This window comes from Suncus etruscus, chromosome 15 (genome assembly GCF_024139225.1).
Source record: "Suncus etruscus isolate mSunEtr1 chromosome 15, mSunEtr1.pri.cur, whole genome shotgun sequence".
In the NCBI taxonomy this organism is placed as follows: Eukaryota; Metazoa; Chordata; class Mammalia; order Eulipotyphla; family Soricidae; genus Suncus; species Suncus etruscus.
In genome coordinates, this window is record NC_064862.1 from 64,897,758 (window position 1) to 65,152,757 (window position 255,000).

General features: G+C 37.3%; 3 protein-coding genes and 1 non-coding gene across 4 annotated transcripts; 2 read left to right on the forward strand and 2 right to left on the reverse strand.

Annotated features, from left to right (window-relative positions):
- The first annotated feature begins 14,189 nt into the window (after window positions 1-14,189).
- LOC126029907 (phospholipid-transporting ATPase ABCA3-like) lies at window positions 14,190-127,879 on the forward strand. Its single transcript, XM_049788148.1, has 31 exons — window positions 14,190-14,249; window positions 15,200-15,461; window positions 16,871-16,998; window positions 20,934-21,081; window positions 30,927-31,192; window positions 34,540-34,656; window positions 36,604-36,721; window positions 40,709-40,882; window positions 41,800-41,978; window positions 42,936-43,070; window positions 48,979-49,108; window positions 56,003-56,157; window positions 56,370-56,525; window positions 68,715-68,925; window positions 71,579-71,729; window positions 73,995-74,093; window positions 74,812-74,980; window positions 76,798-77,102; window positions 80,336-80,344; window positions 84,187-84,417; window positions 84,797-84,998; window positions 88,380-88,596; window positions 91,010-91,180; window positions 102,289-102,467; window positions 111,130-111,255; window positions 111,491-111,685; window positions 117,532-117,719; window positions 118,611-118,781; window positions 119,375-119,565; window positions 127,527-127,600; window positions 127,742-127,879. Exons 1-31 carry the CDS (start codon window positions 14,190-14,192, stop codon window positions 127,877-127,879), a joined length of 5,055 nt encoding a protein of 1,684 aa, XP_049644105.1.
- Window positions 127,880-136,746: 8,867 nt separating this feature from the next.
- Window positions 136,747-136,937, reverse strand: LOC126031480 (U2 spliceosomal RNA). Its single transcript, XR_007503340.1, has one exon. It is a non-coding gene; the product is annotated as a U2 spliceosomal RNA (small nuclear RNA).
- Window positions 136,938-140,140: 3,203 nt separating this feature from the next.
- Window positions 140,141-192,120, forward strand: LOC126029908 (phospholipid-transporting ATPase ABCA3-like). The gene is made up of 7 exons (XM_049788149.1): window positions 140,141-140,187; window positions 141,892-142,040; window positions 144,254-144,372; window positions 187,736-187,891; window positions 188,526-188,703; window positions 189,628-189,778; window positions 191,916-192,120. The coding sequence occupies exons 1-7, from the start codon at window positions 140,141-140,143 to the stop codon at window positions 192,118-192,120; spliced, it is 1,005 nt and encodes a 334-aa protein (XP_049644106.1).
- A 25,127-nt stretch (window positions 192,121-217,247) lies between these two features.
- Window positions 217,248-218,409, reverse strand: LOC126031280 (calmodulin-1-like). Its single transcript, XM_049789579.1, has one exon. The coding sequence runs from the start codon at window positions 218,308-218,310 to the stop codon at window positions 217,861-217,863; it is 450 nt and encodes a 149-aa protein (XP_049645536.1). The 5' UTR covers window positions 218,311-218,409; the 3' UTR covers window positions 217,248-217,860.
- Window positions 218,410-255,000: the final 36,591 nt, after the last annotated feature.

Genomic DNA, 255,000 nt, shown 5'->3' on the forward strand with positions numbered 1-255,000 from the left:
AACTCAGTTACACAACACTCTACCTCATTGAACAATAACAAGGACAGTGATTCTTTTTGTGCCTTACCTCCAATCTCTGAAGATTTTAAATAACAAGATTTTAAAATGTTCTAGTTTTTCATTTGAGTTTGCAGCCTGTCAAGCTTAAGTAAAGTCTGACAGGAGTTTCTATTATGTATCTGACTGTGAAGTTGGAAGTTTCTCCAAGTAATGGAAAACAACATGATAAGTCATGTTTTAAGACTGGAGATCAGAAAATTAACATGAAATGGCAGACAGATGAATTGCCTCAGTATTAATCATTGTTCATAGACTAGTTCATTTTTCCCTTACGCATTTATGTGACAAATGTTTTTAAAGTAGTTACTGTGCCAGTTGTCTTCTTATTGCAGTGCCTTAGACATCATTCACAAAAAGGATATTTCCAATTGCTAACATCATTTGCTATGAGTTATCTCAGCAATTGACTCTTCTTGAAGAGATACACAATGCTCAGAATCCTTTCCTTGGGGGTTCTGATCAAGAACATTAGTGGGAATGTTGGTTCAAGGCTCATTCTGCATTATATGAATATTATTGCTAATCCTCTTTCCACTTATTATTTTGAGCGAATAGCTATTCAAATATGACTGAATAGAAAAGGAATCAAAATGGAACCTTTATATAAATGCTGGTTTTTGAAATGAAGGAATAAATACTATAAGTAAGGGAAAAATTGGAATATTCACTTCTAACAACAGTTTACCACAGGAGTAAGAAACATCTTGAACAAAAGATTCTCTGCAATTTCTGGTAATGTAAGTAGCTATGGATTATTTTTTTGTTTGTTTGTTTGGGGGCCATACCTGGAAGTGCTCAGGACTTACTCATGGCTCTGCTCCTAAGGATCACCCCTTGTGAGCTGAGGGAACCATATGGGGTTCTGGGGATCAAATGTGGGTCAGCCACATGCAAGGAAATGCCCCAGTAGCTATGGATTCTTGTAATAAAAATCACAAATAAGATTATCCTATGTTTGCAGCATGATTGGAGATTATATTTCTGTAAGTACACATGGTAAAGTAAAAGTTGAATTTAGCAAAACTAAGACAAACATATTTGAATTCAATAATTAAAATAACTTTCTCACTCAGAAAAGAAAGCAGTGAACTATATGCTTTCTGAGCAATATGGAAATGCAAATTTTGCAATTAAATATCATTGCCATCTTGGAGATCAGAGAAGAAGTTCTAGAATCTCTCCAGGGTTAGGGAGATGCTGAGGCTTCTACTTAAGGACAAATTCTTCAAAATGAAAAACAGTGGATTGTCAGTAGCATTCTTTAACTCTAAGAGGAGCAAACAGCAAACACAATTTCTCTGGAACAAAGCATCCTTAATATAATCGTAGAGGGCAACAACCATAGCAGGTAGCTAACACAACGTCAGCAGAAGGTCTACACTGAGAGATCATATACATAAGTATTTGGGCCATACTTGGCAGTGCTCAGGGGTTACTATTGGCTCTAAGCTCAGGAATTACTCCTGGAAATCCTCAAGGGACCATATGAGATGCTGGGGATCAAATCTGTGTCACTATGCTATTGTTCTGGCCTCAAAAAAAATCAAGAATTTTTTTGTTTGTTTTTGGGCCACATCTGGTGGGGATTAGGGGTTATTCCTGGCACTGCATTTAGAAATTACTCCTAACTTGCTTGGGGATCATAGGGGATGCCGGGGATCAAACCCAGGTTGGCCACATGCATGGCAAACTCTCTACCTGCTATAGTTTGGCTCTGGCCCTGAGAGATCATATATAATTTTTTTTTTTTTTTTGGTTTTTTGGGCCACACCCGGCGGCGCTCAGGGGTTACTCCTGGCTATCTGCTCAGAAATAGCTCCTGGCAGGCACGGGGGACCATATAGGACGCCGGGATTCGAACCAACCACCTTTAGTCCTGGATCGGCTGCTTGCAAGGCAAACACCGCTGTGCTATCTCTCCGGGCCCAGAGATCATATTTTTAACACATCACAGAAAACTCTGGGGGAAGAGACTCTTTAGCTACAAACTTAAAGCAATTATTGTATCTGACTCTATCTCCTAATTGGAAATTCTAAAACTATGAGAAATTTAAAAAAATTCTTTTACTTAAAGATGAACAACTGAGAAGACAATGATTGAATTTTATAGAAAATTTGTAAGTGAAAGAGGAGAAATTAAAAACTTAACAGTATTATATATTTATATATATTATATATATTATTTGGTTTTTGGGCCACACCTGGTGATGCTCAGGGGTTACTCCTGGATATGCACTCAGAAATCACTCCTGGCTTGGGGGACCATATGGGATGCCAGGAGATCTAGTATGTGCAAGGCAAAGGCCCTACCGCTTGTGCCACTGCTCCGGCCACAACAATAATATAGTTATATAAGTATGTGTTTGTGTGTGTGTGTGTGTATGTGTGTGTTTGTGTGTGTGTGTGTGTGTGTGTGTGTAAGAGAGAGACCACTGAGCAGATGGGAGCTCTTATTCATAAATGGGATAGATTTTTAAGAACTGAGAAACTAGATGAACAGACATCTAGGTAATATGCCAAAAAATGAAGAAGAGTGGATAAATAACAATAAACACAGAGACCTGGAGTGACAAACTGAGTTTACACAGACACAGAGGTTATGAATCAGAATGAGTGAAGGTTTATATATGCAGTGGAGTTTTTTTTTTAATACAAGATTAGGACTTTTCTAAAGCAAGGTGCTATATTTAATTGCATAGGGGAACTCTTTAGGTTTGTTCTTATTTATATATCTTTGAGGACCACTTCCATCCAGTGATGCTTAGGGGTTACACCTGGTTCTGCACTCAAGAATTACTTCAGGTGGTGCTCAGAGGGCCATTTGAGATGTCTGGAATCAAACTTGGATGACTAAACTAAAGGCAAATGCCTTCCTCTCTGTACTACTTCCAGCCCCGACAGGAAGCTTTTTGATTAACTTACAAAAAACTAATCTTTTATTTATAATTGCACTGTAAGATTCTTCTTGTTCCCTATGTCCTTGTGAGAGAATTAATATATTTAATTAGTAAATAGATAATTAGTAAGGTTTCATTGTGGATGGATCATCTCATGAAGGATATGAAAAGACAAACACCAGATACCTTCAGTTGCTTTAAGTACAATGTTACATTTCAGAACCACTTAACTAGAGTATGGGGGTTGGAAAGCATAAAAATGGAGAAAAATCTAAATCGAACTAGAGATGAACATTTGAGAAAAAGTATAAAAAAAAAAAGAAAGACAAAAGCAATAAACTAAAAGCTATCAGAAATTTTTGTGAAATAAAAGAAGATAAGCTTATTTGATAAAAGATAATTCAGAAAAATTAATCCAGCCATAAACACCACTGGAAATTTTCACATATGCATATGTAAATTGCAATGCAATAAATGTAGATATTTGATTACGCAGGCATAAAGATGAGCTACATACAGGGGAAATAAATCTTATTGGTCATAAACTATAATAAAATTTTATGCTGGAGAATGATGTAACATGCTTCTGATAGTTAATGAAATAAAAAATTCAAGTAAGGTTTTTACCTCCTAAAAAAAGAGAGAGATACATGTTCAAGAGAGAACACAGGCTTCTCCTAAGGGAAAAAGCTGAAAATATACATCTCAGGTTGCATTGTGGGCCAGTCTTTAAGCTCCTTTTACAAATCGTTTCATACATTGTAGGACTTCTTTCAAACTGCCTTGGCTGGGCATTCTGCATACAGACAAATTAACATGGTGTTGGTCCTAAGCAAAAGGTTCTTGATGGTCCTTTTATAGTTTTACATCATGGCCTTTAAATTATCTTGGTTTCTCCTTTTCTAAAGTTTCATCTTTCACTGGATGGTGTTTCAGTTTTTACATATAATATTGTATCTGTGTGTATTTTTTTAATATATTTATTTTAATCATAGTGGCTTATATATCATTGACGATAATATTTGTGTGTATTTTAATGTTCATTTGAATTATTTAATTTTTTGGGGGGGTTTGATTTTTAGGCCATACTTGGCCTAAAAAATAGAATAAAAATATTCTATTTATTTTAGAATTTTATCTTAGTCACTGTAATTATTTACTTTTGTTATTATTTTGAGGAGCTGTTGGGCACCAAGAAATGCTTAAAGGTTTATTCCATGCTCTGTGCTCTCTCCTGATGGTGCTGAAAAATTATATGTGGTCCCAGGAATAGAATTAGGATTGGGCTGGAATGATAGTTCAGTGAAGATTGTGTTTGCCTTGCACATGGCTCATAGAGGTTTGATTCACGGCATTCAGGTGGTCCGTCAACCACCACCAGACATGATCACTGAGTGCAGAGTCAAGAGTAAGGCCTGGCCCAAAACCTCCACCCAAAAAAAATTAAAAAAAAAAAAAAAAAAAAAGAAAGAAAAATTGGGTTCAGCTGTAGCAAGGCAAATAATTTAACACCTTTTCCAGTTTTAACACATGGTACTATCTTTCTGTTTGCTCTAAGTCATATTTTAATTTTCCCATTTATAATTACATAGGTACAAATAATTAGTGTTTTTCTTTCCAAGTTGCATTTTTAAAAAATAGTTTTAAATAGAAATGGTAATTTCAGGTATTTTTCTCCATCTCAATATCAAGAGCAAGCTTTATCTTTTGTTGTTGTTGTTGTTGTTTTTGTTTTTTTGTTTTTGTTTTTGGGTCACACCCAGCAGTGCTCAAGGATTACCGGGATTACTGCCCAGGGATTTCTGGCTCTACGTTCAGAAATCTCTCCTGGCAGGCTAGGGGGATCATATGGGATGCGGGATTCGAACCACCGTCCTTCTGCATGCAAGGTAAACACCTTACCTCCATGCTATCTCTCCGGCCCCAAGCTTTATCTTCTTAATTATTTTTCTGTCAATGCATTTTATTGACCTTAATTGGCAAAAATATTTTCATTGTGTATAGCATCTGAGATTTATTGTTTTTTCTTTATTAAATTAATAGCTTGTTTCACTATTATCTAGTTTCTATTACTTTTTTTGAAGTTAACTATTAACTTTTGTTACAAGTCATATTTCTTTGCTCTATTACTATTTCCTTACCTGTATTTTCCATAGGCTTTAATAGGAAGTATTTGGGTATGGGTCATTATAATTTTGGGAATGTCATCCCTCAGGGTGATTCTCAGTCAATAGGTCCCTGAGTTCAATGTAGAGGGTCTGATGTCCTAGATTACGCAGGTCACCTGGACAGTATTCACTGGAATTGTGTTGGCACTAATGTGCACTTTAACTCCTGTACTATCTCCCCAGATTCTACATTTTTAATCCTGACTAGAATTAGTTGATATTGTTGATTTACTTATTATAGTAATATAATAAATTAATATTAATAATAATAAATAATAATGATAAATTTAATATTATTAAATTGGTTCTAAATATCTTTCACTGATTGTTTAAATAATGGTCCCATTACTTTTTTTGTTGTTGTTTTTTTTTTTTGTTTTTGGGTTACACCCAGCGGTGCTCAGGGGTTACTCCTGGCTGTCTGCTCAGAAATCGCTCCTGGCAGGCATGGGGGACCATATGGGACACCGGGATTCGAACCAACCACCTTTGGTCCTGGATTGGCTGCTTGCAAGGCAAACTCCGCTGTGCTATCTCTCCGGGCCCCCCATTACTTTCTTTTTGCAATGCAATTAAGATATTAAAATGTCATTCTACCATATTTTTTCTGTCATTTCTTTCATGGTAGACAATTTTTGTTATGTGCTCTGTATTCTGGGAACTTACTTTTTAATCAACTGCCATCAAAGTAAATTAATCCTTCATTGTGACAGTATTATTAGTGTTAGACCCATACACATTGATGTTTTTTATTTTTAGTTTGTAGATGTCATATGTGTTTAATTTTCAAAATTCCTATGAGACTTTACTCATATATCCACTAGTTTTTGGGTCACACCCAGCAATGTTCAGGGGTTAATCTTGGCTCTGCACATAGTTGACCTGGGTTCAATATCTGGCATCCATATGGTCACCCAAGCACAGCCAAGAGTGATTCCTGGTTGCAGAGCCAGGATTAACCCGTTTGTTATTTCCAGCAAACAAGAAATACTCTGGGACACTGTCTACACAGTGTCTACACTCAAGGAACTATAACTGGGCCAGGCAAGCAGGAAGCACTTGTCTGGCAGGCTGAGGGCCAATGTACATCACTATGTATAACACTCTGGTGAATGAATCCAAGGAATTTTCTCCGTACCTGGGACAGGCAACAGCAAGTGAGAGCAAAAAGAATCAAGAACAAACCAATACAAGCAAACAAACAACACCAAATCTTAAAGAAAATACATGGAACAGGAGGAGAAACCCTTCCTGCTCACCTAATAAACCTGAGCTCCTCTTGACAATGAGGTGATACACTACTGTATGTTCCAGGAAGGGAAAACGTGTTTGCACTCTTTTTTATTTCAAGTGGTTCATTTTTTTATTAATATTTTTATTATAAACACCTTGATTAAAATATGATTGTAGTTGGGTTTCAGTCATGTAAAGAACACCCCCTTCACCAGTGCAACATTCCCATCCCCAATGTCCCAAATCTCCCTCCTCCCTCTTGAATAGAGCCATTAGGGTTAGGCAATATTGGGATGGGTATTGGATCGGATATGGCCAAGGGGAGCAAATATCTGACTGAAGGTTATGTCAGAGGTTTGTAGGGGGCATCGCATGGCTGGTTAGTCAGGGCTGCACTACCAGATGAACAGTTGGGTTCCCATATGGTAAGCCATCAGGAGTAGAGGAGGCACAAAGGTGGAGGATTTTTCAGGGGGAGGAGTGAAGTGGTTCCTGCTGGAGAAAAAGCCAAGAGCCTTGAGCATGGGGTTCTAGGATGAAGACTCTGAGGCGATCCTTGTCAGCGGACTACAAGACCCTTCACCCTTCTGGAGGCTTCTAAAATCTGACAGATCCTAATGAGACTACTGATCCTTTTTCCCTGGAACTCCCTGTACCAGTGACTCACCAGCTGAGAGCAACAGTGAGGTGAGGGGAAGAGGGCTATAGAGAAGTGGAAAGTTGTGGGGTCCAGAGGTAAAGAACCTGGGAAGCAAGAGAGGGTCAGTGTCTTCAGGGTCTGGGTGCCTGAACAGTCATTGTTCGAGGATAAGGCGTGGGGAAAGGGGCGCAGGCTCTGAGGGATCAAGTGTTTTAGGAGAAAGGGAGAATACCCAGCAGGGGTGTGAGGGAGACCACTGAAAGCCAGATCTCAGGCCCCAGAATGTCCCAAGAGAGCGCGAGCTCGGGTGTACAACAAGCCGACTGGTACTACTGCGAACTGGCCTTTTGGTTCCGTGTGAGCCCCACAGGACTGCCCTCCCCAGGCGCGTGAAGGAGCAGTTGGGGAGGCGGTTGCATGGAGTCTCTTCAGCTATGGCGGCAGTCAGGACCTTGTGGTGAGTGGCAGATCTTCCCTTCCTTTTCTCAGGAGATGCAGTTGAATAACTTTTTTGTTTTGTTTTGGGTTTTGGGACCACACCCGACGACACTCAGGTGTTACTTCTGGCTCTGTGCTCAGAAATTATTCCTGGCAGACTCGTGGGATTATATGGGACACGGGGATCGAACCCAGATTTGCTACTGCAAGGCAAACGCCCTCTCCGTAGTGCTATTGCTCCAGCACCTACATTTTGGAAAGTTTTGTTTTGTTTTTGCTTGGGGGAGGACACACGTGGTGATGATGGTCAGGGGTTTCTCCTGGTCTGCTGAGGAATCACTCCTGGTGGGGTCAAGGGCACCATATAGGATGCTGGGTCAGTCAGTTGTGTGCAAGGCAAGCTCCTTAACAGCTATACCACTTGACGTTTTGAACATTTTGGACTTTCTTTGGAAGGAGATGGTCACCTGTTGTAGTCAGAAGCTAGAACCAATGAAACTAGAATCAATGAAACAAAAACATATCATTAGGAATTTAATTTTGTCTGGATTCTAGTTGCTAGTTCTAGCAACTCTAGGATAATTACTGTTATTCAGGTTGTGGTGGGTGGCATAAACAACAGAAAGATGTATCACAGAGTTCTGGAGCAAGGAAAATTTAAAATCTCAGGATGCAGGCAGATTCCTGTCTGTCTAAAACATGACTTCTAGCTCTTAGAAGGCCATCCTTTTGCTTCATATGTTCAAAAGACATTTTGTTTTCTGAGGGGATTGTTTTCTGAGGGTACTACTATCATTCATACTCATAGACCTGATCATCTACAAGGCCCTGACCTTCACTGAATTAGGATTTAATACTTGATGGGAAAGTGTCATAAACATTCAGAAACTAGCAGAGAGATAACAAGCAGTAGGGCATTTGCCTTGCACACACTAACCTAGGAAGGACTGCGGTTCAATCCCCTGGCGTCCCATATGGTCCCCCAAGTCAGGAGCAATTTCTGAACGCATAGCCAGGAGTAACCCCTGAACATCACTGAGTGTGGCCCAAAAAGAAAAAAAAATAAGCAGGCAGCAGGGACTTTTTGCAGCATTATTTGCATAAGTAAGGCCACGAAGACTCAAACTGAGCTCAATTCTGATGAAGCAAAAGGCGGGAAGAATTTTCATGGCTGAGATGAGATATCAGAGGGTGTTAGAGAATTTTTGTGTACAGGTTGACCTGTACTTACAAGGTAGGCTGAGGTTGAGTTGTTTAAGTTACCTACCTAGTAGGTAGGTAAATAAATGTAAATCAAACTTTTCCCTATGTTTTTTGACTGGTGCCTATTGCACCTAGCTTCTATTGAGATAAATTTGTTATCTACCCTAAGGATTACATTTTAAAGGAAGTTTTCAATGTCCTTAAGAAAAGACATTTTTGGTTCAATAGCCAAGAGAGCATTTCATACATGTAGAAAAGATATAATTGCTAATTACAATTATATAATCCCAAAAGACACACACAAATTCAAGAAAATATCTATACATATTGTACTTTGTATGATACCCAGACTATTGTGGAATAAAATATTTATTTGTCTATAACTTGAATGGAATTATGTTAATAAAATAAGTTGGGAGGACAAGGATAAATACAGAATTATCTCACTCATATGAAGCATATAGAGAAATACAGCAAGAAGAGCAGACAATATAGAATGAAGTAAGACCCTTGGCCTTTGCAAAGTGGAGATTTCCAAGTAGAGGGAGGAAGTGGGAAGAGTGAAAGGATGGAAAGGACTAGAAGGACAATGATGGAGGGTATGGGGCACTTGGTGGTGGTAAAGTGCAATTTTAGCCCAAGCATCTCTGCATATAAAACCTTTTAAACTTGATCTAATCTCATTTGTTTTGTTTTTTTGTTTTGTATTTTTTATTTTTGTTTTATATGTTTATTTATTTTTGGTTTGTGGGTCATACCCAGTGGCACTCAATGGTTACTCCTTGGCTCTGTGCTCAGAAATTGCTCCTGTTATGCTGAGTGAAATAAGTCAGGGGGAGAGAGATAGACACAGAATAGTCTCACTCATCTATGGGTTTTAAGAAAAATTAAAGACATTACTATAATAAGGCCCAGAGACAATAGAGTTAAGGGCTGGAATGGCCGGAAGAACGGCTCAAAATTTGCAGCTCACCACAAAGAATGGTGAACGCTGTTAGGGAAATAACTACACCAACAGCTAGCATGACAATATTAAAGAATGAGAGAAGTAGAATGCCTGTTGCCAAATTCAGGCAGGGGCGGGGGAGGAGGGAGGTATTGGTGGTGGGAATGTTGCACTGATGAAGGGGGGTATTCTGTTTATGACTGAAACTCAACTACAAACATGCTTGTAATCATGGTGCTTAAATATTTATATATTAAAAAACAAAAAAACAGTGCTCCTGGCAGGCTCAGGGGACCATATGGGATGCCGGGATTCAAATTACCCTCCATCCTGGGTCAGTTGCATGCAAGGCAAACACCCTACCAATTTGCTATCACTCCAGCAGTGTTTTTGTTATTTTTTTCAAATGAAGTTGTGCTGATGTTCCTAGGCATCTTAATATTTTAATTTTTTTGTTTTGATTTTTTTTTTTTGGTTTTTGGGTCACACCCGGCAGTGCTCAGGGGTTACTCCTGGCTCCATGCTCAGAAATTGCTCCTGGCAGGCACGGGGGACCATATGGGACGCCGGGATTCGAACCGATGACCTTCTGCATGAAAGGCAAACGCCTTACCTCCATGCTATCTCTCCGGCCCCTTGTTTTGATTTTTGAGTCACATCAAGCAGTGCTCAGGGGTTACTCCTGGCTCACTGCTCAGAAATCGCCCCTGGCAGGCACGGGGGACCATATGGGATGCCGGGATTCAAACCACCGTCCTTCTGCATGGAAGGCAAATGCCTTACCTCCATGCTATCTCGCCGGCCCCAATTTTTTTAATTTTTAAGGTTTATAATTTTACGTTATGGAGGAAATGTACAAGAGTGTAAAGTTTAATGTAATAAGATATATGCAATGTTACCATGTCATGCCCATCACCAAATAGTCAAGATCCCTCCCCACATTCCATAGGACTTTACCCTACTATGCCCCATATCCATAAATGAACTCAGTTTTGTTGTAAGCCTTAAGTTTTAAAGTTTTAGGTAGTTCTAGTTTTATTTTTTTTCTTGAGTACTCTTAGTGCTATTTTTTGTAGACACTTCATGAATGAATTTACATTCCCACCAACAGTGAATGACTCCTGTTTTTCTATATACCCTACAGCACTTGCCCCCCACCCCATCTTATTCATGTTGACTATTCTGACTGGTATGAGGTAATGTCACTTTGTCATTTTGAATTGAATTTTCCTGATAATTAAATGATACTAATCATTTTTTTGTTCTGTTTTGGGGCTATACCAGTTTTCAGGGGTTACTCCTGGCTAAGCACTCAGAATCACTCCTGGCAGTGCTCAGGGTTAAATGGGATGCTGGGGATCAAACCTGGGTTGGCTGTTTTTAATACAAGCACCTTACCTGCTGTACTATCTCTCTGGGCCCTGAGACTGAGCACTTTGGTAGGGCTTATTTGCCACCCCTATGTCTGTCTTGGAGAAATGTGTTTAGCTCTCGTCCCATTTTTGATCGATATCTTTTTAATTATTAAACTTTTGAGTGCTTGGGTATTGGTTATTTGTAAGATATATGGTGTGTGAATATTTTCTCCTCTTGAAATTATGTTTTTTTCTAAATTTATTGACTTTTATAGTGCAGAAAATTTTTAGATTGATGTAAGTCCATTTATTAATTTTTGCTTTTGTTTTTTGCCAATGTGGGAAGAATAACTGAAGAAACCACTAACATCAATATTATGAAATGTTTTTATTTTGTTTTCTTTGATGTATTTTATAGATTTGAATCCAGTATATCTGACTTTAATATGTTTTAACTTAACTTTTATAAATGGTTTGAAAATATCTAATTCAGTCTTTGCTGCTAACTAGTTTTCCTTCATTTATTTTATGGTTTTGGTTTATATATCATACAATAGCACTCAATTATATAGAGGCTTATCTTTGGCTTCAAAATTCTGTATCATTGGTGAAAGGATTTTTTTATGCCAATACGACACTGTTTTTGATTAATAAAGTATTATAGTATGCTGCAAAATTGGATAAAATTATGCCATTCTTTTTTCTCAAGGTTTCTGTGGATATTTTAATTTTTGTGATTTTATACAAACTTCAGAATATCAGTAATATTTTTATACCCTTGACAAATGTGGTTAAATTTATTTATTTATTTATTTATTTATTTATTTATTTATTTATTTATTTATTTTGGTTTTGGGGCTACTCCCAGTGATGCTCAGGAGTTATTCCTGGCTATGTGCTCAGAAATCGCTCCTGGCTTTGAGGGACCATATGGGATGCTGGGGGTTTGAACCCAGGTCCATCCTCAGTCAGCTGTATGAAAGGCAAATGCCCTACCGCTGTTCTATCATGCCAACCCCTAGAATTTTATTTTTGAGATTAGAATTTTCATTAGTTCTTCCAATTTATTACCATAAAAATTTCTGATTTACTCACTGAATCTTGTACTAATTATTTTAATAATTATTAATGCTCAAACCTTTCACTTGTTTTTATTCTAGAAGTTTTATGGTTTCAATTCTATTTTCAAGTCTTAGCCCACTTCAGTTTTACTTTTGTAGTAAAATGAAACAGGAAGATACAATTTTACTTTACTGAATTTTAATTTTATAATTTTTGGAGTGAAAAAAATGAATACCTAGTAACCACTTTTGAATATCTAATATCTAAATCTTTCTCTGTTTGTTTTGTTTTATGGAACACACATGTGGTGCTTAGAGATTATTCCTGGCTCTGTCCTCAGGGCTTCGATGACTATATGGGATGCTGGAGATTGAACTGGGTAGGGCTTGCAAGGCATGCGTCTGCCTCACTGTATTATTGCTCTCGCCTCATATAAGTCTTCTATAACAACACCAGACTATATATAAAATAGTTGAAAATATAGTTTTAAGTGAATAAATGTGAGAAATTCAGATTTGCTCTTCTTTCACGGGTTTGTTTTGTAGTACCATACAAATGAAGATTGTTATATTTTTATAAATGTGCTTTGGATGACTCGCTATAGATTGCGTTGTATTTATAGTTCTCATTAGAATAGATGTTTTGTTCTAATTTTTTAAGTTTAAGACACTTCTATCTAAAATTTTAAAGGCCCATGATTTATAAAGTTATTGATAGACAAATCTTAGGCATAATATACTAACCAGTCCCACCACCAGTGTCATTTTTCCTCTACCAGTGTTCCCATGATCCTTTCAGCTCAACAATCCACCCACCCACTCCACACGCTGCCTTGACAAGCTTATTTCATAGCTCGTTTGTTTTAAGTTTGATCTCACACTTTCAGTGTTGTAGACTCTGTGCTTTGATTATCTAGCTATACTAGCGTCGCACTCCACATCTTCAAAATTCATAGATGTATATTTTCAAAATAATTCTTTAATACGTGAATGTGGGCAATAGCTCTATTTATTTGTTTGTTTGTTTTTTATTTTTGGGGGTCATACCTGTCAGCGCTCAGGGATTACTCCTAGCTTTACACTCAGAAATCACTCCTGACAGGCTTGGAGGACCATATGGGATGCAGGGATTCGAACCACTGTCCTTCTGCATACAAGGCAAGCACCTTACCTCCATGCTATCTCTCCAGCCCCCTATTTGTTATTTTCTTGATTTACACCAACAGTTTTTGATACAGAAACTTCTTAGACTTCTTGGTTAAATGTATTTGTAACTATTTTATTGTTTTTTTTATTCTATTGAATATAGGATTTTCAAAATCATCTTACTGATTTTAATAACTTAAATCAGTCAGTCATAAACACACATCAAATGAACCTTAAAACATTTTCTTTTCTTTAGACATTGTTATTTAAAGAGGTATCAGGTCTATCACTTTACCTCCTTTCAGCACCCAGTTCTTATTGAGAGTGATCATTTCCAAGTATTTGTTACAGTGGTCCCTTCTCTTCTCCAACTGCACTCCCAACTTTGTAGCAGAGTTTGCCCCTTGAAACTCAGTTTTTAATTTTGTGCTTTGTGTATTTTAGAATCTGCATAGAGTCTGAATACATTAATATAGTGAAAATTGAATAAAATGAGGCCGGAGTGGAAGCACAGCGGTAGAGTGTTTGCCTCGAATATGCCTGACCCAGGATGGACACTGTTTTGATCTCTGGCATCCCATATGGTCCCCCAAGCCAGGAGCAATTGCGGGGGGGGGGGTGGTCATGTCTAGCGGCGCTCAGGGGTTACTCCTGGTTCTGCGCTCAGAAATGGCTCCTGGCAGGCATGGGGTGACCATATAAGATGCCGGGATTCGAACCACCTTCCTTCTGGGTTGGCTGCGTACAAGAAAAAGGCCTTACCGCTGTGCTATTGCTTCAGCCCCACCCAGAGCAATTTTTGAGCGCAAAGCCAGAAATAACCCCTGAGCATCGCTGGGTGTGGCCCAAAAACCAAAAAGGAAAAAAAAAGAAAATTGGCTAAAATATTTTGAGGTGCTTATTTAGGTTGTCTCTAAACTTGATTAGAAAATTAATAAATAAAGTAACTTATTTGTTTGCATGTGCATTTTGGTTATGCATATTAATTTCACACATAAAAATATTTACTCCTTCCATAGATTTGAATTGACATTTTTCAAGAATGGAGGTTTCTGTTGTACACAAATTTATGATACTTCTCTGGAAGAATTTTACTTTAAAAGTAAGTTGACCTAATTTTTTAATTTTTGCAACCACTAGGAGACTGTAATGGAAAAATTCTGGCAAACCATTTACTGCATTTTAATTTTATATTGTTTTATTTCCTTCAACTCCAGCATTGTGGTAGCTTTTTCCGAATATAACGGACTCTTATAGAGTGGAGTTATACAAGAATAACAGAAAGAAGAAAAAGTCAGACCAGGAAACTTTTATACTTTTTGGGTGATCTATTATTGCCACACATATAACAGTGCGCTAATCTGTTATTACCACACCATATAACAGTTTAAGTTGATGACAGTATTAGGCCCCAATAGCTATCATCATAATTATATAAATCATCATTGACTAGAGATGATACAGTCATCACTAACAAATGTAAACACAAACTTTTACACTTACAGCACTCTCATACTTGTAATGCTTGATGATCATTTTTCTTAAATCTGATTTTTTTTGGTATTCTGTTCACCATGGCCACTGGCTAATACATGGTGGATTACCATGGATCATACATAATCCATGCTAGTTTTGCTAATCATCTAGTGACACTTTTCTCAGCCTGTGTCTCTTAGCTGTGGTTTCACTTGCCACATTGTCATCCACACTGAAAATTCAGTGATTTTTTGAAAGATAGAACACATTCTATCTATCATAACTTTTGTTATATTAAATTATTGTATTATGTTTTTATTATTTTTATTGTTTCTTACTATGCCTAATTTATAGATGAAAGTTTTTCATAGGTTTGCATATATAGGGGAAAACCATATATATATGCTTCAGTATTATTTGTAGCTTGAGGCATCCACTGGGGGCTTTGAATTATATCCCACTTGCATAAAGAGAGAACCCACAACATGTTCTTTTATGAAGTATGTCTTTATTTAAAATAATTAACCATTTGAAAACTTAATGGCTATTAATTGACAACATTTTTTAATCTTCCAGAAGCGGCAATTTATTGCTATAGCTACAGAAATCTTCATTACATTTATACTTGGGAGCACAGTTTGGCTAGTACGGACAGCAAGTGATATAAGAACTTACGGACCTTTCATTTATGGTTCTTTCAGCCATGACACTTTGCCTTATAACTTTCCACGAAGCTCTTCCTTAGGAAATTGGCAATTGGCGTTTGTGCCTTCTACTAGTCAAGTGGTGTCGAACATTATTGAAAATGTGAAAAGTGACTTACAATATGATTTTGATGGTGAGAAATTAAACCTTTGCTACATTACATTGTTTTGAAGAAGAAACTTTTATAACCTTTTACAAGTGCATTAATGTTTAAGTGGACACAGTAGGGCATCCTCATAGCCAGGCAGTTATTTCCTAGATATATTAAAGACTTTATAAAAGTTGTTAGTTAAATTTACATAAAATGTTTTTCCCAAAGTCCAAATAGTAATATTTAAAATTTAGAAGGTGAGTTTTTATTATTATAAGTTTCAATAACTTGTTAGCTACTCAGCTTTCCTGACTCATTGTGGTTCTTTTTAAATTGTTTTAATTTTAACCATTTTTTAATAATATAATTTAGGTTGTAGGGCAAACTTGCAGCCTGCGGGCCGCAAACGGCCCTCCATACGACATTTTGTGGCCCTGCCCTAGAGGAATCTTTTTTTTGTTTTGTTTTGTTTTAGTTGTTTGGGTTACACCCCCCCCAATGTTCAAGACTTACTACTGACTTTGCACTCAAGGATCACCCTGACTTTGCCTCCTGCGGCCCGCAGGTAAATTGAGTTTGAGACCCCTGGTATAGGGTGTGATAGTAGACTGCTGTTGTTCGTGTAGAAAGGGAATCTGCTTCCTTGTTTCTGAGAATGCCACATCAGGTCCAACCTGGACATGACTACCTGGAAAATATCAGTGGTCATCATTTTCTTTTGGAGCTTGGTGGAAGAACTTGGCCATTTCTCTATCAGGAAGATGACATTTGTGATGGTGGCTGCTGGTTTTTCTAGTGACAGGGTGGGTGTGGGGGACCTTGACTCAATCCTATTCTGAAAAAAGTCCTATTTTATTTTTATTTTAGGTAAAAAAATTACCTAAAATATTACAACATTTAAGTCCTTAGTTTCTGAAAATTTTTTAGTGATTAGAGATTCCTAAGGAGTAGTTCTTTGATTAAATTACATAGGTTGATGTTGTTCTGTTTCATTTAAAAATAAAAACATTTAAATCATTTTAGCCATCTTTCTTTGTTTACTTGAAACATTTTTTTCCATTTTGCTTTGTTTTTGGGGTCACACCTGGGTCACTCCTGGCTCCATGCTCAGAAATCGCTCCTGGTAGGCTCAGGGGACCATATGGGATGCCGGGATTCGAACCACCGAACTTCTGCATGCAAGAAGGACAAACGCCCTTCCTCCATGCTATCTCTCTGGCCCCTACTTGAAAATTTAGTTAAGTAATTTTAAGTTGTGAAAGTTTTTTATAATTCAAAGTACTTATGCACAATAAATATTCATGAGATTTAATGCTAATTTTGGCCCACAGTTTTATAATTTATAGTATTTTGATAGCTCTTATGTGAGTGGTTTTCCATCTCATAGATAGGAAAGATTATTGTAAGTTGCATTTTTGTGGCCAACTTACACATAGGACTTTTCTCTCCAGTTAAAGGTTTTGCTTCAGAAAAATCTTTTGAAAGATATATTCATGATGAAGAAAACTATGAAAAAGTGCTTGCTGCTATAATTTTTGACCATGAGTTCAAAAATACCAGTGATCCCCTACCACAGGAGGTAAGAAGGTTTTATACCGTTATTTCAAAACTCTTCTTTCACTTTACTGAGATTTAATGAAACCTTAGAAGCATCATTAATTCATTTTAGAAGTGGTGCAATGATAACTTAACCAAGATTATACTTCTTATACATTGTAGAACAGGGACTTCAATTCAAATCAAAAGAATGTAATTGTCCATTAATTTATTTAGTATTTTATGCCTATGTAAGAAAGAAGCAAATTCAACACATAAAAGATTTTTTATTATAATCAGAAAATCCCGGGAAATTTTGATAACTAGGCTATTATCATTATAACTGAATCTTAGAATGCCCCTTGCTTGCTCTCCCCATACTGAAGCTTATAAATATATTTTAGGCCCAAATAAATGATGTGATAAAATATGTATATTGTCACCATTTTCCTACATAACACAAGATCATTAATTTCATAATTACTAAGTTCCTAAGTCTAAATGTAGGGAAAATATGCTAATATTTAATAAAGCTTAATCTGAATTTGGGCCATATACAAACACACATTAAGATTCTATGACAACTCCAAGAAAGAAAAGAAAAAGGACATATATTTAACTTGAAGGCTTTGGTGGTGAGGTTACTACCAAAGTTTCGTGTAGATATCTGCCTGGAGTCAATTTTGAAATTAATTTATTTCTGGTGATTGTAAATGGAATGAGAAGGTAAGAAAATGATTGGTTCTAAGTAAGGTTGATGTATAGTTTTATTTGTTCCATTAGTCTTTTAATAAATGTCAACTTTTTTCAAGTTACTAACAGTGGAAATCTCAGGCTGATGTCAGCCCAACAGTGTACACTAGAGCCTGGTGGAAAACATTTAGCATACTTTCAAACTTTACTGCTTCTGCCTTAAATATAGGCAGAAGGGAGACCAGTATAGTCTCCCTTATGCATGGCACTTTTACAAGTAACAATCATTGTAGTAAGTAGTAAGACTATTATTGTGAAGGTCACAGGTGTTGCTGAGAGACACTATGTGTTCTTCACAGATGTGAGTTCCTAACATTTAGGGTTCTTTGTCATTCTCTCACAAATATTCTATTAGTAAATATGCTTTAACAATGTCATGCATATTTTCTCTAGGAGAACTTGCAATACTTGAATTAGAAGGGCTATGTAATGTTAATCTTGAAGTAATATAGTTTTCAATTAGTGTTAATCTTTATGCTTTGGGCATACAAGTTTCTACATATTATGACCACAAGTGCTTAAAATTCTTCATCACAGGCCCCAATTCCTTCCAGTTCTCTTCCTACTTCTCTCTCCATTTCCACTTCCCTGCAAATTCCCTGTAAATTTAATTCAATTTTTATACATAAAAGGATTGGTTTGCATTGTCCATTGCCTGTACTCTTGATTTATTTTTTATAAACCACATATAAATCATTTTATATTTGTCCTCCTCCCTGTCATACATTTTGCTGAACTTAACACCTTCTAGTTTTATTCAAGAGATTATGTATTTATCTTTGATCCTTGAACAAGTACCTGACAAAGTTACATTGCTAATTGAATATATGAATACTTACCTAAAAAGATCGATCTGTCCTTCCTGTTTTTACAAATTGTTTTGCAATTCTTCCACCAGTTTTTATTCTATAAAGCTACTTGATCCCAGTATAATATACCTTGAAGCTTGATCAGATCACCAGATTTCATATTATCTTTTCCCTTAATAATCAGATCGTTATATTAAATATTAAATTGTTATATGTATTATAGGTATTATAGTTCCATCTCTAACCTACATAGGATTATTTTCAATGGACTTTATTGAGCATAATTGATATTTGATATTTAAGCTTTGGCTATACAAAAATCCTAATGACTTTATAGTTGTTTATATAGTAATATAATCAAACAGTAAGTCTTATTAGCATAATTTTACATAGTAATTTTATGAAGAGATGTCAAAGAAATTCTTTAACTTTTAAATATGTAATTCATGATTATTACCTGTTTACTATGGTATAACATTACATGCCCATCATTTATTTATTTTATATGTATCTGGAAGTTGTAATTTTTGACCCCCAGATTCATTGCTCCTTCCCATCTCCCACTTTTGATAACCACTTACTTGCTCTTTCTGTATTAAAATTTAGAAAAATAAGTTTTGGGCTTACAATACCATTAATAATACTTTCTCATAAACATAGTTCCAATATCATATCCATCCCCAGTGTAATCAACTCTTTTCCCCAAGGATCCTACCTGCTCCTTCTCATCTTTTTTAACCCTATTGTGTGGGTCAACTCTCCTGCATTATGTTGCCTTTGGATATTTGTTTCTACTTTGTTGTATATTAGTCCTACATATGAGAAAGATCATTCTTTAACTGTTCCTTTCATTCTGACTGACTTAGCATAATATTCTCCAGTCCTACCCATCTTGTGAAAATTTCATGGTTTTGTTCTTTCTTTTTTTTTTTTTTTTTTTTTTGGTTTTTGGGCCACACTCGGTGACGCTCAGGGGTTACTCCTGGCTATGAGCTCAGAAGTCACTCCTGGCTTGGGGGACCATGTGGGACGCCGGGGGATCGAACCGCGGTCCGTCCAAGGCTAGCGCAGGCAAGGCAGGCACCTTACCTCTAGCGCCACCGCCCGGCCCCGGTTTTGTTCTTTCTTAGTGTTTCATAGAATTCTACTGTGAAAATATTTCTCAGTATCTGCTCTTTGTATCGTGTGATATTTTTCTCCTGCTAATTTTTGTCACTTAGAATAAAAACCTAAAGTTTTAGCCATGTCAGAAATTTGTTCTCTTATCTAAATAAAAGTTGATTATATGTAATGTAATATATAATATTTTCAATATTCATGTATTTATTGATTTTTGCATAGAGTTTTGCATACCTTGGGGGTTAGACTGAAGCTCAAGCATAGGGTTCTATCATCCTGTCTTATTTCTGTGTAAATTTTAACTGTTACCCTTGGAATTAGAGGAAAAGCCCTTCATTGCCGTAGAGTTGATGTCTTGGGGTTATTCCCATATTCTCTAAACAGTCATTTAAGGCCATATTTTCTTGCTGATTTTCTCTTCAGATATCTTAATTTTCTTCTAAACCTTTTTAAAGAAATGTACATTCATGCTTAAAATTTATTATATTTGAGGCAGTTACATTAATATTAAAATTTATGGCATCAATATATAATATATATATTATATATTGCATCTCACTACTACCAAAGTGTCCATGATTCTTCTCTACTGTCCCTATGACATCTTTTGTTCCATCTTCTTTTCTACCTTCCACTATTATCACTACCTGGTAATTGGGTTTGTATTTTTTTTTTTTTTTTGGTTTTTGGGCCATTCCCGGCATTGCTCAGGGGTTACTCCTGGATGTCTGCTCAGAAATAGCTCCTGGCAGGCACGGGAGACCATATGGGACATCAGGATTCGAACCAACCACCGTTGGTCCTGGATCGGCTGCTTGTAAGGCAAACGCCACTGTGCTATCTCTCTGGGCCCAGGGTTTGTATTTCAATGTCAAAGTTTTGTCATTGTTTGTTACCATCTATTTTCTTATTTTTATGACCACTTATAAAGACACTTAGGAGTTTTTGGACTTTTAAATCACTTTTGAGAGAAAAAGAAATTCTACCTCACAGTTCTATATGGGTGATATAGGGGGAGGAAAATTAAATAATTTCTTTTGCTATTTTTCATGTTAGTGTGTCTACCCACTGCCTTTGTTAGGAAAATACATTGAAAGCAACATGCCAGTTACCTGTATGTTTTCTTAATAAAAAGCCACAATAGTCTTAGGATATTGACTCTCATGTCCTAATGTCTTCATCTACATGTGTATAGACAATTCGACCTCAGTATCACATACAATTCAAGCTCCTTTTGATTTTTATTCTTAATTATTTCTGAATATATATATATATTTTTTTCTTCTGACTCCTGTAGGTGAAATGTTATCTGCGCTTTAGTAGTTTTCAGAGAAATGTGAATATGGGTTTCATTCGCATTGGAGGCTGGAAAACAGATAGTCTTTATCCAGAATATTCACAGCCAGGACCCAGACATGCTTTGTCTTCCGATGGAGGGTCTCCAGGTGAGCATATCCTTAACTATATATTTTATACTGTAATTGTAATATAAAAATTATAACATATTTATATTTAAGTCTCTTCAATCTTGTGATAGTTTATTTTAACATTCTATACTGTTTTTGTTTTTTATGTTGCTATTATTTATTTTTAATTTTTAATTGAATTGAATTGAAATCATTGTGATTTACAAAGTTCTTCATAGCTGTGTTTTAGGCATACAGTGAATCAGGGCCAATCCCACCACCAGTGTTGACCTCCCTCCACTAATGTTCCTCAAGTGCATCCCATAACTTCCCCACCCCATCTCCTAGCTTGTCAGTATACCAGTATAACAGGTCCATTTTAAGTTTAGATTGTTGAAGTTTGGGTCTCTTGATTTTATTGTTGCTGCCATTGGCTTAGATATTTGGTTTGTCCTTTTATAATACTAACACATGCAGCTGAAACCACTTGAGCCCTAGCTCCCATCATTTCATATTTGTTTTTCTTCTCCTCTACTCAATTTCTTTCCTTCTCCTTGCAATACTCTGGAGCCAAGGGTGTGCAAGACAACTCCCATTTAAATCATTGCATTTCTTCATTCAGTTATTCTAAATATCATATATAAGTGTTATAATTCTATTTTGATCCTTCTTATGGCTTACTTCATTTAGCATAATACCTTCAAACTCTATTATTGTTGGATGATTGCATCATTCCTTACAGCTCTGTAGTATTCCATTGTATATATGTACCATATCTTTCATGATCCACTCATCTGTTGTTGGATGTCTAGGTTGATTTCAAGTCTTAGTTACTGTATGAAGTGCTGCAGTGAATAGTGGTGTACATACATCCTTTTGAATAAATGTGTTTGTTTGTTTGTTTGTTTTGTTTTTGGGCCACACCTGGTGACACTGAGGGATTACTCCTGGCTATGTGCTCAGAAATCTCCCCGGCTTTGGTGGGGACCAGATGGGTCGTGGGGGGATTGAACTGCATTTGAATCCGTCCTAGGTTAGCTGCGTGCAAGGCAAATGCCCTACCACTTGCATCACTGTTCCAACTCCTGGATGAATGTTTTTCTGTCCATAAGATAGATACCCCAAATTGGAATTGCTGGTCATATGGCAGCTCAATTTTAACTTTACTCCAAACTTTTCATAGGGGTTGAAGCAGGCAGCATTCCCATCAGTAGAGGATAAAAGTTCCTTTCTCACCACAGCCCTACCAAGTGATTGTTCCCAGTATTTTTGAGATGTGCCATCTTTACTTGTATAAGATAATATTTCATTGTTGCCTTTATTTGAATTTCCTTAATGATAAGTGATGATGAACATATTTTCACATGCCTGTTGGCCATCTGTAGGTCTTCCTCAGAGAATCGATGCAGAGAAAGCTTTTGACAAGATTCAACACTCATTCATGATTAAAACACTCAGCAAAATAGGTGTGGAAGGAACCTTCCTCAAAATAGTAACAACTATCTATAAAACTCCACAGCCAACATTATTCTTAAAGGCAATAATCTAAAAGCATTGCTACTAAGGTCAGGCACTAGACAAGAATGTCCATTGTCTCTACTTTTATTCAACATAATATTAGAAGTCCTAGCAATAGAAATAAAACAAGAGAAGGAAATCAAAGGAATCCAAATTGAAAAGAGGAAGTCAAACTATTTCTATTTGCAGATGACATGATGATATATATGTATATATATGTATATATATATATATATACATATATATATATATAAGAACCTAAACAGTCCACATAAAATATCCTAGAAGCAACAAACCAATACAGCAAAGTTAGCAGGCTACAAAGTTAGTTCACAAAAGACAGTTGCTTTCCTTTATATAAATAACTACTCAAAGGAGAAAGTGATTTTTTTTTAACTTAAAAATTTCAGTGTCCAAGGGCCAAAGCTATAGCACAGCAAGTAGGATGTTTGCCTTGCATGTGACTGATTCGGGTTTAATCCCCAGCACCCTATATGGTCCTCTGTGCCTGCCAGGAGTGATTTCTGAATACAGAGCCAGGAGTAACTCCTGAATGTTTCTGGGTGTGCTCTCCCCTCAAAAATGATTTTCAATGTCCAAAAGTCCTAAGCTGGAGCTGGAGAGAAAGTACAGGCATTAGGTCAAAGCCACATGCCTGGAGTTTCAACTCCAGTCGAAACTGCAGCTCCACATGATTCCCAATCACCATACTGGAGGAGCCTGAGTCCTGCTGGCATGGATTGGTTGTCTCCAGACTCACAGGGTCAGAGGAACAATTTATCCTTAATCCTTAGATTGAAACACTGAGTTGATCCAGTGACCAGGAGTCACCAAAGTCACTGCTTAGAAGGATTCCCCACCAAACTTATCTTCATGGAAATTATGAAATTTGATCTTCTTATGATTTTTATTGTATATGCTTGGATTTTATGTAGATAGGTCCATTTTTATCTTAATGTCATAAAACAATTTCAGATAAAACATAGGCTGATGATAAATCAATACTATTCTGTTGGATTGATGAAAAGGTTTTTTTACTATTATTACACTAATTTACTTTTATTATACTAATTATAATTAAAAGTTATTTTTAACAACTATAAAGTTTATTCTCCCTAAGGAAACATGAGAAAGAAACTTTTAACAGGAGAAAGAAGCTTCAATTAACTTTGATTCTTTAAAATCATAAATAACATATATGTCAATGAATGACAAGTATAAATATACTTAGCACGAGCACTATGCAATCATTTTAAATAGATCGTTAAGTCTTCTGAAAATGCAAAATTCAGAACAGTATCATGAAATTATATATTTGTAAATAGCATACTTATTAGCATAATACCATATAACATATCCAAATATGAAGACATTTATGTTTGTGTGATGGGATTGTGTTGAATATGTTGATTGTGTTGAATATGACCATTATTTTCTTTAAGAAAATGATTTGAACATTATTTTTCCAGCCAAAAAATATTTTTTTTGTTTTTTGTTTTTTTTTGGGTCACACCCGGCAGCGCTCAGGGGCTACTCCTGGCTCTAGCTCAGAAATCTCCCCTGCCAGGCTGGGGGACCATATGGGATGCTGGATTCGAAGCACCAACCTTCTGCACGCAAGGCAAATGCCTTACCTCCAGGCTATCTCCCCGGCCCCCAGCCAAAAAATTTAAAAGGGAATTTTAAGTATTTTTCAACTTGTGACTGAATTATTAAATTCACCCACAGTATTGCTTTGTAAAACTGGGACTGGTTGAAAGTTAGAAAGCCTGGTAATTAAGAGTTGGCATGGCTGTATGAGAGATCCAAATGTATTGTTCGATTGAGGATGCATAAGCATAAGGTTGAGTGGCATTCTGGAAATCAGTATGGCAAAGTTTTAATCTGTTCAGGATTCTGTAACAAAATACTCTCACAATAGGAGGTCTTTAGAAAATAGAAATGTATTTATCCCAGTTCTGGAGGCTGGGAAGTTCAAGATCAAACTGCCAGATTCTGGTGAGGTCCTTTTCCTGCCTCTGTAAGAAGAGTTTGAAGGGCCGGGAAGGTGGCACTAGAGGTAAGGTGTCTGCCTTGCAAGCGCTAGCGTAGGACGGACCACGGTTCGATCCCCCGGTGTCTCATATGGTCCCCCAAGCCAGGGGCGATTTCTGAGCGCATAGCCAGGAGTAACCCCTGAGCGTCAAACGGGTGTGGCCCCCCCAAAAAAGAAGAGTTTGAAATATCTCTGGAAACTTTTTTATAAAGCACAAATTCCTTCTATGAGGATTCTTCACTCATGGCTTTAGAAGTTTCCAAAACCACACCTTCTAATATTAATTGCGACCCCCGGAACCCCGGCCAGCAGGGTGGTCGAGGGTCGCGAAGTTATTCGTGAGTCACGTAGAGGATTCGACCTGAAAAATAAAATAGGGCTGGGAAAACGATGGACTCAAGGCGAGATTCCGATAAAGAGTCAAAGTTTATTAAAAGGGGGCTAGTTTTTATAGCCTGAGCACATTTTCAGACAAAAGAGGGGAAGGGGTGGTTCAGTACTTTTCCACTGTAACATTCCCATACATCAAATATGTCAGGGGGGGTTTTAGCGAGTTATACATTTACTATAAGTGGTCCTGGGGTGCTCTGTTCTGTTAACAGTGCTACAGATCTAATCTTAACTTGTAGCCTTTACATAGCATGTTTGTTCTTGCTTAACCATTGACCTCTGGTAATGGTTCTCTTTATGGTCAGCTCTTTCTTCTTAGGTTCATGGGGGAAGCACTACCAGCAGCCTGTCACGTACACAGGCCTTTGACTTCTCAGGCATCAGACTCCATATTGCTCTCTAAGTCTTATAGCTTCCAACAATTAATATTAGAATTTCATGTTTATAGTTTTAACATTAAAAAGGGGACATGTTATGATCACAGCAGAAGCCAAATTCAGATGTGCATAATAATAACCCTATAAACCTCCTTTATGAATTCATAGTAATGCTCCTGACAGAGCAAGTAGCCAGAAATAAAAGGTAAACTGGGCAATTGAAGAGAAATACTGGACTAGACATTTAAAAGCAGAGATTAAAAATGAATAAATTGCATTAAACAATTTTATTCCATAAATGAAAATATATGCACATGAAATCATTTCAAACTTTCAAATAACATAAACATAAATATTCACATCAAGCATATTAAGACATGTCACCAGTGGAATAAAGAGAAAGTGGAATAAAAGCACAAATAATAATGTGAGTTAAAGGTCATGAATTAATCTAGATAGGCCATGAAATTTAGTTGTATGTTTAATTCAACCTTCTTTAGTTTAAGCTAAGAATATATGTGTCGTGCTCGTTTCAGCAGCACATATACTAAAAATGTATATGTCTGCAAAGAAATAGGCATTTTGCGTTCCCATATTGGAAGGTTAATTTTCCATAACTATTTCCAATAACCCCATCAAGGATTATTTTGTATATTGTATCTAATTAAAATTACATTGAAATGATGCCTCACACCACTGAGAATGTTCCAGAGGTGTTTGTATTGGAGGGATATAAAAACTACCAATTTGAAAATATAAACAATGAATCTATATTCATAACAATATTAATCACATTATAATACACGAGAATTATGTAAATACCAATTAATGACTTTAAGGAAGTTGTAGTACATATACTCAATGAAATGTTACTAATATACCATAAAAAGTGAAATCTTGGGGCCGGCGTGGTGGCACTAGAGGTAAGGTGCCTGCCTTGTCAGCGCTAGCCTAGGAGGGACTGTGGTTCCATCCCCCGGCGTCCCATATGGTCCCCCAAGCCAGGAGCGACTTCTGAGCACATAGCCAGGGCGTCACCAGGTGTGGCCCAAAAACAAAAACAAAAACAAAAAACAAAAAAAAAATCTTGCCTTTTTTTTTTTTTAGCACAGATGAAACTTAAGGTAATTAAGCTAAGTGAAATAAAGAGGTGAAAGAAAATCACTATGGTTTAACTCACATGTTGAATATAAAGGAAATGGGGCCGGGCGGTGGCACTAAAGGTAAGGTGCCTGCCTTCCCTGTGCTAGCCTCGGACGGACCGCGGTTCGATCCCCCGGTGTCCCATACGATCCCCCGGTGTCCCATATGGTCCCCCAAGCCAGGAGCAACTTCTGAGCGCATAGCCAGGAGTAACCCCTGAGCGTTACCGGGTGTGGCCCAAAAACCAAAAAAAAAAATATAAAGGAAATAAAGTAGCAAAATATATTTAAAAGTTCAAACTCTGAGAAAATATGGTGGTTGTGAGAGGTGTTAGTGAAGAAAAAGGGTACAAGAGTTTAATATGATAATGTCACCAGACTTAAAGAGATAGGGATATGAAGTGAGATATTATGTACCCCAAACTTATTGTAAATCAATAAATTCTACTGAAAACAAAACTATAATGCATTTTATATATAAATACAATTTTTGGCATAAAATTCAAAATTCTAAAATATGCAAATAACAAGAACTATTTTATTTGGCGGTGGGGAACTACACCCGGCAGCTCTTAAAACTCTGCAGTCAGAAATCACTCCTGGCAGGATCACATGGAATGCCTGCTGTACTATCACTTTGGCTCATGCTATCCTTCCAGACCAACAAACAGCAATTGTTTTTTTTTTTTTTCTGGGCCACACCCGGCAGCACTCAGGGGATACTTCTGGCTCTGGTCTCAGAAATCACTCCTGGCATGGGGTACCATATAGCCGGGGATCAAACCTGTATCCATCCTGGGTCAGCAAACGTCTTACCACTGTACTACCACTCTGGCCCCAGCAAGACATTTTAACCAAGAAGACCGCATACATTGATGGACTGATAAATTAGGTCATAGGGAGGCTGGAGTAATGCTGTAGCAGTAGGGAGTTTGCCTTGCAAACGGCTGAGCTAGGACAGACCACGGTTTGTTCCTCCGGTGTCCCATATGGTCCCCCCAAGCCAGGAGCGATTTCTGAGTGCATAGCCAAGAGTCACCCGTGAGTGTCACAGGGTGTGGCCCCAAAACAAACTAAAAATTAGGTCATAGAATTAGTAAAAAAAACTTTACATAGTTTTATGAGTATTCTGAGAAATTTTCTTCTTTAAAGAATGATTTTAAAGATTTATAAATATCATGAGTTATTGAGAAAGAAATAAAAAAATGGAAGTGATAGAACAAAAATTACAGTATCTAAAATGTATTAGATAAAAAGGATAAAAAATAAAATTCATTGGGTAAGATTAGCAATTTTATATACCACATGTCAAAATCAATAATTTGAGATTGGTGATATAACATTGTATGTCTAAAACTCAACTGTAAATAACTTTGTAAATCATGGTGCCTTAATAAAATTTTAATAAAGAGATAATTCCATGAGTTTTAGGCAAATGTTTTCAACTGATTTATGGGGATCACTTCATGGTTGTTCTGAATTACTACAATAGATCCAAATGTTTCCTCTAAAAATAGTGAAAATAATATCGATTTATCATTATGTAAATAAAATAATAAATATAAGCAATGATTAATATAAATTGAAACATTCATAGGGGCTGGGGCAATTGCACAGTGGAAGGGTGCTTGCCTTGCACACAGCTGACCCAGAATGAACCTGGGTTCAAACCCTGGCATCCCATATGGTCCCCAAAGCCAGGAGTGATTTCTGAGCACATAGCCAGAAGTAACCCCTGAGCATCACCAGGTGTGACCCAAAAACAAAACAAACAAAAAACCCCTAAAGTATATGTAATCTATTATAAAATGCATTAATTTTTATATAATAAATATATCTAAGGATATATTGACATGTGTAATGTAAGTTTACTATACATTTATATATAAATATATGAAAACATCATTATTAATAATTTCATATGAGCATTATAATTTTACAATATGGATAATTATTATCAATATAATATTATGAACATAATGTACAAAATTCAGAAAAACAGAGAATATTAAGGATATTAATTTAAAATTTATTGTGTTCATAAACATTTTTCCCAGAAATATTTGTTCTGAAAGAAAACCTGTCCCAATTGTTTTCCTTATAAATTCTGTCAAGTGCTTAAGTTCTCACACTAATTTAAAAAGAAGATAAAAAGGAAAAACCTTCCAAAATGTCCTTTGAGAAAATTATAACAGAAGCACAAAAGTTCTTTCAAGAAGGCTAGATCAAAATCATCATAAATATTAGCATAATTAGAATATGAGCAAAAATGAATCAAGGACTATTTAAAAATAAACTAATGCCCTTAATGTCAACTCAAGGAATTTAGTCTCAGTTAAAATGATAAAAGATCTGTAATGCTTAACATATTTGCAAATAAAATAAATTCAAGATAATATAGGCATTTTTAGTAGATACAGATCAAGCATTGTAAATGGTTGATCAAAAAATGCTCAAATAACTTGTTTTAGTTTAAAAATATAGAGTTAAAAAAACTGCCACTCTTGGCAGGTTTCTGGGGGCCATATAGGGTGCTGGGAATTGAATATATTTTACCTTGTGACCTCTTGCTTTCTTTTCTATCCAATGTGAATTTCTTTTATATTTTCTCCTTGCTAACTGCTAAAGCAAAGACTTTAAAACATATATTAAATAATGAAAAAAGTGGACGTCCTTACCTGCTTTGTTTCACAAAAAAAAAGTTTTTCACTGTTGATTATGATGTTTGCTGTGGGATTGAAGAAGATTCATTTTCTCTCTACTTGTTGCATTTTTCCTCTTGAATCGATGTTGAATTCTGTCAAAAGTGTTCTCTATATCATTTGATATAATCATATGGCTTTAGTTTTCCTTTTGCTGATGTGGTGTGTTGCATTAAATGGTTTGCATATATTGGACTACCCTTACATGCCTGACATGAACCCCATTTAATTGAGTAGTGTATGTTGATAGTGGCTGTTTCCATTCTTTATGATATATGCTATTCTCATTATTGTGAAGTGATACCACATTATTATTTTTATTAGGATTGTTATGATCCATTTCTATATTACATTTCTAGATTACATATCTTGGAAGAGAAGATCGATGATTTTGGAGAGAAGTCCAAATATAATTTTCATAATTTAGAAATCGTATTGTTATAGTGTTAACTTGTTAGTTTCAACAAACTTACGATAGAAATAAGAAGTATAATGACAGTACAGTAGGCAAGGATTTGCCTTGCTCACTGCAGACCTGGTTTCTATCTCTAGCATCCCATATGATTCCTCAAGTACTTCCAGGCATGATTCCTAGTGCAGATGCAGATAAAGCCCTGAGCACTGCCAGGTATGGCCCCAAAACAAAAACAAAAGATATAATATATGCTGATTACAAGGCATTACATAATATATAAGTCTTTTCATTAGTACTCTTCTAAAAAGCCCTTTTTCCAGACATTTTACCTTAATTGTTTCTCCTGAATTTTATTTTATTTATTTTAGTTTAGTTTTGGTTTTTGGGTCACACCCTGCAGCACTCAGGGGTTACTCCTGGCTCTGCGCTTAGAAATTGCTCTTGGCAGGCTCAGGGGACTATATGGGATTCCAGGGATTGAACGCAGGTCAGCGGCTTGCAAGGCAAACACCTGGCTGCTGTGCTATCACTCCTGCCCCTCTCATGAATTTTAATAACACAAAAATATAGATATGTTTTATGTGCTTTGGCCTACTTGAAGTAATCAAAATATTCTGGTTGAGAGGAGTCCATAGTACAGTGGATAGGACTCTTGTCTTGCACAAGGCCAGCCTATATTTGATCTCTGGAACCCCATATGGTCCTTTGAGCCTTGCCAGGAAAAAATGCTGTGTGGAGGAATGCAAGGAGGGAGGGAAGGCATTAAGGAAGGGAGGGAAAAAAATTCCTGCTGAGAAGCAGGGTATTTCCAATTTACTAAACTAGCTTTACACTATACTGTTACAATGAACTTTCCCCAAATTATCTTCACTTAATTTCTTTCTATACTAATGGTCAAGAAAGAAATCATTTGTGATTTGTGTAGTGACTAGATTCAACAGCTATAATGAGTCGCACTAATTTCTGGACAACAATTTGTATCACTTAGTACAGCTTGATTCTCCCACCCCTACCCAAAATGTCTGAGGCAATGAGTACTTCACTCATTCACTGTTCAATGAATATTTAGACAGTCATTTGGCTAAGTGATTAAAAATGAAGAGAAAACAGCCCTATAATTTCGTGTACACTTCTGGGATGATGGGGATTATAATCTCCTTTCAAGTTATTCATTTTACATTTGAGTGGAAAACCATTATCGTTTCAACAGTTACTTTTTGTTTCTCTTTACAACATTTATAGTCATCTTTTTATCTCAGCTATTTCTTATTATATTATACTTAGCATTTCCTGTTGCCCATTTAGGATACTTCTCTGAAGGGTTCCTGGCTGTACAACACGCTCTGGCTAACTCCATCACTAGATACCATGCCTCTCAACATCCGGATGCTCTGTTTACAAAGACGAAGATCAATGTGATTTCTCAGAGATTTCCATACAAAAGATATAACCATGATTATTTCTTTGCATATGCTACGATATTTATCCCTTTGATAGTATTATTTATCTTCTCTATAAATTACCTTATCCTTGTTAAATCCATTGTGTGGGAAAAGCAAAATCGATTGAAGGTAACTTCACTTTTCATTTTCTTTATTTAAAGGTTTAAGACATTTGATTATTAGGTATTTAAGACCAGAGTAACTATTAATCTTTTCTTTTTTATAAGTTTTGATGTATTTTTTTCATATTTATTTTCTTAATAACACATCATTAGTTTGGGCTATTATATAGCTTATGATATATCAAATATATTTTTAAATATAATTTTTATTTTGATCATAGTGGCTTACATATTGTTGACAATAATATTTTAGGTACATATTTACATAAAATTAGGGGGGATTCCCATCACCAAATTGTCCTCCCTACACCTCCATTTTTTGTCCTACCTCCCATTTCCTCTTCCTTCACCCCCAGGGCGGCTAGAATATATGGTCCCCTCTGTATCTAACCTACTACTTAGTAGTCTTGTACCTGTTTGGTCTTGATGCCTCCCTTATTTCCCCCTCTGACTGGAGGCAGGACTAGCTATTTCAAGTTGCGTGGTTTTGTTTGAAAAAGAGAAAAGTAGGGGCCGGGTGGTGGCGCTAGAGGTAAGGTGCCTGCCTTGCCTGCGCTAGCCTTGGACGGACCGCGGTTCGATCCCCCGGTGTCCCATATGGTCCCCCAAGCCAGGAGGGACTTCTGAGCGCATAGCCAGGAGTAACCCCTGAGCGTTACCGGGTGTGGCCCAAAAACAAAAAAACAAAAAACAAAAAAAAGAGAAAAGTAATAAACTGGGGTGAGTCTAATACACCGAAAATGGGCAGAATCCTTCTAGAGGCTCTCATCATCGATTTGAGAGATGAAGGAGAAAAAGAAGGTGAAACACTCCACCAGTACCAAAAGAAGTGTCAAATAATATATCATATATATATATATATATATATTTTTTTTGGTTTTGTGGGCCACACCTGTTTGATGTTCAGGGGTTACTCCTGGCTAAGCGCTCAGAAATTGCCCCTGGCTTGGGGGACCATATGGGACGCCGGGGGATTGAACCGTGTCCTTCCTTGGCTAGCACTTGCAAGGCAGACACCTTACCTCTAGCGCCACCTCACCGGCCCCTATTTTTTAATTTTTACTTAAGTCATTGATTTTCAAAGTTCTTCATAGTTGGGTTTTATGCATACAATGTTTCAGCATCAATCCCATCACCAATGTTAACCTCCCTCCACCATTGTTCCCAGAGTCTATCCAATGCCACCACCACCCTCTCCAGCCTACCATTATAACATAATTTGGTTGTTAAAGTTTGGATCTCATGATTTTATTGTTGTTGACATTGTTGTGGAGCCGATACTTAGTTTTGTCCTTTCTTAACCCCACCAATGTATCTGAGTCCCCTTGGCTCCTGTTCCCAATTTCACATTTGTCTTCTCCTCTTCCATTCAATTTCTTTCCTTCTCACTATACTCGGGGGCAAAGATTGTTCTCAACAACCCCCATTCATATTATATAGTTCTTATATATCTATATGCTATATTATCACATCCAGAAAAATTCTAGTTTCTATCAACCACCATATAATTGAACCCCTTTGCTCTTTGTTCTTTCCCTGTCTGCTTTCCATCTTGTGACTGCCACTGTTCTCTTTTTCTAAGCTTACTATCATTTAGCACTTTAAAAATTCATTCTAATTGTTTCTTGAAGACCTTTTTCAATTGCCCTCTAGCTTTTTATATTGCTATTCTGATGTGTCTGCATGCCTTTTGTATTTATCCAGCTTGGGAATTATAGGCTACTCCAAAGTATGGGAAATTACCACAATAAGAAAAGAAACCCTATTTCTATTACTATTATATCCTGGAACTTCTCCAAGCCACCGATAATCACTAATCTCCCTTCCATCTTAATGAATTTACTGATTATGGGAACTCTTTATAGATGGAAGCATATCATATGTGACATGTTATCTTTCTTTATTTTTAATTTACTTTAAACACCATAATTACAAGGTTATTCATAATACATGTGTATTTTTCCCCATAATTGTAAAGTTGTTCACGATTGAGTTTCAGTCATACAACACTGGTGAAGAGTATTGTACATTATATTTTACAGATTCTTTGAGTTAGCAAAGAATTTTTGAGGTTCATCCATGTGGTTCTGTATAAAAACTCATTTCTTTTTTTCTAAATAAGATTTAGTTGTGCACAATTTTTTTTATTATAACAGCATTTCAATTACAAAACCATATATGTTTTAGAGATACAGTTGGTGGTATGGTAACATAAAAAATCATGAAATACTAACATTTTTTAAAAGTATCTGCTCAAAAAAAAAGTATCTGCTCATGAATGCACATTAAGTTGTTTCCCTTGTTTGGTTATTATGTGTTGATATAAAATGTTCTATTCAAATAATTTGAGGGCATTTAAAATATTTTGGGGGCTGGAGAGATAGCATAGCGGTAAGGTGTTTGCTTTTCATGCAGAAGGTCATCAGTTCGAAGCCGGCTTCCCATATGGTCCCCCGTGCCTGCCAGGAGCAATTTCTGAGCATGGAGCCAGGAGTTTCCTCTGAGCACTGCTGGGTGTGACCCAAAAACCACACACACACAAAAAAAGTAAAACAAAACAAAATATTTTGAACACATACCTAGACTGACTAAATAGCTGACTAAATAGCATTTCTGTCTTAACTGATTAAATAATTGCCAGATAGTAAAGTAGCAAACCCAAATCTCTGAATGCTGAGCATAATGGTTATTAATTCCTAGGAAAGAAGTTTAGAGACACTGAGAGAGACATGAGCTTAATTTTGTTTACTTATAGGAGTCAGTAAGCAGGACAGTAATAAACAGCATTAAATCTAGTGAGTAGGATCTAGTTGATCAAGTAAGATCAATGATAGTGAATGTTGACAATGGGGGTTTAAGTTTATGTATTATATATTATATTTTATATGTTGCGGTTATATGCATCACAAGATTGATGGTAACTAGATGATGATTTTAAGCAAGTAACAACATTATAAGCCTAATTTCCTCTTCTAAAATTTTAATGTGAGGGGCCTGAGTGGTAGCACAGTGGTAGGGCATTTACCTTGCACATGGCTGTCCCAGTACAGATGTAGGCTCAATTCCAGCATCTCATATGTTTCCTTGAGCCAGGAGCTATCTCTGAGTGCAAAGCCATGAGTCACCCCTGAGTGCCACCAGGTGTGGCCTACAAAAGGAAAAAATTCACTGTAAGTTTTTTAGTTACTTAAGTTATCTTGGAAGTAGTGGAAATTAAATTAGAAAACTTATCTAAAAGTTTGAATGTTGTTACAGTTTAGCTAAATGTTTTATATTTATTATCCTATCAAATGCCTTATGAGTGAATTTAATATATTTATATTTTTAAATAACATTTGGTTAACTCTCTCACAGGAGTACCAACTTATGATAGGACTCAGTAATTGGATGCTTTGGGCTGCTTATTTCGTTACATTCCTGATTGTGTACTTAATTAACATTATTTTAATTTGCATAATTTTCTTTTTTAAGGTAAGTGTCTAACTGAAGCATGTTGTAGCCAGACTTTGAGAGAAGTCATGGTGGGTGGGCTTCTTGGATTAAGGTTGCTAGAGAATTAAAATAGGTATTTAGTGGCTTCACAGTGGGAAATAAGGGGCTTTTTACAGTGTCGGGGCATATCAGAAGTCAATGAACAGTTTACTCTTTCTCTCACAAGATTATTGTTAATTTTACTAGCAATATTAAATATTGACAGATAATTCATTTCTCCTTTTTCATTTTTGCAATGACACTAGAGTACTATTTTTTTTTTTTTTTTTTTTTTTGTGGAAAGGGGAGCAGAGATGACTCTTGTTTTAGGAGAGTATAGGAGTAAGTGAAATGGGGAGAGATAAGATGAAAGTTAAGAAGGAAGAATGAAGGTAGCCTACCTCTTTCTTCCCCCTCTACCCAGGAAAGTTACTGGGGAAGTTTAACACTGGTAAAAGTCTGCTATGTGCAACTGTATGGTACAGATCTTACATCTCTCATTAGCTTTGTACAGCAGTTATCAAACCACTCTTGGGTTCCATTAAGAGAAATTATCAGCCCAGTAAGAGAAATTATCTCTGCCACCTACTTTCAAAGGAAACCATGGAACTCAGGCTAGACTCACAGTGCTTCTCAAATAGTGGGCGCGCCCCCCAGGGGGAGCATAAGGCTTCCTAGAGGAGGGCACGTTTGACCTCAGCAAACACTGTCATAACAAACTAAGCCCCGTTTTATGTCTCTGTATGTCTCTGGAGCTGAGAGTTGCTGTGTCCTGCTTCAAACGCTGCTTTGAAAAGTTATGTGTTGCAAAACGTGCTCATTGTAGCCATTCATCCAGACATCACCTCTGATTAAAAAATCAGCTCAAATTATTTTATATATTTTCGTTTTGCAGGTTAAATTTTCTTTTTACATAAAGATACTATTTACAGTCACACGGGGGGGGGCGCAAAAATGTTTTCTTTTCCTAGGGGGGCATGACAGAAAATAATTGAGAAGCACTGGGCTAGAGCAAGGAATTGTCCTTTGCAGGAAAGTCAGTCCTAAACTTTACCCAAGATCTTTCATGTCCTTTACCTTTTTTCTCCCTGAAAGAAAATTTCAGATCAATGGTGAAATAAATAAGTATGTTTAAGAAAGGAAGGGATGGAGGGAGAGAGAGAGAGAGAGGAAGAGGGAGGGGGGAGAGAGAGAGAGAGAGAGAGAGAGAGAGAGAGAGAGAGAGAGAGAGAGAGGAGAGAGAGGAGAGAGAGAGGAGAGAGAGGAGAGAGAGAGGAGAGAGAGAAGAGAGAAAGAGAAGAGAGAGAGGAGAGAGAGAAAGAGAGGAGAAAGAGAGAAAGAGAAAGAGACAGATTCAAGAGAGAACACAGACTTCTTCAGATTGGAAAAAAAACAAGAACATATTCCACATGGAGATGTTGTAGGTCATTTCTCCAGAATAAATTAATAAGTCCTTAAATGAGTTCCACACACATAGAAAAGAGGTGAAGTCATTTCTTCAGAATGGGCAATGCTCCCTAAAGTAAGAATTAAACAACTCAAGATGTAGGCAAATGCTCCATGAGGTAAAAGAAAGGGAGAATACATATCTCAGGCAGATATAAGGGCAAATGTGTATTTTTTTCCATGTCAGTTTACAGATAAATTTTCTCAAACTGAACCCTAAAATCTGTTACCAAGGTTATGAACTTGGACCTTTTGATGTTCTTCTTTTAATAGTCTTAGCATGGCCTTTGTTCCAGTGGTAGACAATATCCTCCTTGAGGGTGGAGTTCAGTCATGCTCTGGGCCTGAAATTCTGCATCTCAGTGGTTTTTCTGAGCTGAGCTCCACAAATCTGTGTATCAAAGGCCTCAGAGTTTTGTTTCCCTTGATACATTAGCAGGGACTCCCTATTTCTATACCTGCAACAGTATGGCTAATCTGTGTCTCCAATCATTTTGCTAGGTTGATCCAAAGCCAATCTTCCTATACAGTGATGCATCTCTGGTCTTTGTCTTTTTGCTATGTTTTGCTTTTGCTACAATATTCTTCAGTTTCATGATTAGTACATTCTTCAGTAAAGGTGAGTGTTAACTTCTGAAAAAGTATTTTGGTGATTTAGTATGGATTGTATATGGATACTCCTGAAAAAAATTTTGTACCTCATAAGAGCCTCTATTTATATTCTGGTGTGTGAGGTTGAGGGGTTGAGTATACCCTATGGTGCTCAGGGTTTACTCCTAACTCTGTGGTCAGGGATTACTGGTAGGGCTTTGGGGATTCTATTTAAAATTTTTGTTTTGTTTGTTTTGTTTGTTTTGGGGACATATCCGGCAGTGCTAAGAGGTTACTTCTGGCTATATGCTCACAAATCACTCCTGGCAGGGTCAGGGGACCATATGGAATGCCAGAATCAAACTTGGGTCCGTCCTGGGTCGGTTGTGTGCAAGGCAAACACCCTACTTCTGTGCAATCTCTTCGGTCCCTAAAAAATATTTTATAATAACACTGGAATTTACAAAGTTGTTCTTAATACAGTCATTTTAGGCATTAAATGTTTAAACAGCGATCCCACCACCAGCAAACTTACCTTCACCAGTTTCCCTAATTTCCTACCCATCACCCTTGCCATCCTCCTTAAATACACAAATTTCCTTCATATTGTTTGTTGCAAGTGGAATTATCCAAACTTAGGTCAACAAGGGTCAATTTGGGGCCGGCGAGGTGGTGCTAGAGGTAAGGTGTCTGCCTTGCAAGCGCTAGCCAAGGAAAGGACCACGGTTTGATCCCCCGGCGTCCCATATGGTCCCCCCAAGCCAGGGGCAATTTCTGAGCGAGTAGCCAGGAGTAACCCCTGAGCATCAAACGGGTGTGGCCCGAAAAACCAAACCAAACCAAAACAAACAAACAAATAAAAAAAAGGGTCAATTTGAAATAATTATCCTATCTTTCCATTGTGTTACTAAAATCAGGTCTAAGGATTTACTGGGCTATGATTGGTGCTAGTTGAGCTTCTGTGTTACACTGAGCTTGATAGATTTGTATGTAACTTTCAGATTTCCTATGCTACTACTAGACTGATACTACTATAAAATGTTGAGGTGTCATGCAGCTATGCGGTCCAGGATCAGTAGATCTGAAACAAATTTGATGTCTTAGTAGTTTGATAAGATTAAATTGTTTCTCTCTGAGGTGTAGGGTGTGTGCTGGGCTGCTGTGGTTTATGCAGAAAGAGGATTCTGTCCCCATCCATTCTGAGAATGCCACAGAGGTATCAGCCTAGATCAGATTACCTGGGAAGAGTCAGAGGCCATTATTTTCTTTTGGAGCTTGGTAGAGGAACTGGGCATTTTTTTCTACCAGGAAGATGGTAGGTGTGAGCAGTTTGCTGGGTTTGGGTCATGGAGTGGATGTTTGAGAACTCAGCTCTTCCCCATTTAGAAAATAATCCCAGAATTTTTCAGCCCATAGTCTTGGTCTCTAGGGACCATATTGGATGTTGTGAAAAAAAAACCCAGGTATGCCATTTGCAAGGCAAGCACCTTATTTGTTATACCATCTCTTCTATCCCTCATCCATATTCTAACTGAGAAGATCTATTATTTGAATGAGAAAAAAAGTTATGAACATTAATATAATTCATGTAAAAATTGGATATAAATAAAAAAAATGACACCATGTCTGAGGGTTCTTAACCATTAGCTGATTGCTCAATGAATGTTTTCATGAATATTATAATGGTCTTTTATTCTCCTTGAAACCAACAAGCTGCAGATGGAAAGACTTTATTAAAAATTTTCCTTTAAAAAGAAAGGAAGGGGAAAGAAAGCAGGGAAGCTTCTAGATTATGGAGATTCCAACGAAATGCAGAACACTTTATCCTCTTAAACCTTTTTAACAAGCAGAGTAAAGAATGGGAGATAAGCATTTTCCATTGAGTTTAAAGAAGGATTTTCCATGGCGCTTAAAGCAGCTGCATTGATAAAATAGGGGTAGGATATTGAGATGATTATCTTCTGGGTAATTGGACATCTAATTAACTACACAGCAGAGGTTATTCTAGATTACAAAATACCACTATACTGATCTTTCCTTTCCTTAGGGCTATATTCCTATTTTTTTTTTTTGTCCCTATCATAACTATTGTCAGGAAGATTTAAGATTAAGGTGGCTTCAGTATCTTCTACTGGAGAGACTAAATTATTTAAATTATTTTTTATTGTAGGCCACACCCAGTGACGCTCAAGGGGTTATTCCTGGCTATGCGCTCAAAAATTGCTCCTGTCTTGGGGGGACCATATGGGAAGCTGGGGTTTGAACCCAGGTCCGTCCTGGGTCAGCTGCATGGAAGGCAAATGCCTTACTGCTGTGCAGTAGCTCAGGCCCCATTAAATTTTTCTTTAATTGATTGAGACACTTTGCACATTTCCAAAGATTAATTTACCACAAACCTGAGGGTCTATCTTAGGCTCTCAATTCTATTCCAGAACTAATTTATCATGATTATTATAGCTTTTAATATAATTTTTAATTTTTTTTTGTTTTTTTTGGGCCACACCCGTTTGACGCTCAGGGGTTACTCCTGGCTAAGCGCTCAGAAATTGCCCCTGGCTTGGGGGGGCCATATGGGACGCCGGGGGATCAAACCACGATCCTTCCTTGGCTAGCGCTTGCAAGGCAGACACCTTACCTCTAGCACCACCTCACCAGCCCCCAATTTTTAATTGGAAGAATAAAAACCTTCAATCTTTCCCCCCAAGGCTTCTTTGGCTAAGTGGGGTGATAGTGGGGAGGGGATATTATTACTTCATTTAAAGTTTTTAACAGCAATTAGTCTGTCTCTTAAAGCAGATTGAAGATTTTTAGAGGAACAATTAAATATGTACAGTAGTTTGGGAAGGGTAGCCATATTGACCATATTAATCCTGCAAATCCATGTAAAGTGATTGGATATGCTTCTATCTTCTTGTATCATCTATTCCTTTTAATAGTGACATTATTTTCTTTGTAAGTCTATCACCTCCTTGGTAAGAAGATGCCCAAGTACTGTATTTCTTGAAACATAATTATAAATAAAATTGATTTTTTTTTAAAAAATTTATTTCTTCTTTATTTACCTACAGACATCCATGGATTTTTGTGCATTGGTTTTGAAGTCAGTCACTTTACTATACAAGTTTATTGCTTCTAGGAGGTTTTGTGGTTTTTTTCTTGTTTTCTAAAGTGTGTCATCTGCAAGTAGTAATAATTTGTTATTTTTTAAATCTGGGTCCTCTTTAATTTTTGTTTTTGTTTTTGGACCACACCTGGTGACGCTCAGGAGTAACTCCTGACTCTGCATTCAGAAATTGTTCCTGGCAGGCTGTGGGACTATATGGGATGCCAGGGATTGAACCTGGGTGCAAGGCAAATGCCCTACCTGCTGTACTATTGCTTCAGCCCCCTCTTTAATTTTTTTCCTTTATTTAGTTACCACAAAATTACAGTGATTCATGATTGGCTTTCAGGCATACAATGAGTGCTTCAATTTTTTTTGTCAGTGTCCACTTTCCTTCACATCTCAAACCAAATCTGGGTCCTCTTACTATCTCTTTCTTTTAAATTGCTATGACAAAGACTTCCAATATCATATTGAATGGCAGTAATGAGATTTGGCAAACTTATTATCTCCTGCTCTTACAAGGAAGACTTTCAGCTTTTTACTTTGAGTTACGATGTTAGTTGTGGATTTGTGGTAACTAGCTTTAACTGTATTAAGATAAGTTGTTGAGAACTTATTTCAACTATGAATAGATGTGGGAGCTTGTAAAACATTTTCTCTGCCTCTATTAATATGTTCATGTGACTTTTCTTTTTCTTTGTATTGCTATAGTATATTGCAATTAGATTGTCATCTTTGTGTTCCTAGAATAAATCTTTAATTATATGTCTGAGCTTTTGCTTTGCTTAGTAATTTTAGACAAATGAAAAAAAACATTATTTTTTATTCCAGATGTGCTTAGTTTAGTATACTCTTATAATAAAAAAAAGCTATTTGAATTTCAGGTTTTAACTTTTTTTTTATTTGCAGTATATTTTGCTGTCAGTATTGGAGGTTTCTTTTATATTGCCTTCTACTTTCCAACTCCTTTAGTCACTGAAAAATTGACAGAACTGTCAGTCTTCCAGACGCTGTTATTCTGTCTTAGCTCAAATGTTGCAATGGCAGTGGGAGCCAGATTCATAGTAAAGTCAGAAAAAGAGGGTAAGTATTTAACTTGCAATTTTCCCAATGTTCTCACATTTATTTAATTTTATATTTTGGTTACCGTTGATATGCTATTCTTCAAAACATGCAAATGATCTTATACAACTATATAGTACATGGGAAGTTCCACATTTTCTACAAAATTTACTGAACTTTGTTAGGTCCTTCTTACTCTTATTTGGAATTGATGTCCACTGTATATTTGTTGGGGGAGAAATTAGCACTGCTCTACTTTTAATAACTTTTTTCTTTTTTATATAAGTGAAGTATATATTTGTATAAAATTCTTCCAGCTATATGTCAGGCAATATGAATTCCCATTTTAATGATTGCTTTTCCAATATAATATATATCAGTAAAATTTTAGCCCTAGAAAGAGCCAACATATTAACCTATGGGTCTGTTATTCCCATTTTAATGATCACTTTTCCAAGATAATATATATCAATGAGATTTTAGCCCTAGAAAGAACCAATATATTAACCTATGGGTCTGTTTATTTTTTTATTTTTGGACCACACCCTGTGACATTCAGGGGTTACTCCTGGCTATGCACTCAGAAATCGCTCCTGGCTCAAAAGAACATATGGGACGCCGGGGATCAAACAGAGGTTCTTCCTGGATTGGCCATGGGCAAGGCAAATGCCCTATCGCTGTGCTATAGCTCTGGCCCCTCTATTTTTCTAATTTGCATTTAGTATGTTTCATTTTTGTTTCACTCATGGTTTGTTTGGGTCACATACAGTAGGCAGAATCTTATATGTACACTATGATATCATAATTTCTAATAGTATAAGAGAGTAATTGAATCAAGTAAAAATATAAAACATATTGACATATTTCTCCTTTAATGACATAGATAAATAATTATATTTAGATCTATTAACAACTAAATGTCTTTTGTTGTCTGTTAGAAATAGGAATTAGATGGAGCAACCTCTTTGAACCACTCAGATCTGAGAAATTTCATTTTGGTTATGTACTAGGAATGTTGTTATTTGATGGTTTCTTGTATGGCCTTGTGACCTGGTATATAGAAGCTGTTTTTCCAGGAGAGTATGGCATGCCAAAACCTTGGTACTTTTTTGTACAGGTGAGTTTTAAAACTTCTATTGAGAGAAGCCACAGTTCTGATAAACCTGTTTTGTGAATCCAATTGAAAAAAAAATCCTAAGTTTGCAGTGTATAGTTGAATCAGTATACATAAAAAACATCTCATTTTTATCAGTATAGCAATACTAAGTCACTAATGTTTTCCGGTACAATTTAATACAACATATATACATGTATATAAACATATATATGTATTACGTGTATCCTGGCCTTCAACTGCAAGTTTTTCAAAGTTTGAGTTTTATCATATTTACAGTCAAGAATCAAGTACTTCATAAGGAATTTAAAATTTTTTTTCTTTTGTTTTTTTGGGCCACACCCAGCATTGCTCAGGGGTTACTCCTGGCTGTCTGCTCAGAAATAGCTCCTGGCAGGCATGGGGGACCATATGGGACATCAGGATTCGAACCAACCACCTTTGGTCCTGAATCGGCTGCTTGCAAGGCAAACGCCGCTGTGCTATCTCTCCAGGCCCAGAATTTAAATTTTTTATAAAGAAATTATATAAAGTAAGTTATAGATGTTAACAAGAAGAGATTTAATTATGTAACGTATCTGGATATTTATCATTGATTTAATTGATTGTATTTTTCAGATTCTTTAGAGTCAAATCCACTGAAAACTCTGGAGCATGAATATCTTTCTTTCACTTATCAATATTTTCTATTATTATTAATGATATTTCTAGAACATATCTAGAGTATGTCTATATATTTCTAGAATATTTCTTATAAAGTTATGCCATAATTTTACCATTTCATAATTTTGAAGATTTTTCCCCCTTGAACAGATACTTATTTATGATTTTATGTTTAGAAGATGCCCATCAATTATGTCAAAAATTCAATCTTGTAACATTTTATGCAGTTTTAATATAATGGGTTATAGGCTATATGCAGTTTCTTTGTTGTGATTAATCTTTAAAATCCTTTCTTAGCCTTCTTACTGGTGTGGAAAAAATCCAAAGAAGTGTACACAGAGAAAAGAATTTGAAGATATAGCCAAAACTCAATTTTTTGAAGATGAACCTACTAATTTGACAGCAGGAATACAAATAAAAAATTTGTGGAAGGTAAGGTAAGGTATAGTTTCAGATCACTTTTCCTTGATATGGCTTACATAAAAGCCTTACTTCATTACATTTTTTGTTTAGGGAATTGTAAGAAAAACATACCATATAATCAAAATTTCATGGTTAGCCTGAAGAAATATTTAAATGAAATATTTTTATAAATATAATAAAAGTCACATCTTTCTCCTTAAGAAAAAATAAAGACCAGAGCAAAAGCACAGCCGGGGGAGCTTTTTGCCTTGTACATAGCCAACCTGGGTTTGATACCGGCATCAAATCACCAGGAGTGATTTTTGGACTCAGAGCTAGGAGTAACACCTGAGCACTACAAGGTGTGGCTCAAAAGCAAAAAGAAGAAGAAGAAGAAGAAGAAGAAGAAGAAGAAGAAGAAGAAGAAGAAGAAGAAGAAGAAGAAGAAGAAGAAGAAGAAGAAGAAGAAGAAGAAGAAGAAGAAGAAGAAGAAGAAGAAGAAGAAGAAGAAGAAGAAGAAGAAGGAAGAAGAAGAAGAAGAAGAAGAAGAAGAAGAAGAAGAAGAAGAAGAAGAAGAAGAAGAAAGGAAGAAGAAGAAGAAGAAGAAGAAGGAAGAAGAAGAAGGAGGAGGAGGAAGAAGAAGAAGAAGAAGAAGAAGGAAGAAGAAGAAGAAAGAAGAAGGAGAAGAAGAAGAAGAAGAAGAAGAAGAAGAAGGAAGAAGATCAAATCAAAACTTTGAAGTTTTCTCTAATTTTTTTAAAATTAATATCTTCTAATGGGAATGCACTTTGGGAGGAGGGTGGGCTGTTATAGCACTGGTTTATGTTGGGATAGTCACTGGAATTTTTTTCTCCTTGTTTTTTTTATTGATAGTATTGTATGCATATATTTTATATATCCATAAGATCCATCTTGTATTGTGACCTTGATACTGCCCTACAAATCTCATTTCTATTATTTTACTGCCTCAGTCCCAAATCTTATTTCCCCCATTTTCCCATGTAGGTGCAGCTCATGACATGAAGCTCACCACACAGAGTGATAAGTGCAGTTAGAGAAATAACTACACTGAAAACTATCATAGCATGTGAATGAATGAGGGAAAAAGAAAGCTTGTCTCAAGTACAGGTGTGGGTGGGGTGGGGAGTAGGTAGATCCGGGAAATTGGTGGTGGGAATCCTGCACTGGTGAAGGGGGGTGTTCTTTACATGACTGTAATCATACAACTACAATTATATTTGTAATCACAGTGTTTAAATAAAGATAATTTATAAAAATAAAATAAAATTAATATCTTTATTTAAACACTTTGATTACAAACATGATTGTGGTTGGGTTTTGTTTGTTGTAAGTGAGCTATATATCCAAAGATGGGAGTTACAAGATCTATTCCTGAGTTACTACCATGATCACTGATAGTGATCAGAGTGGTACAAATTCAGAGACTCTGAATTTTTCTTTTACTCCTAATGGTATATTTATTTTACTTCTTGATTTGATTGCCTGGGCAATACCTTTATTGATTGTTCACATATCTCATCTTTTTTGGGGGGAGGGGCACATCCAGTGATGCTCAGGGATTACTCCTGGCTATGAGCTCAGAAATCGCTCCTGGCTTGGGGGACCATATGAGATGCCGGGGGATCAAACCACGATTCGTCCTGGGTCTGCTGCATGCAAGGCAAATGCCCTACTGCTGAACCATTGTAATAATACCCAGAGACAATAGAGATGAGGACTGGAAGGACCAGCCCACAGAAGCTTACCATAATGAGTGGTGATTGCAGTTAGAGAAATAACTACACTGACAACTACCATGACAATACTACATAGTGAGAGAAATAAAAAGCTTGTCTTGAATACATAGGCAAGGGATGGGGGATAGGGAGATGAAGGGCATTGGTTGTAGTAATGTTGCACTGTTAAAAGTGGGGTGTTCTTTTTTTATATATAACTAAAACCCAACTATAAAAATGCTTGTAATCATGATGCTTAAATAAAGATATTTATTTTTTAAAATGCTCAATATCACTTATTATAAGTGAAATTCAAATCAGAACAACAATGAGATATGATCTCAAACCATTGAGACTGAGGCATATCAAAAATAGTAGGCATAATCTGTGCTGGCAGGACTGTGGTGCAAAAAAGAATTCTGAAGAAAATAAAATGCAGAGTCCAGTAAATTTAGAGTTGAGTTGCCATCTAATCCAGCAATTCCACTTTTTAGAACTTAAAAACATTCATTCCAAACAAAGAACTATGCATATCATTATTCATTGTTTGCAAAAAACACAATGGCAAAGACATAAAATCAACCTAGGTGTCCAATGACAGATGAACAGTCTGTGAAGATGTGGTATATATTCACAATGGAATACTTATGAAGCTGCAAGGAACAATGAAATTATGGAATTTGCTGAAACTTGGTTGGAACTAGAAGATACCATGTGGAGTGAAGAAAGACAGAAGAGAGATAAATACAGGGTGAACTCACTGATCTGTGGTATTTAGAATAACTGGATGAGGAAATGTAATAAAGGTAAATGTAGTAAAGAGGGAATGCCTAGATCACCTTTGACCCCAGAGCTTAGGGAAGAAAAGTAAGATAAGAAAGAAGATGAATTGAAGACTTTTCTTATAGCTTAGATAAAATTTGTCATGTTGAAGTGACATCAGAAATATTTAGCATTTATATTTTGGAGTTAGACTGAGAAGACTTGTTTATCAATTTCATGAATGACTGTCTCTAGGATAAAATTTACTAGACATTCTGTGGCTTGTGAAAATGTTAGTAGAGTGAAGCCATTTATCAATATAGGAGAATTTGAAGTTTGTGGACTTTTCTGGCTTATTGAATTAAGAGTTCCCTTTGGAAAAAGTTCCCTTTGGTCTGCACTGAAGTAGATTTTAGAATAAGCTGCTAATATAAGCTACCAGGTATGAAGAGAAATTAGGAATAAACAGAGCTGTTTTGGGTAAAAAATAAACTCAGTATTTTCTGTTATATAAGATATGTATTTTTATTATTATAGGCTTTATTAAAGGAATATTTTAATTCTAAACTTAATGGCTTTAAATATCAATTACACAAGAAGCTTCTCAAGCTATTTACATGTAAAACTTATCAAATCGAGATTGTGAGCAGAATTTGGAGGGGAAAAAAGCCTCAGTTTAAATCCAGATGAGTGGCTGCACATTTCTTCCAGTCAAGGAGCTTCAACACAACACATAATAATAGTACCATACAACAAAGTTCACAGATTGGAAAACTACACAGAACTCCACCACACTTTGTGACTGAAGATGCTAGTTCTGGAGACCCAAACAATACCTGCCACCTACTTAACATCTCTGATTAGGACTTTATAAAGGAAATGTTAAGGATGTTCAAAGAACTTAAACAATGGAATGGATAGCTCATAAGAGTTAAGAGGATATGAGAGTAGAAATGAGAAAACTTGGGGCCGGAGAGATAGCATGGAGGTAAGGCGTTTGCCTTTCATGCAGGAGGTCATTGGTTCGAATCCCGGCATCTCATATGGTCCCCCGAGCCTGCCGGGAGCGATTTCTGAGAGTGGAGCCAGGATTTCTGAGCGCTGCTGGGTGTGAATGAAAAAAAAAAGGTGGGGGGGGGACTTCAAAAGAAATATCAGGGCTGAAAAACTTGCTAGGTGAAATAAAAACCCCACTGGAAAGCCTCACCAGCAGAGTAACAGCCATTGAGAATGGAATCAGCTAGATAGAACACATTCATACAAAAGAGGATGGAAAAGCAAGCAAACAGACAATAGAACTCTGAGCTAAACTCAATAGAAATAACATAATAATCATTTGGGTTCCAGAGATCAATAAAGAAAATCCCAATAAAGAATCAACAATCAAGGATATAATTGCTGAGAAATTCCCAGACCTAAAGAATGCATGCAACCATATCCTGGATGTCTGTAGAGTACCAGATGGAAGAGATCCAAAGAAAAGCAAGGCATATTCTAGTCACAGTGATGAAAACCACAGATAGGAAAATAATACTGAAAACAGCAAGATCAAAAGGGTACATCTATACAATAGAATACTATGCAGCCATTAGGAGAAATGAAGTTATGAAATTTTCTTATATATATGGATGGATATAGAGATTATTATGCTGAGTAAAATGAATCAGGGAGAAGGATAAAAATAGAATAATCTCATTCATCTGTGGGATATAAGGAAAATAAAAGACAGTGTGGTGATGAATTCAAAATACAATAGAGATCAGGATTAGGAGGACCAGTCCAAGGTAGCAAGCTTGCCATAAAGAGTGAAGAGTGTACTTAGAGTAGAGAATGGTCTACTATGAAAGTGACATGCATGGCACCACTCATTAACAGTAGTGCAAACAGTGTCAAAAAAGGAGGGAGAGAGAGAGAGTGAGCCAGAGAGAGAAGTAAAATGCCATCCCCAGAAACAGGTGGGATAGGGTGGGTAGTGGGAAGACGGTGTCAGGGAGGGTGAGAGGGAAACTGTTGTCATTGGTGACTGGTGACAGGAAATGTGTAATGGTGAAGGTTGTTATATATTGTATGACTGTAACACAATCATGAACAAGCTTATCAGTGGGAAAATAACTAGTGGGAATAACCTTGTAAGTATGGTGTTTAAATAAAAAGAATTAAAAACATGAAAAAAATTAAAACTAAAGGGGCCAGAGCAATAGTGCAGCAGTAGGGCATTTACCTTGCATGAGGCTGACCCAGGACAGACCTGGGATCAATCCCCAGCATCCCATATGGTCCCCCAAGCCAGGAGTTATTTCTGAGTGCATAGCCAGGAGTAACCCCTGAGAGTAACCCGGTGTGGCCGAAAAACCAAAAATAAATAAATTTAAAAATAAAAATAATTGGTTTGTTCATAATCTTGTGAACAGTTTATACTCCTGCATATGTAAATTAATTAAAATCTGATTACTAATAAACTAAAACATATTACAGAGTGAAAATCATTAACATTTATATATTTATAGACACAAAAATACTTAATTAACAAATCATTGTTTGCTCCATTAATTTATTATGAATTTTCTGTTTTCTTCCTTTTGTCCTCCAAATTACCACATTCTCTAGAATGGTTGCCAACTAAAAGTCCTCAAGCAGACAAAATTTTTAAAACTTATCAAAATATTCTTAATAGTTTTTTATATTTTAATAACTGTAGCAAATATATAACAGCTCTCTTTACATTTAAGTCTAATTAATGCTGACAAATCTCATTGCACTTAATAGTTTCAAGTAAAGTTCTGACTATATTATTTGGCATCTTGTTTGATAGAATGAGTGTGACTCTCCTTCATATTTTTGTGTCTTAAGCATAAACACTACTATTTGGGGGAGGGGCACATCCTGTGACACTCAGGTTACTCTTGGCTATGTGCTCAGAAATTGCTCCTGGTTTGGGGGACCATATGGGACGCAGGAGGATCGAACTGTGGTTCGTCCTACGCTAGCACGGGCAAGGCAGACAGACGCCTTACCTCTTGTGTCTTTGCTTCAGCCCCTATACACTATTATTTTTGACACAAATTTGAAATAGATCACCTAAGTTGTAGATATTCTGTTTAGGTTTTCAATAGATAGTTTTCCAAACTCATGCAAAGCTGTATTTCACTAAAGAAGAAAGTGGACTTATCAGCTTCAAGAAAGTAGTGGGAAAAATGCAGCAACATATAATATGGATCAGCAAGTGTTTATACTTTTATTGTAAAAAAGCTGAAGTTTTTATTTTTGCCTCCAAATTTCCAAAGTTTCACTATTCCTATATATTGATACTGTCTCTCTTCAGTTTGACTCTGTTTTTGTTTTTGTTGTTTTTGTTGTTCTAATGAAAGTTGGTATACATCTTTGTTCTTTCTACATGATGCTGATAACATAAAATTCGTATTTGTGGTTTTTCCCCACAGGAATATCCTATGCGTAATACTACCAAAATAGCTGTAAAAAACCTAAATTTGAATTTATATGAGGGGCAGATTACTGTTCTTCTAGGAAGCAATGGAGCAGGAAAATCCTCTACTCTATCCATTCTCTCAGGTATGTATGTGTTTAACTTTCTTCAGAAAGTGTCCTCTCCAAGCACTGTGGATAAAACTCATATGTATCCTTCTGATATAAACAGTTTAGTCACTTTGAAAATACTTTAATATGTTCAGTAATCTATTTTATTTTTATTTTTATTTTTTTTTGGTTTAGGCCACACCCAGCGTTACTCAGGGGTTACTCCTGGCTGTCTGCTCAGAAATAGCTCCTGGCAGGCATGGGGGACCATATGGGACACCGGGATTTGAACCAACCACCTTTGGTCCTGGATCGGCTGCTTGCAAGGCAAACACCACTGTGCTATCTCTCCGGGCCCCTATTTTATTTTTAAATGATAAGTGTTTTAATATAAGATAAAAAAATTATATGGGACTGGAGGGATAACACAGCAGGTAAGGCATTTGCCTTGCACACAGCTGAGTGGGGTACAAGCCTCAGCATCCCATATGGTCGCCAAGACTGCCAGGAGTAATTTCTAAGAGCAGAGTCAGGAGAAATTCTTGAGAGCTGCCCCAAAACAAAAACAAGCAAGCAAAAATGATATGCTTTGAGTAATGGAGGACATTATATGACCAAATTCTACCTAAAAAGACATAAAATTCTTAATAGCAATTTATTAGAAAATAAGGCATCAAGATATTTAAACCAATTGGGATGAAATTCATAAAATGAATAGAAAAGTGGACCCATATAATAGGAGACTTCAGCATCTCTATTATAGCAATTGATAAAAACAATATACAGAAAAGGAAACAGGGTATCAAAGACCTAAACACCATTTACCATCAGGACTTAACTGATATTTCTTAAAATAAAAGTTACCCAAATAACAGCAATGTACACATTTCTTTTCAAATATCCAAGAAAAATTGTCAAGACAAAAAATTTCCAAAGACAAACTGTCACCTGGGCCAGCTCGAGAAAGAACACCAACTGTGGAATTTAAGGGAAGAAAGGAAATAATTGCCAACTAAAATTTTAGTCAGAAGCTAAAACTAAGAAAATTCAAAAATTATTTTTTATTTTTTGCTTTTGAAAATTCTCAGAGCTTATTCTTGCCTCTATATCTATTACTTTTTGTTGTGCTCAAGAAAATTTCTTGGATGTTGGAATCAAACTCAGATCAAAACTGTTGCAGTATCACTGTGGCCCCCCACCTAAAAACTAATGTTTTGGGAGTTTTTGTTTCTTTGTCTTGGGAGGCACACCCAAACAGAATCAGGGTTTATCCTGGCTCTGTATCAGAAATCACTCCTGGTAGGCTTGTGGGACTGTGTGTGGGTGCTGTGGATCAAACCTGGGTAGGCTCCATGCAAGGCAAATGCCCTACCCACTGAGTTATCACTCTGGACCCCCAAACTAATGATTTTTTTAAAAAATATCTTTATTTAAACACCTTGATTACAAAAATGATTGTTGTTGGGTTTCAGTCATGTAAAGAACACCACCCCCCTTCACCAGTGCAAAATTCCCATCATCAATGTCCCAAATCTCCCTCCTCCCTACTTCACCCCCACCTGTGCTCTAGACAGGCTTTCGACTTCCCTCATTCATTCACATTGTTATGATAGTTCCCAATGTAGTTATTTCTCTAACTGCACTCACCACTCTATGTGGTGAGCTTCATGTAGTGTACTGGAACTTCTAGCCATCCTCTCTTTTGTCTCTGATAATTATTGCAAGAATGCCTTTTATTTTTCTTTTTTTTTTGGGGGGGTTAGGCCACACCCATTTGATGCTCAGGGGTTACTCCTGGCTAAGCACTTAGAAATCGCCCCTGGCTTGGGGAGACCATATGGGACGCTGGGAGATCTGAACCGCGGTCCTTCCTTGGCTAGCGCTTGCAAGGCAAACACCTTACCTCTAGCGCCACCTCACCAGCCCCCTTTTATTTTTCTTAAAACCTATATATGAGTGAGACTAATCTGTGTCTATATTCTCCCTCTGATTTATTTCACTCAACATAATAGATTCCATGTACATTCATGTATAGCAAAATTTAATGACTTCATCACTCCTGACAGCTGCATAATATTCCATTGTGTATATGTACCACAGTTTCTTTAGCCATTCATTTGTTGAAGGGCATCTTGGTTGTTTCCAGAATCTTGCTATAGTAAATAGTGCTGTAATGAATATAGATGTGAGGAAGGAATTGTTGTATTGTATTTTTGTGTTCTTAGGGTATATCACTAGGAGTGGTATAGCTGGATTGTATGGGAGCTCAATTTCCAGTTTTTGGAGGAATCTCCATATCGTTTTCCATAAAGGTTGGACTAGACAGCATTCCCACCAGCAGTGGATAAGAGTTCCTTTTTCTCCACAGCCCCGCCAGTACTGCTGGTTCTCATTCTTTGTGATGTGCGCCAATCTCTTTGGCATGCGATGGTACCTCATAGTTGTTTTGGTTTGTATCTCCCTGATGATTAGTGATGTGAAACATTTTTTCTTTTTTTTTATGTGAAACATTTTTTCATGTGCCTTTGGCCATTAATATTTCTTCTTTGTCAGTGTCTGTTCATTTCTTCTCCCTACTTTTGATAGGATTAGATTTTTTTCTTGTAAAGTTCTGTCAGTGATTTGCATATTTTGGATATTAGTCCCTTACATGATGAGTATTGGGTGAATAATTTCTCCCACTCAGTGGGTGGCTCTTGTATCCTGGGCACTGTTTCTTTTGAGGTGCAGAAGCTTCTGAGGTTGATACATTCCCATCTGTTTATCTTTGCTTCCACTTGTTTCCACAGTTTCTTCCTTGAAGATGCCTTTATTCTTAATTTCATGGAGTGTTTTTACCTACATGTTGCTCTATATACCTTATAGTATCAGGTCTGATATCAATCCATTTGGATTTTACCTTCATACGTAACATTATCTGGGGATCAAAGTTCACTTTTTTGCAAGTGGCTAACCAGTTGTGCCAACACAACTTGTTGAAGAGGCTTCCCTGTTCCATTTAGGATTTCTTGCTACTTTATCAAAAATTAGGTGATTGTATGTCTGGGGAGCATTCTCTGAGTACTCAGTCCTATTCCACTGATCTGAGTGTCTGTCTTTTTTCCAATACCATGCTGTTTTGATAACTATTGCTTTGTAATACAGTTTAAAGTTGGGGAAAGTAATGCCTCCCATATTCCTTTTCCCAGGGATTGCTCTAGCTATTCCAGGGTGTTTATTGTTCCAAATGAATTTCAGAAGTGTTTGATCCACTTCTTTGAAGAATGTCTTTGAAGAATTTCTTTTTTTTTTTTTTTTTGGTTTTTGGGCCACACCCGTTTGACGCTCAGAGGTTACTCCTGGCTAAGTGCTCAGAAATTGCCCCTGGCTTGGGGGGACTATATGGGACGCCGGGGAATCGAACCACAGTCCGTTCCTTGGTTAGCGCTTACAAGGCAGACACCTTATCTCTAGCGCCACCTTCCCGGCCCCAAGGGTTTCTTTAGAGGTATTACATTAAATATGTATAATGCTTTGGGGATTATTGCCATTTTAATTATGTTAATCCTGCCAATACATGAGCAGGGTATGTGTTTCTATGTTCATGTGTCCTCTCTTATTTCTTGGAGCAGGGTTTTATAGTTTTCTTTGTATAGGTCCATCACATCTTTGGTCAAGTTGACTCCAATATACCATATTTTCTGGCATATAAGACAATTTTTGAAACAAAAAAAAGTCAACAGAAAATCGGGGGTCGTCTTATACTCTTGAATATATCCCAAAAAATGTTTCAATATGCCGCTAAACCAAAATTATCTGAATATTGCCACAAAACTAATTTTCCAACTCGATCCTGCACCAATCACTGCAAGCTGCTCGGACTGCCTCTCTAACTCAGCCAATCCAAGCAGGCTTCTTATGCATGCGAATTAGACAATGTTCTGGACCCGAATCTACACTGTAAAAAGTCTGCTCAGATTGGCCAGAGTCAGAGAGGAAGTCTATTACAGTATAAACTTTGAACCTTTGATTGTTGTGATTGGCTCACTGTTGTACATACAGTTGCAGCACAGGAACGTTCTGTCTGATACAGCAAATATAGGCCTAAACCTATGTTTTAACTGCAAAATTAGGGAGTCGTCTTATACACCCAGTTGTGTTATTTGAGTTTGTGTGGCACTGATGTGAATGGGGTTGTTTTCTTAATGTCCATTTCTTCCCTATCATTTTTGGTGTATAAAAAGGCCATTGATTTCTGTGTGTTAATTTTGTAGCCTGCCACATTGCTATATGCACCTATTGTTTCTAGAAGCTTTTTGGTAGAGTCTTTAGGGTTTTCTAAATAGAGTATCATGTCATCTGCAAACAGTGAGAGCTTGACTTATTCATTTTCTATCTGGATTCCTTTGATATCTTTTTCTTGCCTAATTGCTATAGCAAGTACTTCTATGTTGAAGAGGAGTGGTGAGAGCACACAGCCTTGTCTTGTATCAGAATTTAGAGGGAAGGCTTTTAGTTTTTCTCCATTGAGGATTATATTTACCATTGGCTTGTTTTAGATGGCCTTAATTATATTGAGCAAGATTCCTTTCATTCCCATCTTGCTGAGAGTTTTTTTTTTATCAAGAATGGGTGTTGGACCTTATCAAATGCTTTCTCTACGTCTATTGATATGACTATGTAATTTTTATTTTTCTTGTTGTTGCTGTTGTGTATTATGTTGATAGATTTATGGATCTTAAACCATCCTTGCATTCCTGGGATGAAACCTACTTGATCATAGTGAATGATCTTCTTGATGAGGCATTGGATCCTATTTGCTCCTTTGAATGTAATTTCCCTTTTTGATCTTGCTGCTTTCAGTATTCTATCTCTATTTGTGGGATTCGTCATTGTAACAAGAATGAGTCTTGGGGTATTTTTTTCGGGTCTCTTCTAGCTGGTACTCTTTTGATTTGATTGCATGCAGTCTTTAGCTCTGGGGGTTTCTCTGTGATGATGTCTTTGACTGTTGATTTTTCCTGGGGATCTCCTTCCTGGGACTCTGGGACTCCAATGATTCTTATGTTTTTTATCTTTGAGTTTATCAAAGACTTCTATTTTCATCTGTTCACATTTCTAAGTACTTTTTCCATTGTCTGATCATGCCTTAAGGTTTTTTTTTCCCATCTCTTCTGTTGTATAAAATTGTTCTGCATTTCATCTTCCAGTTCACTGATTCTGTCCTCAGCTGCTGTCACCCTGCTTGAGAGGCTGTCCACTGAGCTTTTCAATTGAGCTACCGTGTGTTTTAGATCTGTTATTTCAGTTTGGAGTTTTCTGGTTTCTATCTTTGTGTTCTGTTCAGCTAGAGCTATGTTTTCTTTGATTTCCATGAGGATCTTTCATATTTCTACTTTAAACTCCTTATCTGAGAGGTTAATCAGATGGTTGGTATTTTTTGGGTCATCAGAGCTATCATTTTTATTCTCTGTGCATGGTGTTTGCCTGTGAGGTTACCCCATTGTCACACTTGTAGTGTGATTTTTTTTCTGCGTGTTGTGGTGGGATTCATTAGTTTGAAAGAGCGCATGGCCACGAAGCGGAGCAGCCGTGCTCTTCTGGGGCCTTCAGTAGACAGTTTTTTTGGGGGGGAGGGCCCTTCTTAGCCCTCTGAGGAGAGCTTCAGGAGATCAGAGAAGAGAAACACGCAAAGCCAACATGTCCCCTCAGCTTCTCCCAGTCAGCAATCATCACTAATGTTTTTTAATGATAGCAAATTTAAATTATTGGCGCCAAAGTGATTACTATCATTTGCCTTGCACGTGGCCAACCTGGGTTTAATCTTTGACACTCATATGGTCCTCATAGCTCACCAGGAGTAATTTCTGATTGCTGAGCCAGGAGTAACATTGACAAGTGTGGCCTGTCCTCCCCAAAAAAAAGAGTTTTTGAATCATTATACATCAAAATATATTTAGAAAAATATTTAGAAATATTTAGAAAAAATATTTAGAAAAACTATGTATGTATGGTTAATAAAACATTTGACTCATGGGCATTTTGATGGATTCAGTCTTAGTAAGAAAATGAAAGAAAGAAAACCACAGTCTTCCACAATTTAAAATCTCTAAATGCCTTATGATACTCTATTCCCAACTCTTCTGCACACTTGAATCCTGATAGACAGAAATTAAATTGATGCTAGAATACTGTATAGCTAAAACACAACTATCAATAATTTTGTAAATCTAGTTGTTTTTTTAATTTTTGGGTCACACCCAGCAGCACTCAGGTGTTACTCCTGGCTCTGTGCTCAGAAATCGCTCCAGGCAGGCTTGGGGGACCATATGAAATGCCAGGATTCGAACCACCATCCTTCTGCATGCAAGGCAAACACCTATCTCTCCAGCCCCTAAATCTGGGTTTTTCAATAAAGTTTAAATAATTCAATAGATGATGTAACTTCAGAATATTGGGTTTATTTGGGAATTAACACATTGGTAATATTGGGCATTATTGATAATTGGGTGATATGATTGCTCTTATAATAGACATAAAGGAGATTAAAAGCTTATATATTAAAATATTTTGGGTTATTTTTAAATACAGAAATGGAAATTTAGTTTTGGTCATTATTTAGAATAGCTAACAATTTAAATGCCCAAAGCATTATACATAATTGTCAAAATACCAGAATAGGGCCCGGAGAGATAGCACAGCAGTGTTTGCCTTGCAAGCAGCCGATCCAGGACCAAAGGTGGTTGGTTCGAATCCCGGTGTTCCATATGGTCCCCTGTGCCTGCCAGGAGCTATTTCTGAGCAGACATCCAGGAGTAACCCCTGAGCACCACCGGGTGTGGCCCCCCCCCAAAAAAATACCAGAATAAATATCATTGAAAGTTGTATACAATCACAAATATCCCAAATTCCCAAAGCAATTCTGTGATTATAACTTTCATTTTATTTTAGGTCTTTATCCTGCTACTTATGGAGAAGTCTACATTAATGGATATAATGTCTCAGAAGAGATAGTTGAGATCAGAAAAAGCTTGGGCTTGTGTCCACAGCAAAATTTATTATTTAATCACTTGACAGTATCAGAACAACTTTATTTCTATTGTGTGGTGAGTCAACACATTCCTTCTGCTCAGTGTATTGATGGTTTTGAGTCAATTACTACTAGCAATTATTTTTAGAAAGTTCAAAATAGATTTTGGTGAACTTTACTTTAAACAAACATGGACAAAGGAAAGTTGACACTAGAGCATGTTACAAAAGAAGTGATATAACACGGTTCTAAGAAAGCACCACCTTAAATTCTGTCTCTTCTTTCTAGTTAAAAGGAGTACCTGGAAATATCAGATCTACAGAAATTGACCAAATGCTTACTACTTTCCACCTTCTAGAAAAGCGTAATGTGTATTCAAGCTTGCTAACTGGAGGAATGAAACGCAAGGTCTCTATAATTATAGCACTTATAGGTGGTTCCAAGGTAAGAGAATATATATACATATATAAATATATAGATTTATATAGGTATAGGTATGAGGGAGAGGGAACAGGGAAAGAGAACAGAAAAAGGATCTCCAATAAGGTGTAAATTTAAGTTAACTGACACAATTCTGACAACTTATATGAAATGATCTAAAATTTTGTTTTACTTATTTATTTATTTATTTTTGGGTTTTGGGTTACACCCGGCAGCACTCAGGAGTTACTCCTGGCTCTGTGCTCAAAAATCGCCCCTGGCAGACTAAGATGACCTCGAACCACCGTCTGTCCTGTGTTGGTTGCATGTATGGCAAATGCCTTACTGTTGTGCTATAGCTCCAGCCCCAGAAATGATCTAACACTTTAAAAGGAGCCCCACCCTTGGTTCGAATCCTGGCATCCCATATGGTCCTCCAAGCCTGCCTGGAGCGATTTCTGAGCACAGATCCAGGAGTTAACCCCTGAGCACTGCTGGCTGTGACCCAAAAAACAAGGAAGGAAAAGAAGGAAGGAAGGAAGGAAGGAAGGAAGGAAGGAAGGAAGGAAGGAAGGAAGGAAGGAAGGAAGGAAGGAAGGAAGGAAGGAAGGAAGGAAGGAAGGAAAGAAGGAAGGGAGGGAGGGAGGGAGGGAGGGGAGGGAGGGAGGGGAGGGAGGGGAGGGAGGGGAGGGAGGAGAGGGAGGAGAGCAAGGGGAGGAAGGGGAGAGAGGAGGGGAGGAGGGAGCAGAGGAGGGTGGGAAGGAAGGAAGAGAGAAAGAAAGAAAAAAGAGAAAAAAGAAAAGAGAAAGAAAGAAAGGATAGAAAGAAAGAAAGAAAGAAAGAAAGAAAGAAAGAAAGAAAGAAAGAAAGAAAGAAAGAAAGAAAGAAAGAAAGAAAGAAAGAAAGAAAGAAAGAAAGGAAGAAAGGAAGGAAGGAAGGAAGAAGAAAGAAAGGAAGGAAGGAAGAAGAAAGAAAGAAGAAAAAGAAAAGAAAGAGAGAAGAAAGAAAGAAAGAAAGAAAGAAAGAAAGAAAGAAAGAAAGAAAGAAAGAAAGAAAGAAAGAAAGAAAGAAAGAAAGAAAGAAGAAAGAAAGAAAGAAAGAGAGCTGGGCCCAGAACACTCCGAATGCCAGGATTTCTTGGTGTGTTTGCCTGGTATGTTGGGGGCTCTGGGCAGGACAGCTAGCCATAGGACCCCTGGGCTGGCCACTTAGTCCAGGGGAACAAGATTCCCCCACATCAGGCGGGTCTTCAGGGCCACGCCTGGTTAATCGGGCCCTGGGGGGAGGGGGTGAGAAATTCCTCCCTGGGCAGCCAACAACTGCAGAGGCTCGGCTGGGACCAGAGCACTCCACATGCCAGGACTTCGTGGGCTTTTGACTGGTATGATGGGGGCTCTGGGCAGGACAGCTAGCCATAGGACCCTGGGCTGACCACTTTGTCCAGGAGAGCATGATTCCCCCCACACCGGGCGGGTCTTCAGGGCCACGCCTGGTTAATCCGGCCCTGGGAGGAGGGGGTGAGAGATTTCTTCCTAGGCATCCAAAAACTACAGAGGCTCAGCTGGGCCCAGAACACTCCGAATGCCAGGATTTCTTGGTGTGTTTGCCTGGTATGTTGGGGGCTCTGGGCAGGACAGCTAGCCATAGGACCCCTGGGCTGGCCACTTAGTCCAGGGGAACAAGATTCCCCCACATCAGGCGGGTCTTCAGGGCCACGCCTGGTTAATCGGGCCCTGGGGGGAGGGGGTGAGAAATTCCTCCCTGGGCAGCCAACAACTGCAGAGGCTCGGCTGGGACCAGAGCACTCCACATGCCAGGACTTCGTGGGCTTTTGACTGGTTTGATGGGGGCTCTGGGCAGGACAGCTAGCCATAGGACCCTGGGCTGACCACTTTGTCCAGGAGAGCATGATTCCCCCCACACCGGGCGGGTCTTCAGGGCCACGCCTGGTTAATCCGGCCCTGGGAGGAGGGGGTGAGAGATTTCTTCCTAGGCATCCAAAAACTACAGAGGCTCAGCTGGGCCCAGAACACTCCGAATGCCAGGATTTCTTGGTGTGTTTGCCTGGTATGTTGGGGGCTCTGGGCAGGACAGCTAGCCATAGGACCCCTGGGCTGGCCACTTAGTCCAGGGGAACAAGATTCCCCCACATCAGGCGGGTCTTCAGGGCCACGCCTGGTTAATCGGGCCCTGGGGGGAGGGGGTGAGAAATTCCTCCCTGGGCAGCCAACAACTGCAGAGGCTCGGCTGGGACCAGAGCACTCCACATGCCAGGACTTCGTGGGCTTTTGACTGGTATGATGGGGGCTCTGGGCAGGACAGCTAGCCATAGGACCCTGGGCTGACCACTTTGTCCAGGAGAGCATGATTCCCCCCACACCGGGCGGGTCTTCAGGGCCACGCCTGGTTAATCCGGCCCTGGGAGGAGGGGGTGAGAGATTTCTTCCTAGGCATCCAAAAACTACAGAGGCTCAGCTGGGCCCAGAACACTCCGAATGCCAGGATTTCTTGGTGTGTTTGCCTGGTATGTTGGGGGCTCTGGGCAGGACAGCTAGCCATAGGACCCCTGGGCTGGCCACTTAGTCCAGGGGAACAAGATTCCCCCACATCAGGCGGGTCTTCAGGGCCACGCCTGGTTAATCGGGCCCTGGGGGGAGGGGGTGAGACATTCCTCCCTGGGCAGCCAACAACTGCAGAGGCTCGGCTGGGACCAGAGCACTCCACATGCCAGGACTTCGTGGGCTTTTGACTGGTATGATGGGGGCTCTGGGCAGGACAGCTAGCCATAGGACCCTGGGCTGACCACTTTGTCCAGGAGAGCATGATTCCCCCCACACCGGGCGGGTCTTCAGGGCCACGCCTGGTTAATCCGGCCCTGGGAGGAGGGGGTGAGAGATTTCTTCCTAGGCATCCAAAAACTACAGAGGCTCAGCTGGGCCCAGAACACTCCGAATGCCAGGATTTCTTGGTGTGTTTGCCTGGTATGTTGGGGGCTCTGGGCAGGACAGCTAGCCATAGGACCCCTGGGCTGGCCACTTAGTCCAGGGGAACAAGATTCCCCCACATCAGGCGGGTCTTCAGGGCCACGCCTGGTTAATCGGGCCCTGGGGGGAGGGGGTGAGAAATTCCTCCCTGGGCAGCCAACAACTGCAGAGGCTCGGCTGGGACCAGAGCACTCCACATGCCAGGACTTCGTGGGCTTTTGACTGGTATGATGGGGGCTCTGGGCAGGACAGCTAGCCATAGGACCCTGGGCTGACCACTTTGTCCAGGAGAGCATGATTCCCCCCACACCGGGCGGGTCTTCAGGGCCACGCCTGGTTAATCCGGCCCTGGGAGGAGGGGGTGAGAGATTTCTTCCTAGGCATCCAAAAACTACAGAGGCTCAGCTGGGCCCAGAACACTCCGAATGCCAGGATTTCTTGGTGTGTTTGCCTGGTATGTTGGGGGCTCTGGGCAGGACAGCTAGCCATAGGACCCCTGGGCTGGCCACTTAGTCCAGGGGAACAAGATTCCCCCACATCAGGCGGGTCTTCAGGGCCACGCCTGGTTAATCGGGCCCTGGGGGGAGGGGGTGAGAAATTCCTCCCTGGGCAGCCAACAACTGCAGAGGCTCGGCTGGGACCAGAGCACTCCACATGCCAGGACTTCGTGGGCTTTTGACTGGTATGATGGGGGCTCTGGGCAGGACAGCTAGCCATAGGACCCTGGGCTGACCACTTTGTCCAGGAGAGCATGATTCCCCCCACACCGGGCGGGTCTTCAGGGCCACGCCTGGTTAATCCGGCCCTGGGAGGAGGGGGTGAGAGATTTCTTCCTAGGCATCCAAAAACTACAGAGGCTCAGCTGGGCCCAGAACACTCCGAATGCCAGGATTTCTTGGTGTGTTTGCCTGGTATGTTGGGGGCTCTGGGCAGGACAGCTAGCCATAGGACCCCTGGGCTGGCCACTTAGTCCAGGGGAACAAGATTCCCCCACATCAGGCGGGTCTTCAGGGCCACGCCTGGTTAATCGGGCCCTGGGGGGAGGGGGTGAGAAATTCCTCCCTGGGCAGCCAACAACTGCAGAGGCTCGGCTGGGACCAGAGCACTCCACATGCCAGGACTTCGTGGGCTTTTGACTGGTATGATGGGGGCTCTGGGCAGGACAGCTAGCCATAGGACCCTGGGCTGACCACTTTGTCCAGGAGAGCATGATTCCCCCCACACCGGGCGGGTCTTCAGGGCCACGCCTGGTTAATCCGGCCCTGGGAGGAGGGGGTGAGAGATTTCTTCCTAGGCATCCAAAAACTACAGAGGCTCAGCTGGGCCCAGAACACTCCGAATGCCAGGATTTCTTGGTGTGTTTGCCTGGTATGTTGGGGGCTCTGGGCAGGACAGCTAGCCATAGGACCCCTGGGCTGGCCACTTAGTCCAGGGGAACAAGATTCCCCCACATCAGGCGGGTCGTCAGGGCCACGCCTGGTTCATCGGGCCCTGGGGGGAGGGGGTGAGAAATTCCTCCCTGGGCAGCCAACAACTGCAGAGGCTCGGCTGGGACCAGAGCACTCCACATGCCAGGACTTCGTGGGCTTTTGACTGGTATGATGGGGGCTCTGGGCAGGACAGCTAGCCATAGGACCCTGGGCTGACCACTTTGTCCAGGAGAGCATGATTCCCCCCACACCGGGCGGGTCTTCAGGGCCACGCCTGGTTAATCCGGCCCTGGGAGGAGGGGGTGAGAGATTTCTTCCTAGGCATCCAAAAACTACAGAGGCTCAGCTGGGCCCAGAACACTCCGAATGCCAGGATTTCTTGGTGTGTTTGCCTGGTATGTTGGGGGCTCTGGGCAGGACAGCTAGCCATAGGACCCCTGGGCTGGCCACTTAGTCCAGGGGAACAAGTTTCCCCCACATCAGGCGGGTCTTCAGGGCCACGCCTGGTTAATCGGGCCCTGGGGGGAGGGGGTGAGAAATTCCTCCCTGGGCAGCCAACAACTGCAGAGGCTCGGCTGGGACCAGAGCACTCCACATGCCAGGACTTCGTGGGCTTTTGACTGGTATGATGGGGGCTCTGGGCAGGACAGCTAGCCATAGGACCCTGGGCTGACCACTTTGTCCAGGAGAGCATGATTCCCCCCACACCGGGCGGGTCTTCAGGGCCACGCCTGGTTAATCCGGCCCTGGGAGGAGGGGGTGAGAGATTTCTTCCTAGGCATCCAAAAACTACAGAGGCTCAGCTGGGCCCAGAACACTCCGAATGCCAGGATTTCTTGGTGTGTTTGCCTGGTATGTTGGGGGCTCTGGGCAGGACAGCTAGCCATAGGACCCCTGGGCTGGCCACTTAGTCCAGGGGAACAAGATTCCCCCACATCAGGCGGGTCTTCAGGGCCACGCCTGGTTAATCGGGCCCTGGGGGGAGGGGGTGAGAAATTCCTCCCTGGGCAGCCAACAACTGCAGAGGCTCGGCTGGGACCAGAGCACTCCACATGCCAGGACTTCGTGGGCTTTTGACTGGTATGATGGGGGCTCTGGGCAGGACAGCTAGCCATAGGACCCTGGGCTGACCACTTTGTCCAGGAGAGCATGATTCCCCCCACACCGGGCGGGTCTTCAGGGCCACGCCTGGTTAATCCGGCCCTGGGAGGAGGGGGTGAGAGATTTCTTCCTAGGCATCCAAAAACTACAGAGGCTCAGCTGGGCCCAGAACACTCCGAATGCCAGGATTTCTTGGTGTGTTTGCCTGGTATGTTGGGGGCTCTGGGCAGGACAGCTAGCCATAGGACCCCTGGGCTGGCCACTTAGTCCAGGGGAACAAGATTCCCCCACATCAGGCGGGTCTTCAGGGCCACGCCTGGTTAATCGGGCCCTGGGGGGAGGGGGTGAGAAATTCCTCCCTGGGCAGCCAACAACTGCAGAGGCTCGGCTGGGACCAGAGCACTCCACATGCCAGGACTTCGTGGGCTTTTGACTGGTATGATGGGGGCTCTGGGCAGGACAGCTAGCCATAGGACCCTGGGCTGACCACTTTGTCCAGGAGAGCATGATTCCCCCCACACCGGGCGGGTCTTCAGGGCCACGCCTGGTTAATCCGGCCCTGGGAGGAGGGGGTGAGAGATTTCTTCCTAGGCATCCAAAAACTACAGAGGCTCAGCTGGGCCCAGAACACTCCGAATGCCAGGATTTCTTGGTGTGTTTGCCTGGTATGTTGGGGGCTCTGGGCAGGACAGCTAGCCATAGGACCCCTGGGCTGGCCACTTAGTCCAGGGGAACAAGATTCCCCCACATCAGGCGGGTCTTCAGGGCCACGCCTGGTTAATCGGGCCCTGGGGGGAGGGGGTGAGAAATTCCTCCCTGGGCAGCCAACAACTGCAGAGGCTCGGCTGGGACCAGAGCACTCCACATGCCAGGACTTCGTGGGCTTTTGACTGGTATGATGGGGGCTCTGGGCAGGACAGCTAGCCATAGGACCCTGGGCTGACCACTTTGTCCAGGAGAGCATGATTCCCCCCACACCGGGCGGGTCTTCAGGGCCACGCCTGGTTAATCCGGCCCTGGGAGGAGGGGGTGAGAGATTTCTTCCTAGGCATCCAAAAACTACAGAGGCTCAGCTGGGCCCAGAACACTCCGAATGCCAGGATTTCTTGGTGTGTTTGCCTGGTATGTTGGGGGCTCTGGGCAGGACAGCTAGCCATAGGACCCCTGGGCTGGCCACTTAGTCCAGGGGAACAAGATTCCCCCACATCAGGCGGGTCTTCAGGGCCACGCCTGGTTAATCGGGCCCTGGGGGGAGGGGGTGAGAAATTCCTCCCTGGGCAGCCAACAACTGCAGAGGCTCGGCTGGGACCAGAGCACTCCACATGCCAGGACTTCGTGGGCTTTTGACTGGTATGATGGGGGCTCTGGGCAGGACAGCTAGCCATAGGACCCTGGGCTGACCACTTTGTCCAGGAGAGCATGATTCCCCCCACACCGGGCGGGTCTTCAGGGCCACGCCTGGTTAATCCGGCCCTGGGAGGAGGGGGTGAGAGATTTCTTCCTAGGCATCCAAAAACTACAGAGGCTCAGCTGGGCCCAGAACACTCCGAATGCCAGGATTTCTTGGTGTGTTTGCCTGGTATGTTGGGGGCTCTGGGCAGGACAGCTAGCCATAGGACCCCTGGGCTGGCCACTTAGTCCAGGGGAACAAGATTCCCCCACATCAGGCGGGTCTTCAGGGCCACGCCTGGTTAATCGGGCCCTGGGGGGAGGGGGTGAGAAATTCCTCCCTGGGCAGCCAACAACTGCAGAGGCTCGGCTGGGACCAGAGCACTCCACATGCCAGGACTTCGTGGGCTTTTGACTGGTATGATGGGGGCTCTGGGCAGGACAGCTAGCCATAGGACCCTGGGCTGACCACTTTGTCCAGGAGAGCATGATTCCCCCCACACCGGGCGGGTCTTCAGGGCCACGCCTGGTTAATCCGGCCCTGGGAGGAGGGGGTGAGAGATTTCTTCCTAGGCATCCAAAAACTACAGAGGCTCAGCTGGGCCCAGAACACTCCGAATGCCAGGATTTCTTGGTGTGTTTGCCTGGTATGTTGGGGGCTCTGGGCAGGACAGCTAGCCATAGGACCCCTGGGCTGGCCACTTAGTCCAGGGGAACAAGATTCCCCCACATCAGGCGGGTCTTCAGGGCCACGCCTGGTTAATCGGGCCCTGGGGGGAGGGGGTGAGAAATTCCTCCCTGGGCAGCCAACAACTGCAGAGGCTCGGCTGGGACCAGAGCACTCCACATGCCAGGACTTCGTGGGCTTTTGACTGGTATGATGGGGGCTCTGGGCAGGACAGCTAGCCATAGGACCCTGGGCTGACCACTTTGTCCAGGAGAGCATGATTCCCCCCACACCGGGCGGGTCTTCAGGGCCACGCCTGGTTAATCCGGCCCTGGGAGGAGGGGGTGAGAGATTTCTTCCTAGGCATCCAAAAACTACAGAGGCTCAGCTGGGCCCAGAACACTCCGAATGCCAGGATTTCTTGGTGTGTTTGCCTGGTATGTTGGGGGCTCTGGGCAGGACAGCTAGCCATAGGACCCCTGGGCTGGCCACTTAGTCCAGGGGAACAAGATTCCCCCACATCAGGCGGGTCTTCAGGGCCACGCCTGGTTAATCGGGCCCTGGGGGGAGGGGGTGAGAAATTCCTCCCTGGGCAGCCAACAACTGCAGAGGCTCGGCTGGGACCAGAGCACTCCACATGCCAGGACTTCGTGGGCTTTTGACTGGTATGATGGGGGCTCTGGGCAGGACAGCTAGCCATAGGACCCTGGGCTGACCACTTTGTCCAGGAGAGCATGATTCCCCCCACACCGGGCGGGTCTTCAGGGCCACGCCTGGTTAATCCGGCCCTGGGAGGAGGGGGTGAGAGATTTCTTCCTAGGCATCCAAAAACTACAGAGGCTCAGCTGGGCCCAGAACACTCCGAATGCCAGGATTTCTTGGTGTGTTTGCCTGGTATGTTGGGGGCTCTGGGCAGGACAGCTAGCCATAGGACCCCTGGGCTGGCCACTTAGTCCAGGGGAACAAGATTCCCCCACATCAGGCGGGTCTTCAGGGCCACGCCTGGTTAATCGGGCCCTGGGGGGAGGGGGTGAGAAATTCCTCCCTGGGCAGCCAACAACTGCAGAGGCTCGGCTGGGACCAGAGCACTCCACATGCCAGGACTTCGTGGGCTTTTGACTGGTATGATGGGGGCTCTGGGCAGGACAGCTAGCCATAGGACCCTGGGCTGACCACTTTGTCCAGGAGAGCATGATTCCCCCCCACACCGGGCGGGTCTTCAGGGCCACGCCTGGTTAATCCGGCCCTGGGAGGAGGGGGTGAGAGATTTCTTCCTAGGCATCCAAAAACTACAGAGGCTCAGCTGGGCCCAGAACACTCCGAATGCCAGGATTTCTTGGTGTGTTTGCCTGGTATGTTGGGGGCTCTGGGCAGGACAGCTAGCCATAGGACCCCTGGGCTGGCCACTTAGTCCAGGGGAACAAGATTCCCCCACATCAGGCGGGTCTTCAGGGCCACGCCTGGTTAATCGGGCCCTGGGGGGAGGGGGTGAGAAATTCCTCCCTGGGCAGCCAACAACTGCAGAGGCTCGGCTGGGACCAGAGCACTCCACATGCCAGGACTTCGTGGGCTTTTGACTGGTATGATGGGGGCTCTGGGCAGGACAGCTAGCCATAGGACCCTGGGCTGACCACTTTGTCCAGGAGAGCATGATTCCCCCCCACACCGGGCGGGTCTTCAGGGCCACGCCTGGTTAATCCGGCCCTGGGAGGAGGGGGTGAGAGATTTCTTCCTAGGCATCCAAAAAACTACAGAGGCTCAGCTGGGCCCAGAACACTCCGAATGCCAGGATTTCTTGGTGTGTTTGCCTGGTATGTTGGGGGCTCTGGGCAGGACAGCTAGCCATAGGACCCCTGGGCTGGCCACTTAGTCCAGGGGAACAAGATTCCCCCACATCAGGCGGGTCTTCAGGGCCACGCCTGGTTAATCGGGCCCTGGGGGGAGGGGGTGAGAAATTCCTCCCTGGGCAGCCAACAACTGCAGAGGCTCGGCTGGGACCAGAGCACTCCACATGCCAGGACTTCGTGGGCTTTTGACTGGTATGATGGGGGCTCTGGGCAGGACAGCTAGCCATAGGACCCTGGGCTGACCACTTTGTCCAGGAGAGCATGATTCCCCCCCACACCGGGCGGGTCTTCAGGGCCACGCCTGGTTAATCCGGCCCTGGGAGGAGGGGGTGAGAGATTTCTTCCTAGGCATCCAAAAACTACAGAACCGCGCGGGGGCTTACGCCCCCGCGCGTACTTTATGTATTTCATATATTCAGAATATTCCTTATTCTTATGTTATGTTTTCCGTATACAGATTGTTTATTTTTTATTCTCCGCTTTCCCACACCCCTACAAAGCTCTTTTTTACTCCTTAACTCTCTAACCCCTTCTCAAACATCACTAACCTAGTTTACTCTTTTTAACTTCAGTAGTGTAGAATCGTAATCACAGTCCAAAGCTGTGCATTGTGTGTGACAACCCCAAACTGTTTCAAGATACATAAAATGGACACGTATTTCTTTAGAATATTTTGTGTTTTTTCTCTGACAGCTATAATTCTTACTAAATGTTGTCTTATACAGTGATGATTCTAACCACTTTTTATCTTCTCTTTTTGAGCTGTTTAACAAGGAATTTTGGTGGAAGAGTCCCCCAGTTTAATGCTTATGATTGAATCATGTTAATGGAATCATTGTAATTGTTTTTATGGCCCCCATATGCGCCAATAACACCATGTGGCATTGCTTCTTATTTGCATAGGCACATTAAAATGGGAAAATAGTATAAATACAAATAAGATCCTATCTAATAGAGATTGGAACACACAAACCTTGTAGTGCAAAGGGACCTTACACCCTGAACATTGACATAACGACCTGGCACAGACCTCAGAAGAAAGGGCATATTCCATTCTCCCCTGAACCAGGAAAGCCATCCACGAAACATCCAGGCTGGTCTATAACATCACCTGGAAGCAATCCTCTACCACGGAAGACCTACACTGCTCAGACTTCGACCTGCTCAAAAGAGACTTCCCTTAACACTGAGAAGACTTAACAACAACAACGACCTGCTTACAGGACAGGGCTCCCTGTGTTGCCCTTTGATTGTGAGGTGAAAGGAGAGGATGCTCCACGTCCTGACTTCAATGTAAGATATGCAGATTCCAGGATCTTTAATACAGAAACATGATACCAACAACAGAGACTGTGTGAAAAATAAAAGTGTGCTGGCACTACAGACAATGTATTGGATTGGACGATCTAGCTTGCTTGGAGCCTAGACTTGGTCTTGTGCCAGGAAACTTCAGGGGTCTGGTCTCTTTGTACTTAGGCCAAGGTTATTTCTTTCCATGTCCCTCATATTTTGGTGGGCCTATGCAAACAACAATTGCCACTCTAACACCATTCTTACTGTGCTCCTTTGACTCTAATCCTTAAAAAAACTCACTTAAAATTTGAGGTTAACTTAAGCTAATATGCATGTATATGGAAATGTAAGAAAATACTATGCCTGTAATGTTTAAGGAGTTACGTAAGTTTTATGGCTTTAGATTGCCTTGTGTACTGTTAAGAAATATTATAATGTGTTACAATCTGGGGACTTGAGGGACAAAGTAATTGTACATGGATTCTGTCTTATTTATCTTAATGTTCTTTGGCTGAAATTTCAAAGTTAATATATCAGCAAGGGGACTTCTGAGAATTATGTTATGGGTGATTGTCCTTCCACTGTAACTTTACCTTGTCCTCTTACTTTGCACCCTTGTTCTCATAAATAAAAATAAAAATTAAAAAAAAAAAAAAAAAAAAAAAAAAAAAAAAAAAAAAGAAAGAAAGAAAGAAAGAAAGAAAAGAAAGAAAGAAAGAAAGAAAGAGAAAGAAAGAGAAAGAAAAAGAAAGAAAGAAAGAAAGAAAGAAAGAAAGAAAGAAAGAAGAAAGAAAGAAAGAAAGAAAGAAAAAGAAAGAAAGAAGAAAGAAAGAGAGAGAGAAAGAGAAAAATAAGAAAAGGAGCCCTATCCTGAGGTCCAAAGCAATAGTAACAGTTAGTGGTACTTGCCTTGCGTGGACCAACCCACACTCAATCCCTGGCACTCATGTATTCCCTTGAGAACCGCCAGGATTGATCTCTGAGTGCAGAGCCAGAAGTTAAGTACTAAGCACCACCATGTGTGGCTCCCAAACCAAAGTAATAATAGTAATAGTAATAAATAAAAGAAACCCAAGCCTACACCAAGACAAAAATCGATATTAACAGATTAGTTGATATAAAGCTATCATGTGTTTGGAATTGCTTCATCTTTTGTTATTCTTCTTTTTTTTTTTTTTTTTTTTTTTTGCTTTTTGCTTTTTGGGCCACATCCTGTGACACTCAGGGGTTACTCCTGGCTATGCGCTCAAAAATCGCTCCTGGCTCTGTGGTCTATATGGGACGACAGGGATCAAACCAAGGTCAGTCCTGGATCAGCTGAATGCAAGGCAAATGTCCTACCGCTGTGCTATCACTCTGGCCCCTTGCTATTCTTTTTTTTTTTTTAGTCTAAATATGCTATTATTGCAAATGACTAAGAAAGGCAAAACCAGAGTATACTTTATTAGTAGCAGTAATTAACATTTAACAATGATCGTAGTACTGTTTCTTCTGGTCCTTAGGTGGTAATACTTGATGAACCAACATCTGGCATGGACCCAGCCTCAAGACGGTCCACCTGGGATCTCCTCAATCACTATAAACAAAATCGCACCATTTTACTGACGACCCATTACATGGACGAAGCTGATGCCCTTGGTGACCGCATTGCCATCATGGTTCATGGATCTTTGAAGTGTTGTGGATCCTCCATTTTCCTGAAAAATATATATGGTCTCTCTGTTCCTTCTGATTATTCTTCAAAAAAAATGATGTGTCATATTTTAGTAATTTTTATGAATATTGATATTTTATAGCTAATAACAATTTTCTCTATAAGTATTATCTTATTATTTCATTGTATTTTATTTTGTTTTGGGGTTACATATGGCAGTACTCAGAGGTTATTCCTGACTCTACACTCAGGAATCACTCCTGGCCTATATGGGACACTGGGGATAGAACCCAGGTTAGTCAAATGCAAGGCAAGGACCCTATCACTATATACTATCTTACGGAGTATTAACCTCTTTGTTTCATTGCTGTTATTTTTTAATTCCAAGTTCATACTGTTTTAATTACTATAATTATGTAATATATCTTAAAACCTAGATGTGCAGTGCATTCATATTTGTTGTGCTTTCCTAAAGACATTTTTTATTCGAGTTTCTTTTCCTTTTAGATTCCATATTACATAAGGATTTATATTATAGTTTAGGTAACAGGTAATAGAGTTACAATAATGTTCAAGTTTCTAATATTGATGAACAAAGATTTTGCCCAACTCTGCCACTGCAGTGCCTATAGCCACTGCCTATAACTATATCCACTCCAGTCCAATAGTCTGTATCTCCTACCTCTTCCCCCATTATTTGACTGTTATAGTTTCTTTCCTTAGTACTATACTTGTGTTCAAAATCTTCCACTTATTTTTCAATGTTACTTCCTAGCAGCTTGTTTACCCCTCTTGATAAGTTATTTTTAAGAATTTGTTCATTTATCTTAAGTTTTCCAGTTTCTTGGTGTGCATTTGTTCATGGTAGTTTCCTATGATCCTTTGTCAGTCTCCTATAATTTTTTTGGGAACTGTACCTGACAGTGCTCAAGGATTACTCCTTGATCTGTGCTCTAGGTATCACTCTTGGCAGTGCTCAGAGAACTGTATGTAGTGCAAGGGATTGTAGAGAGGTCACTACATAAGAGTTGAAAATGTGAAAAGATGAGCAAAAGTAACATCTATTTTAAACTAAAAAATATAGGAGACCTAGATAGATTAAAATGATAAATAAAGTACTGAAGAGATAGTACAAGCGTTAATGTGCTTGATTTGCAAAATCTAAATGAAAAGTATTCACCCCAAATCCTATTGAATTAACTCCACAGCTTTCCCAGTATTTAATTTGAATAAATGTCTTTTCATTTTTGCTTAACAGCTAATAGGTACAGAAAATCTCCATTGGTGCAAAGAAGTTAGTATGTTCTGTTATAGTATTGAATGTTCTTTAAGTATTTATTAAATTAGTTTGGCCTGCAGTTCCATTATTTTTCTGTTGCCTTTCTCAGTGGAATCATATCCATGAATACTCTTTGAGGTATGTCTTAGAGCATTCTGCCTATATTACCTCAAAGTTATTGATGTATTCTATTTTGATAGCAAGGCCTTTGATTCACTTTGAATTGACTTTTGTGTAAAATGTGTGATATAGATCTCATTTGAAGTTTTTTACAAATGATTTTTCTATTTTTCCCAACACCATTTGTTGAAGAGACTATCTCACTTTGTAGATCCAGTTTCCTTTACTGAAAATAAGTTAACCATAGATCTGAGGGTTTTGTTTTCAGTTGGTCAATTCTAACCCATTGTCAGAGAGTTTATCCTTATTCTCGTACCATGCTTTCTCCATTACTATAGCCTTATAGTTTCAGCTTAGGAAATGAGATACCTCCCAATTTCTTTATTCCTCAGTAAGGTTTTTGCTATTTTGGGTATTTTGTCATTCTATAAAAACTTTGTTTTTTATTGTTCTAAGTCCTTGAAGAATGCCATATGAAATTGGATGGGTATTTTATTCAATTCATACAATAATTTGTTTAAAATAGACATTTTAGTAGTATTGATACTTCTGATCCATAAACATGGTAAACTTTCTATTTTCTTTTTGTCTTTGGGTTTTTAATTTTGGTTTTAGGCCGAACAAGAAGTATTCAAGGATTATGTTCAGGACTTACTCCTGTTCTGTTTTTAGTCATCACTCTTGGCAGTGCTTAGAAGATTGTATGATGTCAGGGATCAAACCTGTGTGAGCCTTATGAAAGACAACTGGTATATCCACTGTACTATAACTCTGGTCTCTTATTTTCCATTTCATACAGTATCATTTGTCTCTTTCTTTAGTGGCATGATATTTAATTTATTTATTTCCTTATGATTTATTTATTTATTTTGATTTCTTTATCCTGACTTTCTGTTGCAAGGGCTTCTAATACTACTTTCTATATACCTACTGGCCATTCTTTGTCTTCTTGGAAGAAGTGCTTCATTTTTATGAAGTTGTTATTTTGTTATTGTGATTTGTGGGTGCTTATACATTTATAATTTATATCAATCTTTTATCTGATGTACCATGCTCAAATATTTTATTCTATTCAGTATTCTATTCAGTAGGGTGTCTAATTAGCTATTAGTTTTTCATTCTTTCTTTACTTTAAAGAGATAGTGTAGGAACTCAATGACTATCATAAAAAGGCAGTAGAATTTTTAGACTTGTAATAAAATAATCTGTGAGATTTTTCTTTTTTAATTAACTTAAACCATGGAAATTCATTGTTATCTTATAAGAGTACAAAGAATACAAAATTATTTTTTCTTCCAACTGTATTTACTCAGGTGAAGGCTACCACCTAGTCATGGTGAAAGAATCACACTGTAATGTTGAAGATATTTGTGATTTGATTTATGATGAAATACCAACAGCCACCTTGGAGAATAATACTAGAAATGAATTGTCTTTTATTCTACCCAAAGAATACATCCATAGGTATGGATCCAGGGATCCATGGATACTCTTTAGATAATCAAGTCATTATTTTCCTGTTTTATTAAGTCTTTGCAGTAGATTTTACTTGAAAAGTCAAAACTTCAATCATAGTTTACACTTACATTGCGTAAGTGGGCATAGAGATACTACCTAGCATATAGAACATCTAGTTTTAATTTTTAATGCCATATTGTACATACTTTACATGACTAAAACCCAAACACAATCATGTATGTAATCAAGGTGTTTAAATAAAATATATAAAAATATTGTTCATAATATAAAAATATCTATGAACAATAACCAGTAGAACAAAAGAAATATGAGGTAATGAAGCTTTTTCTTTTTTTTTTTTATTTGGTTTTGGAGTCATACTTAGCAACTCTTGGGGCTTACTTCTGACTCTGTACTCAGGAATCACTCTTCACAATGACTGGAAAGATCATATGTGGTATTAGTGATTGATCCCAGGACAGCTACATTCAAAGCAGATTCCTTTTCTGCTGTACTCTCTCTTTGTCCCTAAAATGATGCTTTTAACAATTTTGAAAACTTGAAACAAGTGTGACATGAACCTTGAAGGAATAAGCAGATTGACAAAACTGATCACAATTTTGATCAATAGGTATTACATTGAATGGCAATTCTACCCTGAGTTAACTTTCCTATTAAGAAAATAAGATAAAAATGATTTCAAGAATGGATTTAAATTCATTTCTATCTCCAAAAATCTCTTGCATGTAAAAACATGACTTGGAATCTCTTGCATCTTAAAGCCTTGAAAATTAGAGATGACAAAACTAATTTTAATTTTTAGTATTTTATTATTATAGAGGTAGCATGATTATAGTTTATGTTGTTTGTAGTATACAAAGTTAATGCATATCCACCACAATTGAAGTGCCAAATACCTTCCTCCATTATCCTTTTATTACTTACCATCTGATCCCACAATTTCACTCTTAAGTAGCTAAATAAACAAAGAACACAGGAACGCTTTTTTTTTCTTTTTCCCATTTTTGGTTTTTCTCAGAAATTGCTCCTGGCAGGCTCAGGGACCATATGGGATGCTGGGATTTGAACCTGGGTCAGTCCCAGGTTGGCCACATGCAAGGCAAATGCCCTACCACTATGCTATCATTCCAGCCCCAGGAACACTACTTTTTTTTTTAAATGTGTACCTTTTTTTTTTATAGTTCAAACTTGAAAACAACTCAATTGCCAAGTGACAGATGAGTAGAAAGAAAATTTGGTACACACATACAATAGAATATGGTTCCTCCACAAGAAAATATAAAATCTTCACTTTTGTGGCAATATAGATAAAAGTAGAAGGTGTCACACCAGGAAATAAGGACAGATAATCTCATTTGTGTGATAACTAATATTACCAAGGAAAGTACAATCTCAGGAGTGGAGACCAGTGTATAGAAAGGGTAGAATGTCTTAAAGGACTAACATGTCTTAAAAGGATAACAATTCTGGCACTTTGGTGGTTGGTATATTGTGGTACAGTTGTACTACTAAAATGTTTACCCTCTTAATATCACAATAATTTTTAAATAAAATAACCAATAGAGGATATAATTGAAAAAAATTATCAAGAATATAAAAATTTGGTGATTTTTGTGTTCCCAAATTTCTAGCGCAAGAATAGGCTTAATTGTTCCTTAATAAGAATATAAGGAGGGTGGTTTTAAGGTATAGCAGTCTTAAAAGTGGTTTTTCTTTCTAGAAAAATTGATCATTTGAAGATAATTTGAAAAATACATTATGTAGTCTTGATGTTTGTACATTGCATCTGACTCAATTGAAATAGATTTTCTTGATTGCTGAATTGCATGATTCTTTCTACAGCTTCAGCTCCTACTGCACCTACGTCACTTCTACTTTTGAGTCTTTTCCTTTCTATTTATATTTTTTTATTTAATGAATAATATGAACTATAGCTTCTGTGTCTATCTGATAACTTCTGTCAACAAACTAGGGTTGTAAGAGAGTATTTTAAGAGTTTATTAGAAAATCAAAATTATGTTTAAATACTATGTCCATGATAAGCAATAATTACTTTACATTTGTCCAGCACTGTTTTAATTTTCAAATAAATAAAATTAAGAGCATTGATGTAAAGAATAATTTACATTTTTCTTATTCATGGGGATAATGTCAGTTTTGACTAACTAAATGAAAATTTGGTCTGGTGATTGAACTGTCTCTTTTCTTCTTGCCCCTTTCTTTCCCTCTGATTCATTCCTTTTTTCCTAGATATGAAGATCTTTTTACTGCTCTGGAAAATAGAAAGGAGGAACTTGGCATAGCTGGCTTTGGTGCCTATATTACTACCATGGAAGAAGTCTTTCTTAGGTAAGCAACAGACATAGTGAAAAGACACAAACTTGGAAGAAAAAGAACACAAATTTATCTTCTTTTATTTATTTATTTTTTGTTTTGGGACCACACCTGGAGGTTCTAAGGGTTCTAAGAATCCTAGTTCTCTGCACACAGAAATGATTCCTGGCTGGCTTAGGGAACCAAATAAGGTTCCAGGAACTGAACTTGGTTGCTTGCAAAAATTGTGCCTTATCCAATACTGTGCCCCAGCCCCAGAATTTGATCTTCTTTGAAAACCCACTAAACTTTCAGATTCACATATTAGAGATTTGGAAAGTGTAAACTCAGGAGTTAATTGAACATAATTATTTTATGTAATAAAAATTTATATGATAATAATTATAATAGCTTATGTTATTATTTTATATAATATATAATAACCATCATTTTATTAAAAATAGACATTTTAAACTTATTCTAAAATATGAACTAAACATTAATCTTTAACGTGGATGACTATAACTTAACAAAACACTCATCATGATGTCTCTGTTTCTCTTTCCTTTCTAAAGTGTGACAAATTTGTGTTTAAGAAGAACCACTGTTCTAATTGTTACATCATCTCTGTAGAATTCCTCTACCAATCAATAAGCAAATAAAGAAAAATTTTCAATTGTTGTAATTCAGAATATCTGAAGGAGATATTTGTGGGTAGAGTTGAAATGAAATGTCTGCTTTCTTTTTTATGTAGTGCCAATAGAAGAGAAAAATTAGAAATTGTTGCCAAAGTTACGCCATCTCAAGCTCCCTATATGATGAGTCAAGTTTCAATCAAACATGAGAGTAGGATTATGTCCAGAATTGAGATGCCAAATATTTCTAGCATGAATGAAAGTCCTGCTACTAAGTTTAACACTGGAGTAAGTGCCTCTATGAAGAAATTTAGTATTATTTTCTTGGGGGTACAATAGGTTTATATTTTTTTTTTGGTTTTTTTGGGCCACACCCGTTTGATGCTCAGGGGTTACTCCTGGCTAAGTGCTCAGAAATTGCCCCTGGCTTGGGGGGACCATATGGGACGCCGGCGGATTGAACCACGGTCATGATCTTTCCTTGGCTAGCGCTTGCAAGGCAGACACCTTACCTCTAGCGCCACCTCGCCAGCCCCACAATAGGTATATTTTAAAAATATTTGAAAAAATGTAGTATGGAGTTTTTAGCCCATTGAAGATTATAAATGAAATATTTGGCATAACATCAAGAATATTATATATTTATTTCTGAAATGATCGATTTTAGATATCTCAAATATTATTTTCATTCTTTTTGTTTCTCAGGGGTTTCATTGTTTCCATTTTCTTTCTAAAATTTTTTGACATTTTATTTTGGTTTTTGGTTTTTTGGGCTACACCAGGCAGGGATCAAGGGTTATTTCTGGCTCTATGCTCAGAAATCACTCCTGGCAGGCTCTGGGGACCATATGGAATGCTGGAAATTGAACCCTGGTCAGCCATGTGCAAGGCAAACACCCTTCTCACTGTGCTATGTATGTTCTGGCCCCCTTAAAATTCTTTTTGTTGACATTTATAACCAGACATTTACTATTTATTTTTAGCTGGAGTAAGGTGGAATGAGTAGGGTATTATATTTTTAATATCCAAGAACAAAACAGTAAAACTGTAAGACAAAACTGTTATAATAAAAACATATTACAGAGATCATTCTTTAAACTGTAAAACAAAACTGTTATAATAAAAACATGTTGCAGAGATCATTCCTCAAACAGTTGGATCATCAGTATAGAAAGGCGCTGAATTGCTAAGTTCTCTTACATTTTTCTCCTAAGTATCTATTCCTTTGAAAAAGCACTGTGATTTTTAACCAATCGGGAGTCAGTGAAAATCTTCTGTAGATTTTAAGTTTGGTCACAGGAAAAACCAAACAAATATTTTATTTAATACCTTAGAGTTGAGACCAGCAAATTTAATAGATCCTATATTTTCTTTTTTATGGTACTAATTATAATGACCTTCTTGATCTATTATTTTCCTTTGAGATGTCTTTCTACACCTAACCCCTTGAGACTGTTCTGCAGCGACATGGCTTCCCCAAGGTTGGAGGATGTTTTGGGGAGGTAGGGTGGTGGCTAGATGGCATCTCAAGATTTCAACATTATTGTTTCAGAATTTTGGAGATGTTTTAACCTCCTTCAAGATTTTTAATTTTAGGTACTGCATTCAGCAACTTTATTGAAATCACTCAAACATTGGTTAGTAGTAGGGAAATAATCATAATTATAGGAACTAGTAAATCTGGGTTTTAACGAAATATTTTCTTTTATTTTGGGGCCACACACAGAGGTCCTCAGGGCTTACTCCTGGTTCTGCACTCAGGGATCACTCCCAGTGGGCTTGAGAGACCATATGAAGTGCCCCAGGTTGAACCCAGGTCAAGTCAAGCATCCTACCCACTATACTATATACTCTATACCCACGCTGGCCCTTCCAATGAAACCTCTTCATTATAAAATCTGATTATGACTTGTTGATAACTCCTGCTTTAAATAAAAGTCAGTGAACAGTATGCATCATTTTATGTTATTGTGCTAAGATTTTGTGCCATGTATATATGAATTTTATATATCACCTACTATAAAACTCCAAAGTTGTCACGTAATGAACTTAAAAAAAGAATAATGTATTCATATGTATGAATATTGCAATTTTTTTCCCTCTAGTGTTCTCTCTACTGTCAGCAGTTTGTGGCTATGTTCTTCAAGAAGGTGCTGTTCAATTGGCGCAACTGGAAACTGCTTGTGATACAGATGGTGGCAGTTCTGGGTTGCCCTATCTTTCTTTTAGAGGCCGAAAGATTATCAAGTCAGAGTGTGGATGTAGATGCTAGAGAATTGAATCTGAAAGAGTATGGCCAAACTATTGTGCCTTTAAGTTTGTCTGGGAGCTTTGACTTTAATATATTTATCAAGGCATTTGAAACAGTTCTTCAGCTCAACAACCAAAAGCTTGTATTAGTGAAAGGCAAGTAAAGTTCAATAAAGGGGAGAAAAGCACTCCTCTTAGATGAATACCTGCATATATATCTTGCAAAGTCTTTAACAGTATTATGTGACAGCCTTTTCGTGCCACCCCCTAACCCCAGTTAAGGCAGAATCAAGAAAATGCTACTATTCTCAGAAACATGATAATATATGGTGGCAGTTTGTCTATAGGTTATTTTCTTTCATTTTATAAAATAAACTTAATTTAATCACCTTGAGTTACAGTTACAAAGTTGTTCATAATTAAGTTTTAATCATGCACCATCCTACATCTACCCCTCTCTGGGTCACATTTCCACCCACCAATGTCCTCATTTTAGATAATAACTCCTTATCAGATGGGTGTTGGGTGGGATGTCTTCATATCCTGTTCTTATTTCCTTTGAGGTTCAAACCTTCTTAATTTAATGAGTTTCATTTGTTTATCTTTGCTTCCACTTGTTTTGTCAATGATGTTTCATCCTTAAAGATATATTTAGTTTCAATGTCATAGAGTATCCTGCCTATAATGTATTATAGTTTCAGGTCTGATATCAAGGTCTTTAATTTATTTTTATTTGAACTTTGTACATGTGTCAGGAAGAGGTCTGAGTTTAGTTTCTTGCATGTAGCTGACCAAGTTTTCCAGCACCACTTGTTGAAGAGGCTTTCCTTGCTCCACTTCACTTTTTTGTTTTTGCTCTTTTATCAAAAATTTTTGTCATATCCTGGGAATATTTCTTAGGATATTCAATTATGCTCCAATGATCTGAGAGTCTATCTTTATTCTGTTAACATGCTGTGTTAATTACTACCACTTTGTAGTATAGTTTGAAGTTTGGGAAGGTGATGACCCCTCCCCTTTCTTCTTTTTCCCAAGGGTTTCTTTAACTATTCATGGAGGTTTATTGCTCCATTTGAATTTTAGAAGCATTTGATCTATTTCTTTGGAAAATGTCATGGGTATCTGTATAGTAACTCCACTGAATCAGGAAAAGACTTTGGGACATATTGGCATTTTAATGATGTTAATCCTTCCAATTTAAAAACAGGGTATGTGTTTCCATGTCCTTGTGTCTTCTCTTCCTTCTTGAAGTAGTGTTTTATAGGATTTTTTTGTATAGGTCTCTCACCTCTTCAGTTAAGTTTACCCCAAGTTACTTGACTTTCTGAGGCACAAATGTGAGTGGGACTGATTTTTTGTTTTGTTTTGTTTTTTTGGGTCAAACCCGGCTATGCTCAGGGGTTACTCCTGGCTCTATGCTCAGAAAATGCCCCTGGCAGGCACGGGGGGGGGGCATATGGGATGCTGGGATTCTGTCCTTCTGTCCTTCTGCATGCAAGGCAAATATCCTACCTCCATGCTATCTCTCAAGCCCCCAATATGGGACTGTTTTTTAAATATCTTTATTTAAACACCTTGATTACAAATATGATTATGGTTGGGTTTCACTCATATAAGGAACACCCCCCTTGAGGAGGGCGGGCAGACATCTGGCTTCCGGTTTCCTCCTTGATTCTGAAGATCAGCTCTTGCCAGGTATGGGGTTTGGGAAGGCCCGATACCGGAGCCCTTCTCCCTGGCCTGGGAGTGCTGGGAGGCTTGGCAGGCCCCCAGCCGTCCTTGACTTTTTCCCCTGACTCCAGGCCTTCCCTGGGTGCTAGCTCAGATGGCCAGAAGTGGGTTAAGGTGGACTCTTAGTGGTCCTCAGGCTTCCCCCTCCCTCCGTACTCCAGGGGGGAGGTGCATGGGGAGGAGAGCAGGCAGACATCTGGCTTCCAGTTTCCTCCTTGATTCTGAAGACCAGCGCTTGCAAGGTACGGGATTTGGGGAGGCCCCATACCGGAGCCCTTCTCCCTGGCCTGGGGAGTGCTAGGAGGCTTGGCAGGCCCCCAGCAGTCCCCCTTTTTCCCCTGACTCCAGGCCTTCCCTGGGTGCCAGCTCAGATGGCCAGAAGTGGGTTTAGGTGGGCTCTTAGTGGTCCTCAGGTTCCCCCCTCCCTCCGTACTCCAGTGGGGAGGTGCATGGGGAGGTGGGTTGGCAGACATCAGGCTTCTGGTTTCCTCTTTGATTCTGGAGACCAGCTCTTGCCAGGTATGGGGTTTGGGGAGGCCCCATACCGGAGCCCTTCTCCCTGGCCTGGGGAGTGCTGGAAGGCTTGGTAGGCCCCCAGCAGTCCCCTTTTTCCCCTGATCCAGGCCTTCCCTGGGTGCCAACTCAGATGGCCAGAAGTGGGTTCAGGTGGACTCTTAGTGGTCCTCAGGCTTCCCCCCTCCCTCCGTACTCCAGGGGGAAAGTGCATGAGGAGGAGGGCGGGCTGACATCTGGCTTCCAGTTTCCTCTTTGATTCTGGAGACCAGCTCTTGCCAGGTATGGGGTTTGGGGAGGCGCCATACCGGAGCCCTTCTCCCTGGCCTGGGGAGTACTGGGAGGCTTGGCAGGCCCCCAGCAGTTCCTCTTTTTCTCCCCTGGACTTCATGTCTTCCCTGGGTGCTGGTCTAGGTGGACTCTATAGGGGTCAAAAGACTTTCCCCCTACCTCTCCCTACACTAATAGAAATGCGCTTTGGGAGGAGGGTGGGCCATTCTAGCACTGGTTTATGTTGGGATAGTCACTGGAATTTTTTTCTCCTTGTTTTCCTATTAATAGTATCATATGCATATATTTTATTATCCATAACATCCATCTTGTATTGTGACCTTGATACTGCCCTACAAATCTCATTTCTAATATTTAGCTGCCTCAGACCCAACCCTTATTTTCCCCATCTTCCCATGTAGGTACAGCTCATGACATGAAGCTCACCACATAGAGTGATAAGTGCAGTTAGAGAAATAACTATACTGAAAACTATCATAACAATGTGAATGAATGAGAAAAAAGGAAAGCCTATCTCGAGTACAGGTGTGGGTGGGGTGGGGAGTAGGTAGATCCGGGAAATTGGTGGTCGGAATCCTGCACTGGTGAAGGGGGGGTGTTCTTTACATGACTGTAATCATACAACTACAATTATATTTGTAATCACAGTGTTTAAATATAGATAATTTTAAAAAATAAAAAAGGAACACCCCCTTCACCAGTGCAACATTCCCATCACCAATGTCTCAAATCTCCCTCCTCCCCACCCACCCTGCCTGAATTCTAGACAGGCTTTCTACTTCCCTCATTCATTTTCATTGTTAGGATAGTTCTCAATGTAGTTAGAGTCTAACTACACTCATCACTCTTTGTGGTGAGCTTTATGAAGTGAGCTGGAACTTCCAGCCCTCCTCTCTTTTGTCTCTGAAAATGATTGAAAGAATGTCTTTCATTTTTCTTAAAACCCATAAATGAGTGAGACTTTTCTGCATCTATCTCTCTCCCTCTGATTTATTTCACTCAGCATAATAGATTCCATGTACATCCATGTATGGAAAAATTTTATGACTTCATCTCTCTTGATGGCTGCATAATATTCCATTGTGTATATGTACCATAGTTTCTTTAGCCATTCATCTGTTGAAGGGCATCTTGGTTGTTTCCAGAGTCTTGCTATGGTAAATAGTGCTGCAATGAATATAGGTGTAAGAAAGGGATTTTTGTATTGTATTTTTGTGTTCCTAGGTTTATTAATGTCTCTTTCATTTATTTATTTAAATTAATTAATTTATTTATTTGAATATAGAAAAATTATGGACTTGTAGCTTGCCAATTTAGTGTAGAGATCTATTGTTTCTAGATGCTTTTGTGTGGAGTCTAATCCTTGAGATATCATCCACAAAAAATGAGAGCCTGAATACTTACCTATATATTTGGATGTTCTTGATATCCTTTTATTGCCTAATTGCTATGTCAAGTACTTCCAATACTATATTGAATAAAAGTGATGAGAGTGGACAACCTTGACAGATATTAGGCAAAGAATTTTAGCTTTTAGCCTTGAATATAATATTTGCCTTGGGCGTTTGACTAGTTTGAGAAAATTTTCTTCAATTTCTAATTTTTTATCATAAATTGATGCTTTATCTTGTTAGATGCTTTCTCTGTATCTATTGTTATGATCAAATATTTTTATTTTATTAATATGGTGTACTATTTTGATTAACTTTTATATGTTAAACCATACTTGTATTTCCCAGGATTAATCTACTTGGTCATGGTATATGATCTTTTTGATGAATTGTATTTTGTTGAGTATTTTTCTAGTATTTTGTTGAGGATCTTTGCATCTGTATTCATTCATCAAGGATATTAGCCTGTCATTCTCTCTCCCTTTCTCTCTTTCTGGTGTCTCTATCTGTTTTTGATATCAGAGTGTTATTAACTTCATAGAAACTATTTGGGAATTTCTCTCTTCAATTTCCTGGATGAGTTGAAAAAAAAAATGGCAGTAGGTCCTCTTTGAATGTCTCAAAGAATTTACTAGGAATCCAGCTAGGCCTATGCTTTTCTTTTGGGGTAGAATTTTAATTACTATTTCAGTTTTCTGGATATTGATAGAGGCCTGTTAAGATATTTCAAGTCATCTTTGCTCAACTTTGGGAGGTTATAGGAGTCTAATAGTTTATCCATTTCTTCTAAGTAACTCTCGTTTTGTGGTATAAAGATTTTTACAGTAATCTCTAATTATCCTTTGAATTCCTATAATATCTGTAACAATACCCCCTTTTTAATTTCTGATTTGGTTTCCTAGGGTTTTCTCTCTTTATCTTTGTGAGTCTTGCTAGTGGTTTATGAATATTGGTTTTCTTTTCAAAGAACCAATTCTTGGTTTCATTGATATTTAGTATTATTTTTAAGGTTTCCAGTGCATTAATTTCTGCCTTAAGTTTTATTATGTTCTTGCTCCTGGATATTTTCAGCTCATTTTGTTGTTCATTTTCCAATTTTTAAGCTGTGCATTAATTTATTTATGTATGTTCTTTCTTCCTTTGTGATTAATGCTTACAAAGCTATAGGTTTTTCTCAATACAGTTTTTTCTGTGTCCCACAAATTCTGTTAGCTCATATCCTCATTCTCATTTGTTTCAAGAATCTTTTTATTTCTTCTCTGATCCACTGGTTTTTCAGGAGTGAGTGGTTCAATATCCAGATATAAAGTTAGTTCTATTTTTCTGTTTGTAATTCAGTTCTATTTAAGTGAATCATAGGCTGAGAAAATAGTTGATAGAATTTCTATCCTCTCAATTTTATGTCATTTTACTCTTTTCTTTCCTGAACCATTTTGTATTGGAGATTTAGTATGATTCCTGTGCTCTTTCCTTTATATTTAAGGATTTTTACTGCTTTAAGAAGTCTGTGTCTTTGAATTTTTCCATTTTGATTACTATATCTCTTGGTATTGTTCTGTTTGAGTCTATTTTATTTGATACTCTTTTGGCCTCTTGAATATGCACAGCTGCCTCTTTCTAGAAATTGGGGGAGTTCTCTGCTATTATATCACTACTTGTTCTATTTCTTTTCCTTTTTCCTCTCTTTCTGACATTCCTATAATTTGGAGATTATTCCTCTTGTCTTTTTTATTAAGTAACAGCATTTTCTTCCATCCTTTTGTCTCTCTTTCCTTTTTCAACTTTGTTATCAATGGTGGCTTATAAATTGTCTTCAAGTTTGTTCTCACACTGTGAGATTCTGCTAGTATGGCTTGCTAGCATGTTCTTTAGCTTCTTCAATTCTATTTGTATTGAAATCTCATCATCTGAAAGAGTTCTTATTTGGGTTGATTGAACTTCTCATCTTGCTTAATGTCACTGGCTAGGGCTTCTTTAATTTCTCTTGTCAGTGCATTGAGTGTTGATTTTAGATCCTCATAAACCAGCCTTAAATATTTTATGGGCTTGCAAGATTTGCTTAGGTTTCTCTCCCTCTCTGTAACTGCAGTTGTCTTTTACATTTTGTGGGTGTTAAAAGTGAAGTTTCATTTTCCTATTACTAGTGATCTATTAAATTGTTACTACAAAATGTTGACTAATAATACATCTGCATTTCAGATGATTTATCTAATTAAGCAGGGTTATTTGAATATGCTAAGAAAATTGTTGACTAGTTACTCTGTTGGGTTAACTGGCTTCTTTTTAAATTAATTTTTATTGTGGCCAAAGAGAATTACAAATATTTCACAGTAATATTCAAGGTTCATAGTGACAATAAATCAAGGCCATTTTCACCACTAGTGGTGTCCTCCCTCCACTCCTGTTCCTAGTATGCATCCCATATCTCCCTTCTTTACCCCCCAGTGTAACTGGGTTTTGAGGCTCTTTACTCTCTGAGAGATAGAAGTGCTACAGCCCACCTGCCCAGAAATAAGGGATATACAGAACTCAACTCTGTTGAATTAGCTGAGATTTAGGGCCATATACTCTTTGAGAAATAGGAGTGCCACATCCCTCCCATCCCCTATATAAGATTATGTATGCATTAATATTTTCATGTGGATATTCTATTATCCATGTGGTTTTGAGTTTGGAGGATAAACAGATTATGAAGTGGTTCAATCCCTGGCTGAAATAATTATTCCCTGGATAGAAGAATGTGTGCAGGACAGAATGATGGGACTTCCCAGGCTTCTAATCATTTACTTTTGGTTTGCTAGGGGGTAATATCTGGTGATGCTCAGACATTGCCCCTAGGTCTGTACTCAGGAATCAATGCTATTGGCACAGGAGACCATATGGAATGCTAGGGATCAAACCCAGGTTAGCCACTGAACTATCTCTCTGATCCCCTTTAACAATTTAATTTCTAAACATAGTCATAAAGTATCTGATTGTGCACTTTATATAGAAGCATAATAATTATTGATAAAATTCCACCTGCCTTCAAAAACAAAATCATTTCCTCTGAGTCAGAATTGAGATGAGTGTCATTTTAATAGAATATTTCAATAATATCTCTCTAAATAGTACAAATAGCAATACAACCCTATTATAATAATACTTTATTGTATTAAAGAGATATAAACAAATTGTTTTTAATAGAATCTTATTCCATTGCATATAAAAGCATAAAAAATTCAAATAGAATTTATTCCTATTTCTCATCATATATTGTAGATTATCTGTATTATAGGAAAACTGACCACTATTTCTCATCCTAGATAACCTCCAAAGGTACTTGGTAGAGAATAAAGATTGTATTTACACATGCATTACTGCAGTTGACATAAATGGAAATGATACGGCAATACAAGTGACTTCTCTATTCAACAATGATGCAATTCATTCACCTGCTGTTTCCCTGGGATTGATAGAAAATGTCTTTTTGCTGATGACTTCTAATGCTTCCTTGAGACTTTTCAATAAACCTCAGCCATACATTGATAAAAAGGCAAACAAAGGAATGTAAGTCAGATTGTTGTTGTTGTTGTTGTGCTGTTTTTGCATCAAAATTTTTTACTCTTTCAACAATGAATTTACTATTTCTTTTTTTTTTTGGTGGGGGCCACACCCAGTAACGCTCAGGGGTTACTCCTGGCTATGCGCTCAGAAGTTGCTCCTGGTTTGGGGGACCATATGGGACACCGGGGGATTGAACCGCGGTCCGTCCAAGGCTAGCGCAGGCAAGGCAGGCACCTTACCTCTAGCGCCACCGCCCGGCCCCGAATTTACTATTTCTATCCTCTTATATGATTACATTAAACTTATTTTGGAAGCTATCAATAGGATTTTGTCTTTTATAAATTGATTTTCTGATATATCTACTTTTATTCCTTCTTTGTAGGACAAGTGGACTCCATGCGACATTATATATACACTTTGGTCTGGCTCTTTTGATGAGTGGTTTTTGTCTGCTGTCAGTAACTGAGAGACTTTCTAATGCAAAGCACATACAGTTTATGACTGGGCTTTCTGTCCTTGTGTATTGGCTTTCTTCTCTGCTGTGGGATATAATAATTTTCATCTTTATCTGCTGCTGGCTAATGGTGAGTGCTAGATAAAGTTCTTGAGAACTTATTTTCCTTTTATACCACACAAAGGGTTTCTTTTCTCTCCTGTTATTAGATTAACTGGCAATTAACTCCTTATTCATTATCTTTGAAGACACTGAAAACATCTCATGGTAGAAAATCTCAACTAAATCTCTAATAGTCTAAAATCTCTACTAGTCTTCCAGTTAAAGAGAATAACATTTTTTCCCAAAAAGCACAAAGATCTTTCACTTAGAAGAAAATTTTTAGTTTATGGTCTCATCAATGTAGGTTGATCTGCCAAAACCTCATTATATTATACAATATTGTTTTCTGGCTACAGAATATGGGCAGTTTCTCTTTAAGGTCTCTTGTAATTTATTTTTGCTGCTTCCAATATGATCTTAGGATTTAGTGTATGGTTTGTCCCTAGACCTAAATAGTGCCTCAAAGTCCTCCTGTTACTAAATTAACCAATCAAATGAACTTTATTCAAGATTATTATTTTTAAAATTATAAATTAGTAGTAGGAATAAAATTAGTATCAGCTTAGGGCTAGTGTTATGGATAGATTTGTGCAATTTTCAAGTGTAGAGTTTTTCTTATTCTTAATTCTTAAAAATTAAAGCACTGTAATATACAAGATTATTAATAGTTGTTTTAGACATACAACATTAGCACTGATCCCACCACCAATATCAACTTCTCTCTACCAATACTTATAGGGTTCCTCCCACCCCAACCCCAGCATGCCATCCTGTCAGGTATCTTTTTAAGTTTGGTTGTTAAAGTGTGGGTCTTATGATTTTGGTGTTGTTCTGAAATTTAGCCTTAATACTGATGTACCTGAATCCCCTGCACCCTCTTATTTCTCATCTATCTTTCTTTCCCTCCCCTCCACTATATTTCTTTTCTCCCCTTTCCCTCCACTATATATTTTCTTTTCCTCTCTTGAGGAAATTGAGGTATCTAGACTTTAAAATGATGCATCCCCTCATCCAGTTATTCAAAATAATACATATAAATAAGATCATCCTGTGTTTATTCTTCTTCCTCTGGTTTATTCATTTAATATGTCATCTTCCAATTCCATCCATGTTGCAACAATTTGCAAGATTTTGTCACTTCTTACAGCTGTGAAGTATGATATTATAAATACTACAACTTCACAATCCACTCATCTCTTCTTGGACATCTAGATTGATTCTAAATCTTAGCTATTTTAGTAAGTGCTGCCATGAATAATGGTGTTTATACGTCCTTTTGAATGAATGTTATTCTACCCTGGAAAAAGATACCCCAAGGTGAGATTTCTGGGTATGTGGCAGCTAAATTCTGAATTTACTGAGAACTTTTCATACTATTTTCCATAAAGGTTTGACTAGACAATATTTCCATCAGAGTGGATGAAAGCTTCTTTTTCAGCACACCTCCACCAAAACAGATTCTTCCTAGTAATTTTGAAATGTACCATTCTCACTATTGTGAGATATCTCATTGTTTTCTTGATTTGGATTTCCCTAATGGTAAATGATGATGAGCATTTTTTCATGTGTCTGTTGCCCATCCATTAGTCTTCCCTGGAGAAATGTCTGTTTATTTTCTCTACTTTTTAATGGTTTTTTAAAAAATCTTTTTGGTTAATATTTGATATACTTTATATATCTTGGTCATCAATTTTTTTTATATGTTGAGTGAAAACATTTTTTTCTACTCAGCTTTCTTTTAGTTTTAACCAATCTTTTTCTTGACATACAGAAACTTTTTAGTTTGATGTCCCATTTATCTATTTTTGATTCTTATAGCCTTTGTCAATGGGATCATATCACTGGTGACTCCCTTTTTGGTCTAGGTCTTGAAGCATTCTTCCTATATTTTCCTTAAAAATACTTTATAGATATAAAGTACTATTATTTACTTATAGTACTTTATAGATTCATGTCTTATATTGAGGTCTTGGATACATCATTTAAGATGAGTTTTGAATAAGGTGTGGAAAATGAAGCCAGTTTTAATTTATTATATGTGACTATCCAATTCTCCCAACACCATTTGTTGAAGAGGCTGTCTTTCTTACATTTTATTTTAATAGCTCCTTTGTCAAAAAATAGCTGGTCATATATACTAGGGCTTGGCCATGAATATTCTATTCTAATTCATTGGTCAGAGAGTCTGTTGTTATTATACTGTTTTTATCTCTATGTCTTTTAGCATTAAGTCAAGAAATGAGGCATTTCCCATATTTTTCAGTATGATTTTGGCTGTCCAGGATAATTTATAATTCCACACAAAGTCTATAATTGACTGTTCTAAGTCCTTAAAGATTTTTGTCTATATTTGGATGGAGATTGCATTAAATCTTTAGAGTAGTTTTGGTATGATGGTCATTTAGAAAATGTTTTTTCTTCCAATCTACTAGATGGAATACTTTTCTATCTCCTACCATTTTCTCAAGGTCTTCTTGAATTTCTTTCTTACGTGTTTTGAAATTTTCTTGATATTGACTACTACCTACTTTGTTAAGTTGATTCCTAGGTACTTGATATTTTTAGATGCTATTTTAAAATGGGGTAGACTCTTTGCCCTCTTTCCATGTCATTCATTATTTGTATATAGGAATGCAACCAATTCTTGTATATTGACTTCGTTACTACCCATATTGCTCTATTGGTTTATTGTCTCTAGAAGCTTTCTATAGCCTTCTTAGAATCTTCAATTTATAGCATCATGTCATCTGCAAGTAGAGATGATTTGACTTTCTTTTTTCCAATTTGGATCCTGTTGGTTTCCTCTTCTCTGACTGATATTGTTAGAATTTCTAATACAATGTAAGAAAAAAAAAAAGAAGGGAAGGTGGGAAAGAAAGGGGAGGAAAGGGAAGGGAAAAGGGAAAAAGGAAGTAATGGGAAGGAAAGAGAAAGAAAGGGAAGGGAAGGGGAGGAAAGGAAAGGGAAGGGGAGGAGAGGAGAGGAGAGGAGAGGAGAGGAGAGGAGAGGAGAGGAGAGGAGAGGAGAGGAGAGGAGAGGAGAGGAGAGGAGAGGAGAGGAAGAAAGATGAGAAAAGGAGAAGGGAGGGGAGGGAAGGGAAGGGAAGGGAAGGGAAGGGAAGGGAAGGGAAGGGAAGGGAAGGAAAAAGAAGAGAGGGGAGAAAGGGAGTGGAGAAGGGGAAGGAAAAGGGCTGGGGGGAAAGTTGGAGGGCAAAGGGGAGGGCAAAGAAAAGGAAATTTCTTATTTATGCTCATGGACAGAATGTTTTAAAGAGATAAATTGAAGCACTTAATGAAAACTTCTGTGATCAATATAGAACTTGGTGTTTACTTCTTTAAATAATCTGACTTGAATTATTTTTGCACTTTCATTTCACTTTGCCATTATCTGTGTGTTCTATCTGTTTCAGGTAGTGTTGAGATACTTCCACTTGGTTGTATATACCAGTAATTACCGCTTTCTAGACACAATGTTAATCTTTATTATATATGGTTGGTCTTCCATTCCCTTAATGTACTTGATGGGCTTCCTCTATAATCGGACTGGCAATGCCTATGCCATGCTTGCTGTATTTAATTACATTTCAGGCATTTTCACTACCCTCGTAGACCATGTATTTCAGAGTGGTAAGTATAATGGCTGAATCATGACATTAATCCACAGTATTACTTTATAAAAGTGGGACTGGTAGAAACTTAGATAGCCAGCTAAATAAGAGTTGACACGGCTATATGAGAAAACCAAATGTATTGTTCAAGTGAGGCTACATAAGCTTGAGTGGCATTCTGGAAACATCATGGCAAAGTTTTAGTCTGTTCAGGATTCTCTAGCAAAAGACTCTCATAAAGCACAGATTCCTTTTATGAGGATTATTCTTTCATGACTTAAGAAGTTTCAAAAAGTCACACCTACATGTACTAATGTTATAATTTTATGTTTATAATTTTAACGTGGATAAAGGGGAGGTGTTACTATCACAACAGAAGCCAAATTCAGATGTGCATAATAGTAACCCTATAAATCTCTCAAAATCAATAGGAATGCTCTTAACAAAGCTGTTTCAAGTAGCCAGAAATAGGCAATTATCTGAGCAATTGAAGAGAAATACTGGACTAGACATGTGCAAAACTGAGATTAAAAATAAATGAGTAAAATTTACTGTAAATGCCTCTTTTCCCTGAAGACAAAATAAGCTAATAAGTAAAAATGGAATAAGAATATTAACAAAAAATTACTTTCTTGTTTGGGGGAAAATACTGCATTTACGATGTCAATATTACTTTGAATGATACTTATTCGAAGTATACTTTGAATATATATGAATATATAAATATATTTTAATATATAAATATATTTTAATATATATGAATATATATTTTGAATATATATTTCAAAGTATACTTTGAAAATAAAAAAATACAAAGTATCACTTTGAAGTAATACTTAAGGCATTGTGTACATTTGTAATTCTCATATTGAAATGATTAGACTGAAATTGACCTATATATCTTTCGTTATGGTTCTTTATCTTTGTAAACATTCTGACATCCATCACATAGACTACTTAGTATATTCCTAGCAAATACTAGAAATTTTAGGAGGACTTGTCCCTGAGAATAATTTATGAGAAGGAAAGAAAGAGAAATACAGAAATTGAAAGACAGAGTTAGAAATAACAGAGATAAACACTGAGACAACAACAAGAACACAGCATTCTTAGAAGGATTCCTCTCAGAAAGTTAAAATAAAGTATCTCCCCACTATATTAGACCATTATTATTCTTAAATATGGGCCCTTGATGTGGTATTTGTGTTGCTGTGAAGAGAGGGAAGAATAAAGAGAAAGTAAGTTCTTGAGAGAAGTCAATAGTTTTGTTCTGAGAAAGAAAGAAACAAATTATTTTGTTTTCTATTTTAATGGAAAGGCACAAAATCTTCTTTTTTTTGTTTTTTTGTTTGTTTTTTGTTTGTTTTTTGGGCCACACCCATTTGATGCTCAGGGGTTACTCCTGGCTAACGCTCAGAAATTGCCCCTGGCTTGAGGGGGACATATGGGATGCCGGGGGATCAAACCACGGTCCTTCCTTGGCTAGCGCTTGCAAGGCAGACACACCTTACCGCTAGCGCCACCTCACCGGCCTCTCAAAATCTTAAGTACACTTAAATTCTCTAGGAAGAAGAATAAGTTTTCCCTGACATACTCAACTATGGGAGTTTTTATTTTTTCCTACTGGGCCACTTATATTATGTCTTTAATATTCCTCATCTAAAATATTTGGAAAATAGAGTTACTAAAGTGACTAATAATGAATAAAGTTGTTAAAAGAGGATAGTTCCTCTATCATGCTTATGTTGTTTTCTAATTAAATGAATTTTACTTAGGTTTTCTAATTAAATAAATTTTACTTAATTCTCTATTCATTTATTCCTCCTTGTGGAAAATTCCAGAAAAAATTTTTTCCTCATTAACCAGTTACCTATCATAAAAATTTTTATTTTAGATTAACAAAAATACCGCTTTAGATTTGAAAGTTGGAACATCTAAGACTCACAGTTTTCAGAAGCAGATAAAATGCTATTCATGATACTGTCAAAAAAACCCACCTTGACTAGTCGGCCAAAGTGATAGCACAGCCATAGGGCATTTGCCTTGCATGTTGCTGACCCTGGACGGACCCAGGTTTGATTCCTGGCATTCCATATGGTCCCCCGAACTTGCCAGGAGTGATTTCTGAGTGTAGAGCCAGGAGTAACTCCTGAGCACTGCCGATGTGGCCCCAAAACCAAAAACCAAAAAAATAAAACCTTGACTAAAGGGTTGAATTGGTACAGATCATAATAAAGTGGAAAACAATCTTAAGTGTATGCACGTTAAGCGTAACTTTAAATTGATATTGTTGACAGCATTTGGTAACCTTAACTTTTCATTTCCATAAACTGGTATCAATAGGAAGGTCATAATAAAAATCATAGAAGTATAATACCTGTGTAATAATGTCCATGTCTTATAATCAACCTTAATTTTACTTATTTTTTAAGATATTCAACGTGGCATATCGAATTCCACCAAAAATTTTATTCTTAAAGGACTAATAATCTTTCCAAATTTTAACCTTGGGAAATGCTTGAGAAACTATTTTGACTTCTACCACAATAGATTACTGTGCTCAGTAAAGCATCCTCCTGACCATTTAAACTGTAAAGAATTGAGTAAGTATCTACTTGAGTCTTTAACCTCTGAGTCTTTAATACTTTATCCTTAGGCTCAACTCATGAAATATGGAGAAATCTGCCCATATATCAAAAGATAGAATCAGGAGACTTATAAAAATAAGTCATTTTAAATTGAATATATGTACTTATTCTCAAAATATAAGTCATTTTACATACTAGTTGATAGCACAACTCAGATACAGACCTGAGAGGTTCAGGTTTGTGGGGGAGTGTTGAGTGGAATAAATACTTACAAGTGACATGGAAACAGTAGTGGAAGGTCTGAAGCATATGAATGGCTCTAAGAATAACAATATACACTGTAAGGTATTTAATTGAAATAAAAGACATCCCATCTAGAAATAGCAAGACACCTAATACATGAAACAGAAGAAGAGAATAGTAATTGGTACATTTAATAACCTATAAGATGAGCTCGCTTTAAAATTAAAATAGGTCAAGACTTAGGACACGATATTTAAGCTTTAGAATAAACACCTAGAATAAAGAAATGACAGTTAAAAATAATAGAACTTGATCATAAAACAAAATACATTTAAAGAAAATTCATATAAAACAGTAATAATTAATATTATTTATTTATAAAGCATCAGTGATCTCAAATTAACAGTTAAAATGTACATATATGGTAAACTAGAAAAAGCTCAAACTTTTTTTCTTCTATAGGAAACTCATCCGAAATCCAATAATAAATATAGGCTGAAAGTAAAATGAGAAAACAACACTCTAAGGAAAATAATAACCAAAAAGGGTATAGGCGACCATACTCATATCAAATTAAAAAAGATGTAAAATAAAGCTTTAAAAAAGTATCAAATTGGGGCCGGAGAGATAGCACAGCGGTAAGGCATTTGCCTTAAATGCAGAAAGATGGTGGTTTTAATTCCAGCATCTTATATGGTCCCCCGAGCCTGCCAGGAGCAATTTCTGAGCATAGAGCCAGGAGTAACCCCTGAGGGCTGCCGGGTATGACCCAAAAATAAAAAATAAAAATAAAAAAAAGTAACACATTTCCACCTATTTGCTGTCACTGTATATTTTTCTCTTCTTTTTTCTTTCTTTACTTGTTTTACTTACCTGAAAACTAATGTATTATGATCAAGTGTGTCAGTAATATGATACATACTCTTTAAATAAAATAATTTTTTTTTAAAGTAACAAAAAGAAGGGCTGGAACACTGTGGCACAAGCCATAGGGCACTTGCCTTGCACACACTAACCTAGGACGGACCACGGTTCGATACCCCAGCATTCTATATAGTCCCCCAAGCCAGGAGCGATTTCTGAGCACAGAGCCAGGAGTACCCCCTTAGCATCACTGGGTATGGCCCAAAACCCAGAAAAAACAAACAAAAAAAAGTAATAGAGATAAATAAATATTTTATATTGGCTAAAATATCGTTCAATGAAAGTGATTAAAATATTAGAATAAAAAGAAGGAGCATAAGGCCTGAAACAGTATTTAAAGTACTTGCCTTGTAGGCTACTGATCTAGGTTAGATCTTGACATAGTTTCTGGTCTTCTGAGCACTGCCAGGAGAGTAAGAGTAAGCCAAGAGCATTCCTGGTTGTGGCTCTTCACTTTTCTCCAATTTCCCCCTCCATAAAAACAGAAAAGAGTATCAAAATGCATAAAAGCAATTATGGATAGTGATTAACAACCAAAAATAAGTTGGATAAACCTCAAGAATATAGAGTCTAAATAGCATGCCACTGAACAACTACCCATCATCTATAAAATCAAAAGTGAAAAATTTAAATACATGAAAATAGAAGAAAATGGAAATGTGAATTGTCCTATGTATGGGATATAGAAAAGGCAGTAACAAAGGGGAAGTTTATAACAAAAATAAATAATACACACATATATCACAAAACAAGAATAATCTTAAATGGAAAGGAACATAAGATGAAAGAAGAAATAAGGCCAAAAACAGTAAAAGCAAGAAAATAGAAAAAAATGAAAATAAATTAAAAATCAATAAGAATAAAAGCATTAATGAGGGGCTGGAGTATCAGTACAGTGGGCAGAGTATTTGCTTTGCATGTGGCCAACCAAAGTTGATCCCTGGCATTCCATATGGTTCCTCAAGTCTGCCAGGAGCGACTTCTGAGCACAGAGCAGGAGTAACCCCTGAGCACCATTGGGTGTTACTCAATTCTCTCCCAAAAAGCACTAATGAAACCAGAAGAATTTTCAAATGGATAAAATTGACAACCCTTTAATATAAGAATTACTAAGAAAAAAATTTAACAAATAGATCCAGGAATAAAGGGGGAGGTTATAAAGTATACCCCATAGATACTGATCCTAATACTATACACATTTATATGTACTCCAAGTTCTAAAATTCACAAGAGTTGAACAAATTATTAGAATGATATAACCCTACATTGTTTCTCAAAAACAAATAAACTATAGGAGTACTTCTTTTTATGCTAATAAAATACCTGAAAAATCAACAGACTTAATTCTTTTATTTTCTTTCCTTTTATTTATTTTTTTTCATTTTTTTCTTTATTTAAACATCTTGATTACATAAATGATTGTGATTAGGTTCAGTCATGTAAAGAACCCCTCCTTCACCAGTGCAACATTCCCACCACCAATGTCCCAAATCTCCCTCCATCCCACCCCACCCCCACCTGTACTCCAGACAGGCTTTCCAGTTCCCTCATTCATTCACATGATTATGGTAGTTCTCTGTGTAGTTATTTCTATAGCGTATTCACCACTCTTTGTGGTGAGCTTCATGCAGTGAGCTGGAAGTTCTAGCCCTCCTTTCATTGTCTCTGAGGATTGTAACAAAAATGACTTTTATTTTTCTTAAAACCCATAGATGAGTGAGACTATTCTGCATCTCTCTCTCTCCCTCTGACTTATTTCACTCAGCATGATAGATTCCATGTACATCCATATACAGGAAAATTTCATGACTTCATCTCTCCTGACAGCTGCATACTATTCCATTGTGTATATGTACCATAGTTTCTTTAGTCATTCATCTGTTGAAGGGCATCTTGGTTGTTTCCAGAGCCTGGCTATTGTGAATAGTGCTGCAATAAATATAGGTGTGAGAAAGGAATTTTTGTATTGTATTCTTGTGTTCTTAGGGTATATCCCTAGAAGTGGAATAGCTGGGTCAAATGTGAGCTCAATTTTCAGATTTTGGAGGAATCTCCATATAGCTTTCCATAGAAGTTGGACTAGACAGCATTCCCACCAGCAATGGATAAGATTTCCTTTCTCTCCACATCCCCGCCAGCACTGATTGTTCTCATTCTTTGTGATGTGCACCAATCTCTGAGGTGTGAGGTGGTATCTCATTGTTGTTTTGATATGCATCTCCCTGATGATTAGTGACGAGGAGCATTTTTTCATGTGCCTTTTGGCCATTTGTATTTCTTTTTTTATCAAAGTGTCTCTTCATTTCTTCTCCCCATTTTTTAAATGGGATTAGATGTTTTTTTCTTGTAAAGTTCTGTCAGTGCCCTGTATATTTTGGATCTTAGCCCCTTATCTGAAGGGTATTGGGTGAATAATTTCTCCCACTCAGTGGGTGACTCTTGTATCCTGGGCACTATTTCTTTTGAGGTGCAGAAGCTTCTCAGTTTAATGTATTCCCATCTGTTGATCTCTGCTTCTACTTGTTTGGAAAGTACAGTTTCCTCCTTGAAGATGCCTTTAGTCTCAATGTCATGGAGTGTTTTACCGATGTGTTGTTCTATATACCTTATGGTATCAGGTCTGATATCAAGGTCTTTAATCCTTTTGGATTTTACCTTCGTACATGATGTTAACTGGGGGGTCTATTTTGCTTTTTTGCAAGTGGGTAACCAGTTCTGCCAGCACCACTTGTTGAAGAGATTTTTCCTGCTCCACTTAGGATTTTTGCTCCTTTGTCAAAAATTAGGTAGTTGTATGTCTGGGGAATGTTCTCTGAGAACTCAAGCCTATTCCACTGATCTGAGGGTCTATCTTCATTCCAATACCATGCTGTTTTGATAACTATTGATTTGCAGTACAATTTAAAGTTGAGGAAAATAATGCCTCCCATTTTCCTTTTCCCTAGGAGTGCTTTAGCTATTTGAGGGTGTTTATTGTTTCAGATGAACTTCATAAGTGTTTGATCCACTTCTTTGAAGAATGTCATGGGTATTTTTAAGGGGATCACATTAAATCTGTATAATGCTTTGTGGAGTATTGCCATTTTAATTATGTTAATCCTGCCAATCTATGAGCAGAGTATGTGTTTCCATTTCCGTGTGTCCTCTTTTATTTCTTGGAGCAGGGTTTTATAGTTTTCTTTGTAAAGGTCCTTCACGTCTTTGGTCAAGTTGACTCCAAGATATTTGAGTTTGTGTGGCACTATTGTGAATGGGATTGCCTTCCTGACTTCCATCTCTTCCCTATCATTATTGGTGTATAAAAAGGCCATTGATTTCTGTAGGTTGATTTTGTAGTCTGCCACCTTGCTATATGAATCCATTGTTTCTAGAAGCTTTTTGGTAGAGTCTTTAGGGTTTCTAAGTAGAGTATCATGTCATCTGCAAACAATGAGAGCTTGACTTCTTCCTTTCCTATCTAGATTCCCTTGATATCTTTTTCATGCCTGATCGCTATAGCAAGAACTTCCAGTACTATGTTGAAGAGGAGTGGTGAGAGCGGACAGCCTTGTCTTGTACCAGAATTTAGAGGAAAGGCTTTTAGTTTTTCTCCATTGAGGATAATATTTGCCAATGGTTTGTGGTAGATGGCTTCAACTATATTAAGAAAGGTTCCTTCCATTTCCATCTTGCTGAGAGTTTTGATCAAGAATGGGTGTTGGACCTTATCAAATGTTTTCTCTGCGTCTATTGATATGATCATGTGATTTTTATTTTTCTTATTGTTGATGCTGTGTATGATGTTGATAGATTTATGGATGTTAAACCATCCTTGCATTCCTGGGATGAAACCTACTTGGTCGTAGTGTATGATCTTCTTGATGATACATTGGATCCTATTTGCCAGGATTTTGTTGAAGATCTTTGCATCAGCATTCATTGGGGATATTGGTCTGTAATTTTCTTTTTTGGCAGCGTCTCTGTCTGGTTTTGGTATCAAGGTGATGTTGGCTTCATAAAAGCTGTTTGGTAGTGTTCCCGTTTGTTCAATTTCATGGAAGAGCTTGACTAGTACTGGTGGTAGTAACTCCTCTTGAAAGATTTGAAAAAAATCATTAGGAAATCCATCTGAGCCTGGGCTTTTCTTTTTGAGCAGATGTTTGATTACAGTTTCAATTTCCTCAATAGTGATGGGGGTGTTTAGATATGCTACATCCTCCTTACTTAAATGTGGAATGTTATGTGTCCAAGAATTTTTCCATTTCTTCTAGGTTCTCATGTTTAGTAACATAAAGTTTCTCAAAGTAGTCTGACTACCCTGTGGATCTCTGCGATATCTGTCGTGATCTCCCCCTTTTCATTTCTAATATGGGTTATCAGGTTTCTCACTTTCTTTGTGAGTTTTGCCAATGGTCTATCAATCTTGTTTATTTTTTCAAAGAACCAACTTCTGCTTTCCTTGATCTTTCGGATTGTTTTTTGGTTTTCTACTTCATTGAGTTCTGCTTTCAGCTTTGTTATTTCCTTCTATCTCCCTATTTTTGGTTCCTTTTGTTGGTCATTTTCTAATTTTTTGAGCTGCATCATTAAGTTTTTTAGGTATGCCCCTTCTTCCTTCCTGATGTGTGCTTGTAGAGCTATAAATTTTCCTCTCAGGACTGCTTTTGCTGTGTCTCATAGATTCTGGCAGTTTGTGTCTTCATTATTATTTGTTTCCAGGAAATTTTTGATTTCCTTTTTGATTTTCTCTCGGACCCACTGGTTGTTCAGTAGCAGGGTGTTTAATTTCCAATTGTTAAATTTTTTCTTCTGTGTGGCTTTGTAGTTCACAACTAATTTCAGAGCCTTGTGGTCAGCAAAGGTAGCCTGCAAGATTTCTATCCTTTTGATTTTATGGAGGTATGTTTTGTGTGTCAGCATGTAGTCTATTCTGGAGAATGACCCATGTACATTGGAAAAGAATGTGCATCCAGGTGTTTTGGGATGGAGTGTCCTGTATATATCTACTAGTCCTCTTTCTTCCATAACTCTTTTCAGGGATAGTATGTTTTTATTGGGTTTCAATCTGGTTGACCTATCAAGTGTTGATAGGGCCGTGTTGAAGTCTCCCACAATTATTGTGTTATCATTGATTTCTTCTTTCAGATTTGTCAGCAATTGTATTAGATAATTTGCTGGTCTCTCATTGGGTGCATATATGTTTAATAGTCTGATTTCTTTCTGTTACACATATCCCTTGATTAGTGCATAGTGTCCATCTTTGTCCCTTACCACTTTTCTGAGTATAAAGTTGTGTCATCAGATATTAATATGGCCACCCCAGCCTTTTTGAGGGTGCTGTTTGCTTGGATGATTTTCCTCCAGCCTTTGATTTTGAGTCTATGTTTGTTCTGACTATTCAGATGTGCTTTTTGTAGGCAGCAGAAAGTTGGATTCATCTTTTTGACCCATTTTGCCACTCTGTGTCTTTTAATTGGTGAGTTTAGTCCATTGACATTGATGGAGATGATTGTCATAGGATTTAATGTCATCTTTGTAGATAAGTTTGCTGTGTTTGTTGGTCTCTCTTGTCTTAGAGTAGACCTGTCAGTTTTTCCTTTAAGGCTGGTTTATCATCTGTGAAGTTTCTGAGCTGTTGTTTATCCATGAACCTATTTATTATTTCTTCAAACCTGAATGTGAGTCAGGCTGGGTGCAGTATTCTCAGTGAGGCATTCATTTCATTCAGTCTTGTCACAATATCCCACCACTGTCTTCTGGCCTTGAGAGTTCTACGAACATCTTCCATATTTTTATTATAAACTTCTTATCTGAGAGGTTAATTAGGTGGTTCAAATTTATTAGGTCATCGGAGCTTTTGTCTTCATTCTCTGTGGATGGTGTTTGCCTGCGAGGTTTCCCATTGTCATGCTTGTAGTGTGGTTTTTTCTACATGTTGTGGTGGGGTTCATTGGTTAGAAAGAGTGCACGGCCGCGAAGCGAAGCCGCTCTTCTGCTTCTCTAGTTGACAGTTTTTTTGGGGTGCACTCCCTAGGCCTCTGAGGAAATCTTCACGGATTCAGAAACACAGGCAGACAGGCACAGGCAGGAGAAGTTTCCCTTGAAGTCCTCAGAGTGAACAAAGGCACATTAGGGTGGAGCCTCCACAGACCAGAGACCTCAGCTTATTGGGCAGTGACACCCGCAGCCAGAATGTATTTACTGGGCAGCTTCAAAATGCAGTCTTTTGGGGTTGCGCTCCCTAGGCCTCTGAGGAAATCTTCAGGGATTCAGAAACACAGGCAGACAGGCACAGGCAAGGAGAAGTTTCCCTTGAAGTCCTCAGAGTGAACAAAAGCACAGCCAACAGACTTAATTCTTACATCAAAAAGGCAAAATAGAAATATGGATGGCCTAAGAAACAAAATTCATTCATATTTTGATTATATAAAACACATCTAAAAATCACACGATAGGGGTCAAAGAGATAGCACAACAGTAGGGCATTTGCCTTGCATGCAGCTAACCCAGGACAGAAGGTGGTTCAATTATCAGCATCCCATCTGGTCCCCAGAGCCTGCCAGGATTAAGTCCTGAACTCAGAGCCAGGAGTAACCCCTGAGTGCTGCCAGGTGTGACCCCACCTCCAAATCACAGTGTAGACAGAGGCTCAAAGTAATAGGATGGAAAGCAATTAAACAAGTCATTGAAAGGCAAAAGAAATGAAAGGCTGTAAAAAGAAAGCAGGGACAGCTATATTTATATCATACCAAATTTTATTCAACCTAAAGAAAATAATTAGAAATACTCCATATTGGACAAGTGAATAATGAACCCAAAACTACTAACTCTAATCAAAATCAAAATTTGGGTCATCAAAGTTAATGTGGCTTTTACTCACAAACCTAGAGAAATACATGGAAAGAAACATGGAAGTAAATATGCAACTGTCACACTGGATAGATCTAGTAGACAGAATATCAGTAAAGACATCACAATCCTAAATGAGGAACTAGAAGAGCTGGAACTAATGGATTTATACAGGGCCTTCCATCCTCAAAAAGATAATACATATTTTTCTCTAGTAAAAAGGAACCATCTCCATGATAGACCACATTTTAGGATATAGATCTAACATCCATAAATTAAAAAACATAGGACCAAGTATCCTATCAGACGACAACACCACAAAGATAGAAATTAACCATAGGGGAAGGGGGACAAAAAAAATTAACCATGAAAAGATGTGTAGAAACTGTAACACTTGGAGACTGAATAACTAGCTGATAAATAACAGTTGGATCAAAGAGGAAATAAAGGAAGAAATAAAAAGATTCCTTGAGACGAATGATAATAAAAGAGCAAGTTACCAAAATCTATGGTACACAACAAAAGCAGCACTAGGGATAAATTCATAACAATACAGACCTACATACGAATAAAAGATAAAGATAAAATTAATAACCTGAACAAATACCTTAAATGTCTAGAGAACCAACAACAAATGAACACAAACACTAATAGAAGTAAAGAAAGAATAAAAACTAGAGCAGAAATCAATGACAGAAACCAAGAAAGCAAAACAAAGAATCAATAAAATCAGGATATAATTTTCAAAAGAATAAACAAGACAGACACTTTTGGCTTACTAATGAGGAAAATAAAAAGAAAGAGCTCAACCATTAAGATCAGACAAAGGTTGGGGTGGGGACAGAACTTATCAAAATTGAAAATATCTTGAGACCTTCCTATGAACAATGCTTTTTTGTAAAACTAGATAACCTAGAAAACATGGACAAATTCCTAAATACATGAAATATCTTTAAACTGAATAAGGAGGAAGTAGAAAGTCCAAACAGACTAATGGTAAGCAAGAAAATTGAAACAGTAATTAAGAAATAAAAACTCTGGCCAGATGGGTTTATAAGTAAACTTTATCAAATCTTCAGAGAAGACTTACTGTTGATTCTTTTTTTTAATGGGCCACATCTTATGGTAATCAGATTTAACCTGAGTAGACTCAAGTGCAAGTTAAGCACCCTACTCATTGTACTATCACTCCAGCCCTGTATTGATTCTTAAGTTCTTCCAAATTAAAAACAAAAATAAACCTTTGTAACATCTTCTATGATACTAACATTACACTGATATACTGAGAGCCAAAATTGACAAAGATACTCAAAAATATGAAAGAGAAATAAAGAAAAAAAGTTTAGATCTTTTTTTTGTTTGTTTGTTTGCTTTTTTGGGCCACACTCGGTAACGCTCAGGAGTTATACTCCTGGCTATGTGCTCAGAAAATGCTTCTGGCTTGGGGAACCATATGGGACAACGAGGGATCAAACCGATGTCTGTCCTAGGTTAGCGCTTGCAAGGTAAATGCCCTACCACTTACTCCACTGCTCCGGCCCCTAGAATAATCTTCTTAATGAAGAAGGTGTTCTTTTTTTTTTTTAATAACTAAAACCCAACTACAAACATGCTTGTAATTACGGTGCTTAAATAAAGATATTTATCTTACAAAAGAAAAAAAAGATAGTATGGTAATAAAACTCAGGGATAATAGAAATGAGTTTTGAAAGGACCAGCTCACAAGAGAAAGATTACCACAAAGTTTGGTGAGCTCAGTTAGAGAAATAACTATACCAACAACTATCATTATAATGGTAGCGAGTAAATTTGTCTTTATTTCCCTTTTTCATATTTTTGTAGTATCTTTATCAATTTTGGCTATCAGTTTACTGTTAGCATCATAGAAGATGTTAGAAAGGTTTCCTGCTTTTTTGATAGTTGGAAGAACTTAAGAATCAATACAAGGCCGGAGTGATAATATGAGTAGGGTGCTTTTGCCTTGCACTTGAGTCTACCCGGGTTAAATCTGATTTACTCTAAAATGTGGCCCATTAAAAAATAGAATTACCATAAAATGTGGTCCATTAAAAAGATTAAAATAGAATGCCTGTCTCAAAGACATGTGGGGGATGGGGAAGGAGGGAGATATAGGGCATTGGTAATGGGAAGGTTGCACTGGTGAAGGGGGGTGTACTTCTTTATGGCTGAAACCCAACTACAAACATGTTTTAATAATGGTGCTTAAATAAATATTTTATTAAAAATAAAAAATACAGTAGCAAGCACATTTGTGAAAATTTTTATATATCCAGTGAAGTCATTAATATAATGACAGGTTTAGTAATCTTGTTGTTAGTGTCCATTTTGTTAAATTGGTCTGTTCCTACAGGGATAACTGCGTTAAATAAATGAAGTTGTCAGAAATTCAAAGCTCTAGCACTAAAATTCTGACTTTTAGAGGTGTGTACTCAGCTGCAAGGCCTCCTGGAAGAAAAAAGATATGGAGGAAGAAAAAAAAAAGATATGGAGGGAGGGTCCTGCACTAGTTCCAAAAGGCCCTGGTGATATCAGCCCAAAGACCAATACCTGAAGTTTGGCCAGATTGTATCCCTGAAGGAAATTGTAGAGGAGTGATGTGGCAGGGGCACTGGGAAAATGGTAGTTTTGGGTGATAAAGACAGCAGGCATGGCTTTGACAGGGCAGGGGCTTGGCCGGCCCTCTTCTCTGAATTTGCCAGCTTTCTGTTGCATGGATGGTGTATCCATGATCTTTCATGGCTTGGTTTACATCTAGTTTGAGAAAAGAGTAGCTTTTGAATTGTTTTGCAAGAACTTTCAATTTAATATTTATAATTATCAATTAATATTTTATGCTTTTGAAAATAATTTTGAGTATATGTATTATATACATTATTTTATAGCAAGAGCTAGAAATATGTACATGCTTACATGATTGCAATCTATTATATTTATGAACATTAGTCTTAAAAGTGGTTCAAATAATTTTCATGTAACAGGACAATTATTTCTACTTTAAATATTAATTTATGATTTCAACTTAACTTAATGTTTTATTTATTTTTTTATTGTACTTTTAGTCTCGTGTCAATGTTCTGTTGTAAGAATTTCTGATTTTCCACCCTCAGGTGAGGATTATTTTATTTATTCTCTTAAAGAGAAGATGATTGGAAGGTATCTCATGAGAATGATTCTTACAGGCTTTATTTGCCTTATATTGATCATCTTTTTGGAAACTACTTTGTGGAGGATAAAAACATTTTTCAATCAAAATATTGCCTTTAGTTTATATAAGATATTCAGGCAGGTAAGTACTTAACATTAGACCATAAAAATAATGTGAAGGTTGGAGTAATAATACTGAGGATAAGAAACTTGCCTTGCACATGATCAAGCAGGATTGGATTCCTGCAACCACGTATGTATTCCCAAGGCAAGCCAAGAGTGATCTCTGAGCACATAGCAAAGAATAATTTTTGAACACCACCAGCTGTACTACCCCCCAAAAACAACCGAAAAATAAATTAAAATAATACTTGAAAATTGCACATGAAACATGAAGTAATATATAGTATATATATGGTATATATTGTGTATGCTCTATATAAAATCATATAGTATACTATAGTGTACTATACCATCATAGAATAATATATTGTATGCTATATTATACATCTCACTACATGAAAGAAAATTATACTGACAGGAATGCATTTTCTTTAAATTTCTTGAAATGCATTGTTTAAAATTTACATATAATAAACTACATTCATTCTGTTGATCATATGAAATAACTAAATTTTATCTTAGCTTTTCTCAATTACTATTTTCTGCATCTCAACGTTTATAATTTCCTATTAATGTTTGCATTCTTTTAGTATTCTTTTGGGATTTTTCATGCTCATATGTTTTAAAACTTCCATTTTGTTCTAAAATAACACTTAATATTAGAAATTTTCTTGTAGCCTGTGCTTAAGTTGTTCATTGAAAAAAAGTTTTTTTGTGAATTTTCAATATTACTTACATTCAAAGCATTTTTATAATTTCCTTTATTCCCTTCCTTGGAATAATTTGCAAATATTTCTTATGTTTCTAACCATATTATTACTATTGTTTTTTGTGTTTGTTTTTATTTATCTATTTATTTATTTTGGTTTTTGGACCACACCTGGTGATGCTTAAGGGTTACTCCTGGCTATGCGCTCAGAAATTGCTCCTGGCTTGGGGGACCATATAAAACTCTGGTGGATCGAACCACCATCTGTCCTAGGTTAGAGTGTATATTATTGCTATTGTTTCTTAATTTATTTTCTTTTCCATCAAAGAATAATCTTTATGCTATTTTCATTAAATTATTGTTTTTTTGTTCTCCAACTTAGCATATAGTCAATCTTGAGAATGTCCTTTGTATGTTTGACACAAATGTGAGCTTTGCATTTACTGTTGCATGTTCTTGCTCTGTGACATGAAAAGAATTAGAAAGTACTGTAGACTTACAAAAGGCAGGATTATATTAAGTTGATAGTAACACAAATGATTGAGTAGAAGAGAACAGTCTCAAACGTTGTGGCGACAATAGCTTCTCAAAATGGTGCTTCTGCAGATTTTTCCTTTGTTTTGTTTTGTAACCTGACCCTGTTTGTGTTCAGGTGGTGACATGGAGCCAGAGCTCCAGTTTGGCTCCTTGACCTTTTAAGACAAGCTGAGACTAGCAGAAAACATTTGAGTTTGAAAAATCTTTTTTCAGTTGGGTGCTCTACGGAGTGGGAAGGGAAGAAATAACCAAGTTTGGGAAAAGGTTTTTATTTGACTTCTTGATAGAATAACACAACCTAGAAGCCATAGTGGTTGAAGCCGTATTCATGCTGAGAAAGGGTCCTTGCTACTGATTCTTGAAATATTGCAAAGGGCATAAAATATATTAATGTTTATAATAAAATAACATAAAGAAATTCCCTTAAGACACATTTATTTCAGAATCTTCTGAAAGTGTCTCCTCTGTAAATACTCCCTTATAAGATAGGGTAATGGAATTTAATCTGGAATGGTTCTATAATTTTAGTAACGTGAGGTGTGGATTTGAGTGCTTTGAGGAACCCAACCCCCTGGGGAAGAATACTGAATAAAACCCTAAATACCACATATAAGTATGTCATCTTCTTAAGACTTTTCAAAGCTTCTTTCCCAGAGCTCAGTAGTTATCTAGTTTTAATAACTCACCTGGACTAATCCCAGATCTACAACTGTTTCCTAATAGCCAGGGTAACCTGTTTTATTACTTACAACACATACATATCATTGTCTCTCAACAGACTCAGCAGTTATAGTAATCAAGTCAGTCAAAACCTATCTATAAGAGGTCTCTGTGTCCATTGGGGAAACAAGAAATTATTGGGTGTGAGAAAAACCACATTTCCACAGGCCAGAAAGCCATACTCTCCTAGACAGTATCTCATGAACTAAGAATAGATATTTGCTTCCTTAATGTGAAACACTACGAGTAAAAGAAAACTTATCCACTAAATAATTCTTCTAAGAACTTGGTAGTGTTAACACTAACTTAGAAAAAAAGTAACAAACAAGCAAAACAAAAAACTATGAACAGGTTAATGAATTCACAGAAGGTGGTTGGGAGACTGAGAACTGCTTTTTCTATCTGTGCCTGAGGGAATTTCAAAAAATATTACAATCCATTCAACTGCCTTATTCTGAGTTTGCAGTGACAATTTGCAAACAAACCTCCTGGTTCTGAGGTTTAATACCTTCTGCCATACCTCAAAACTAAAACTCATTGGACACAAAACTCAGTGGCACGTCTCCATGTGACACATTTCTGTGTCTCCATGTGCTTGACTATGATTTTGTGTCCCTTGTGTCCACTGCTCCTGATGGCCATCTGTGTCTCTCTTAATCACCTATGTCCAGTGAAGCATGAATCTTTTATGTCTATTACATTGCAGTCTAATTACTCTGAGATTCAATGACAATTCAGTTTTATCCCAAGCTATGCAACTCTCTTTCTGTCCTGTCCTGCTTGTTACTTGTGTAGGTTGAATGTCAAAACAGAAAACCTCCTTTATTTTTTTAAACATTTTTTATTTAAGCACCATGATTACATATATGATTGTAGTTGGGTTTCAAATGAACCCAACTTCAGTACAGCCTTCCCACCACCAATGCCCTCTATCAACCCCCTTCCTCACCACCTTCCTGTATTCGAGACAGGCATTCTAATTCTTTCACTCATTAACATTGTCATGATAGTGTAGTCATCTCTCTAAATAAATTCACCACTCTATGTAGTGAGCATCAATCAAGAGCCAGTCCTTCCAGCCCTCATCTCTGTTGTTTCTAGGCTTTAATACAATAATGTCTTTGGTTTTTTCTTTTTTTGTTTGTTTGTTTTTCTTAAAACCCATTGATGAGTGAAACTATTTTGTGTGTGTCTCTCTCTCTCTGACTTATTTCACTCAGCATAATAGATTTCATGTACATCCATGTATAAGAAAATTTCATGACTTCATCTCACCTGACGGCTGCATAATATTCCACTGTGTATATGCACCAGTTTCTTTAGCCATTTATCTGTTTAAGGGCATCTTGGTTGTTTCCAGATTCTGACTATTGTAAATAGTGCTGCAATAAATATAGGTGTGAGAAAGGCATTTTTGTATTGTGTTTTTGTGTTCCTAGGGTATGTTCCTAGGAGTAATATAGCTGGATCATAGGGGAGCTCAGTTTACAGTCTTTTGGGGAATCTCCATATTGTTTTCCATAAAGGCTGGACAAGATGGCATTCCCACCAGCAGTAAATGAGAGTTCCTTTCTCCCAACATCCCTGACAGCACTGATTGTTCTTGTTCTTTGTGATGTGTGCCAATCTCTGTGGCTTGAGATGGTACCTCATTGCTGTTTTGATTTGCATCTCCCTGATGATTAGTGATGGGGAACATTTTTTATGTGTCTTTTGACCATTTGTATTTATTCTTTGAAGAAGTAGCTGTTCATTTCTTCCCATTTTTGATGAAGTTAGTTATTTTTTTCTTGTTAAGTTCTGTCAATACCTCGTATATTTTCTATATTAGCTCCTTACCTGATGGGTATTGGATGAATAATTTTTCCCATTGTGTGGGTGGCTTTTGTATCCTATGCACTATTTCCTTTGAGGTGCAGAAGCTTCTCAGTTTAATATAGTCCCATCAGTTTATATCTGCTTTCTCTTGTTTGGAGTGTGCTGTTTCTTCATTGAAAATGCCTTTTGTCTCAATGTCATGGAGTGTTTTACCTACTTGTTGTTCTATATACCTTATGGTTTGGGCCTGATATCAAAGTCTTTAATCCATTTGAATCTAACCCTTTGTTCATGGTGTTAGACGGAGTTCTGAATTTGCTTTTTTGCAAGTGGCTGACCATTTGTGCCAACACCACTTGTTGAAAATGCTTTCCTTGCTCCATTTTGTATTTCTTGCCCCTTTATCAAAAATTAATTGATTGTATTTCTGGAGCACAGTTTCTGAATACTCAAGCTTATCCCACTGATCTGAGGGTCTTTCTTTATTCCAATACCATGCTGTTTTAATAAATATTGCTTTGCCATATAATTTAAAGTTGAGGAAATTAATGCCTCCCATGTTCCTTTTCCCAAGAGTTGCTTTTGCTATTCGTGGGTATTTATTGTTCCAAATGAATTTCAGAATGTCATTGGTATCCTTAGAAAAATCGCATTAAATCTGTACAATGATTTTGGGAGTATTTTAATGATGTTAATCCTACCAATCCATGAACAGCATATGTATCTCCATTTACGTGTGTCCTTCACCTCTTTTTTTTTTTTTTTGAGTCATACTCGGCAGTGCTCAGGGGTTAATCCTGGCTCTATGCTCAGAAATCGCTCCTGGCAGGCTTATGGGACCATATGAGATGCCAGGATTCAAACCACCAACCTTTTGCATGAAAGGCAAACACCTTACCTCCATGCTATCTCTCCAGCTCTATGGTCCTTCACCTCTTTAGTCAAGTTTGACTCCAAGATATTTGACTCTAATGTGACTCTAATGTGAATGGGATTGTTTTCTAATGTCCATTTTTTCTCATTATTGGTGCACAAAAAGCCATTAAATTTTTTGTGTTAATTTTGTAGCCTGCAACTTTGCTATTTAAATCTATTGTTTCTAGGAGCTTTTTTTAGAGTCTTTAGAGTTTTCTAAATATAGTATCATGTCATTTGAAAACAGTAAGAGTTTGACTTCTTCCTTTCCTATCTAGATGCCCTTGATATCTTTTCCTTGCCTAATTGTTGTGGCAAGAACTTTCAGAATTATGTTGAATAGGAGTGGTGAAAGAGAGCAGACTTGTCTTGTACCAGATTTTAGAAAATGTTATTTGCCATTGACTTGTGGTAGATGGCCTTGACTATATTGAGAAAAGTTTCTTCCATCCCCATTTTGATGACAGTTTTATTTTTAAATCAATAATGGGTTTTTGATCTTATCAAATGCTTTCTCTGCATCTATTAATATAATCATATAGTTTTTATTTTTCTTTTTGTTGATATGGTATATTATGTTGATTGATTTACGATGTTAAATTATCTTGCATTCCTGGAATAAAACTTCCTTGGTCATGGTGTATAATTTTCTTGATGAGGCATTTGATCCTATATTCTAGAAAGTTTATCAGGGATATTGGTCTGTAGGTTTCTTTTCTTTTTTTCTTTCTTTTTTGCAGCATCTCTGTCTAGTTTTGGTATAAAGGTAATGATAGATTCATAAAAACTATTTGGGAGTGTTCTTGATTTTTCAATTTTATTTAAGAGCCTGAAAAGTATTGGTAATAACTCCTCTTGAAAGATTTGAAAGAATTCGTTAGTGAATTCATCTGGGCCTAGGCTTCTATTTTGGGGGAGACTTTTGATTACCATTTTAATTTTCTCAGTAGTGATGTGTATATTTAGGTATGCTATATCATCCTGGTTTAATCTTGGAAGATTATAAGAATTAATTTCTTCCAGGTTCTCATGTTTTGTGGCATAGATTTTCTCAAAGTAGTCTCTGATTACCCTTTAAATCTCTGCAGAATCTGTAGTGATCTCCCCCTTTTCTAATCTGGGTTATTAAGTTTCTCTGTCTTCCATTATTTTTGAGGTTTGCTAATGGTTTATCAATCTTGTTTGTTTTTTTCAAAGAAATAACTTTTGCTTTCATTGATCTTTTGGATTGTTTTTATTAATTTCAACTTCATTGACTTCTGCTCTGAACTTTGTGAATTTTTTTCTGCCTATCTATTTTGTTCCTTTGGTTGTTCATTCTAATTTTAAAAGCTATGTCATTAAGATTTTTATCTAGCTGATTCTTCCTTTCTAAATTGTGCTTGCAAAGCAATAAATTTTCCTCTTAGCACTGCTTTTGCTGTGCCCCATAAATTCTGGTAATTTGTGTATTCATTGTTATTTGTTTCCAGGAATGTTTTTATTTCCTCTAATTTTATCCCTGATCCACTGGTTATTCAGTAGTTGTTGTTTAATTTTCAGGTGTCAACAACTGTATTAAATATTTTGCTAATCCTCATTGAGTGTGTTTATGTTTAGTAGTATGATTTCTTTTTGTTGTGCATATCCCTTGATTAGTACAAAATGTCCAATTTGTCTCTTATAGGTTTTATGATTCTAAAGATTATTTCAACAGACCAATATGGCCACTTCATCTTTTTAAGGGAGTTGTTTGCTTGGATGATTTTCCTCCAACCTTTGATTTTGAGTCTGTCTTTTCTGACTATTCAGATATGTTTCTTGTAGGCAGAAAAATGTTGGATTCAGCTTTTTGATTCATTTTGCTACTCTGTGTCTCTTAACTGGTGCATTTAGTCCATTGACATTGAGAGAGATAATTGTCATGGGATTTAGTGTCATCTTTGTGTGAAAGTTTGGTGTGTCTGTTGGTCTTTCTTGTCTGAAAGTAGACCTTTCAGTTTTTCTTTTAAGGCTGGTTTATCATCTGTGAAGTTTCTGAGCTGTTGTTTATCCATGAAGCTATGTATCCTTCCTTCAAACCTGAACGTGACTCGGGCTGGGTGCAGTATTCTCGGTGAGGCATTCATTTCATACAGTCTTGTCACAATATCCCACCACTGTCTTCTGGCCTTGAGAGTTTCTTGTGACATGTCTGCTGTAAGTCTTAGGGATGCTCCTTTGAATGTAATTTCCCTTTTTGATCTTGCTTCTTTCAGTATTCTATCCCTATCTGTGGGATTTATCATTGTGACTAGGGTGTGTTTTGGGGTGTTTTTCTTTGGGTCTATTCTAGCTGGTACTCTTCAAGCAGGCAGCATTTGGTTGCATGCAGCATTTAACTCTGGAAATTTCTCTGCAATGATGTCCTTAACTTTGATTTTTCCTAGGGTTTTTCTTCCTGTGTCTTTGGGACTTCAATGATTTTTATGTTGTCCCTATTGTGTTTATTGAAGACTTCTATTTTCATCTATTCACATTCTTTGAGTATTTTTTTCCATTTTTCTGATCATTTGCTTTAAGGTTCTTTCCAATCTCTTTTGTTGTATGGAGTTTTTATGCATCTCATCTCTCTACTCACTGATTCTGTTCTCAGCTGCTGTTACTCTGTTGGAGAGGCTTTCTACTGAGGTTTTCATTTCATCTGAGTTTTTCAGACCCATTATTTCAGTTTGGAGTTTTCTGATTTCTATCTTTATGACCTCTTGATTTTTATTTGTGTTCCATTCAACTTGATAAATGCTTTCTTTGAGTCCTATGACCATCCTCCATATTTTTTCTCTATACTCCTTATCTGAGAGGCTAACTGTAATTGTCTCTTCTCAGGTCATCAGAGCTGCCATCTTCATTCTCTGTGCATGGAGTTGGCCTGCATTGTTTTACCATTGTCTTGCTTGTACTGTGTTTTTGTTTTTGTTTTGTATGCATTATGGTGGAGTTCATTGGCTAGAAGATCAGCAAGGTCATGAATCAAAATGGCTGTGCTCCTTTGACACCACCTTTTGTGGGCAGGGTAATCCTACCTTGATGGAATGAAGTTTGCTGGGATCTTCTTTTGCAGCCTCAAGCAGGAAATCAGGAAGCCAAGTAGAAGGAATTCAGAGAACCTATGTAAGTCCACGGCAGGAGCCTGGCACCACTGTTGTGGGCGGGGATTAAGTTTGCTGGGGTTTTTCTCTGTAGCCCTGCTGTTATTAAGTTTGCTGAGCCTGAAGCAGAAAATCAGGAAACCAAGTATGGAGGAATGCAGATGACCTTTAAAATCCCACAGCAGGAGTCTAGAACTTCTTTTATTTTCTTCTTGTATCTCATGATCTAGTAACCTACAATAAACTAGATTAGACTTTGAGGATATTAGACCTGTCCTGTGGGAGGTTTTTTTGGTTTGTTTTTTGTTTGTTTGTTTGTTTGGTTGGTTTGTTTTTATTTTCTTCCGCTTTTGGTTCATATCTGGCAACACTCAGGGGTTACTCCTGGCTCTGCACTCAGAAATTGCGCCTGGCAGGCTCAGGGGACCATATGGGTTGCTGGGAATCAAACCACTGCTGGTCCTGGGTCAGCCACGTGCAATGTAAATGCCCTATGCTGTGCTCTCTCTCCAGCCCCTAGACCTATGAGTTTTCATTTTGTCATGACTGGTTTGAATAGTTAGTTGCTTTTCAATATTTAGACCCTATCGTTTAGCTTGCTAATTTACACTCTATAAACAGTACAGAACAGTTTTTCTTTCTCCCCAAGTCCCCATACTCTATAGTCTGATAAAGTATTCATTATTGGATAACTAGTCAAGAGCTACAGAAGTTGTATAAGTTGTTGATGGTTAATATTTATACATTTTTAGTGACTTAGACATTCTATTTTGTCATTAAGATTATCATTCAGTTTAGCTTTTAGGAAGAGACTTGTTTTAAACCATATGCTTAAAAACTTTCCACCTATATGATTCTTGTCTTGAAAAAATTAGAAAAATATGTCTCAAGAATTATATACAGAAACAGAAGATGAAGATGTACAAAATGAAAGAATAAAAATTATGACAATGACCCCAGAATCACTGAATTCAACAGTACTTATAAAAGAACTCATAAAGGTATCAGCATTTGTAGCTAACAAATGTTAGTTTCATTCCTTCATAACTATTTGTCATTTCTGCATCAATTGTCACTAGGTGTTCATGACTGTGTGTAAATGTGTGTGTATGTTTTCCCAGAGTAATAGAAAAACTCTTACAAAATACCTTAAAGTTGTCTATGACACAAGGGGGGGTGTTTTATGTCTTTTATCTATACATATTCTTCACTATAATGTTTTTCTATATATTTTAGATATATTTTAAATATCCACTTGTTATTGCTGCGAAAAATATCTCCCTTGAAATTCAAAAGGGAGAGTGCTTTGGAGTGGTAGGATACACAGGAGCTGGTAAAACTACTTTATTTAAAATTCTGACAGAAGAGGAGACTGTTACATCTGGCGATGTGTTTATTGATGGTTCTAACATTACTAAAAATACCAAAAGGGTAAGAAGCTATTATAGTCTATTACGAGAAAGAGGTATGAAGACATATAGTGTATATATAGGCTAGAGATACATGCCAATTCTGAAATGCATTAATATTAATACTACAAACTACATTTGTCTATTCTAGACAACATTTTTCATTGATTTTTTTACATTTGACCAATATTGTAATGGAATATCAGGTGGTTAATCTTACTGCTCTATAGATGTGTGATTTTCACCTTTCCCTTACAGAGCCATTTCATTGCTATCCAGGACCACACAAAAAATACACTCACTCCTACACTTTTCCTTATTCCCCATTAACCACCATGTGAAACAAAAAGTTTTGAGGAGACACATTGACTCAACAAGAGCAGAAGATAAGATGATAGCATCTTTTTTCCTTTGAGATTGTTATAGTCCAGGGCAAATTTTCTCAACACTGTATCAGTAAAGGTGCTGTTAAAAACAAAAAAAGGAAAAAGAAAAAACTCAGTAAAATACTATTGACACTTCAGTTACAACTAGACCTTGATCAATCTTAGAATCCTAGAACAGTCCAGATGGACTTTTAGAGTGATGCCAATCAAAGTAATCAGGACTGATGAGGTATCTCAGCAGTACAGCACTTGCCAGTCATATTTGAGGCCCTGGATTTTTATTCCAGCAGCACATAAAGAAGTAGAAAGGTGCTGGTCAAAAATACATAATCAAAGTAAGTGAATTGATATCCCTTTCATAAAAATGACTTGTAAAATATCTTATACAAAAATGTCTTTTATATTTATAGCCCTGTATTAACCAATAATTTTCTGAACATACCATCTGGCAGACAGTAATAATCAACAGAAGAAACCAAATAGAGAAAGAAATTCAAGGAAATGAAATGTCTAAGGTGTCACATACAAACAAGTAAATGCCTGGCAAGAGAAAGTGTCCATTTAGTTTAGCACCTATAATGTCAGCTTAAGGAAGATGGCATGTTATAATTCTTTCCTCTTCAGTTCATGAGACACTATAATCATGTAATTAGAAACATGGGTTTGAACCACTTTGTTTGAACTAGTTTAATACCAGAAGTAAAGCTAAAATTTGAATTATTATGTTGCATAAAATTATCTATGAAGGAAAGGGATAACTTAGAAATGACTTGAAGTTGTAGAGATGTCTTATTAAATAACTTGACTCCATCTAAACTAGAAACAAAGAAGCCAAAGAAGGAAAAATTGATTTATAATTAAAGGAGGTGAGTGTCTAATTATGTATTTCCTGGGAAGAAAGGAGTGGATAAATTTCCCAATAAACATTTTTATTTGTGTCACTAATTAAACCCATTTGGATATATACCAATTAAATGTTAATTAAATATTGGATAATAAATATTGGATAAATGCCAAATAAATCCCTTCAGATAAGTATTAATTATTCTGGTAACATTGATAGTTTCCTGATGGTGAAAATTCATGGAAATCTTAAATTTAGTAACAAAGAGAAAAGTCTGGACCCTATAAGTAAGTGTCCACTTATAAGTTGACTCTATAAGTGTCAACTTTTAGAGACCAGAGCAGAGGTAGAGCATTTATTTGCCTTGCATGAAGCTGACCCAGGATGGACCTGGGCTCAATCCCCTATGTCCCATATGGTCCCCCAAGCCAAGAGTAATTTCTGACCAAATATCCAGGAGTAACCCCTGAGTGTCACTATCAAGGGATGTGGGCCCCCTCCCCCCAAAAAGAAAGTGTCAACTTTTAATGTGATTAGATATACAGGCAAAATAAACGAAGATGAAACAAAAGACTGATTCAATAAAGCCTAAGAAGTTTTCTCCCCAAAATCCTATGGAGTCTCTTCAGTTTCATGTATCTTGAATATTTAATATGACTGATTGTTACCTTTTGCAGCTTAAATTTTTTTCTTTACATTGTCTTTTTATTTTGTTTTTGTGCCACGTCTGGTGGTGCTCAGGGCTTACTGGTCTGCACTCAGAGGTATCTGAGCACTTAGCAGGCTCAGGGTATCACAGATGATACAGGGATTAAGTCCAGCTCAGCTACATGCAAAGCAAATTCCCTATTTACTATTCTATCACTCTGACCCATCATTGTCCTTTCTTAAATCATTGTCCTTTTTTTTTAAGGAAACTGCATAACAAAATCAGCTATTATAAGAATTTTTGAAAATAGAATTTTATGACACTCAAAACATTCATATAACTGTTATCATCCATATTGAAAATAATGCACCATTGAAAAATAATTCCCCATTTATTCTTCAAGCTATTCACCATCATTATACATTTGGCTATTATAGATTCTAATAATAACCATTATATTATAAGAATAGAAATATTGTTACCAGGTCTACCCCTCTTCCTCTTCCCCTCCTCTCCTCTCCTCCTCTTCCCTCCTCTTTTCACCCCTCCCTTCTCCTCTTCCCTAGTCTCTCCCTGCCTCTTCTGTCCTCTCCTCTCCCCCCTTTTCTTCCTCACACCTCCCCCACTTCTCTCCCTTCTCTTTCCCCTAAAAAAAAGAGAAAAAAAAAGAAATACTGTTACCAGATCTCCAAATAATTTATTGAACATAAGTACAGTATATTCACATTGTGGAAGTACTTTGCACCTGGCTAATCCAGGTTGGATCTCTGGCACCCCATATGGTCCCACAAGCTTGTCAGGTGTGATCCCTAGTACAGTTACAAGTAAGACTTGAGCACCACTGCACCACCAAGTATGGCTCAAAGCCAAATCAAAAAATTTTTACAAACAAATCCCTAAGTTATTCATGATTGAATTTCAGGCATACAATGTTCCAACACCAGTCCATTCAACCAGAGTGCACTTCCCTCCACCAATGTCCCCAGTTTCCTTCCCACTCCACAGCCTGTCCCTGAATCAGGTAATTATTTCATCTCCCTTTCCTCCAGCCCCAACTTTTAGGCACTATGGTTTACTATGGTTTAGTATGGTGGTGTTTACAGCACTGTAAATTCTTTTATTCCCTGGTTTTGGTTCAAAGCAACCACTTTCCTCTATTATTGTCTTAGCGGTCCCTTCACAGTCCTGCCCTATTTCCTCTCCAATAGCAGTCATCCATCTCAAGCTCAGTTCTGTTCTTCATTACTATGGCCTTTGGCTTTTGTTATTTTTCTACTAGATTTTTATTTTTTAGCCCGAATATACGTGAAATCATTCTGTCTGTCCCTCTTTCTCCAAGGCATTTCATTCTTCAATGTATAGTCAAATTGGATGATTTCATTTTTCTTTATGGCTGGGCAATATTCTATTGTATGTGTAGTACTATAGCTTCTTTATCCAGTCATCTGTTTGATTCAATGTGGCATATTGTGTTGAATATTTTTAAATCATATTCACTACAAATATTTTATAGTCATTCTTTAATATTGGATTTTATTAATATAATCTCACAGAACGATTGTGACAATGCTCTGTTTTGTTGGTATTTAAAAGAGCTTTAAATTGTGATAAAAATTTACTTCTGACTCCTTTGTTCCTAAAATATGTTGTGCAGAACATTTTATTATTGTTTAATATCTGTAATTGTAATTGATAAGCTCAAGCTACATCTTTCTTATTTAGCTTCAAAAGGTTACACTATTCTAAAAAAAATCTATCCTAGGATATCTACTTTGTTGTTAAATCAATAACCATGATGTATTGTATTTTTGCAGTATTCACCTCTCACTTATGCTTATTTTAATTTAATGTTTTGGATCTTTGTTTTTCAAATTAAAAACAATAAGATTTTATGGAACCAGAGCTATAGCACAGGTGGTCAAGTCAATTCTAGTTTGACCCTAGCATTGCTGATGATCTCTATTAGGTCCTCTAACCCCCATAAGGAGTGATCTTTGAGCACAGAGCCAGGAATAAGTTCTGAGCAAAGCCAGCTGTGGCCCAATTCCCCTACAAATAAAACTGTATTGACTTACAATTGTTTTACCAAACTTGAAATTTCAGGCAAAAAGCCCTACAACTCTATGTGTATAATTTTACCACACCTATGACCAGAAGCTCTTGGTGCTAATCCCATATCAGATTAACGCTACTTCTTTTTTTTTTTTTTTTTTTTACCACAGTTTCCCTCTCTCTGGTAATCACAGTATTTTTTTTTTTTCAAAAAAAAAGAGAGATTTCGTTGCTATTTGGCTATTAATATTTTGCAAATGAAGAAAGCCATCTCCCACTTTGTGGCATCTTTTTAACTTAATCACCTCAAATTCCATTCACATTGTCAACAAGATAAGACATTCTTTTTTGTTTGTTTGTGTGGGGGCCACACCTGGTTACACTCAGGGGTTACTCCTGGATATGAGCTCAGAAATCACTCCTGTGGTCGGAGAGATAGCATGAAGGTAGGGCATTTGCCTTGCATGCAGAAGGTTCGAATCCCAGCATCCCATATGGTCCCCCGAGCTTGCCAGGAGTGATTTCTGAGTGTAGAGCCAGGAGTAACCCCTGAGTGCTGCTGAGTGTGACCCAGAAACCAAAAAAACAAAAACAAAAAAAAAAACAACGAAATTGCTCCTGACTTGGGGGACCATATGGGACACCGGGGATTGAATCCAGGTTCGTCCTGGGTCTGCCACTTTCAAAGCAAACAACCTACTGCTGCGCTATAGCTCAGGCCCCAAGACTTCACTTTTAAATAACTGAGGAGTATTCCATTGAGCATATATTATATAGATAGATATATAGATATAGATATATTTGCTTATTTACATTTTATTGCACATTAAGTAACATAATTGCAATAGTGTTAATGCATATGATTTTGATGAATCATTACACCACTCAGGAAATATCACCACTGCCATAACTCACTTCTAAACCTTTTTTCCTTTCACACTCCAAATACTTCATGTTAATTCCAGTTTTGTAATGAAAGGTCGAAATTTGTTAATTTATTTTCTTGTCTCCTTGTCCATTGGGTTATATATATATATATATATATATATATATATATATATATATATATACACATATACATACACATGCCTCATTTATCTTTAAAATTATATAAACTTTAAATCTATATCTAAAATTAGTTTCAGCTGATTTTTCCAAATGCCCAGGAACATATAGTTATATAGTAATATCTAGAGGAATAAGTGTTCATTTCAATTACTTGTTTGCAAGAATTTAAATTGTGGCGGAAGCTATCGTACAATATAGAAGGCATTTGCTTTGCATGAGTTCAACTGAGATTTGATCCTCAGAATTCTATATGGTCTCTCAATCTTACTAGGAGTGATCCCAGAGCACAGAGCCAGGGGTAAGCCCTGAGTACCATCAAGTGTGGCCCAAAACATAAAATAAATTAAATTAATTATTCTAAAGTTAATTTTAGTTTTATATTTTATCTGTCAGTATATATCTTTCTATAATACATAAAAACTATTGATTACTTATGAAGTAACTGTTATTTAGAACAGGTATTTATAACAGTATCCCATTTGAAAGGATCACTTTGCTTCTCATTCAATTTCACTTTAAAACAAGATAAATACATGACTGAATGTTTTTTAGTGCAACATCTTCCATGATGGCCATATTCATTGAAGTGTCTCATTAATGAGGGTAATTTCTAGTTTGTGACTACTGGCCCAACACCAAGGATTTTACTATTTTTTACTTATGATTTTATCATACGCCAAAACTCAATTAGGGACATGTTAATCCAATTTAGTACAAGAGATCCAATGATTATAAATTTGTAGGCTTCAGAAACCAAACATTTTGGTAGAATTCTTAGAAGAAATGTCTCAAGCATTAGGAGTCTTCTCTCTGTGAGTCCTAGCAGGATAGATGGCATAGACATTTATTAAGGCAATTCTTGCATTTAGGTGAAGTCAAAAGTTGGCTATTGCCCTCAATTTGATGCCTTGTTGGATTATATGACTGCTCGGGAAATATTGATCATGTATGCCAGATTGTGGGGAATACCTGAGCATAGTATTAGTGAGCATGTAACAAGAAGTTTGTGTTCTCTACAACTAGAAACCCACGCTGACAAGATTATAAAAACATACAGGTGAGTCATTGTATATCTCCTGCCATTACTAAACAACAGTATAATGGGTTGCTGAGATTTTAATGTAGCCATAGATCAATGTAGTTATATGATTTACCTTTGCAGGTAAATCTTAATTATTTTTTAAATATCATCTCAACATCCATAAGAAGCAGTTAATACTTCTTCGTGTATTTGTTTTACTCCTGGCCCTGCACTGAGGAATTACTCCGATGGGGCTCAGGGGACCATACCAAATCTGGGTCAGCTGCATGCAAAGACAAGCACCCTACCTCTGCAATATCTCTCCAACCCTGCCATATGGAGCTTATTGTCTCTATGGTTCTTTGTCTCTCTTTTTTTTGTTTGTTTTTTTTGTTTTTGTTTTTGTTTTTTGGGCCACACCCGGCGGTGCTCAGAGGTTACTCCTGGCTGTCTGCTCAGAAATAGCTCCTGGCAGGCACTGGGGACCATATGGGACACCGGGATTCGAACCAACCACCTTTGGTCCTGGATCAGCTGCTTGCAAGGCAAACACCACTGTGCTAGCCGCTGTGCTATCTCTCCGGGCCCGGTTCTTTGTCTCTTAAGAAAGAAATGAATTCAGGCCTTTCCAAATGTACTAGGGTTTATGTACCGGAAAAAATAATGACACCTTAAGAACAAAATAAATGCCAGTAAAAACAATGTGACAATCACATAAAAGTCACTTTTTATATTCCAAATAAATGAATGAATATGCACTTTGGGGTTTAACTAATTTTTTGAATGCTCATATAATTACCATTGAGACTGACTAGTAAAACATTTGCTAGAGTATCAGCATTTGAAAATTTGGGCTAAGTTTTTTCCTGTCAATAACTGATTTGTATATCCTCTTCTTTCTTCTACTGTTCCTTCAAAACCATGAAGTGGAGGGAACAAACGTAGACTGAGTACAGCTATTGCTATGATGGGAAACCCTTCAGTCATTTTGATGGATGAGCCATCAACTTGTATGGATCCCCTTGCCCGACACCTGCTCTGGAATGTCGTGACACAAGCACGTGAGAGCGGCAAGGTCATTGTGATATCTTCCCACAGGTGTGTTTGTTTGGGAGGCTTGCTTCAGGATTAACACTATTAGAGTGGCTATAAAATGGAATTATGGGGCCGGAGAGATAGCATTGAGGTAAGGCATTTGCCTTTCATGCAGAAGGACAAGATGGTGGTTTGAATCCTGGCATCCCATATGGTTCCCTGTGCCTGCCAGGGGCGATTTCTGAGCATAGAGCCAGAATTAACTCCTGAGCGCTGCAGGGTGTGACCCATAAACCAAAAAATAAAAATAAAAAATAAAAAAATAAAAATAAAATAAAATAAAATGGAATTATGTGGGGCTAGGAATATGGGATACTAATTACCTTCAATAATTGAGTTTCTTATGAAACTAAATTAATAGAGTGGGTCCAGAATCCCCAATGAGTTAAATGATCAAATGCTTGGTGAGAAAATAGGAAGTTAGAGATGTTTTCTCTGAAGGAGGGTAGGGGAGATTTTGCTATTCTGCTAATTATCACGTGTAAAATCTTCCTTTCCCAAATGTAAGCATAGAGCTCTATTTGAACCACAGAACAGAAGGTCCTCCAAAGAAGAGGTTTTTAGATTTATTCACTCTGGTGCTTTTGTTTTATTAGTATGGAGGAATGTGATGCCATCTGTACCAAACTGGCCATCTTGGTACAAGGGAAGATTGTGTGCTTGGGCAGCCCTCAGCATCTCAAGAACAAGTTTGGCAACATTTACATAGTGAAGGTGAAGGTCAAGAGTGAGGCACGTGAGCAGAAAATGAATGAGTTTAAAATTTTCATTGAGACAGAATTTCCAGGTAAATTTGGTTGAGCTAATCATGTTAGAAAATTTTAATTCCTCATGTTCTTTTTTTTTTTCCCTGCCCCGTCCCCTCATGTTCTTATATCATGATAACATGAGTGATATATCTTTAATAACTATTTTAGTATTATTTATTGATATTTAATGCTGAATTCCTTGTGGGATATTTGCTTCTGCGATCCACCATGCTTCTACAGAAATATTTTTACTAATTTCTTGCATTATTTAATAAGACAGTTTGGGCTTGTGCTATTCACATGAAATATAGATCTAAACTAGTGCCTCAGCACTATTCTAAATTTTTCCACATGGTATGTACATATAAACTTTATTCAGCTATTTTCTTTCAAATAAGCATAGAACACTAATGTTTTTTTTTAATCTAGATATGGTCTTATAAATGCAAAGAAGAATCATTTTTCCTATAAAACTAGGTTTGTTTCAACATGCATCTCACCTTAGAATGTATAATGCCAGTGATGCCCTTTCTCTTACCTCTGTCTACAAAATAGAAAAAAAGGCAAGGCAAACCTGTTAAGAATACTTTTATTGTTTCAATCTTAGTTTCTACTTTCTAGTATTAGTGATATGTTGCAGAATTTCCCACTGTTTGTCAGGCTGAGAAAGTGGAAGTTTCTGTCTAGGCAATGGAAAATAACTTAATTAATGCAGAGTAAGAATTAAAATAGAGGGGGCAGGAGCGGTGGTGCAAGCTATAAGGCATTTGCCTTGCACGAGTCCCCCAAGCCAAAAGCAATTTCTGAGCATATATCCAGAAATAACCCCTGAGTGTCACTAGCTGTGGCCCAAAAACCAAAAACTAAAAATCAAAAAGAATTAAGATAGCTAAAGATTTGGTGGTAAAGCACAGATAGAGAAGAGATGCATAGGAAGACAGTTACCTTTTGGGGGGCATAGCAATGATATGTATCTTGAAGCATGCACATGAATAAATTCAACATTCATTTTTGCTCAGCAAATAATTTAGTACATCCAGATGTTGTCAGGTTCTTCTACTGTTATCCAGGAGATCTTGATGGTGCTGTGGATCTAATCAGGGTTATTTATATACAAAGGGCCTTAACCTCTGTACTATCTCTCCAACTCTCAGTAAAGATTTGACATTTACTTTATCTAAGTTCTATCTTATCAAATGTCTCTAAATGATCATAAAAATTATTTATGATCAGAAAAACCTTAGCAATTTTCTCTACTCAAAGGAGAGCACTAAACACTGAAACAAGCCCTACCTTTGAAGATGTATACACAGGTACTTAAAGGAAATCTAGGTGCAAGATACAGGTTTCATCTACATTATTAACTGAAAGGTGGTTGTTGAACATTCTTTCCTCACATTGCTCTTGAGAAAATCGTTTATAAAAAAAAAAGCTACATAATGAAAAAGGAATGACAGGAACTTATACATAATTATTTTAAAAAGAACAAATCGGTATCACTAAAAAGCAATCTACATGTTTGTGAAATCTATACAATATGTCTTCTAAAGGTAAAATTTCTGTGCCTTTGTTAGAAACTTTATTTAAACACCATGGTTTACAAAGCAGGAACTATGCCACCATGCCTGATAATTGTTCAAAACAGCTCAGATGTAGTAATTTAGTATATGGGGGAAACTCATCTATAACAGCATTAAGTTCATTGAAATACAGAAAAGATGTTACAGAATCACATTACTACCCAAGTCTGCCGAACTTAAACTCTGTAATTGTTGTCAATACTGACAAAAACAAATCAAATAGTAACTATGAAGATCACTAAACAGCTGTTATTTGGTGCACAGCAATTATCCCTACTTGCTACAACTATCCCTAATGGGGTAGACTTTGATTCCACACTATTTGTAGGATATCAGTAACTAAAAATTCTTGAAAAGATTCCGACAAAATAGATCTCCAGGCCATAGCTGTTACAGGAAGTCTGAAATGACAAACCCTCAGTTGCCATACAGGATTACATAAATTTAATGCCAGAGACCCTGATCACTGCCCAAGTTTATATTTGAAATAATATTCACATAGAACTAGGAACAATACAATAAAAAGGAAGAATTCAGTTGTTTTTATAGGTGAGATAAAATCCCAGGAAGATCTTCAAACCTATCAGCAGTCTCTAATATAGAAACGCTGCACCTCAGACCAACAATACTATTGATGTTGAAATGAAATGAAAAAACTTACTAAAAGAGGCCATAATTAAGCTTATTAAAAGTTTTAAATAATAAATGAAGAGACTTTTCAAAGCCAAAATGAAGCAGCTGAAAGAGTACAATAGTTAATCTGAAACCAGATAGCAGGTTTCAGCAGTAAAAAAAAGTAAAAAAAAAAAAACAAAAAACCCTGAGCCTTAAGAAAATTTTCTGAGGGCCCGAGAGATAGCATGGAGGTAAGGTGTGCCTTGCATGCAGAAGGTCGGTGGTTCAAATTCCAGCATCCCATATGGTCCCCTGAGCATGCCAGGAGTGATTTCTGAGTATAGAGCCAGGAGTAACTTCTGAGTGCTGCCAAGTGTGACCCAAAAACCAAAAAGAAAAAAAATGTTATGGACATAATAAATGAAGAAGAGGATAAAGAAAAAATAATTATAATAGATGGATAACACCCTACAAATGTAAGGTTCTTACTGTAGTACGTTTTATCTTCTACTTCTTACTGTAGTAAGAATAGCATCCAAATTTTAGGAATTCCAGATGGAGAGTAAATAGAGACAGGAGAAGGTTGCTGGTGGAAGTAGTGGTAAATAGTTATCCCTATTTGACAGGAAGGCCTGTATTCTGATGGAGAAAGCCTCAACTATTTCAAATAAAATAAACCCCAAGGGAAGAACACCAAGAAGCAGAGCAATCAAAAAGGCATGATTCAGAAAGGGATAAACTAAGAATAGCATTGATTCATATTGACTCAGATTAGCATTAAGTATTAAATTTTTCAAAGGAAACTTATGATGCCAGAAGATAATTTTTATATGTGCACAGTATCTTGAATAAAATGAACTTCCAAAAATGCCTCTACACTAATAGATTTTCACTTAGATTTGATGATGAAAATGTTTGTGGACAGACAGTAGCTTAAGGACTTTATTGTCTCTAAATCAGTTCAACAAGAAATACTAACTTCTTTTTCATAAAAGGTAAGGAAATTTTACTAGGAAACAGAAAGTTACATAAAGGTCACAAAATGGGGGAAAGATGGAAAGAGACAGAAAGAACTTCAAGAATGAACTTGACTTACTTGCTTCAAATTCAAATGGGTGAATAATTTTTTATTAATATCTTTATTTAAACACCTTGCTTACAAATATGATTGTAGTTGGGTTACAGTCATGTAAAGAACACCCCTTCACCAGTGCAATATTCCCATCACCAATGTCCCAACTCTCCCTCCTCCCCACCCCACCCCGCCTGTACTCTAGACAGGCTTTATACTTCTCTCATTCATTCAATTTGTTAGGATAATTCTCAATGTAGTTATTTCTCTAGCTGCACTCATCACTCTTTGTGGAGCTTCATGTTGTGAGCTGGACCTTCCAGCCCTCCTCTCTTTTGTCTTTGAGAATTATTGCAAAAGTGTCTTTTATTTTTCTTAAACCCATAGATGAGTAAGACTATTCTGTGCCTCTCTCCCTCTGTCTTATTTCACTCAGCATAATAGATTCCATGTACATCCATGTATAGGAAAACTTCATGACTTCATCTCTCCTGATGGCTGCATAATATTCCATTGTGTTTATGTACCACAGTTTCTTTAGCCATCCATCCATTGAAGGGCATCTTGGTTGTTTCCAGAGTCTGGCTATTGTAAATAATACTGCGATGAACATAGGTGTGAAGAAGAGATTTCTGTATTGTATTTTTGTGTTCCTAGGGTATATCCCTAGGAGTGGTATAGCTGGGTCATATGGGAGCTCAATTTCCAGGTTTTGGAGGAATCTTTATATCGTTTTCCATAATGGTTGGACTAGACGCCATTCCCACCAACAGTGAATGAGAGTTCCATTCTCTCCACATCAACACTGCTTGTTATTATTCTTTGTGATATCCACCAATCCCCTTGATGTGAAATGGTACCTCATAGTTGTTTTGCATCTCTCTGATGATTAGTGATGTGGAGCATTTTTTCATGTGCCTTTTGGTCATTTGTATTTCTTCTTTGACAAAGTGTCTGTTCATTTCTTCTCCCCATTTTTGATGGGATTAGATGTATTTTTTCCTCTTATCTGATGGGTATTAGATGAATAGTTTCTCCCACTCAGTGGGTAATTCGTATCCTGGGCACTATTTCCTTTGAAGTACAGAAGCTTCTCAGCTTAATATACTCCCGTCTGTCTATCTGTGCTTCCACTTGTTTAGAGAGTGCTGTTTCCTCCTTAAAAATGTCTTTAGTTTCAATGTCCTGGAGTGTTTTACCTACATGTTGTTCTATATACCTTATGGTTTCAGGTCTGATATCAAGGTCTTTAATCCATTTGGATTTTACCTTTGTGTATGGTGGTAGCTGGGGGGGGGGGTCTAAGTTTGCTTTCTTGCAAGTAGCTAACCAGTTGTGCCAACACCACTTGTTGAAGAGACTTTCCTTGCTCCATTTAGGATTTCTTGCTCCTTTATAAAAAAAATTAGGTGATTGTATGTCTGGTGAGCATTCTCTGACTATTCAAGCCTATTCCACTTATCTGAGGTTCTGTCTTTATTTCAATACCATGCTGTTTTGATAACTATTGCTTTGTAATACAGTTTAAAGTTGGGGAAAGTAATGCCTCTCATATTCCTTTTCCTAAGAATTGCTTTAGCTATTCTAGGATGTTTATTGTTCCAAATAAATTTCAGAAGTGTTTGATCCACTTCTTTGAAGAATGTCATGGGTATCTTTAGAGGGATCTCATTAAATCTGTACAATGTTTTGGGGGGTATTGTCATTTTAATTATGTTAATTCTGCCAATACATGAACAGGTTATGTGTTTCAAAATGGGTGAATAATTTAAGAGCTTTGGTGTAAACAACACAATAACCCAAAAGTAAGAATGCTTAGAAGCATCAAACAAAAACAGGCAATGTGATTGCAATTGAAGGATATCATGTTATGAAAATAAGTCAGATGGAGAACAAAGAAAGTTGAAACTGAAGAAATTGTAACTATATGCCTAAATTAATATTACAAGTATTAGGTAAAATAAACATAGACTATATAAATAGTTTTATTCATAGTTCAAAAGCATGAATGGCTAAAGAAACTGTGGCATATATACATAATGAAATATTATGCAGCCATCAGGAGAGATAAAGTCATAAAATTTTCCTATACGTGTATGTACATGGAATCTAATGTTTGTTTGTTTTTTTCTTGGCTCCTTGGGTCACACCTGGCAGCACTCAGGAATTACTCCTGGCTCTACACTCTGAAATCACTCATAGAAGGCACAGGTGACCATATGGGATGACAGGATTCGAATCACCACCCTCCTGCATGCAAGACAAATGCCCTACCTCCATGTTATCTCTCTGGCCCCAAGGAATCTATTATGTTGAGTGATATCAGTCAGAGGGAGAGAAATAGACACAGAATAGTCTCCCTCATCTATGGGTTTTAAGAAAAATTAAAGACATTACTGTAATAAGACCCAGAGACAATAGAGTTAAGGCCCGGAAGGGCTGGAAGGACTGGATCACAATTTGAAGCTCACCACAAAGAGTAGCGAAGTCTGTTAGGGAAATAACTACCCTAACAACTAGTCACAGTGGTCCTCAAACTATGGCCCACGGGCCACATATTGTATTTGTATCTGTTTTGTTTCTTCATTGCAAAATAAGATATATGCAGTGTGCATAAGAATTCATTCATAAGTTTTGTTTTTACGATAGTCAGACCCTCCAATGGTCTGAGGGACAGTGAACTGTCCCCCTGTTTAAAAAGTTTGAGAACCCCTGATAGCATAACAATGTTAAAGAATGAGAGAACTAGAATGCCCGTCACAAATACAGGCAGGGGTGGGGAAGGAGGAGGGCATTGGTGGTGGGAATGTTGCACTGGTGAAGGGGGGTATTCTTTTTATAACTGAAACCCAACTACAAACATGCTTGTAATCATGGTGCTTAAATAAAGATTTATATTTAAAAAAATAACAAAAGCATGTAAACTCAACATTTTTAGTGGTACATACTAGATAAAAAGAATTTGTAAGGGAATGTTTGCTTTTTTTCTAAATTAAAGTTGGGAAGTAAATATAGGAATATCTAAATTATTACTTTGCATATATAGAGATGGATTTTCATCATCATTTTGCATAAGTAATTCATTAAGTTCTGTATTTGAAATACTTGACATACCATAAAGATCTTATTATGGTGATAATAATGGCATTAAATGAATTATAAAAATTCATACATCATAAAACAATTATAAACATATTACCTTAAAAACTTATCCCAGAGGTACAGAGCAATAATATATTTGCCTTGCACATGGCTGATATGGATTGCATCACTAGCATCCTATATTGTCGTCCAAGTCTCAATAGAAGTAATCTCTGAACATAGAGATAGTTGTAAACCTGCATCACCAGGGTGACCCAAAATATTTTTAATTCATTCAAATTAATTCAACTTGCAATAATATGAACATATAATCAGGTGTAATCATATTTATTTGTTCAAATTTTTATTTATTGAGTTGTGGACCAAAACACAATTTTTTGCTCAGGCCTCCAAGGCACCAAGTCATTCTCTATTCATAGCTCCTGGAGCATGCAGTCATAATGAACGACACCTCCAAATTTCATAATACCAACATCCAAATATGACCACAAAAATCCTGATGGGAAAGTTGTATAGGAAACCACCAAGCTTGATGAGCAAAAGCAATAACAGAAGGTTCAACTACACATAGCTCAGTAAATTCACTGACTTTAGTAATTATTGTGAGACAGAATGACTACAAATTGACTTTACTGTTCTAATGGTTGATCATTCCATTTGCCTTTGTGTTGTAATAAGCTCTATAAAATAATAAGTGTATTTGTGCTAAGAAGGCAGTCTTGAGGGGTAGGTGGAAAACTGGGTATATTGTTGAAGGGTAGAGGGATTGTTTGAGAAACATTAAAAGCCTGTCACAGCTGTATTATCAACAACTTTGTTATAAATATGGTGCTTAGATAAAATTTCAAACAAAAATTTAAAAAATTAATACATATAGATGGCATGATGTGCATACTTTATCAATATTATACACAAGTAAATTACTGTTTGTGATGCTGATTTATTATTTTTAAATAATTATGCATATGTTCCTCTTGTCATTCCTTTTTATTCTGTAATATTTGGAAATACTTTTTCAAAAGTAATCTGAGGGAAAAATATGCAACAACTACCTTGAAGTCAATAATGTGTAAGAGTCCTGTATATTATGCTTGGATTTCCTTTACATGTCTTGTGCACACACCTTCAAAATTAGAACTTGTTTCAGTGTTTAGTGATCTCCTTTGAATAGAAAAAATTGCTGAGATTTTCTGATCATGAGTTTTTTTTTTATTGTCATTTAGACATTTGGTCAAGTACAACTTGAATAAAATAAATGTCAAAATATTTACTCAGAGTTGGAGAGATAGTGCAGAGGTTAAATCACTTACTTTGCATATGACTAACCCCTGATTTGATTCACAGCACCATGAAGATCTTCTGAATTTCAGTAGGAGTAACCCCTGACAACTGCTGGATGTGACAGCCCCCCAAATGTGTTTGCTGAATAAAACTAAATATTAAATTTATTTATAAACATATCTTTTTGTTTGCATGGAAGTCATGAAAGACCCATCCTTTCTGGAAACCACAAATTTAGTCTTATATTCTAAAAGTTTAATTTTGCTTTGTTTAGTTTATTTGCTTGTTTCTTTTTTATATTCTATACAATCTGTTACATTAATTACCTATCCTATCTTTCCTTTCTCAGGTAGTGAATTAAAGCAGGAAACTCAAGGGATTGTTAACTACTACATTCCCAGCAAGGACATTAGTTGGGGAAAGGTGACTATAGAAATTAGTTTTTAATTTGTCATCTCCCTCGTTTTATTCTCCAATAGTAATTTGGCAAGTGGAGAGTTGCATTTGGGTAGGAGGTGAGGGAAGATTGTAATACTAATTGTATTTTTGCTTTTATTTTTAAAGATCTTTGGCATTTTGGAGGAAGCTAAAGATCAATACCATTTAGAAGACTATTCTATCAGCCAGATGACACTGGAACAAATATTTCTGATCTTTGCTGTGCCAGAGACACCTGAGGAAAAGAGAAAACTCTCTGTGTAAGCAAGAAGCTTAGCTCAAATGAGAACAAGTAGGCTTTTATTTTTTCTACACAGGTGCTGTTTCCTCTACAATGCCTGAACACACAGAAGTTCATTATAATGTGTGTACCTTATTGTATATATATTTATTTAATAAAATAATTTAATCAAAGAATATCATATAACCTTTCTTTGTAATTATTTTCTTGGGGGGAGACTGAATCTAATATGAAGAGATATATTCATATGTATATATATATATATTCACATATATATTATTTACATCTAAGTTTCTGTTTCTACTCCTAGAAAGAATAAAAGGGTAACAAAAGGTAGCAAATGAACAACATTAACCACAGTGGGGGAAGAGAATTATTCCTGATTATTCTAAGTGAAGAAAACAATCTAGAAATAATAGTGCTGTCAGGTGGAAAGTTTATAGAGGAAGAAAACTGTCTTAAAGTATGTCATGAATAAAAAGAACATTAATTCTGCAGCAGATCATTTTCCTAGGGAGACACATACAAACCCTTAATTTTATTTTATTTTTTGTTTTAAAAGTCGTCTTATACGCCGAAAAATACAGTACTCCTGGCTCTGCGCTCAGAAATCGCTCCTGGCAGGCTCAGGGGACCATATAGGATGCTGGGATTCGAACCGCTGTCCTTCCGCATGCAAGGCAAATGCCTTACCTCCATGCTATCTCTCCTGCCCCCAAACCCTTAATTTTATACAATTAAACAAACTGCATATCTCAAGTGATCCAATGAAAACATATTGGAGAAAAAAACTTAATTGGGGCTAGAGAGATAGTATGGGGGTTAGAGTTGAGTTCAATTCCCAGAACCAAGACTGCTAATTATTCAAAAGTAGTTCTGGAGGCCCACAAACAGTCAGGGAAGGCCTTGGAGTTTCCTGAGCAACACAAAGATGATCCTGGTGGTTCTAGCATTGCAAAACCCAAGAGCACCAATATATTCAAGTCCTTCTCCTGTGCCACTGACCTGGTTGGCAAGTTATGTCTGGATTGGTCTAAGAACTACTAGAGATAACAGAACTAAAATCAGCATCCAAGTTTCTGTCATAGTAGGTTAGCTAAAAAAAACTTTTTTAACAAAACTTTTATATTTCAGTTTTTGGTCACATCATGTGGTGCTCACTATTTAATCATGGTTCTGTGCTCAACAGGAGTTAGGAACAATATGTGGTGCCAGGGATTAAAATGGGGTCATCCCTGTGCAAGTGAAGCACCTTAACCTCTGCAGTATTTATCTATCTCCAAAGTCCACATTTGGGGGGAGAAGGTTTGAGTCACACCCGGCAGTGCTCAGGGGTTCCTCCTGGCTCAGAAATCTTTCCCAGCAGGCTTGGGAGACCATATGGGATGCTGGGATTCCAACCACCAACCTTCTGCATGCAAGGCGAATGCCTTATCTCCATGCTATCTCTCCGGCACCAAGAGTCCACATTTTAAAGAGAATCTTTGTATCAAAAACAATTTTGAATACAAGAATGAAAAAAAGATTTTCAAAACTATCGCTTTCCTTCAAGTCTTGTTATTCCCTCTATGAAGAGGGACACAGAAACATAATATTGTTGGGTTACACCTTATTTTACATAAAACAAAGTTTATCCCTGGTTTCTTTGCATATGTTTGTTTACAACTTGGTTTCACCCAAAACAAAGATTGTCTTACTTGTAAATCTGGGTGGGTTTACTGCCCCACCCAGGGGTGATCTCTGTACTCAATAAAAACGGTAGTTCTGGCAGGCAGCAATCTCCATACGAGGTAGAAGACTGCCAGACTACAGGTGTTTCACCCTCAGCCTGGTCTGGATTATTTGTTGTGTGACCCTGATTCAGACTTGTTCACCTAGGCTTGGATATACAGTGCTTGGGGTGAATTTACAGTTATATTATTCCTTGGAGGTTATATGCTGTCTCCTGCAAGTGACATGAGAAATGGAATCATTTCTTCAGACTTCTGGCCAGATGAGTAAATGACTAGGATTATCCTTTTGAAGTAGAAGGTAAAAAGAGTCCAAGAGCATTTGGGCTGAATAATGATTCTTTATAGGTTTTAATAATCTCTTTGGGCATTACAATAAAATGAGGTACAGAAATATTTTTCTATGTTTTGAACTTTCAAACAACCATGGTTTTCTTTCCCATGCCTCCTATATATATTCATACTTCAGTTGATGGCAAAATGTTTCCCAGACAGATATCTTGAAAAAGAGAGGGAGTTCACTTTATTAACTATCCCTTCCATCTTATCTCCTAGTTGCATTTTTAAATGATCCTGTACAATCCCCTCCCCAGGGGGAGAATTACTGTTTTTCTCTATCCTACAACTTCCTTTTCATTGCACAGGAAGATAAAAATTATGTAATTTCCTCACCTCCTAAGAACTAACTATAATGAGTGTTATGTACATGGAGAAAAGAATATGAAGACTACCCTCTGAGTGAGAATAATCCTCGAGGAGGGAAACAGACGTTGTAAAGAGGGACACTGTCCAAGTCTAGGATTAAAACCATCTGGGAGGAGGATTAGTGGCCCACTGAATGTTGGGAAGTTTATTGGCCAGGACTAGTCCACAGCTGCTGAGCAAGCAGGAAACATTCTCAGGGCAGACTGGGGTCTCAAACTCAATTTACCTAGGGGCTGCAGGAGGCAAAGTCGGGGTGATCCTTGAGTGCAAAGTCAGTAGTAAGCCTTGAACATTGGGGTTGTGACCCAAACAACTAAAACAAAACAAAACAAAAAAAGCTTCCTCTAGGGCAGGGCCACAAAATGTTGTACTGGAGGGCTGTTTGCGAACCGCAGGCCGGGAGTTTTTGAGACCCCTGCGTGATTAGGAGGTCTATAGGGAACCCTGACTGGGCCTGGAAAGCAGGAAGCACTTTCTCTGGCAGACTGTAAAACAGGCTAAGAAAAAGTACCCATGTAAATAAATTCTGACACTCATGTGGATCAGATAATGAGGAATAGGAACCTCTTCAGGAACACAAAATAAATCTGTCAAGAACAGAAAGAGAAACCTCTTATCCTGAGGTGTATGTTCAGGTTTATTTCCAAATAAAACTTGAGTTTTCTAGGGGCCATAGATATAGTAAGTACAGCGGGTAAGGTGCTTGCCTTGCACTTCTCTGACCTGGGCTGGATCCCTGGCATCCTGTAAGGTCTCCTGAACCCACTAAGAATGATTCCTGAGTGCAGACAGGCGTAACCCCTGAGAAAGACAGGTGTGCCCCCACCTCCCATCTTCAACAAACAAAATAACTTGAACTCTTCTTGACACTGAGGTGATATACCACTGTTTGCTTCAGAAAGGGAGTTTGTATTCTTAATAGCCTGAGAATCAAACCACTAGGCAACACTGGCATGGGAATGGGATTGGAAATGACCGAGTGGAGGAAATATCTGATTAAGGGGTGTGTCAAAGGATTGGAGGGGGCATCGCAAGGCTGGTCAGTCAGGGCAGAGCTAACAGATGAGCTGTTGAGGTTTCCATATACTGAGGCATTAGGGTAGAGGAGGCATAAACAAAAGTGGAGAATTTCAGGGGAGAAGAAGGGGTGATTCTTGTTGGAGAAAAAGACATCTGGGACTAGATAGAGCCTTGAGCATGATGGGCTCAGGATGAAGACTTTGGGAAGAGCTATGAGAGTGGCTGGAAAGATAGCCAAACATCTGGATTCTGCAGTGAATTGACTGCTGAGAATAACCATGATGTGAAGTGGAGGGGTTCAGAGGAGAAGAACATAGGAGCAAGTGAATGGGTACTAAAACGGACGTCAGATACTGGGGGGGTCTTGACCGTTGCACGAGGTCACGTGAGTGGGCGGAGCCTCAGGCTCTGAGAGGAGAAGGATCAAGGGGCAGAGGGCCCAGCGCTTTAGAAGAAAAGGAAAAGGTCGTCTTACAGGCACACCACTTTGAGAAAAAGGCGGGTGCTGAGGTTTTAAGTGTGGGGAGCAGAACAACTGGCTCACTTGGGCTCTGGATCCAGAAGCGGCCAAGAAACCATGCATTGGGACTTCCAATAAGTGAGAGCTGTGTTCCTCGTGAGCCAGCGCATAATCTTGCCCTCGCGCGCCCAAAAGAGCAGTTGGGGAGATCGTTGTGTTGGAGGAGTTGTCCTGATGGCTTAGCCCCTCTAGCTGCGGCCTGGGAGTGGCCTGGGAGGTAAGTGGGAGGTTTCTCCTCCCTTTTCCTCTTTCCAGGAGGTACACTTTGGACAGCCCTAAAAGAGGGTGCTTCCGAACTCCCAGTAAAGCCACCACAAACATAGCCCCACAACAACAACAACAACAACAACAACAACAACACACATAAAAACATGCACGCATGCTCATACACTCCTGAGACTTCCTATTGTCGCAAGTAATATAGTAGCTGGTCAGAAGATGCAATGACATTACTTTTAGGCATTTTATTTTGATTGGGAAATCTAAAATTTCTTTGTTACGTATTTTTCTTAACCAACTGGCCGTATCTTAACATAACACCAGAGGCTGGATGATTTAAAAACAACAAAAATGGGTATCTCAGATCTAGAGACTGAGAAACTTTAGCTATATAAAGGTTTGTGCAGGTTTCTGTGCATGGCTCATAGAAAACCTTCTCCTTGCCTCCTATGTTGGAAGATGCAAAGTTTCTGGAACTTGTTCTATGAAGGTACTAATTCCAAATTAGTGCCAAATAAGGCCAAACCGTCTATAGAGGGCTTTACCTCCTAATGCTAATTTTTTGGATTAGGTTATTTTTTTTTGGAGGGGTCACACCTGGCAGTGCTCAGGGGTTGGTTACTCCTGGCTCTATGCTCACAAATCGCTCCTGGCAGGCTCGGGGTACCATATGGGGTGCTGGGATTCGAACCACCATCCCTCTGCATGCAAGGCAAACGCCTTACCTCCATGCTATGTCTCTGGCCCCTTGATAAGGATTTGATAATGTTTGGTGGGAAGGTGGCATAAACAGAGCAGTTAATCATCTAACAGAAGCTTGATTTCAGCAAACCTGACTTTCCATTTCCAAATCAAGAAGGATACTACTTGACTCATCTCAGAGGGTGACTGTGTGAAGGGTTCAAGAAGAGTTCAAATTAAAGCATTAATTGCAAAAAAAAAAAAAAATCAAAAAGCAGAAGTGCTAGATTAAGAATGACATTAGTTCAATCTGTCTTAGGTTTCCTCTCTCAAAGCCAAAAAAATTGAAACCTCACTGGACAAAGGTAAGAAAACAAGGAAAATTCAATGCAACATTATTTACATAAGGACGAGGCATTAGAACCAGTCTGAGCTTGGCTCTGATTAAACAAAGGATGAGAAGGAGTTTCGTGACAGAGATTTGATGGTAAAATGAGTGTTTAGAATGTTGGCAAAGGGATTGACTAGTACATTCAGTTATTTGTGTTATCTACCAAGTACTGAAAAGGATTTTTAAAAATGTGGTAATGCTATCTGTGTTTGCCTACGAAGTTCCTACAGAGATAGGTTTGTTATCTACCCTAGTTATTGCACTTTTTATTGTATCCCTACTAAAATTGGTTGTTTCCAGTTTCTTGATGTTATAAAATGACATAATTTTGATTTGTAGTTGCATTTGATTTGCTTGATAATAATGAATGATAAGTACATTTTATAAGTATATTCATTGCCCAGATGTCCTCTTTGTGGGGAAGTATATATTAATTGCCTCCTCCCATTTTTTGATGGGGTAATTGATTTTTTGGTTGAGATTTTAAGTGTTTTACAAAACTTGATTATTGGCTATTTATCTGATGTATGGCATTGCAAGTATTTGTTCCCCTTCAATAAAAGTAACTTCCAAGCTTCTTTTGTCATGTCAATTTTTTTTTTACTTGCTGTAATAGCATTTATTTAGTTTTTCTTTGTCAGGAGTCAAGTTGACTCAATTGTAATCTTTTTTTTTTTTTTTTTTTTTTTTTTTTTTTTTAGGTTTTTGGGCCACACCCAGTAATGCTCAGGGGTTACTTCTGGCTATGCGCTCAGACGTCACTCCTGGCTTGGGGAACCATATGGTCAATCTTAATTTTTTATTTTAAAACTTTTTATATTTTTAATTATTGAGAAATATGGTACCTACTTATGTAAGTGCTTAAATATTAGATTTATATGGCCTAATCATGCTGTTGGCCTCACAAAAGTGTCAGAATCCCACTACACCATCCTGTGGGATTCTACCTTTCCACTCAACTCCCTATAGGTAAACTCAGTTTTGTTGGAAAATGTAAAGGTTTATTTTCATTGGACATTGTTTGTATGATCCTTTGCTTTGTTACTTCTTTTTTTGATTTTTGGGTCCACCCGGCAGGGCTCAGGGGTTACCGTATTTTCCGGCATATAAGACAACCAGGCGTATAAGACGACCCCCTAATTTTACAGTTAAAACATAGGTTTAGGCCTATATTCACTGTATAAGACAGAACGTTCCTGTGCTGCAACTGTTTGTACCACAGTGAGCCAGTCACAACAAGCAAAGGTTCAGAGGTTATTCTGTAATAGACTTCCTCTCCTTTCTGACTCTGGCCAATCTGAGCAGGCTTTTTACAGTGTAGATTCGGGTCCAGAACATTGTCTAATTTGCATGCATAAAAAGCCTGCTTGCTGAGTTAGAGAGGCGGTTCTAGCAGCCTTGCAGTGATTGGTGCAGGATCGAGTTGGAAAATTCGTTTTGAGGCAATATTCAGACAATTTTCGTTTAGCGGCATATTGAAACATTTTTCGGGACATACTTGGCGTATAAGACGACTCCCGATTTTTGGTTGACTTTTTTTTTGTTTCAAAAGTCGTCTTATACACCGAAAAATATGGTACTCCTGGCTCTGCGCTCAGAAATCGCTCCTGGCAGGCTCAGGGGACCATATGGAATGCTGAGATTCAAACCACCGTCCTTCTGCATGCAAGGCAAACGCCTTACCTCCATGCTATCTCTCTGGCCCCTGCTTTGTTTCTTTTAATAATGCCTTTGAGCTCATTCAGTATTTGTCTTTTTCACCTCTCCCACCCCCTATAATTTTATCCATATTGTAGAAAAGAGCAAGAATTCAACTACTCTTATCACTGAGCAGTATGTCATTGATAAATATATGACATATTATCTATGAATTATATACTATTGAACAATACTTATTTTAGAATCTTTTGTTTATAGTGCTGCTTTGAACAGTTATGATTAGGATGTTTGTATTAATATCAAGAAAAAGAATGGCTAAGCCTTATGATAGCTCTGGTTTTAAATTTTTGGAAAATGCTCTATGCTGTTTGCCTAGAAGACTTCATGAATCAATTTATATTCCGAACCAAAGTGAATAAGTAATCTTTTTACTCTGTCCCTGAGAGCACCTGTCTTTTCAGGTGTCGTTCATAGAGGTCATTCTGATAGTCAATGAAGCTGAACATTTTTCATGTATTTGTTGGTCACCTCTGTATGTCTCCTTTTGATAAGTCTTGCTCCAGTTTGATGGACTTTTTTTATTTTTTTTAATTATTGAGTTTTACAAGTGTTTTTACAAATTTTGGATAACCCCATGCATATCTAAGTAATATAAATATTTTCTCCTGTTAAAAATGGTCTATTTTTATTTAGTGAATGAGGATTTCTTTCACAGTGTAGAAAAGTTTTGGTTTGATATTAGAGGAATAACTGTAGGTAGCCCTGAAGTCAATATTATGTAATGGTTTTCTTATATTTATTTGTAGTCTATGGACTTGGGCCTACCATGTAAATCTCTAATTTATTTTGAGGTGTGTGTGTGTGTGTGTGTGTGTGTGTGTGTGTGTGTGTGTGTGTGTGTGTGTGTGCATTTGAGATAGTGGTCTAATTCATTCTGGCATATAGTGACTAGTTTTTTCAACACCAATTATTACAAAGATTTTCCCTTCCCTTATTTTATAGTCTTAGCTCACTCTTCATAAGATAACTTCTATACATATGGAGCTTTAGCTTTGGGTTCTGAATTCTATATCATTGGTTTGAGTATCTGCTTTTTATTCCAATACTACATTATTTTAATGACAATAGCTTTATAATATAGTTTTAACTTTGGTAAAGTGAAGAGTTCCATCAGTTCTCCTCAAGATTTCTGTGGCGATTGCCGGATTAGTCAGTTTATACAAACTTTAATAATGTTTTTTTTTCTATGTATTTGAAAAACATAGTTGGCATTTTGATGGGAATTTAAATGCATAATAATCTGGGTAACATGATCATTTTGAGCTGAATTAACTCTTCAAATTGTAATTGTTTTCAATATTTAAAAATCTTCACTTTAGGGGGCCTGAACAATAGCACAGTGGTAGGGCGTCTGCCTTTCACCTGGCTGATCCAGATCAAACCTCAGATTAATCCCTGGCATCCCATATGGTTCCCCAAGCCAGGAGCGATTTCTGAGAGCATAGCCAGGAGTAACCCCTGAGCGCCACCTACTGTGGTCCCAAACCGAAGGGAAAAATAAAAGGGCCGGAGAGGTGGCGCTAGAGGTAAGGCGTCTGCCTTGCAAGTGATAGCCTAGGACAGACCACAATTTGTTACCACGGCATCCCATATGGTCCCCCAAGCCAGGTGCAATTTCTGAGCACATAGCCAGGAGTACCCCTGAGCACCAACCCCCCCAAAAAAAAGAAAAGAAAAAAATCTTCAGTTTATTTAATACTTAAACATCCTGAAACATTTCCAATTATATTTTATTCGAAGAAGTTTATGGATTCAAGCCCGTGTTTAATTCTTAATTAATTTGAATTTATCTTTGCATGTGTCATAAGACAAGAAGGTCTCGTTTTACTATTTTCTATTTTAATTTTACTTTTTTACTCTATGGAAACAGAATCTATAATTCTCTCAGTTAATTTTTTTTTCTTTTTTTGGTGCACCGTTCCTGTAGGTACTGCAATACCAGGTCGATGCGTGAAATGGACGGAGCAAGCTCCTATTCCAGTTCCTAGTGCCAAAAATCCATTTAATATATTGTTGTCGGATAGACGACGTATCAGATATTAAACTGATAAGAACAGATACTACACTTGATCTTAGCCAAAAGGCCGAGAAGCGATTTCAGTTAATTTTTTAAGAGTCCATCTTTGTTCACATTTAATATACATTTTCTTTTGTCAACTATTAGTTAACTTTGTATACATGTGCTGATTTCTAGGCTCTCAGTTTTATTTTATTGGCCTTGGATCATTTTATATCAGCACCATATACTATATCATACTTGAAAATACATTTTGAATTAGTGTTAAATTCTAGCTTTGCTCTTCTTTTTCAGGATAATCTTATGGTACCATACAAACTGTTCATTTTATTTTGTTTTTTATTTATTTATTTCATTTTATTTTGTACTGTTCTTTTTATTTTGAGAAATATGCTTTTGGAGGCTTGCTCTAGATTGCTTAGACTGCTGATTTCTTGCAGTCACCACTGCCTTGTATAAATTTCTCAGCAGGACTTGAGCAGAAGAAGGGGGGATAGTTGGATCATCCGATCAGACACAATTTGGGTCTGGCCAGAGGCACAATGAAACCACACATGCTCACTAAAAAGATGTAATAGGCCAGCAACAAATAGTGGTTAGATCTGATTCCTGAAGCAAGTGAAGCTTGGGTGAAGAGCAAGGTATGGATCAAAGGTGGCTGGACCATCTGAAAGCTGTGTCAAACAGGGATTGTCAAACAGGGATTCGGTAAATTGCCTTGGGGGGAGAGTTCCAGTTGACCATATCATGGTAGAAAGTACCTGGAGGAAAATGATGAAGTGAATGCAGAACTTTGGTCCTTTTTTGTTTGTTTTTTGTTTTGTTTTGGGACCACACCCGGCAGAACTCAGGGGTTACTCCTGGCTTTGCATTCAGAATTCACTCCTGGCAGGCTTAGGGAACCATACGGGATGCCAGGAATCAAACCTTGATTTGCCACATGCAAGGCAAACACCCTACCCACCAGGCTATTTTGGGCCCCTCTGCTCTTTATTTTTGAAGGTGTTACAAACCTTCACTACATTAACCAGTGTTATCGTTATTAAACTTAAATGGCCAATGAGACTGAGGTTTACAGGACTTTATATCACTGAAGAAGACTTATTTGTCAGGTTTCGGTCATTGTAGCCTGGGGCCTCAATAAAGTATATTAATGTTTTTCTCCTAACTAAAAAAAAAGCTTTCAAGTAAAAATTTGGACTACAAGTGTGGCTGCCAATGATTCCCTGGAGTGGGGAATCCAGCCATGATTCTTTATAGTCTCCCAGTTCTCTGTCAGGATTCATTGTGATTTAGGCTCTGGTAGTAACATATTTCTTAAAAGATAAGGCAGGAAAGTAGAATCTAGGAAAAGGGAGATGGAGGCTGACAATATTTGTTTTTTTTTATATATTTTCCTGGTATTTGTATCTGGCAACTACAATTGTAATGCACATTTTTACCTCTTCTATATGTAACACAGATTTGAGAAAGAGCAAATATATTTCCATTAACGTTTTTGCCTTCATTCTGGACCCAGATGACTATAGTTTCAAGGTTTCTTTTGACCTTCCAGTTCAGAGGCTAGGAACAAAAAGTAGTGTTAGTGCCAGGAGTGTCCCCTGAGCACTGCTAATTGTAGTCCAAAAATAAAACCAAACAAAAATAAAGATCAAAGGCAAAACAAAGTAAGTTTTCATACAGCATGCAGCACAGACTATAAAAAGCTGGGCAAATGAATATTATGGTATTCTGTGCCTACAATTTTATGAAACTATTTCTAGTATTGTTTCTTTTTTATGCTGGGGCTTGTCTTCATAAAAAACTGAGTCCCTAGATATGGTCTTCATTTATATTGCAGTTTGTTCTCCCTCCTCATGGACCCCCAATATATTGACTTCTCACTGTCTATGTTATCTCTTCTGGAATGCAGCCTCAATGTATCTCCCTAAACCACCCAGTTCTTTCATGAGTCTCCTTATTGAAATCTTATTATCTCAAGTATAGACAGCTCAGGCCTGCATCTCATCTGAACTAGAGGATCCTCTCAGTACTCTCTTCTTCTGGTTAATTATTTCTTACTTTGGGGAATGAATGGAGTAGGTTTCCTCCTAGACAAAAGATCATAGTATTTCTCACAAGCCGTGAATAGCAATGTGATATTAGTGTTAATGGATATTGCTTATTTAGTGTTGTTTATTAATATTATGTTAAGAATTATTGGAGTTCTACTGGAAAATTTTATCTAGAAGCTTACACTGTTAAACTCACTGTTCTTTATGTTTTGCTTGGTGTTTTTTCATCTTAGACATGCACAGTTTCTGAATGCATTAAATTATAGGAATGAATGATGAAAGTATTTCAGGTGCTTATTGTTTTTTTTTGTTTTTAAGTTTTATCAGAAAATTAATTCCAACTAAATTGTTTATTTGTATAAAATGTATGTTGCCTGGCCTAGCAAGTGGAAGCAAAGGTAAACAAATGTGACTACATTAAACTGAGAAACTTCTGCACTTCAAAGGAAATAGTAAATAGGATACAAAGGCCACCCAGGGAATGAGAGAAACATTTTACCCAATATACATCAGATAAGGGATTGATATCTAAATACAAGGCACTGACTTTACAAGAAAAAAAATTTAACCCCATGAACAAATGAGGAGAAGAAATGAATAGACATTTCCTCAAAGAAGAAATACAGATGGCCAAAAGACACATGAAAAAATGTTCTACATCACTATTACGGAGATGCAAATCAAAACAACAATGAGCTATCTCACACCATAGAGACTGTGAGATGTGAGGCACACATCACAAAAACCAAGAATAACTAGTGCTGGTGTGGACTTGGGGATAGAGAGGGACTCTTATTCACTGCTGGTGGGAATGCAGAACACAAAAACAATGCAAAAATGCCCTCTGCACTCCTCTGTTCACCTCAGCACTATTTACAGTAGCCAGAATCTGGAAACAACCTGTGTGCCCAACAACATGAGTGCTAAAGAAACTGTGATATATCTACACAATGAAATTCTATGTAATCATTAGGAATAATGAAAAAATGAAATTTACTTATACATGGATGGATATGGAGACTATTACGCTGAGTGAAATGAGCCAGAGGGAAAGGGATAGACATGTTGTGATCTCACTCATTTGTGAGATATAAGAAAATTCAAAAGAGAGTATGGTAATAAGATCCATAGACAATAGAGATAAGGGTCAGGAGATTCAGCTCAGGATAGGAAGCTTGCAAGAAAGAATGATGAGTGCAGGTAGAATGGAGAAGGGTGTACTATGACAATGACAGTTGGAATTGATCACGCTGGACTAGAACTCAGTAATGAAAGGTGAGAAAGTGACATACAAGGCACTCCTCCTTCAACCATAGCACAAACTACAGTGACAAAAAGGAGAGAGAGAGAGAGAGAGAGAGAGAGAGAGAGAGAGAGAGAGAGAGAGAGAGAGAGAGAGAGAGAGAGAAAAGAAGAAAGAAATTGCCTGTCCTAGAAACAAGCATAGTTATAGGGGTGGGAAGAAAACAGGAGACATCAGTGGCAGGAAGGATGGTGTACATTTTATAAATGAAAACCCACAATGAACAATTTTGTATCACAGTGCTTAAATAAGAAAAAATAAAATATACATTGTGTTATATAATCTTAATTGTATTTATAAAAATCTTTATTCTTTCTATACAGCTGAACTTTTATTTCAGAAGAATGGAGTTTTGGGGTATCAACAGACTTACAATACTTCTCTGGAAGAATTTTACTCTAAAGGCAAGTAAATTTATTTCTAACATTTTTTACAGCAACCGAGAGAACACAATGGGAGAATTCTTGCAACCCATCAACTGTATTTCAATTTTATACTGTTTCATTTTCCTCAACCTTAAAGAAGTCTTTTCCAAATGTAAGGAGTTATTAGAGAATGGTATAATGGAACAATGATACATTGAAAGGAGGAAGATGTCAGTCCAGCAAACTGCTGTTATTATGTAGAAAGTGTCTTTTGGGTCATTTGTTATGATGGCCTGTTTCGGTTTATGATCTATCGCATTTTAATGACTGGCTCCTAATTCTCTTTGGATAGTCATATCATAACCATAATAATGTTACAACTTTTGTCTTTTTGTTTTTTGTTTTTGTTTTTGTTTTTGTTTTGTTTTTGGGTCGCACTCGGGTTACTCCTGGCTCTTCGCTCGGAAATCTCTCCTGGCAGGCTCGGGGAACCATATGGGATGCCCGGATTCAAATCACCATCCTTCTGCATGCAAGGCATATGCTCTGCCTCCATGCTATCTCTCCGGCCCCCAACATTTTTTATTGGAACAATCTCATACTTCTTAAGTTTGGATCATTTCCCTTGTGCCTATTTTAATAGTGTGTTGTTTGGCTCATTGTAGCTACACAGAATCACACAGAATCCACAGCCAGTGCTGCTGGTAAGAGGTGATTAGACAATAAAATTACCTAATGAGGCATTTCATTAACTGTATATCTAACATTTAGAGATGTACTGTTGCCCCCATCACTTGGCTGTTATTCACTTTTCACAGTTTAAGTTGCTGCAGTCAGCCACAGTCTGAAAATATTTTGTATAATATTTTGATGTATGGAACACACCATATAGTACCTTTGATTATAGCAATTTGATTCAAATATATTTTGTTGTATTTATTGTCCAGACTAGTGCTTAACTTACAGATTAAATTTTTTCACAAGTGTGTATATGTAAAAGTAAACTTTGTAGTATTCATAGTTTTAGGCTTCCTCTGGGGGCCTTGAATTGTATCCCAGAGGATCATGGCAGAAGTATCATTATGTATTTTCTTTATGAAATAGGTCCCTTCATCTAAAAGAAGTAACCATTTGAAAAACTAGTAAATTACTGGACTATATTAAGATACTTGATATTTCCTTTATTAAATTTCAGAGGCGGCACTTCATTACTTTAGTCACAGAAATCTTCATCACCTTTCTATTTGCAAGTACACTTTTGCTACTGCGCAAGTCATTGACGATTCAGCGTTATGGACCATTCTTTTACAGTCATCTGAACATCCACTCATTGCCTTCGGAAATGACCAATTCTAACATTTTCCAGGATACTTGGGAACTGGCTTTTGTTCCTTCCAGAAACACCCTTGTGAAGGAAATTATCGACTTACTGAAAACCAATTTAAATTATAACTTTAAAGGTTAGAAATCAAAGTTTTTTGATTAATTTAAAATAATGTTGACATTACTTTTAAAAATGTACTTATAATCTTGTTGGGTTTCAGTCTGATGGGTGGTGTTTTTTACATGACTGAAACCCAAACACAATCATATATGTAATCAAGGTGTTTAAATAAAAAAAAATTGCATAAGCTAAAAAAATGTACTTAACCTTTTAAATGGGCATTCATCTCTAGGAGTAATATCACAGAAGATTCTTATAGCCAGACAATGACTTCTTAAGTATAAATAATATAAGAGGCTTTACTAGGCTTGATTGTTAATTAATTTGAGGACCACATTTGGCAGCTCTGCACTTAGGAATTACTTCTGGCAAGCTTGGGAGATCATATAGGAGTCAAGGATCAAAGATGAGTCAGCCATGTGCAAAGCTATTACCTACCTATTGCTACTGCTCCAGGCCCATAAACTTGACAGTGAAATTTATATAAACTATTTTATTCTGAGGTCCCAAAAGTAATATTTAAAAAATAGATGATAAATTTATATCATTGTAGGTTTTTATTCAGTTAGGTGGTATTCAGTCTTCTAGTGACTAGTCATGTTTCTCAATCCAAATAAGTATGATTGTGTATATGCTGTAACCATAGAAAGGTAAGATAACACATACATGAGTCTTCATTCTGAATGAATATTTTGTGCTAGAACATTTTTTAAGTGAAAACAAGTTTTTATGAGAAGGTATTGAGGTAGGGGAGGGAGAGGACAAAAAGGGATGGAGAAAGGAGAGAGAATATACAACCCAGCATGAAAGTAAGAAAGTGCACATCTCTAAAAGGAAGATGCTATGATGTGTATATGTGGGGACCATGTTCACAAGCCTGGGGAGCACATGTGACCACTGCTATGTCACTGCTAGGTCATTTTAAAGACTTTATGTAAAAGTTTTCACAAAATTATTTTGATTAATTTTCAGGTAACTTTTCCTTACATCCTTTATTCCATTTCACATCTCTTTTCCCCAAAGATAAACACTATAAGAAATTATGTGTTCAGGCCAGAGAGATAGCATGGAGGTAGGGTGTTTGCCTAGCATGCAGAAGGATGGAAGTTCGAATTCGGCATCCCATATGGTCCCCCAAGCCAGCCAGGAGTGATTTCTGAGTGCATATCAAGGAGTAACCCCTGAGGTTTCTGGGTGTGACCCACCCCTCCAATTATATGTTTCTCAATCCGGGCCCCTTTTCTTTACACACATATATACATTCAGTCCTCCTTTATCAAACTTTTATTCTCTCAAGGGATTGAGCTTTAAGAGATTTAGAGACCTTGAAGGGAATGAGTGTCATCTCTAAACATTAAATTACCCCATGACCTTTCTAGTATCAGTGGAGGCAACCCTGGAGGCCCATTGAACATTCTGGGTTGAACCTGTTTAGTTATCTGGCAAATGGTTGAACAACACCAAATGCTCTGGCCCTAGCATTGAATCACTGGCCTAACTTCCTGAATGTCATTGGGAATGGGCCCTGGGAATCTTTGAACACCACTTGAGATGACCCAAACAAATAAAAATACTTGGAAGTTCATTTGCATCTATGTACTATTAAACGTTTTATATATCATTTACATAAAAATGATTATTTTGAAAAATTTTAGGATACATATATTTAAAGCGGGAAAAATTTCTCTAGAAGGGCACGAATAATGGCATATTTTAAATTTTCAACAAGGTTAAATTTAATATCTGCTAGGTTAATTCTGCATCGCCTAAAATACTAAAGTATAATACATGAAATACTGAAAACATTCATTTCCCAATTTCAGCTTTAAAATTTTTTATTTTTATTCAGCTTTAAAAATTCCTGTGTATTAGAACTTTTAAGTTACAGATTAACTACATGTATTGATTTTGATTTTGTTGCCTTAATTTGGCAAGTTTAAAAAGTTTAAGCATATCCCTTTGCATACTTGAAAATTCGGGTATTTCACTTTTATTTTAAACTGAAAACCTTTTGAACACAAAGTATTTACTCACCCCAAATATTATTTTTTCTAATTATATCAATAGTGTTTTAAAATTTATAATATATTTATAGTCTGTCATCCATGTAAAATAGTGTCCTATCTTACAGCTAATAAATCCTCTTACAATTTGCCATATATATGCTATATATATATATGTATATAACCATATATGTATGGTTAACTCTCATTGAATTATTTTCTACAGTTGAAGCCTTTGATTCAGAAAAAGATTTTGAAGCTTATGTCCAGACAAATAATAACTATGAAAAAGTTTTGGCTGCTATTATTTTTGAAGAAGACTTCAAAGACGATGTACCAGATTGGGTAAGAAAGTTTTATTCAGTTAACACAAAATCATCTTTCTATTCTCCTGTGATTTAATTTGCTTTTATAAGTGTGGCATATGTAATTTACCAAGAGCATCCTACTTACAATTAAAGCATGAACTTTAATGTAAACTAAATTTAATTGCAAATACCTTATTTCGTTAATGTTTTAAATTTGAGAGGAATGAAATAAATTCACCAGATACCAGATTTTCTATTTCTTTTGTATTTTCTTTTGCTTCTATCATTATTGCTTTGCCATGCCCAGAAGTGCTCAGTTTTGTTAACAGGCTTCAATGGTTTGTTTTTATTGCCCAATTCTCTTGTTTTATTTCTTTAAATGAATGAGATCATCTTGAACTTTTCCTTCTCCCTCTGACTTATTTTGCTGAATATTAAGCTCTCAAGTTCCATTCAACTCAGAGGCTATATCTTAATCTTTGAACCTATAATAAGTACCCAACTGTTAACCTTGATATGGCATATATGAACATTTACTTAGACTTGAGACATATGTTTACCCTTTATTATAGATTTTCTGATCTATTTCTTATGACTTTTCGATATTCTTGGAATATACTTGGAGGTTACTGTGATCACCAGTGTCACCAGTGTCACCTTTGAATTTAGTAATCAGATTATATTTTATCATCTTTTCTTCTCATCTGATCTACATATGATTTCTTTCCAGTGTATTTATTTTATATAACTGATATTTGATATTATTTTAGATTTTGGTGTAGCAAAAGTATAGACAAATTACATTTCCATATATTGCAATATGATCAAATATTAAGTCTTTAAAATATTTTATTAAGACGATGATTTATAAATTTATAATATAATTATATATAATAGTATTTATAATATAATTTATAATTTATAATAATTTTTGTTTGTTTGTTTTTGGGTCACACCCGGCAGTATTCAGGGGTTACTCCTGGCTATCTGCTCAGAAATAGCTCCTGGCAGGCACAGGGGACCATATGAGACGCTGGGATTTGAACCAACCACTTTAGGTCCTGGGTCGGCTGTTTGCAAGGCAAACACTGCTGTGCTATCTCTTCAGCTCCAATTTATAATATTAAAAAAGCAATTACAACACCAATTTCACCACTAATATTAACTTCCTTTCACCACTATTTTCAGGTTCTTTACCACACTCCATCCAGTCTAGTCTCCTGGGCAGGCACATTTTTTAACTTTTATTATTATAGTTTGGTCCTCATGATACAGTGTTGTTGGCTATGTGGTTAATATATAACTATAATAATCCTTGAGACTAGTGATGTTTCCAAATCACTGATTCTTACCCTTTTTAACTCCCATACACACCTTTGTACTATCTTTCCTTCCCAATTCTTTCCTTCCCCGTCCTTCTCATCTGTAAGAAGAAATGTAAAGTGAATTTAGGAATCATCCATACCTTGCATTTCATTGTCTGTTATTCTATCTACCACAAATAGATCATTTTTCTTTTTTTTTCTTTTATTTAAACACCTTGATTACATACATGATTGTGTTTGGGTTTCAGTCATGTAAAGAACACCACCCATCACCAGTGCAACATTCGTGAGATCATTTTTCCTTGTTTATTTTACTTAACATATATTTCAGTTCCATCAAAGTTGCTGTAAATTGAGTGGCTTCATCCTTCCTTACAGTTACACAATATTTGCTTGATTTTCATATCTCTGATAATAAATTATACTGAGTACTTTTTTATGTGCCTATTGACAATCCATTTGCCTTCTTCAGAGAGGTACTCATTTCATCTCTCCACTTATTTGAGATATTTTTTTGTTTGGTCTTTGTAAGTGCTATGACTCAATCCTTTAAAATAGTCTCAAATACAGGCAGCAGGGGTGAGAGAGGAGGGAGTTGGGAGCATTGGTTGTGGGAACATTGCACTGGTGAAGGGGTGTGTTCTTTTTTTATAACTGAAACCCAAATACAAGCATCTCTGTAATCATGATGCTTAAATAAATATATAATTTAAAAAAACTGAAAGATATTCTCCTGGAGAATTTTCCATGTGCAATTTGAAGTAGATATTGCTTTTGTATGTAACGTTCTATATAAGTATGTTACATTACATGCTCTGTTTGGTAGTTATTGATTCCCTCAAGGAAGAGGGAATCAAGTCATCTCTCAAGTAAGATGTACAACTGAGTCAGTAGTGTTAATGAACAACCGACTTGAATCAGAGATTGTGTAGGTGTGCCAGTTGAAGAGTCTACCCCTATAATTAAGGTGTGGTATCAGGCAACTAATGTATTTTCTATATATCTCACAGCATCAGTATAGAACCAGAATCATTGGAAATGAAAGTAGAGTAGAGACATCATTGTCTTTATTGGGTTTCCTGTATATGCCTAGCAATTCTTTACTTTAAACTTCACATTGACCAGGTCATGAGATTGCACATCATTTACACTCTCTCTTTCCTAATACTCTCTTATTCTTTATTTTGTTTGTTTGTTTGTTTGTTTGGGGTCACACCTGGCAGCGCTCAGTGGTTACTCCTGGCTCTGTGCTCAAAACTCACCCCTGGCAGGCAAGGGGAACCATATGGGATGCCGGGATTCAAACTACCGTCCTTCTGCATGCAAGGCAAATGCCTCACCTCCATGCTATCTCTTCAGCCCCTCTTTCCTAATACTCTTGAATAGGCCAATATCCTGGCCACCTCTATTCCTCCAGAACTGATGCTTTTGTATATCTGTCACTGCCTGTATTTGTCATTATGTTATGCATAATGTACTTAGTATCCCTTTTCTTTTTATTTTCTTTTTCTTTTTTTTTTCTTTTGGTTTTTGGTTTTTGGGTCACACCTGACAGTGCTCAGGGGTTACTCCTGGTTCTATGCTCAGAAATTGCTCCTGGCAGGCTCGGGGGACCATGTGGGATGCTGGGCTTTGAACTGATGTCCTTCTGCATGCAAGGCAAATGCCTTACCTCCATGCTATCTCTCCGGCCCCTAGGTGTCCCTTTTCTAATATGATTTGTATTGGTCTCTATGTAGAGGTGCTTTGGTAGAAATTATTTTAATGGTGTGCTGGGTTAGTGATTTTTATTTATTTCTCTAAGAGGAGAAGAAAATCTTCATGTGCCCAAAGTGGTGATGTCTTACAGTAATATCTCCATCTTCTCCAACATGTCATTTTTGATGTGTTTCCTTACTGATTTTTTTCTTTAGATATCTTTTTATTGATATTATTGGTGGGATGATTTTTTACTTTAAAAACACTTTAAGGAAAAGAGATTTTCCTCCCAGTTCTAGTAATGGGAATATAATTTGATGATACCTTTTCATGTCATTTTCTTTTTCTTAAATTAATATTTTTATTTAAACACCTTGATTACAAACATGATTATGTTCTCTCTTTTGTCTCTGAAAATTATTGTAAGAATGTCTTTCATTTTTCTTAAAACCCATACATGAGTGAGACTATTCTTTATCTTTCTCTCTCCCTCAGACTTATTTCACTCAGCATAATAGATTCCATGTACATCCATGTATAGGAAAATTTTATGACTTCATCTCTCCTGATGGCTGCATAATATTTCATTGTGTATATATACCACAGTTTCTTAAGCCATTCATCTGCTGAAGGGCATCTTGGTTGTTTCCAGAGTCTTGTTATGGTAAATAGTGCTGCAATGAATATAGGTGTGTGGAAGGGATTTTTGTATTGTATTTTTGTATTCCTAGGGTATATCCCTAGGAGTGGTATAGCTGGATCATATGGGAGCTCAATTTTCATTTTTGGAGGAATCTCCATATCGCTTTCCATAAAGCTTGGCTAGATGGCATTCCCACCAGCAGTGGATAAGAGTTTCTTTCTCTCCACATCCCCACCAGCATTGCTTGTTCTCATTCTTTGTGATGTGTGCCAATCTCTGTGGTGTAAGGTGGTACCTCATATTTGTTTTGATTTGCATCACACTGATGATTAGTGGTGTGGACATGCATTTTGGCCATTAGTATTTCTTTTTTGTCAAATAGCCTTTCCATTTCTTCTCCCCATTTTTGATGGGATTAGATTTTTTTCTTGTAAAGTTTTGTCAGTGCCTTGTATATTTTGGATATTAGCCCCTTATTTAATGGGTCAAATTGGGTGAATAGTTTCTCCCACTTAGTGGGTGGCTCTGGTATCCTGGACACTATTTCCTTTGAGGTGCAGAAGCTTCTTAGCTTAATATATTCCCACCTGTTAATCTCTTCTTTCACTTGTTTGAAGAGTGCAGTTTCCTCCTTAAAGATACCTTTAGTTTAAATGTCATGGAGTGTTTTACCTACATGTTGTTCTATACACCTTATGGTTTCAGGTCTGATATCAAGGTCTTTAATCCATTTGGATTTTACCTTCATACATGATGTTAGCTGGGGGTCTAAGTTTCCATTTTTGCAAGTGGCTAGCCAGTTGTGCCAACACCACTTGTTGAAGAGGGTTTCCTTGCTCCATTTAGGATTTCTTGCTCCTTTATTGAAAATTAGTTGATTGTATGTCTGAAGAACATTCTCTGAGTACTCAAGCACATTCCACTGACCTGAAGGTCTCTCTTTATTCCAATACCATACTGTTTTGATAACTATTGCTTTGTAATACAGTTTAAAGTTGGGGAAAGTAATGCCTCCCATATTCTTTTCCCCAAGGATTGCTTTAGCTATTTGAGGATGTTTATTGTTCCAAATGAATTTCAAAGGTGTTTGATCCACTTCTTTGAAGAACATCACAGGTATCTTTAGAGGGATCGCATTAAAACTACAATGCTTTGGAGGGGAGTATTGTCATTTTAATTATGTTAATTCTGTCAATCCATGAGCAGGGTATATGTTTCCATTTCTGTTTTTTTCTTGGAGCAGGGTTTTATAGTTGTCTTTGAATAGGTCCTTCACATCTTTGGTCAAGTTGACTCCAAGATATTTGAGTTTGTGTGGCACTAATGTGAATGGGGTTGTGTTCTTAATGTCCATTTCTTTCCTATCATTATTGATATATAAAAAGGCCATTGATTTCTGTGTATTAATTTTGTAGCCTGCCACATTGCTATATGAATTTATTGTTTCTAGAAGCTTTTTGGTAGAGTCTTTAGGGTTTTCTAAGTAGAGTATCTTGTTATCTGCAAACAGTGAGAGCTTGACTTCTTCCTTCCCTATCTGGATGCCCTTGATATCTTTTTCTTGCCTAATCGCTATAGCAAGTAGTTCCTGTACTATATTGAAGAGGAGTGGTGAGAGCGAGACAGCCTTGTCTTGTACCAGAATTTAGAGGGAAGGCTTTTAGTTTTTCTCCATTGAGGATAATATTTGCCATTGGCTTGTGGTAGATGGCCTAGACTATATTGAGAAAGGTTCCTTTCATTCCCATCTTGCCGAGAGTTTTTTTTTTTTTTATCAGGAATGAGTGTTGGACATTATTAAATGCTTTCTCTGTGTCTATTGATATGATCATATCATTTTTATTTTATTGTTGATGTTGTGTATTATGTTGATAGAATTACAAATGTCAAACCATCCTTGCATTTCTGGGATGAAGCCTACTTGATTGTGGTGAATGATCTTCTTGATGTAGCATTGGATTCTATTTGCCAGGATTTTGTTGAGAATCTTTGCATCTGTGTTCATAGGGATATTGGTTTGTAATTTTCTTTTTGGCAGCATCTCTGTCTGGTTTTGGTATCAAGATGATGTTGGCTTCATAAGAGCTGTTTGGAAGTGTTTCTGTTTTATCAATTTCATGAAAGAGTCTGGGTAGGATTGGTAGTATTTCTTCTTGAAAGGTTTGAAATAATTCATTAGTAAATCCATCTGGGCCTGGGCTTTTCTTTTTGGGCAGACATTTGATTACCATTTTAATTTCCTCAACAGTGATGGGGGTGATTTGATATGCTACATCCTCCTTACTCAACCAAGGAAGGTTGTAAGAGTCCAAGAATTTATCCATTTCTTTTAGGTTCTCATGTTTAGTGGCATCGAGCTTCTCAAAGTAGTCTCTGATTACCCTTTGAATCTCTGTAATATCTGTAGTGGTCTCCCCCTTTTCATTTCTCATACAGATTATCAAGTTTCTCTCCCTCTCTCTCTCTTTGTGAGTTTTGCCAATGGCCTATCAATCTTGTTTATTTTTTCAAAAAACTAACTTCTACTTTTGTTGATCTTTCAAATTGTTCATTGGGTTTTTACTTCATTGATTTCTCTCTCAGTTTTTTTAGTTCCTTCTGTCTTCCTATTTTTGGTTCCTTTTGTTGATAATTTTCTAATTTTATAAGCTGCGTCATTAAGCTGTTCAGGTATGCCCCTTCTTTTCTGATATGTGCTTTCAAAGCTATAAATTTTCCTCTCAGGACCTCTTTTTCTGCATCCCATAGATTCTGGTACTTTGTGTCTTCATTGTCATTTGTTTCCTGGAAAGTTTTGATTTCCTTTTTGATTTCATCCCGGACTCACTGGTTGTTCAATAGCAGGCTGTTTAATTTCCAGTTATTAAAGTATTTCTTCTGTGTCCCTTTGTAGTTCATATCTAATTTCAAAGCCTTGTGGTCAGCAAAGGTAGCCTGCAAAATTTCTATTCTCTTGATTTTATGGAGGTATATTTTATGTGCCAGCATGTGTTCTACACTGAAGAATGACCCCTGTACATTGGAGAAGAATGTATATCCAGGTTTCTGGGGATGGAGTGTCCTATATATCTACTAGTCCTCTTTCTTCCATTTCTCTTTTCAGGGCTAGTATATTTTTGTTGGGTTTCAGTCTGGTTGATCTATCAAGTGTTGACAGTCCTGTGTTGAAGTTTCCCACAATTATTGTGTTATTATTGATTTCTTCTTTCAAATTTGTCAATAATTGTTTTAGATAATTTGCTGGTCTCTCATTGGGTGCATATATGTTTAGTAGTCTGATTTCTTCCTGTCTCACATATATGTTGATTAATATGAAGTGTCCATATTTGTCCCTTACAACTTTCTGAGTCTAAAGTTGGTGTCATCAGATATTAATATGGCAACCCCAGCTTTTTTAAGGGTGTTGTTTGCTTGGATAATTTTTCTCCAACCTTTGATTTTGAGTCTGTTTGTTCTGACTATTCAGTTGTGTTTATTAAAGGCAGCAAAAGGTTGGCTTCATCTGTTTGATCCATTTTGACACTGTGTCTCTTAATTGGCACATTTAGTCCATTGACATTGAGGGAGATGATTGTCATAGGACTTAATGTCATCTTTGTGTATAAGTTTGATGTGCTTTTTGGTCTGTCTTGTCTTAAAGTAGACCTTTCAGTTTTTCCTTAAAGTTGGTTTTACATCTGTGAAGGTTTTTAGATTTTGTTTATCTGTGAAGCTATGTATCCCTCCTTCAAACCTAAATGTGAGTCAAACTGGGTGCATTATTCTAGGTGAAGCCTCCATTTCATTCATTCTTGTCACAGTATCCCACCATTGTCTTTTGGCCTTGAGAGTTTCTTGTGACATATCTGCTATAAATCCTATAGATGCTCCTTTGAATGTAATTTCCCTTTTTGATCTTGTTGCTTTCAGTATTCTATCTCTATCTGTAGGATTTGTCATTGTGACTAGGATGTGTCTTGGGGTGTTTTTCTTTGGGTCTCTTTTAGCTGGGACTCTTCAGGCATGCAGGATTTGATTGCATGCAGTCCTTAGCTCTGGAAGTTTTTCTGTGATGATGTCTTTGACTGTTGATTCTTCCTGCTGATCCTGTTCCTGGGTTCTGGAACCCCAATGATTCTTATGTTGTTTCTACTGAGTTTATCAAATACTTCTATTTTCATCTGTTAACATTCTTTGAGTACTTTTTTCCTTTGTATGATCATTTACCTTAAGGTTTTTTTTCCAGTCTCTTCTGCTGTATGGAGTTGTTTTGCATTTGATCTTCCAGTTCACTGATTCTGTCCTCGGATCCTGTTACCCTGCTGGAAAGGCTGTCCATTGATTCTTTCAGTTGAGCTACCGTGTTTTTTAGATCTGTTATTTTAGTTTAGACTTTTCTGATTTCTGTATTTGTGTTCTGTTCAGCTAGAGCTATATTTTCTTTGATTTCCATGAGGATTCTCTATATTTCTATTCTAATCTCCTTAACTGAGAGGTTAAGGTTAATCAGATGGTTTGTATTTTTTGTTTCATCAGATCTATCATCTTCATTCTCTGTGCATGGTGTTTGCCTGCGAGGTTTCCCCATTATCACACTTGTAGTGTGATTTTTTCTGCATGTTGTGGTGGGGTCATTTGTTAGAAAGAGCTCACGGCTGCAAAGCAAAGTGGAGCGGCAATGCTCTTCTGGAGCCTCTAGAAGAGAGGGATTTTGATGGGCCCTTTTTGGCCCTTTCAGGAGAGGTTCAGGACACAGGACAGTAGAAAAACACACATAGGCAACACTCACAGTCTCTCATAGTTGGTAACCACTCAGGCAGGGGCAGATTTCTCCAGCCTGATGGCACAGACAGAGGGCCTGCCTTTCTGCCAGCTCTCTCTACTGCCGGTTTTCACTCAGAGTCTCTGTGTCCCTTGGTTTTCCAGCCCCCAGCAAGTCTAGGAGAGCGATTTTCCTGGGCCTTTTTCGGCCCACTCAGGAGAGGTTCAGTAGAAAAAATTGCACAGGCGACACTCACAGTCTCTCGCAGTGGGTAAACACTCGGCATGGGCAGATTTCTCCAGCCTGACGGCAAACAGAGGAGCTGCCTTTTTACCAGATCTCTCTATCCTTTTCATGTTATTTTCATCTTAAAATGTATATCAGTTGTTTTGGTTGAAACATAAATTTATAGGGCTCAGAGTAATAGTATAGCAGGTTGGGCATTTGCTTTGCATGCAACCAGCCCAAGTTTGACTCTCTATATTTCACATGGTCCCTGAGCCCACCAGGAGTAAACAAACCCTAAGCATCATTGGGCATGGCTTTAAAGTTAAAAAGTAGTTTAAAAATTTTTATATCAATATGTAGGTTGTTCATCTGTTAGCTTATCAAATTCTGCAGTAATCTTGGGACAAGTTTGTATTTATATTCTGATGCTTAGCTTCTATATTTGTACTTATAATTAATTCTGTATAATAATTACAAATTTACAATTGTACTTAACCTCTTTTTCCATTCTTAGTTTTTTATATGAATGGTTTTTTGTTTCTTATTATTCTTTGTAGGTGACATATACTCTACGTCTTAGTAGTTTTCAGAGGAACAAAATGGCAGGTTTTATTCGCACCAGAGGCTGGGAAACAAGATCTCTTTTTAATTATTTATCTGTTCCAGGACCAAGATATCACATATTTTCACATGGAGGGACTCCTGGTGAGCACAAATCTAACCATATGTATTATAATATTGTAGCTTCAAAATAGAAACTGTCACATTTTATACTTATATTTCTTTGACCTTTGTAATTAAGTAGTTTGATTTTTACTTCCTATGTCTTTTAGTTAATTTAAAAATTCAATGTCCGGGGACAAGAGCAATAGCACAGCAGGTAGGACATTTGCCTTGTATGTGACCAACCCACTTTTGATCCCCAACATCTCATATGATCTCCAGACTTGCAAGGAGAAATTTCTGAATGCAGATCAAGGAATAATCCTGAGTGCTGATAGTAACACCCCCCCAAAAAAGAAAGAACTAAAAAAAATTTAGTGTCCAAAACAGGATGATATCACTTATCTGTGTTATATAAAATAGTTGTATTAGAAAAAGTAATATAGTAAAGTGGGGAGTGTCTAGATCACCTTTGACCTCAGAGCCTAGGAAGGAAAAGGATGAAGAAGAAAAAATCAAAAAAGGAAGGAAAACAGATGAGAAAGAGAAGGAGAAATAAGGGTCTTGGTTGCAATTATATTGGGGATGTAGAAGAGTGGTATAGTTATATATCCAAAGCACAGACTCAACAACACTGAAATATAAGATCTAATTTAAAACCACTAAATTTTAGGGGCCAGAGAGATAGCATGGAGGTAAAGCATTTGCCTTTCATGCAGAAGGTTGGTGATTCGAATCCCGGCATCCCGCATGGTCCCATGAGCCTGCCAGGAGCAATTTCTGAGCATAGAGCCAGGAGTAACCCCTGAGCGCTGCCGGGTGTGACCCAAAAACAAAAACAAAAACAGAGCTAAAACCACTGAATTTTAATGTGTCTGCCAAGGTGGCAGGCAGGGAGTGAGAGAGGTTGGTTAGGGGTTGGGGGTTACAGAGTATGGGAGTACTAGTGATGGGAGTTGACACTGGTGATGTGATTGGTGTTAAAATATTATATGCCTAAAACTCAACTTTGTAAATCAATAACTTTGTAAATCATGGTTCTTTAATTAAATAAAAAATTTAAAATATAAAAATCTAGCATACAAAAAAAACATTTGGTAAGTTCTATTCTTGTGCTGGAGAGATAGTGCATGTGTAAGAGTACATGCACCTGACCATAGTTTGAGTCTTAGCACCACATGGTTTCCAAATATCACTCTAGTGACTAACAAGCTCTGCTGACATTTTCTAGCACAAGACTTGAGCAGTAATTTATCTTCACTCCCTAGGTTTGAATTGCTGGTTAGTTGGCCAAGTATTGCCAGGAGTGATCTCAGTTCCCCCGAGCACTTCTTGGGAAAAATTCTGTACAAAAATTTCTGTGCAAGAAACTAATTTCATTATATGTGCTTATATTTTATGTAGATATATCAGGGGTTTTTTGGTTTTTGGGTCACACCCGACAGTTCTCAGGGGTTACTCCTGGCTCCACGCTCCTGGCAGGCTCAGGGGACCATATGGGATGCCGGGATTCAAACCAATGACCTTCTGCATGAAAAGCAAAAGCCTTACCTCCATGCTATCTCTCCAGCCCCAGTAGATATATCAGTTTTAACCTTAATGTCTTCATGCACATAATACCAGAGACATTTTTAACTTATATTAATTGCTTGCTATTATGTTTAGTTGAAAAGGAGATTTTTACTATCGCTATATACTTTGATTTATTATAAAAATACTTATTGTTCATCTGCATGAACTTTCTTATGTCATTACTTAAAAATGTCAGATCTCCTCTCCTTTATTTTTTTAAAAAATGGGGTTTTCACAGAGTCAGAGAGGAAAGAGGGAAAGAATGAGAGAAGCAAAACGCCTGACGGAGACAAATAGAAGGGAATGGGGGACATTAGTGGAGGGAAAGTTGTATTGGTGAAAGGTGATGTACATTTTATGACTGAATCCCAACTATGAACATTCTGTAACTACGATGCTTAAATAAAGAAATTTTATAATAAAAATTTAAAAATGGGACTTCTTTGTTGCTAAGCTGTATGACTTCTATATGTATATCCTGAATATTAGTCCATTATCTGATTATACACATATCATTCAATAGAGCCTTTTTATTTTAGCCCATTATTATTTTTCCATGTAAAAACCTTTTAATTCTAAATAGTTTATTTTATTTTTGTTTTTGTTATCTTTTCCAGTGCAGTCATATTGTTAAAAACATCTTTGAGCTCTATATTTTGGAGAGTTTTTCTTCAAAGCATTTTATGGGTTGTAGTCTAAAATAAAGAGAGGCCAAGTCATTAGTCCACTTTGAATTAACTTTTGTGTTTGCGGTGAGCATACTGCCATACTGAAGAATGATTTACCCTGTAAAGTGTAAGACTAGTTTAATGTGCATAAGTCTATAAAGATATAAGCACTATATTGGGACTGGAGAGATAGCACAGTGGTAGGGTGTTTGCCTTGCAAGGGGCAGATCCAGGACAGACCTGGTTTGATCCCTGGTATCCCATATGGCCCCCCTAGCCAGGAGTGATTTCTTAGTGCATAGCCAGAAGTAACCCCTGAGTGTCATCAGGTGTGGTCCAAAAACAAAAACAGAAACAACAACAACAACAACAAAAAGATCATACACTATATCAAAACAAGGAAAATCAAAATCAATGACAATAATAGCTGCTCTTTACAAATATTTACATTGTCTTTGACATAACTAACTTGCCTGTTTTTGTTATTCAATTCAGATATTTCTTGTTTCATAATACTCAGAAACTTTTGTTTTCCCATTTAGGGTACTATACAGAAGGGTTCCTGGCTATTCAACATGCTATGGCTATGTCCATAATACAAAAGCAGAATCACGCCAAATACATTTCTACAATTAGACATTTCCAAGTAAATGTCAGAAGATTTCCATATCGGAAGTATAGACATGATTACTTCTTTCATTTTTTTGCTGTTTTTATTCCTTTAGTAGTCTTATTTATCTTTTTTATAAATCACCTTGCCCTCATTCAATCCGTTGTGTGGGAAAAGAATAAAGGAATAAAGGTAATTCCATCTTATTTGTGGTAGAAGTGTTGAATCCATATGGTTCATTTATGTTGTCTATTAAACTATTACTATTTAGCACTGGTGAGGGGAATTTTGTTGCAGCATTAACCGAAAAAATAAGCACTTAATTTCTTTGATTTTTTTCTAAAACAATTGGGGATCCTTGGTTTTGTTTCAGGGTATTTTACTTCCTTTTTTTTTTAAAGCACTTCATAAATATACTACAAAAGGTAAAAGAAGGGGCTGGAGTGATAGTACAGCGGTAGGGTGTTTGCCTTCCACGTGGCTGACCCAGGATGAACCTTGGTTGGAGTCCCTGGCATCCCATGTAGTCCCCCTAGCCAGGAGCGATTTTTGAGCACATAGCCAGGAGCAAGGGTGTGCCAAAAAGCAAAAAAAAAAAAAAAGTGAAAGAAGACTAAATTTATCTATAATAGAAAATTTAAATATCAAATGCCCAAAACACTCTCTGGGATTAAAATAAAGAGAATCTATTTGTATTATTCCCTCCTGTCCCCTTTCCTATCATTTTTGTTGTGTGATGATCACATTTCTGATTGTGATGCTGGCACATTTTACTGTGAGGCACACGGGGGTTGCACATCTAATGATTATGTTCATGCACTGGACTATGATGCTCCCCAGTGTTGTAATACTGTAGTTGCAGTGATTGCACAAAAATAGCAAATGAACCCCACTCTTTTGCCAATGAAAACACAGAAATGATGGTTATTGTGCTTCTTGGGATTTTCTGCATTGCTCATACATGATCATAAGAAGTAGCCCTTCCTGGTATATTTATATTTATATTTTTAATTATTTTAGAGTTCACTTCTTTTTTAGTAGTGCAGTGATCACATATGACTGCACAGTTATCACAAATCACTTGCATCAAGCACTAAAGTTCAACAACAAAGATGCCAGGCCACCACTCAGTGTGTGTAGGATGGCAAAGTTCAAATTCAGACTTCAATCTTTCAAGATGTAATTTCCTTTTATTTGTTCTTTTAATGTTATTTTCAGTTGCCTTATGTTCTGGGGATATTGCTTTTCAGATATTGTTGTATCTGCTTGCTTTTGTCTTTATCTAGTTTGGGATTTATAGACTATTAACAATGTCTGGGAAATTACCTCAAAATTGGGGGGAGTCCAATTTCATTTAACATCATGCCTCGTAAGTTCAATCTGCTAGCCACTAATCTCCTTTATATCTATATGCATTTACCCATCTTTGTCACTTCTTGCAGATTGAATAATAAATTATGTGACAAATTATATCCATGTTATATCTTGATTCTTTTATTAAGCATACTGTTTTAAACATTCAGCCATGCAGTATCATGTGCAATAACTATTTGAATCTTACTTGAACATAAATTGGTATATGTGTACTGCTATTTATTCAGTCACCTAATGAGATCACTTTGATCCCATATTTAAAATATATGAATAAAACTTCTATAAATATTTTGTATTAATATTGGTTAAATAGCAATGACTACATTGACAGTCTTTTATGGAAAACATATAGTTAATTTGGTAATAAATTGCCAAACTTTATTCCATTTTTACACTGATTTTCACATGATACTAATTAGCCATACTAATGGGAGATAATAAGGATTAAATAAAAGATAATTTTTATAAGAGTTTTTAGATAATGTTTTAATTTGGATGCTTAAAATAAACTTTATATTTTATGTTTCAATCAAATTTTTATGTAGACAATGAATTCTGTAAGAGTATATGTTTCCATGACTTTTGCTTTCTCTTAACTTCCATAGGAGTACCAGCTTATGATAGGACTCAGTAATTGGATATTCTGGGCATCCTATTTCATCACGTTCCTTATTTCTCATCTAATTAGCATCGCTGTGCTGTGCTTAGTTTTATTTGCTAAGGCAAGTGTCTGAAAATATAATGCTGCAGATAAAAATTAGAAGGAAAGGAGCCTGAGCGATAGCACAGTGGTAGGGCATTTGCCTTGTATGCTACCCACCGGGGATGGACCTGGGTTTGATCCCTAGTATTTTATATGGTCCTCAGAGCCTGCCAGGAGCGATTATGAGTGCAGAGCCACGAGTATCCCCTGAGCACCGCTGGGTATGGCCCTAAAACACACACACACACACACACACACACACACACACACACACACACAGAAAAATAGAGGCTTGATATGAGCTTTTTGGATAACAGTTGCCAGAGAATTCAAGTGCACCTTTTGTTGACTCCATTGTGGAAAACAGAGGCTGCTTAAGATGTCATAAAACTAATTTTTAAACCCACATGTGTAAAAAAAACTTCTGTAGTTAATGAGATGTTTAGTCTCTATTGCCCTGAGCACTATAATCAATTTTTTAAATAATACATCAGTTTCAGACAACACATTGGTTATATTAAGATATTTAATGATACTTCATTTCTCCTTTTTCATTTTACTATGATATCACTTAAGAACCTGACTAAACAGGAAATAGTACAGGGGTTAAAGTACTAGAATTTCATGCATTCTGCTTTGATTAGATCCTTAGCACTGTCAGGAGTAGTTCCTGAGTGCTACCAGGTATGACCCATGACTTTCCTTCCCTCCCAAATAAGAATCTGACTAACCTGTCCTCCTGATTATGTTGCTAGATTGATCCTAAACCAATCCTGCAGTACAGTGACCCTTCACTTGTCTTCGTCTTTTTGCTGTGTTTTGCCTTTGCCACAATATTCTTCAGTTTTATGGTCAGCACATTCTTCAGTAAAGGTGAGTTTCAGATTCCTTGTGCTAAGATTGTCAGTGATTTAGTGAGTACCCAAAGTGAAAGCTTCTTTTGAATTTGTTTCCTCCACATCTTTAGTTTTCATCTATAATCTAATTAAAAAAACAAATATCTACAAAAGAAGAAAGGGGTGATGAAAATAAAATACATGAGGGAAAGCATAAAAATTTAAAATGAGATCATACTTTACTTTTCTCTCTAACCTTCACATAATATTTCATACCTACTCTATATGTAACTATCACCAATTGCTAGCCTCAAGTGGTTTTTATATATTGTACTGGAGGGACAAAATTCTAACAGTAGGTGCTGATGATAGCTAGGTGTATAAACTAAGTTTGAAAGAAAGAATCCTAACCTTAATTAGCAGATACATAGTGAGTTATCAATTCTATATTTGAGCTATCAGGACTGCTCTCAACTAGCTGACATTAGTTAGCAAATATCATTGACCTCTTAAGGACATAAATATTCTATACTAAAGTCAAATGATTTGACAGAACACAGAGATCAATGACAAAATTTTATTGTTTTTTTTTTTTTTTTATTTTCCCCACACTGATCCTTTCCTCCTCAGCTGCCTTTGGGACACACATTTTTCTTCTCTCTCTCTCTGTCTCTGTCTATGTCTCTGACTCTGTCTTTCTCCCCCCCCCCATTTTTCCTTTTAGACACTGTAATTTGCAATATTATTACTAAAGGGGTATCAAGCATATCCCTTTTCTCCTTTCAGCATCAACTTCTTGTCCAGAGTGATCATTTCCAACCATGATTGTCACAGTGATTTCTTATTTGCCCTAACTACTCTTCCACTAGTCGTGGTAAGCTTCTTACCATGGACTGATATCCTCCTGGCCCTTGTCTCTCTTATCCTGGATATTATTACCATACAATCTTTTTTTTTGTTATATTTCACAAATGATTACAATCATTCTATCTTTCTCCCTCTATCTCATTTTGCACAGCATAATTTCCCCATATCCATCAAAAGACCACACTTTTCTTTTTTATAAATTTTCCTTGACAAACAAACAAAACTTATTTTCTTGAATCATCATGTTTATAAAATGTTTCATACTGGGGTTTCAGTCATAGACTGTATTACCACCCTTCACTAGTGCAATCTTCCTGCCACCAACGTCCCCTTGATTTTCCTCTCCCACCTCAATCCCCTGCCTGATTCTCAGACAGGCTCTCTCTCTCTGTCTCTCTCTCCTCTCTCTCTCTCTCTCCTCTCTCTCCTCTCTCTCTCTCTCTCCTCTCTCTCTTCTCTCCTCTCTCTCCTCTCTCTCCTCTCTCTCTCCTCTCCTTTCTCTCTCTCTCTCCTCTCTCTCTCCTCTCTCTCCTCTCTCTCTCTCTCTCTCTCTCTCTCTCTCTCTCTCTCTCACACACACACACACACACACATATGGTAATTGTCATTGTAGTTAGTGCTCTAGATGCACTCACCAATTTTTGTGGCAAGTTTCATGTCATGAGTTGGTTCTCAGGGCATTCAACTCTATTTTCCTAGTCATTATTGCCATATTGTCTTTTATTTTCTATATATGCAGATAAGTGGGACTATTGTATGTCTATTCTTCTCCCTCTGCTTCATTTGACTCAGTATAATAGTCTCCATGTTCATCCAAGTATAAGCAAATTTTATGACTTCATTTTTCCTAAAAACTGCATAGTATTCTATTGTGTAAATGTAACACTGTGTCTTTAGTCACTGAGCTGTTGTAAGGCACCTGAATTGTTTCCAGATTCTGGATATTGTAAATAGTGCTATGATAAACACAGGGAAGCAGAGGGCATTTTTGTATTGTTTGTGTGTTCCTGCAGTATATCCCTAGAAGTTCTACTGCTGGATCATATGGGGGCTCAATTTCTAGATTTTTGAGGAATATCTATATTATTTCTCAGAAAGGTTGGAATGGATGTATTCCTACCAGCAGTGAATGAGAGTTCCTTTCTCCCCTTATCCACCCAGCATGATTGTTCTTGCTCTTTGTGATGTATGCCAGTCTCTGTGGCATCTGAGATGATAACCTCATTGTTCTTTTGATTTGCATCTTCCTGCTGATTATTGATGTGTGGAGTATTTTTTCATGTGCCTTTTGGCCATCTGCATTTCTTCTTTAAGAAAATATCTGATCATTTCTTATTCCCATTTTTTGATGGGATTAGATGTTTTTTTCTTTTTAAGTTCTGTTAGTACATTGTATATCTTGGATATTAGCCCCTTATCAGATGGGGTTTGGGTGAACAGAATTTCCCATTTAATGAGTGGCCTTTGTATCCAAGTCACTGGTTTCTTTGAAGTGCAGAAGCTTCTTAATTTAATGTAGTCCCATTTGTTTATTTCTGCTTCCACTTGTTTGGACAGTAGTGTTTTCTCCTAGAAGATGCCGTTAGTGTCAATGTCATGGGGTGTTTTGCCTACATTACAATTTTTGTCTATTATACCTTATAGTTTCAGGTCTGATATCAAGATACTTAATCCATTTTGATTTAATCTTTGTGCATGGTGTTAGATAAAGGTCTGAGTTCACTTTTTTTTTTTTTTTTTTTTAGTTTTTGGGTCACACCTGGCAGCACTCAAGGGTTACTCCTGACTCTATGCTCAGAAATCGCTCCTGGCAGGATCAGGGATCATAGGGATACTGGGCTTCTAATCAATGACCTTCTGCGTGAAAGGCAAAAGCCTTACCTCCATGTTATCTCTCCGGCCCCTGAGTTCACTTTTTTTGCATGTGGCTGATGAGTTGTCCCATTATCACTGTTGAAGAGCCTTTCATTGCTCCATTTTGCATTTATTGTTCCCTTATCAAAGATTAATTAATTGTGTGTCTGGGGTTCATTTTCTGAATACTTAAGTCTATTCCATTGACCTGAAGGTCTGTCTTATACCAATACCATGCTATTTTAATGACTATTGCTTTGTAATACAATTTAAAGTTGGTAAAAGTGATGCCTCCCATCTTCTTTTTCTTAAGGTTTGCATTAGCAATTCGTGGGCATCTGTTCTTTCAAATAAATTTCAGGATAAACTTTTTTGAAAAATGTCACGGGTATCCTTAGAGGAATTGCATTAAATCTATACAATTCTTTTTTTTTTTTTTTTTTTTTTTTGGTTTTTGGGCCACACCCGGTAACGCTCAGGGGTTACTCCTGGCTATGCGCTCAGAAGTTGCTCCTGGCTTGGGGGACCATATGGGACACCGGGAGATCGAACCGCGGTCCGTCCAAGGCTACCGCAAGCAAGGAGGTGCACCTTACCTTTAGCGCCACCGCCCGGCCCCAAATCTATACAATTCTTTGGGAAATATTGTCCTTTTAATGATGTTGATTCTCCCAATCCATGAACAGAATATTTGCCTCCATTTTCTTTTGTCCATTTATATTTCTGAAGCCATGTTTTGTAGTTTTTTTGTTTGTTTAGGTACTTCATATCTTTAGTTAAGTTGACACCAAGGTATTTGAGTTTCTGTGGCACTAGTGTGAATTGGATTGTTCTTTTAATGTCTATTTCTTCTCTATTGTTATTTGTATATAAGAAGGCCATTGATTTTTGTGTGTTAATTTTGTAGCCTGCCACTTTGCTATACAAATCTATTGTTTCTAGAAGCTTTTGGTAAATTTAGAATTTACTTTACTAAGTATAGTATCTTATCATCTGTGAACAGGGAGAGTTTGGTTTCTTTCTTTCCTATCTGAATGCCCTTGATATTTTGTTTGTTTGTTTGTTTGTTTTTTGGTTTTGGGGCCACACCCATTTGACGCTCAGGGATTACTCCTGGCCATGCGCTCAGAAATTGCCCCTGGCTTGGGAGGACCATATGAAATGCTGGGGGATCGAACCGCGGTTCATCCTATGCTAGCGCTCGAAAGGCAGACACCTTACCTCTAGTGCCACCTTTCCAGCCCCCATTGATTTTTTTTCTTGCCTAAGTGCTATGGCAAGTACTTCCAGTACTATGTTGAATAGGAGTGGCGAGTGGGGGAATCCAGGTCTTGTGCCAGATTTTAGAGGAAATGCTTTCCCCATTGAGTATAGTATTTGCCATGGGCTTGTAGTAAATGGCCTTGATTATAATAAGAAAGTTCCTTCCATTACCATCTTGTTGAGAATTTTTACTATGAATGTGTGTTGGACCTTATCAAATGCTTTCTCTTAATCTATTGATAGATCATATAGTTTTTATTTTTCCTTTTGCTGTATGGTCTAATACATTGATTGTGAATGTTAAACCATCCATTGTTGATGAGACATTGGATCCTGTTTGCTAAGATTTTATTGATGAGCTTTGCATCTGCGTTCATCAAGATTTTTGGTCTGTAGTTATCTTTGTGTGTGTGTGTGTGTGTGTGTGTGTGTGTGTGTGTGTGTGTGTGTGTGTGTGTGTGTATGTGGCATCTCTGTCTGCTTTGGGTATCAGGGTGATATTCATTTCATAAAAAACTATTTGGAAGTATTTTGCTTCTTCTATTTTCCAGAAAAGCCTAAAAAGGATTGGCAATAGGTTCTCTTAAAGTTTCAAAGAATTTGCAAGTGAATATGTCTGGGCCAGGGCTTTTGTTTTGGGGAAGACTTTTGATTACCATTTTGATTTCCTCAATAGTGTTAGGTCTGTTTAGATATCCCAGATCATCTTGGTTTAATCTTGGAGGTTATAGGAGTCCAAGGATTCATCCATTTCTTCTTGGTTCTATTGTTGCATAAAGTTTCTCAAAGGTAGTCTCTGATTACCTTTAAATTTCTGTAGTGTCTGGAGTAATCTCCTCCTTTTCTTTTCTAATATGGTTTATTATGTTTCCCTCCCTTTCTAAGTTTGGCTAATGGTTTATCAATATTGGTTTTTTTTTCAAAGAACCAACTCTTGCTTTCATTGATCTTTCAGATTGTTTTTGTATTTCTAGTTCATTAATTTTTGCTCTAAGCTTTATTATTTCCTTCTGTCTGCCTAATTTTGGTTTATTTTGTTGTTTTACATTTTTTCCCATTTTTTTGTTTGTCTTTGGGCCACAACCTGTGATTCTTGGGGGTTATTCCTGGCTATGCGCTCAGAAGTAAATCACTCCTGGCTTGGGGGAACATATGGGAAGCTGGGGGATCAAACCGTGGTTTGTCCTAGGTCAGCTGCGTGCAAGGCAAACGCTTTACTGCTGCACTACTGCTCTGGCCCCATCTTTTTCCAATTTTTTAAACCATCATTAAGTTATTTCTGTAGGCCCTTCTTTCATCCTGATGAATGCTTGTAAAGCTATTCATTTTCCTCTTAGTACCACTTGTATATGAAAACATTTCCATAAGATTATTCTTTGCCTGTTGTCCCACCTTGACCTCCCAGGTGGGGGCACTGTTGAGAGCCGAATAAATAGTTTTGAAGTGAGTTGTTCAAGTCTTATGCCAGAGTTTGCTGGCTGGCTCCAGGTACTTTTTGGAGCTGGTAGTAGTCGGACAAAGGATTCTCTGCACCCAACCTTTTTAACCCTTTACCCTTCTGTTTGTGTGGATTATTTGCTGCAAATAAATATTACCAAGATCTCCCTGCAAAAGGCGACATGGGTATGGGAATCAATTTCTCATTCTGGGAGCTTTTTGAGGATACACAAATAACCAACAAAGAAGTAAACGGGAGCCAACACCACTTTTGCTGTGTACCACAATTTCTGATAATTTGTGTCTTCATTTTCTTTTGTTTCCAGGAATCTCTCAATATCTTCTTTGATTTTGTCTTTAACTCTCTGGTAGTAAGTTGTTTAATTTCCAGATGTTAAAGTTTTTCTCTGTGTCTGTTTGTGATTCACATCTAATTTCAGTGTATGATGATGAAAAGATATTATTATAATATATAAACATACTGCAATTCTCATCCATTTCTTCCTTCAGAACTAATATATTCTTGTTTAGTTTTAGCCTAGTTGACGTATCAAGGCTTGATGGGGTAGTATTGGTCTCCTACTATTTTTTTTGTTTTTGTTTTTTTTTGTTTTTGTTTTTGTTTTTTTGGTTTTTGGGCCACATCCGGCAGTGCTCAGGGGTTACTCCTGGCTGTCTGCTCAGAAATAGCTCCTGGCAGGCACGGGGGACCATATGGGACACCGGGATTCGAACCAACCACTTTAGGTCCTGGATCGCTTGCAAGGCAAACACCGCTGTGCTATCTCTCCGGGCCCGAAGTCTCCTACTATTATTGTGTCACTATTGATGTCTTTCTTCAGATCTGTCAGCAATCATTTTAAATATTTTGCTGGTCCTTCATTGGGTGCAGATATGTTTATGAGTGTGATTTCTTCTTGGTGCACATATCTGTTGATTATCAAGAAGTGTCCATCCATGTTCCTTATTGTCTTTATAAGTCTAAAGTCTTTGTCATCTGAGATAAGTATGGCCACTTCTGTCTTTTTAAGTTGTTTGCTTGAATGATTGTTCTCAAACCTTTAACTTTGAGTTAAAGACTAACAACTATCATGATAACAACTATCATGATAATGTTATAAGTCTATTTGGAAATGCCTGTCTTGAAATAGGCAGGGGGTGAGGGAGGAGGGTGATGGGAGGCATCTGTCATGAGAATGTTGCATTGGTGAAGGGGGCATTTTAAGATGACTAAAACGCAACTACAAACATGGTGCTGAAATAAAGACTTTTTTAAAAGAGGTCTTTTGGGGCCTGAGCAGTGGTGCAGTGGTTGGGCGTTTGCCTTGCATGTGGCTGACCTAGGACAGACTGTGTGGTTCAATCCCCTGGCAGCCCATATGGTCCCCAAAGACAGGGGCAATTTCTGAGTGCATAGCCAGGAGTAACCCCTGATAATCACCGAGTGTGCCCCCCAAAAAGAAGATTTCCAACACTTCTGGTAAATCTGGTTTCAAGTCTATGATTTTCTTAGGATGTTGCCTATTCATGAAACGTGTATAGTTCAAATATGAATGGTATTCTAGCTGGATGGAATATTTTTGGTGAGGTATTCATTTCAGAGTTTTTATACTATATCTTTCCATATTATTCTGGCCCATAGAATCTCATTTGATAAATCTGCTGTACATCTATGAGACTTCCTTTGTACATAAGTTCCTCTTTTGACCTTTCTGCTTTAATATTCTATATATTTGGATATTATTATTTTGAGTATAATGTGTCAGAATTTTTCTAATTGTTTTATTTTTCCTTGGGTCCTTCAGGCCTCTGAGATATCAGTGTCTTGAATCCTCAACTTTTGGAAATTCTTACTAATTGCTTTAACTATTGTTTCTTCATCATATTTCTTTTATGCTCTTAAGAACCCCAATGATTCTTAAATTGTTTTACTTAAAATTCATCCTATAGTTTTCTAGCATATTGTTGAAATTCTTTTGATTAGTTGCTGTTATCTTGCTATTAAGAGCTTCTATTTTTTGTTGTTGTTGTTGTTTTGTTTTTTGGTTTATGTGTCACACCCAGCAATGCTCAGGGGTTACTCCTGGCTCTACACTCAGAAATCACTCCTGGCAGGATCATATGAGATGCCAGGATTCGAACCACCATCCTTCTGCATGCAAGACAAACACCCTACCTCCATGCTATCTCTCTAGACCCTTCTATTGTTTTTTTCTTTATAATTAAATAATTTTTATTTTGACAAAAGTGGATTACAAATCTTTCACAGTAATATTTTAAGCACATAGTGACAGGGAATCAGGGGCATTCCCTGGAAACTGGGGCATTCCCTGGAAATTCCAGGGGCATTCCCTGGAAACTGGAATCAGGGGCATTCGCACCACCAGTGTTGTCCTCCCTCCACCCTTGTTCCCAGCATGCATCCCATATCCTCCTCCTTTGACCCCGCACTGCTAGTATAAGTGGTCCCCTTTGTGTCTAGCTTATTGTAGATTGGGTTTCAATTCTGTTGTCACTGGCTTTGGATTTGGTGTTTAAGTGTGATCATTTTTTATTTCTACTCAATGTTCATATAACTGGTCTTGGTACCCTTCATTTTTCCCCCTCAATTTGTGAAGCAGAACGAGATGGTTCAAGTTATGTGGTTCTGTTTGGAGGGAAGAAAAAAGAAAGTGAAAAGGGGAGGCAAAAATCAAACAAGCAAGAAATTGGAGGAGTCCTTCTAGAGAAGGGGTCCTCAAACTTTTTAAACAGGGGGCCAGTTCACTGTCCCTCAGACCACTGGAGGGTCTGACTATAGTAAAAACAAAACTTATGAACGAATTCTTATGCACACTGTATATATCTTATTTTGCAATGAAGAAACAAAACAGATACAAATACAATATGTGGCCCACGGGCCATAGTTTGAGGACAACTGTTCTAGAGGCTATAAATATCAATTTAGGAGAAGAAAGGGAAAAAGGAAGAAAAACATAAAAACCATACAAAAAAATCAAACAAAAGAACCCTCAAAGCATCACAGCAATAAAGACAACAACCAAACAATAACCATGGTCCCAAAATAAAAACAAAACAAAGCACACACACAAAAAAGAAAAAAAAAACAACAATAACAACAACAACAAAATTAATTTGTGCTTTTTTTGTATAGGCACAGTAAATATTGGGGAGATTAGAAAGGAGATTAGAAAGATTAGAATTCCCTTGGCCTAAGAAATACAGGGTTTCTCCACACTTGAAGCATACTGTCATAGGAATAACTATAGACTCCATACATGCTCTTTTTCTCTTCCCTATGTCCTTTTGTGCTATCTGGAAACTTTCCACTCAGTCATGGATGATAAAATCAGGCCTCTGTAACTAGAGATCTTGGTATTTGCACAGGTCATAGGATGGAGACTAGAGTGAAGTCTTTCTTTGTTTCTAGAAGTTCTGTTCCAACACTGTAGTTTTAATCAGTCTTCTGTGGTTGGTGGTCTTGGTTTTTGTACCAATCCTAGTACAAAGCCTAGGATAGAGTCTTTCATTATGTTTCCAGAAGTTCTGTTCAGTTGCAGTTGTCTCAGCCAAACCTCTGGGATTAGAGATCTTGGTTGTTGGCCAAAGCCTAGACTAGGGTCTTTTTTATTGGTCCCATGATAAGTTCTGCCCAGTCATGGTTGTCAGTCAGTCTTCTGTAGTTAGCGATCTTGGCTTTTGTACAGATCAAAGGATGACATGTCTTCTGATTTCATCTTACTGTTAGGTAGTGAGGTAAGACAATCTGCTCTTAGACCTAGTTGTTGACATTTCCTCATTGTCAGGATGTCATATCAAAACTGGCACATATTGGTGTCAGAGCAGTATTAAGAATTTCCCAGACGGAGTTTGGTTTCTGGAGCTGTTGCAGAGAACCGTGTCAGATCTATGTCTGAGATCTAGGGTTCAAGGTTGAACAGTCGTCATCTAATCACATGGAATCTAAGTTAGGACCATATGGCATATGCTCAAGGTGGGAAGTGCCCCTGTATTGTAAAATGTATGAGTTCTTATCCCTAGTAGATAAGAGCTTGTTTCTATATGTAAAATTTCCTCTTTTTTTTAAGTATGCCTTTGCAAAAAGAAATGGTGTTATATTATATTACTGGTGCATTTGGGGGTCAGAGTGTCAGGATCCTCTCTGTGTCCTTGTTTTAAACCTGAGCTTTATCCCAGGCAAGACTTTTTCTTGTAGATTTTTGTACCAAGCAAAACCAAAACAGGTGAAGTTAAGGAAAAGAAGAAAACAAAAGCAAGACAAATATATAAACACACACATATATAAAGGAAAAAATAAATAAAAATGAGTCTAAAAAAGTAATTAAGGGAACAAAGTGATGCAGGAGACTACCTTATATTTGGGAATAAACAGGTTAAGAAGTAGTATTATAGAGGTCTTCAACTTATAAAGGAAATATAGACTTCCCCATTGCATTTTGAGATATTCTTGTGGGAATGGAATCCAGGGCATATTTTCATCACACACCCTGGTTTTGTTGAGTTTCAGAAATGATTTGCAGCTGAAAGGACTTCCTTCTATTATTTTTTGATATCACCTACTAAGTTCTTCATTTCTTCCATTTCTGATTGCAAATTTTTAATTTTAACTCATAGTTTCTTATGCTTTTCTGAATACCTGTTTATAGTTTTTTTTAACTCATTGATCATCCTCATCATGGCATTACTAAAGACATTGAGGGTTTGCTGAGCTGCTTAGTGTTGTTTATACCTCTAGTGACAGTGTCTTTACTCACTGAACTTTTATTAGGTGTTTTCTTATTATTTGTCTAGTGTTCTTGTTATGTTGGAGGTGAGTCTTTGTAATTATCCCTCCTGAAATACGCTGAGAAATTAGGTTACTCTCTTTATTCTCTACCTAGGATGGTGTAGCAGCAAGCAAAAAGTCAGGCAGGAGTTGTGGTGTGGGCCCTTAACACAGGGAAAATTGAATGTGGAGGTTTCTGGGATCTACCAGTAGGAAGTAGGTTCTCTCTCCCATTCTGGAATAGACTTGTTGATGTCAGCCAGAGGCAAGTTTCACCTGGGGTAGTGGTGCAGCAAGCAGAAGGTCAGCTTGCTTTCTTTGACAGTTTTTATTGAAACTAATTTAGAAAGATGTGAAGAGGTGGGGGAGGGGGAAAGTGTGTGTTTAAGAGAGAACACAGGATTCTCCAGAGAAGAAATAAGCAGATGAAGCAACAGAGAAAAGGAAGTGAGATACGTGTTCAAACAGGAAAAAACAGGAAAGCATGATCTCTCTCTCTCTCTCTCTGTGTGTGTGTGTGTGTGTGTGTGTGTGTGTGTGTGTGTGTGTGTTTGAAGTAGAGGCTAAACAAATTTATTTGTTGAAGTACAAAGAATGAGGATATATCATTTGTACTAGTATGGGATAATACCTCCTTTTGGTTTCTATGCCCTGACAACAGGTAATAGTGAACACTTTATCATATGTCTACTAGTCATCCAAATGTCTCTGCAGGGAATTATCTATTTATATCCTCTTGCTATTTTATTTTGGTTGAGTTTTGTGAATACTTTATATATCTTGGACATATCAGATGTGTGCAAATATGATCTCTCATTCAGCAGAATAATTGATTACTTGGTTAAACTGTCCTTTTGCATGAAAAGAAGACTTTTTAGTTTAATAAAGAACCATTTCTTTTTTAAAAGCTGGTGAAGAAAACTCATGATGATACTATGAGGCATAGATCCTAGTGATTTTTGCCTATTATTTTCTCAGTGTACCTTATTTAGTTTGGTTTAATCTCAAGGTATTAATTTCTACTCTTTTGTAGGAGTCACATATTTAGCAGTACTCAGGGCTTACCTACCCCCTGGGTAAGCCTAAATGGGCCTGCATTTAGGGATCACTCTTGGAAGACTTTGGGGGACCATATATGGTGCCAGGGATTGCATTTGGATCAGTCATATCAAGATAAGTGACCTGCCTGATCTAATATTAATATTGTTCAGCATAATTTCACTGTGAATTAACTTTTCTGTGTGGTGTGAGATTTAGGTCATTTCAATTTTATGCATATAGCTATCCAATTTCCCAACACCATTTGTTGAATAGACCATGTGTTGTATTATAAGGTAGGTATGCAATGATGAACAAAACATACAAAAGATTGTCCTTGAGATGTTTATTTTAAATAAAACAAAGATTTACTTTTTTTTTTTTTTTTTGGTTTTGGGTCACACCTGGCAGCACTCAGAGGTTACTCCTGGCTCTACGCTCAGAAATCACTCCTGGCAGGCTCGGGGTACCATATGGGATGCCGGTATTTGAACCACCGTCCTTGAGCATCTAAGGCAAACGCCCCACCGCTTCATTATCTCTCTGGCCCCAAATTTTGGGTTTTCATGATTTTGTTTTGGTTGGCGTGGGGCTCAGGGCTTATTCTGGGCTTTGTGCTCAGAATAAGCTCTTTGTCCTCAGAATAAGCTTATTCTCGACTTTGTGCCCAGTGGAGTTCAGGGTATCTTTTGGTCTTTGTGTTCAGAAATCACTCCCGGTGTTGTATGAGAGGCCATATGCTGGGCTAAGCATTTGGATGCCACATGCAAGGCAAGAGTTTCACTTACGTATTAAATCTCTGATTCTATGTTTTAGGGTTTCATAGGTTGCTAAAAGTAACATAATTTTCTTCTTTTTTGCAGTAAATTTTGCGGTTGCTTTTGGAGGTTTTCTTTATATACTATTTTACTTACCAAGTTATTTTGTCATTGAAAACTTTGCACACATGTCAGTCATCCAGAAGTTTTCTGTCTGTCTTAGCTCAAATGTTGCAATGTCACTGGGAGTTCACTTTCTAGAAAGAGCAGAAATGAGAAGTAAGTGACTTATCTTTCAATTTCTTCCCATATCCTCACAAAACATTGTTTTACATAGACCAACGTGGGAATTCAGATCCTGTTGTTGCACTGAAACCCTTCCCCAAGTCCCTGAGCCAGAAAGTTGCCAATTTTAACATCTGACCTCTGAACCCAGGGATGGCATGCCATGGAATGGACCTGCCTTCCTAGTGCTAAAACTCCATGCTCCAGCCTACCACAATGGGACCCTGGATTCCTTAACTACATTGTCACCCTCCACCCAGATCCCTAGTCCAGAGAGTTATGAGTTATGACATGTTTGTCCTCTAAACGCAAAATTGTGTGAATTAAATTCTAATATATATGTCTATTTCTTGGCGGTTGGGCCTTAGCACTTCTCTCTCACACAGAGTATACCGCCTCAAAATTCAGTCAACCCAACAGAATAACCAGTCAAAATTTTTCTTAACATGCAGATGTATTATTTGTTCTCATTTGGTAATGACAATTCAACAGATTACTTCTCTCAAGTAGCAGGTAACCTGAAACTCCACCATTAATACTCATAAAATGCAAAGAACAATGAGGAAACTAAGATGTTCAACTACAGTTTCAGATAGGGAGAAAAAAACTAGGTAAATCTGCCCTTCAAAATGCTTAAGCCTGGATTATAAATATCTAAAATAAACACTCAATGCATTGGCAATGGAAATTAAGGAAGCAGTAACCAGCAACATTAAGCAATCAATAGATGAGATACTCAACCAAAGCAAATAAGAACTCTTTCAAAAAATGAGATAATCCATCTAAATGGAGTTAAAGGAGCAAAAGAACATGCTAGCAAACCATAGTAGCAGAATCACACAGCATGAGAACTATTTAGATGAACTTGAAGACAAATTACAAGCCACCATTGATAACAAAATTGAAAAAGGAAAGAGAATAAAAGATGAAAAAATGATGTAAGAAATGAAAGATGAAATGAAAGAATGAAAGAAAATGTAGGAGATTTTATAAAAAAAAAGACAAGGGGAATAATCTCAAAATTATAGGAATACCAAAAGTGAAGAAAAGGAAAAGGGGAAGAACAAATAGTGGGAGAGATAATAGTGGAGAATTTCCCCTCTCTTCTGAAAAAGGCAGCTGGAAAAATTCAAAGGACAAAAAGTACCAAATAAAATAGAGTTATGGGGGGGCTGGAGAGATAGCATAGTGGTAGGGCTTTTGCCTTGCAAGTTACAGACCCAGGACCAATGGTGGTATGAATCCCAGCCTCCCATATGGTGCCCCATGCCTGCCAGGAGCGATTTCTGAGCAAGAGCCAGAAGTAACTCCTGAGCACCACCGGGTGTGGCCCTCAAACCAAAAAATATTAAATAAATAAATAAAATAGACTTAAAGAGAACACCAAGACATATAATAAAATGGCAAAAAAAAAAAAAACCCACAACCATTTCTTGAAAGACAGACTTAAAGCAGTAGGAGAGGGGAAAAAAAACTTAAAAATAAAAGAAAGAACATATCAAATGAAATGGTCCAAGCAAGAAAAGAGTAAAATAGCATATTCAAATTACTGAATGAAAGAACTTTCAACTTAGAGTCTACTACCCATCAAACCTCTCATTTATATGGAAGAGAGGACTTAAAATATTCTCAGATAAAAAAGAACTGGAAAATTTTATGATAACCAAACTGACTCTAAATGGCTACTGGAAGGTCACTTATATAAACTAAATAACCAATCATAGAAGCAGCAACTATCCACAGTAAAATGGTATGATAGCACTTTCTGTCAAGTTTCCACGAATGTCAATAGACTAAACTTTTCTATCAAAAGACAAAGTAGAGGATTGGATCAAAAACAAAACTCATTCATTTACTGCTTACAGGAAACACATCTAAATCTTGGGATAGACACGGGCTCAGAGTAAAAAGGTTGTAAAAGGTGGGGAAACACTTATACAATCCATTAGAAAATAAAACTAAAGCTGGGACAGACATACACATTTAAGACAAATTGCATTTAACCTCAAGAAAGAAATTAAGACAAGAATGGACACTACTTACTGAATAGGAGAACAAGAGAACAAGAAGTACTAACTCTAATGAACATATACTCATCAAATGTTGGGTCAGCAAAGTAAAGTTTTCTCACAAACCTAAACAGATGGTTGGAAATGTGATAGTAGTGGGAGATTTCAACACAACACACTCATCACTGGGTATATCCACTAGGTAGAACATCAGTAAGGACACAAGATCCCTAAATGAAAAACTAGAAGAGCTAGGACTAGTGGATTTATACAGAGCTTTCCATCTTCTAAAAGCTGAATTTATTTTTTTTTCTAGTGCACATGAATCACACTCCAGGAGAGATTACTTTTTAGGATATAAGTCTAACTTAGAAAAATTCATTAATGTAAGAATCACACCAAATATCCTATCAGACTACAATGCCACAGAGCTAGAGATCTATTTGTGGAGAAACATATGGAGACTGAACAACATAATAGTGCTTAATAACACCTGGCTCAAAGAGGAAATCAAGAAAAAAATAAAATGATTTCTTAGTTTAGGCAGATGATAATGAATAAACAAGTTACCAAAATCTATGACATAGCAAAAGTATAATTAGGGAGAAACTCATAGTGATACTGGCAGACACAAGGAAAGAAAATCAATCTCAAGGCAGACCTTAAATTAAGTATCTGGAACAAAGGAAACTAAACACTTGTTAGGAGAAGGAAAGAAATTTATAAAAATTGGAGCAGAAATCAAAACATTGAAGCCAAGAAAACAATAAAAAGAATCAAAGAAACCAGGAGCTGGTTTTTTTTTTTTTTTTCAAAAAAATAAACAAAATAGACAAATCACTGACAAGACTCAGAAAAAAAGAGGAAATGTTCAAACCGGAATCAGAAAAGGGTGAAATTACAACATAACTTCCAGAAATCCAAAACATCATGAGAGTTTACTATGAACAACTTTACTCGGTTAAGCTATTGAACTGAGAAAATGGATGTTTCTGGAAATGCCATCTCCCAAAAGTGAATGATGTGGAACTATATAGCCTAAAAATGTCAACAATCAAGCAAGGAAATTGAAACAGTAATTAAGAATTTCTCTAAGAATAAATGGCCAGGCCCAGCTAGGTTTATGGATGAGTTGTCATCATTCAGAAAAGAATTGCTGCCATTGATTCTTAAATTGTTCCAAAGTACCAATTCAGACATTTAGAACAGTTAATTATAAAGGTTTTGTGGAATCATAAAATACCTTGTAGAGCTAAAATCATACAGAAAATAAAAGTAACTGGGAGGCATCTTGTTACTTAACTTGAAGCTGTTCTACAAAGTTATAGTGATTAAAACAGAATGATATTAGAACAAATACAGACTTTTAGACCAATGAGTCATAATAGAATATCTAATAACAAACCCTCAAATATAGGGTAAACTAATTTTTAACAAAAAAGAGAGAACATGAAATGGACTAAAGATAGCCTCTTCAACAAATGATGTTGAGACAATTAGATCACATCTAAGAAATTAAAGCTTTATTTATATCTCTCACACACACAAAACTCAATTCAAAGTAGATAAAGACCTTGTGATCTATTGAGGAAACATAGGCAGAACATTCCAATCCCTAGACCTCAAAGGAGTCATCAGTGATATGATGCTACTGGCAAAGGCTACAGAAACAAATCTGAGCAAATGGGGCCTCATCAAACTAAAAAGTTTTTGTATGGGAAAAGAAACAAGGGCTAAAATGGAAAGATAGCTAAGTGAGTGGCAGAAAATATTTGCACTTAACACATCAGACAAAGGGTTGATATCTAGGATTCACAAAATACTCAAAAATATTAACTCCTTGAAACTTAAAAACACGATCAAAAATGGGGAGAGGAAATTAATATACACCTCTCAGCCAACAGCAGTTGGTGTCAGACAAGGGTTTTGAACAGAATGCACCAAACAGCCCAAGACTGTCCACACAAGCCCCCTGCAGGGCCCTAGTTTGGTACTATGGAACTTGACTTTAGGGGACATTTTCTTCTCTTGGAAGTGAAGACCAACAGATAGCCAATAAGAACATGAAAAATGCTTATCATCACTAGGAAAATCCAAATTAAGACAACAATGGTATATATCCTTACACCAGTGATGATGCCACATATCAAAAATACTGGGAACAGGGGTTGGAAATAGCACAGCTGTAGGGCATTTGCCTTGCACCCATCCAATCCTGGACAGAGGGTGGTTCGAATCCAGGCATCCCAAATGGTCCCTCGAGCCTGTCAGGAGCAATTTCTGAACCCAGAGCCAGGAATAACCCCTGATCGCCTCCCGGTGTGACTCAAACAAACAAACAAACAAAATAAATAAATACTGGAAACTTTGTGTTGAAGGGGATGTAGTGAAAAAAGAACTCCCATGTACTGCTATAGGAATGTTGTTTGATTCAACTACTATGAAAAACAGGAAGTTTCTCAGTAAACTCAAAATTGAGCTGTCATATGAACCAGCATACTTTTGGTTACCTATCCCCAAGACAAACGTTTATTCAAAAGGACAACACTATTTATTGAAGCAGTCAGTACAATATCTAAGAGTTGTAATTAACCTAGATGTCCAAAACCAGATGAGTGGAGCATGAAAAAGTGGTACATATATAAGTGGAATACTACAGAGCTACAAGGAATGATGCAATCATGCAGGTTGCTGCAACATGAATGGAATTGGAAGATATCACAGGTTAAACAAAGTAAGCCAGAAGAAGGATAAATACAGGAGGATTATCACTTTATATGTGGTATTTAGAATATATGCCTGAAGGAAATAAATGGTTTTAAGGGGGTTGTCTAGAACATTTTTGGGCCCTGAGTATAGTGAGAAGTTAATAAATTTAGTAGAGGAGGTGAAATAATGGGGTCAAAGGTACATTGCTGGTGCAGCGGTAAGAAAGGATAGAACTACGGTAAATATCCAAACCATGCAATCTACACTGCAATCATAAGATCCCAAACTTTTAACAACCAAACTAAAAAATGGGCTTGTTAGGATGCAGGCTGGGGCTAGGGGTATGTATGGGATGGACTCTGGGGACATTCTTGGAGGGATTTTGAAACTGCTGATGAGATTAATGGTGAAACATTGTACGTCCGTATCTTAACTATGAATAATGAAATCACAGTACTTTAAGTAAAATAAAATACTTATTAATATTGTTATACTGCCTTTCAAAAAATTGTGACTATTAAAACAACTATCTGTTGTACATTGAGTCTTCTACTTCTCTAAAAAATATATCACAAGTTTTTTAGGATACCCTACTTATTTGGAACTGTCACTTACTATTTATTGGGAGTGTACTTAGTAACTTCCTTTTCTATGAATGAAATATTTTTAATGCTTATAAGCATATGCTAATAAGTGCTAATAGTATAAAATCGTTGATTAAAGTAGAAATTCAAAGAATATCATTACATTTTCTCTCCTAAGTAACATAAATAAATGGTTCTGATCTTTTCTTTCTGGCACCTAAATTAAATATCTTATCTGTTAGAAAGAGGACTTAAATGGAGTAACATCATGGAACATATGACATGGGAAGACAATAATTTTACATATATACTACAAATGTTGCTCTTGGATGGTTTCTTGTATGCTGTGGTGACATGGTATGTAGATAATGTCTTTCCAGGACAATATGGTGTGCCAAAACCATGGAACTTTTTTCTAAAGGTGAGTTTCAATATTTCTCTTATTGGGAGGTCAATTTTCATGAAGCTGTTTTGTAGTTATATATAAAAATCACCCTGACTTAACTTTAATTCTGAAGCATATTGTTGAATCAACAGACTTAGTAAATGTCGTGTTGTGATCACTGTAACAACTGTAATTCACTAGCCTTTTTTTTTGGTTTTTGGGTCACACCCAGCAGTGCTCAGGGGTTACTCCTAGCTCTATGCTCAGAAATTGCTCCTGGCACGCTCGGGGATCCATATGGGATGCCGGGACTCAAACCATTGTCCTTCAGCATGCAAGGCAAACGCCCTACCTCCATGCTATCTCTCTAGCCCCCACTAGCTTTTTTTTTGTGTGTGTGCCACACACGGCGGTGCTCAGGGGTTACTCCTGGCTGTCTGCTCAGAAATAGCTCCTGGCAGGCACGGGGGACCATATGGGACACCGGGATTCGAACCAACCACATTTGGTCCTGGATCGGCTGCTTGCAAGGCAAACGCCGCTGTGCTATCTCTCCGGGCCCCCCACTAGCTTTTTCTAATAGTTTAAAACTACATATGCAGAAAAGCCATGCATGGATCTTTGCATATTTTGCAGCCTGTCATTATATACTAATTTTTTGTTTCTAAAAGCTTTTTTGTAGTCTCTGCAATTAGAACATTGTATGACTAAAACCCAATAAAAATTTTTCAATAAAAATGTAAATCTATATTTACATGTCTATATATCTAGATAAAGTACAATATTTATATGAATATAATATTTATATTATATATATTTATATCAATATAATATTATATTGCATTACTATGTATAAATTTCAAAAGAGACAAGCTTTTCCAATTTTGAGTTGCATCATGTTTTCAAACAATTACTTAATAAAGGATTGGACTTTGATATAAAGTGAAATTTGAAGGGTTGATCTGTACATTCTAACAAGAGGCTTAATTATATTCCATATATATAGGTGTATCTCCTTGTTTTTCTTAAATTTCTTAGAGTTAGAACCACTAAAATCTGGGGAGCATACATATTTTGTCCTCTCTTAATATTTTTCACTATAATTGGCATGCATATTACTAAGAAAAGATCTCATAAAGAGAATTACAATAATTTTACATTTCTTGGTTTGTTTTGGGGCCACACCTGGCATTGGTTAGGGGTTATTCTTGTCTCTGCACTCAGGAATTACTCCTGGTGGACTTGGGGGACCTTATGGGATATTGGGAATCTAACTCATTTAGCTGCCTTTAAGGCAAACTCTCTACCCACTGATTTATCTCTCCAGTATTCAATGATTTTACTATGTAATAATTCTTAGTAATTATTTTTGTCTCTCGTAACAGTTATTGATTTTTATAGAGTACTCCATTTTTATGCCTTTAAATCAATTAGCTCCAAAATCCAACTTTCAAATATTTTTAAAATAGTCTTATTACAATGGGTAATAAGCTAAAGTAATATCTAATGCATCATGTCTACCTTATAGTGACTACATTTTTAAATCTCTTCTTAGCCCTCTTATTGGTTTGGAAAAAGACAAATGATTAAGAAAGAGACAGATATATTTTCATCAAACAAATATATTGATGATGCAAATAAATCTCAGTATTTTGAAGATGAACCTTCTTACTTGACAACAGGAATACAAATTAAAAATTTGAACAAGGTATTGTTTAAAATTATTTATGTGATTGATATTTAAGAATTAATTATAAATACTTATTAGTGAAAATGTCAAGAAAAAGATCATGTGAGCACAGAAATTTCAGTTATCCTTGAGAAAGATTCAAAAACAAATTCACAATATAATAGAAGACATGACTTTCTCCTCACGCCAGTCTCAGTCAATTTGTCTGTAAAAGGACCAACGCAGCCATCATAGCCTTAGGAGTGCTCAGGATAAAGGAATGGATCACTTTTCACATAGATCTTTCTACAAGTTGAGATGTTAATTTCTGAAGAGAATAATCAAGAATGTTTATATAATAATGTATAAAAATGTTAATTACAGTGTCGAGAGTAGCAGAAACTGTTATTCAACCTATCAATATCCCTTGCAACTTTTCTGCTTAGGGAATAGAAACCCACCATTTTCCTGGAAGAAATGCAGAGAGTATTTATCTGAAGAAAGAATATTAAAGTAATAAAATAAACAGAGTAGATAGTGTATTTCGCTTCCCATACATTATCATCTATACTGAAAGTCTTGTTTCTCTTTGGAGCTGGGTTTATATCATTGAGAATCCCTGTGTCACCTTCTTCGGAATGTTATTGACTGAGGAAAGTTATCATACTTACGTTCAGACTTGATTTTTTTTGTACACAAATTCCAGTGATTGACAAACTTGGGAGCAATAAGGCTCTATTCTTTCATTATTAAAATTCTACCATTTGTGGCAAATCACTAAAGATGATAGTGATTGAGTTTCAACTAATAGTTATTTTAGCATGGAAGTTACTTGTGGTTTTTCCTGAGGCCCTAATATGTACCTTATCTTTATCATTTTCCCTTTCTAGCACTTCTCTACATAGGATGTGAACTTTAAATCAATTTAAAACGTTAAATTCTTAATAAACTTCCTGTTCTCTAATATCACTATTACTTTCATAAAATTCATTCTCCAGTAATCTTTGTGTGTGTGTGTGTGTGTGTGTGTGTGTGTGTGTGTGTGTGTGTGTGTGTGTATTTGTTTTGGGCCACACCGTTTGATGCTCAGGGTTACTCCTGGCTAAGTGCTCAGAAATTGCCCCTGGCTTGGGGGGACCATATGGGACGCAGGGGGATCAAACCGCGGTCCTTCCTTGGCTAGTGCTTGCAAGTCAGACACCTTACCTCTAGCGCCACCTCACCGGTCCCTCATTCTCCAGTAATCTTAGAAGTGATAGTAGAACAATAAGTTTTAGCAAGTTTGTTGAAAAACTAGGGGTGGTAAGTTAAAAGAAATGGAAAAGAATTTTCATGAAATAAACAACAAAGAAGATTCAAGGCTATTTGGTGCATAGGAACTACAGTAGTAGAGGAACATGGAGGAGTTCAAAGTTGGTATAGTAGAATGAAAGTGAAAGTCTGATATGACACTAGTTTGGACAGCACTCATTATATAAACCAGCAGGTTACTATGAATTTTATTTTTTAAATATAGGACAAAAATTAAAGTCCTTTATGAGATGTATGAACATGGTAGGATTTATGCTTTGAAATTTACCTCTCTGGCTGCTGTGACAAGCATGAATAGAAGAGAGAAAATAAATTAGAGAACTTTCATATAGCATATGCAAGATAAGATAGCATCATGGACAGTCTTGTGGCATTGACAACAAATATTCCACATTTATGTTTTGAAATTGGAATGAAAAATACAGGATCATCAATCTGATGTATGACTGACAGGTTAGGATGACATTAGTTGGTTGTGTGTGTGTTTTGTGAAAATATGTATGTAGTAGCATTCATTAAAATTGGAGGAACTGAGGTTTATTTGGTTACTTGATTTTTATTGAAACTCTGAGCCTAAGGATTAAACACTGTTATTTATGTGAAAAAAGAAATCACACATTCTTTATTGTTACACATGATATATGCTTTGTTATTTTGATTGGGAGGGATGTTTTCTTTCCATTCTTAATAAATAAGCTTAAATACTAACTTTTCTAACGGTTTCTCAACTTATTAATGCTTTAGAATTTTCCATTGATGAGTTCAAGGCAAGTTTTTTTGTTTTGTATATTATTTAAAATTTTGTTTTCTAGAGAATGCTATACTCTTCCACATTTTTGCATCTTAGGCAGAACAACTGTTAAGAGAGGCCGAAGATGCAGCATGGAGGTAGGGCGTTTGCCTTGCATGTGGAAGGATGGTGGTTCAAATCCCCGCATCCCATATGGTCCCCTGAGCCTGCCAGGAGTGATTTCTGAGCATAGAGCCAGGAGTAACCCCAGAGTGCTACTGGGTGTGACTCAAAAATCTAAATAAATACATTAATTAAATTAAAATTCAAAGACACCTTACCTACTTGTTAGATCTCCTATTCATATTTTCTATTGACATCTCACTAAATTTCAATGTAGATATTTACAAACAAAGTATAAAAAGTATTATCAACTTGAAGAGAATAATGTGTAAACAAAGTAGAGACAGATACGATTGTTCATCATTTATATATTTATTGTGAAAATCTAAACTGTCTATTGTTCCTTAAGAAGTATTATTGAGTTTCAAAGTCTACCATTCTTGCATGTTGCTGTTTCCCTTTCAGAATTATTATATACTTTTGTTTCTCCTAGAGACAATTTGTATAGGTGCTTATTCTTCCAAAGTAATCGTATATATAAAGTTAGTATTTGTGACTTTCCCTCACAGCAATTCCCTGGAAAAATGGCTATAAGAAACTTGACTTTGAATACATTTGAGGGACAGATCACCGTTCTTCTAGGAAACAATGGGGCAGGAAAATCCACGACTCTATCCATTCTCTCAGGTATGTATAGTTTCCTTTAGTGTTGTCCACATGTCCTTTCCCAAACACCATAGATAAAGTTTACAAAACTCATGTATCCACCCCCTTCTGCCTACCAAGTAAGCTCAGTTTTTTAGACTCATTCAACTTTGAAATTCTGTTGCATTTTGCCTTTGTTACTCCATAGATGGTTCTTTATATCCAACATGAGAGAAAGGTTATTCTGTGTCTGTTCCCCTCCTGGCTTCAATTAACCATGTATCATTAGTTCCATCCATATATAGCAAATTATGAATATTAAGAATATTCATAAGAGATTAAAATCATAATGTTCAGAAACAAAGAAACAGTATGGTCAACTAGTGCTTATTAATGGCCAACCAAGTGCTTATTATAACCTTCTGACAATGACTTAATGAGATCATTGGAGATTCCATAATTTTCACAAGTATACTTGTTGCTGCACTCTTTTTATTTTTTTCTTTTTAAAAAATTTCTCTCCCACTTGTCTGAAAACCACTTTATATTTTTTAAAACCAAGCATTTAGTTTATTATGTTATATGGTAATATTATTTTATATTTTAATAATTTTTATTTTGACCAAAAGTGAATAATAAATCTTTCACAGTAATATTTAAGGTAGATAGTGACAATGAATCAAGGCCATTCCCACCACCAGGGTTGTCCTCCCTCCACCCATTTTCCCAGCATGTGTCCTATATCTCCCTCCATCTCCCCCCCCCCCACCCAGAGTACTAGTGTAACTGTTCCTCTCTGTGTATAGCTTGTTGTAGAAAGGGTATTGATTCTGTTGTTGACTTCGGGTTTGGTGAAAACCATTTTAAACGAGTAGTTTGAAAACCGTTTTTTAAAAAATTTTATTGAGACCATTGTGAATTACAAGTCCTTCATAGTTGTATTTCAGGCATACGGTGACAATGAATTATGGCCATTCCCACCACACCATTGTTGACCTCCCTCCACTAAAGTTCCCAGCATGCATCCCATACTTCCACCTTAGCCCCCCTGGCCTACCAGTGTAACAGGTCCATTTTAAATTTAGATTGTTATAATTTGGGTCTCTTGATTCTATTGTCATTGACTTTGGCTTGGCTATTTAGTTCTGACCTTTGTTTTTTCTCCAAGGCACCTGAGATCACTTGGCCCCTGGCCCCTATCCATTTTTTTTCTTTCTCAATTTGTAGAAAGACTAAGAAATATGAGGTAAAACAAAGTTAATTCATGTCTCAAGGTTCTGTGAAAAAGGAAGGAGCCCCTATCTAGAAGATATAAATAAAATTTTTAAAGGGGATGGTGGCTGAGTTTTTGTATCTCTGTGTGTTTTGTTTTGTTTTTGCAAAGACACAGCAAATGTTGGATAAATTAGAAAGGCAACACCCTTGACCTAAAATAACAGAGCGTCTCTCCCCATAAAGCATACTGTCATAAGACTGACTACAGGTTCTAGATCTACTAATTGTCCAACCCCAAGGTCTTTCTTCATGATCCCAAGAAAAGTTCTATTCAGTCAGGCTTCTGTAATTAGAGCTCTTGGTTTTTACACAGGTCCTATTTGTGTAACAGAGTGTGTCACGGAGTGTCTTCTGATCATCTCACCATTAAGTGGTGAGGCAGGGAAACCTGCCCTTAAGAGAACCATATTTTTAAAACAAATATAATTTACTTTATTTTTTATGAGCATGTATCACATTGTTGACAGGATGTTTTAAAAATATGATTCTCAAACAATTGGTTTAAAGTAGTTTTCATGACCACCCAAGAGTATCAGCTCACAGGTAGTCTACAAAGTGACTTCATTGTCAATCCAATGACTTGTATGCAGACATGCACTGGTCTGCATGAATGACTTGAGGATTCTGAATTTGAACTTAAAGTTCCACCTGAAACCTTTGATTGATTGATTGATTGATTGATTGGTTTGGGGGCCACACCCAGCAGTGGTCAGGGGTTACTTCTGGTTCTGCATTCAGAAATAGCCCCTGGCAGGCTGGGGGACCATATGGATGCTGGGAATCGAACTGGGTTCTTCTTGCGTCGGCCACATGCAAGGCAAATGCCCTACTTCTGTGCTATCTCTCCAGCCCTGTTTTTACAGTTCTCATGATTTATATTCATATATATTTACTGAAAAATAGAATATGGGACTTAAAATATTGTGAAATAATTTCTAATCTCATTATCTCAAAGATAATAGTATCTATAATTTTCTTCTATGTAGATAGTGGTAAATGTATGATTGTTATGTAGCCTATAATGCAGTTTTTAAGTTAAGGATCTAATGAACATCTTTTCATCATGTAACCTTATTAAAACAAAGCTTGGGGCTGGAGAGATAGCATGGAGGTAAGGTGTTTGCCTTTCATGCAGAAGATCATCGGTTCAAATCCCGGCATCCCATATGGTCCCCCATGCCTGCCAGGAACAATTTCTGAGCATGGAGCCAGGTGTGACCCAAAAACCACACCAAAAAATACATAAAAAACCACACAAAAAATACATAAATTAAAACAAAGCTTGTGTCATCGAACTTCTCCATAGAACTAATAATTCAATTCTTTGAATTATGTAATGAAGGCTGAAGAGAATATATTTTAGTGATTCAATTTCACACTTCCTTACCAAGTATGTTTCTATACCTACCAGCAAAGTACCAATACGTTTTCACCATAGTCAATTCACCTACTTCCACTTCAATTACTTTTTCTTTTTGCTAACCTCAGTTATGATTTCAGAATCAAAGGGTGTATTTTCCTTGTCTTCCTTTAGTCCCTTGTTTGTTCCTTTTAAAACCATCTATGTATGAGAGGAGGGCTCAATATTAATCTTTCTCTTTTGACTTATTTTCTTGATGTGATTTTTTTCAATTGCACCTGTGTTGTAACAAAAAAGTAAGATTTCATTTTTTCCAGTAACTGAGTACTATCTTATTTATCTATTTGTGACTTGATCTTGGCTACTAGAGAATGTGTCAATGAACATACTATTTATTTTGAATTCGTGTGTGTGTGTGTGTGTGTGTCTGTGTGTCTGTGTATGTGTGTTCTTTATAACAATACTGAGTGGAATTGCTGGATCATTAAAAATTTCTGTTTTAAATATTTTGAGCATTCTGTTTACTATTTACCATAGAAGCTGGACTATCTTACATTCCCTTCACCACAAATGTACAAAGCTCCTTTTATTTTTCTACAGCTGTGCCTGCATTTCTTGTTTCTGGCCCTTCTGATCCCCACTAACTGAGGTTATACACATTTTTTTATTTCCCTGATTAGTAGCAACAATTGACTACTTTTCATTTAAGTGCCTGTTGTTCATCTGAATACTATTTGGAAAGGTATATCTTTCCTTATTTTTTTTAACTATATCCAGTGATGCTAAGGAGTTACTACTGGCTCCACATTCAGGAATTATTCATGGTGGTGTTCAAGGGTCATATGGGATGCTGAAGACTGAATCTGGGTAGACCATGTTCAAGTCAAGTGCCTTATCTACTTGACATATTTCCAGTTCTTATCTTCCCATTTTTGATGATTCATTTGTGTGTACATATATATACATAGCCTTGTATATCATGGATATTATCCGCTTTTTTATTTAGTAGGATATTTTATTTATTGATTGATTGATTTTTGGGTCACACCCAGCAGCGCTCAGGGGTTACTCCTGGCTCTATGCTCAGAAATAAATCCTGGCAGGCTCGGGGGACCATATGGGATGACGGGATTCGAACCACTGTCCTTCTGCATGCAAGGCAAATGGCCCACCTCCTTGCTATCTCTCTGACACCCCCTACATATTTTAATTTTAACAATAGTTTCCTTTTACAATGTAAAAGGTTCTGTTTGACTCAATAACATTTCTTTATTTTTGCCTTTGCTTCCCTTGTCTTTGAAGTTAAGTACCCAAAAACACATCAGACATTTATGTTTTGGATTATTTTGCCTTTTAGTTTTATCTATTGTAATTATGGATTAATGTGCAACATCCAGGTTTTTAATCTGTTTGCAGTTAACCTTTTCCCATATTGTTTTTTTTTTTTGTTTAGTTTTTTTTGTTTTTTGTTTTTTTGTTTTTCGGGCCACACCCATTTGATACTCAGGGGTTACTCCTGGCTAAGCGCTCAGAGATTGCCCCTGGCTTGGGGGGACCATATGGGACCCCGGGGGTTCGAACCATGGTCCTGATCCTTAGCTAGCACTTGCAAGGCAGACACCTTACCTCTAGCACCACCTCACCGGCCCCCATATTGTGTGATAAGAATTCAGTTTTAGGGGCCGGAGAGATAGCACAGCGGTAAGGCGGTTGCCTTACATGCGGAAGGTCACTGGTTCAAATCCCGGCATCCCATATGGTCCCCCGAGCCTGCCGGGGGTGATTTCTGAGCGTAGAGCCAGGAATAATCCCTGAGCATTGCTGGGTGTGACCCAAAAACCAAAAAAAAAAAAAAAAAAAAAAAAAAAAAAAAAAAAAAAAAAAGAATTCAGTTTTATTCTTGGCATGAGACTATCCAGATATTCTATATTCTATTGAATAAAACTTGCACTTATCCATTTGACTCCTTTTTAAATTAACAAATTTATAAATTATATAAAGAAATAATAATTCTGATATGTGGGGATTTAATTCTATACCACAATTCTATAGTGTATTTGTTTTATTCTAAAGTTATCAGGTTTTTGTTTATTTATGCCACCAACCCAGTTGTGATCAGGGTCTCCTGAAAGTTATTTATATCCCTCTCTTGGCTTTGCTTGGGAGATCAGTTGGAAGAAGTGATCAATACTGGATCATCTACCTGTCAAATGTACTCCAATCTGTTTAATTATATTCTTGACCTAAAACCATCACAACCACAAAAAAAAATTATATAATCAAGGATAAAGTTTACAAAACAAATGGAAAACTTGTGGGGTTTTTTGTTTTGTTTTGTTTTGTTTGTGTCACACCCAGCATCGACAATGGTTACTCCTGGCTCTGTGCTCAGAAATTCCTCCTGGCAGGCTCGGGGACTATGTAGGATGCTGGGAATCGAACCACCATCTGTCCTGGGTTGACCACGTACAAGGCAAATGCCTTGCCAATGTGCTATCTCTCCAGCCCCAGGGATACTTGTGTTTTAAATCAACTGTTTTTTTTTTAATTAATTCATGTCAAAAATTCCAGTGACATTCTTCAAGGAAATAAAAGAAACATCATTGAAATTTGTATAAAGCCACAAAAGACCTAAATAACCAAAGCAACTCTGTGATTATGATTTCTTCTTGATTCTAGGATTCTATCCTGCAACTAGTGGAGAAGTGTATATCAGTGGGTATGATATCAAAACCCAGAGAGTTAAGATAAGAAAAAGCTTTGGCGTGTGTCTCCAGAATAATTTGTTGTATAATCATTTGACAGTAAAAGAACATCTTTATTTCTATTCTGTGGTGAGTAAAAGATATTTTCCTTCTGTCCAGTATATTACTATACTGTGGGTAGATTACAAGACATTATTTTATTGTTTTTAACGATTAGAATATTTGGGGCTGGACAGATAGCATGGAGCTAAGACTTTTGCCTTGCATGCAGAAGGTCAGTGGTTCGAATCCCGGCATCCCATATGGTCCCCTGAGTCTGCCAGGAGCGATTTCTGAGCATAGAGCCAGGAGAAATCCCTGAGCGCTGCCGAGTGTGACCCAAAAAGACAAAAAGAAAAAAGGATTAGAATATTCGATTTTTGATGAATTGTGCTTTAAACATTAAGATGCATATAAAGATTGCACTACACCATGTAATCAAAGAACTTGTGTATTATAAGGATAAAATTTAAAGCAATATGTAAATTCTTAGTCTCCTGTTTCTAGCTGAAAGGAGTACCTCGGAAGATACGATCTCCAGAAATTGAACAAATGCTTTCTGCTTTTAACCTTTATGAAAACCGTAATGTATACACCACTGGACTGAGTGGAGGAATGGAGCGCAAAGTTTCTATCATTATGGCACTTTTAGGAGGTTCCAAGGTAAGAATATACAGATATCTATAGATAGAGATAGAGATATATAGGCATGAAAAATAGTACAGTTGACAAAACACTTTTCTTGCACACAGTCAAGCTGGGTTCAAAGTCCTGTACCATTTGGACTCTAAGTCACACCAATTTGCTCCCTAAACTCAGAACAAGAAAAAAACAAAAACAAATAAAAACCTTGGACACTACCAGGTGTGACCCAAAGCTAGAACTGTATAGAGATACAGGTATAGCTATAAATCAGATGTAGATTACATAGAGGGAGCAATAGAAGTAGATGAGAGAAGATACAAATTAAAGAGAGAATACTAAAAATAGATACCAGTACCACCATTTTTTTAATTCAACTGACACAAATTTGGCAATTAGACAGATCTTTTGGATGGATCTAAAACTTGAAAAGGATTCCCATGCAGGAAATAAAGTTCCATGTAGGCTACATGGTTCACATTATCAACATAATTGAAATACAGGAGGTGTAGTTGTGGATTTATTTCAACTTTACTGACTTTTAGCCTAAATTTGCCTTGCATACAATGACTGAATAAGTTAAAACATATTAAGCCTATTAGTGGTGCTTACTAATGTTTGACAGTAGTCATGGCATCATTCTTTTATTTTTTAGGTGGTGATACTTGATGAACCAACATCTGGTATGGACCCAGCATCCAGGAGGTCCACCTGGGAAATCCTTCGGCATTATAAACAGGATCGTACCATCTTATTGACCACTCATTACATGGATGAGGCTGACATCTTGGGTGACCGCATTGCCATAATGATCAAAGGATCTTTGAAGTGCTGTGGATCTCCAAATTTCCTGAAAAATGCATATGGTCTCTCAACTTTTGATTATTCTTTAGATAGTTATGCTTATGTTATAAAATTATTATAATGGATATTGATGTTATAATAGTTTAGCAATAGTGCCTTAAGATATATCTCATATAGGATAATTTTATATCCATTTCTGTTCCAATGAGAGATATGAACATTTATACATATATACCTTTTTAATTCCTTTGTATTCCTTCACTATTTATTTGTTCATTCTGAGTTGATATGAGAAAGATACAGGCTACTTTACAAATATTTCTCAGATCTCTAAAGGAAGGTGTTTTTATATATCTTTTTACTGCTCACTATATCGGACATTTAGAATATATAAATATTTACATAGTTCTATAATTTGTACAAATATTTATATGAACTTATGTAAGTGCATAAATTTATATATAATAACCAAACATATGGCTAATATAGTTATTTTTTACTATTTCAGTGCCAATAACAAGAGGGCAATTAACAGAGACTTTCTTTTCTTGGGGGGGTTTCAGGCCACACCCATTTGATGCTCAGAGGTTACTCCTGGCTAAGTTCTCAGAAATTGCCCCTGGCTTGGGGGGACCACATGGGACGCCAGGGGATCGAACTGTGTTCCTTCCTTGGCTAGCGTTTGCAAGGCAGACACCTTAACTCTAGCACCACTTCACCAGCCCCAACAGAGACTTTTTGTTCTGTCTCTGCTTTGTTCAGTTACTGATAAAGGCTATTTAGGTAGTATCAGTCTTAAAGAAAATTAATGGATGACATAAAAAATATTTAATATGCTACTCAAATTTATAATTAAATGATTTATTAGATTCCCATTCTTCTTTTAGCTCACCCAAATTTTGAAAAACGAGTAAAGGTGGTCCAATTAATTTTTTATCAACATATTTACTTAGGTATTGGATATCACATAGTCATGGTGAAAGAATCACATTGTAATGTTGAAGAAATCTTCAAAGTGATTGATCGTTATGTCCCAACAGCCACCTTGGATAGAAATCTTAAGTACGAATTGTCTTTTCTGTTACCCAAGGAACACAGAGACAGGTATGGATTCTTTAAATCTAAATGATTTGATTCTCAGATGATTAAAAATTTACTGTTATTTTCCAAATTTATCCAATCTTAGCAAGCAGAATTAATTTTAACAAGTCAAAACTCCAATCATAGATCACACCTGCACTGAATAATATTGGTACCATCTCAATATATCCTGGTTCCAGTAGGTGCTGCTGACGCTCTTGGGGTCTGGTTGAATTAGAGAACTATTTTGAGTCTTCTTGAGAAGAGTAAATGTACAGGTGGCAAAATATGAATGAGCCCACACAATGAATGTATGGGAGAACAAGCATGTTCTAAACCTTAATATGTGTGGCAAGTATTTATGAGGTAAATTGCCAGTCACAGTTATGAGAAGAATGTTCAGATTGACAAAAAAAAAAAAACAGATACATTCTGGTACACAGAAACATTAACAGTAGACCTATTTGATATACATAACAATTCACCTGTCTAAGGGGATATGCAGCTCTGATAGAAAGGACTATATTAAGTAAGAGTCCTGAGTTAAAAGGGAGAATGTTAGTTTTAACATATCAAAGGCAAATCCTACCCTACTAGTTTCAGAAGTAAAGATTTTTGGGTGTAGCAAGGAGCTAAGGTTGCCTGACAGGTTTCCCAATTTCTTTAGGGATACTGATTTTGTGTAATAGGAGAAGGTGAAAGAGCCAGGCCAAAGAAAAGCAAGTTTTTATACCTAGTAAGGAGTTTTGACAGCTCAGAGCTACATCCTGGCCAAGCCTTTTGATGTACATACAGAGCTGACAGAGAGGGAAAAAAAAAATTGGCTTTAACTGTCTTTGGTGCTGGAATTCTCCAGATGAAGAAAAATTTAATCAAGGCTATATTTTGGCCTGTAAATACACATAGCAGAAGGGAGAATAGGCCAAATAAATGTGAAGGAAATATAATGTCAGTGCCATAACACAAATCTCAAAAATATCTCTATAGAATTTCACCAATTATCTGTGCAGGGGTGAGGCTTCCACAGTGGGCCTTTTGTTGAAAATTCCTAGGGAGTATTTGAATAGCCATCTGCACTAAGAATATGACATCCAGGGGGCCGGAGAGATAGCATGGAGGTAAGGCGTTTGCCTTTCATGCAGGAGGTCATCGGTTCGAATCCCGGCGCCCCATATGGTCCCCCGTGCCTGCCAGGAGCAATTTCTGAGCCTGGAGCCAGTAATAACCCCTGAGCACTGCCGGGTGTGACCCAAAAACCAAAAAAAAAAAAAAGAATATGACATCCTGGGGCCGGAGCGATAGTGCATCACTAGGGCATTTGTCTTGCACGTGGCTGACCCAGGACAGACCTGGGTTTGATCCATAGTGTCCCATATGGTCCCCCTAGCCAAGAACATCACTGGATGTAGTCAAAAATAAAATAAAAAGAATGTGACATCCTAGTGGGCCTTCTGTCTGTCCTTCTCATAGAAATATAGAAATTCCTATTGATGATGTGACAAGTAGGTAATTGTATGTTATTGCTAATGTAAAAGTTATCTGTAAAAGATAATAAGAGGAACAAAATAAATACTATTTTTAAAGGCTTAAATGGGGTGTGTAAAGCAAATGTAACCAGTTCTTATAAATAATAATTGGTTTGACTAGATAGCCAAATTTTTCATTAAGTAGTGATGATGAAAAGCATGAGTGAGTATTGCTATCCTAAAAAATAGAAATGGAAAATAAGAGTTAATTACTAATTTTAAAAGTATTATTTTTATCTTCTTGTCATATACATGTACTGCTTGATTTGACAGTACAAGGCAGTCATTATATTCAAGAATATGGAGTGTGTTAACTTTATTTTCAGGAACAAGAGGAAATGTATTGAAAATGTTAGGTAAAAAGGAATCATAATTGCATTATTTGACATGTAAAATTTAAATTAGTAAAGAATTAATATAATTATAAATCCTTAGAAATCCTTGAGAGTTGAATCATTCAAAAATGATGGGAGACAACCCATGAAGTAGTTATTATCTGAATAAAAACAGATTATCTGAAGGTGATATCAAATCAAAACAATTTCTTTATATAGTCATCTGTTCCTGGACACAGGTGTTGTTTCCAGATCAAAATCAGTCTGAAGGAAGTGATTGACTTTTGATCTCTCTCATAGGTGGGATATAAAGAAACTGAAAGGTTCAGCAGTCCAGAAACTGCTCCGACTCGGAGAAATGAAAAGACAAAGGCTAAAAAGACAGGCAAAAGCTCAAGTGGGGTCTTTATTCTGTATTCTGGCTGACCAGGGTGCATTGCGTGTTCAAAATCAAACAGAGGCAAAGGATCACGTGGTGGTCTACGTTCCTTCTTATATACCCTAAGAAAAAGGGAGGGAGAAGGGGCAATGAGAACTTCCTTAAGGGCGGGACATCTGCCAAGGTAATACGAGTGGGGGCAGGGTAGTGATGACTTAAGGGCTGGACATCAGCCAAGGTTGGTGGGGGCGGGGTAATGATGACTTCCCTAAGGGCAGGACATCCACCAAGGTTGGTGGGGGCAGGGTAATGACTTCCCTTTTCAAAACATAGTATGGGAATAATAAATGGTCAAAGATGTAAATTGCATTTTTTACTACATTTTTTAATTACTTCATAGTAATTTTGAGTTGTTTTCATATCCTGGGTATCATACTAAGCACTGTGTTGAACATGTGTGTGCATATATCCTTTCTACTTGATGCTTTTGTGCTTGGGGCATAGATTCCAAGAGTAATATCATATGGATTATATGGGAGTTCTATTCCTATTTTTTTTTGAGCAATCCACTTTTTATTTCCATAAAGACTGAATCAGATGACATACCTACCAACAGTGGGTGAGGGGTCCTTTCTCACCACAACTCTATCAATACTACTTGTCTCCAGAATTTTGCTTTTTTGCCAGTGCTAAGGGTTTCTTCCTGACTCTGCACTTAGAGATCATTCCTGGCAGTTTTCAGGGAACTATATTTGGTGCTAGAGATCAATACCAGGTTGACCTTGTACAAGCCACTTTTCTATTGCTCCAGCCCATTGTTTTCAGAATTTTGGGTATGTGTCATGCTCAATGTTATTTTCATTTACATTATCCCTAATCATGAGTGAAAACAATTTTCCATATGCCATGGTCCACCTTTATGGTTCTTTTTGGGAGAAATATCTAAACATCTCTTCTTTCCATTTTTTGATGGGATAATTGTAATTTTTATTGAGTTTTTTTGTTGTTGTTATTGTTTTGGGGCCACAATTGGTGGCAGCACTCAGGTTATTCCTGGCTCTGCGCTCAGAAATCACTCCTGGCAGGTTCAGGGAACCATGTGGGATGCCAGGGATCAAATCCAGGTTCATCCTGGGTCAGCTGCATACAAGGCAAATACCCTACTACTGTGCTATTATATCACTCTTACCCTTTGTTGAGTTTTGTGAGTGCTCTATATATCTTGGATATCAGCCCTTTACCTGATTTGTTGTGTGCAAATATTTTTTCCAATTTAGTAGGGTTTTTATTTTATTATAGCTTGATTTTCTTTTCCTGTGCAGAAGCTTTTGAATTTGAAGTAGAACTATTGGCTTATTTTTTGTGTTATATTTGCCTGTTGTCATCTTATCAAAGACCCATATGAGTTCCATTTCCTGGAGAGTTCTGCCAATTTTTACTTCAATATATTTTCTGAATTGTATTCTAATCTTAAAATCTTTTTTAATATAAATCTTTAAGCACCATGATTACAAGCATATTCGTAGTTGGGTTTCAGTCATAAACAGAATACTCCCCTTCACCAGTGCAATATTCCCGCCACCAATGCCCTCCCTCATCCCCCACCCTGCCTATATCATGGCAGGCATTCTATTTCTCTCATTCTTTAACATTGTCATGCTAGTTGTTAGTGTAGTTATTTCCCTAACAGCATTCACCACTCCTTGTGGTGAGCTTCAAATTGTGAGCCAGCCCTTAACTCTATTGTCTCTGGGTCTTATTATGGTAATGTCTATAATTTTCCAAAACCCATAGATGAGTCAGATTATTATGGGTCTATCTCTCTTCCTCTGACTTATTTTACTCAGCATAATAGATTCCATGTACATCCATGTATAGAAAAATTTCATGACTTCATCTTTCCTGACTGCTGCATAATACTCCATTGTGTATATGTACCACAGTTTCTTTAGCCATTCATCTGTTGAAGGGCATCTGGGTTGTTTCCAGAGTCTGGCTTATTGTAAATAGTGCTGCAATGAATACAGGTGTGAAGAAGGACTTTTTGTATTGTATTTTTGTGTTCCTAGGGAGTGGAATAGCTAGATTAAATGGGAGCTCAATTTCCAGTTTTTTTGAGAAATCTCCATATTGTTTTCCTTAAAGGCTGGACTAGACAGCATTCTCACCAGCAATGAATAAGAGTTTCTTTCTCTCCACATTCCTGCTAGCACTGATTGTTCTTGTTCTTTGTGATGTGTGCCAGTCTCTGTGATGTGAGATGGTACCTCATTGTAGTTTTGATTTACATCTTCCTGATGATTAGTGATGTGGAGCATTTTTCATGTGTCTTTTTGGCCATTTGTATTTCTTCTTTGAGGAAATGTCTGTTCATTTCTTCTCCCCATTTTTTGATGGGGTTATATGTTTTTTCTTATTAAGTTCTGTCAGCATCTTGTATGTCTTTGATATTATTCTCTTATCTGAACTAATCTTAAAATCTTCACTATGCTTTGCGTTTACTTCTATGACTAATTTTTTTTATTTCTTTTTTTTTAATATAATTTTTATTTTGATCATAGTGTCTTACATATTGTTGACAATAACATTTTAGGTACATATTTACATAAAATCAGGGGGAATTCCCATCCCCAAATTGCCCTCCCTACCCCTCCGTTTTTGTCCTACCTCCCATTTCCTCTTCCCTCACCCCCAGGGCGGCTAGAATATGTGGTCCCCTCAGTATCCAACCCACTACTTAGTAGTCTTGCACCTGTTTGGTCTTGATGCCTCCCTTATCTCCCCCTCTAACTGTAGGCAGGACTAGCTAGTTCAAGTTGTGTGGTTTTGCCTGAAAAGGAGGAGATAAATAAACTGGGGTAAGAGTCTAATACTCCCAAAATGGGTGGAATCCTTCTAGAGGCTCTCATCATCGATTTGGGAGATGAAGGAGAGAAAGAAGGTGAAACACTCCACCAGTTATCTAATATCCCCAACACCTTTTGTTGCAGAGTTACTTCAAATACTTAGCCCCTTTGTTATAGATAAAATGTCCATAAATCTGGAGGCTTACATTCTGACTCAAAATTCTGTTCCACTGTTCTGAAAATCTATCTTTATTCCAGTATCATGCAGTTTTGTTTTTTTTTTTCTAATTTTTTTTATTGTGACCAATGTGAATTACAAGTCTTTCACAGTTATATTTAAGGTACATACTGACAGTAAATTAGGGCCATTCCCACCACCAGTGTTGTCCTCCTTCTTCCCCCTCTTCCTGGCATGCATCCAATACCTCCTCCTGGCATGCATCCAATATCTCCTCCTTTTGCCCCCTCGACAGCTAGTGTAACCTTTGTATATAACTTGTTGTAGATATTGATTCTGTTGTTATTGATTTTGGGTTTGGTAGTTTGGCCTAATCATTATTTATTTCCACTCAATGTTCATGTGACTGTTTGTTCCTGGTATCATCCACTTTTTCCCCCACTCAATTTATGAGGCAGAACAAGATGATTCAAATTCTGTGGTTCTATTGGGGGAAATAAAGAAGCAACAACAAGATACAAAACAGCCACACTAAACAACTACTAAACAACAGAGAGAGAGAGAGAGAGAGAGAGAAAGAGAGAGAGAGAGAGAGAGAGAGAGAGAGAAAGAGAGAGAGAAGGAGGGCTGGTGTGGCAAAGTTTTGTGCTTTTTTTTTTTTCCATAGGCTCAATAAGTTTTGGAAAAATTAGAAAGGGAATCCCCTTAGCCTAAGAGATACAGGGTTTCTCCTTCCTTGAAGCATACTGTCATGGGAACAACTACAGGCTCCTGACATGCTCATTATCGAACCCCAATGCTATAGGCGGCTTATGTCCTACAGCTCCAGTGGGCTTCAATGAGCCTACTTCAGGAAGTGAATAAAACATGGGCCGGCATTCAATAAAATATGAAATATGATGAAATAAATTGTATGAGGACAACACATTCTGGCAAGTGGGTGACAAATTTAATTTCTAAACTAAGAGTTTTATAAGGGGTAAAAGTCAGTCATAGATATTGAGAAGAATGTTTACAATTACAAAGCAGAGTTTAACAGTAAACAATACATTAAGCAAAAGGTGTCAGCTGTAAGAATTCTGAGTTGCAAAGAAGAAGGTCAAAACTCAGGGCAGCTCTTTGCAAACTAACTTCAGATGCAAAATACGGGATTAGTGAGAAGTAGAAAAAATATAAGAATTCTATCTCACTGGGATGGGCTCTATTATTTTAGAGGTTAAGTGAAAGAAAGAGCTAAATCCACTACTAAGGTGAAGTTCCTACTTTTTGGGAGAAGTCAATAGCCCAGGATATGCAGTCTGGCTATGCCCTTGCATACCAGAAACTGAGGCTGCAAGGACATTTTAAAAAAAGAGGAAAATATTGTCTTTGATTTTGGGATAAATATTATCCAGGAAAGGGGTTTTAAACAAAGTTATATTTTGCCTGTAAATACTGGCAAAAGACAGAATTATTTTTAAGGCCAAATAATTATGAAGGGAATATAATGTTGGTACCATGACAGGAATCTCAGAAATATCTCTTTGGGAATTCCTCAACTCTCCGTGCAGGGGCAAAACATTCACAGTAGGCTTTTTGAGGAATTCCGTGGGATTTTCTCAGTTCTCCATGCTAGGGAAATTCAGGGATACATCTAGTGGGCCTACTGAGTCCCCCTTTAATGGAATGCCTATGCATGGCCTGCACCCCAAGGTCTTTTTATGGTGATAGGAAACTTTCTCCTCAGTTGTGAATGACAAATCAGTCCTCTATCATTAGAGATTTTGGTATTTGCACAGATCAAAGGACAAAGTCTAAGAGTCTTCCTTTATGGTTCCAGAAGTTCTGCTCTGTCATGTTGTAGTCAACATTCTGTAATTAGTGATTTTGGTTTTTGCACAGATTTTAAGATGAAGCCTAGTACCAGAAGTTCTTCTCAGTTGCAGTTGTCAAAGTTAAACCTCTGGACTTCGTGATTTTGGTGGGGTTTTTTGTTTCTTTTACAAATCCTAGGCTGAAGCCTAGGATAGTAGTATAGTTTTGGGAAATGCAGTGTCTCCTATTGAAAGGTACGGGCGTCCTAATCTAGCTGCCCAACGCAGAGAAATGAAGAGGCTGAGGCCCCAGCAAATGCTCTAAAAAGTGCTTTATTACTGACCAGAAGAGCCAGGCTCAATGTGTGCCCAGAATAGGACAGGGACAAAAGACCTCGTGGGCCCATTGGTCCCTCCTTATATAAGATGGGAAATGGGAGGGGTAGGAAGGAAGGAGTGACGCCACTTCCTTGAGGGCTGGACTTCCGCTATGGTAACACGAATCATTGGTGAGGTAGGGGTAAAGGCGGGACTTCCGCTACGGTAACACAAATCATTGGTGAGGTAGGGGTAAAGGCGGGACTTCCTTTTCGCTAGCAAGCTCGTGAACATGTGGTCCTTATAAAATGGTGTCTCTTTCCTAGTTAGAACCTGAGTGAAACCCTTCCTTACACCTATATTCATTGCAGCACTATTTACCATAGCAAGACTCTGGAAACAGCCAAGATACCCTTCAATAGATGAATGGCTAAAGAAACTGTGGTACATATACACAATGGAATATTATGCAGCTGTCAGGAGAGATGAAGTCATGAAATTTTCCTATACATGGATGTACATGGAATCTATTATGCTGAGTGAAATAAGTCAGAGAGAGAGAAAGATGCAGAATGGTCTCACTCATCTATGGATTTTAAGAAAAATGAAAGACATTTTTGCAATAATAATTTTCAGGCACAAAAGAGAAAAAAGCTGGAAGTTACAGCTCACCTCATGAAGCTCACCGCAAACAGGGATGAGTTTAGTTAGAGAAATAACTACGTTTTGAACTATCCTAATAATGAGAATGTACGAGGGAAACAGAAAGCCTGTCTAGAGTACAGGCGGGGGTTGGGTGGGGAGGAGGGAGATTTGGGACATTGGTGATGGGAATGTTGCACTGGTGATGGGTGGTGTTCTTTACATGACTGAAACCCAAATACAATTATGTATGTAATAAAATTGGTTAAATAAAAAAAAGAAAAATAAAAAATAAAAAAATAAAAAAAGCAAAATGTAAAAAAAAAAAGAATGGGTGTTGGACCTTATCAAATGCTTTCTCTGCATCAATTAATAGAACCTTATGGATTTATTTATCTTTTTTGTTAGTATGGTGTATTATGTTGATTGATTTACTTATGTTAAACCATCCCTGCTTTCTTGGAATGAATTCTACTTGGTCGTGGTATCTGAGTTTCTCGATGAGGCATTGGATCCTATTTGCCAGAATTTCGCTGAGGATCTTTGTGTCTGTGTTCAACAGGGATATTGGTCTGTAGTTTTCTTTTCTTATAACATCTCTGTCTGGTTTTGGTATCAGGGTTATGTTGGCTTCATAAAAACTATTTGAGAGTGTTCCTTATTTTTCAATTTTATGAAAGAGCCTGAAAAGATTTGGAAGTAGTTACTTTAGAAAGGTTTGAAAGAATTTGATAGTGAACCCATCTGGGCCTGGGTTTTTGTTTTGTGGAAGACTTTTGATTTCCATTTTAATTTCCCCAGTAGTAATGGGTCTATTTAGATATGTTAGATCATCCTGGTTTAACCATGGAAGATTGTAGGAGTTCAAGAATTTATCTATTTCTTCCAGGTTTTCATGTTTTGTGGCATAGAGTTTCTCATAGTAGTCTCTGATTACTTTTTGAATCTCTGGAGTATCTGTAGTGATCTCACCCTTTTAAGTTCTAATCCAGCTTATTAAGTTTTTATTTCTTTGTGAGTTTTGATAGTGGTTTATTAATTTTTTAATTTTTTTAAAGAGCCAACTTTTGCTTTAATTGATCTTTCAAATTGTTTTTATTTATTTACATTTCATTGATTACTGCTCTAAGCTTTGTTATTTTTTTCAGCCTATTTTGAGTCCCTTTTGTTGATCGTTTTATAACTTTAAAAGCTGTGCCATTAAACTATTTATGGAGATCCCTTCTTTCTTTCTAATATGTGCTTGCAAAGCTATAAATTTTCCTCTTACTATGGCTTTTGCTGTGTCTCCTAACTTCTGATAGTTTGTGTTTTCATTGTCATTTGTTTCCAGAACTGTTTTGATTTCCTTTTTGATTTCATCTCTGACCCACGGGTTGTTCAGCAATGTGCTGAACAATTTAATTTCCAGATGTTAAAGTTTTTCTTCTGTGACACTTTGTAGTGCCTTGTAATGTGAGAAGGTAGTCTGTACAATTTCTATCCTCTTGATTTTATGGAGATATGTTTTTTGGCCAGCATGTAGTCTTTTGCAAGTCAGCCCTTGATGGGGTTGGATGATGATGGAATGGAGGATGAGGTCTTTCTTCTCCAGCTTTGACCACGTGTCTGCCACCCTGTTCAGCCAGCGGTTCTGAGGTGAAAGCAGTGTGTAGAAAACTCACAGGCAGTCAGGCTTCAGGAGATCTCAGCTTTATTCAGTAGATAAGGTTGAAGCAAAAAGCCCCAGAATCTGGCCCAGCCAAAGCCCTAGCTTCCACATTACTCTGGGCCCTGTCCTTTTTTAACACTGACATATCACCTGTGACCACTTGATCCCTGGCCCCTATCCTTTCATATTTGTTTTTCTCTTCCTCCACTTAATTTGCTTCCACAGAGCCTTGTTTTTATACCCAAGAATCAGGTACTACCCTTAGGGTGGGAGCAGAATGCCAAGTAAGAAATAATACAATATACTATTACCAGGTCACACCCTAGGATAGGGCACAATTATTGATTAGGGTAGGATCAGTAACCCAGCATAGTCTATCCTGGAAAATGATTCACGTGCACTGGAGAATATTGTGTATCCAGTTTTCTGGGGGTGGAGTGCTATATATATATTCGCTTCCAACGAGAAAGCAGCAAAATATTTAATAGAATCGTTACAAACCTGAAAGAAGACATCAATAGCAACATAATAATAGTGGGAGACTTCAACATTGCCCTGTCACCCCCTTAATAGGTCAACCATGCTGAAACCCAACAAGAATATACTAGCTCTGAAAAGAGAAATGGAAGAAAGTGGAATATATATATACACTAATCCACTAATTATATATATATACATATATATATACACTAATCCACTTTCTTCCATTTCTCTCCTGATAATTCTAATTTTATCATCTTTCTCTGGTATCTTTTTGGAGGCTTTGTTTATTTTACCATTGTGTAAGATTATAAACTCACCACTGATTAATGTTAGACTGAATTGATGCTGTTTTGTAGTGTTGTTTATATACAGATGGTATTCTTTGGGTTAGAGCTGAGAATGGGAAGATGTCTGGAAGAACCTGTGAACATTTTTTTTTTTTTTTTGGTTTTTGGGCCACACCCAGCAGTGCTCAGGGGTTACTCCTGGCTATCTGCTCAGAAATAGCTCCTGGCAGGCACGGGGACCATATGGGACACCAGGATTCGAACCAACCACCTTAGGTCCTGGATCGGCTGCTTGCAAGGCAAACAACGCTGTGCTACCTCTCCGGGCCCGAACCTGTGAACATTTGCTCCTACAGCTATAGGTCCCACATTTTTTTTTACATTTTTATTTTATTGAAACCATTGTGATGTACAAAGTCCTTCATAGTTGGGTTTCAGAGATACAATGAATCAGGGCCAATCCCCACCACCAGTGTTGACTCCCCTCCACCAATGTACATCCCAAGCCACTTCCCTGACTCCCCACTTGCAATAAAACAGGCCAATTTTAAGTTTAGGTTTTTGGGCCTCTTGATTCTATTATTGTTACCTTTAGTTTGGATATTTAGTTCTGTACTTTGTTGTTTTTTGGGGGGACCACACCTGGTGACGCTCAGGGGTTACTCCAGGGTATGTGCTCAGAAATCGCTCCTGGCTTGGGGGAACTTATGGGACGCTAGGGATCAAACCGAGGTCCGTCCTGGATCAGCCGCGTGAAAGGCAAACGCCCTACTGCTGAGCTATTACTCTGGGCCCTGTCCTTTTTTAACACTGACATATCACCTGTGACCACTTGATCCCTGGCCCCTATCCTTTCATATTTGTTTTTCTCTTCCTCCACTTAATTTCTTTTCTTCTCCTTGTATACTCTAGGGTTCAAGGGTGTTTGAGACAACTCCGATTTAAGTCATGGCATTTCTTCATGCAGTTATTCTAAATGCCACAGATAAATGATATATCATTCTGTACTAACTTTTCTTCTTCTGGCTTATTTCATTTAACATAATCCAGTTCCTTCCATGTTGTAGTAAATTGCATGATTGCATTATTCCTTACAGCTACATAATATTCCATTGTGTATGCTCCACATCTTCATGATCCACTTATCTGTTATCTGATATCTAGGTTGATTCCAAGTCTTAGCTTTTGTTGCAATATATGGTGGTGCATACATCCTTTTAGATGAATGATTTTCTGTCCTGCAGATAGATACCCAAAAGTGGGATTGCAGTGTTATATGGCACCTCAATTTTGCATTTACTGAGAATCCACCATAATATTTTCTATAAGATTTGGGGCAGGCAGCATTCCCACTAGCAGTGGATGAGAGTTCCTTTCTTACCACATCCCTACCAACACAGATTGTTCCCAGAATTTTTTATATGTGCCATCCTCACTGATGTAAGATAATATTTTATTGTTGTCTTGATTTGGATTTCCTTAATGATAAGTGACTATAAGCATTGTTATGTGTCTGTGGGCCATCTGTTAGTTTTCCTCAGAGAAGTTTTTATTCATTTCCTCTCCCCATTTTTGATGAGATTTTTAGGTTTTGTGGAGTTAACCTTTGTGAGTACTTTGTATATTATAGATATCAAACCTTTATCTAATGTGTTGAGTATAAAATTTTATCCCACTCAGTTATCTGTCTTTTGGTTTTTACCCCGTGTTTATTTTCCTATACAGAATCATTTTAGTTTGATGTAGACCCATTTATTTGATTTGATTCTATAGTCCTTGATTTTATTTGAATTGTCCTATTATCAAAGACTTGATGAGGTCTCAGTGTTCTGCCTATTTCTGGAGTGTTCTGCCTATGCTTTTCTAAATGAACTTTATGAATTGAGGTCTGATCTTAAGGACTTTAATCCATTTTGGTAAAGTAATGAGATATGAATTGATCTTTAATTTCTTACTCATTTTATTCAATTGGTCCACCACCATTGTTGAAGACACTTATTTATTTCATTTCAATTTCTTGGCTCTTTTGTCAAAGATTAGTTGACCATATATTGGGGGGTTTTCAATGGATATTCTTTTTTTTAATATCTTTATTTAAACACCATGATTACAAACATGACTGTAGTTGGATTTCAGTCACAAAAAGAACACCCCTCTTCACCAGTGCAACATTCCGACCACCAAAGCACCCATCTCCCTCTACCCACACCCCCTGCCTGTATTCGAGACAGGCGTTCTACTTCTCTCACTCATTAACATTGTCTTGCTAGTTGTTAGTGTTCTAACTGCACTCACTCCTCCTCGAGGTGAGCTTCATATTGTGATCTGGTCCTTCAGGCCCACATTTCTGGGCATTATTATAATAATGTCTTTTATTTTCCTTAAAACTCATTGATAAGGGGCCGGGCGGTGGCGCTAAAGGTAAGGTGCCTGCCTTGCCTGCGCTAGCCTTGGACGGACCGCGGTTCGATCCCCCGGTGTCCCATATAGTCCCCCAAGCCAGGAAGCAACTTCTGAGCACATAGCCAGGAGTAACCCCTGAGCGTTACCGGGTGTGGCCCAAAAAAAAAAAACTCATTGATAAGTGAGACTATTTTGTGTGTGGCTCTCTCCCTCTGACTTATTTCACTCAGCATAATAGTTTCCATATCCATCCATGTATAAGAAAATTTCGTGATATTATCTCTCCTGATGGCTGCATAATATTTCATTTTATATATGTACCACAGTTTCTTTAGCCATTCATCTGTTGAGGACATCTTGGTTGTTTCCAGAGTCTGGCTATTATAAATAGTGCTGCAATAAATATAGATGTGAGGAAGGGATTTTTGTATTGCATTTTTGTGTTCCTAAAGTATATCCTTAGGAAAGATAAGGGAGCTCAATTTCCAGTTTTTTGAGGAATCTCCAGTGTCCCTGAATATTCTGATCTGGCCTATTGGTCTGAAAGTCTTTCTTCCAGTACCATACCATGCTGTTTTGATTACTATGGCTTTGTAGAGCTTCAAGTTAAATAATGAGATGGTCCTCAATTTCTTGTTTATCAGTATGGAATTGACTATTCTAGGTCTTTTGTGTTCCACACAAACTTTATAATTTGATTGTTATAAATCCTTGAAGAATTTTGTCTGAATTTGCATAGGGATTGTATTGAATATATACAATAGTGTAGGTAAGATGGTCATTTTGATTATATTGATTATTTCAGTTCATAAGCATGGAACGGTTTATTTCCACTTCTTTAGGTCTTCTTCAAATTCTTAATTGTTTTGAAGTCTACATGATATAGGTCTCTCACTTATTAGGTTGATTCCGAGGTACTTGATAATTTTGGATAAAATTTTAAATGGTATGGAATCTTTGATCTCTTTCTCCACTAAGTTATTATTTGTATAAAGAAATGCAATTGTCTTCTTGTATTGACTTTGTAGCCAGCCACTTTACTGTATTGGTTTATTGTTTCTAGGAGATTTTTCTGTGGACTCTTTAGGGTTTCAATGTATCATGCTGTCTGCAAACAGTGATAGTTTGACTTACTCTTTTCCAATTTGGATTCCTTTGATTTCCTTCTCTGGTCTGATTATTATTACTAGGACTTTGAATACTATGTTGAATAAGAGTGAAGGCAGTGAACATCCTTGCCTAGTGCTGACCTTAGAAGAAATGCTTTTAAATGTTTGCCATTAAGAATAATGTGGGCTATGGACTTTTTATAGAAAGTTGCTACTATCTCAAGGAAGGTTCCTTCCACACTTGTTTTGCTGAGGGTTTTCATCATGAATCAGTGTTGGAACTTGTCAAATGCTTTCTCTAAATCTATATGATCATGTGATTTTACAATGTTGATTTATTTGTGTATATTGAATCATCCTTATATCCCTGGGATGAAGCTACTTGGTCACGATTTATAATCTTTTGATGTGTTGTTAGATTCAGTTTGTTAAGATTTTGATAAGGGTTTTTGCATCAATGTTCATCAGTGAAATTGGTCTATATTTTTCTTTCTTAGTAGTATCACTGTCACCTTTGGGAATAAGCATAAAATTTAGCTTCATTAAAGGTATAAGGGAGGATTTTTGTTTCTGATATTTTGGAATATTTGAAAAATTATGGTAGTAACTCTTCTCTGAATGTTTGACAAAATTCATCTGTAAACCCATCTGGTCCTGGACTTTTATTCTTGGAAAGATTCTTAATTACTATTTTAATTTTCTTACCTGTTATTTGTTTGTTTAGGCTTTCTACTTCCTCCTCATTCAATTCTGGGAAATTATGTTTCCAGAAATCTGTTCATTTCTTCTAGGTTCTCTAGCTTATCAATACAGTTGTTCACAATAACCTCTTATGGTGCCCTGGATTTCTGGGGGTCCTGTTGTAATTTCTCCCTTCATTTCTTATTAGATATATTATTCCTTGTGAGTCTGACCAAAGGACTATCTTTTTTATTCTTTCAAAAGATAAGCACCTTGTTTTTATCAATTCTTTTTTATTTTTTTCTTGTTTCTATAGTGTTTATTTATGCTCTGATTTTTATCATTTCTTTTTTTCTGCTTGTGTTAGGGTTCCTTTCCTATTGGTTTTTCAGATATGTAAGGTGTGCCTTGAGATTGTTGGGTTTTTTTCTTCTCTCCTTATGTAGCTCTGTATTACTATGAGTTTCCCTCTAATTTCTGGTTTTGCTATGTCCCATAGATGTTAGTGATTTGTTCTTCATTATGATTAGTCTCAAGAAATCTCTCTTTTTTTTCCTTCTTTGATTTCCTCTTTGTTCCAGCTATTGTTGAGCAGCATGTTGATTGAGCAGCAGGCGTGAAGTTACCTCCACATCTACTTTTTACACTCAAATCTTAATTTCTGTGGCATTGTGGTCTAATAGGATGCTTGGAATAATTACTATGTTTGTGAATTTATGTTAAACTGTGTCCTACAATGTGATCAATCTATAGACTGTTTTATATGCATGTGAGAAGACTGTGTATTCAGCTTTTTTTTCAAATATTTTGTTAAAGCATCATGACTTAATGACAGTTATTCATGTGTGTCCTCCACCAATATTTTCAGTTTCCCTTTCATTTCTATACCAACAAACTCTCAACCAAGAGTGCCCCCTTGAGAGAAAAATTTATAAGATAGGTTGGAAGTTCATATTTTAGATCTTGTTGATGCTTTGGTTTTTTTTTAAACACCTTTATTACATACATGATTGTGTTTGGGTTTCAGTCATGTAAAGAACACCACCCATCACCAGTGCAATTTTCCCATCACCCAATGTCCCAAGTCTTCCTCATCCCCACCGGACCCCCGCCTGTACTCTAAACAGGCTCTCCATTTCCCTCATACATTCTCATTTTTTGGACAGTTTAAAATGTAGTTATTTCTCTTACTAAACTGATCACTCTTTGTGGTGAGCTTCCTGAGGTGAGCTGGAACTTCCAGCTCTTTTCTCTTTTGTGTCTGAAAATTATTATTGCAAGAATGTCTTTCATTTTTCTTAAAATGCATAGATGTGAGACAATTCTGCATTTTTCTCTCTCTCTCTCTCTGACTTATTTCACTCAGCATAATAGATTCCGTGTACATCCATGTATAGGAAAATTTTATGATTTCATCTCTCCTGACAGCTGCATAATATTCCATTGTGTATATGTACCACAGTTTCTTTAGCCATTCGTCTGTTGAAGGGCATCTTGGTTGTTTCCAGAGTCTTGCCAAGGTAAATAGTGCTGGAATGAATATAGGTGTAAGGAAGGGGTTTTTGTATTGTATTTTTGTGTTCCTAGGGTATATTCCTAGGAGTGGTATAGCTGGATCGTATGGGAGCTCGATTTCCAGTTTTTGGAGGAATCTCCATATCGCTTTCCATAAAGGTTGAACTAGACGGCATTCCCACCAGCAGTGGATAAGAGTTCCTTTCTCTACACATCCCCGCCAACACTGTTTGTTCTCATTCTTTGTGATGTGTATTCAGCTTTTTGAGGATGAAAGACCCAGTATAGATCACAGCTCTTCTAGTTTCTGATTTAGAGTTCTAATGTCCTTGCTAATGTTCTGCCTAGTGGATCTGTCTAGTGGAGAGAATGGTGTATTGAAATCTCTCACTACTATCAAATTTCCATCTCTAGATTTGTGAGCAAAATCCTTACATATTTTGCTCACTCTACCTGTGTTTATATGTTGATAAGAGTACTTCTTCGTTTATTGTTCCCCGATCAATAAGCAGTGCCCATCCTTGTTGCTAAGTACTTTATTGATGTTGAATTCAATATGGTCTGATATAAGTATGACTGTCCCGGCCTCTTTTGTTTAGTTTTCCAATAGCTTGTATAATTGTTTTATACCCTTTTACTTTAGGCCTCTGTCTTTCCTGAGATTTTAAGTGTGTTTTCTGTGAGCAGAAAATGACTGGGTTATGTCTCCTGATCCAACAGCTACTCTGTGTCTTTTGAAGGGTTTAGTCCATTGTCATTTAAAGAACTATTGACAAAGAGCTGTTGTGCCATTAGGATTGTTGCTGTTAAAATTGGGTATTTGTTTTATGTAATTCATTTAGTGTAGGTTTGGCTTACAAGAATGTTACAAGGTTGTTTTTTTGTTTTGTTTTGTCTGTAATGTTTTTATCCCTCCCTCCCATATAAATGGGAGGTTTGCTGGGTAGTGGACTCTAGGTTGAAATTTTCTTTCATTCATGAATATGTTTTTACATTCTTTTCTTGCCTGGACTCTTTCAACTGGGAGATCTGGTTTGATTTTTATGTTCTTTCCCTTATACTTAAATTTTTTCTTCTCCCTTACTTCTTTTTTAAAAACTAAATTTTTCATTTAAGCATCATGTTTACAAACATGTTCTTAGTTGGGTTTCAGTCATAAAATGTACACCATCCCTTCACTAATATGACCTTCCTTCTGCCAATATCCCCCAATTATCTTCTCCCTAACCCCCTGCCTGTCTTCAAAACAGGCATTCTATTTTTCTCTCTCACTATTATTACCATGGTAGTTGTTGGTGTAGTTATTTCTCTAACTTGCTCACCACTATTTGTGGTAAGTTTCATGTCATGAGCTGGTCCTTCTGGCCCTCATCTCTATTGTCTCTGGGTATTATTACCATACTGTCTTTTTTTTTTAAATCACACAGATGAGTGAGACTATTCTGAGTCTATCTCTCTCCACTATGTACTACCCAATTTCATAACCTCATTTTTCCTAATAGCTGCATAGTATTTACTCCATTGTGTAGATGTACCACAGTTTCCTTACCTACTCATCTGTTGTCAGGCATGTGTGTTATTTCCAGATTCTGACTATTGTAAATAGAGCTGCAATGAATATAGCTGTGCAGGGGGCATTTTGTGTGTGTGTGTGTGTGTGTGTGTGTGTGTGTGTGTGTGTTCCTAGGTTATAACCCTAGAAGTGATATAGCTGGATCATTTTGGAGCTCAATTTTCCATTTCTTGAGGAATATCCATATTGCTTTCTAAAAAGGCTGGACTAGACAGCATTCCTGGCAGCAATGAGAGTTTGTTTCTTCCCACACCACACCAGCACTAGTTTTTCTTGTTGCTTTTGTTTGTTTGTTTGTTTTTTGTGATGTCTGCCAGTCTCTGTGGCATGAGATAATTCTTCATTGTTGTTTTTGATTTTCATCTCCCTGATGAGTAGTGATTTGGTGCGTTTTCTCCTGTGTCTTTTAGCCATCCTTAACTGCTTTAAAGAATCCATATCTCTCTCTCTCTCTCTCTCTCTCTCTCTCTCTCTCTCTCTCTCTCTCTCTCTCTCTCTCTCTCTCTCTCTTTTGTTTTTGGGTCATACCTGGCAGCGCTCAGCGGTTACTCCTGGCTCTATGCTCAGAAATTACTCCTGGCAGGCTCAGGGACCATATGGGATGCCGGGATCTGAACCACTGTCCTTCTGCATGCAAGGCAAATGCCTTACTTCCATGCTATCTCTCCAGCCCCTAGTTTTTTGTATTTTTTTTGACATTTAGAATACTATATGTCTTGATGTTGTTATGGTGGGGTCTATTCTGTTTGACACACTTTTTGCCTCTTGGATTTGTACAGCAGTCTCTCTGCTATTATCTTCTTTACTACTTTTTTTCCCCTTTCTCTTTTTTCTCCCCTTCAAATATTCTTATAATTCAAATAAGAGATTATTTCTCTTGTCTTTGACCATTAAGTACCTAAATTTTTCTATCTTTCTGTCTCTCCTTGTAATTTGTCATCAAGTATATCTATATGGTTCTCCACCTGTGTAATTCTGCTAATGTGGCTTGCTAACATGTTCTCTACTTTCTTCAATTCCATTTATATGGATTCTCTCATCTTCTGAAAGAGTTCTTTTTTGGGTTGGTTGAATTATTCATCTATAAATGGCTTAATTTTACATGCTAGGTTTTTCTTGATTTTTATTGCTAAGATTTTTATTGCTAAAACACTTTAGTGTTTATGTCCTCATCTACAGAGCTTGGGCATTTTGATAGGCTTAGAAATTTGCCTGGAGGGGCCGGAGAGATAGCATGGAGGTAAGGTGTTTGCCTTCCATGTAGAAGGACGGTGGTTTGAATCCCTGCATCCCATATGGTCCCCTGTGCCTGCCAGGGGTGATTTCTGAGCATAGAGGAATAACCCCTGAGTGCTGCCAGGTGTGACCCAAAAACAAAAACAAAACAAACAAACAAACAAAATTTTGCTTGGGTTTCTCTCCATATCCCCAATTGCAGTTGTCTTCTGTAATTTACACATGTTCTATGCATTTAGTGGTTTGGAATGATAGAATTTTAGGTTATTTAAGAAAGTGATCTATTGATTTGATTGTATAAAAGGTGGCAAAAGATATATCTGCCTTACAGATTGTTCTCCTAACCATGAGAGGTTATCAAAGTATAAGAAAAGTCCCAACTAATTAATTGACTTGTTCAACTGAGTTGTGTTGTGTATATTTTGTAATAGAAAGGAGTGTTAGGTCAATCTACGTGAAAATATCATATATAAATTAAAATGTTTTGGGAGGTGGTTTGGGAAAAAGAGGGCATACAGAATGGATGTCAGAATGGGTGGTAGGCTGAGAGAGCTGCTTGGATAAGAGTTTGTGATGGCACTGACAGCCTGGAAAGTCCTGATGGATAGAAGCATCCAAAAGGCCCCCTCCCTTGCATATGTTGCACCTGAGCTGGAATGGCAGACAGATGTCAGGACTGGATGTGGGTTGAGGGAGCAGTTTGGGGGAAGAGTTTGGTGGTGGCACTGGTAGCCTGGAAGGTGCCAGTTGATATCAGTCCCACATTTTATTAGTATTTTTGGAATGTAGTTGTAGTGTTTTGGGCAAGGGGTTAGCCACACCCAGTGGCTATCAGGAATTACTCCTGGTTCTGAACTCAGAAATCACCCCGTGACAGGGTTGGAGGACTATATGGGATGCCAGGGATAAAACCTGGATTGACCCCATGAAAGGCAAACTCCCTACCCACTATGCTATTTTTTTTAAGGTTTGACAGGGATAACTGCCACACACAAAGTCTACAAGAGCTGCATTAGAACTGCTAAAACTAGTCTTTTCAGAGCTGCACCATGCAGACATTTATACTTAAAGGTACCTGGGAAAGGAAGAGTTTTGCTTCTGGGAGGCAAATACTCCTAAAAATCTCCTTCCAAACTGTTCCACACAGAAATTGAAAGACTAAGGTAAAGACAGATTAATGGAGTCTCTTTACAATTTAAAAATAATGTACATATTTTTATGAACTTTAGTATGATAGTGTAATAGCTCCTCTCAGCTAGCTAGAGTTTTTAAAAGCATTGCCTTGAGATTTTACCAAAATTATGTTTTTCCAAGAACCAAGTACAATAGAAAGCAATTTGCTATAGCAATTTGCTAGTTTCTTACTTTCATTTGTTCCTATTTATTTGTCAGACATGTGAAATTATACTGAGAACTGAGATAAAGGCATTTACATATTTCTTGCTATGCAGGGCAAATCACTTTTGAATAAAAATATGAAAATCTGGTCTTGTTTTTGCATTTTATTTTTTATTTTCCTCCATGGTTTCTTCCATTTTTGTTTTACTTTAGGTTTCAAGATCTTTTTTCTGTTCTGGAAAATAGGCAGCAAGAACTGGGCATAGCTAGCTTTGGTGCGTATGAAACTACCATAGAAGAAGTCTTCTTAAGGTGAGAAACAAGGCATATGTAAAATACTAAGTTGGAGAAAAACATTTACCACTTTCTTTTTCAAAAATCACCAAAATTTCAAAATAATATATTCAAAATGTAAACTATGAGGGTCAAGGTAGAACTTAACAATTATTTTAAAATAAGAATATTTAGGGGCCGGAGAGCTAGAATGGAGGTAAGGCGTTTGCCTTTCATCAGGTCATTGGTTTGAATCCCGGCGTCCCAAATGGTCCCCCGTGCCTGCCAGGAGCAGTTTCTGAGCTTGGAGCCAGGAATAACCCCTGAGCACTGCTGGGTGTGACCCAAAAACCACACACACATACACACACACACACACACACACACACACACACAAGAATATTTAAAAAGTATTATGACTATCATTTTGTTAAAAAAAAATAGGTATTTGAGAATCCAGAGAAATAGTACAAAGTTTAAGTCTCTTGGGTAGCATGTGGTTGTGCCTGTGACTACAACCTGGCATCACAATGGTCACTCAAGTACTGGAAACATGGTGTAGCCCTGAACACTGCCAAGTGTGATCCCCATAACTTAGGTATTTATTCTCAAATTATGAAATTATGCCATTCCTTAACTTAGGTAATGAGTGAAACACTCATTATAATGCCCTTGTTTTTCTACTGTGGTCTGTTAGAGTCTTATGACTATATAGTACTTTGGGTCAGGTACCTGCCTTGCATGCATAGATCCAAATTCTCTGCCTGGTATAATATATGGCCCCTGGAGCTCGAAATGATCTCTATGCACAGAGCCAGATGTAATCCATGAAAACTCCTGGGTGTGGCCCACCTTTCCCCTTAAAATAAGATCATATCTCTACCAATTACCATGTTATAGTCATAGAATTTTCTGCCAATCAATAAGTAAACCTTGAAAATTCTTGAGTGGTGTAATTTACAGTATCCAAACAAGATATTTTGGGATAGAGTTGAAATTAAATACTTTGTACTTTTTTTTATGTAGAGTCAATACTCTTGAAGATTTAGAATCTGGTTCCAAAGCTAACAACTCTCAAGATCTCTCCTTGGTTAACCAAGTCTCAAACATAAGTGAGAATCAGGATATTTCCAAAAATGAGACGCCAGATTTTAACAAAAGAAATAAAAGTCCTGCTATTGAGCTTAACACTGGAGTAAGTCCTCTAATAAATGAATACGCTTTTATACTTGGGGCAGAAAAAGCACACTTTATTTTAATATTTGGACAAAAGGAGGGTGGAGAAGAATATGATAATTTCCTAATTTGGAAATAATGAGTTGCAGTTATAAGTCTCAGCTATTTCTCTTACTCTTGTTATTTGGTGCTTTTAATTATAATTATTTTTTGTTTATAATTGGCAGCCCAGAAAATTGTTGGGTTCTTTTTAATTCAGAAGAGCGGTAGAATGAGAGGATTTCTAACAACAATCAAGTCTATGCACTGTTTTAAGTTGGATCATGAAAACTGATATTGCTGAAGCAATCATCCCTGATACACTTTGAATTTACACGTTCTTTTCAGTTTTCTTGAAACTTTTCTTCCAACTGTCATCTAAAAAAATTAAAAATCTCTTTTTTTAACATTCAGGATTCTAAGGAAAATAGCATTCAGATTTTAAGAATATACACCCAAACCAAGCTTAAACATTTCATTTAATACCTTATAACCATAGTCAAAACAAATATATTTAAAAAGGGATAACATGTATATCACATATTTTCTATTTTGATGGTTAAAATGAACCTTGGGGTCTCCTATTTTGCCACAGGAACAAATACCTGCTATACCAAACCTTTGTGAGGGCCTAATTTCACTAGAGAATGTGGAGAGGGATATGACTTTTCAAGGTTTCAAAACAAGAGTTTTCAAACTTTAAGGATTTTGACCTTCAAGATCCAGAGTTAGGGAATTAAGGACAGCAATGTTTAAGGACAGCAATTCTATCACAATTTTTCAGCCATGTTGGTTTTCTCCCCCAATTTAACACTGTGTGAATATGTGCATCTGTGTTCTAATTCAATTCTGTTTACAAAAATCGTAGTTTGTTCACTCCTGCCTTACACAAATAAAAGGCTGATTCTAATGTAAACAGGCATCATATTAAGTTATTTTGCTTCAATAATTTTTAAGTATATATGAGTAATAAATGTGTTATATATCATATTACATAAAGTTTCAGAGTATTCCTCTTCATACTTTAACATTCTAAATATACCAGATGAGGGAATGCAATGTTTCAATTCAAAGAAGAGATGCATAGATTGCCCTTGGCCCCCAGAGTAGAAGAAGGAGGAAGACACAGAGTTGGGGAAGAGGGAGAAAGATAGATGAGAAATAACGAAGGCAGTAGTCAAGGGATTCAGCAACATCAGTGGTGTTAAGGAAGTAAGAGCTGAATATCCAAACCACAGAGTTGTCAATACTGTCAACACTGAAATTATGAGGCCCAAAGTTTAACAACCAAATGTACAAAGGTGCCTGTCAAGATGGCAGGCTTGGGTGGAGTAGGGATTATGGGAAGGCACCTGAGAACATTGGTAGAAGGAGGTTCACATTGTGGTGGGATTGGTGCTGAAATGTTGTATGTCTAAAACTCAACTCAGAATAATTGTAAATTATGCTGCTTTAATAAAAACAAATAAGCTTCAATTTGACCTATTTGTATTCAAGAATGACCTATTCTTCTTTATAAATATTGTAATGTGGTTTCTCCCTTCATTTCGTAGCCTCATCTTTATAGTCAGCAGTTCTGGGCTATGTTCCTCAAGAAGATGATATTCAATTGGCGCACCTGGAAAATGCTTTTGCTACAAATACTGGCATTGTTGGTTTCATTCCTCATTCTCTCAGGACTTGAAAGATACTCACAGTATTATCTTGATAGTTCAAGAGAATTAGATTTGAATATCTATGGTCAAACCGTTGTGCCTTTATCGATTATTGGAAGTGGAAATTTTAGTGGATTTATTGACGTGCTTGATCAAACTCTTCAATCAAACAACCATAAACTTATACTAGTGGAAGGCAAGTAAGACTCATTAAGGGGAAAATAACTATGAATAAGTGAGATCTGAGTGTATAATTTTCACAATTCTTTTTATCTTGCTCGTTTGTTTGTTTGTTTGTTTGTTTGGAGGCGGCAGCTGGTGTTGCTGGGGGTTACTCCTAGCTCTGTGTTCAGGAATTACTATGGCTGGGGTCAAGGGACCATATAGAATACTAGGTAATATTAAGCCTGGTTGGCCACATGCAAAACAAGTGCCCTACTTGTATTATCACTCCAGTCCCTTACTTTTTGAACTGTATATGTGACTACTGCACCTTCTTTCCTTCTGTCCTGTAAATTGGGACCATTCTGGTTCCAATTTAAGGAGCTAGCTAAGGCAGAGTCAATGATCTATCTTCAATTAATTTTCATATTATGTTTATTTGCTAAGATGATAATATATGTTGAATAAGTACCACTTTATTTTAAGAAGTTATAATAAGTTGTACTCTTGAAACTATGAAGTTGTACTCTTCATTGCAAAATATCTCAACTGAATCATTTTTATTGGGTGGGGTTTGAGGCAACACCATGCAACTGCATTCAGGGAGTTACTTCTGGCTCTGTGCTCAGAAGTAACTCCTGGCAGGCTTAAGAGATCATATGAGATGCCAGGGATCAAACCTAGGTTGGCTGGTGCAAGGCAAATGCCCTATCTGCTGTGCTATTACTCTGGCCCCATAGCTGAATTCTGGTTTCTTTTTTGTGTGCCAGGGATTCAACCCAGGGTCTCACACTTGCAAAACAGTGCTCTAAAACTAAGCTACTTTTTTGGTCCTCTAGTCTAATTTTTTAGGGTGGTTTTGTTTTTGGTTTTTTTGTTGTTGTTGTTGTTGTTGTTTTGTTTTGCCTCTTTGGGATTAACCTAGAGTTTCACACATGAATAGAAAATATTCTATCATTGAGTTTCATCCTCTGTCCCTGGATTCTTTCTATTCTATATAATGTTTCTGTATTATGAACTGTGCTTTTTATTATTACTTTTATAATTACCATAATTTCTTATCTCCAACAATCTTCCCAAACAGCATATGCACAAACACTGGAGAAATAATTTATTTTTAGGCACAGTGATGAAATAAATGAATATTAGCCTTATATAATAAATTCTAACATAATAATCACTGACATATCACCTGTTCTCCCAGAGAAAATTAATCAGTGGAATAGTGGAATAATTTATATAATAATTATGTTATAAATAATATTTATATATTATATACTTATAATAGTGGAATAATTTATGTAAATGCCACTTTGTGGGCTTTATTTTTTTTGTGGGGGGGGAGGTTTTGGGCCACACCCGGCGGTGCTCAGGGGTTACTCCTGGCTGTCTGCTCAGAAATAGCTCCTGGCAGGCACAGGAAACCATATGGGACACCAGGATTCGAACCAACCACCTTAGGTCTTGGATCAGCTGCTTGCAAGGCAAACACCACTGTGCTATCTCTCCGGGCCCTGTGTGCTTTATCTTAATCACATAGTACATAGTTCATCTATCGATAGAGGAAAGTACATAATTTATCTTAATAGAACCTGACCCAATTTTTGGCACCTACTAAGCGCATACTTGACATATTTATCCCGAGGAAATGGAAAAGACTTGAAAACCAAGTAATATATGTTCCTCTATTCCAGCATATATTGTATATAATCTCTATTGTAAGTCAATTAATTGATATTTTCTCATTGTAGAAGACATGATGCAGTACTTAACAAAAAGTAAAATATGTATAAACTCATGCATTGTTGCATTTGTTGTGGCTGCACAGAACTCAGTAATAAAAATTACTGCTCTGTTTAATAATGAAGCATTCCATTCTCCTGCAATATCCCTGTCATTGGTCCACGATGTATTGTTCAAGATAAGTGCTTCTGATCTTGATACCTCTTTAACAGTGATCAATAAACCTCAGCCACACATTTATGAAGAACAGAGAAATTTGGTGTAAGTTGCTCTTTGAGTCAGAATTAATTTTAGACTTTAAGTTTTATATTCATCCTATCTGATAGAATCACTTTGATTTTCTCTTGTGCAGGACAACAACTGGAATTAAGGTGGTGTTATATATACATTTTGGAATGGCATTTTTAATAAGTGGATTTTGTCTTCTGTCAGTGACTGAGAGGGTCTATAAAGCAAAGCACATACAGTTTATGAGTGGCCTCTCTGTCCTTGTGTACTGGTTTTCTGCTCTTCTGTGGGATTTAATCATTTTCTTTACAAGCATCTGCTTATTAGTGGTGAGTGTTAAAGTTTTGGTAGACTTTTAGTTCTTTCATGCCATATGGAAAATACCTCTTCTCACTATATCATAAACATAACTACAAATTAACTCTTTGTTTATTTATAAAGTATATTTAAAAATATTGTGGTAAAAAACTAATATTCTTTTACTACAAAAAAAGTTTTTTTTTTTAATTAAAATACAAAGAGCCCTCATGGGTCTGGAGATTGTATAGAGAGTAGAGCACTTGCTCCACATGTAGCCAACCTGAGTTTGATCTCCAGTAGTCCATATGGTCCCCTGGGCACTACCAGGAATGATTTCTGATTGCAGCGAACTGCCTTAGTGTGACCCAACCCACCCACCCCAAACAAGACCTCTAATAAACTTGCTTTCAGTTTATTTTCACAGAGGCATGCTGATCCCACAAAGCCTCTAAGAAGTTGAAAAGGTACAAACATATTGTATTTAATCTTGTTAACTTTTTCTTCCACTAGTTTTCTGATTATATTGAAGTCAGTTTTTCTCCAAGTTCTCTACCAATATATTAATAGATAGTTTATTAACACTGCTATTATTTGGAAACTAGGGTTCAGTGTATGATTTGATTCTAAATGTGAAAAATGTCTTCTAATTTTTTTTGCTACCAGATTTCCCAAAGAAACGCTGTATGTTCAGTATTACTATTTTAAAGATAAGCTAGTGCTCTGTAGGAAGTCCCAAACTGAAATCTATGGGGGAAAATGTATATTGGAGAATACTCAGATACTGAGTTAATTAAGTGTTGTTATTTTTGTTTACCCAAGTTAATACCCATCTTATTTATATCATGAAGCATTTGAACAAAGATAAAATATTTAAATACATGGCATACTATTCCCTAACAAAATATAACCCCACATATGTTCTATAAGCTGCTGAACCACATGAAAATTTTTCTTCTGTAGTGTTCATACATATCTATATATGTGCATGTGAGTTAGAAGAGATTAACATGAAAATTATATAACATACATAAAGGTTTAAGTATTTAGTAATAGATAGCTGTAAGTATTTAAGTATTTAGCAATAGATATAAGTTAATCATGAAAATAAAAAACACCATTAAAAAAAGAAAATAAAGACATCACAACACTATATCCCTTTTTTGTTTTATTTTTGTTGGTTTATTTGTTTTTGTTTGCAACCACACCCCATGTTACTCAGGGTTTACTTCAGGTCTATATTCAGGGATCACTCCTGGTAGTGTTTCAGGGAAGATTTGGGGTGCCAGTGATGACATCCAGATCAGACTCCTGCAAGGAAGTACCCTGCCTAGCTTTCCTATCCCCTGATTCTTATAATAAAATTATTATTTTTTAACAATTCAATTTTTTTGATAATATGAATTCACAATATAAATGTACATATAGTACTTCACTACAGAGATCCCAAACCTAGATAAGAATAAAAACCTAGAAAAAAAGAAATCAGGCAGGCATGGGGGACCATGTGGTATGCCAGGATTTGAACCACGTTCATCCTGAATCGGCTGTATAAAAGACAAATGCCCTACTGCTGGTCCTTCCAGCCCGCAGCTCTATTGTCTCTGGGCATTATTACCATAATGTCTTTAATTTTTTTTTTGTAAGTTGTAGTTTTTTTTTATTGGAAAACAAATATACAACTTGGAATGGATGAGGCAAATTGTGCCATAAGCGGACTTTAAGTGGCTAAAACAAAGTTTAAAAAGCAAGGAACAATAAAAGAAAATGTTTCTGGTGCAGGACCAGCAGTACAAAAAATAGTGTAAGAGTACCTGGATAACACACACACCCGTTTTGCAATAGTGCAACTTTTAAGAACATATTGTATGACTGTCCATAGATCACGCAGATCAAATTCCACACTTCAACAACATGCTGACAATTCCTAACGAAAACTACTTTAAAGACCTGACCAGATGTTCCCTCATTTCATCATCTTTGTCTAAGTGTAGATGTGCAGAAGGGCTTGGATATATCCAGAGAAAGCCACATGCAACATGTTAACTTGATCAATTTCCTAAAATATGGTTTCAGGATGATGACAGAAGGGAAGAAAACATGGAGGAATGAAGTCCTAATTACTATACATGCATATCTCTTTGACAGTAGGGGGTAACCTTTTACAGATAAGTTACAAACAAAGAAAAGGCAAATAAACAATTTTGTACAAGAAATTTAACACATTCTGTACAATGTCTTCACTTTGCTGTCATCATCTGTACAAACTCTTCATAGTTTACTTGACCATCACCATCAATATCTGCTTCCCTGATCATTTCATCAACCTCCTCATCTGTTAACTTCTCTCCCAGGTTTGTCATCACATTGCGAAGTTCAGCTGCACTTATATAGCCATTGCCATCCTTATCAAACACACGGAATGCTTCTCTAATTTCCTCTTCACTATCTGTATCTTTCATTTTTCTTGCCATCATAGTCAGAAATTCTGGGAAGTCAATTGTGCCATTACCGTCAGCATCTACTTCATTAATCATGTCCTGTAACTCGGCTTCCGTGGGATTCTGACCCAGAGACCTCATTACTGTTCCCAACTCCTTAGTTGTTATAGTCCCATCACCATCCTTATCAAATAGTGAAAAGGCTTCTTTGAATTCTGCAATCTGCTCTTCAGTCAGTTGGTCAGCCATGCTGCCGCGCTACGGACGGACGGACGGACGGACGGACGGGGTTGGGGTCGGGGTCGGAGCCGGAGCCGCGTCCACAACCGCTGCCGCCGCTCCTGCGCCCGCACTCTGTCTTTAATTTTTTTAAAACCCATAGATAAGTGAGACTATTCTGTATTCAGCCCAATTTTTTAATTGCCCGAATAGCATTTAAAATAATATGTAAACATTCCTGAAGATAGCAATAGCCATTTCCAACAAACCAGTCATGGTGAAAAAAAAATGGAAACCTTATCACTGAGGATAGGCATAAGACACTTTTATTCTATTTACTTTTGCAAGTCCTTGTCACAGCAGACAAGAAAAACAAATCAAAAGGATTAAAAACAAATTGAGGGAAAAGAAGTAAACTATTACTACTTAGAGATGACATTATAATATACAAGAAATCCCTAAAGAATCTACCAAAAGAGCTCCTAGAAACAATTCCAATACAACAAGGTAGGGGGCTACAAAAGTAACACACAAAAACCTATACATTTCTATATACAAATAATGAGCTAGATGAGAAAAAAATTAAGGCAACCACTTTTAAAATTAGTGCCCCGCCCAGAACATCATGTACCTAAGAATCAACAAAGGAAATAAAAACTTGTACAAAGAATACCATAAAGCAATTTTTGAAAGAAATAGATGAAGATACCATAAAATGGGTATCAGGTAATGATTAATGTAGTAATAAAGTAATCATTGTGATTATGTGCTTTCTGGACTTTCCTCTGAAGAAAAGATAGAAGGTCCTTATATCACGTTCCTAACCAGGGTCCTTTTTTATATTTTATTTAAACACCTTGATTACATACATGATAGTGTTTGGGTTTCAGTCATGTAAAGAACACCACCCATCACCAGTGCAACATTTCCATCACCAATGTCCCAAATCTCCCTCCTCCCCTCCTGACCCCCGCCTGTACTCTAGACAGGCTTTTTATTTCCCTTGTACATTCTCATTATTAGGACAGTTCAAAATGTAGTTATTTCTCTAACTAAACTAATCCCTGTTTGTGGTGAGCTTCATGAGGTGAGCTGGAACTTCCAGCTCTTTTCTCTTTTGTGTCTGAAAATTATTATTGCAAGAATGTCTTTCATTTTTCTTAAAACCCATAGATGAGTGAGACCATTCTGCGTTTTTCTCTCTGACTTATTTCACTAAGCATAATAGATTCCATGTACATCCATGTATAGGAAAATATCATGACTTCATCTCTCCTAACAGCTGCATAATATTCCATTGTGTATATGTACCACAGTTTCTTTAGCCATTCGTCTGTTGAAGGACATCTTGGTTGTTTTTAGAGTCTTGCTATGGTAAATAGTGCTGCAATGAATATAGGTGTAAGGAAGGGACTTTTGTATTTTTGTGTTCCAAGGGTATATATAGTCTAGGAGTGGTATAGCTGGATGATATGGGAGCTCTATTTCCAGTTTTTGGAGGAATCTCCATATCACTTTCCATAAAGGTTGAACTAGACGGCATTCCCACCAGCAATTGATAAGAGTTCCTTTCTCTCCACATACTTGCCAACACTGTTTGTTCTCATTCTTTGTGATGTGTGCCAATCTCTGTGGTGTGAGAAAGTACCTCATAGTTGTTTTGATTTGCATCTCCCTGATTTTTTTTCAAAGAACCAACTTCTGCTTTCGTTGATCTTTCGGATTGTTTTTTGAGTTTCCACTTCGTTGATTTCTGCTCTCAGCTTTGTTATTTCCTTCTGTCTTCCTATTCTTGGGTCCTTTTGTTGAGCATTTTCTAGTTCTATTAGCTGTGTCATTAAGCTACTCAGGTAAGCTCCTTCTTCCTTCCTGATGTGTGCTTGCAAAGCTATAAATTTTCCTCTCAGTACTGCTTTTGCTGTGTCCCATAAGTTCTGAGAGTTTGTGTCTTTATTGTCATTTGTTTCCAGGAACCTTTTTATTTCCTCCTTGATTTCATCTCGGACCCACTGGTTATTGAGCATGAGGCTGTTTAACTTCCAGGTGTTAAAGTGTTTCTTCTGAGTCCCTTTGGAGTTCACAAATAATTTCAGAGCCTTGTGGCCAGCAAAGGTAGTCTGCAAAATTTCTATCCTCTTGATCTTATGGAGGTATGTTTTATGTGCCAGCATGTAGTCTATCCTGGAGAATGTCCCATGTACATTGGAGAAGAATGTGTATCCAGGTTTCTGGGGATGGAGTGTCCTATATATATCCACTAGGCCTCTTTCTTCCATTTCTCTCCTCAGGTCTAGTATATTCTTGTTGGGTTTCAGTCTGGTTGACCTGTCCAGTGTTGACAAAGCCGTGTTAAGGTCCCCCACAATTATTGTGTTGTTGTTGATATTATTTTTCAGATTTGTCAACAGTTGTATTAAATATTTTGCTGGCCCCTCATTCGGTGCATATATGTTTAGGAGAGTGAATTCTTCCTGCTCTACGTACCCCTTGATTAATATAAAATGTCCGTCTTTGTCCCTTACAACCTTCCTGAGTATAAAGTTTGCATTATCTGATATTAGTATGGCCACTCCAGCTTTTTTATGGGTGTTGTTTGCTTGGATAACTTTTCTCCAGCCTTTTATTTTGAGTCTATGTTTGTTCTGACTATTCAGGTGCGTTTCTTGTAGGCAGCAGAAGGTTGGATTGAGTTTTTTTGATCCATTTAGCCACTCTGTGTCTCTTAACTGGTGCATTTAGTCCATTGACGTTGAGAGAAAGAATTGTCCTGGGATTTAACGCCATCTTTATTTCAAAATTTGGTGTGTCTTTTGGGTAGTCTTGTCTTAGATTAGGTCTTTCAGTTTTTCTCTTAAGACTGGTTTTGTGTCTGTGAAGTTTCTGAGCTGTTTTTTGTCTGTGAAACCATGTATTCTTCCATCAAACCGGAAAGTAAGTTTTGCTGGGTATAGTATTCTGGGTGAAGCATTCATTTCATTCAGTCTTGTCACAATATCCCACCACTGCTTTCTGGCATTGAGCGTTTCTGGTGACAGGTCTGCTGTAAATCTCAGGGAAGCTTGCTTGAACATGATTTCCCCTTTTGATCTTGCTGTTTTCAGAATTCTGTCTCTATCTGTGGGATTTGTCATTGTGACTAGGATGTGTCTTGGGGTGGTTTTTCTGGGGTCTCTTTTGGTTGGTACTCTTCGGGCATGCAGGATTTGATCACATATATTCTTTAGCTCTGGAAGTTTCTCTTTAATGATGTTCTTGACCATTGATTCTTCCTGGAAATTTTCTTCCTGGGTCTCTGGGACTCCAATGATTCTTAAGTTGTTTCTGTTGATCTTATCATAGACTTCTATTTTCGTCTGTTCCCATTCTTTGACTAATTTTTCCATTGTCTGCTCATTTGCTTTAAGTTTTTTGTCCAATCTCTCCTGCTGTATGGAATTGTTATGTATCTCATCTTCCACAGCACCAAGTCTATTCTCAGCTTCTGATACCCTGTCCCAGAGCTTATCCATTTTGTCATTCACTTCGTTTACTGACTTTTTTAGTCCTGTTAGTTGGCATGTTATTTCAGTTTGGAGTTTTGTCATTTCTGCCTTCATATTTTCTTGGTTCTTATTAGTGTTCTGTTCAACTCGATCCATGGTTTCTTGGAGTCTGTTGAGCACCTTCCATATTGCTAGTCTAAAGTCCTTATCTGAGAGGTTGATTAGTTGTTCAGTCATTATCTGGTCCTCAGAATTGTCATCTTCATTCTCTATGTCTGATGCTGGCCTGCGTTGTTTCCCCATTGTCACACTTGTATTGTGGGTTTTTCTACGTGTTGTGGTGGTATTCATTGTCTATATGATGTAGGCAGCACACTCCTCTGGCTCCTCCCTTTCTGGATGGGCTGACTTGCCTCTAAGGGAGGGGAGTCCTCCGTGGATGAAGCCTCACACTGGGTCAAATCTTAGGCCCGAGCATGCAACAGAGAAGACAGTCCAGAGAGAAATGTTTGCTTCTGTGATATAGCGCCGTTCTTAGTGTGATTTTTCCTTCTTGTTGCAATGGAGTTCTTTCCTTAGAAAGAGTGCACGGCCGCGTAGCGAAGCGGAGCGGCCGTGCTCCTCTGAGCCTCTTTTTGCCCCACTCGCAAGAGTTTCACGCAAGAGGACAGTAGACAGACATAGACAGGTCACACTCACAGTCTTTCACAGTTGAGCCCCACTGGGCCAGTGTACTTTCGCGGATTTTCCCCGCCTGGTGTCACACACAGGGAGCCAGCTCTTGCCTGCATCTCCCTGATGATTAGTGATGTGGAGCATTTTTTCTTTTCTTTTCTTTTCTTTTTTTTTTTTTTTTTTTTGGTTTTTCAGGCCACACCCGTTTGATACTCAGGGGTTACTCCTGGCTATGCGCTCAGAAATTGCCCCAGGCTTGGGGGGACCATGTGGGACGCTGGGGGATCAAATCGTGGTTCTTTCCTTGGCTAGCGCTTGCAAGGCAGACAGACACCTTACCCCTAGCGCCACCTCGCCGGCCCCGTGAAGCATTTTTTCATGTGTCTTTTGGCCATTTCTATTTCTTCTTGGTCAAAGTGTCTATCCATTTCTTCTCCCCATTTTTTGATGGGATTAGATTTTTTTTCTTGTAAAGTTCTGTCAGTGCCTAGTATATTTTGGAGATTAGCCCCTTATCTGATGGGTATTGGGTGAATAGTTTCTCCCACTCAGTGGATGGCTCTTGTATCCTGGGCGCTATTTTCTTTGAGGTGCAGAAGCTTCTCAGCTTAATATATTCCCATCTGTTAATCTGCTTTTACTTGCTTGGAGAGTGCAGTTTCCTCCTTGAATACGCCTGTAGACTCAATGTCCTGGAGTGTTTTGCCTACGTGTTGTTCTATATATCTATGGTTTCGGGTCTGATATTGAGGTCTTTAATCCATTTGGATTTTACCTTCGTACATGATGTTAACTGGGGGTCTAAGTTCAATTTTTTGCAACTGGCTAGCCAGTTGTTCCAACACCACTTGTTGAAGAGGCTTTCTTTGCTCCATTTAGGATTTCTTGCTCCTTTATCAAAAATTAGGTGATTGTATGTCTGGGGAACATTCTCTGAGTATTCAAGCCTATTCCACTGATCTGAGGGCCTGTCTTTATTCCAATACCATGCTGTTTTGATAACTATTGCCTTGTAGTAAAGTTTAAAGTTGAGGAAAGTAATTCCTAGGTATTCTAGGGTGTTTATTGTTCCAAATGAATTTTAAAAGTGCCTGATCCACTTCTTTAAAGAATGTCACGGGTATCTTTAGAGGGATTGCATTAAATCTGTACAATGCTTTGGGGAGTATTGCCATTTTGATGATGTTAATCCTGCCAATCCACGAGCAGGGTATGTGTTTCCATTTCCACCTGTCCTCTCTTATTTCTTGGAGTACAGTTTTATAGTTCTTTTTTTGTATAGGTCATATTTTTAGTCAAGTTGATTCCAAGATATTTGAGTTTGTGTGGCACTATTGTGAATGGGGTTGTTTTCTTTTTCTTTTTTTCTTTTTTTTGGTTTTTGGGCCACACCTGGCGTTGCTCAGGGGTGACTCCTGGCTTTCTGCTCAGAAATTGCTCCTGGCAGGCACGGGGGACCATATGGGACACCGGGATTCGAACCAACCACCTTTGGTCCCGGATCGGCTGCTTGCAAGGCAAATGCCACTGTGCTTTCTCTCCGGGCCCCATGTTTTCTTAATGTCCATTTCTTCCTTATTACTATTGGTGTATAGAAAGGCCATTGATTTTTGTGTGTTAATTTTGTAGCCTGCCACCTTGCTATATAAGCCTATTGTTTCTAGAAGCTTTTTGGTAGAGTCTTTAAGATTTTCTGAGTAGAGTATCATGTCAGCTGCAAACAGCGAGAGCTTGAATTCTTCCTTTCCTATCTACACTCCTTCGATATCTTTTTCTTGCCTAATCGCTATAGCGAGTACGTCCAGTGCTGTGTTGAATAGGAGTGGTGAGAGAGGACAGCCTTGTCTTGTGCCAGAATTTAGAGGGAAGGCTTTTAGTTTTTCTCCATTGAGGATAATATTTGCCACTGGCTTGTGGTAGATGGCCTTAACTATATTAAGAAAGGTTTCTTTCATTCCCATCTTGCCTAGAGTTTTGATCAAGTGTGGGTGTTGGACCTTATCAAATTCTTTCTCTGCATCTATTGATATGATCATGTGATTTTTATTTTTCTTGTTGTTGATGTTGTGTATTATGTTGATAGATTTATGGATGTTAAACCATCCTTGCATTCCTGGGATAAAATCTACTTGATTGTAGTGGATGATCTTCTTAATGAGGTATTGAATCCTATTTGCCAGGATTTTGTTGAGGATCTTTGCATCTGCATTTATCAGCGATATTGGTTTGTAATTTTCTTTTTCCGTAGCATCTCTGTCTAATTTAGGTATCAAGGTGATTTTAGCTTCATAAAAGCTATTTGGAGGGCCCGGAGAGATAGCACAGCGGCGTTTGCCTTGCAAGCAGCCGATCCAGGACCAAAGGTGGTTGGTTCGAATCCCGGTGTCCCATATGGTCCCCCGTGCCTGCCAGGAGCTATTTCTGAGCAGACAGCCAGGAGTAACTCCTGAGCACCACGGATGTGGCCCAAAAACCAAAAAAAAAAAAAAAAAAAAAAAAAAAAAAAGCTATTTGGAAGTGTTCCCATTTTTTTGATTTTATGAAAGGGTCTTGCCAGAATTAGTAGTAGTTCTTCTTGGAAAGTTTGAAAGAATTCATTAGTTAATCCATCTGGGCCTGGGCTTTTGTTTTTGGGCAGACATTTGATTACCGTTTTAATTTCATCAATAGTGGTGAAGGAGTTTAGATATGCTACATCCTCTTCATTCAACCGTGGAAGATTATAAGAGTCCAAGAATTTATCCATTTCTTCCAGGTTCTCATTTTTAGTGGCGTAGAGTTTCTCAAAGTAGTTTCTGATTACCCTTTGAATCTCTGCCATATCAGTAGTGATCTCTCCTTTTTCATTTCTAATATGAGTTATCAAGTTTCTCTCTCTTTCTTTGTTAGCTTTACCAGTGGTCTATCAACTGTTTATTTTTTCGAAGAACCAACTTCTGCTTTTGTTGATCTTTCAGATTGTTTTTTGGGTTTCCACTTTGTTGATTTCTGCTCTCAGCTTTGTTATTTCCTTCTGTCTCCCTATTTTTGGGTCCTTTTGTTGAGCACTTTTTTTTTTTTTTTTGGTTTTTGGGCCACACCCGAAGGTGCTCAGGGGTTACTCCTGGCTGTCTGCTCAGAAATAGCTCCTGGCAGGCACGGGGGACCATATGGGACACCGGGATTTGAACCAACCACTTTTGATCCTGGATCGGCTGCTTGCAAGGCAAACGCCGCTGTGCTATCTCTCCGGGCCCTTGTTGAGCACTTTCTAATTCTATGAGCTGCGTCATTAATCTATTCAGGTAAGCCCCTTCTTCCTTCCTGATGTGTGCTTGCAAAGCTATAAATTTCCTCTCAGTACTGCTTTTGCTGTGTCCCATAAGTTCTGATAGTTTGTGTCTTTATTATCATTTGTTTCCAGGCAAGTTTTGATTTCCTCTTTGATTTCATCTCGGACCCACTGGTTATTCAGTATGAGGCTGTTTAACTTCCACGTTTGGAAGCAGTTCCTTGGTGTTCTGGCCCTTGAATGAGCCTCTGGGAGAGCAAATTTTTGGGGCCCTTTTGGCCCACTCCCAAGAAGTTCAGGAGATAGGACAGAAGACAAACACATACAGGCAGCACTCACAGTTTCTCACAATCGGGCCCCACTGAGCAGACATAGATTTGTAGATTTTCCCAGCCTGACTTCACAAACAGGGGACCTCCCTTCTGTGAAGTACTGCTACCAGCTGGTTTTCACGTTTGGAAACAGTTCCTTGATGTTCTGGCCCTTGAATGAGCCTCTGGGAGAAGGAATTTTCTGGGCCCTTTTCAGCCCACTCCTAAGAGGTTCAGGAGACAGGACAAGAGACAAACACACACAGGCAGCACTCACAGTTTCTCACAGTCGGGCCCTACTGGCCTAATCAGGGTGCTTTAAAGATGGGGTTTTATTTAATTAATGAGTATCTCTATGATTATAAAGGGAAAATGTGATATTTTCTGCTGTAAATATTCTAGAAATAATTTTGTGTTAATTCATTACTTGTTTGTATCTTGCATGTTGTTTCAGATCGTGTTCCTATCTTGTCAGGTGGACATTTATATCCACAATTACCGGTTTCTGGACACAGTGCTGATCTTCATCATATATGGCTGGTCTGCTATTCCCCTCATGTACTTGATGGGCTTCCTATATAATCAAATTAGTCATGCCTTCCTCTGTCTCGTTTTATTTAACTATGCTACAGGCATTTTCACTAACCTCGTTGATAATATATTTCACTTTGGTAAGTGTAAAGGCTGCATAAAATAACTTCATCTTTATTAGACAATGATAAACTATGAAATAAAGATGGTGGGGCCAGAAAGATATTTCAGTGGATAGGTGCTTGCCTTGCAAGAACCTGGCACCCCAGATGGACTGCAATATCACATATTCACTCCTGGGCCTGCTACTTCCAGGAATGATCCTGGAGCACAGAGCCAAGAGTAAACCTAAGCACCATGGATTGTGACCCAAAAAGCAAAGTAATGCCAAAAATAAAAACCCAATAAACAAAAATGGTGCAAGTTCATTAGAAAAGAATATTTTCTGAATTTAGAGAAAAATGCTACATTTGATATGTGAATACTAGTTTAAGTACTTGTGATACACTAGACACTGAGAATTTTTAATCATAATATTTACATGATTGCATTGGTCAATAAGATCATTGTTGTGTTTCCAAACCTTCATCATAAGACTGGTAATATCTTTTATATACAATTTGGAAGTTTTAGGAGTATTTGTCCATGAGAACTGCTTATAAGAAAAGGAGAGAGGCATGGAAAGACAGAAACTGGAAGACACAGATGAAATAAAACCACAAAGTGACCTTCTTAGAAGTGAAAAACCTCAGGATGTCAAAAGGAAACAAAATCTTTTCATTGAAAGAAATTTACTTAAAGAAATGTGAAGAGAAAAAATGAGAGATGAGTTGAAGAATTCGGGCTTCTCTAGACTGGAAAGTAACGAGTTTGGGGAGAAAGTTTGATACAATCACTTCAAATAGTCCTTGAGGCCCTAATCTCTGGGAATTATTTCATTAATGTTTTTTATTTATTTTTTTAAACTCCTAAATAAGTGAGACTATTTTGGGTGTGTGTGTGTCTGTCTCTCTGACACATATTTTACTCAGCATAATTGATTCCATGTTCGTCCATGTATAGGAAAAGTTCATGACTTCATCTCTCCTGACAGCTGCATAATAGTCAAAAGTGTACATGTACTGCAATTTCTATAGCCATTCATCTAAGGAAGTGAATCTTGGTTGTTTCCAGAATCTGACTATTGTAAATAGTGCTGCAATGAAAATAGGTGTGAGGAAGAGATTTTTTTTATTGCTTTTTGTGTTCCTAAGGTCTAACCCTAGGAGTGGTATCATATGGGAGCACAATTTTTAGGTTTTTTTTTTTGAAGAATCTCCATATTGTTCTCCATAAGGAGTAAACTAGATGGCATTACCACCAGCAGTAAATGAGAGTTCCTCCACATCCCCTAAAGCACTGATTATTATTTGTGATGTGTGCTAGTATCTGAAGCATGAAATGGTACCTCATTGTTGTTTTGATTTGTATCTCCCTGATCAGTAGTGATTCAGTGGCTTATTTATTCATGTGCCTTTTGGCCATTTGAATTTCTTCTTTGAGAAATTGTCTTTATTTATTCTCTCCGTTTTAGATGGAGCTGGATGTTTTTTCTTGTAAATTCTGTCAGTAATTTGTATATCTTCGATATTAGTCCCTTATCTGATGGGTATTGGGTGAATAACTTCTATTATTCTTGGGCTGACTTTTGTATCCTAGGCATTATTTCTATGATGTGCAGAAGCTTCTCAGCCTAATATAGTCCCATCTGCTTATCTCTGTTTCAATTTGGTTGGTTGTAGAGTGCTGTTTCCTCTTTAAAGATGCCTTTAGTCTCAATGTCTTGGAGTGTTTTACCAACGTGTTGTTCTATACACCTTATGTTTTCAGGTCTGATATCAAGGTCTTTAATCCATTTGAATCTGACCTTTGTGTGTGGTGTTAAATGGAGGTCTGAGTTCCTTTTTTGCAAGTGGCTTACCAGTTATCACAAAACCACTTATTAAAAAGGCTTTCCTTGCTCCAGTTTGTATTTATCGCCCCTTTATCAAAGATTAATTGGTTGTATGCTGGGGACCATTCTCTTAATACTCTAGCCTACTCCACTAATCTGTGTGTCTGACTTATTCCAATGCCATGCTGTTTTAGTGGCTATAGCTTTTTAATACACTTTAAAATTGGGGACAGTGATACCTTTCATATTTTTTTCCCCAAAATTGCTTTAACTATTCAAGAATGTTTATTGTTCCAAATGAATGTCAGGAATGTTTGATCCACTTCTTTGAAGAATGTCATGGGTATTCTTAAAAGAATTGCAATAAATCTGTACAATTCTTTGGGGGAATATTGCCATTTTAATCATGTCAATCCTCCCAATCCATGAGCAGGGTATGTGTCTCCATTTCTTTGTGTCCTCTTTTATTTCTTGAAGCAGGGTTTTGTAGTTTTCTTTGTATAGGTCCTTCACATCTTTAATTAAATTAACTCCAAAATGTTTGAGTTTGTGTGCCACTAATGTGAATGGGATTGTTTTTTTTTTAGAATGTCCATATTTTATCTAATATTATTGATTTTTGTTTGTAAATTTTGTTTGTTTGTAGCCTGCCATTTTGCTCTATGAATCTATTGTTTCCAGAAGCTTTTTGGTGAAGTCTTTAGTGTTTTCTTAATATAGTATCATGTCATCTGCAAATTGTGAGAGCTTGACTTCTTCCTTTCCTATCTGGATGCACTTGATATCTTTTTCTTGCCTAAACACTATGGAAAGAACTTCCAGCACTATGTTGAATAGGACTGGTGAGAGAGGCCAGCCTTGACTTGTACAAGACTTTAGAGGAAAGACTTTTAGTTTATCTTTATTGGGAATAATATTTGCCATTGTCTTGTGGTAGATGACCTTGAATATATTGAGAAAAGTTCCTTCCATTTCCATCTTGATGACAGTTTTTATCAAGAATGGGTGTTGGACCTTATCAAATGCTTTCTCTGCATCTATTGATATAATCATATAGATTTTATTTTTCTTTTTGTTGATATGGTGTATTATGTGGATTGATTTACACATGTGAAACCATCCTTGCATTCCTAGAATGAATCCTTCTTGATGTGGCATTGGATCCCATTTGCCAGGATTTTGTTGAGGATATTTGCATCTGTGCTCAACAGGGATATTGGTCTATAGTTTTCGTTTTTTGCAGCATCTCTTTCTGGTTTTTGGTATCAAGGTGATGTTAGCTTCATAAAATCTATTTGGGAGTGTTCCTGATTTTTTAATTTCATGAAAGAGCCTGAAAAGGATTGGGAGCAGTTACTCTTGAAATGTTTGAAAGAATTCATTAGTGAATCCATCTGGGCCTGGGCTTTTGTTTTTGGAAAGACTTTTCATTACCTTTTTTATTTCCTCAGTAGTGATGTGTCTGTTTAGATATGCTAGATCATCCTGGTTTAACTATGGAAGATTGAAAGAGTCCAAAAATTAATCCATTTCTTCCAGGTTTTCATGTTTTGAAGCATAGTTTCTCAACATAGTCTCTGATTACCCTTTGAATCTGCAATATCTGTAGTGATCTCCCCCTTTCATTTTTAATCTGGTTTATTAAGTTTCACTCTGTTTCTTTGTGAGTTTTGCTACTGGTTTATCAATCTTGTTTATTTTTTTTCAAAGAACCAGCTTTTGTTCTTTGCTTTTTCAGATTTATTTTGTTTTCCATTTCCTTGATTTCTTCCCTAAGCTTTGTTATTTCCTTCTATCTACCTGTATTTGGTTCCTTTTGTTGATCACTTTCTAATTTTCAAAGCTTTGTCATTAAGCTTTTATATAAGCCCCTTCTTCCTTTCTGTTGTGTGCTTGCAGAGCTATAAATTTTCTTCTTAGTACTGTACTGCTTTTGCTGTGTCCCGTAAATTCTGGTAATTTGTGTCTTCATTGTCATTTGTTTCCAGAAATAATTTTATTTTCTCTTTGATTTCATCTCTGACCCAGTGCTGTTCAGTAGTGAGCTATTTAGTTTCCAGGTGTTAAAGGTTTTATTCTGTGTCCCTTTGTTATTCACTTTTTTTTTTTTTTTTTTTTTGGTTTTTGGGCCACACCCGGCATTGCTCAGGGGTTAATCCTGGCTGTCTGCTCAGAAATAGCTCCTGGCAGGCACGGGGGACCATATGGGACACCAGGATTCGAACCAACCACCTTTGGTTCTGGATCGGCTGCTTGCAAGGCAAACGTTGCTGTGCTATCTCTCTGGGCCCTGTTATTCACTTCTAATATCAGTGCCTTGTTATCTGAGAAGGTAGTCTATACGATTTCTATCCTCTTAATTTATGGAGATATGGGGGTTTTTATTGTTGTTGTTGTTTTTGGGTCACACCTGGCAGCACTCAGGGGTTACTCCCGGCTCCACGCTCAGCAATCGCTCCTGGCAGACTCGGGGGGACTACATGGGGTGCCAGGATTTGAACCAGTGATCTTCTGCATGAAAGGAAAAGGCCTTACCTTTATGCTATCTCTCTGGCCCCATGGAGATATGTTTTATTGACCAGCATATGGTCTGTTTTGGAGAATGACCCATGTGCATTGGAGAAGAATGTGTATCCAGTTTTCTGGGGATGGAATGTCATAGATCTATCTATCTATCTATCTATCAATCAATCTATCTATCTATCTATCTTCCATTTATCTTTTCAGAGATAAAATTTTTTTGTTGGATTTCAGTCTGGCTGACCTATGCAGGGTGACAGGGCAGTGTTGAGGTCTCCCATATTATTGTGTTGCTATTGATATCTTTTTTTTTTGTTTTATTTTGTTTTTGTTTTTGTTTTTTTTGGGTTTTTGGGCCACACCCGGTGACGCTCAGGGGTTACTCCTGGCTATGCGCTCAGAAGTCGCTCCTGGCTTGGGGGACCATATGGGACACAGGGGGATCGAACCGCGGTCCATCCTAGGCTAGCACAGGCAAAGCAGGCACCTTATCCCTAGCGCCACCGCCCGGCCCCGCTATTGATATCTTCTTTCATATTTATCAACAGTTGTATTAAATATTTTGCTGTTCCCTCTTTGCATGTGTATATTTAGATGTGTGATTTCTTCCTGATTGACATATACCTTAGTTAGTACAAAATGTCTATCTTTGTCTCGTATAACTTTTCTGAGTCTAAAGTTTGTGCCATCTGATATTAATATGGCTACTCCAGCTTTTTTTTTTTTTTTGTGGCTTTTGAGTCACACCTGGCAGTGCTCAGGGGTTACTCCTGGCTCCATGCTCAGAAATTGCTCCTGGCAGACACGGGGGACCATATGGGACACTGGGATTCAAACCGATGACCTTCTGCATGAAAGGCAAACGCCTTACTTCCATGCTAAATCTCCGGCCCCTACTTCAGCTTTTTTTTAAGGGAGTTGCTTGCTTGGGTGATTTTCCTCCAGCATTTGATTTTGGGTCTATGTGTGTTTTGACTATTCAGATGTGTTTCTTGTTAGCAGAAGAATGTTGGATTCAGTTTTTGATCAATTTTGCCACTCTGTCTGTCTCTCTCTCTCTCTCTCTTTTTTTTTTTTTTTTTGGTTTTTCCGGCCACACTCGTTTGATGCTCAGGGGTTACTCCTGGCTAAGCGCTCAGAAATTGCCCCTGGCTTGGGGGGACCATATAGGATGCCAGGGGATCAAACTGTGGTCTTTCCTTGGCTAGCGCTTGCAAGGCAGACACCTTACCTCTAGCACCACCTCACCAGCCCCAGCCACGCTGTCTCTTAACAGGAGCATTTAGTTTATTGACATTGAGAGAGATAATTGTCATGGAATTTAGTGTCATCTTTGTGTAGAAGTTTGGTGTGTCTGTTGGTCTGTCTTGGTCTGTTGGTCTACTTAAAGTAGACCTTTCAGTTTTTATTTTAAGGCTAATTTTAGACTGTAAATTTTCTGAGCTATTGTTTATCCATGAAGCTATGTATACTTCGTTCAAACCTGAATGTGAGTCTAGCTGGATTCAATATTCTAGGCAAAGCATTCATTTCATTGAGTTTTGTCACTATATCCCATCACTGCCTTTTGGTCTTGAAAGTTTCTGTGACAGGTCTGCTGTAAATCTTAAGGAATCTCCTTTGAATGTAATTTTTTTTATTTTTTCTCTTTCAGTATTCTATCCCTATCTGTGAGATTTATCACTGTGACTAGGATGTGTCTTGGGGTGTTTTTCTTCATTTCTCTTTTAGATGGTACTCTCCGGGCTTGTAGTATTTGATTGTTTGCCATCTTTAGCTCTGGGAGTTTCTCTGCAATGATGTCCTTGACTGTTGAATCTTCCTGGGGATTATCTTCTTTGGTCTCTGGGACTCCAATGATTCTTCTGTTGTTTCTGTTGAGTTTATCAAAGGTTTCTGTTTTCATCTGTTCACATTCTTTGAGGATTTTTTTCCATTGTCTGATCATTTGTTTTAAGGCTCTTTTCCAACTCTTCTGTTGCATGGAGTTCTTATGCATCTCATCTTCCAGCTCACTGATTCAATTCTCAGCTGCTGTAACCCTGTTGGATAGGCTTTCCATTGAATTTTTCATTTCATCTATGAGGTTTTCAGTTTGGAGGGTTTTTTTTTTTATTTCTAGCTTCATTTTCTCTTGATTCTTATTTGTGTTTCATTGAAATTCTTATGACAACATTTAGATGCTTTTTAGCTTCTTTTCTGAGAAGATCAGACCTTTTCTAGCTGATGCCTCAGTTTTTCCTTATCCAAAAAGCTCATTATTTGCATCTCAAAGGGATGCGATGCGTATGCCCCTCGGCTACTTTAGGGCAGGCAGTTTCTTCTTAAATCTAAACTCATTATATCCTCTAAACTCTAGCTTTTATGCACCTCCTCCACCCTACCCAAGCTAAGTTTGTCTGCCTGCAGCAGAATCATTTTACTCTATCCCACATTTTTAAAGGGAAATGTTGAGGATTTTGCTGTGTTAAAGTAAACTTTGCATAACAGATACACGGAATGCATTCACCCTCTCACAAATTTTGTGCAATCTCCAAGGTGTCCAGAAGCTGATAATTCCCTTGAAGGGAAGAAATTTCATCATCATTTGACTCAACTATGAAGATTTTTCCCTGCCCAGAAATTTCTGGCTAGACATTGAGTTAAATGTGCTGAGTATGCGAAAGCTGCATATTTCACAGGTGGCTTTCCAAAGGGGTACTCCAGATTATCTGATTTCTTTATTTCCTTTTGAGGTTCCCCAGACTATTGTATAGGATATTTTTCTAGAAGTTTTCATGTTTGATCTAGAACAAAATAATGTTTCCCTGAAAGTTTCTGAATACACTGTGACCACTGCTTTAAATGAATGTGACCAGGCAAAAACTCAGTACCTCCTGTGGAAAAGCCTCCCATTTCCACTCTCAGTAACCCTACTGGAGCATGTCTCATGCCAAAACTAATCAACTCAGTCATTTTACTTTTCATCCTTTACTATCTCTTCTTAGCAAACCTCAGAAGTTTGAATAAAGCATATTCCCAATTTTATTAGACCATTATTTTCTTTAAATGCTTTTTTTAAATGACATTGTGGCACTTTCTGATGATGTGGAGAGAAGGAAAAATGGAAAGGAAATCTGACTTCTTGGGAGAAACCAATAGTTTTCTCTCCTTGGGAAAATTTTCCAACTGCAAGATCTATTTTTCCAAACCTTAGCAATTTGCCTGTTACCAAAGAATTCCCTGAAAATTCTTTTAAGAAGGACTACATGAGTATGACTTCAGGTTCTGAATAATGGAAAATAGAATAAAACCTGTAAGAGCTATTTTTATCACTCAATAAGGAACACCCAAATTATGAACCTGTATATTTTACTGGGATTGAGAGGTGGAGTAGGAGGGATCCTTGGGACTTTGGTGGAGAGAATCAGACCCCTTTGGTGGTGGATATGATGTTGGAAACTTTTGTTAAGAGTATTGTAAATCAGGGCCTAGAGAGATAGCACAGCGGTGTTTGCCTTGCAAGCAGCCGATCCAGGACCTAAGGTGGTTGGCTCGAATCCCTGTGTCCCATAGGGTCCCCTGTGCCTGCCAGGAGCTATTTCTGAGCAGACAGCCAGGAGTAACCCTGAGCATTGCTGAGTGTGGCCCAAAAAACAAAAACAAAGAGAGAGAGAGAGAGAGAGAGAGAGAGAGAGAGAGAGAGAGAGAGAGAGAGAGAGAGAGAGAGAGAGAGAGAATATTGTAAATCATTGCTGAGGGCAAAAAATGGAAACACATAATTTGAAGGTAAGTTTTGGAGTTTAGAAGGCTAAGAACTCAAAAAATAAATAGCACTTTAGATTTGGATTTTAGAACATCAAAAAAAGATTTCCACTTTTTCAAAGCAGAGGAAACACTGTGAATGATGTTTGCCAAAAATAACAAAGATTTTGTTTTGTTATTTTTGCTGAAGCAGGAGACTTTTTACTGAAACTTGCTTAGGTGTGAGGAAAGAGAAAGAGTTCTGGAATTAAATGTTTAAGACAAAAGATAGCATTTTCCAGAGTGAAAAAAAGTAAAGATGTAGAGAAATATGGAATCAAGGGAGAATGGGGACTTGAGAAGCAAGCCAAAAACTTTTTCCCCTTCCTGCAAACTTTTAATAAATACTGAATAGATAGAGGCCAGCAATAGAGTAGCAATAGCATACCTTAAGGGTAGCAACTGGTGTTGCTCATAGCATCTGCAGACCTTGATTTTTATTTCTTTAAGCCATTAACAAATAAGTCAGAATAAAAAGCATAAAAAGTGTAACATGTTTATAAGCATTCATGTCTCATAATAAAATCAACTCTTATTTTATTATTAGAAATTCAAACTGCCTTTGCAAATTCCACCAGAGACTTCATACTTAATTCATTATTAATCTTCCCAAATTACAACCTTGGAAAGTGCCTCATGGATTATTTTAATTTTCACCAGAAGTTGTTACTTTGTTCACTAACTGATCCTCCAGCCTACTTAAATTGTCAAGAATTAAGTAAGTATTTTCTGGGACCTACGAGTTGCTAAGAAAATGGCCGTAAGCTTAATTGGTGAGACATATGAGGAATCTGACCATATTTCAGATGAAGCATAAAATCAAGACACATATGTTCACATATAAAAATATAAATAGAAAATTTTAAGAAAAATAATTGTATGATCATGATAGCCATTGTACATATTGTAGATTTCAAAGAAGATTCAATATATAATTTTAAATTACACATCAGATATAGAAATATAGGTTATTAACAACATTACTAGGCTATTAATATAATATATAATATAAAATAGATTGTCAATCAACCACCTGCTAACATTACATTTACTTTACAGACTTAAGTTTACACTTCACCTCATTATCTGATGTTGAGAATGATGGATATTTGCTCTGTTTTTTGGCTGTCACCTTTTTATGAATCAGAGCTGAAATTCAGAGCTTAGTTCTTAACTCATAGTTCTCTCTCAGAACTGAATGAGTAACAGTGTGATATCCAAAAACAGCTCATCCACACTAAACTGACCTTTAAAAAATTTAAACAACAAAATTCACAAAGTTGTTCACAATATAATGATTCAATGTTCCAACAACACAACACGAGTCCTACTACTGGTATGTCCTTCCTTCCACCAATCTCCCCATCCCACTCACTCCCCAAGTTCTTGCTCCCTTAGCCCCCTTAGTAAACAATTTTACTTTATAATGCTTGTTACCAACAATCAGAAAGTAGAATTATCAGAAAATGAATGAATAAAAAGCAATTTGTGATCATTGTTTTATCTCACAATGTTGTTATTAAAACCTTTGTCTCAGGATTTACTGAGCTGGTTAGTGCTAATTGAGCCTCTATTTGAGTTTGGTGGTCTTCCATCAAATTTGCTATACTGGGCTGTCAATCTTTTAAAATTTGAAAGTGGAACTGAGTTGATTTGGTGATTTGGCAGCTTGATGAGGTTCAGTTGTAGAATGAAGTCATTATATGCCAGAGAATGTCAGTGTGGGTGGGGACTGCTGTACCATCCCACAAATGCCCCAGAGTTCTCGGAATGGGACCTTCTAAGAATGAACTGATCTTTTAAAGGATATAAAGGAATTTTGGTAGAGTAAAAATAAAATTACATCTAGAGGATAACAAGACAATAAAAGCATTAAGACAGAGAAGAAGAATTAAGATTAATCATATTCTTTAAGATAAATTTGTCTCAAAACTAAGATAAATGAAAGTTTAGAACATTATGTGTAAACTTTAGAGGGAAAAAAAACAAATAGAAGAAATAAAAGAAATTAAAAATAGGGGCCAGAATGATAGTTAAGTGTGTAGAGCTTTTCATGCAGTCAACCTTGGTTTGATATCCAGCATCCTATATGAGTGTAGTCAGAAGTAACCCCTCAGCACTGATGGATATGGCACTCCCCAAAACAACAATAACAACAAAAATAAAATAGAATCTGAGCATAGCACAAAAGATAGATATCAAAGAAAAACGGAGCAACATGGTAATTAAAAATTATATTAATGCTTTCTAAAATATCTGTAGCCTCAAAAGGAGCACAGAGGAATGTGTCTAGTGAACCAGAAAATAAGCCCAAGCTTTTCCTCTTTCTAGGATATCATTTAATATCCATTAATAAGATAGCCCCAAAGTAAAAAGATAGTAAATAGCCCTATAGCAAATAATAATCAAAATAGTATAGGGGCTGGAGCAATGGCATAGCTGGTAGGGCATTTACCTCGCAAGCGGCCTACCAGGGTTCGATCCCAGGTGTCCCCCAAGCCTACCAGGAGTGAGTTCTGAGAGCAGATCCAGAAATATCCCCTGAGCGCTGCTGGGTGTGTTCCCCTAGAAGATAGTATTGACAACTATACTCAACTCAGATTTTAAAAAGATGTAAAGTTTTAAAAAGTAATATATAACTCCTGGTGTAATAGTTAAAATGCCATTTCATCCAAGTGACAACATTCAACACATGCATAAGATGAAGGAGCACCAAAACTTATAAAGTAATTATTTCCAGAAATCAATAATCAAAAGTGACCTGGCAGTATCTCAAGTAGATGGAGACTAAACATCATAGTCACTGAACATAATCTGCCTCATTTAGGAAGTTAAAAGAGATAGTTAAAAATACTTGAAAATAAAAAAAATAAAAATAGAAGAAATCACAGAGTATATGATAAAAGGAAAGTTCATAACAATAATTTTAAATAAGTAAACAACACAATGCCTATATCATAAAACAAGAAAAAGCAAGCAATTGACTTTATATCAAAATTTTTTTAATTCTCTTAGATTTTTTATTAATTATGCCTTATTGCAGTTTTCTGTGTTTTGTTTGTTGTTCTCTCCTCCTGTTCTTTAGTACAAATTTTTTGAATAGGTTTCATTTGTTATTATCATTTACTTCTAGTAAGTAACTTTGTGCAGAGGTTGCCATAAACTTAACATCCAAGGGTCTAAGCGTATAGCCTTTCTTTCTTTTTTAATTTTTAAATTTTATTTTAAAGAATTGGGATTGACAAAGTTATTCATATTTAAAACATATACAATGTTTCAGCATCAATCCCATCATCAGTGTCAATCTCCCTTCACCAATGTTCCCAGTCCATCCATGTCATCACCTCTCCGCTCCAGCCTGCCCTCATAATTTTGGTTGTTAAAGTTTGGGTTTCATGATTTCAATGTTGTTGACTCCACAGTTTAGATATTTAATTCTGTCCTTCCATGACACCACCAGTGTACCCTGAATCCCTTGGACTCTGTCCTTCATTATTTTATATCTATCCTTCTCCCCCTTCGTTCTATTTTTTTTCCTTACTATACTCTGGGGCCAAGAGTGTTCTAGGAACTCCATTTAAACTATTGCATTTCCTCATTCTACATACCATACATACATACACACCAGGTAGGGCATTTGCCTTGGACGCGGCCAACCCAGGACAGACGGTGATTCGATTCCCGCATCCAAAATGGTCCCCTGAGCCTGCCAGGAGCGATTTCTGAGAACAGAGCTAGGAGTGATCCCTGAGCACCACCGGTGTGACCCAAAGCCAAAAAATAAATACCACATATAAGTGATGTCATCCTATATTTATCCTCCTGTCTTACTTCATTTAGCATGATATCTTCTAGTTCCATCCTTGTTGCAGTAAATTGAATGATTGCATCATCCCTTAGAGCTATGTAGTATACCATTATATATATGTGCCACATCTTCATGATCCACTCACCATTTGTTCGATATCGGTGAGATTATGCAAGGCAATTGGCAGGTACATGCTGGGCAAGAACCTTACCTGCTGTACTATCTCTCCATAGCCTATTTTGAATTGGTAGTAAATACATCTCAAATTAAATTTAATAAGTTACAGAAACTTATTAATTTTATATAACATGGTTATAATCATGTTAATTATCCTGATTTTGAGATAGAAATTTACTGTACTTTCTCTGTCATCCAAAGAATCTAAGACTTCCACAACCCACAATTTTTAAATTTTTTATTTTTTTATTTTAATTTTTTATTGATACTTCCAAATAGAGTTGCTTTATTATTATAGAAGGCTATTTTATTAAATAGAAGTTTGTTTCAGCAGAGCCAGTTTAGTGAATGTGTGGTGGTACTTTTTGACAGCTATTTATTTTTTAAGACACCCATCCTTTATTCATCATACTCTTAATTATTTCTTTCTGTATTATTCTTCTTGATCAATCTTACCAGAGATTTATCATATTAGTTTTAAAATGGTGTTCACTTATATTAATGTTTTCTAAACATACTTTTTTTTTTGGGGGGGCCACATCCGTTTGGTGCTCAGGGGTTATTCCTGGCTAAGCGCTCAGAAATTGCCCCTGGCTTGGAGGGACCATATGGGACACCGGGGGATCGAACCATGGTCCTGATCCTTGGCTAGCGCTTGCAAGGCAGACACCTTACCTCTAGCACCACCTCGCCGGCCCCAATGTTTTCTATTGTATTTGGGGGGTGGTTGGTTTTGAGGCCATACCCAGGGGTCCAGAGGTGTTATTCCTGGCTCTGATCTCAAATAATCACTCTTGGGACTTGGGACTATATGAGATGTTGGGGATCAAACCTGGGTAGGCATCTTGCAAGGCAAATTTCCTACCCACTGTGCTACTCCTCCATCCTCTCTAGTATATATTTTCTAATTAAATTTTGTTTTATCTCTCTTTTATTCATATTCTCCACTGTGGGTTATGAACTTTGACATCAGATAAGTTCTTAAATGATGTGTTATCAGTCTATCTTGTTTTTCTCTTGCTAGATATAACTTGGTGAATTTGTGGAGGTTTTTCCTTCTTTTACTTAAAGTTCTTGACTTCTTGTATATTTTATTTTGATGTAGTATTACTTTTAGGAAATTTTATTTCTTGGTAAGTCAATACTTCTAAGAAAGTCAATTTTTTTTCTTTGAGGGCCACAGTTAGTTGTGCGCAAGGCTTACTCCTGTCTCTGCTCTCAGAGATCACTACTGGTAAGATTGGGAGACCATTTAAATAAAAGGGATGAAATAGATGTTAGCCTTGTGCAAGGTAAGCACCCTTAGCCTCTATACTATTGCTCTGGTCCAGAAGTTGTATACTATGCTGGCAAAATCTATCTTCATAAACTAAGCCAAATTTTGTAAATGAGTTATCCCAGATTCATGATTTGCACTCCATAAAATTATGTTGATAGTTCACCAAATAATCACACAGAAATAGGTAGCTATCTTTCACACAAAGTGGTTATAGGCAAGGCAAGTGCCCCAACTTCTGTACTAGAAATTGAAGTACGAAATCTCACTTAAGGTATGTCCTATAAAATACATCAGCAGCACATCTTAATCTATGGATGTCATAAAAATAAGAGCTGAAACATTTCTATAGGAGCTGGAGAGATAGCACAGCGGATAGGGCACTTACCTTAAATGCAGCTGAACAAAGTTTGATCCTCTGCTTTCCATAGGGCTCCCAAACTCTGCCGGGACTGATTATTGACTATAGAACCCAAGCATCACCAGGGATGGCCCAAATTCAAAAATATTAAAATAAATAAATAAAAAATTCCACAATCAAGAGAAATGAGAATTAAATAGAATTAATTTAATACTAAATATAATGTAATTTTATATTGGATTATGAATAAAACCAAAGCATTACATTTTAATTTGACTTTTTAATTAATCAAGTACTTTAATAAATGACATATCAATATTTTTCTATTAATATATTATTATATATTAATATATTTTCTATTAATAATAGCATGCCATAGCTAAAGGAAATTGGGTACAAATTGTATGGATTTTTCTTTTACGACTTCTAGAGCTCTAAAACCATTGCAAAATATTTACTTTGGACTTCATTTTTTATTTTTCTTTTAACATAGCATTGTTTTATGAGACAATATATGACTTAATATTATACCTTTATACCTCCTCAAAACACATTACTTACACATGGCCCTCCATTAATGCACCATTAAATTTTATCTCCTCTTTGATTTTACTTTCTCACTAATCCTCTTATAACCTGAAAAAGAAAAATGATTTAAATTTTAAAACAGAAACTTTATGCCTTTTACTTACTAATTTTCTTCCTAAGAAATTTCAACAAATCTCAGCTAGTTGTAGTTCACTTGAAATTTATCTTTTACATTTCTCTAGCTTAGTGTGTACTTTAGTATGCATGATTATGCATTTAAGATTTATACTTTGAAAAGGTTTGGGCCATAGTCATCATTAAATAGATTGTTAATTTACTGATGCTTGATGCTTGTTTAAAATTCATTTTATTTATGAACATCAGTATACAAAACATGTAGATATTTATGTAGCAGCATAATTATCTCTAAATACATTATTGTCCCAATTTAACCTAATATTTCCATTTAATTTTTTATGTTGTATGCATAGCCTCTGGTGTCAATGTTCTACGGTAAGAATATCTTCATTTTTATTCTCAGGAAATAAAAGCGTTTATTCTTTTGAAGAGAGAATGATTGGAAAGTATCTTATTTCAATGTGTGTCATAGGTTTTATTTTTCTTTTACTGATCTTCTTTTGGGAGATAACTTCATGGAAAATAAGAACATTTTTCAGCAAAAACATTTTCTTTAGAACCTATAAGCGTTATAAGAAGGTGAGTAACTCTTAATAGACAGTAAAAATAACTCAAAATTGAACATTATACTGTATTGGTTACTGAGTGAAAGCAAATTTTTTTTTATTAACAGAAATGTATTTTCTAAAATGTATTCATTCTATTAACTGTGTTCATTTTTTTGTTTATCTGAAATAACCAAATTTTCTCTTTCTGAAGTTTTCCCTATTATTTTATTTACCTTTTATGAATTTTAAATTTTATAATTTTTCTATTAATAGTTGCTTTTTTCTTTCTAACTTTCTTGTGGAATTCTTGAAACTGTATATTTGTCTTTTTCATAACATAAACATAAAGCTGAGCTTAATTCCTATATTATAGTTAGCCCTGAAGTTTATTTTGTATATCTCTTTATTTCTCAAATGTTCAGAGTAGTTTATAATTTACTATATTGTTTCTCTTTGATGTATACATTTTTCAAATTTCAGAATAATTTTTAAATATTTATTATTTCTCTAAATCTATTATTGACATTCTTTATTTATTTTGTTTTTTCGGGCCACACCCATTTGATGCTCAGGGGTTACTCCTGGTTAAGTGCTTAGAAATTGCCCCTGGCTTGGGGCGGGGGATCGAACTGCGGGTGATCTTTCCTTGGCTAGCGCTTGCAAGGCAGACACCTCTAGCGCCACCTCGCCGGCCCCTATTATTGACATTCTTAGTTTGTTATAAATGTGGATTTTGCATTAATTGTAGTGATCATGTTAGCCAGAAAGTTTTCACAGCTGGTGGATTCTTGCTCTGTTATATGAAATGATTAATTTCTCCAAGTAAAAAGTAAATCAGATACTTGAGCAGGAAAAAAACAGGAAAAACAGGCTTCTCAAAATGCTGCTTCTGCAGAAGGTTTCCAGAATTTTCTGTTTCTGATGGATTCCATATGGTAACACAAGACTTTAGTTCAATGCTTTGTGCTTTTAAGATGATGTGGTGATCCTGGAGAGGTTTATAGGGGTTATAGTACTTGACTTGTATGTGACTAGTGATTCCCTGAGCAAAGATCCAGAAACAAGTTTTAAGAATCAATGAATTTAGCCCTAAAAAAGGACCAAAAAAGTATGCATTTAAGACATATACCCTGATATTTGTGTATTAATTGTAAAATAATGATCCAAATGAAGATAAATAACATCATTTCACAATTATTTTTGCATAATCTACCATCTTAGCAAATCAAGTATAAAGTTTTATGCTGACACCAATATTAACATTAAATCTATGGAATTCATTTCAAATTATTAAAATTTTCTATATTTTGGCATACATCTACTTATATATTTTTCCTCTTAGTCTCTGATACACCATTCTATTCTCTAATTCTAAAATTTTTACAATTTTATATTTCATGTTAGAAGTAACCAACAGATATTGTTTTACTTTTTGTGCCTCCCTTATCTGCTGTCTTGAGATTGACCTGTATTGTTGCAAATGTCATAATTTTCTTCTTCTTAAAGTATGAATATTTTTAATTCAGTCTATATATCTGTGTGCATTTTAATACATTGATCTATTATTAATCATGTATTTGCGGGGCCGGAGAGATAGCATGGAGGTAAGGCGTTTGCCTTTCATGCAGAAGGTCATCGGTTCGAATCCCGGCGTCCCATATGGTCCCCCGAGCCTGCCAGGAGCGATTTCTGAGCATGAAGCCAGGAGTAACCCCTGAGCGCTGCTGGGTGTGACCCAAAAACCAAAAAAAAAAAAAAAAAAAATCATGTATTTGCTTTTTAAGTAAGCAATTAAAAACAGGAGTATCAATAACTACAAAATACTTGATTTCACTTCTTTTGGACACCATAGAAGTAAAATCATAAGTTAGTGTTCTTTTAAATTTTTTGGCTTGGCGGGGGGGCCATATGGGACATCCGGGGATCAAACTGCGGTCCGTCTTAGGCTAGCGACGGCAAGGCAGACCTTACAGCTCCACGTCACCACTCCGGTCCAATGTTCTTTTAATATACTAGACCTGAGGAGAGAAATGGAAGAAAGAGGCCTAGTGGATATATATAGGACACTCCACCCCCAGAAACCTGGATACACATTCTTCTCCAATGTACATGGGACATTCTCCAGGATAGACTACATGCTGGCACATAAAACATACCTCCATAATATCAAGAGGATAGAAATTTTGCAGACTACCTTCGCTGACCACAAGGCTCTGAAATTATTTGTGAATTCCAAAGGGACTCAGAAGAAAAACTTTAACACCTGGAAGTTAAACAGCCTCATACTCAATAACCAGTGGGTCCGAGATGAAATCAAGGAGGAAATCAAAAGGTTCCTGGAAACAAATGACAATAAAGACACAAACTATCAGAACTTATGGGACACAGCAAAAGCAGTACTGAGAGGAAAATTTATAGCTCTACAAGCACACATCAGGAAGGAAGAAGGAGCTTACCTGAGTAGCTTAATGACACAGCTAATAGAACTAGAAAGTACTCAACAAAAGGACCCAAAAATAGGAAGACAGAAGGAAATAACAAAGCTGAGAGCAGAAATCAACGAAGTGGAAACCCAAAAAACAATCCGAAAGATCAACGAAAGCAGAAGTTGGTTCTTCGAAAAAATAAACAAGATTGATAGACCACTGGCAAACCTAACAAAGAAAGAGAGAGAGAGAAACTTGATAACTCGTATTAGGAATGAAAAAGGAGAGATCACTACTGATATGACAGAGATTCAAAGGGTAATCAGAAACTACTTTGAAAAACTCTATGCCACTAAAAATGAGAACCTGGAAGAAATGGATAAATTCTTGGACTCTTATAATCTTCCACGGTTGAAAGAAGAGGATGTAGCATATCTAAACACCCCCATCACCATAGATGAAATAAAAATGGTAATCAAAAGTCTGCCCAAAAACAAAAGCCCAGGCCCAGATGGATTCACTAATGAATTCTATCAAACTTTCCAAGAGGAACTACTACCAATCCTGGCAAGACTCTTTCATGAAATTGAACAAGCGGAAACACTCCCAAATAGCTTTTATGAAGCCAACATCACCTTGATACCTAAACCAGACAGAGATGCTACCAAAAAAGAAAATTACAGACCAATATCGCTGATGAATGCAGATGCAAAGATCCTCAACAAAATCCTGGCAAATAGGATTCAATACCTCATTAAGAAGATCATCCACTACGATCAAGTAGGTTTCATCCCAGGAATGCAAGGATGGTTTAACATCCGTAAGTCTATCAACATAATACACAACATCAACAACAAGAAAAATAAAAATCACATGATTATATCAATAGATGCAGAGAAAGCATTTGACAAGGTCCAACACCCATTCTTGATCAAAACTCTCAGCAAGATGGGAATGGAAGGAACCTTTCTCTATATAGTTAAGGCCATCTACCACAAGCCAGTGGCAAATATTATCCTCAATGGAGAAAAACTAAAAGCCTTCCCTCTAAATTCTGGCACAAGACAAGGCTGTCCTCTATCACCACTCCTATTCAACATAGCACTGGAAGTACTTGCTATAGCGATTAGGCAAGAAAAAGATATCAAGGGAATCCAGATAGGAAAGGAAGAAGTCAAGCTCTCACTGTTTGCAGATGACATGATGCTCTACTTAGAAAACCCTAAAGACTCTACCAAAAAGCTTCTAGAAACAATAGACTCATATAGCACGGTGGCAGGCTACAAAATTAACACACAAAAATCAATGGCCTTTCTATACACCAATAGTAATAAGGATGAAATGGATATTAAGAAAACAACCCCATTCACAATAGTGCCACACAAACTCAAATATCTTGGAATCAACTTGACTAAAAATGTGAAGAACCTATACAAAGAAAACTATAAAACTCTGCTCCAAGAAATAAGAGAGGACACGCGGAAATGGAAACACATACCCTGCTCATGGATTGGCAGGATTAACATAATCAAAATGGCAATACTCCCCAAGGCGTTATACAGATTCAACGCTATCCCTCTAAAGATACCTATGACATTCTTCAAAGAGGTAGATCAGGCACTTTTGAAATTTGTTTGGAACAATAAACACCCTAGAATAGCTAAAGCAATCATTGGGAAAAAGAATATGGGAGGAATTACTTTCCCCAACTTTAAACTTTACTACAAAGCAATAGTTATCAAAACAGCATGGTATTGGAATAAGGACAGACCCTCAGATCAGTGGAATAGGCTTGAATACTCAGAAAATGTTCCCCAGACATACAATCACCTAATTTTTGATAAAGGAGCAGGAAATCCTAAATGGAGCAAGGAAAGCCTCTTCAACAAGTGGTGTTGGCACAACTGGCTAGCCACTTGCAAAAAATTGAACTTAGACCCCCAGCTAACATCATGTACGAAGGTAAAATCCAAATGGATTAAAGACCTCGATATCCAACCCCAAACCATAAGATATATAGAACAACACATAGGCAAAACTCTCCAGGACATTGAGACTTCAGGCATCTTCAAGGAGGAAACTGCACTCTCCAAGCAAGTGAAAACAGAGATTAACAGATGGGAATATATTAAGTTGAGATGCTTCTGCACCTCAAAGGAAATAGTGCCCAGGATACAAGAGCCACCCACTGAGTGGGAGAATCTATTCACCCAATACCCATCAGACAAAGGGCTGATCTCCAAAATATACAAGGCACTGACAGAAATTTACAAGAAAAAAACATCTAATCCCATCAAAAAATGGGGAGAAGAAATGGACAGACACTTTGACAAAGAAGAAATACAAATGGCCGAAAGACACATGAAGAAATGCTCCACATCACTAATCATCAGAGAGATGCAAATCAAAACAACAATGAGATACCACCTCACACCACAGAGAATGGCACACATCACAAAGAATGAGAACAAACAGTGCTGGCGGGGATGCGGAGAGAAAGGAACCCTTATCCACTGCTGGTGGGAATGCTGTCTAGTTCAACCTTTATGGAAAGCAATATGGAGATTCCTCCAAAAACTGGAAATCGAGCTCCCATACGATCCAGCTATACCACTCCTAGGAATATACCCTAAGAACACAAAAATACAATACAAAAATCCCTTCCTTACACCTATATTCATTGCAGCACTATTTACCATAGCAAGACTCTGGAAACAACCAAGATGCCCTTCAACAGACGAATGGCTAAAGAAACTGTGGTACATATACACAATGGAATATTATGCAGCTGTCAGGAGGGATGAAGTCATGAAATTTTCCTATACATGGATGTACACAGAATCTATTATGCTGAGTGAAATAAGTCAGAGAGAGAGAGAAAAACGCAGAATGGTCTCACTCATCTATGGGTTTTAAGAAAAATGAAAGACATTCTTGCAATAATAAATTTCAGACACAAAAGAGAAAAGAGCTGGAAGTTCCAGCTCACCTCAGGAAGCTCACCACAAAGAGTGATGAGTTTAGTTAGAGAAATAACTACATTTTGAACTGTCCTAATATTGAGAATGCATGAGGGAAATTTAGAGCCTGTTTAGGGTACAGGCGGGGGTTGGGTGGGGAGGAGGGAGATTTGGGACTTGGGTGATGGGAATGTTGCACTGGTGATGGGTGGTGTTCCTTTTATGACTGAAACCCAAACACAATCATGTATGTAATCAAGGTGTTTAAATAAAAAAAAAGAAAGGGAAAAAAAAAAAGAAAAAAAAATTTTTTGAGGAATATCTATAGTGTTATCTAATTAAGACTATACTAATATACTTTTTTCTGTAATATGATAAAATTATTTACATTCCCAACAGTATGTAAAGATTATTTTTCTGTACATCCATTCTTGCCATTATTATCTTTTTAATAATATCATTCTAAAATATATGTGATATATATGTAAGATCTGATTATGGTTTTGTTTTGTTTTTGTTTTGTTTTTCATTTCCCTGAAGCAATGACAGGGAAATAAAGCACTTTTGTACCTTTTTTCCATACCATTATTTATATCTCCTGTGGAACAAATTATATTCAATTAATTTTCATTTTAAAAGATGAAGCTTAGGGGGGCCGGGCGGTGGCGCTGGAGGTAAGGTAAGCCTTACCTGCGCTAGCCTAGGAGACGGACCGCGGTTCGATCCCCCGGCGTCCCATATGGTCCCCCAAGCCAGGAGCGACTTCTGAGCGCATAGCCAGGAGTAACCCCTGAGCGTCACCGGGTGTGGCCCAAAAACCAAAAAAAAAAAAAAAAAAAGATGAAGCTTAGTTTTTTATTTATTGAGTTTTTGGTATTTATATATATTTGGTATGTTATTTTTATCAGAAACACCATTTGAAAATATTTTCTCCCATACACCCTTAGGCTTCCATCAAGTGTTTTCTTTAAAATATAGAAACTTTTTAGTTTCATGTACTTGTCTATTTTTGGTTATTGTACCTATGCTATTACATCAAGTTTGAAAATCATTGCCCTAAAATGTTTGTTTTCTCTCTAAGATTTCTTCAGAGTTTTGTGCCCTACACTTAGTCTTTAATTTTTGCATATTTTTGTATGTGCTATAAGATTTTTTTCTTTATTTATCCAATATTTTGGTATATGCATTAAATCATCCTTTCACATATTGTGTTCTTGACACTAGTCAGAGCACTATCTAAGTAATCTTCTATAAGACTATTTTGCTATAGAGTCATAGATTATATATCCAAGGTCTTCTATTTTATTCCATTGGTCAATTTATATGTATGTATGCAATTAACATACCACTTCACTTGTTTTTTCTATCTATAAATGATACATAACTTCTACAAATGTAAGTTTATTTACTGCATGCTGATTATCTATGCATTTTTTACTGCAATATGATTACCACCACTTTGTTAGCTATAACTTAATGTTTCTCATATTATCATTTTCATTTTGTGTTGATAACATTTAAGATATAAACTTTTCAGTAACTGTCATATACATAATTTGGTAGTCAACAGTATAAGATTTCCAGAATTTGATCCTCCTCTACTTTCAACTTTATATCTTTTGGTGAAATCTTCCCAACTCATCTCTTTTCACTCACTAGTTTCTTCTACTTCAACAAGTTTGGTATTTTTTATATATTACACATAAATTATATCATGTAGAAGTTTATAAAATGATACATTACTTAGGACATTACTCTGAAGAAAGAGACACATTTTCACAAGGAACAGAATTGCCTTAATTTTTATGGCTAAGTTACATATTATTTATCAGATAAATCTTTATCCATTCAAAAATGAAGTTGGTGAAAGATTGGTTTTCTTATTTGTATTTTACTATTGTATTTAATGCTACAGCAAACATAAGACTGCAGATAACTTTTTGAAACAATGACTTTCTTTTCTTTTTATTTATTTTTTGGTTTTTGGGTCACACCCAGCAGTGCTCAGGAGTTACTCCTGGCTCTGTGTCAGAAATTGCTCCTGGCAGGCTCGTGGGACCATATGGGATGCCGGGATTCAAACCACTGACCCTCTGCAGGCAAGGCAAACACCTTACCTCCATGCTATCTCTCCGGCCCCATGACTATTTTTTTATGTATATACTAAAAAGTGGAATTGCTGTATCATAGGGTATTTTTATTTTGAATTCTATAAGAAAGTTTCCCTACTCTTTTTTATAGTGAATAAAACAATATTTCCCTGCTCTTTCATATAGTGAATAAATCAATGTTTCCCTACTTTTTTTTATAGTGAACAAACCAATGTATTCCCACCAATTGTGCAAAGTTATTTTTCTCCAGCTTCTTGTTATGACTTATTATCACTTATCACTTGTTCTAATAGGACTAAAGTGGCATCTCATTATGGTCTGGGTTCTTTTTTTTTTTTGGTATTTAGTGAAATCCACTAATTTATAAAGATTAATTAATCTTTTCATGCCTGGGTTGACCACCTGTATGTTTTTGGAAGAGTGTTTAATCATATCCTCTATACATATTTTCATATTTTATGTAGACTATTTCTTTTAGTGCTTTTAAATTGCTTGTGTGCACATTATGTGATAATATACCTTATTTTATATACAATTTGCAGGGTTTTTTAATCTCATTTTGAGATTGCTTTTTTTTATTTCATTGATCTCTTTCTTTACTGTGCAAAAGCGTGATACTTTATTTTTTTATTTTATTGCCTGTGTTTTTTTATTACCAAAAGAATTTGCCAGATCTAATGTCAAAGATATTCTTTGTTTTTCAAATAGGTTTTGGGTATTAGACCATTTGAGTAAACTCCATAGACCAATATGATTCTTCTCTTGAAAATATAGGAAACAATATCCAAGAAATTATCTGAAGGCTTTGTGAATGAAGATGTAGAAAATGAAAGAAAGAGAATCCTGGAATTGAATCCACTGGATTCAGCAGTAATCATAAAAGAACTTATAAAGGTAACAGCATTCACAGCAAATATAAATTTAAAAACTTCATAAAAGCATGCCATTGGTATTCAGGATTCACTGTATATAGGATTTTTAATCCTGAGTATTTTTAATCACTGGGGTTTTTTTCAGTGTAATAATAGAATTTTCATAGATGTTTATTGTATTCTTCACTATTTTGTATCTCTGGATATTTTAGGTATATTTTAAGTATCCAATTACTTTGTCTGCAAAAAATATTTTCCTTGAAATCCAAAGAGGAGAGTGCCTTGTATTTCTTGGATTCAACGGTGCTGGGAAAAGTACCTTATTCAAAATATTGGCTCAAGAGGACACTGTCAATTCTGGGGATGTGTTCATTGATGGCTCTAACATCACTAAAACTTTCAGAAGGGTAAGATATTGCTTTAGACACTTAGGATAAGAACAATGACATGGGAGCAGATCATAGGTGTATAGCTAGAACTATCAGGTGGGAATCACAGAAGAGTAATACTTTTAAGATGAATACTATTGAATAAATCTGTAAATTCTGCAGCCATGAATTGGTGGCGTTCAGGATCACAAAATTACAGGCAGTGGCGAGAATGTCCTGAGCTACCACTAGGAGTCTGTGGTCATGAGTGCTCTGCAGTAGACACAGGCGGAGTTTGAGTGGTCTGGATATCTTAGGTTGCCAATATCAGTATTGTTTGTAGTGAAAAAAATCAGTGTAGTCAGCAACTGGAACCAATAAGATCAAAGAGCATAAACCAAACTGGCATATCTACCTGGCGATTTCCATTCTGTGATGCAAAGATGTGAGCATAATTATTTTTGTAAATGCTCTAGTTAGACCTCATTTTTTTCCATTGCCATCTCATCTCCACCCCCCTTTTGAGAAGTATGACAATTTTTGTAGAAAATATTTTCCCTTTTACAGTTTTCTTTCACTTTAATATGAACTTTTATATCAATCATTTACATTTTTATTCTTGGAATTTTTTGACATTCTTATATTTATCAATGTCTATCTTTAATGGATTTCACTTGTTCACTTCAAATAACTGTACCTTTCTCTCCTGCAATTATTTTCATTACATATTACATTTCAAATTTATCATACTTTTTGTTTTCTTTGGGGGCACACAGGTACTACTCTTGATTCAGTGCTTGGCAATCACTCATGCTAGTGCTCTGGGTTCATGCAGAGCTCAAGTCTGAGTCAAAGCTTACTCCATGTAAAGCATGTACTATTCCTGTTCATTGATCTATCTCTCCTGACCACTATGTTAGTCTTATTTCTCAAGTCACTTCCATAGTTTCCCACCGGCATTTTGTGAGTGTGTTCTGCATTATAGGTACTTTTTATGCTTTATCTCTGGGTTAATTTCCTTCATTGTGATTACATAATTGCTGAATATATTTACAGAATTTATAACATGACTTATCTTAATTTTATGGGTGTCAATATCTGATTAATTTTCAAAAAGTTTGTGATCTTATCATTCACTTTGATGCAACTGTTTTTAAATTTTTTTTTTTTTTTTTTTTTTTTGGTTTTTGGGCCACACCCGTTTGACGCTCAGGGGTTACTCCTGGCTATGTGCTCAGAAATCGCCCCTGGCTTGGGGGAACCATATGGGACGCCGGGGGATCGAACCGCTGTCCGTTCCTTGGCTAGCGCTTGTAAGGCAGGCACCTTACCTCCAGCGCCACCGCCCGGCCCCTGTTTTTAAATTTTTAAGACTTATTAAATATAGTAAAAATACAAAATATATTTTCTCATATGTTAAACTAGTGATACTATCTAAAGTCATTATAAACATGCTTCTGGTGCTTATTATTTCTGTAGATGGCATTGATTCTCACTTATAATTGTTTGATGTATTATCTTTGCACATAATTTATCTTCAAAATTATATGGCAAAATAATTTTATACCTAAAAATAAAAAATTTCAGTTGTTTTCTAACAAGAGTTTAGAAGTATAAATAGTTGAGGATCACTGTCACCTAATGTATAAAATCAGAGAAAATATTATTTCAATTTTTATAATATTTTAAACTTTATTAATTTGGGGGGGTGGTTCACATCTGGCAGTGCCCAAGGGTTACTCCTGACTCTGCACTCAGGAATCACTCCTGGCAGGCTCAAGGGACCATATCGGATGCCAGGAGTTAAACCCAGGTCTGCCACTTTTAAGGCAAGCATCCTACCCACTATACTATCTCTCTGACCCCTAATTTTGTTCAATTTTTCTTAAACATTTTAATCTCTGATCAAATGAACCTAAAAAAAAGAGCTGATATTATAGCAACAAAGATTAGAATATTCCACTGTAGAATGAGGAATGATTCTGCCTCTCATTCAATCTTTCTATGAATCTTGATGCATATAAGAGTGTAGGTTTTGTAATACAAAATCATTCATGGTGGCTATGCCTTTTGAAGCTCCAGTTTATTAATATGACTCCAATTTCATGGAATTTAGTGGCATAGTATCATTAATAATTTATTCTTTCCTAAAATAATTATAATTGAATTGGGGAACTTATTGATACAATCTACTATAATAGATCATAATTTTGTAGATCAATGACTTTAGGAAACAAATATTCTTGATAGGTGTCTTAAAAGCAATGCCTGGAGTACCTCAGATCTTCTCTATTTTCCATGAATTCTCAATCGGACAGGTGACATAGGTCTTTATTAAGGCATTTTTTACATTTAGGTGACGTCAAAAGTTGGCTATTGCCCAAAACCTGATGCCTTGCTGGAGTATATGACTGGTCGTGAAATTCTGTTTATGTATGCCAGATTGTGGGGAATATATGAGAAACAGATTAAGTCACATGTAGATAAATGTTTGAAGTCCTTACAACTGGAAAGCCAGGCTGACAAGATTATAAGCACTTACAGGTAAGTCATTATGTTGATTTGGGAAGGCTGGCACACTCAGCACACCTAGGAATTATTCATGGCTCTGAATTTAGAAATCATTTCTGGTGTGTCAGGGAACCATTTGGGCTGCTAGGGATTGAATGCAGGTCTGCTACTTGGAAGGCAAGCATTCTACCCACTGTTCTATCTCTCTGGCCTCTTATCTTTTTGCTAATTTTGCTAACATTGAAAGGGCCTCGCTGTACTTCTTAGCTAAGTGCAACATCTATGTATTCCCTTTGCAGATATGAATCTATTTAAACAGTAATTTGCAAAAACAATGGGGGAACATCTATTACTTTCTATGGCCCACTGGTTGCCTCCCAAAAAAAGAAGATCCAAATTACTACTGGCTCTCTATATCTAGAAAATCATGATACTATGAAACAAAATTAATAAATACCATTATATAAATATAAATACATATTTATAAATATATAATATATAAATACCATTAATAAATACATAATAGCCACTCTTCTAGAGACCAAAGAAATAGCATAGGTTTTAAAGTGCTTTCTTTAAATATAGCCAACCCCAGATCAATCTTTAGCACGGCAAATGGTCCTCTGAGCACTTTCAGGAGTGATCTCTGAGCACAGAATCATGAGTAAGCCCTGAGTTCTGTCAAGTATTACCTCCCAATTATTCTTCTAAATTCCAAATAAAATGCATTAATATATACACCTTTACTTAGGACTGCTAATTTTTAATTATTTTAAGTGTGAAAATAATGGGGCCAGAGCGATAGCACAGCGGTAAGGCTTTTTTGCCTTGCACGCTGCTGACCCAGGATGGACCTGGTTTGATTCCCAGATTCCTACATAGTCCCCAAATCAGGAGTGATTTCTGAGCGCGTAGCCAGGAGTAACCGGGTGTGACCCAAAAACCAAAAAAAAAAAAAAAAAAAAAAAGGAAAAAAAGGAAATGTGAAAATGATTTTTGATCTTCACATACAAAATCAGTATTGAAGGGGCCAGAGATAAGCATGGAGGTAGGGTGTTAGCCTTGAATGCAGAAGGACGGTGGTTTGAATCCCAGCATCTCATATGGTCCCCCGAGCCAGCCAGAAATGATTTCTGAGCATAGAGCTAGGAGTAACCTCTGAGTGCTGCTGGGTGTGACCCCCCCCCCAAAAAAAAACCAGTTTTGAAGATATATATATATATGTAAAATATTTGATAGGTTTGAATATTTATGCTAAAACTTCATTATGAATACTTACTTGCATATCCTCTACTTCCCTCTACTCTCTCCTTCTATAGTGGAGGAAACAAACGTAGGCTGAGTATTGCTATTGCCATGATGGGAAACCCTTTGCTCATTTTGATGGATGAGCCATCATCTGGTGCAGACCCAATAGCTCGAAAAATGATCACTAACGCTGTGAGGAAGGCATGTGAAAGTGACAAAGCCGTCATGTTATCTTCCCACAGGTGTGTTTCCTTGGGAGACTGAATACAAAGTTGGCACCACTGTTGTGACTATAGAACAGAATTACTTAGGACTAAGGAAGTTAAGACATTTTCTGTTTGAAGATTTGCTTACTCTTCTATCTATCATTTGCAAAATTTCCACTTTCCATTTGAAATTATCAAAATTCTTGTGTTTAAACTACATAATTTCTATCAAAGTAGATTTATTCATTCTTGTTCTCTTGTTTTGCTAGTATGGAGGAATGTGAAGCTGTCTGTACCAAGTTAGCCATCCTAGTAGAAGGGAGGATTGTAAGTGTTGGTAGCCCTCAAAATCTCAAGAATAAATATGACAATATTTACAACCTAATGGTAAAGATGAAGAGAGATACAAGTGATGATAAATTGGAAGAATTTAAAAATTTCATCTTGGTGGTATTCCCTGGTAAATATGATTAGGTTCACTTTCCTAGAAAAGTATTAATGCCTTTTTCTTGTATTTATCCATTAGTTATAAATCTTCAATAACTTCTTTCTAAATTTTATTAATATTCACCACTAAATTGCTTTTGAGAATCCTTGGATTTATAAGCTCCTGTGCCTGTATACATTATTTTCTTGCCCAAAAATATTTTAAATAAAGCTTCTTATAAATTTCTTA

Coding starts and splice junctions, on each gene's coding strand:
- LOC126029907 (XM_049788148.1), top strand. CDS start 14,190: ATGGAGGTTTCTGTTGTACACAAATTTATGATACTTCTCTGGAAGAAT. Junction 21,082..30,926: donor TTCCGATGGAGGGTCTCCAG/GTGAGCATATCC, acceptor TTGCCCATTTAG/GATACTTCTCTGAAGGGTTC. Junction 111,256..111,490: donor TTATAAAAGAACTCATAAAG/GTATCAGCATTT, acceptor TATATATTTTAG/ATATATTTTAAATATCCACT.
- LOC126031280 (XM_049789579.1), bottom strand. CDS start 218,310: ATGGCTGACCAACTGACTGAAGAGCAGATTGCAGAATTCAAAGAAGCC.
- LOC126029908 (XM_049788149.1), top strand. CDS start 140,141: ATGACAGTTGGAATTGATCACGCTGGACTAGAACTCAGTAATGAAAG. Junction 187,892..188,525: donor CACTTTTAGGAGGTTCCAAG/GTAAGAATATAC, acceptor TTTATTTTTTAG/GTGGTGATACTTGATGAACC. Junction 189,779..191,915: donor CCCAAGGAACACAGAGACAG/GTATGGATTCTT, acceptor TCTCTCTCATAG/GTGGGATATAAAGAAACTGA.